Source organism: Leguminivora glycinivorella, chromosome 13, assembly GCF_023078275.1.
Source record: "Leguminivora glycinivorella isolate SPB_JAAS2020 chromosome 13, LegGlyc_1.1, whole genome shotgun sequence".
Taxonomy (NCBI): Eukaryota; Metazoa; Arthropoda; class Insecta; order Lepidoptera; family Tortricidae; genus Leguminivora; species Leguminivora glycinivorella.
The window spans coordinates 22,614,817-22,866,348 of NC_062983.1; the positions used below are offsets into that span (position 1 = coordinate 22,614,817).

Consider the following 251,532-nt stretch of genomic DNA (forward strand, 5'->3'; position numbering starts at 1 on the left):
AATCTGGCGACGAGGATGGGATCGAACAACGTGTTATAAATAATAATTAAAAGGAATGTGTTATTTTGTGTGAATTAATTGTCAAATGTCAATGTGGATTTTTGAATGTGTAGTTTCGGGAATTTGATTTGAAAGAACTAACAAACGACAAACGGGAATGGACGCTCTCCTGAAGTCTGTGTAACGTTAGCGTTTTAACGCTTCTTGAATAATCAGTCCTGTCACGGAAGGCGTAAAGGAAGTTCCTTTTTAACCTAATAAATTTCAATAGAAATAACGCCTGACCGAATACTGAAGTTTACTTGATGACAAACGTAAGTCCACACGCACGGCGATATAGGCGTTTAAAGATCGTACAACCAGTATGTAACGTCACCGCGGGGCGCGGAGGGGACTAACGGATAGACCTCGTCCATTTGGATCGGCGCGGCGACGCGAGTTGCCCGCTCCACTTATTTTATTTTTTTAAAAAAGGCACTCTCGGACGATGGCGTTCGAAGGGTTTTACATTCATTTAAACATGAGAACCTAATTTAATTCATGTGTGAGTGTTTTCCCCGCTCGGGTGAGTGTTGCAAAAAATATTTTATATTTTATAGCTTGTAAGTAATTATTTCATCTTTACTGTGTTAATCCTTCCTAAAATAGCAAGTGCTTTATTCCTTTTATATAATTAGTAGCCTTTCATTATGCCTAAGCGCTGTAATTGTGAGCTACAGGTATCTTTGTTCTTTAGCGTAATTAATTTCTACCCACTTTACTAAAAAGTTAAATCATGATTTGCAATTTTCATGCAAATGTTAATTAGTTTAAGTGTATTCATTGCGACACTTAGTTGCTATTGCTTAACAGAATGAGCTTTAAATGTACATTCCATGTCATGTAGATTTAGAGAAAAATAATAAAACTGCATAAGTGCATACCCATATAACAAAGCTGATTTTGTATGCTACCACCACATCTCTGATCACTATTTAATGCTTTGAGCGTGCCTTCCTGCTTTCTGCACTTCCCACTTGGCGCTTTTACTTCATAAGGCAGAATGTCGCAGGCAGTAACGCAAAATCGGACATTTCACTAAACGTCCAATAATAACGAATTCCAGGGGACCTACCACCTACCACCCAACACTGGCTCCGGAGACCACCTACTGCTCTGCCGCACCCTGAACACCGGGAAGAAGTGACGTCACACCTTGCCATGCGCGCCGTCCGCTGCTTCACCGAGCGATAGTCAGGGAAGTGCCACTCGTTCTAAAGCGTCTTCAAGTGAATGCGAGCTCGATCTAAATTGTTCGGACTTACTCCTGAGATCTATTTTTTAATCTTTTCGGCTGCCTACCCTACATTTGTATTTTAAAAAAAAAAAGTAATTTTTTTGTATTATAATTGTTATTTTTGAAAAGATTGTTTTATTTATATAACTAGTAAAGAACTTAACGTTTCATTGGCGCCCAATCATAGGTATTTAGTTACTGAGCCGTATTCGCTTGAACTTGCTTTGGTATTATCTAGTAATCATTGGTGTTGGCTGTTTTTTTGTATTAGGTTTTAAGTGTGTCCAGGTGTTCATCAAACTGTGCTAGTAAGCGTTTTTTCTATAAAATTACATTATATTTTCCGGTCGACTACCCACACTTTGATGAGCATTGTCGAACTACCTACCTATTTTTGAGATCTGATTGATTCTTCTTTCTATAATATTTTTAATTTAACTATAATTGTTTTGTGGAATTGCGACACACACCTACGGGCTAAACATGTCTTACCAAATTAAATACCTTTCGCTTCAAAAGTCGGAGTTGGAGTACGAGGTTGCTGTTAGGGGGGGTAATATAGGAGAATCGGTTCAGGAGCTTAGGAAACAGATTGTGAAGCTTAGTCCGCTATTGCCTGCCGAGGATATTTTGGAGTCTCATTCGGATCCTAGTGCGGATTTGGCACATCAAGGATTTAAAGCTCACTAATTATAAATCCTAAAACCGTAACACGTATTCTTCTAGGATGTTTAACTCTATCAAACAGCCGCAGTGATTCCATTCAAATGTAATTCGTTCCTTTCTATTTTATTTTACCTTTTCATATAAACAATTGATTAGATGTGTAATAATTGCAACCTCTACCAGGTCAGCAGTTTGTCTCTTGGTTCTTGATGGAAACAGTATCTGCCTACTGATTTGCTACAGCTACTAAGAGTTTATTTTATTCTTTTAATGCGAGTATTTATACTAATAGGAACCTATATGATAAAGAAGAATGGGGTTTACTGAATTAGGTACATCTATTATTATCTATCTGCGAGTAAAAGTAAACTTATACAATTACTCTGTTCGACAGGGCTTAACGCACACGTTAATGTGCTATGGCATTGTGAAAGATAAAGAATGAAAGATCATATGATAGTGCGATGAATGCGAGGAGTCTGTGTTTGGGGCAGGTAGTTAATGAGTCGGTATAAATATAGAGGATTTTACCTAGATAAAACCCTTCCTAATCAGGGGGTATGTAACGTTAGCGTTTTAACGCTTCTTGAATAATCAGTCCTGTCACGGAAGGCGTAAAGGAAGTTCCTTTTTAACCTAATAAATTTCAATAGAAATAACGCCTGACCGAATACTGAAGTTTACTTGATGACAAACGTAAGTCCACACGCACGGCGATATAGGCGTTTAAAGATCGTACAACCAGTATGTAACGTCACCGCGGGGCGCGGAGGGGACTAACGGATAGACCTCGTCCATTTGGATCGGCGCGGCGACGCGAGTTGCCCGCTCCACTTATTTTATTTTTTTAAAAAAGGCACTCTCGGACGATGGCGTTCGAAGGGTTTTACATTCATTTAAACATGAGAACCTAATTTAATTCATGTGTGAGTGTTTTCCCCCGCTCGGGTGAGTGTTGCAAAAAATATTTTATATTTTATAGCTTGTAAGTAATTATTTCATCTTTACTGTGTTAATCCTTCCTAAAATAGCAAGTGCTTTATTCCTTTTATATAATTAGTAGCCTTTCATTATGCCTAAGCGCTGTAATTGTGAGCTACAGGTATCTTTGTTCTTTAGCGTAATTAATTTCTACCCACTTTACTAAAAAGTTAAATCATGATTTGCAATTTTCATGCAAATGTTAATTAGTTTAAGTGTATTCATTGCGACACTTAGTTGCTATTGCTTAACAGAATGAGCTTTAAATGTACATTCCATGTCATGTAGATTTAGAGAAAAATAATAAAACTGCATAAGTGCATACCCATATAACAAAGCTGATTTTGTATGCTACCACCACATCTCTGATCACTATTTAATGCTTTGAGCGTGCCTTCCTGCTTTCTGCACTTCCCACTTGGCGCTTTTACTTCATAAGGCAGAATGTCGCAGGCAGTAACGCAAAATCGGACATTTCACTAAACGTCCAATAATAACGAATTCCAGGGGACCTACCACCTACCACCCAACACTGGCTCCGGAGACCACCTACTGCTCTGCCGCACCCTGAACACCGGGAAGAAGTGACGTCACACCTTGCCATGCGCGCCGTCCGCTGCTTCACCGAGCGATAGTCAGGGAAGTGCCACTCGTTCTAAAGCGTCTTCAAGTGAATGCGAGCTCGATCTAAATTGTTCGGACTTACTCCTGAGATCTATTTTTTAATCTTTTCGGCTGCCTACCCTACATTTGTATTTAAAAAAAAAAAAGTAATTTTTTTGTATTATAATTGTTATTTTTGAAAAGATTGTTTTATTTATATAACTAGTAAAGAACTTAACGTTTCATCTGGGAAAAAAGCTTGGATTCAAACTAAAAAGAAAGATGAACTTATTATTTTAGCAAATTCAGTTGTGAAGGACGAAGATATTAAATTTTCCAACGAAAATTCGGTTGAAGAGATTCGACGATTCCTTCGGGATTATATTGAAGAACAGGAGGAATATAGAGAATGCACGGCGGAAAAGCTCGCATATAAGATGAACTCTATTTCAAATTTGGAAGTTTTTACCGGAGGAAACTGGAGGGCTTACAAACAGCAGCTGGAATGTTTTTTCTTGCTAAATGACATAGATGTCAATAAAAAGGTGCCACTACTTATTACAAAACTTGGAGCGAGTGTCTACGAGCTCCTTACGACCATATGCACTCCAGACTCACCAGTAAATTTAACATACGACCAAATTTGTGACAAATTAGAAAAGCATTATCATCCCGTTAGAAATTACGCACTAGAACAGGCTGAATTCCGAAAGAGAAACCAACAAAAAGATGAAAATTTGGACAAATATATACTCGAACTAAAGAAATTATCAAAAAACTGTAATTTCAATAACATTAACGATGAGATCAAAGAGCGACTATTTAATGGCACTTTCTATGAAGCAGTGAAGTTTGAAGTGCTTAAACAGGCAGACCTGCCAATGGAAAAACTAGTAGAAATAGGAAAGACTGTCGAGGCCGCATATAACTTAACATACAAGAATGAGGAAAAAGAGACTAAACCGCAAATGTTCAAGTTAGAAAGGAACAGAGGCTATGGTTCTAGACATGAGACTACAAAATCTAAACCAGAGGCAGGAGGAAGTACTGGAATTTGTTTTTGCTGTGGAAAAGAGGGCCACATGAGAGCTGAATGTACCTTGCGCATGAAGTTCTGTAGTGAATGTGGTACAAAGGGTCACATTTACAAAATGTGTACCCAAAATAAAGATAATTGGAGGGTGAAGACCTTAAATGTGGTCGATAAAGAGACATACAAATTCATTGGAAATGAGGAAAAAAGTAAAAGATATGATACACCAGGACCGGTATCTTATGATATGTTTCATTGTAGTGAAAAAGACAGGATTCCATCGCAAAAGTTAAGTGTTCATGTAAATGGCAAATTGCTGGAGTTTGAAGTAGACACCGGAGCAGATGTAAGTACGATTACGTGTTCTGATAAGAAGCAATATTTTCCAAATTTAGAAACGAAGCAACGAAATGTAGTTTTTACAAATTATGACAAGTCAACTTCAACACCACTCGCTATTTTGGAAGACTTAAGTTTGTCGTATGGAACTGTAAACGTAGAAAACCAAATATTATTTGTCGTAAAAGATGGATTACCTAGAGTAATTGGAAAAACATGGCTGTCTGTACTTGAACTCTGGCCTCCTACTTTTGAACAAAGTAAGGTTAGTGAAACAGGGCCTAAGGAGAAAATGACTTTTGCAAAGAAAACTCAATTTGTTTTTGAACATGATATGAAGAATTATACAGACGAGCAAGTTGAATTGGAGATTAAACCTAAACCAGTTGTTCTTGCAAAATCAGTGTTGGAGACCTATGAGAGATTTAAATCAGTATTAAGAGCATTGAACAATTTAGGACTGAAAATTAAATTAGAGAAATGTAAATTTGTTGACGAAAAGTATGGAATTGACAAAAATGTTACGAAAAATAAGAAAAGCAATATTGAGGCCGTATTACCATTGCAAATCATAAACAGTAACATTACTAAACCGATTATATTTGGAAGCAGGATTCTAAACAATAGTAGTCACTCAAAATACCCGATTTTGAAAAAAATGGTTATGCGATTACATTAGGTTTAACTAAATTTTGTGAATATCTACGTGGACGAAAATGTATCTTACAACTCTTACAAGTACTCAATAAGGCTTTTACTATGATACTAGAGAAATATTCATGTCTGTCACAACGTTTATGGCAAGGGACTACCGTAAAAATAAAAAAAGAGGAGGAAGGAAAGAAGAAGACATAGTAATCGACAAAATGTTTTGTGTTTTAGAACAGTTTTTCTTTGATATTTATTTACTAAGCGGGGAAGAGTGTGGTAACAATAAATACTCCATGTTATTATGATATTCATGTATTTATGAAAATAGTTTATGGTGTTGTGACATACTGTCAATGTGTCAGTTTTATGTTTTAGCTTGCGAAATAAAGCGTTTGTGTTTTTCGGTCTGAGATGGCGTATTAATTAATTACTCATCGAATACAACATTTATGATTTTTATCAGTTTTTATTTTATACCAAAATAGTGGAAAATTGGTCGAAAAAAACGCATTTTGCACAAATATATTTTACTATATTTTAAGTATGTCAAAAAAGACACACACAAAGAACTAAAAAAACCAAACTACGGTTCTGTGGTAATTATTATGACCCCTCCCATACAAAATGCTCGTAGTACCAACTCCTCTACTACTCTGTCAATACATCATTTTAGAACCTAGCTCGTCACAGCAGGGTCAGCAGGTTAGCTATTTTATTTATAGGTTGAATTTTTTATTTATTTTTCTTACCTATGTTTACCATGATAGTATCCTTCAAGTCCTCCAAATACCGCAACTTGCTGCTAACACTTTTTCGCGTGTTTCTTGTAATTGTGTCCGCCACAACTCTTGCGAACTTCAACACATTCTTCATTGTGTTTGGTTTCGTATCATTGCTAGTGCCGGGTTCCCCATCCTGATCTTCTTTGAAAAGTGTTTCGTTCGCAGGAGTTCCGTTTTCTTCTGCGTCTACTCTTCTTGCAGGACCATTAAAAGCATTCTTGGATTGGATTTCGTTTCCTTTTGCCCAACTATTTTTAGGTGGTTTTCTAACAAAATGTATCTCGTCCTCGCCGTCATCTTCAAACGTTTCTTCCTTTGTCACGAACTCGGGTTTTTGATCTTCAAAAGCTTTAAACGGGTTTCTTATTGTGTATCCTTTCAGCTCATGTGTAAGATCCGTTTCCTCATACTTTACTTTAGCTGGTTCTTCGGTCGTTAGATAGACTCTCTTAACGGTACCGATAGTTGGGTTGGGGACTCTGTGAACTACGCCTTTAGTCCAGTGTTTTTCTGGAAGCTGGTCTATATTAAAGTGCGGTGCTTGTTCTATGGAGTGATTGATATAAATCCTGTTGCGTTTATAATCTGCCAAAAAGCCTGGTTCTGTTGAGAACTGTGGTAATCTTTTATTGTCATTAAAATCGGGAGGCTCAGTAGAAAAATGTGGCATCCTTTTTTCTTTGTACAAGTCAGGTTCTGTTAAGAACGGTGGCTTCCTTTCATCGTATATACTTTGTTCAGTTGATGATATATGTTTCCTCTTTCCGTCGCCAATGTTCGGTTCCTTTGAAACAGATGGCCTACGGCGCTCCTCGTGGAAGTCGAGCACATCTTGCACCTCGCGATGGTGCGTCGGTTTGTGTAGCTGCGTGATCTCGACCCACTCGGCGCGTGCGCGCGCGAGCAGCAGGAGGACGAGCAGCATGTCGACTGACTGTGTCGGGTGGATTTGGCTTCAGTCATTTCATCTTCTAGTGAGGAATTTGAGCTTTACGAAGTACTAAATAAGGAGCTGGTCCTGTATCTGGGCTGGCAGTAGAGATGCGTGACAACTGTGCTGTGACACGTCACGCCTCGCTCGCCGCCGCCGCCGCCGGCCCGTTACGCTGATGTAGGGGATCTTCATAAACATCTTAAACTTCACTTTGATGAGATGTAATGTATTTACCGAACAAGTGAAATCAAGTGTTTTAAACTTTGCAACATATTTAGGTTCTTAGATGAATATGACGTTAATCTAAATTCTTCTTATTATTAATTAATACCTACGAGTATTTAACCAACAAGTAACCTTTGTTAGCTGAGAAAACTCGCTATTAGGTATTTAATAGTTGCTTGTCACAAGATGATTTGTTATGAGTGTTATGACTCTACATTTAAGTAACTTGAACAACCTCGCCTGCCTGTTTTAAGAATCGTACGTAAAAAAGATAATATATACTAGTGTTATCTTACGTTAGAGAGCTATTAGTCGCTCTACACTCTCGAAAGTAATTTCCCTCATCACCGGAGCGTGTAATTCATATTGTTATAACTGTTTGACAACCGCTCTTTAAGAAAATAAGGGACGATAGTCTGTGCTAATATTTAGTATGAAAAGTTAATTATATTTGATTATATTAAATGAAACACGACGTATCCAAAACGGCATTTATTATTTCATATGTAATGTAACACATTTGTAAATCGCTCTCACAAATAACCGCTTAGCCTACAACATCAAGGGGCGCTCTGTGCGCCGCGCAAAACCTTACGACTGCAACCAATGTCAGCAGTGATCCCCAATCTCTTCAGAATAACGAGCTTGTATAATGTATGCTTGTATTTTGTTATTATGACCAATATGTTACTTTTATGGAGGTAACATAACATTTATTATTATTATATTTCTGATTTCTTGTTGAATTTTAACGAACTTTCCAGTAGTCTTACTTAGGTATATATGTATATGTATGTAGTATAAGTGAGGGACATAGTGTACCTATTCCATTTTTTACAAAGATAATTGGGGCAACACTGTCACTTAGCTCTAGTTATATAATATCGCAATTAGTGTCAATTCTACTTTAGAAATAATGATGAACCCGCATGGCGACGCACAAATCACCCTTGTTCAACAATCACCGATTTGCAATAATTTATCCGTACCATTAAAATATAAAATATTATGCGTGTTATTATGTTAAAGTCTAGTCACTATGTTTTCGCGAAGATTTGCTCAGAATTACCATGATTTATTCTAGTATAAATATTATATTTAATAATCTATAATAGCTAATCAAATGATAATCTTAAATTGACACGTTATTTGGCTAGTTGTCGGCACTGCGGTATAAGGTCCTCTGCGTGGCTAGCATTAGTTAATATTTACATGAGCGGGTGCGCAAACTCGAGCACATTTTCTCTCGATCAGTGCAATGGAGTGCGACCGATTTCACGCTGTGGCTGGTCAGCTCATGGTAGTCGTACTGTAGCCAAATTGCGAAGTTCCGTCCGACGACGTCAGTCAGTGCCGTCAGTGTTGACAGCTTTCCCAGTCCTTATAGAATAAATTCTAGCGAACAAAGTTCTATTAAGAACTATCTAAATACGCCTCTACTGTAACGGCACAGGAGTGCGTGTTCAGAGATGTTTGAGCATTTCGATAGTTCCAAAAACTGATCGCCGTCGGTCGGACTTTTTCGCATTTAGCAGTTGCGTTTAGAATTAGAAATATCTGTTTCCATTGATTTTATGTTTCATGCACCCATATTAGAAACGCGTACGAATCCTGACGGGAATCGCACCAACTCCGCGCGAAAGCATAGCGTTCACACCATTTTATCATTATAAATATAATTTATAACCTGGTACAATTAATTCCATACAATTCGACACAACTTATTACTAAATAATTGAAAATGAATTACACAACATTAAACATCGTACTATAACTAACTTACGTTACGATCCAGTAGGGTTGGTCCAAATGTGTTTGCAACTTTGCACTAAAATGTATCAACTGGAAGATGGACCGGACGCGTGTGATTAATGACATACTTAATCATAATATTTGGAGCCCTGGCGAGGTCCAGGGTTAGTGAAGTCAATCAGATACCGTTACCGTTTATTTACACAGTAGATATCTTCAGTTTAACCCTGTATAAGACAGCACGTTAGTTGTCGAACCCTGGAACCCACAAGTGGCCCCTAGTCTGTTAAAACAATAATACAATAGCAGGTAATCTAAAGCTCATAGTGAAATAGCTCGGATAAAGTAACATAATATAACGTAGTTTGCTACGGCAATGTCAACACTTAATTGTATCATATATTATATGTATATAATAAAAATAACAAAAAAATATAAGAGAGTTGTAAAGTTAAAAGTTTAAAATACTCTTACGCAACATTCTAAAATGTATAAATTAATTATCAAAACATGTCCTTACAAGAGATCACAGAAAATGGAAGCTTGCATTGCAAAGTTTGTATAAAAAAAGTAAAATGTATAAAAAAAATCACAGTATAAAAATGTTGTTGGAATGACTACGCAAGTACTCGTAATAGAATAGACAGCACAAGTTAGTTTGTGATAAAGCGACAGCGGGTAGAAGTACTTATTATAGAAAGTATAGGATATTATACTACGTTTCACCTAAAAACTTCAAAATGATTTGACACCTTCCAAAATAACACTTTGTACCTAACATTTTTAATGATATAGTTAAAAAACTGTTTCGTTTTGAATGTTAGATTTAAAAGTTTTTAGATTAAATGAGGACAAAACGAAAAAGGCATGTCCAATACAATAAGAATCCATCAGGCCGGCCGCGTAGGTATACTACATAAGGTCCCTCCGTACCCCGGGCCCCGCTACCGCAGCTTACTCGTACGCGGGAAACACTCCCAAAATATACTATATTATACAAATATATATCACTCGTGTTCGAGACCAATATAAATTCAAACCCGTTGGCACAGTTTGAGACTGTTTGAGACGTTCGAAAGGAAACGAGATTTTCCCATTTCTTTTATTTGGACCAAAGACTCTGAATGTAGAGTCTGTGCGGAAAGATCAAATATGTAGTATTCTCGACTTTATTCCTATGTCCAAAATGGGTGACAGCTATGATTAAAGTTGTTCTTGTAACTTACATTTCTATTTGCTCGGGGTTGCTGCTCTGTTTGAACTTTTGACGTCGAATGGTAGGTACGACTCAACTAGATTTCGCTTAGGCAAGAAACTGAATTTGATGTACATGATGACTTGTCACACTTAGTTTTAGCAAATCTCAAGTTGCTTAGGGCACTCTATAGAACCTGGATCATAGTTTGATATTAGATAGGTACAATTTTAAAATGTTATGTCCTTTTTATGACTGGGTACTGTTCAATTAAATATTTTCAAGAAAATGTAGTAGAGTTGTATTCGACGCTAAGTCCTCTCGAGCCCTATTGACTAAATCTTACCTAAGTTAAGTCGAGTTAGGCCGTTGCTTCGCGAGGCCGCGCCTCTTACACTAAAACTCGTAGTTCTTTCCAATATCAGATAACTGATAATAAACTCTACTAATCTCCTGGGCCCGCAGCCAAAGAATACAATCGTTCAAGCTCTGTAGCGTATCGTAGGTACTCAACTCTCTCTATCGTTCTTCCGTATTGGTGCAACAAAGACCGCTGCGTATCGTTCGTTTGTACTTATTCGTGAACGATCGTACTCATGGCGAAATTACACGTACATACAAGGCCGTGCCGCAAGAACGAGTCAATGTACGAAATATTAATTTACAAGTGTTTTTTGTACAATTCAATATACGACGGTTTTTGGAGATTGGTAGTGTTTATTACTTCCGTAGAAAACTATAGATTAGAGTCTTAGATATAGAATAGACCTTACAAATAGGGCTTAAGTTAAAAGAGTGAGAAGAAACATGAAGGTTAGAGTAGACCATAGACCATAAGACGACACGTACACAAAGAGAATTAATGAATACGCCGGTTCTAATCACTTGGAGCCTCTTTAGAGCTGCTACCATCGTTTTAAAAGACAGCACCTATCAAGAACGACAGACGCTGTCAAAATTGTAAATGTATGATCTATAAAATATAGATGGCGCTGATCGGTGCAATAGATACAGTGAACTGCAAAAGTGCACAGCCACTTTATGAAATTTTATGGGGTGTATGCAACAACAATACGCTCCGTTACATGGTGGTACTCGGTCTATATACGTCCAAATTAAAATATTTCAGGACATATTACAAGTTACTTCACCATCTCAGCGAGACTCACCATCTATTAATTAAGGTCCAAGTGACGAGAACCGACTGAGACAGCGAACTACGACACGCAAACACTCAACAAATTGACCATAACAGCGATTTACGAAAACAACATGCCATTGGAATTGTCCACTTTCACCTGACTCGTTAAAGAAAATAAATTGAGTAAAAATATTCATAAACTATTTGTTCACAACAAAACTTTGTTCTTACGTCAACACTGATACTTACGTCACTATTATTATTAGTCATATAAATAGATTACTCAGTAAAATAAAGATTAATCCTATGGTTAAAAATAAAACATCTAGTTATGTCGGAATGCAGTTAACAACCGACATTAAAATTTAAAACGAATTGTTATAGTTGAGGTATAAAACGTACGCTCTTTTATTAGTATACTTGCATTGCTCTCAAAATCTCCATAAAATATGTTATTATATTATAAATAGTGAATGAATTATGTTGAACAATGTTTTGTCCTGCTTTTACATAAGCGCTTATTACCTTTATGCAGTCGATGGGCAGTGCCCAGCAACCATGTCGTGTACATGTAATAAGACTAAGTATACGATATATTTGTACACAAAAGTGGAAGGTGCATTGAAAACAATGCAAGCCAACTAAATTAATATAAATAATCTTTTTTTAAACTAATTTAGTTAAAACATATAAATTACAGTTAGGTATATAATATTTCTCTATATAACCTTTGACATTCGTATTCTTGACACACAGTCAAAATAAGTACATTCCATGGGGTTTATTTCGAGTTACGAATGTCAAAAATGCTGCCATGAGTTTAGCTTTAAATACGTGTCTAGAGTATAAAATCTGTTTTCTAGCTAACTGATATGCTGAGAGCTCAGTTTGGGGGTCATACTTAATGTTAATTATGTATTAAATGTTAATCGAGGTTTTATTTAAGGGATCTGTTTCGCTTGTTTATCTTCGTAGCAGATATGCACCCTTAATCATACTCCCAGACAAAAATATTATAAGTTATCTTTATTTAAAAAAATCTTCGATTTCGAGGTTGGTGTCACATTGTAATTACTGTAATCATTATGACTGAGTTATGTGTTTAGCACGACGGGGAGTAATGTTAAGGGAAACAGGATACCCGTGTATCTATAAAATGATTTCTTTTCGTCTGTTTTGATCCTTATTGTGTGCGCTTCAAGTGGTATAGACGGAGGAGTAACTCCTTTGTGACTGTGTGTGCGTGTGTGTGTGGTTACCGCACGCGCACGCGCACGAGCAGCTTCCTCCAGCGCAGGCGCACGAAGCCGCCGCGCGACCGCGCCCGCTCGCGGGGCTTCGGGTTGTCTCTGTGAACAGTATAAGATAGTTTAGTTTATCTACAAAAACAGTACAGTCTTACAAGAACAATATGATCGCCTCGTGGTAAGATGCTATTGTGGGTCATGGACGAGTGCAATGCCAGAAGGGCTACGAATGTGTTGTTGGAGTTTTAGATAATATCTGTCGTACTGTAAGTAAATAAAATAAAAAAAACTATAGATATGTACATGATATACGATTCCAGAATTTTTGGGTTTGAACTACTCCATGCTTGCTGCGTCTGCCTGAAACTCACTGGTGTCACGGCTTCAGAGTGACGCTTGGGTGCGTGAGATACCACCTGCCCACTCTCCGCTCCAGAGCTCGAAGGTCTGCCCAGGCTTGCTGCGTCTGCAGCCACCACTACAAAAATACTATAATGAAAACTCACTGGAGTCACGGGTCCAGATTATTTCCGTCTTCCTCTCCCCAGCGCGCGTCATCACTCGGGTGCGTAAGATACCGCCTGCCCACTCTCCGCTCTAAAGCCCGGAGGTCCTCCCAGGCTTGCTGCGTCTGCAGCCACGCTTGCGCGAGCGATCTGTATACCACTGAAATAATGATACTCACTGGAGTCACGGGTCTAGACTTTCTCCGTCTCCCTCCCCCCAGCGCGCGTCATCACTCGGGTGAGTGAGATACCGCCTGCCCACTCTTCGCTCTAACGCCCTCAGGTCTTCCCATGCTTGTTGTGTTTGGAGCCACGCGTGCGCGAGCGACTTGTCCACGCTGAGCCGCTTGCGCTGCTTCACTTGCAGGAGGTTGTTGATCAGGTCGATCGCTGGGAACGAGGAGGTACATTAGAATCAAGAGTAAACTACACATGCATATTCAGATCATTTAAGAAGGCGGCCAAACAGTGACAGCTAAGGGCCCAACTGTCTAAGATTAAATCATAAGTAGTCACATCGCCATCTGACCATTCCTTAACTGATCATAAAGTGTCAATGTTACAGAAAGTCCATTTCCCCTTTATAATCCAACTTTCAAACAATCTTTAAATATTTCGTAGAGTCTACGACGTAGACAAGTGGACCTATCATGGCATTCATGGACACCTTACATAAATATTGGATGTCTCCTAAACGAGGTGGATAAAATTTAAATCCTGATAAGTTTATACTGTTTTTCTTCTCCAGCACTTAAATCTGTCAATTAGATTATTGTCAACGGTATCCAAATTAAGTTCCTTTGAGTAACGATAAGAAAGTCTATTTGTCTATAGGTTCATATGATTACTGCTAGCAATAATCATATGAATATACCTCTAGAAGTTCTATTAATTTTTTTTAAAGTACAACTTCCATTTATCAGGTATGTTTTCATTTGCAGTAATAAGTAACTCTTTATAAATAATATAATATTTAGGCTCATAATTTAAATCAAGATGAAAAAATAAACTGAAATGCGTTTTATATATTAGATATTGCAAAACAAAGGTAAAAATCATAATTCTATCAAATAATTTTACATTCGACATTTAAATATTCTTGAACGCAACCACATTTTTCGTAATTGAAAACCGGCTTATTTTCTATTTCTCTTGTCTATGGCATGTTTGACATTTATAAACTTTTGACGAAACTATTTCAGTGTTTTGTAGTTTATTTTAAGTCGACGTTATTGTGCAAAAACTTAAGTTATTATGAGTGATTCTGATCTGATGAACAATGTACTCCTGAAGAAATCAAGGCTATGGCGCGAAAGTGACTGACAATTTGTTACCTGAAAAGTCGGATAAAGCGTACCAAAAATGTTATGATTGTTTTATGATATGGAAATTGCAAAAAAAATTTTCAACTTTGAAACCGCGTTGTTAGCATATTTTGAAGAATTGTGCAACAAGTTCTCGCCATCAACATTGTGGACAGAATACTCAATGCTAAGATCCACACAAATATTCCCATTCATTATATGGAGTAGGTAAGTAACCCATTTTATTATTCTCGAATAGGTATGTATTTGGCTGTCGTAGAAAAAAGTATATTATACAATCGTAACATTATGAAGGCTATAAAAGTTGAGCACCGCGGTTAGGTCACGAGGCTTGCCGAGTGGCCTAAGTAAGTAAGGTACGATAAAGGTATCATATAATATGATAAAGATAAGATAAAAGACATTTATTCATGACGCTCACAAACATACTATACTATATAGTATATTGACTCACCCTCCGCGGAGATCTCGCGCCAGGGCTGCGGCGGGTACATGAAGGCGGCGTTCTGGATCTGCTCGCCGATGTCCTCGTCCTCGTTGAAGGGGAAGGTGCCGGACAGCGACACGTACACGATCACGCCCACCGACCACATGTCCAGCGACCGGTTGTAGCCCTTGTTCCGGAGCACTTCCGGCGCTGCAACCAACACACACTTTACAATTACTTCATGTTTGAATAGCTTTGATACATGTTGATATTTTAATTACGTTAGCCTTTTTGTGTGCAACCTACTTATGTTTCTAGACTCAGACAATAGACAATCCAAGCTCAGAAATCAGTAGTTTATGGTAAATAGAGTGAGAAGATCGTTTTACCGAGGTAAGCCGGGGTGCCGACGACGGAGCGCCGGAAGGATTTCTCGCCGATGATCCTGGCGAAGCCGAAGTCGCACAGCTTGACTTGCGGCAGTTCGCCGTCAGACGATAGTAGGACGTTCTCGGGCTTCAGATCACAGTGGACAATGTTCTTAGCGTGGAGATGCTTCAGGGCTACCAGGATCTATGAAAAAAAAAAAACATAAAATGATGGAGGGATGGATCTCACAACAGATGATGAAAGACACGAAGTTGAGGAGAAAAGTCGAAAAGCAGAGTCAGATTCATAAGCTCAGTTTTCGACAAGATAATTGTAAATAATTAGCAACCGGCCAATATTCCACTACCAACCGTAACCACTTGAACTCTCTTACGTTCTTACATCTTTACGTTCTCTTCGCCTTTCGGCATTTCTCTAACTCCAAGAGCTCGGAAGCAGTAGTTCAAACGCAACCAGGTTAATCACATAGGCGAGGGAGACATTTTTTCGTACAAAGAAAATAATCTAAAATATCCTAAGGACATTTACTCGAGTAGACGTCTCAGCAGCTGACATACAGACTATCTTTGTATTACAAAAGAGAGCCATTCGTTCTATTTACAACTTAGGAACACGTGAATCAGTAAGAGAACTCTTCAAAGAAATGAATATCTTAACTGTAGCTTCCCAATACATTTATGATAGTATAATTTATGTTGTTAAGAATTTAGACTGTTTCACTAAGAATTCTGATATCCATAATTATAACACTAGAAACAAAAATAAGCTTGCCATAAAGAAGTTTCGTGTCCGTAAAGTACAGAAGTCATTTGTTGGGCAATGCATTCATTTTTATAATAAGTTACCTGACACTGCTTTGAGATTACCCCTCCCAGCTCTTAAGAACTACTTAAAAAAATCATTGATGTTAAAGGCTTATTACAGAGTCGAGGACTATTTGACAGACAAACATGCATGGCCCGAACCAGAAACTACAAAAAACGAATAGCAATTAAAATAATTGTATTATGTATAGAGGACACAGTTCAGATAAAAAAGCACATCAAATATTTTATATTTTATGTTGTGTAGGTAAATTACATATTTAATGATATTGAGATTCATATTATCTTTTTCTTCTGTGACAATTTGATATGTTTTCTCTGAAGAAGAACGACGTATTATTAAGCAATAATATAATTTATTGAAATTAATTTCCATAGAGTACCTAGTCTGTTCATATTCTTTGATGAATACTTTTGCATGTTAAATTGTATCTTGTTATTTAATGCATGTTAGTTATAAGATGTAATGTTTTGAAAAGAAGTTGCCCGCCGAGTTTCTTGCCGGTCCCATAGTGGATACCCCCCTCCCAACTGAGGGGGGACTGAAATCTTCTCGAGGCTGAGGCGTAGGGTTAGAGCCGGCGTAGCTTTATTTGACGTTCATATGCGCATTGTAATATGCCTACTTGAAAAATAAATATTTCATTTTCATTTTCAACGCTGAGACCGTGTTTTCTGGATACAGGATGGCCAATAAGTGGTTTACGAAAAACAGTTCTTACCTGTGCTACCAAATACTTGGTAATCCTCTCCGTTAATCGTCCCTTCTCATGACTGAGGATCATCTCGAGCATGTCCCCCCTAAGTTTCTCCATGACGACGAATATCCGCTCGGGCGTCTCGAACATGCGCTCGAGGTTGACGACGCCCGGGTGGGACAGGTTCTGCAGGATGGCCACCTCGTTCTTGAGCTGCGCTTCTTGCTTGGTCGGGAAACGGAGCTTGTCTATCACCTGTTGGAGTGAACGATCAACAGGTTACGGATTACTTTTGGAAAAGTGTGTAAAGCCTGGCGTCCACTAAGGCGGAATCGTGCCGCGTCGAATCGAGTCCTCATACATTTTGAATACGACTCGACGCGTCTCGATTCCGCCCTAATGGACGCAGTATTAGGGCGGGCAGACTAAAATCCTAACCCTACCTTCCCTCTATATTCTGGAGGTAGCCAAACAGGTAAGATGTAACTTGGAACAGTTCCAGGCGGACGCTGTTGAACCCAAGTATCCCCTCAGACGCGGCCAGGAGCTCCGTGCGCCTCGAACCCGATTGGCTAAGGCTAAAAAGTGCCTCAACTTTATCGGTCCTAAAATATATAATAAAGTGCCCGAGGACATCAAGACCGCTAAAAGTAACAGCTTGTTTGTGTCAAAATTAAAATCCCTCTTAATCTCCGAAGCGTACTATGCTTTGCACGATTACTTGGGCAAGTAAAAAAGTAAATAATAGCTGAACCTACTAACCTATTACAACGAATAGACAGAACATTCATACTCGAAATTTAACTTAAAAGAAAAACATGCATGTAAAATACCTACAGACTTTGTGATATGAACAGCAAATTATAAAACTATGGTTAGTACTATTTAATACTAGATTAAGTACCTACTATTATTATTTTTACCAATATGAACTAGAATACAAAAGCAAATTGTAATATGATGATGTGACGTGTAAATTATTATTTATGAATAAATGATTGAATTGAATATTCTAAGAAACGCAGAGAGCGAATTAACGAGGCTCGACTCGGCGAGCCTAGTGGACGCCACGTTTAAAACAACTTTGAAATCTAGACATGGAGTCAAAATATCAGTATAGAACCCAAACAATAGATATTCAGTATAACAACTATTAAAGATCATGTCTCCCTAAAAGTTAAAGAAATATTTCAAACTGAAAACTTTTACATACCTACTCTACATACTTGGCGCCCAACGTGGGGCTTAAGTTACAAAGAGTGTCAGATACATGCACCCTTGTTTTTATTGTAGTGCTTGTTGGCCTTGTTGTAAGCCTATGTAACATTAAATTGCCGCCTATCCTGAGACTTAAAACTGGATTTAGGGCTAGATACCTTGATGGCGACAGGCTGCTGCGTGCGGCGGTGCAGGCCGCCGTACACGATGCCGAACTGGCCCGAGCCCAGCACCTCGTCGGGGTGGATCTGGTACACCTGCGCCATCTCCGCGCCGCGCTCCGCCGACGACGACGCTTCCGCTAACAAAACAACATGGGACAAACTTACACAAATCATTTTTGAAAATGAACTAGTTTAACTGTCTTTTGAGAACTTAACTTTAGGACAGCATAGAAACCCCTGTCTACTGTAGTTGAAAGCCAATGACAAGTTATTATTTTAACGAGAAGTCGGCAGGGCCACCAATAGTCCAACACGCTCGATCCTCGTACGTGCTAGCAAAAATGGCGCCCAACGTGGGACACGAGAAGCTTTGACAAAGGGTCATAAACTGAGTCATCTGTGACCAGACCATGTGGTGTGATAACGCCAGGTCAGACTTGATTTTGGGTCAGCGCGCGCGGCGGGCCCATCGAAGCCATCAGTCTAAGGCGGCAGCGGCGAACGGCGGCCATATATTGGAGCGAGAGACAGCGATGAGTCTTTTCGTTCGCACCTACGGTTACCGCTACAAATAAGCAGTGTGGTGTGACTCACGGTCGTGCTGGCGCACGGCGGTGACGGGCAGCAGCGCGTGGCGCACGGCGGTCTCCCAGGAGCGCGCGAGGTAGGCGCCCACGCCCGACTCGGGCGGCGGCAGCGCGAGCCCGGCGCCCGCGCCCGCGCCCACCGGGTCCACGCCCACCATGTAGTCCACGTTCGCTGTGCGGATCTCGAAGCAGTGCATCACGTCTGTCGAACGTGACCATACCTTACAAATCTCCTCAAATTAAACAACACTCTTTCCAAGCGAAAAAAAGAGACTAGGGGCCCCTAGTCTCTTTTTTCGCTTTACTACATTGGTTCCCCCCGAAAGCCTCGAAGGTAAAATAAGCTTTACTACCACATCATATTTTCTTTCAGAATCAAAATATTTAAACGAAGACAGATTTGTAAAGAAAAATTTTATGTACCTAATTAACTTAGTAAGGATTCTGAAAACTGAATAAGATTAATAGAAGTAAGACTAAGAACAACATTAGTACAGACCTGAATGCTGTATCCGCGCTGTGTCGACAGCTAAGATTTCGTTGAGAGGTATCTCCTTGTAGTACTTGGAGCCCTGGTCTGACTGGAACAGCGTTATGGACTTGCTGTCAAGTCGCCAGTAGTGCCGTTTGATCTGTCAACACACAATATAAATATTAGAAGCAGGTAAATGACCGTAAAATGATGTATGAAATCCTCCAAGACAGAAGGAAGTCGTCACGTTTACCTGGTACCTGTAGTTGGAATTATAGTCTAGTGTAGTTTCGTCTTCTTCGACATTCTATGAGTGGAACTGCAGACGGAGTTGAAAAAACTCTCAGATGTTGCAATCGCACTTGCTTGTGAAGTGCACTAGTCAGGTCCCTTGATGCTCTGTGCCATCTCCTTATCTGTGTGTTAGACGCTCTACTCCTCACGAGCGGGGTGGAGCTCGCAGCTCACCTGCTTGTCCTTGTTGGTGAAGTGCACCAGCCAGCCCTCCTTGATGCTCTGTCCCGTTCTCTTCTTGGCGTGCTTGACGCTCTGCACGATCCTCATGAGCGGGATGTTGGCGCTGGGCGACGACGACGAGCTGCAAGGTCAAAGCTCAGCGCTCACAGGTTTAGGGCACGGGAGGTATACAGTGGGATGTGGTGGCGTTGTGTCCGTGTGCTTGGAAGTGTCTGTGTGTGGAATAGCTGTTATTTGCTAATTTTTTTACCGCCATAAAGATTGCCTTATAGCAAATAAATAGAAATGTATAAAACAGGTTAAAATTTAACACATCACCAGTGTCAACACTATGCAGGGTTTAAGCAAAGCAGACATGTCTAGACAATTGACATTTAATAGTTGTACGACAGTGTATCTAAGGAACGAACATTAAAAGCTACAAACACGAGCTATTCCCACACATAACATTAACATCAAAACAAATACAACTACGCAAGCAATAAAACTAAACATGAGAAGAAATGAACAACAGCAAATCAATCAGATGACGAGGGTTGTCAAACATTTTCACACTTCCATGGTTATAGTAAGATTGGAAGAAAATGAAGGACGTAGTTTAGGGAGAAGTATCCATCTTCTAAAAAATGTATTCAAATGAATGCCTTCTTCTTTTGAAAGGAAATTCAAAGTCAATTGTTTTTGGATTGGATCCTTTTTCTTAAACTACGGCCAGTATATGAAGCAGGTTTGCTCGAGTCGAGTAGAGTTGTAGGTATTGGAATGATAGGTGTAGAGACGGACACAGACGCCACCAGTACCGGTAGGAGCTGGCGCACGCACCTGCTGGGCCGCGACGCGGAGCGCTCGGGCAGCGAGTCGCGCTGCGGCTCCGACCCGTCCGAGCCGCGCCGCCGCCGGAGCTGCACCTGCCGACAACAAACACCACTTTATTATACCACAAACTACTAAACACACAGATCATTAAGAACGGAATAGACTCTTATAAGCGCGGATCCAGAGGGGAGACGGGGGTCATGACCTTCCTGGCCTGGCTGGTCCGCCATGCAACCCCCGAGGCGAACAATTAATTGTGCTATAATTTGACCATGTAATCCCCCTGGCGACAAACGTAAGTAACGTAACCCGCCTTTGATGTCTCAGCGAGAAGCAATTTTGAATTGACATTTCCGTCGGGGAGAACGAATGGAAAACTACTATGGCCTCTATAACCGATGAAACAAAACGTACCTCATCATCAATATCATTCGACGCTCCATCATTGGAACCGCCTTCGTCCGATTCCTCGTCTGGAAGTCGTGCGCTTTCTGAAAGCTCGCTACCACCGCTGCTGTCCTGGTATTCACCTGTACAAAACAATAGGTTATAAACTTTATAGTAGAGCTAATAGAGTAAGACTATAGATACTGTACCTACTTCATTTCATTGTATTATTAGTGAAAGGCGCAGTACTCACCATGTGAATCTCGTATCTCACCGCCGCAGTCTTTGGGCACGTGTGGCAAGCACTTTCGATGTGCGTTGTAGTGGCAATCACGGCACTGGAGGCCCTGTAATCAATATTCTTGATGGAATAAATCCGAAAACGGCAAAATAAAGTGTCTAAATGCTCTGAATGGTCATTGCAGAGGTATTGACAGAGACTAGATATCAATTACATATTTCAACTTTTATTCGTATCAAAGCGCTGACGCTGCTTAGTTTGATCATGGTATGCCATATATTTACTCTCATAAGTGGATCAGTCAAGTGTGAAATGGTATAAATAGAAATCCGAACGTGACAGGACATAAATGTACTTGTACGCCAATAATGATGTCAACGTCCTTGGTCCTTGGTTCGTTCTGGACCCTGCTATATAGTGGTTCAGCAGCAGCTGAGGCTTCACTTCAGCATACGAGTATGTACCTGTTTGAAGAGGCCGCGCAGCAGGCGCTTACAGTGCCGGCAGACGGTGGGCCTGGTGTAGGAGTGCACGGCGAACGTGTGCGGGATGCCCAGTGACAAGCCCCACGTGGCCGAGCTCCGGGACGGGGAGCGGCTGCGCTTGCCGCTCGCGCTGCTCAGCTGGGTGCAATCATACAGTCAAGGGTGTACACATACAGGTTGTAAATAGCGGTACACCAAAGTTGTTAGTAGAAAAAAGGCGCGGGATTTGCTTACATTTCATGGAATTTATGCTGCCATATTAACTACAGACAAAATTAGTTGGTTGTAGTTTGTACATACCTATATTTGTTTGTATTTTATTGTCAGTTTAGGTACTTAATTATCTACTTTAACTTTATTTACATATCTATATATTTGGAAAAATTACGCGGAACTCGCTGTTGTGTAACATTTTGTTAATTGAGGCAACCTTTTTTCTTCTCCATGGAACTGCATTAACATTTTTTTAAATGTGACTTTTCATTTTTAGGAAGGGAGGGTTCTTGGGTACCTAGGTAGAATTCATAAACATCTTCACAGGTCAACATACCAAAAATATATTTTGCAAGTCTCTATGACATTCAATGACAATATAGATCGTATAGACGAGCCAAGTGAAGCTCATAAAGGCAAAGCCACACATTTTGGCTGAGGTGTACTTGTAGAGTTAGAAGCGTGGCTCTACATAAGATCTGATCACTTTTTGACAGTACGTGTGAACATTATAGTTTCGCCTTGACAACATTTTACATGAAAATGTTTTGGTTGGATATATTTGGAATGTTACAATGTTAGTTCGTAAAGATAGTTGTGAAATCGACTGTACCAGTTATTTTATTTTGTTCAGGTAATGAATCAACGTATAATTTTTTAATTGAGTAGGTACCTACCAATGCAATACTTCCTATAGACAATCAATAAAATCTTCCGTCTTGATACATACTTAACTGACCTGACCAACTAGACAAAATATCGATATTGCATAGCTTAGAATTAAAACAAGCAATCAAAGTAGACACAGCACCGGCTAATTTACGCCTAAACAAATAATGTCCACATTTTGTTACGGAACTGCAGGGCGGAATGTGAAAACAATGATGTGTCTTAGCTCTTGGTCTCAGCCTTGGAGAGGTGAATGAAACGAATCAATAGTCACATACAGGAAGAAAACGTATGAAGATAAGAATTCTTAATTTAAAATGCAGTATCGATGCGTCCAGTGTCATGTTATCGGTGATATAAAAGGTATTGAACCGAGGAAGATACTTACGACAATAGTGTCGTAGAAATGAACTGGTCACGGCCAGTCATTTGTATATTTAAACTTTATTTCAGATGCGGACGGCAAGCTACCATGAGTACCTACTTGTGTAGTAGTAAAAAGCAAAAACCGGCCAAGAGCGTGTCGGGCCACGCTCAGTGTAGGGTTCCGTAGTTTACCGTATTTTTTTCAAAAACTATTCAACCTATCAAGTTCAAAACAATTTTCCTAGAAAGTCTTTATAAAGTTCTTCTTTTGTGATTTTTTTCATATTTTTTTTAAGTTATGGTTCAAAAGTTTAAAGGGGGAGGGGGGGGGGCACATTTTTTTACTTTAGGAGCGATTATTTCCGAAAATATGAGCATTATCAAAAAATGATTTTAGTAAATCCCTATACATTTTTAGATACCTATACAACAATATATCACACGTTAGGGTTGAAATGAAAAAAAAAAATCACTCCTCACTTTACGTGTACCCTAATAAAAAAAACACTTTTTATTTTTGCACTTTTTCGGCGTGATTGATATACATATTGGCACCAAATTTCAGCTTTCCAATCCTAACGGTCACTGAGATTATCCGCGGACGGACGGACAGACAGACATGGCGAAACTATAAGGGTTCCTAGTTGACTACGGAACCCTAAAAAAGACAATAATGCTTGAAAAACTGGGGGTCGTAGAGGGTAGACGCGCGTCGCTTGTATGAGGGGCATGAGGGCTGGACTATATTTCGCTCAGCCCATCAGCAGGACAATGCGGTCGGTTGAACAGTCTAATAAGCAACCAGGACTCCTTATATTATCAATTTATCAACCACAAAACGTGGTTCTGTTTATCACATCTTAAATTCAGATTGTGCTTATCTTCATGTGTGTGACATCATTCATTTTAATTTCCCTTCTAGGCTTCTTGTTACTTAGCTTCTAGTAGTTATCACTACATAGTATAAAACAAAGTCGCTTTCTCTGTCCCTATGTCCCTATATATGCTTAAATCTTTAAAACTACGCAACGGATTTTGATGCGGTTTTTTTAAATAGATAGAGTGATTCTAGAGGAAGGTTTACATGTAGGTATAGTACCCGTGCGAAGCCGGGGCGGGTCGCTAGTAAGCTTATAATTCATATCTATTACATTTTTGTCAATGAAATAAATCAGAACTATATATGTATCATGAGACAAATAAGAAGTGGCGAAGCTCTCCTTCATTTCTGAGACCGGTTTTTAAGTGGTATCAAATATTTTTTGCTATTGGATGATGGGTAGCGTGGGTGATCAAAATAAAATTCAAAACAAATAAAATAAAATGTTATTTATTAAAATAAAATTAGTTATAAACATATTTGTGTCCCAAGTTACCCACCACCCAATGTGATGTTAGTTTCAAGTCCAACGAAAATAAACTATATTTAATTAAACTTATGATTAAACAAAAATCAAAAATACAACATAATACTTTTAGTATTAAGAATGGACGGAATTAATTAGGTACATATTTCAAACAGATCTACAGTACAAATTAGTATACCTAGTAAAGTAAAATAAACCTATCTGTTCAATGTTCATACATTTGTGTTTATGAAACTGTGCATGTAAAAATTCTAAAATAAATCTGAACTAACAAATAGCAAAACATTAAATAAATCTAAAATAATATTATTAAAAAATATCTAAATTACTACAACAGTTAACGAGTTAACGACACAATTCATTTTATTGTCTTGGTACTTAGAGATTCAGCTTGTAAATACTGTAAAATTGTAAATTTATCCAAAGATGTAATATTAATATAAAAATACACGTTAGGCATTGATGTAGTTTATATGTCCTTCCTAACTCTATGTAATCGACGTATGAAGAGTATTACCCCGGAATGTCGCGTTGGAATATTACATTTAATTTTTAAAATACTACACCTTACGACTTATAATATTTCGTTGTCAGATTTGTAAAACTGGCAGTGAACAATCAAAATGATCCCTATTTAGTATCTCATAGAAAAGTTAAGTAAGCGACATTCTAGCGGATTGCTAGTACTTCTTGTTCGTGTATAAACGTCATGGGATGGCACCTGATATAACCCTACAACTCTGAAGGACGGATTCCTGCTCGTACCCCCCCTTAAGGCTCAATTAGACGGCGCGAGAACTCCCATGCGATTTCAGATACATTGCGGACAGTTGTCAAAAGTCGCATTGTAATGAAATTCGCATGCAATTAGGCCCCATTTAGACGGTACGAGAACTCGCATACGAGTTTTATTACATTGCGTTATTTGATGGATGTGCAAAATTGAATGTAAGTAACCTCAACAGCCCGCAATGTAACTGAAATCGCATGCGAGTTCGCACGCCGTCTAAATCAGGCCAAACGGCCCAGCCACGACATTGGTCTAAGCGCGACAGCGGTGAGCGGCAGCCATAGGTACGTGCGAATGAAAAGTCCCATCGCCGTGTCTCGCTCCAATGTATGGCCGCCGCTCACCGCTGTTGCGCTTAGACCAATGTCGTGGCCGGGCCGTAAGTCTCCAATCCGGGCCACCGCTAGACGCTCAGCTGTCATCGGACTTGATAGTGAGCAGGTGGGCTAGACGCCTTACCAACGAGTCGTCGTGGTCGGCGGGCGCGGCGGCGGCGGCGGCGCTGGAGGCGTGCGAGGCGGTGGAGGCGCGCGAGGGCGAGCGCGGCGCCGCCGAGCCCCGCCGCGCCGCCGGGCAGTTGGACGGCACCTTCACGGCGCACCGCTTGTGGTAGTTCAGCCCGCAACCTGACAGAGCGTACCAAATATTATTACCGAGTAGCCTTGAGAAACATGACTCCGGCCAGGCAATCATGGTAGCCATCATACCATACTTGCCTGCCTGATCTGTAGTTGCAGAACTTTAGGTATCTTTTGTGATTTATCTAAGGCCTTCGACTGTGTTTGTCATGAAACATTGATCAGGAAACTACATTATTATGGAGTCAGAGGATCAGCACTAAATTTATTCAAGTCCTACTTAAATGGTAGAATACAAAGGGTAGATGTGAATAGACAGAGATCAACTGGATCATTGGTCCCTATGGGTGTACCACAGGGATCAATATTGGGGCCTTTCCTGTTCCTTATTTACATAAATGACTTGCCATTCCTTGTAAAGACCCACCATGATATAGTATTGTTTGCAGACGACACCTCACTTATTTTCAAACTCAAACGACAGCAACAAGCTCACAGTGATGTAAACAATGTTATCTCTAAAGTAGTGAACTGGTTCAATGTTAATAATTTATTATTAAATGAGAAAAAGACTAAATGTATTAAGTTTGTCACTAATAGTAACGTAAGGAATGAGCAAACAAGTGTCGTTGTGAAGGATGAGGAATTGGAACTGGTAGATAGTACAGTTTTTCTTGGTATAACTTTAGATTCTAAACTTCAGTGGGGTCCCCATATTGTTAACCTCTCGAATAGACTAAGTTCTGCAGCTTTTGAATTGAGCAAGATCCGTCAGTTAACAGACGTGAAAACAGCTCGATTAGTTTATTTTAGTTACTTTCATAGCATTATGTCATATGGTATTTTACTTTGGGGCAGTGCTTCAGAGATAAAATACCATATTTATTCTGCAGAAGAGGGCTATTCGAGCAATATATAAAATGAACCATAGAGACTCACTTAGAGATAAGTTTAAGGACATTAATATAATGACAGTGCATTGTCAATATATTTATGAGAATATTATGTATGTACATAAATCATTTGTAATTTTAAGAAAAACTGTGATGTACATAGTATAAACACTAGAAATAAGCATAAACTCGCGGTGCCCTTCACTCGGCTCTATAAATTAAAAAATCATTCATGGGTAATTGTGTTCGATTTTATAATAAACTTCCGAATTATATTACTGAATTATCAATTAATAAATTTAAGAATCATGTAAAGCGTGTACTCATTTCCAAAGCTTATTATACAGCGCAAGACTACATGAATGATAAAAAAAACGTGGGATTAATTGTTATTCGAAATCACTTCGAAATGGTTCATTATTTTTTATGTTTTTATTATTGTTGATGAAATTAATATTGTATTTTTTTTGGACATTGGATTTTTCCTAGAAATATTCTAGACATGTATTATTAATATTATTATATATACATATAATTATATATTTTTTGTTTAACGATTATTTTTATATGAAACTGTATATCCTAGACTCAATATTATTATGAACAATAATTACAACAATAAATTGCTCTGATAATTAGGTTAGATTAAGATCATAATATATATGTAATTAACTATTCATAAGAGCTTGTAATTAGGCCTACACGAATAAAGATATTTTTGAGTTTGAGTTTTTTGAGTTTGATAAATATGCTGTTGACAGAGTAAGCTAATATGGGGATAGGCTTATTGAAAAGCGCGTACCATAATATATTTATTTTCACCACACCGACTGCTAAAACTCATTTTGCTATTCGAAAACGGATAGCAAAATTACATTTTATCCACAAGAATGCAAAGTAATTTCATACACATTTTAACTTGATGCCTTGAGCTGGCTGGTAGAATTTACCTAAAAATAATTATTTTGAAACATAAATATTGAATAGATTGCTGGATTTGATTTAGTTTGATGTTTTATAGTCAGTATTTTGTTCGTGTTGGTGTGGTGAAAATTTTTGTGTTTCACTCGGTAGCAAAGTTTGTATAACCTACGTGCCTTGAAACCCTCGCAACGTTCAAGATTCCACTTTATGAATATTGGAATGTTTCGCTTGCTCGGGTATCAATCAATATTGGCACGTGCGGTTAAACCACAAATTTGCCCCCTTGACAAAATACAAAACAAATAACTATTAAATATTAATAACTCTTTACTTGCGGCTATACAAATGGACAGAAATAAAAATAGGTTTAAAAGGGCCCTTATCCAAAACTACCTGGATAACATTTAGATGTCTTATTTAAGTCTTTACTGCACTGCTACTTACCTTCGCATTTAAGGCCCTGGCGCACCAGCCCGAACAGCATCTCCCCGCAGAAGTCGCAGAAGGTGGGCGACTTGTACGAGTGCACGGACAGCATGTGCGGCAGCGGCGCCGGCGCCGGCGCGCCGTCCGACTCGCTGCCGCAGAACAGGGCTGCAAACACAATTTAATATTACATTGGGATATTACGTCAAACGATAATAGAAAATGTTTACAACAAATGTTGCCAAGGAGTAGAATTCCTTGCCGGGGGCTATATTTCCGAGTTCATATAACCCCGCAAGCTCCAAATCTAGGCTGAACAGGCATGTTCTGGGCTTCTGGGCGAGCTCACTCCATCGTAGGCCACGTGTCTTTGCCGCTGGCTGGTCTGTAGAGCACGCCGATTATAATAATAATAAAACATCATCATCATTGGCCTTTGAAATCAATTAGTTTTATTAAGCAGCGTCCACGATCGCGCGGTCGAGTCGATCCGACCATTTCCAAGATGAACGTGGAAGATGTCGGTATTTGTTATATTTCGAGCCATCGGCCGCAAACTGGCAACCTCAGTGAAACCGCGTAGCGTGTACATGAATGCAGGTGCCCATTTTGAGGAGTCGGTGTGTTTTGTAGAAACTCACGGTTGGCGGTGAGCACGATCTCGACGAGCGTCTCGTCCGACACGTCGGAGGCGGAGTTGATGAGCTGCAGCACGTTGGGCGAGCAGTAGTCGTGGCGGAACAGCAGGATGCGCTCGCTCAGCCGGTTCAAGCCATTGTCCGGTATCTGATGAAAATTAATCAAAATGTTGTTATCCGTTTTGCTAATATTTACAGGACTAATTGACTGGATCCACAAAAACAGATTTCTGCACTGTGTCTAGTCCATTCAAAGGAGATTACTCAAAAAAGCAATCGGGAGTTTTCATCAGGGTAGAAGAGAGCTTCAATAATCTTTTGTTGGGGGTCCGGCGGGTTAACGCGACCGGTCGACTGAGTCATCAAATCAGTCAGAAGTTGGCTAGGTACCTTCTCGTGCACGAACTTGACGGCGAGCTCCTTGAGGTGCGCGAGCGTGAGCGCGTGCGCCGGCGCGGCCACGGCGTCGCGCAGCACGCCCAGCTGGAACAGGAACGTCACCTCGTCCTCCATCCCGACCAGCGCCGACACTCTGTCGACAAACATTATACAATTATAACATACGTTTCACAAACATCACGACCGATTTCATTCACATTGTTTTTTCGTGGTCTTTGGATATACATACATACATACATTTAATAAGTAATCTTTTACATCGTATTTTTATTTAACAAAATAATAAGGTAACAAAATTCAGTAAGATGATGGTAAATGTAAGAAAAAATGTAATAGCCGCTAATCAGGCTTCGCCCCTGATGTCATTTGCCATGATCGAGAATGTTTTTTTCGTACACAATTTGATAAGTGACAACAATAGGCCTAAGGCAAAATCCATAATGATCGTTTGATAACGCAACGCTGAGTTTATTGTTACTTTTTTGATACTCGGCACAAACATAACAGACATGCGTTCGATGAAGCGATTGAAGCGCGTAATTTAAAACAAAAAAAATACAAATCAACGTAATTCTTATTTTACTACACATAGGTAAACACAATGTAAGGACATATCTATAATCTCTATTTGCCCGTAGAACTAAAGTGAGCACAATTTGAAAGTCTAGTACTTTTGGTAACATAATGTCGCAATCAAGCTTGTGTATAATGCACTAGTAAGAAGCAAGCTTGAGACATCATCAATTATTTGGCATCCTCACGAATCTACTTACAGTTTGCTTCTTGAAAAGGTGCAAAAAGCGTTTTTAAGTTTTTATATAAAAAAATGTTCGGTTGCTTCTGTACCCGACGAAATATATTTTTGCATGGGGTCTTAGGTTACAACACAACTCTTTGGAGGTGCGACGTAACCTTAGCCTGTTGACGTTGGCATGCCGGACCCTGCGCGGTGACTCGGACTGTCCAGAATTGGTGAGTCGACTCGTGCGACTGTATGTGCCAGACGTCCCCAGGATACCCCTCAGACCACGGCGACGCGATCTGTTGGCAGTGCCTGCGAGACGCACTGTGTCGCGCTTGAACTCTCCGCTGCCCCGGGCACTCACGCAATTGAATGCTCTCCTGGCATCAGCACCTGAATGCGATCCGTTTGCGTGGCGATGGACGGCTGTGAGAAATGAATCCTTGAGGTTCTGTGAGGTGATGGATGCGAAACCAACCACTGTGAGAATCTGATACTTGTTTAAAAAGTTATTCTTACCATATAATTATTTACATTTTGTAATAATTATTATGTTTTAGTTAAGTTTTATGGCGCATTGGATTGTTCTGTCAAGCCATGTAAACATGTTTTTTTCCAAATAATAATAACATAATTATTATGTCTCACGTATACCGTTGAGATAACTCTAAAGTAATAATATATTTTTCCCCTCACTAACTCAGAAACACGTGTTTTGTCCTTTAATACCAGCGGGTAAAAACGCATTTTATCCACTAAGTGGGTAAAGTAATTTGACCTTGAATAAAGTCAAATTAACTGCTTTAAAATTGATAAAAGTAGGTGAATCAAGTAATAAAGATGATTTACCACCTGTGGAACTACTGGAAGCAGTGATAAACGCATTTTTTGCGTTGTAGTTTCCGCGCTATAGTGAGGGGAAAAGTTTTGTGTTACACTCGGGTGCAAATGTATTTTAGGTACTTCTCGTGTGTTAAAAAACTCGCAAGTTCAGGATTCTATTCTCGAACCACTCGCTTCGCTCGTGATTCAACTATAGACTCCTTTCACTTGCTCGTTTTTCAATTCCACACTCGGCGTTAAAATACAACTTTGCCCCCTTGTATAACAAATAACTATTGCTCTTTACCTGTTTTGACTGCGACCTACGGATAGCGGGGATGACCTGCGATATCCTGCACTGTTAATTTGTAAGGCTTATTGCCAAGAAATATGGTTGAGGGGAATGATTTTCCTTAACCTCCCTATAGGAAAATCATTCCCCTACCCTAACCTATCTATCCCGCCTATATAAAGGAGTCCCGCAAGGTTCCATTTTGGGCCCAATATTTTTTATCATATTTACGAATGACTTGATATCCTTTGTACAAAATAAAGTGCAAAACACTAAATTAGTCCTTTTTGCTGACTACACCAATGCGGTCATTTGTGCTGATAATGTTTCACAGCTAAATGAAAGTGTAAATTACGCATTAGAAACTTTTGTTGAATGGTTTGAAGTAAATGGTCTTGAGTTAATTGAACAGTAACAAAACAAATGTTCTGCTTTTCAAATCGACAGTTAAAACAAAAGATAGTCTGCAGTTAAAACTGAGAGGTGTCACTGTTGACCAAGTCGAATCGACAAAATTTCTTGGCGTTTACATTGACAGTACATTGAATTGGAGGCCAGAAGTGACTGCAGTTGTGGGCTCTGTGAGTTCTGCGTGCTATGCTCTTGGGAGTCTTCGGGACGAGTTAGACCCGGTACAACTAAAAATGGTATATTACGCGTTAGTAGAATCCAAGATACGCTATAGTATAAAGTACTGGGGAAATAGTTATAAGTATAATGTCCAGGCTGCATTTCTGGCACAGAAAAGAGCAATCAGAATTATGGCAAAAATTCCACAGCAGACATCTTGCAAACCGTTTTTTCTCAAGTTTAAAATCTTAACCATCCCTAGTCTGTATATTTCAGTGGTGCTAACTGATTTGATCAAGCATATGGATGACATAGAAACGCAAGAACAAAGAGTGAAGCGCCTTGCGACAAGACGAAAAGACTTGCCACTACAAGCCTTCACCAAACTCAAAGTAGCAAGGCACTCTGCAGGTTATCAATCTGTTTTGTTATTTAATAAGTTGCCTGCTGAACTCAAAGCAATAAATAATACGCAAATATTTAAAATAAATTAAATGCTTTTTTGGAAGAGAAGTGCTTCTATAAGGTAGAAGATTTTTAGTTTAATAATTAAATTGTTTAAATTACACGATTCTTTATCACGACTTATAATTATTTTGACATTATGTATAATATTAATGGAATTGTAAATATGAATAATCTTAAGATATTTTATTGTTAAGTAATGTAAATATTGTATGTGATTTTTTTTGTATAAGTATTTGTTTCATACACAATCATTTTGTTAATGAATAAATAAATAACTAAATAAATAACTAACTATCTGTTGGCTATCTTTAATGAATGAAGTACATACAATAATGACGTGAAAACAAGGTAATCTGTAAATAGCTACTTGCTACAAAATAACAAGGTTTTACTAAGGTGAATGATATGCATAACAAACACAAATATTTATTAGTGGATTAACGACTTAGTTACGTACGCACCACAAACACGTGTAATAAGATTATGGTATGGTCGAAACTCAAAATTCGACGCTAATTACTAGTACATTAGTATCAAAGTCTGGCTAGTCGAACTTTAAGATGAATTTAAGGAAGTATAGGTATAAAATTATATTCTGAATACGACGTCATTGAAAAAAAAAAAGATGTTTCTTTAACAAGAGCGTCGCCTTGACACTGACATATCCAATCCATATCGTCACCATCATCGTCTAACATTCATAATTTATATCTAACTTAAGAGCTTTCCTCTTGCCGGTGCTGGTGTCTCAGAACGAGTATTTGTCAGTCCTTTCCTTTGGTTTCCTTGTCCAGATAAAGTCGATGTTTCCGGTTCACTTGAACCTAAACTCAAATTACCCTATTGCACAGTACAACATAATGTCAAAAACACATATACTCGTAAACACCTAAATTCAAAATAAACTAACACCAAAATACCTTAGTCCCAAAACACCCTAAAAACAAAACGAACTTATCTTGATTATGTACTACTCCCACATCACCTAAATGTCATAAGAGTTAAAACTCGGATCAAACTAATCCCATAATAGAATAATCCTAAAATACACCATAATCTAAAATAAAACAGTCTTAAAACACGCTAGTATCAAAACACCCTAAATTTTTAAAATTTTTAAAGCTCACTCCTAATTCTAGAACACTTAGTACAGTCAGTATATATCTGAAGTTGACACACCCTTATTATATTTACAATAAAGTCGCGTCTAGATTGTTTTCATCATTAGGATATTTTAGGGTATTTTGGGACTAACTTGTTTTGAAACTATTGTATTTTGAAAATCGTGTAGAACATGAATCGTGTCTTACGGGAATAGCTTGTTTGGGCCTTCTGCTTTTATGACAGTAGGCGATCGTGATAATAGTATATAATAGAGATAAGTTCGTTTTGAATTTAGACTTTTAGGGTGTTTTGGGACTTGGGTATTTCGGTGTTAGGCTATTTTGAATTTATGTTTATATGAGAATATGTGTTTTTGACTTTATGTTGTACTGTGCAATAGGGTAATTTGAGTTTAGGTTCAAATGAACCGGAAACTAAAATAATTTCAGGAAAATAATGCATCGTTCGAGCAAATAAAAATCTGCTCCAGGAAAAAATATATTTTCAATTGCTCTCGAGGATACACTATGAGCTATATAGTAATGTAGAGCTAAAATGTGACGTATCTTAACATTATCTTAAAATTCGAATAGTGACATAAGAGGGAACCGTAGCTATGGTGAGATTGGTGAGTTACGATTACGGAGATGCGGTTAAGGTACTATCGGCGATAAAAAGTTATTATTAATAATTAAAATTAATCCAATTAACAGTTTCATGTTAAAATTATCACCGATTATTTTTATTTATTTATATGGTAGGAACTTATCAGACGATCCAACTTGGTGGTCATGGTGATCGCAATCGTACCTTGTTGATTGAAAATATTCCTATAGTTTATCAGTTTTATCACGGTCACGGTATGAATATGTATAAAGACTGTATCGTTAAGTATAAACACAACTTTGAGTAGCCGTATTTATTTTCTATTATATTTTTTTCTTATAACAAGACATGGGCTTAATAAGTCACATAATAAGGTGCGCATTTTGTCCTAGAAACTCGACGTGAAGCATGTGGTTTAGACAGTATTGACTTAATCTTCCCGAGTACCAATTACGATTTCGGACAAATGCTACTAGAAAATTCACAAACTGCGTACAAGACGACGATTGCGAAAAAAATTGTACGGTGCGAACCTCAACTACACATGATCCACAAAACAGAATATCTGGACATAGTCTAGCCACTGTTATTAAAAAAAAAAAAAAAAAAAAAAGTTTCGGATCTGTGTATGGCGGCCATTTAGAGAATGTGGCATGGCGCTTACGCTAACTTCGACTTTGATGTCGAATTTATCTATCATACAGTGTTTATGTCGATCTGGTTTAGGGACTGTTCAAACACCATGAATGTCTAGTAGACTTTGGCCTATGGCTAATTTTTTTATCTGTTTCTCTTATCGTGCTTGCATCAAAAATTTACGGCAATCCGAAACGTTGCTCAAAAATGCGTTTTTTTTTTAATTATATAAATTAACCTTTGTTTGTTGAAATCGTACTAATGAGTCATTGGCATATTCTCAAAATTGTCCCAAATGTATTTGCTAGACCTTAATGAAAGTACCATAAACTCCCTAAAATAAAATCAATATCAGACCTTCTTATATCAAATAGTGCTTACCAATACCTTCTGATCATACTCTCGGAACATATAATACAAAATTATGCACATGTCAACATTTAGACCAGGTTTTTTTTGTCCTTATACTTAACGATACAGTCTTTACTTCCTTGTATATTTTCCTCGCCAGATGTTTTGTAAAATTTGCCCAAGATACCTCTAAATAATAGCCAGTAGGTACCTATAACCAAGTGTTACTTGGAAAAGTGAAACGTTTGTTGTTAGTTTTGACATTAGCTCGCACAAGTAGTCAGCTTCCCAAGTCAGCTAATCGTGTCGTGTATGAAGTAGGTCGCGTGGAATGAGCTTCCTCGGTGCCGATGCCGACGGGATGCCGAGCCGGACGTGTAATACGTGTGTGTGTCTTTATAAATGAATCCCTCCTCCCGGAGTGTACTGCGCTGCGAAGCCGGTCTGTGAGACCAGCCACTATTTAGATCCAAAGCTGCTATGAAAAAACGGTCTTAGAAGACCCTTCATCGCTTTCAATAATTAAATTAATGATAAGTGGCGTTTGTAGACTTTTGAAAAAAAATAATTTTAGCCTGTGAATTCAGGTATTAACGTAAGCCACAACTTTTTGAGGCTTTTTAAGGGCTTAAGCTAATAATTAAGTAGTTAATCTCGTCGCTAGTGTGTGGACCACCTTAAGAAGCAGTTGAATGGCTGGTTTATAATCCAATTGCGCCTGAAAATATGCAATATTTAAATTATGCATGTTAAAAATGTGGTACCGCCGTCAACAGTGTCGCGTCTGCCAAAAATGTAATAGCAGCGTTTTACCTTACAATAAAACGCATATTAAGCGAAGTACCTTATTTGAAGCCTATTTTATTATATTTGAGAGAGCAATCCTGTTAACAGATGACGTAGCGGTTCACATATTAGCTGACAGTAGTCGCCATTATCCCCACCACCAGTTTTACCCTTCCAGTTTTATCCCCTCACCACCGGGCGGTGGCGCCTACGGGCGCCGTTTGCCTCATTGGTTCTCAAATTATAACCAAAACAAAGTTGCAATAAGTGTACAATTTACTAAAAAGGTTGCAATAATTATTTTAATTATGTACATTTTAAATAAAAACAGGGACATATCAGTATACATTGGAGTGTATAGGTGTTGGATTTTGCAACCTGAATGGTGAAGGTGATAAAATACATTAGTGAGTTAAAACTACCCTCCATGGGTGTAATAAAAGTAAAGTGGTGTATTGCAACGGAGTACTTCAGCCACTGGCGGCCTAAAAACTATAGGCTTCAAATAAGGTACTTCGCTTAATATGCGTTTTATTGTAAGGTAAAACGCTGCTATTAAGCTTCCTACCGTTATTTGAAGCCTATTTTATTATATTTGAGACCTGTCTGTGACCGCCTGGTGGCCAGCATAACGCCAATGTGATTAATTCTTCATCATTAGTGAAACTGGTGGAAACAACTAGTGCACTTAATAATCTGCGTGTGTGGGTGAATCATTTCAATTCAACCAACTAAGTGGAATCTGCAGTGATACATGTTACTATTTTTGTGAATACTGTATTTTTAATAAATCAATGTGAATCAAGTTATAAGATTAAATCTTATTTCTAAAAGCGAGTTCATATTTTTATTTCATTTCACCCATCAAATCATAATTTTCGGTATTGTCTGTTTCTATTAATTTCAGGATCCTTTATCATTATGCATCGATCTACTTCGCAAAAAGAAAGTGAAATCTTGTTGAGGCATTACAAGCCACAATGCTATTTGTCTTTATCACAGCAAAGCATATATGTTAGATCTATAGATCTCAGTATAACTAAGGCATAATACTGTTTAGGTTACGTTACAGACACAAAATTATCTTCATGGCTTATTCCTTTGTATTAATATTTATTTGAAAGTTCTTATAGTTTTTATGAGGAATCAAGTGCACTTATACAACATTTTACAAAAACAACGGGATCTCCCTTGAAGATATATAAAATCGACTACAATATTTCCTTACTTTGTTGTTAGCATATAATGGCTAAACAATGTCAAGTGTGTATGTACAAATTTGAACAAAGGTGATCATTGCGTGATGTCACAGTATGTACATGCATTATATTTCCAGGCCGATTTAAGTTGGCATATACGAACAAAAGACGAATTTCATGTGCCCACCTAAAGTTGAATAATAGTAGTATACAGAGCGCAGCTATTTAGGCAATAAATTATTTTTTAATTTATAAGATTTTCGTTTCAGTCCATTTTTAATATGTACCACCCTATAAGTGGTTTCATTTTGTTGTACATATACGTATTTGCAATTAGTTGGGTTGATATGGTAAGCAGCACTACCTTTGCTAATAAGTTGTAGTATAGCTAGAAAAACACTGGTTTTCACTTATCATTGTAATATATAAGTACCAACTATATCTGCTGGATACCCATTATGGTAAGATATATAAATAACTTGGACTGTAGGCCTAACTGAAGTTTTAGTTATATTTGAAACAAGACTAGAAATAGTTCCAAAATAGATTTTAGCATTGATTTGGCCCCATAAATTAGTTATGTCACAGGCGCATAGCTCTAATATTAGTACACTAGTTTTTTAAAGGTGCGCGGGGCCCGAGGGCCCCGCGGTCTTTCTTGTTGCTTTTTTGTTTTTTTTTTTGCTTTGCTTGTTTGTTTTTTTGCTTTGCTTTTTTGCTTTTTTGTTTCTTTGCTTAGCTTGTTTGTTTTTTGCTTTACTTGTTTGCTTTTTTGCTTTAGCCTTTGTCTGCTTGGAAGCACTCTCTGCCCGCAGCTCGGCCTGCGGCCTTCGCGTGCTTGGGAGCCTGTCAGACACGCTCCGGGCCTTCGGCCCTCCGCGTAGTTACTGTGGGGGTTGTAGGGAAGTTGGAGCTTAAACACGACCCAATAGTACGACCCGTCGTTTCGCTTCTCTAAGACACTTTTACTATTGGGTCGTGTTTAAGCTCCAACTTCCCGGTCCGCCGGCGAGCCGATCAGGGACGCTCCGGGCCTTCGGCCCTACGCGGAGCTCGGCCATCGGCCTTCGCTGGGTTTCGAAGCTCCGCGTCGGGCCTTCGGCCCGCCGCTTCGCTTGTTAAGATACTTTTTGTTATTGTTTTGCTTGGGAGCACAGTCTGTACGCAGCTCGGCCTGCGGCCTTCGCGTGCTTGGGAGCACTCTGCCCGCAGCTCGGCCTGCGGCCTTCGCGTGCTTGGGAGCCTGTCAGACACGCTCCGGGCCTTCGGCCCTCCGCGTAGTTTCTGTGGGGGTTGTAGGGAAGTTGGAGCTTAAACACGACCCAATAGTAAAAGTGTCTTGAGAAGCTCACGACGGGCCTGCGGCCTGCGGCCTCCGGCCCGTCGTTTCGCTTCTCTAAGACACTTTTACTATTGGGTCGTGTTTAAACTCCAACTTCCTGGTCCGCCGGCGAGCCGATCAGGGACGCTCCGGGCCTTCGGCCCTACGCGGAGCTCGGCCTTCGGCCTTCGCTGGGTTTCGAAGCTCCGCGTCGGGCCTTTGGCCCGCCGCTTCGCTTATTTAGATACTTTTTGTTATTGTTTTCTTGGGAGCACAGTCTGCACGCAGCTCGGCCTGCGGCCTTCGCGTGCTTGGGAGCACTCTGCCCGCAGCTCGGCCTGCGGCCTTCGCATACTTGGGAGCCTGTCAGACACGCTCCGGCCTTCGGCCCTCCGCGTAGTTACTGTGGGGATTGTAGGATTGGTAGGGAAGTTGGACCTCCGGCCTGCGGCCTCCGGCCCGCCGCGTCGCTTTTTAGACACTTTTACTTATATTTTCTTGCTTGGGAGCACTGTCTGTACGCAGCTCGGAACTTGGACCGGAGCAATGACCGTCGGGCTGTAGAACGCTCCCTCAGGCTGGTAGGGAAATTTGACTTTGTCCCCTCTCGCCGCCGTTTTTGACTTTTCCAAAAATTTTTTTTTCTCATTTCTATTTTTGGCCCCCGCTCTTACCACGTGCCAAATTTGAACGCGCTCGGACCGAAAAAAAAAAAAAATTTTCAAAGTCGGCCATTTTGAAATTTTGTAAATGCCATTCGATGGACCTCAGATAACTGTACAACATTAGTTTAAGCACTATTAACCTTTTTCCTACCGTTACGGAGCTATGGGGATTTAAAAAAAAACCTCCATACAAACTGGTAGGGAAATTTGACTTTGTCCCCTCTCGCCGCCGTTTTTGACTTTTCCAAAAATTTTTTTTTCTCATTTCTATTTTTGGCCCCCGTTCTTACCACGTGCCAAATTTGAACGCGCTCGGACCGAAAATAAAAAAAAAAATTTTCAAAGTCGGCCATTTTGAAATTTTGTAAATGCCATTCGATGGACCTCAGATAACTGTACAACATTAGTTCAAGCACTATTAACCTTTTCCCTACCGTTACGGAGCTAAGGGGATTTAAAAAAAGGACCTCCATACAAATTTCAATTGGCCTTCAAACGGCGCCATTTTGAATTTTTCAAAATTTTCTTTTTGTATACTAATCTTGGGGTGGCTGTCTACCCGTGTGCAAAATTTCAGCGCGCTCGGACCATTTTGAAATTTTTCAAAAAAAAAAAGTCGGCCATTTTGATTTTTTTTTAATGCCATTCGATGGACCTCGGGTGACTGTATAACATTTGTTTGAGCACTTTTCACTTCTTTGTACCGTTACGGAGCTATGGTAATTAAAAGAAAAACCTCCATTCAAATTTCAATTGGCCCTCAAAGGCCGCCATTTTGAATTTTTCAAAATTTTCTTTTTGAATACTAATCGTAGCGCGACCGTCCACCCGTGTGCCTAATCTCAGCGCGCTAGGACCATTTTGAAAATTTTCAAAAAAAAAAGTCGGCCATTTTGATTTTTTTTTAATGCAACTTTTTTCTACTCGGATACCTGTATGACATTTGGTCGAGCACCCCCCGGCTATCTCTTACGGTTTAAAAGTTGCCATACAAAATAAAAGTGGCCAGTTTTCCCACATTTGTAGCACTTTTCAATTTTTTTTTATTTCATTCGAATCAAGGCCGCTTGGAGATTCTACGACCAAAATTTGAGCACTCCACGATAAATTTGAAAAATCGTGAAAAAAAAAAGTCGGCCATTTTGAAAAAAAATGGCGGCGTCAAAAACTGCCCAGGGTCCTCTATGACATTTGGTCGAACACTCCCCGGCTAACTCCAGCCGTTTGGCCAGGCCGTCCAACATTTTTTTACCCGGAACCGGTAGACCGACGGTCTGATCTATCCGGGGTCGCAGGACCAAACTCTATACGACCACACCAAACACTGCCACCTTCAAATCCCCCTTCTGCCCATTTTTTGAAAAATGTCAGTCGGGTTGTAGCTTTATATTATATAGATTTTATATATTTTAGACGAGTAGCCAAGCAAGACACTAAATAATTCATAACTTATTTTTGTCAAAAACAAGGGAAGAATGTAGGCAGACTCGGCGATCAGTTCTTGTTGAACATTGGTAATATTCTTGCAGCAATAACCTTCGCGGTTATTTGCCTGAATGAAGCTCCCAGAATAATTAGTGCTTGATACTAAAAATCTTAAAGAGCCGTCTTTTAGCGTTAGGAGTAGATTCAAGCTAATGAAGAGGTACATGTTGTATGTACATTCTTCTAACGTCACATTTAGGATTACGGTGCATCCCTTTTCTCGAAAAGAACTTTGGCCTCCTTCTTACCCAGAGAGCGGGTTTCTGTGGGATGTTAGACAAGTTGTCTAGGAAATCTAGAAGGTTCTTGATTTGGAATCGATATCAATCATTTGATTTAAAAGCCTTGTATAGCATGGCTTATTGTCGTTCGGACAGGTACCGTACAGATAAATTTTATTCATCTCTGATCATATCATACCCTATGTGGGTCATAGGTATTTACATACGGTAAACATCCAAATTGTTCTTATATATATTATACGTGGAAGGTTAAAGAATTCCAACGTTATATTCACATACAGCGGGGTACAACCTTTTATATTATTATGTCCACAGAAGGAAGTGAAGTGTCTAACTCATAGGAAATTAATAAAGGGTTAAAGATCTGAGTCTTTGATGACGTGAATTTGATAGTCAACACAAATTGTCAGGCTTTTGCAAGCCAATTACTCAGTTCCAGTATAGATTACCACAATCTTAGATATAGGAACAATTTGGTTATTTACCACTTTTACCAGGCAAGCTGGATTACGAAGATTACACCCACTAATCCAACCTTTATTTAATAAGGAACTAGGCTCATCCCGTTCCACGTGACTTGTATTCAAAGTCATTGATTTGGTGCTGGCACAGAATATATAAAAGTACAAGTACAGAAGGCTCACTGTCAACAACCTGTCAATGGACTGCATACGTGAGTTCTATTGCGCAGCGACAAGGTCGTCAAACTTTATGAGCCGCGAACTCGCGGCCGCCGGAATGTATGGAAGAAATGCGGAGTGAGCCGCCCCTGGTGCTGGTTTCAGCGCTAGTGCGAGCTTCACGCTGCTAGCGGAGCCGGCAATACATATGTGGTTGAAAAGAGCCATTGACCGGTAAGTTCGCTTAGCTAGTCGCTGGCGGCTGAATAGGTTAGGTTAGGTTAGATATTTCATGAATATGATGATTTGTATTTGAAGTGTATATTTACTTAATAGCATGCGTTTTCGTGGTAGTAGCCCGATACGCAATAATACACAGTATATGACTTGTGGTTGCTTTGCGGAAGCATATATTTATGTTATTGTAATATGGCCAGACGCTTAATTAACCACTTTGCGGGTCTTCCCTACGCAGGGGCTATGCTAATATTCTGTCATTCCAATTTAAGTATATGTACTGCCGAAGCAAATACTACTTGCATTATCAAAGCACTTGTTTAGCGATATGTAACAGGCTAATACATATGTTTTATCATATCTTGCTTACCTACTTAAACCCTGCAAAACCAGTTTAAGAATGCTGTTTACATTAATTTAAGAATATCCGGTTCCTGATAGTTCTAGCAGAGAGCTGAGTTGTAAGTTTAACACGCCCTGCGGAGGCTATAGCCGTGACGGCCAAAATCTCTTCAGAGATTATGTTTCGTTGGCTGAATATTCACAATATATTCATAACATTCACACGCCTTACGCAGGCAAATTATGAATATTATGGAATGGCAGATAAAATTTTATAAAAAGGCAAGTTCTATGATCACGCTACATAAGCTACATTGCGCAGGCCAGGACGGGCTTGCTATATTATTGGTAATTCATTACACTAGATAGATAGTCTCATAGGCTCCTTTCTTTTATTTCGTCTGCTAGTGTAGCAATCAAATAACAAAAAATAACAAACAAAGGCCTTGCGCAGGCTTGTTATTTGTTGGGTAAGTAGAAATACTTACACGTCTTGCGCAGACGGAAGACGTCAAATCTAGGATATGAGCTGATACGAATACTGCATAATCAACACATCTGCTTGCGCAGCAGAATAATAATAGATTAAGCTTCCTACCGTTATTTGAAGCCTATTTTATTATATTTGAGAGAGCAATCCTGTTAACAGATGACGTAGCGGTTCAAATATTAGCTGACAGTAGTCGCCATAATCCCCACCACCAGTTTTACCCTTCCAGTTTTATCCCCTCACCACCGGGCGGTGGCGCCTACGGCCGCCGTTTGCCTCATTGGCGTTCTGTTCTTCGGAGCGTACGGTTCACTACAAAAAATTCTTAGAATTTCTGAGATTCTTAGAATTTTTTGTAAGTAAAAAATATGTAATATTTTACAAAATATTTCATATTTTAACGGTTTAACCGTTCGATTATAAATAATAAAACGTGACGGACATTCCTTGTCCGTCGCAATATTTTTAGATAAGCTGACATTTCGAGCGCAGCGAAGGCGTCGCGGTAAGTAAGCGACGAGCATTTGTTTTACTTTATTTACAGTGAATCGGTTCGCCATAAGCACGGATCAGGTCATTGAGAATTGAGACAGTTTAAATTAGACCACGATTTCATAAATTGTTCGTTAATTATAAAAAGAAAGGCGCATCTTTGTCGTCATAATTTATAAGTTGTTAAGTGGTCGCGGTCTCATTCCTGAATGAGCATATTTTTGCAGAAATGTCTGTTTGATGCAAAGTTTACGTTCTTAACGGTTGCTAAGTAATTAAGCTTTTTGCACAAGCCTGCGCAAGGATAAAGTGCATCCTATTAGGATACTTGACTACTATTTTGTGAGGGACGCTTAAATTTTTAAGAATATATTTATGACCTGATATTTTCCGTGCATATCCCCAGTATTATTACTATGCAGGCTATGGCGTGTAACAGTGATTGCTTTCAAAATTTTGATGGTCTCGCAAGAAGCTAAGATGCAATTCATTAACGATTAAGTAGATAAAACCTAGGACACGTTTAAAACCTTGTTGTATCAACTTGTAAAGGTTCTAGTGTCATATTGGATTCCCTATTGGGGTCCGGTCTACTTTAGGGTTAATGAAGCCCCGCTTGAGCCGGGCTTCTGTTCCCGTCCTAAAGGACAAAAGCAAACTCCAGCATTTATTATTACTATTATGTTATTTTCTTCATTCTTAATTAAAGAGTGCCTACTATTGATGCACAGTATCGTTCTAAGTGTAAGCGTTGAATAAAATTCCGGTACTAATAATAATAATAGACTTACTGGAAGTTTGCTACTCTAGCTAAAGTAAAAGATTTTGAGTGAAACCCCTGTATGTGATATAAAATTGTAATGTGATATACAGATTTACCAGAATAACCATTATTATTTAAAGTAGGTACCTACTCTGTTGTAAATTACCACATACAGGAGAGTCACTATTGATCTTCTGCTTCTATCCAATTATGATTTATAAATAAATAGTAAGTGACTGTCTGCTGATTTAAGTACACAAGTTGTTGTGCAATAAATTTATTATTATTCTGCTGCGCAAGCAGATGTGTTGACTATGCAGTATTCGTATCGGCTCATATCCTAGATTTGGGGTTACAAAGAAAAGACCCGAAATTTGTTTTTTATTCGAATACCTACTCTAATAATTTCCGCTTGCGCAAGGCGTAAAGAGACATCATTATAATAACATTGTTGCTTGGGATATCCAATGAGACGATTTGCGAGGCGGGGCAAATGTTAGCGGGAAATCCGTGTAAATAGGAAAATTTCCGCCAAGCCTATGTATCTAATTCTAATTACTCGTACTTCCGTCTGCGCAAGACGTGTAAGTATTTCTATTTACCCAACAAATAATAAGCCTGCGCAAGACCTTTGTTTGTTACTTTTTTGTTATTTGACTGCTACACTAGCAGACGAAATAAAAGAAAGGAGCCTATGAGACTATCTATCTGGTGTAATGAATTACCAATAATATAGCAAGCCCGTCCTGGCCTGCACAATGTAGCGTGATCATAGAACTTGCCTTTTTATAAAATTTTATCTACCATCCCATAATATGAATATATTGTGAATATTCAGCCAACGAAACATAATCTCTGAAGAGATTTTGGCCGTCACGGCTATAGCCTCCGCAGGGCGTGTTAAACTTACAACTCAGCTCTCTGCTAGAACTATCAGGAACCGGATATTCTTAAATTAATGTAAACAGCATTCTTAAACTGTTCTTGCAGGGTTTAAATAGGTAAGCAAGATATGATAAAACATATGTATTAGCCGGTTACATATCGCTAAACAAGTGCTTTAATAATGCAAGTAGTATTTGCTTCGGCAGTACATATACTTAAATTGGAATGACAGAATATTAGCATAGCCCCCCCTGTGTAGGGAAGACCCGCAAAGTGGTTAATTAAGCGTCTGGCCATATTACAATAACATAAATATATGCTTCCGCAAAGCAACCACAAGTCATATACTATGTATTATTGCGTATCGGGCTACTACCACGAAAACGCATGCTATTAAGTAAATATACATTTCAAATACAAATCATCATATTCATGAAATATCTAACCTAACCTAACCTATTCAGCCGCCAGCGACTAGCTAAGCGAACTTACCGGTCAATGGCTCTTTTCAACCACATGCTGCCAGCTGTGGTTGCTGAAACCAGCACCAGGGGCGGCTCACTCCGCATTTCTTCCATACATTCCAGCGGCCGCGAGTTCGCGGCTCATTAAGTTTGACGACCTTGTCGCTGCGCAATTAAATAGAACTCAATGTCGTATGCAGTCCATTGACAGGTTGTTGACAGTGAGCCTTCTGTACTTGTACTTTTATATATTCAGTGCCAGCACCAAATCAATGACTTTGAATACAAGTCACGTGGAACGGGATGAGCCTAGTTCCTTATTAAAGCAAAGGTTGGATTAGTGGGTGTAATCTTCGTAATCCAGCTTGCCTGGTAAAAGTGGTAAATAACCAAATTGTTCCTATATATTCTAAGATTGTGGTAATCTATACTGGAACTGAGTAATTGGCTTGCAAAAACCTGACAATTTGTGTTTACTTTTCCTATGAGTTAGACACTTCACTTCCTTCTGTGGACATAATAATATATAAGGTTGTACCCCGCTGTATGTGAATATAACGTTGGAACTCTTTAACCTTCCACGTATAATATATATAAGAACAATTTGGATGTTTACCGTATGTAAATACCTATGACCCACATAGGGTATGATATGATCAGAGATGAATAAAATTTATCTGTACGGTACCTGTCCGAACGACAATAAGCCATGCTATACAAGGCTTTTAAATCAAATGATTGATATCGATTCCAAATCAAGAACCTTCTAGATTTCCTAGACAACTTGTCTAACATCCCACAGAATCCCGCTCTCTGGGTAAGAAGGAGGCCAAAGTTCTTTTCGAGAAAAGGGATGCACCGTAATCCTAAATGTGATGTTAGAAGAATGTACATACAACATGTACCTCTTCATTAGCTTGAATCTGCTCCTAACGCTAAAAGACGGCTCTTTAAGATTTTTAGTATCAAACACTAATTATTTTGGGAGCTTCATTCAGGCAAATAACCGCGAAGGTTATTGCTGCAAGAATATTACCAATGTTCAACAAGAACTGATCGCCGAGTCTGCCTACATTCTTCCCTTGTTTTTGACAAAAATAAGTTATGAATTATTTAGTGTCTTGCTTGGCTACTCGTCTAAAATACATAAAATGTACTAATATTAGAGCTATGCGCCTGTGACATAACTAATTTATGGGGCCAAATCAATGCTAAAATCTATTTTGGAACTATTTTTAGTCTTTTTTTTTTTTCCAAATATAACTAAAACTTCAGTTAGGCCTACAGTCCAAGTTATTTATATATCTTACCATAATGTGAGATATAGTTGGTACTTATATATTACAATGATAAGCGAAAACCAGTGTTTTTCTAGCTATACTACAACTTATTAGCAAAGGTAGTGCTGCTTACCATATCAACCCAACTAATTGCAAATACGTATATGTACAACAGAGTGAAACCACTTATAGGGTGGTACATATTAAAAATGGACTGAAACGAAAATCTTATAAATTAAAAGATAATTTATTGAATAATAGCTGCGCTCTGTATACTACTATTATTCACCTTTAAGGTGGGCACAAGAAATTCGTCTTTTGTTCGTATAAGCCAACTTAAATCGGCCTGGAAATACAATGCATGTACATACTGTGACATCACGCAATGATCACCTTTGTTCAAATTTGTACGTACACACTTGACATTGTTTAGCCATTATATGCTTACAACAAAGTAAGGAAATATTGTAGTCGATTTCCTATATCTTCAAGGGAGATCCCGTTGTTTTTGTAAAATGTTGTATAAGTGCACTTGATTCCTCATAAAAACTATAAGAACTTTCAAATAAATATTAATACAAAGGAATAAGCCATGAAGATAATCTTGTGTCTGTAACGTAACCTAAACAGTATTATGCCTTAGTATACTGAGATCTATAGATCTAACATTATATGCTTTGCTGTGATAAAGACAAATAGCATTGTGGCTTATAATGCCTCAACAAGATTTCACTTTCTTTTTGCGAAGTAGATCGATGCATAATGATAAAGGATCCTGAAATTAATAGAAACAGACAATACCGAAAATTATGATTTGATGGGTGAAATGAAATAAAAATATGAACTCGCTTTTAGAAATAAGATTTAATCTTATAACTTGATTCACATTGATTTATTAAAAATACAGTATTCACAAAAATAGTAACATGTATCACTGCAGATTCCACTTAGTTGGTTGAATTGAAATGATTCACCCACACACGCAGATTATTAAGTGCACTAGTTGTTTCCACCAGTTTCACTAATGATGAGGAATTAATCACATTGGCGTTATGCTGGCCACCAGGCGGTCACAGACAGGTCTCAAATATAATAAAATAGGCTTCAAATAACGGTAGGAAGCTTAATAGCAGCGTTTTACCTTACAATAAAACGCATATTAAGCGAAGTACCTTATTTGAAGCCTATAGTTTTTAGGCCGCCAGTGGCTAAAGTACTCCGTTGCAATAAACCACTTTACTTTTATTACACCCATGGAGGGTAGGTTTAACTCACTAATGTATTTTATCACCTTCACCATTCAGGTTGCAAAATCCAACACCTATACACTCCAATGTATACTGGTATGTCCCTGTTTTTATTTAAAATGTACATAATAAAAATAATTATTGCAACCTTTTAGTAAATTGTACACTTATTGCAACTTTGTCTTGGTTATAATTTGAGAACCAATGAGGCAAACGGCGGCCGTAGGCGCCACCGCCCGGTGGTGAGGGGATAAAACTGGAAGGGTAAAACTGGTGGTGGGGATTATGGCGACTACTGTCAGCTAATATTTGAACCGCTACGTCATCTGTTAACAGGATTGCTCTCTCAAATATAATAAAATAGGCTTCAAATAAGGTACTTCGCTTAATATGCGTTTTATTGTAAGGTAAAACGCTGCTATTTATTGCACAACAACTTGTTTAAATCAGCAGACAGCTACTTACTATTTATTTATAAATCCTATTTGGATAGAAGCAAAAGATCAATAGTGACTCTCCTGTATGTGGTAATTTACAACAGAGTAGGTCCCTACTTTAAATAATAATGGTTATTCTGGTAAATCTCAGACCTCACACTATATAGGGTGAAATAGCCATTTTTTAGACATAGAAAAGCATGTATATCACATTACAATTTTATATCACATACGGGGGTTTCACTCAAAATCTTCTACTTTAGCTAGAGTAGCAAACTTCCAGTAAGGTAATTAAGATTAGATACATAGGCTTGGCGGAAACTTTCCTATTTACACGGATTTCCCGCTAACATCTATTATTATTATTAGTACGGGAATTTTATTCAACGCTTACACTTAGAACGATACTGTGCATCAATAGTAGGCACTCTTTAATTAAGAATGAAGAAAATAACATAATAGACCGGACCCCAATAGGGAATCTAATATGCCACTAGAACCTTTAAAAGTTGATACAACAAGGTTTTAAACGTGTCCTAGGTTTTATCTGCTTAATCGTTAATGAATTGCATCTTAGCTTCTTGCGAGACTATCAAAATTTTGAAAGCAATCACTGTTACACGCCATAGCCTGCATAGTACTAATACTGGGGATATGCACGGAAAATATCAGGTCATAAAAATTTAAGCGTCCCTCACAAAATAGTAATTAAGTATCCTAATAGGATGCACTTTATCCTTGCGCAGGCTTGTGCAAAAAGTTTAATTACTTAGCAACCGTTAAGAACGTAAACTTTGCATCAAACAGACATTTCTGCAAAATATGCTCATTCAGGAATGAGACCGCGACCATTTAACAACTTATAAATTATGACGACAAGGATGCGCCTTTCTTTTTATAACTAACGAACAATTTATGAAATCGAAAAATGTGGAACGCTTCACGATTTTGCGTGTCATCCTTGCGCAGGGGCCATGCTAATCTTCTCTGTATCGTTCCAATTTTAGTATATGTACTGCCGAAGCAAGTACTGGTCTAATTTAAACTGTCTCAATTCTCAATGACCTGATCCGTGCTTATGGCGAACCGATTCACTGTAAATAAAGTAAAACAAATGCTCGTCGCTTACTTACCGCGACGCCTTCGCTTCGCTCGAAATGTCAGCTTATCTAAAAACATTGCGACAAGGAATGTCCGTCACATTTTATTATTTATAATCGAACGGTAAAATATTACATATTTTTTACTTACAAAAAATTCTAAGAATCTCAGAAATTCTAAGAATTTTTTGTAGTGAACCGTACGCTCCGAAGAACAGAACGCCAATGAGGCAAACGGCGCCCGTAGGCGCCACCGCCCGGTGGTGAGGGGATAAAACTGGAAGGGTAAAACTGGTGGTGGGGATAATGGCGACTACTGTCAGCTAATATGTGAACCGCTACGTCATCTGTTAACAGGATTGCTCTCTCAAATATAATAAAATAGGCTTCAAATAACGGTAGGAAGCTTAATATTAACAGTTTACAACTTATATTACAAGCAGAAGCAATTGAAAACAGAGTACTGATTAATACTATTATAATATTAGCAAAAAATTAGACTTTTTGTTCTTCGCGACATCATTGACAAGTAGCAGTACTGATAATTTAAGCTAGTTGACGCGTAGATGCCTCTAGCTGTCACTACAAATAACTTGCATTTACTGATGTATGGAGTTACAACTCTTCTCTTACTTATTACTCTATGGCTAGGCCGCGGCCGGCAGACATTGGTCTCGCTTTTTTGCCTTATTTAAGTATGTTTGTTTTTCATTTTGCTATATTTCACTAGTCTGCAATCCTTACTGATTAATTATTGTGGGGAAAGGAACTTTAAATTAAACCGAGAAAAATTAACTTTTCAGAATCGAAATTTGATCTCGATCGGAAATGGCTTTTTAACTTCAAAACTTTGGACCAAAAACGCACGACTTAAACAGATATTTGTAAAAATATCTAAAGCACACCAGTGTGTCTACGGGTTTCGCCTGGAAATCATTAGGTTTATCGCATAATGTCTGCGTAGTCAAAACAGAAAGAAATATACATATGTTTGAACAAACATTTGTCATGTTAATTACACTTAATGATGTGCAGATTTTATTACTTAGATACCACGTGTGAAATGTGCCGTCTATCTATTTAATAACCGCCGTGACGTAAGTCGGTCAACATAAACAAAGACTTGCACTTACAATAACAGAGACACTATATTTAAATCCGTTTGCACTAGGCGACAAACACTGTTATGCAAGACAATAAAATTGACAATAACCTCCAGAATCGTATTAATATACCTTGTCATTATAAATTAATGATCGTGGTACCAAATAATTGTAATAAGGACTGATTCGTAACAAATTTGACAAATTCAGAGTGCTTTTTCTTGGACCATTTCTAGTTAACTTTGTATTATACATTCCACCATTCAAATTGCCAGAATCACATAATTATTATACTTCAAATCATTTTTAAAAGCAAATCTTAAGTAACTAGATAAATAAAATTAAAGTGAACGCTGAAAATAATTCGGCGACAAACTGCTGTCAAAATCATGATTTCTGTTGACGAAACATGCATTTAAATAATTTTCAACACTACCTGGCAACCAACATTATACCATATCTGAAAGGCAATTTCTTTACGATTCCTGTGAAACAATGAAAATGTAGACGTGTCTCCAAATATCTACTTTACCAGGAATTAAGTTGATGCAGTGTTAGTTACCTGGCATTGGTTACTTTTCGATAGAGAAATCTACAGCAAAACTTGCTGAAAGAATCTGTTAGCAGATTTTATTTAATAATACGACCTTACAACTTTATTCTGACAATAGCTGGAGCAGCTTGCTAAAGCCAGTGCTCCCGAAATCGGGACGAAAGACTTGATTTAACGAAGTCCTACAGTATTGACCCATTAACCGGTATAGGATGTAGTGTCCAAGAAATACGTTCATTGAAATGACACCCACGATAAGCAACCAAAATTAAAAAAAAAAAAAATTGGTTGTCTGTAAAGTCGGTTTACGGACGGTAGTTTAACGTGATAACGTCAAACATTACAGTAGTATAGACAGGGGCGGTCAGAGTATAGCAAAAGGGGCCCGATTCTGGGACTTTTTTCACGTTTTTTTATTTATTTATTTATTAAAAATACACAAAAGTTAACAGTATTTCACCAAAGCACTTATGTGGTAATATAATTATGTACATGTTAAATTGACATAAATAAAAGCAAACACACTTAAGAGGGGGTCGTACGAAATCCTCGAAAAGTGCATTCGGCGTTTAACAAATGCTGCTCACATTTCTAAATTAAATGAAATAAAATAAATGTAGTTATTATCTTAAAGAGTGTGTCTACAACTTTTGACTATTCAGAATCTCTAATTATTAAAGGTATAATAAATAAACCCACGCAAAGTTGACCTAAAATGAGAAAAACGTATGTCGCCGTTTAGTAAACTTTGTTAAAAAAATTCAATACTTTAGTTATAACATTAAGTGATTCTAAAAGCCAGATAAATGAACTAGAAGTTTTGAGCTTTTTTATATTTTTCCTCTCAAAGGCAACAAAGAAATTTTACCTTAAATTTAAACTATCGTAAAATTTCCATACATTCGCCATTGCTGTCAGAATTCTCCTTTCGATTAGATGCCGTGAGCGGCTCATCGGAGGCAGACGTGTCGCCGGTCGCTCCGCGTTGACAATTAAATTTGACAAATATTTTGACAGAAAATAGTGTACGTACACGAAAAACCATACCAGTGTAAAACTGTGCTCAAAATAAATAGGGTAAATCAAATATGTCAGGTGGAGATCCAATCTCATTTAAAATTTAAAGGTGCATGGCTTGTGCATAAAAAATAAATAAAAATATATCACATTATTAAAGAAAATAACGAACACAACCGAATGAGTATAAATGATTTCATTCTAGTTCGGTTAAATTGAAAAAAGTTTCATGTTTTGTTTTACTCATTGGAATACATTTTCATTACGCTGGTATTAACAGTACGTCATTTTAAAAATATATATGACAGTACCTACGTCAAATTTTGTCAACCAAACTTCACAGGTTGTATGTAAACAATTACAATTTAATTTATTCATACATATTCAGATACGTATTAATCGATTCTTACTTAGAATAGAAAAAAGGGGAATGCGAGCGGGTATAGGTATAGTGCTTCTGGTTCAAATTTAATTGTGTATATAAAAAAATTACTCAATTTCATTAAAAATTTACTCTGTGCATACCGCGAACACGTAACCGTAAGTTGAAAACAATAATAATTATAAATCACCTAAATACATCGTTGTTTACAAAGCGCTTGTTTTGAATGGCACTTCTCCACTCAACTAGACCAAATATTCATGGAACACCAGCTGGTGACCAGCATAAATGACTATGAACAGCCGTGCAAAAATATCTGATTTTCTATAGGGGGCCATAAGTATATGACGACATGTTCCCGGCCAAAATTTGTGATGCTCCGTGACCGGCAAAAACATGGTCTCTCTTTCTAGCGTCTCGCGAGCGTATAGCGTCGGGCCAACTGTATGGAAAAAGACGCCGCGTCAGCGCGGCTTAGCCATACAGTTGGCCCGACGCTACGATCGCAAGACGGTAGATGTGGGAGGGTCCTTATCCGCATACATATCTGATCGGGTCGCTTAAAAATATTTGATTCTTTATAAAAACCTAAATTACACTTTCACCCGCATAAATATCTATCCATTGTTAAAGCAAATATATATCTTACGGGCTAGAAATCATTAATATGTAATTAAAGTGCAATAATAAACCCTACCTGGTTGCCATACAGCCGTAAATTGTATGAGGTGATTTGACAGTTCACGAAAACGGTATAGACTTGTGTCATTGGATATGTCTGTCTCATCTGTTCTTAAATTATGACAAGTAAACTTATTGCAAATCTAGTATCAGAAGCCTTTATAGGTACAAGCTTTTATTCAACTTGCCTTGTTAGTAGGTATGTTAGTTTGAGTCAAAACGTAGAAGCTAAATTTGACCCACTTTCCGGTTTCCAATTGAGCTGAAATTTTGCACACCTATGTAAATCAAGTGACAATGCAATATTATGGTATCATGGAGCTAATCTGATGATGGAGCAGAAAGGTGATCATAGGAACTCTGTTATGAAACGTCGTATCCCCATTGAGTCAGGGGTTTTTAGAAATGTCTCGGAGAGCAATAAATATTTTTTTTGCAAAAAAAAACTTATTATAAATTGGGAGGTGTAATTTTTTATTATCTCTTACATAGCATTAAGAAGAAAAATCGACCAAGAGCGCGTCAGTGTAGGGTTCCGTAGTTTCCGACATTTTACATAATGACAATTTAATAAATACCGTAATTTGGGGTGAAAAGGGTTCCGGGGGTATATAATGTTATTATATTTCTTGACATATAAATAAATAAATAAATAAATATTATAGGACATGTCTTACACAGATTGACTGAGGCCCACGGTAAGCTCAAGAAGGCTTGTGTTGTGGGTACTCAGACAACGATATATATAATATATAAATACTTATATACATAGAAAACATCCATGACTCAGGAACAAATATCTGTGCTCCTCACACAAATAAATGCCCTTACCGGGATTCGAACCCGGGACCGCGGCGCAGCAGGCAGGGTCACTATTATTACCACTAGGCCACCAGGCCAGGTTAAAAAAACCGGCCAAATGAGAATCTATTTTCGCACAATTGTAAAACTGAATTATTTTTACTAGTTACCTCCAAAATACCAAATAAAATTGGGCTCACATAGTACATCGTTTTCTGAAGATTTTGGGTTCATGGGGTCGGAACGAGTATAACTAACGTAATTTATGGTGAATAGGGCCAAAACCGACTTTTGAACGTCGATAGCATTTTTTTATATGTGCCATGCTAATTTTTTACACAAAAAATCTTCCGGCAGTGTGAACTTCGGTTTGTCTTTGAAAATACGTCGTTTTATTTAGTAATTTTCGCTCACCCTAACGTTGGAGTGAATAGGGTCGGGAAGGGGTGAATAGGGAAAAGGGTTGACTCTTTCGGATTGCGAACAAAATATGACCTGTCACGAGCGTATTATATTTATTTGACCAAAAAATAAGGATTTAATATGTTATGAGTGGTCGGTAATGAAATCTACACATATTATGATAACCCTTAACCAACCTTTATAGTTAGATGGTGCTCTGGCGCGGTGAATAAGTAAGTATGGTCGTGGGCAGTGCGGATAACGTGTCAAAATATAAGCATAGTTTGTTGCTATTTTTCATGTTTAAATAAACTTCTAAACTAACGTAGTGGGTATTAAAGTAAAAGGTTCACAGTGAATATTAGGTTGCCAGAAATGTGTTTAGCTATACCATTGTATTGAATTTTGTATCATAAAGTCAAACTAGGTATTTACTACTAATGATTTACTCTGTGGGGTTTCTTTGATCACTTGCATGGGGTAACATTGACCATAATGACACATAGTTAATTATTGTCTGATTTTGTCACGGTACTTGTTGAGGCTGATAATTTGATCGCTTCTTGTGATAAATATTGAAATAATTGCAAATAAAGTTGGTTTTTCGAAGATGTTAATTTTTATTCTTGATCAAAGTAACCCCAAAATAGCGTTAAAGAGTTGTAATATTTGACTGCGAACCATTTTTTTTTATCTTTTCTTGACATAAAATACTTTTGTAAGGGATTACATTCGATTATCATTAAAAAAAAATATATAGTGTATCAAAGTAACCCCAATGTCAGTTTATGTTTGATCACATCGTTTTTTTTTCTGCGTACATTATTTTATTTTTTTATTTATTTATTCCTTATTGCACATAAAAAAATAAGTACAAATGGTGGACATAATGCCTTAAGGCATTCTCTATCAGTCAACCACTGGGTTAAAAAGAAACATTTCATACGTGCAGGCATCGTGACAGAAAACAATAAATCCTGATATCACTTATTTTGTTACCTTTTTAGATTTTTAGCAGGAAAAGATTGAAAAAGTTGATGGTCCCATTTTTTTTTTTTCTTCCTTAGTTACGTTACGTTGACCAATTTTGGAATTTATACTTCTCTAACTCCTACATTTAATGGGTAAAAATACCCATTAAATGTAGAAGCTAGAGAAGTTTAAATTCCCAAATTGGTCAATGTAACCCCAGTTTACGGTAGACACCGTCAACCTATTCTAATAATTCTCTTTTTATTTGAAAGAAAATTCGTTACGATAATATGCATATAAAATATGCAATCTAAGATAAAAAATGCTTTTCATATAGTTACAAACTTAGTTCAGATTTTTTTTGTACAACTTTTAAAAATTGTTCTACCTATCAAGTTCAAAATAATTTTCCTAGAAAGTCTTTTTTCTACTCCCGAACTATTATTCGTCATTTACAGGGTCGTGCATAGATCTTTAAAACCCTACATAAAAGTCTATTCCCCAAAGCCAGTGTCCGCCGGCTTTCCGCGCGTGCACGCAGTATCGAAAAAACTGAAAACGCATTGTTTGGCTCTGTAACCATGGCAACGCCTTATAACGATACGGCGCGCGTGCGCGGGAAGGCTTTGGGCAGCTGAGCTGACAGTGCAAACCTTTGCGTCAAAATACAGGAAACAGTGTGAATTTCACGAAAGTTATTCAAGAAACCTATTAAAAACTAAGTGCATGGTCGTAGAAAAAGTATTGTATGCAACGGTGTTTAACTGAGTCAAAAAATACTCGTGGCGTCTTAATAACAATTTTCGGCTTCGCCTCAAATTACCCACGCCACTCGTCTTTTTTGATCTCCTTTAAACGCCTGTTGCATAAAATACTATTTAAAGTTCTGCTTTTGAGATTTTTTCATATTTGAGAAAACAGCCCTTATGGCCTGAAATACGGCATACGGCAGTGATATTGACATTGACATAATGCTTTTTCGTATTTTGATGGTATTTTGACTGCACTGTATTTTTTTCCATGCTAATTTGAACCTTATCTCTGAGCGATGTTTTTTTAATTTTCAGTTACATCACAGATGTGTATGACATGACATCTAGGTATTTAGCCATTTAAAAGAAACTACAAGGGGCTTTACAGACGTGGCGACTGCAACTGGTACAGGGCCTAAGCCATAATTTAAAATTATATTGTGATTTTTATATGTATTTGTGGTTTATTTAATACTAAGTATGAGTTTCAACATTTTCAACTCAAGGAACTGAAATTAAGAGAAGGGACTCGGAAATTGGGTAAGATCAAGAGTCTGATGCAGATGCCGATGGCAGTATTGGATAAGATAAGATATGCGTCGATATTCCCTGTCTTTCTTTGTGTCTCTGACATGACTGCTGCTAGCTGTACCTACTCTATTCATTAGGTTTTTATTTTATACACATACTTTATTTTTGTATCAAAATAAATGATAAATTGATAAAAAACCTAACGACCAAAAAGAATAAAGTACCTATCTGTTAGTCTTTAATACACCCCGCATATACGTAATGCACAGCACAGGCCTCCGAAGACCGGCAGGGCAATCATGGTCGCGCGATAAATGGTATAACATTGGGCCGTCCCTATCGCACTTACAAATAGTGTGATAGGGCTGATGTTTTATCATTTATCACGCGACCATAATTGTCTGCCTGGAGGTATCGGCCTTTAGCCCTTCACACACGTCTTTGAATAATGTTTGCGGGGATAGGCAGGCTGACGATTTTTAATCTAAGTATAGAAAAGTAACGCAAAATGAAGTGCAAAGTAATTTGAAATACACCTAGATAAACAATCAATTGAATAAGGAACGTTATTATTAAATTAAAACGGGACTTAATCGCGTAAAACTTACGTTTTATATTTAGCAAGTGTAAACGTGAGAAAACTTCCCGTCTCATACCATCGGATGTCGTGAGTGTTGTATGTAGGCAGAGTGGCAACCCTAGCGTAAAAGTGACTGATGACAATCAAGTGCGGGTAGTTCGAAAAACTCGTACAGCTAGAAGATGTTGATACAACTCCCAGCCAGTCTACCCGTGACCACGGACGTAATGTCATGTCCGAAACGTCGGGTTAAATATAAAACGTAAGTTTTACGCGATTAAGTCCCGTTTTAATTTAATAATATGAGTGAAGATCGTGTTAGTTTAAATCAATATAAGGAACGTTATCTACATATTTAGGTAAATTTAAGTCACATGAGACATGAACAGAGAAGGAAAGCTAGATGATGCGTATTTTTCTCTGTCTTCTTGTATGCTACCTTTTTTACAGTTTTAATTTCTCAAAGGAGGTCAGTAGTTGACTACAAACTCAAAATAACACTCTTGAAAAAAATTAAGGGTCACTGACCTTTCACAGTAAATTGAGGTAGTGTGAGTGAAGGGTGTTTGTGTGTGTAATGGGGTAATTTGACAGATTCTGAAAATTCTCCCTGCTCTACCCCCTCTTAAAAGTTAAACTATGGTTATTACATTAATCACCTAAGGAGTGTAGAGTCTATGAACCTTAAGAGTTTTCTGTAAAACACACCAACACTATCAGCAAATATGTCAATATCGTCTGTCTCCAACATGATGCGGTTAAGAGCAGCTCGGGCTCGAGCGGTGCGCCGGCCGCCGCGAACAGGCGCCGCCGCCGCCGCGCCGGCACCGCGCCCGGCATGCCAACCACCACATTCGCTCTTGGCACTTGCAGCCCCATTCTCTCAAGCACGGATGCGTCATCTACTCTATGGTGAAACAGTTGGCGGTAATGCATAATATGCAGCAGTTTCCGTCTGATTTCTAGAGTTTGAAGACCAACCATTCCTGTTACGAATAGAGATGGATGCATATATGGGTAATATCCGTACAGTCGTTTGTAAATGTGCCTACAGAACTTCCTCTGCACTCTTTCTAGCATAGTGTTTTGTTCTTATTTGAAAGAATGCATTAATATAAGCATCTTTTATAAATTAAAGTTTTTTGTTAAAACCTGCTAATTTAGGAGTTAGAGTGGTGCAAAGTTGCAAAATTTTCCCGTAGCATTACTAAGGCGCCAGAGACAGAAAGCGATATCGACGGAGCCCCGCTTATTACAGAAACTGCACAGAATAGGAGCCTTCGGCCGTTTGAAGATACCTAACGAACCTAACCTATACCTATATAAAAGTCGTCATTTTGTATCCTAGACCGTTTGAGAGACATGCGTTAATTTTATTAAAGTGCTAGTGCCATTTACTAATCTTAGAACCCTAATATCTCAGTAAATATTAATGGAAAAGAAAAAGTTTATATAACAAAACATCCTTATTTAAACGTGTTCTAAGATATGATTTATCAATATTAACATAGGTTATATTGGTAAAAAAAATCATCGTAAATTTATTAAGTCTCTGGCGCCTTAGTAAATACTATGGGGAAATTCGCAACTTCGTACTGCTCTAACTCCTAAATAAGTAGGTTTTTCAAACAACTTCATTCTATAAAAGATGCTTATCTTAATGCAAAAAAATTTTCTAAGTCCTAAAATGGTCCATACCACAAACCACTAAACTTGCTCTTGCTTGGTGGCCTTGAGGAACGGGACAATGACGTCATCTTTTTCGTGCATGCTGCCCGTAGTAACGAGTTATTAGACGTTATCACGTCAAAAAGGTAGTCCTCGATAGGACTAAAACTAAGAATGTGTCAAAAAACACTGTCGGATGTATGATGGAGGGCATACAACAAAACTTACAACATGAGCAAGGAGAAACGGAGAATGATGAATTTACTAATAAATAATATTTTTTGAATACATTTTTAACACACTATAGAAAAACAAACTTTGATTCGGCCGGCTTCGGTACCTTTAACACAGTTTCGAATTTATCACCCACATTTTTAGGGTTCCGTAGTCAACTAGGAACCCTTATAGTTTCGCCATGTCTGTCTGTCCGTCCGTCCGTCCGTCCGCAGATAATCTCAGTAACCGTTAGCACTAGAAAATGGAAAAAAATGTTTTATTAGGGTACCCCCCCTATATGTAAAGTGGGGCCTGATATTTTTTTTCATTCCAACCCCAATGTGTGATATATTATTGGATAGGTATTTAAAAATGAATAAGGGTTTACTAAGATCGTGTTTTGATAATATTAATATTTTCGGAAATAATCGCTCCTAAAGGAAAATAAAGTGCGCCCCCCCCCCCTCTAACTTTTGAACCATAAGTTTAAAAAATATGAAAAAAATCACAAAAGTAGAACTTTATAAAGACTTTCTAGGAAAATTGTTTTGAACTTGATAGGTTCAGTAGTTTTTGAGAAAAATACGGAAAACTACGGAACCCTACACTGAGCGTGGCCCGACACGCTCTTGGCCGATTTTTTTATTTTATTTATTTTTTTTGCCCACGTTGGGCGCCAATTATCAGGGGGTGTCCTTACGGGTAAATAAAACTTAAAGCTCCGGCTGTACAAAATTAAGGATACAACTGATAATTTTTTTTCTTTTTTCTAGCCTATAATTGTGTCCCACTGCTGGGCAAAGGCCTCCCCTTTCTTCCGCCACTCATCCCGATTTGCCGCCTGCTCCGGCCAGTCGCCGCAAAATGCGTCGAGGTCATCCCGCCATCTTTTCTTTGGCCTACCTCTGCCCCGGCTAATCTGTGGTGTCCAGTTGGTAGCCAATTTGGCCCACCGATCTGGATGCATTCGGCAGACATGTCCTGCCCAATCCCACTTGAGCCTTGCAGACTTAACACCCACATCTACAATACCAGTTTTGGAGCGCAGTTCGGTGTTCCTAACCCGATCGGTTCTGCGGACTCCGAGTATGCTGCGCTCCATTGCTCGCTGGCAAATCTTGAGTCGGTACTTTTGGGCTTCCGTCAATGACCAAGTTTGGGCGCCGTATGTTAGGATAGGCAGGATACACATGTCGACGAGTTTGCGCTTTAGTGTCAGTGGAAGGTTGCCCTTCATTAGCGTCTTCATGGACCAGAAGCTCTTCCAGGCGTTCTCGATGCGTCGATCGATTTCTTTGCACTGCCTGTTTTCGAAGGATGCTATCTGGCCCAAATAGATGTATTCGTCGACATATTGGATATCCTGTCCATCAACCGTGACCGTATCTTTCCCCCTGTTGGTCATCAACTTGGTTTTGGCCATGTTCATTGTGCGTCCGACTTCAAGACTTGCCGTGCTAAGGTCTTGTAGCATTTGTTGTAGATGGGGTGCAGTGTAGGAGAACAAAACGATGTCGTCTGCAAATCGCAAGTTAGTTAGTTTCTTGTTGCCGATATCAATGCCCATTGTTTCCCACTTAGTCGCAAACTTTTGGAAAATATGCTGTAGGCTTGAGGTGAATAATTTTAAAATGGTGTCGAAATAGGCTTGCTAAGGGAAGTAAACGTGGAGATAAATAATTTAAGATTGAATATATTTTATAACATTTATTTATACATATAAGAAATTCTTGCCTATGGGTGGGCTCAATGAACGAATTTCTTGGACACTACATCCTATACCGGTTAATGGGTCAATACTGTGCCCTATGTCAAGGGAGTGACAGACAAGGTTGGTACCATACTAAGGAAGTATTCGATACAGACTGTGTACATGCCGTTGTCGAAGGTGGCGGGGCAACTAAGGTCAGCAAAGGATGTTATTCCATATCAGACGCCAGGCGTTTATAAGATTGACTGTAGCTGTGGTAGTTCTTATATTGGAGAAACCAAACGCACCATAGCGGAAAGGGTCAAAGAACATATCGCGGCGGTCAAAAAAACGACAAATAAATAAGTCTGCGGTTGCCGAGCATTTGCTAGAGTCAGGACCGAACCACTGGATTGAACTGCATAATCCCAAAGTCCTTTCAACTGAACGTCTTTACTATAGCAGGAAAGTACGTGAAGCGATTGAAATCAGGAAACATCGTAATTTCAATCAAAATGAAGGGCAAGGGATTTCATCTTCGTGGAATCCAGTGATTAGCAAGTGTAAACGTGAGAAAACTTCCCGTCTCATACCATCGGATGTCGTGAGTGTTGTATGTAGGCAGAGTGGCAACCCTAGCGTAAAAGTGACTGATGACAATCAAGTGCGGGTAGTTCGAAAAACTCGTACAGCTAGAAGATGTTGATACAACTCCCAGCCAGTCTACCCGTGACCACGGACGTAATGTCATGTCCGAAACGTCGGGTTAAATATAAAACGTAAGTTTTACGCGATTAAGTCCCGTTTTAATTTAATAATATAATACTGTGGGACTTCGTTAAATCAAGTCTTTCGTCCCGATTTCGAAAGCACTGGCTTTAGCAAGCTGCTGGCTTCATAAATATCGTGGATGTATCCAGCTATTGTCAGAATAAAGTGGAATTGTCGTATTATTAAATAAAATCTGCTAACAGATTCTTTCTTAGATTTCCCTATCGAAAAGTAACCAATGCCAGGTCAGGTCACTAATACCGCATCAATTAACTTAATTCCTGGTAAAGTAGATATTTGGAGACACGTCTTCATTTTCATTGTTTCACAGGAATCGTAAAGAAATTGCCTTTCAGATATGGTATAATCTTGGTTGCCAGGTAGTGTTGAAAATTATTTAAATGCAAGTTTCGTCAACAGAAATCAAGAATTTGACAGCAGTTTGTCGCCGAATTATTTTCAGCGTTCACTTTAATTTTATTTATCTAGTTACTTAAGATTTGCTTTTAAAAATGATTTTAAATATAATAATTTTGTGATTCTGTCAATTCGTTTCGTGAGCGTTTGTGCAAGCTGGGTGGGGGCAGTCAGTGTAAGATGAACGTAAGTAGTTATCAACACGATACAAAATAAACTTAACGTTTAGAAAATACGATAAAAAGACATCAGGGACACTTTAATCTATACCATATAGTAAACAATACAAATTTAGTGTGTATCGGTGGCCTTTCGGTGATGACGTTTAACTGATATGATACGAGTATGTCAGTGACACAGTTACCTACATGTGATCGTACGCGTGGAGCGTGAACCTGACCTAGAGGCTCGGTCTGAAGACACGGCCAAGGCGAGGGGCGGTGGACGTGCGTATGTCATCACGTCAGATAACTTACACGTTACTTTGTTACAGCCTCTAACCCTTCCATAACCTACCCTGTGTCAGCGACACAGTTACATACATTACATATGTGGAGGTAGCGCGTGGAGCGTGAACTTGACCCAGACCTTAGTTTCGAAGACACGGTCAAGGCGAGAGGTAGTGGACTTACGTGTGTCATCACACGTGAGATAACGGACGTACCGTAACTGTCGTTATTATTCAAGACTAGGTAACACTCGCAGTGAATCTTCATACTGTCGTTCTTGCGAATGCGACTGTTAGTCTCACCCTTTAATTACCTCGCGAGCCTGACCTTACATGTTTAAGCAATTTAAGGGAAGTAAGTAGGTAAGTACCTACAGCAGCGGCTGGTCCATACAAGCCGATTCCCGCTGGCTTGCCTAAAATTGATTACTTACTAGTAAAGTACCTAATGTTAAGGTTGGTGTCTTTTTGTTCAGTGTTGTCTATCAGAAATTTTCACCACAGCCGCCACTGGTACCTAACCCGGATATAAGTACCTATTTAAATTTATAATACGAAGGTAGAAAGGTGTTGATCATTTTGACGGGGTGACACGTTTGTGATAAAAAAATAGGTTCATTATATTTAATAATAACTTTTCAACACACTTGCTCGTATTTAACCTAGTTTTATTAAAAGAAAATTACGTACAATTTTTTTTTCAAATCGATGTAAAGGCTAGATTCAACTTGTGGTTTAAAAAGCTCTCAAAGGACAATTAAATAAGTATGTATTAACGATATCAAAGTTTAAGACAATACTTCTTTTGAAGTACTTAACAACTTAACAAGAAATCATCAATTAATCCGTGATTGCGTCGATACTCGACCCACAGCTCCCTGTGGTTTTTCATAGACAAGAAGAAAACTGTGATAGCCAAAACGTTAAGTAAATAAGTCATAATAATGTCTTGTTGCGTGAGAGAGAAGGAGCTGAAACCCTCGCGCTCTAGAACCGTCAGCAGCGGCACCAGCAGCGTGGTCCCGCTCGTGAGGAAGGCGAACGTCGACACCAGGACGTGGCGGAACAACTCAACACCACTTGCACTTGTTACTAAATTATATACAACGATTAAATAAAGCACAGTACTCACTACTGCTATCAATAGCGCTATTATTTCTAGAAAATGCATATCGAGCTTCTGTAATCGTAAATCGAGAATAACTTCGAAAACTGGCAGGAGCCACGCGAAGATGTTGGCAAATATGTACAGGTAACCACGGGATATGTTAATCGTGATCACTTTGACGATTTCCAAATAAAACACCACTGTGGTGACCAGCTCCCAATGCAGCATTACGTTGAAACATGCTCCGAGAAGGATCTCCGCTACGGCAGAGTAATGGTTGCTGTAGAGGATCCGTACACAGAAGTAGCTGGTGACGAATGTTATGCTGGCTGTAATCACTTGAAGGAACACGTAGTTGTGGAACTGCCGCCATTTTTTAATGCGAGTCCAGGAGAGCAGGCCGAAGAGCAAGCTCACTGCGGCTAAACACAAGACCAGGGATAGGAGCAACACAGTTGCGTATTGAGCATTATGACTTGGCCTCCACAGCTGCTCTTCCATTGTACCACTGAGCACCTCTGAAATATGTTTCGTCCACCGGCAGCTTTCACTCAATGGTTTCAAATTGGCAAAAGCTTCTTTGTGTGAATTATCTTAACTTTTGCTTGAACAATACCCGTCTCTAGCAATAATTGCTAGGATTATGTTAGGATCTTCGTTTTAGCTCCATTGTAATTAACTTAAGCTTCACGAGATACTCAAAAGCTGCGCACGACAATTTAGATTCGCGGCACACTTGAGAAGTTTATAACTCGGTTCGGTTGGTAATATTTTGCCTCGACTGTGGCCCGCCGTGTGTGTCTGCTGCACTGAATGAGCGTCAAGGAAAATAAGCCTGAAATTGATTATTCCAAATGTTCTGTAGTGTACATGGGTACTGCTGATATGACTAATAAGGATATTTCGTGCCTACTCGTATTAACCTACAGAAAAGAGGAAAATTTAGAGACGTTTACGAAATATAATTTATATAGCGTGCATGGTTCCATTTTATTCCAGATTCAGTGTTCATTTGAAAATTATCCTCACGCACCTAGTGGTTGATCTAAAGAATCGTATCTTATTTAGGTAGATAGATAAACGTTTTATTTGAATGCTACAATAAAATAACACAAAATTATACAAAAACATTATTTATTTGTTCATTGTTCATAAACAATACATATATTGGATATATCAGCAAAAATGTTTTTGGAAAAGCCAAAGAAAAGTAAAAAAGGAGCACTTAAAGTACCTACCATATACATCTGTCACCTACCTCAACATACTTGTATGTACATACTTAAATACATATGACAAATTACACGGAGCTGGAGACACTCGTAGAAAATTAGTTTGGGAATGCTATGTCATTACCTACTGAATAATCCATAATTTTATTATTCAGTAGTGACATAGGTTACTTTTTCTAACGCGAGCGAAGCCGCGGGCAAAAGTAGTAAGTACTTAAATATGAAATGAATAAACGCGTAGAGCGTCGTTGTATTACATAAGTAGGTAAATAGTTAGTTCATTATGTTTTTATAGCTTAAGTGTAATTTTATTACTCATTGAATACTTAATGCTTATTCTCGGGTAGACTAGCTATATTGGAACATTTTAAAAGGCTAATTCTGCTATTTTGTAATTAAATTTTAAAAATATTAGGTACTTTAGTTAGTTTTCGTAATACCACATGACTAATATCTAACCTAAAATTAAATGTGGTGTTCCATACGTACACACAATAAGTGTCCTATTGTACCTAATACATGTCGATATATATTTAAATATAAAATCGTCATTTTAAATTGTCAATTTAATCCCCTTCACGGATTCTAAAAGACATTTCCGTTACAGTTTGTTGTATTTTTTTTTTATAACATTTAAAATAGTATTTTATACAATCGTGATATAATACAAAGCTTTTCAGTCGAGTACCATGTTTAGGCCACGAAGCTTGCTGAGTGGCCTAATAGTACGGTACCAGAATGAAAAGCTTTATTATATCACTATTGTATACAATACTTTTTCTATGAGTCATCATCTTAATCATCAATGAACGAAAAATATCATCAGTCAAGTTATAAACATACTGCCACGTGTCACAAAAATCGCAGTGATTGTTCGTGCCGTTTTGGTTTCCCAAGAGCTCCCTGCGAAACTACCGTATGTCTAGATCCTGATGAAGCATTAGGGAACAACGGCAGGTTTTGCTGTTTAAAAATTAATGTTAATAGCGTCGTTCACCGTTGTATCCACCACGGTATCAACATCGAATTACCTGGCAACCAATTGTTTCTAATAACCGTCTCTGATTGGTCGATAACGCAATAGATAAAAAAATGTGTTTCAGATGCAGAATAATTTGCCAGGTATCGCAAATTAGTATGGCATATAATTAACCGGGCAACTAAAATATTAAACGGGAAGTTAAGTCGGGCATACAATAATATAATTTGGCTGTGTTTTAATATTGTGGCGACAAAGCATCATTATTATTGAAAAAACGGCAGCAAATTTCAAGCGACAAAAATATTGCCGAGGAACATTAAACAATACTTTGGCGACTAAAATAGTAATTGGCACCTAGTATTGTAAAGCGTAAGATTTTTAATATTTGTAGTCATCTAGATGTTAGCACCTAAATAATTATACTTGGCTCATCGTTTAAAGTAGTATTTAAATTGCGGAGGCAACTAAAAAAAATAATGGGAAGTAGGTTTTTTTTTAAAACACATATAAAATCGTTTCTTTATGAAAACAGGTTGAAGGTTGCTACGTACCGATGGTCTCATCGGAAGATCAGCGCTAGAAGTCACCAGCAACACGCTGAGATGAGGCCATTTCGTAGCACTTCATTCCTTTCTGTCTTGTTGTTATTATGTGTATTTTGTCTTGCCTGTGTTCACGAATAAATGTTTATTCTATTCTATTCAAACATCGTATTTGCGACCCGTAAACCACGAGTAGTATGTATTTAAATATATCTATAAGGTAACGCGTACCAAATCATATTATAATAAGTATACACAGCAAATAGGAGTGTATACTGTATTTATAGCTTCTAATGGGTGGGTAACGCACATATGATACCCCTTGAGTTGCAGGTTGCAGGCGTCCATAGGTTACGGTGACCACTTTCCATCAGGCCGATCGTATGCTTGTTTGCCACCGACGTGGTATTTAAAAAAATTACCATGATAAATTGATAATCGTATACTATAATATTACAAGAGCAGAATTATTTTCTGCTAGCAGAAAAGTGGGTTAGGGTTAGGTTATTTTTTTAGTAGAATATAAGTCCTACCAAATTTGCTATGGCATAATTCTTAGGTACTTTGTGTGAACAAAACAACGTTAGCAAAGAGGAAATGAAATACAGTCCCAGATGCACCGTTAGGTACGACGACGAGCGAAGCGAGGAGGAGTGTTAGATATCTTGCATCCCCAACACACATGACTCGCTATCATAACAGAAATAGGAAGAATATGGACAACTTTTTACCGCCTAAATGTTATGCAAACAAAAATCTACGGAAGTACTCTTAATTTAGAAGATTAGTTTGCTCATTAACATTATGCCAGCATAAGATTCGATAAAATCTGCGGAACGATTTATGCCAAAGCATATTCTGAGTAAGGTTTTCCTGCCAAAAAAATGAATCTTTCAGAGTGATGTTAAGACTGCGTAAGGCCGGCCTTAGATTCGATAGAGTAAACGTCATGAAAAGTTAAATTCATTGTATAGAGACGAAGTTGCCAGCACACCCAAACATCTAATTTCTTACCCATAAGTATAATATTTTGTCGACCATTATATTTTATAAGAATCCTTTTTTTTAATTAAAATGATAGCTCAGGTGATGAGTGCCGATGTATAAATTTTAAATGTACTTTTTATATTAATTTGCTATATAAATATTTTAAACGAACTGTATATTTTATATTAATAGACAGCCGTTTTCCTATTAAACTGTATCTCTTAAATTGTTTCCAATATATTAATTCAGTTGCCAAATAAATAGTTGGTACTCGCGTCTGAATAAACCGTAGCCGTGATGACATTAAAATGCTACCTCATATTGAAATAATTTGAGGCCCCATTTTAGTCGCCAAACTATTATTTTTGATACCCATTTCTATGGTTATTTAGTCGCCCGGTTAAATACGTGCCAATTAGTATAGAACTTGTATGAAGTTCTATTTTTAAAATTATTAAAGTTAACTAAAAGTGAACTGTAATGAAATATTATAGTTGACTAAGTGTCAAAGACTATCTAACACTGAAAAGTCAGCACTTATAGTTTAGTCTATGGTGTCCTAATTGACAGATTAAAGTCGACGAGTAGAAAAAAAGTATTGCAGTTGGAAAATTTAACAGCGAACATTGCGGATTGGGCGAGATATTTAACTAACTGAAAAAAGTAAATATCCAGTACTGCTTTGATACTGCATACCAAAAATCGTTTTTAGGAGTCTTTCACTTCTGAAATCAAGTAACTATTTTATAGGAATTGGATGGTTCGTGTCAGTAAAGTAATTACAAATAATCATGGGCGATTCATACAAAATTGTGCCTACAATCATAAAATATTCAATAACATAATAAAAATGAAGAGGGGACAACGTTTTGCATACTGCAAAATAACCATGAACTAAAGGACCTAAATAGAAAGTATAATTTATTTATGTACGCTGTTTCTTTAGAAAATATAAGGGCCAGTATCAGTATCTAGATACAAAATGCTATTTACACGGCACGATGGCCATTTTCCTAATAAAATGCATTTCAATCTTAGGCGTTCAACAAATGTCAGACTGATGTTGATTATGGTGTTATATTAAGAAATAGAAACGAAGATATTTTAGCCACAAACGTATTCAAAAGAGAAACTCGGTCAGAGCATATCTTCATGAGGAAATGTGCCATTTTCGTCGAAATTGTTAGGCTGATATTTAACCTTGAAGACGCATCTTCACGCAACCGATAACTATTAATATATTCATATACAAATAAATGCAGAGTTTTATTTAGATGACAAAAGGCTAAAAATGTGGTATATTCTGGGGTCGGGTAGTCATTAATGGCATGACATAGCAGATGAGGTCGAGCGTGCCGGGTCAAACTCCTTCTACAACAAAATGCCTAAAATTATTCAAGTTAAAGAAAAGCAAATATAATATATCACATAGGACATTAAAACATAGAATGTTATGAATATAAATCATAGCACTACTTGTCACATTATCGTGTGTTTAAAATTTTATACCACTTTTAAACTAGGACAGTTAACCTGTCCAACCCTTATGCTCATTGGCATTAGGATCTTTTGACAATTTGCAAACCTTTATTGAAAAAATATAAGATTGACCTTTACGAAGCGTGGGGGCACAGCCTAATTCAAATAATTCCTTTCGCTCTTGAGGCGTGATTGTGGGTTGGGACCATAGATTTATATATTATTAAGCTAGATTGAGTTGTTAGGCCAAAAAGTGTGTCCACATGAGAGGGTAAAGTTGGGGCTGGTGTCCCTCTCGCACTTATTGCCACTGTCAAAATTATTTGAATGACGTCATCACTGTCATTATTTGGGGATACCAGTCAATATTCAAATTTACTACCAAATCTACTAATACCGAATTAAAGGTTTTTTTTAATTGCGCAAATCTTTGGTTTTATGGCTTCATAATAATGACTTACCAATTCGTTACAAGGTATTAATATCCTTGCCTCGATATAATACAAAAATAATTTAAGAAGTTTATAAACTTAGTTATCATACAGGTAAAAATACTACTACTATAGTAATCTCTTTAACACTGGTCACACGTGCGAGAGGGACACCAGCCCCAACTTTGACTCTCTCATGTGGACACACTTTTACTAGTCTGATAAGAACGCCTTTCTGCACCGGTGATAAAGTTCAATTTAGTATGGCAATAAAAGTGTGAGCTCAGTCCCTATTGAAAGTCCATGGTTGGGACCTATTACTTCACTAGTGCCATAAGGAAATTTTCACCTGAAGCTAAAGTAGGTTTTAAAGTAGATTTTGAGTTATTTTTCGTACAGTCACCTGCAACAACATGTTACCTATTTACTCATCGAAAGGCCACAAAAATAGGTGACACGCCCTTATGCTATTATGAATCTACATATAAAACCGTGTCAGATATTTATGCAGCCTTCGTTGTGTAACATATTATTGCAGCTAACTATACTACATTGTTCATCGGTAGCCCGTCTTTTGAAATAAGGTTAATGCAGTCAGTTAGCAGTGAAGTGGTTGCTGGTTGCCGCCACGTGCGCCGGCGCCGGGCGAGCGCGTGGCGGTTATCGCTCCGCCCCGCGCGCCGCACGCGCAGCCTTTATTTACCATCGGAACAACTCGCGCCATCCTTGATCCCTCATCTTCAACCCTATCTATTGCGACTTCCATGTGTCCGGTTGGGTTCACTAATGTTTGACCAAAACAATTTTGGCAAATGTTCATTTTACAAAAAACGTTTCATCAATATAGTAATTGGCAAATATGTTATTCCGCATATGTATCATTTTACAAAAACTTACTTGACAAATAATCATTTAGTAACTAATACATTAGTACAATGTGTTACTTAATAAACTATCAATTGTATATTTTTCATGTTACCTAATAGTATGTTTGACAAATTGGTACATTTACCAAATGTTTAATGGATTCGTGAAGGTCACAGTTCTAACCTAACCTAACCCAGTGTTCTAGTATTACTTCGGTTTTGTAAGGTTTACAGTTCTAACCTAACCTACTCTGTAGTAGCATTCCAAAAATACAGGGACTAAGTAGAAAAAAATATTGGAAACATTTTTAATGAAACATTAATATTATATGATTTGTAATTTTAGAACAAAACGGGACTTAATCGCGTAAACACTTACATTTATATTAGGCCCGACGTTTCGAACATCACATTATGTTCGTGGTCACGGGTAGACTGGCGAGGAATTGCATCAACATCTTCTAGCCGCGCGAGTTTCTCGAACTACCCGCACTTGTTCTTGATTATTCACTTTTGCGCTAGGGTTGTCACTTTGCCTACACACAACACTCACGACATCAGCCGGTGTGTCCCTCGGTGTTTTTTCACGCGTACATTTGCTAATCACTAGATTCCACGAAGAAGAAATTCCCTGTCCCTCATTTTGGTTGAAATTTCGATGCTTCCTAATTTCAATCGCTTCACGTACTTTTCTGCTGTAGAACAGACGTTCCGTTGATAGAATTTTGGGACTATGGAGCTCGATCCAGTGGTTTGGTCCCGACTGTAGCAGATGTTCAGCTACCGCAGACTTATTAATTTGGCGGTTTTTGACAGCCGCGATATGCTCCTTGACCCTTACCGCTATTGTGCGTTTGGTTTCTCCAATATAGGAACTACCACAGCTGCAATCTATCTTGTACACACCTGGTGTCTGATACGGGATAACATCCTTTGCTGACCTAAGTTGCCCTGACACTTTGGACATCGGTAAGTACACGGTACGTATAGAATACTTCCCTAGTACCGTCCCGACCTTGTCCGTCACACCTCTGACGTAGGGCATAAAAGCTGGTCGCCTTGGAACATCTGGATGCTTCCCCCTCGGCTTTCGTCTAGGCTGTCTACTGTGTAATCTTCCCTTAAATCCCTTAACAGGGCGCGTGACTTGTGTGACCCGGAATTTCTTGAGAGTGAGTTGTCACACGTTCAGGGGGTTCTTAGAAAGAATGGGTACAGATTACACAGTAGACAGCCTAGACGAAAGCCGAGGGGGAAGCATCCAGATGTTCCAAGGCGACCAGCTTTTATGCCCTACGTCAGAGGTGTGACGGACAAGGTCGGGACGGTACTAGGGAAGTATATATTACCGATGTCCAAAGTGTCAGGGCAACTTAGGTCAGCAAAGGATGTTATCCCGTATCAGACACCAGGTGTGTACAAGATAGATTGCAGCTGTGGTAGTTCCTATATTGGAGAAACCAAACGCACAATAGCGGTAAGGGTCAAGGAGCATATCGCGGCTGTCAAAAACCGCCAAATTAATAAGTCTGCGGTAGCTGAACATCTGCTACAGTCGGGACCAAACCACTGGATCGAGCTCCATAGTCCCAAAATTCTATCAACGGAACGTCTGTTCTACAGCAGAAAAGTACGTGAAGCGATTGAAATTAGGAAGCATCGAAATTTCAACCAAAATGAGGGACAGGGAATTTCTTCTTCGTGGAATCCAGTGATTAGCAAATGTACGCGTGAAAAAACACCGAGGGACACACCGGCTGATGTCGTGAGTGTTGTGTGTAGGCAAAGTGAAAACCCTAGCGCAAAAGTGAATAATCAAGAACAAGTGCGGGTAGTTCGAGAAACTCGCGCGGCTAGATGTTGATGCAATTCCTCGCCAGTCTACCCGTGACCACGAACATAATGTGATGTTCGAAACGTCGGGCCTAATATAAATGTAAGTGTTTACGCGATTAAGTCCCGTTTTGTTCTAAAATTATGAGTGCAAATTGTGTTAGTCTAAATCAATTATATGATTTGATTCGCAATTATGTGTTTCATTTCCCATATTATAAATTACTATTACAGATCCACTTGTCAAATAATACATTACAGCAAACATTTTTAGGCTAATGGTAGGTTTATTAGTTAACTTATTTGTTAAATATTAACTTGTCAAAAGTATCCCTTATAAAATGTAATTTTATAGGTTAAATATTTGGTTATGACAATAATTTGTCAAAAATGTTTTTGTAAAGTGAAGACTTGCCAAAATATAATTTTGCCAGTAGTTGGTTGTCAAGTGTCAATTTGCTAAACAAGTTTTGGTCAAACGATATAGATCAGTCAATGAATGCTCAAAAGGGGGGTCTAGGTGGAATGGCCGAAAGCAGAAAGTTTCACTACGGGATGTTGTTAGGGGTAGTCAGGAGACATACATACTAAAAGTCCTCGGACTTTGGACGTGAGCTCGAAGAGGGGGGGATGAAAAAAGGTCCCATTTTTTGGTTTTTTGCTCATATTTCAAAAACTATGCGTCATACGAAATTTTGGTTTACTACACTTTCAAAGCTTATAAAATTCTCTATAACTTTGATCTAGAAACTTTTTTTCTATTCTCAACCATTATCTAGGTATGAGCTCCTAAAAACTGTTAATTTTTTAAAAATCGTTTTCCCCCCCACTTTTTGCTTCATACATTGCTCCATATCTTGAAAAATATTTATCTTAGACAAAAGTTTTCTAAAAAATCTTGTAGATCATTCAAATACCTTTCATAATATGTGTACATATCCTTCTGGGTCATGTACCGTTGAATAATTATACGACTTTAAAACGAAATGAAACAACAAATGTATGTGATAAACGTGTAAAATATGTATTTCATGAACATGATTGTATTACGATGCTGTATAAATGCATTCACACAACAGGTAACAATACAATTAGTTGTACATAAAGGCCTTCTCACACCCACATCTACCACTACTACAATCTGTGGTGCACCGGCAAAATATTGATTTCAGTATTTCTTCCGGAGCAGCTGGTACTTTGGTTTGCACAGGAATCAGTAAGTTGCTTTCGTTCCGTGCCCACCCCCATTCATCATCCTCCTTGCGTTATCCCGGCATTTGCCACGGCTCATGGGAGCCTGGGTCCACTTTGACAACTAATCCCAAGATTTGGCGTCGGCACTAGTTTTACGAAAGCGACTGCCTTCTTACTTTCCAACCCGAAGGGTAACTAGGACTTATTGGAAGTAGTCCGGTTTCCTCACGATGTTTTCCTTCACCGAAAAGCGACTGACAAATATCAAATGACATTTCGCACATAAGTTCAGAAAAAAGTCATTGGTATATTAGCGAGGGAGGTAAAAAAAGTGTGTAATACTAATACAACTAACTAACTTAGTTTCGGAGGTAAAAACTGCAAATAACAGCTTAAGTTACAATTATGTCCTAACTCTTAAAAGTTTTCTACTACTACATATTCTACTTTAAATCAAATTTTAACGTAAAAAAAAGGTTTTTACTTGACGAATACTGGATTAAGTGCGCAAAAATACTCGTATACTGGATCAAGTACTCTTAGATCATAAACTGTTCTAAATTTGAAATTCTCATGAATGCAGAAATAACCTCATTGATTTCGTTAAAACAAATCCGAATTTATATGTTATTACGTGAACAAATATGTTAGTTATGTTACTTTGTACCTTTGAACGGCTCTCCTCTGTAAAATCATGATTTCGCACTTGCCTCAGTATCCTTAGGAGGTATCGATATAACTTACACGTGTTTTAATTTACTCTCTGCCTCTTTGGGCGGGATGATACTAATCGGTCTTCTTTGTTTGTTTTTTGAAATGCTGTCGGTCTCACACCTTACTACTGTCAACACTGCAATTCTCTATTATAACCTTGTGTGTTACTGTGTTTGTTGTCCCAAATAAATCAAACAAATTGAAACTGTTTCTTCCATGTCATCTGGATCAGATGTGACAACTGTATCTTAGACAATATCCTCCCCGCCGTTATCATCAGTGTCTTCCTCTATCCTGGGGGTGTCGTTGACTTTCGATCCGGAGGCCGCGGGTTCGAACCCGGCTCGTACCAATGACTTTTTTCTTAACTTATGTGCGAAATGTCATTTGATATTTGCCAGTCGCTTTTCGGTGAAGGATAACATCGTGAGGAAACCGGACTAATTCCAATGAGTCCTAGTTACCCTTCGGGTTGGAAAGTCAGATGGCAGTCGCTTTCGTAAAACTAGTGCCTACGCCAAATCTTGGGATTAGTTGTCAAAGTGGACCCCAGGCTCCCATGAGCCGTGATAAATGCCGGGATAACGCAAGGAGGATGATGAATGGGGATGGGCACGGAACGAAAGCAACTTACTGATTCCTGTGCAAACCAAAGTACCAGCTGCTCCGGAAGAAATACTGAAATCAATATTTTGCCGGTGCACCACAGATTGTAGTAGTGGTAGATGTGGGTGTGAGAAGGCCTTTATGTACAACTAATTGTATTGTTACCTGTTGTGTGAATGCATTTATACAGCATCGTAATACAATCATGTTCATGAAATACATATTTTACACGTTTATCACATACATTTGTTGTTTCATTTCGTTTTAAAGTCGTATAATTATTCAACGGTACATGACCCAGAAGTATATGTACACATATTATGAAAGGTATTTGAATGATCTACAAGATTTTTAGGAAAACTTTTGTCTAAGATAAATATTTTTCAAGATATGGAGCAATGTATGAAGCAAAAAGTGGGGGGGAAAACGATTTTTAAAAAATTAACAGTTTTTAGGAGCTCATACCTAGATAATGGTTGAGAATAGAAAAAAAGTTTCTAGATCAAAGTTATAAAGAATTTTATAAGCTTTCAAAATGTAGTAAACCAAAATTTCGTATGACGCATAGTTTTTGAAATATGAGCAAAAAACCAAAAAATGGGACCTTTTTTCATCCCCCCCTCTTCGAGCTCACGTCCAAAGTCCGAGGACTTTTAGTATGTATGTCTCCTGACTACCCCTAACAACATCCCGTAGTGAAACTTTCTGCTTTCGGCCATTCCATCTAGAATCGCTCGTTGACCAAGCTAATAGGACACCTTCCGGTTGTCGAAATAGTTACAACATAAATCGATGTTGTGACACTTGTGACTATTTCGACATCGCTCCCTAACTGATATCAAATGCCTTGCCCAATATACAGGGATTTGAAAACAATATGAGCGTATCAGAACTTCTTATCTCGGTGTTTTTTAAATAATGAAATAAAGCAAAGTTTATAAAAAAAGTGACTGCCACCTGAACTTCAAATTGAAAGGGAAAAATACCGGTTGTCCGTCGTTTGACAGTCGCGATAATAATAAGTACTTAGTGTACTTACTTACATGAAACTAAACACTGTGTCAGTAACGGTCCGTCTTAAATATAATACCTGAAAACTACTTATCATCTCAGATTAAATAAAATAAGAACTAAGAAGTACCATCCCATAGGTACACTAAAATGCGACCGCCTAAAAACGCGCAAAAAGTAGATGGCGCCACTAAAAAAATGTCTCGTTGCCATCGATTATACGTATACATAGCGTTAAGTGTCACTTTCGACATAGATTTATAGTTCTAATCTAAAGGCGCCTTTAGCCATCCACTTTTTGCACGTCTTTAGGCGGTCACATTTTTTTTTAATTTAGAAAAAAATAAAACCGCCTTCAAAAATTAGCGCGTTACAAAACACGGAGAAACTAAAAAGCAAAAAATAATAAACCTTTGAATTCAGAATTCTTATCGGATTGCAATAATCTAAACATCCAAATTATAAACAAATCAATTATTTTTGTAGTCGGTACCAGACCTGTTCGTCGCCTTGCTATTTCCTGTTTGCCCCACCCGACCATACGCAGGCTGGCCCTGGCCATTTTTGAAGGCGGCTTTATTTTTTGTTAAAAAGTTTATTTATTTGTTGATTTTTAGTGGTTTCTATTGATATTATATGTACCAGTCCGAATATATGTAGAGTAGTGAAAAAATTATCCTTTAACTCCTAACCATTGAGGAGTTGACCTTCCATCATCAGCTCAGCCACATAAAATTATTACTACCAAGCGTAAATACTGGTGCACCTTTGAAAAATACACTAAAAACATTACATGTGCCTATAACATTTGAAGAGTTCCCTCGATTTCTCCAAGATCCTATCATCAGACCCCGACTTGGTGCCAATGGGACCATCTCGGGGTTATACCTGATCGATTGAAAATCGGTCCATGATTCTCGAAGATATCGAATAACATACATACAAAAAAAAAAACATTCAGTCGAATTGAGAACCTCTTCCTTTTTTTGAAGTCGGTAAAAAAAAACCTTAAAATTTAAAGTTACAAGTTATCCCCAAACTGTATAACAGTTTGTTGGCGGTGCGCTCTTGTACATGTATCTATTATATTTTAATATATAATGCTACTATAATATAAGTAAGAGTAGACACAACACAGTACAATAGGCTAACGGATATCAATAAAACAGGTTGTATAACTTGGTAATTACTGAGGCTAACGAAGACTACTATGGTAATTATTTAACATTATTTCTTTAAGTTTTGTCTTGAGACTGCCTATTTAAAATTGACTACCTATTATATGGAATTTTTAATGTATGGGATGGTATACTTAATCTTCTTATATTTAATCTATGTATGTTATCATGTAAACACCAGTACCGTTACCATGGGCTGCCCAAGTGAGAGCCGTATTACTTTACTCAGAAAGTAAGTGAATTTACGTTTGTTTACAATATATTGTGCCTAACTTCACGCCAAAGAAGCTGCTTCTATCCCTTTCTAAGTTTATCAATAAACGGAGAAAGAACTATAAGCGAATGCTACGCCTCTGGTGTTTACGCGATGAAACTAAAATCATAAGTAAATATAATTTACCTATCGAAATCTGTCAATATAGGGTCTACTGCAAATTTCGAAACATACGCACTGAGGGATTCTTTCACTTTATACTGATAAGAGTAAAAGAGACGCATGTCCACATTTCGATAACTTCGGTATTCGGTAGTAGGCCTCAAACCATAGGCCAAGTCATTCTGACGTGACATTTCTGTCAAGTTATACAAAAATCACACGGAATTTTCACGATTATATTTGCAGTTTTAAATAAAATTATGACTAACATATTGCATTAATTTATAATATTACGTGAAATTCATCATAAACCAGTGAACAAATCAAATAAGGTAATGAGTTATTTTTGGCCATCATATTGCACTATTTACAATTGAGATGATTATAATGCTCAAAGCAGTTTTTGGTTTCAGAAAGATGACAGAAGCTATGATTGAAATCAATATTTCCGAACAAACCCGTATGGTATTCAGTCAACATGGAAGATGGTTCAATTGATATTAATACTGTGGCACTCTGGCAGTTACGCTACTCAAAACCTTAGGGCAGCAGAGGGGAGCAGTACCAATTTATAGGTGTTTTTGTTCCGCGATGCACTTAATGGTATTATTGGCCATGATCATCACAGGTATATGTATAGAAGTGCTCCAATAAAGGAAAAAACCTCAACTCCAAAAAAGAATCCTGTTACTAAAATAAAGTATTTCATTAATTGACTTTGTTTATTTGTGATGTTCTCGAGTAGTAAAGAAATAGTAATATTTTTTACAGAAAAAGGGTACATAGCATCTTATATAGAATTAGCTATTGCCCGCGGTTTCGCTCGCGTACTAAAAGAATTCTTATTCAAACATATACAAATAATAAAATTTTCATTTGGATCCGTAGGTTTCTATGCAGACGTTTGTCTGCGTTTTTTTCGATTACTTACTCATATTACTATTGTTTTAAAAAAAGAAATGCTTGCAGTGGTTGTACAAATGTTACACAGCGACCACAGCGTAGGTAGTAGGTACGAGTAGGTATGTATTCTATATACACTGAGGAAACTACATATTGTATACAACAGAACTCAGATAGCTCCGTATCAGTATACAACATAGCTCCGTATCTCGGCACTATTGTCGGTAGGTAAAAAGTACTTTCTCGCATTATCGCTTACAATTACCGATTGCCGACCGATTGCCCCTATCCCTATCCCTAACCCTACCCCTATCCCTATCCCTATTAGCGTTTGCTCCCGGGAAATACCGGTACCGAAAGTACCGGGAATTCCCGGGATTTTCAGCCAAGCAAAGAACCGGGAAATGAACTTGAAGGCTGTTATAAACCCTATAATTTATGAATTTATTATGCACACTATTGGCGCTTTGTAAATAATTTGTAATTGTTCAAAAATACTTCTTTTCATTCATAAAACATTGTATTGTGTAGTTACTAAATAGTCATAAGTTTAGCATTTCAGTATGTGCAATATTACTTTTATGATTTACAAAGTAATTGTTATTCCTGTAATTGTTTCTTCTGCTGTATGTTGTATTAAATATTGTATGTTTGCGCTGATGGCCAAGTTGCCAATGCTCCCAATAAATTAAAAAAAAATTAGCTTTGTCAATTTTGATCAAACTTCAAACTTCAAACTTCAAACTTTTTATTTTGCAAGAATACACGTAAATACATAATAGGTCTTAAAACTAGGGAAGCGTCAGTGTATTCGACCAACAGGCATGCAAAAGATACTTAAACAGATTAAAAATTGAAGTTATAAAATGTCAACATGTAACTAACCTACCTTCGGAAATTGCAAAACAATAAATTTTAAATCATGTCAAAAAATAGGGTAGGTTCACATTAAAGGTATTAATGGTTACAAAGCTAGGCAGAACGGAACGGTTATACATTCAATGTCAAAATAAAACTAACACAAAAACAATATAGGTAAATCAAAAATTGAATTGGAAAAAATACAGAAACATGAAATAAAAAAAATTAAATAGGGGAGTCAAATTTAAAAATCCGATTGTCTATGGTCACAACAGTAAGCAAACATGTGTTAACCGTTTTTATTTATTAATATTAGATCATGAGATCAGTCATTGCAGTTATTAAAGTTAAGAAAATCTGTTACTGAGTAGAAACAGTGCTCATTTAAAAACTCAATCAGGTTTTTCTTAAAGACAACTTCGTTATCCGTCAACCTCAGCGATTTCGGCAAACAATTATATATTTTCGGCGCCATTGAAAAGAAACTTTTTTGAAAAAGAGCCGATTTACCAGGTACTGGATGTATTTTGTCACAATTTCGTGCCCCCGTAAGGTGCCTGAACAGATGCATATTTCTTTTAACAAACATAGCTGTTTCTAGAATATATAAATCAAACACAGTTAACACTTTAAGTTGCTTAAAATATGGTCTACAGCTGTTAGTGCGTTTCAACTTACAAATGGATCTAATACACCGTTTTTGAGCTTTATGGACATCAGTGGCATGGCTGGAGTTCCCCCAGAAGATAATTCCATACCTTAAAGCTGAAGAAATATGGCCATGATAGGCGGACATAATAGCAGTACGGTTAACGACTTTATTTAACATAAATAAATTGTATGAGTATTTAACTAGTTTATTACAAAGAATGTCAGTGTGTGTATTCCAATTCATTTTATCGTCAATATGTAAACCTAGAAATTTTGTAGAATGAGTAATAGCTATATTATGATCTCTAAATGTCACACTAGTCAAGTCTTCGGTTTTTCTTTGTCTAAAGCTCATAATTGTTGTTTTTTGCAAATTAATTTTCAAATTATTCTCTTCCAACCAGTGTACTAATCTATCTAAACAACCAGATATTTCATCCCTATCATTAAGCACAATAGTGCAGTCATCAGCATACAACACTGTTGGATGTGGGATAGCTCCTGGGAGGTCGTTAATATATGCTAAAAAGAGCAAAGGCCCTAAAATGCTGCCTTGGGGCACTCCATACGTAACCAAACTGTCATCAGAAAAATGCTCGGATTCAATCTTGGTAAGATGTGATATTCTGGTTATGTTTGTGCGTTGAGTTCGACCGGTTAGGTATGATTCTATCAAACTATGCACATTACCTCTTACACCATATAGGTATAATTTGTCCAGCAGTATTTTGTGGTCAACATAGTCAAAGGCCTTAGTCATATCTATATAGACTGCATAAACTGGACGGCTCTCATCCATCCTCGTGTATATTTTTTGCAAAAAGTCATGTATGGCAGTAGTAATGGACAGATTTTTCCTGAAACCTTTTTGTTCATCACACAAAATTTTATTACATGCGAAAAAAGTATACAGCCGATTGTAAATCGCCTTTTCGAAGATTTTAGAAAATATTGTCAACAGAGCTATAGGTCTATACGAATTCATGTCCATCTTGTCACCCTTTTTGAATAACGGCTTAATAATTGTAATTTTAAGGCTGTCAGGGAAAGATCCTTCTTCTATACACCTATTCAGTATAAAACTTAGTACCGGGGAAATTGTGTTTGCTACTGCTTTAACTACTTTTGTTGTAACAGTATCATAGCCCGTGCTAGTAGTGTTTTTAAGATTTCTAATTATTTCAAAAATTTCGTAAGGATCGGTAGGTTTCATGAATAACGAATTGTGTTTATTGTGGGTACGTGATAAGGTTGTGTGTATGGGTTTGTTGCAATTGCTTTTAACCTGATGAACAAAAAAGTCGTTGAATTTTTCAGCAATCTCACTTGCATTAAAAACCTTTTGCCCATCTGCAATAATAGCTGAGATATTTTCTTTTGGAAAATTTGTCTCATTGTTATTTATAATTTTCCAAGTGGCTTTAACTTTGTTTTCAGCTGTCAAAATTTCATAATTATTTTGGCATTTCTTTGTTTGTTCAATCACTTGCCTCAATTTTTTAGAGTATACTTTATATTTATTTTTATGTGTTTCCTCTTTGGTTGACCTATATGTCCACAACATTTTCCTTTTGTTCTTACAACATAGTTTTATACCACGAGTAATCCATTTCGGCTTTTTAGTCGTGTAGATTTTAATTTTAACAGTGGGAAAACAAAGATCATAAAAAAGTTTAAAAGATTCAAAAAACCTATTATATGAATCATTAGCATTAGATGCAGAATATACTTCGCCAAATTGGAGTTCGCTTAGACAACCAATGAATTTATCTATGTTATCTTGAGAGTAGTCTCGTTTAAAAGTATACCAGTATTTTAGTTTGCAATATTTCTTCACGGGACATTTTAATATTTGGGCATTATGATCAGATAAAGCGAATTCGTAAAGACCTACGGTGCAACCACGAACATTATGAATTATATTATCAATGCAAGTACCGCTGCATTGACGTGTAGGTGTATTTACTGATAACTTCATATTATAACTAAGTACCATGTTTCTAAATTCCTTACTATACTTAGTATCTTCAAGAATGTTTATATTAAAATCACCACACAAAATTAATTTCTTCTGCTTATCGTAGCTATATAGATTAAAAATGTCATCAAGATTGTTGAAAAATATGTCAAAATGTTTGCTTATCCTACTAGGCGGCCTATAAATACAGAAAACAGTTATGTTGAAGTCGGTGAGTTCGATAGCACAACACTCAAATATACATGAAATGCAAAATTTTGAGGCTGTATCTATTACTTTGTAATTAATTCCATTTTTTACTAAAATGCAGGCACCTCCATGTCGAACAGCCCTAGTAAAGTTGGACGAGAGTTTATAATTTGAAATTTGTAACATGTTAAGATCATTATTTATCATATTGTGCTCAGAAATGCAGATAACATCAATTGATTTATTAGTCTTTGAAAGGTCATCTAGTGCTAGGCTTAAGAGGTCAGATTTATTCAGTAGTCCATCAATGTTTTGATGCATTATGTTGATATGATTAGTTACGAAAAAACGTGTCATCATTTATTTTATCATTTGGATTGTTTGCGTTGCAGGAAACATCATGTGTGTTGTCAATTAAATTATTCGTATTGAAATTAAGTTCTTTCGTCTCCTCAATTTCCTCAATCTTGCTATGTACATTATATACTAAATAATTAATATCGATGTCCTGTAAGAAATTTCTTAGATCGTTCATTATAGTCCTCATACCATTATTATTTATAAGACCCAAACGACTTGTAAACATAGTTTGGTCGTAATCTAGATTTCTGTTAGAGTCTAAGATCCAAGCATATTTATGTGTAATCACATCTAAATGTAACATGTTGTTGAAAACTTCAATTCTGGTATTGAAAATGTTTGAAAAGTCTCCAGACCTATAGGTTGGAGCACATAGAATAAAGTTTGTATGAGTAAGACCCTGAAGTTTTTCGCGAATGTATGCAATTAAATTGTGGTAGTTGCATGTAGATGTGAAATCATTATCTCCTATAAAAATTGTACAATAGTCCGTATCGGATAGATTTTTGGTTCTTTCTTTAATGTTTCTTAATAATTCTTTAACACCTCCACCCGGAGTGATAAAGTGGCACAAATCGAAACTATTATTAAACATATTAAGAGCTATGTTTGTTATTTTATTTTTGTTGTTTGCGCTTAAAATGTACATTTTTCTTTTATTTGTTATGTCTAAGGCTAAGGTGCTTGACGATTGGCTTGTGTGTGTAATTTCTTCTTGTGATCTTGCTAATGGAACATACTGTGCTTGTTGAATTGTTTGTTCCAAGTCCTTAATCTTTAAATTCAAAACTATAATTTCGTCGTTCGCTTCACTCAGTTTTGTTTGGAGAAGTTGTATTCTTTCCTCAAGATCATTTACCTTGGGACTAGCTGAATTACTAGATGGACTATCTAAACGTCGTTTCCTATTTGGTGTTCTTCGATTCTGTAGAGGTGGGGATGTACAAATTGTTTTTAATGCCTGTATCTCTTGTGTTAACTTATTTATTTGTCTCTTCATGTCGTTGTTTTCTATTATAACGTTTTCTAATTCGTTTTCCGTGCTACTTAACTTTAAAGTTAAATCAGTCATTTGAGCTTTCAAATCATGTGCTGCTGGTGGTTCGCACACCGTATCCGCACTTCTTGACAAAATATCTTCCATAAGAGAATCGATTGATTCGTCATCACTGTCAAACTCCCGTAAGGATTCCTTAGATTGAGCTTTTGTTAGTAAGTTTATATTAAGGATGTCAGTATCATTTCCATCGTTGGCATTATTGGTATCGTCAGGAATAGTAGTGATGTCATTTTTATTGTATGTGTCGATGGTAGTAATGTCGGATCCATTTCCATCGTTGGCATTATTTGTAACGTCAGAAATAGTGGTGATGTCAATTTTATTGTATGTATCGATGGTAGAAATGTCAGACCCATTTGTGGGTTCGATCGGTTTTGAAGATTCAGTGGTGTAAGACGCTTCGGCAGTATTAATAATTTCGGTAGCTTCACTAGAATTAGGGGATCCGCTTGTACTGGGCGTATCAATGGTCTTTAAGGATTTCGATATACAAGTTCTTTTCTTCTTAGGGGTGTCATTTATAGGGATATTTGTCCTTTTGTTGACAGTCTGCTTTTTGCATGGTGGTTGGGGTTTCCTTCTCGTGGTGACATTGGATGTTTTCGTTTTTTCTGACATTTTTTGTTATTTTCAGTTATTAATATATGTTATATTCAATAATTATCGTCTCGTATAGGCTCATATGATATCAATATAATATAAAATTTCTTAAAATAGTTCTGCGTCAATTAGTATTCTATGTCAGGTGATAGTAGTGTCAGTTTAATATATTTATTATATATAAATCGTGTCGTATCAAACTATGCGTAGAATGGAAAAATACCCGTTGATAACGGTTACATTAACGTTATTTTTACTGAACGCAGCTATGTAACGGTGGCAACACTGGCGAAATGACAGATAGTCGAACCGCCTCCTGTTACAGATATCCAATCAGCTGATGTGTTTTTGCAAATTGTGCTGTGATTTGGTGGTTTCAACACAAAATTAATTCAAAATTCTATTTATAACCGAAATAGTCTCGTACCTTGATTATAATCTTTTGTTGTTTCTTGATAATTCTGCTGTATCTGACGTGAAACTACATTTTGGCTGCGCAGTCCAATGTTTATCTTGAATGTGGTCACCAATTCAAGTAAGTTATTTCAGGATTTCACTTAAAAATATTTATTTAGCCGGTAGCAGATCCTTACTTGGTGGAATTACGTTCCGTTTCAACCTAACTCATTACCTTTGTAAAAGTATCAAGCACTGGTTTCATCACTGGTTTATCTTTTTATCGAACTACTGACTAACTGCTACATTTAAGCTGTTCTTTAATTTCACGTAATATTATACATTAATACATATTAGTCATAATTGCATTTAAAATTGCAAATATAATCGTGAAAATGTTATGGGATTGTTATATAATTTGACAGTAATGACACATCAGAGTGAATTGGTGGTTTACTTTTACGTTAGTGACTGTCATGATTACTCACGTAAAGTATTGAGTTTTCACTAGAGACTGTCAAATAGTTCTGGTTCTATTGACTTCATACAATCAGAAAGAGAGCGCCTTAGCTGTAAAGTTAGGAACGTATTAAAAACTCGGAGTAAACACGTTAATAACTTATGGTACCGATGAAAATTTTAGTACGTGAGCGTTTCCGCTTGGAGCGCTGTTCAGTTTTTCCATACATTTTCCGTAACTCTCACTGAAAACGTAACGTATTTTTTCACTTAAAAAAGTCATGGTAAGGCTACTGAACACGACTAAATACGAAGTGAGGTGTATTTAAAACTAAAGGTAAGCGCGCTTTACAAAAGGTAAATTCATATTTTCATGTTTTTCGACATCTTTCAACAGTAAAGTGATTAGTGATACTATAGAGATCTGAGCTCTGTAGCTCCAACTTGGAGCCTCCACTTCACATACAATGCAGGAAGCAACTGCCAAAGGTGTGCATATGCATATTTTTTTTTATTTTATTTAAACTTTATTGCACAGTAAAAATATACAGTTACAAAAGGCGGACTTAATGCTACACGGCATTCTCTACCAGTCAACCTTTAGGCCAAACAGAGAAGACCAAAAAAAAGGTGCGGGATATGTAAAGAACATATTTATACGTCATTATTTATTTATTAATTATTATTTTCATCTTAGCCCTGTCTCAAGTATTTTTTCTATCAAATTTTGGCTTCATAGGGCTCGAAATCAGAACAGTAAAATCCGAAAAAATAAACAACAATTTCACTCCATTCTAAGTATTGACGAGGCAAGCTATGATCTCATAATAGTTAATTAGGTCCTTAGTACCATTTTATGCACTTTGATCTTAGCTACTGTTGCCGAGCGTCTTCATTGTTTATACAAACACAACCTTCAGAGAGATGGTCTTAAACTCTGAGCCTTAAGTCTATGCAGTGAAGTTCACAATTTGCCAGTAATGTGTGAACGGTGGTATGATTATGCCATTACGGTTTTACGACAACTTTAATTGCCACACGTGCCACTATTATTATCTTAATTTGTATTTTTAGAGAGGTCCATGTTTATTTCATGAGATAGGGAAACCGGTTTAATACGGAAATAAATTATTTATTTGTAGGGTTACTATTTACTATACAATAATAACTGTAACCGTCGAGTTAAGACCTTACCTCAGAGCAGCCACGAGGGTAGCGAGAGAAAATGGGAAGGGGTAGCCTCCTTCTGCAAAAAAGTCTCGATCCCAGAACACCTTCAAGGAGGAGGAAACGCCGGCGCAGGAGTGGGTAGGTTCTAGTCCGAGATTCCCCTCTTTCTCTCTGACTATCTTAGTAGAGTGGAAAGGTACAGAGCGTCCCATACATTGTGCCTAAATGGTCCCTCTCTATAAAAAAAGAGGATTTAGGTCACTAGTTTATATTTTGCGATTAGAACGGTAACACTAGCTACCCACCCTATTGCAGGGTCCGTAATTAAATCAGGACCACTACGGGTAGTGTTTTGTAGAAACACTAACCAGTTGTCAACTTTATTGTAAACATATAAGGTCCATCGATGACCAGTTGCGTTGTTTGTATCGGACACATCGCTCATGTGCACACCGACGTATGGAATTCAATTACACGTAAGTTTGGGATATAATTTAATATAACACATGGCACTCAACAACTCTTAATTGATCCTTCGTAGATTGGGCGCTCGGTTCGTATTGCGGATTGGAAAAGCAAGGTATTATTGACCGAGCGAAAACGTATTAGGTTTCTGTATTAACTAGTCAAAATATTATTTCGAATGTTTACATGTTGTCGATTACCACTATTACCAGTCCCATAATACAAGAGATTTTCGAGGACATTTATTAAGCACTTTGATGATTTAATTGACATAGGTTGTGAAAATTTTCCATAATGACGGCGCCGTAGGATTTCTATAGTTCCAATTATCATTTATTATAATTCTCGACTTCTTCTTTGATTCTATTTAGGTCGAGCCTAAGATTGAACTCATTTTGAGTTAAAAAAAATCTCGAGTCTCGTAAAACTGACCTTACTTGTTATAACATTGTTGCATGGATAACGTTTCATGTATTATCTGGAAATAAGATATTACTCTGTGACGACTGTGCCGCTTATGCGTAATTATGTCACGCTCGTGCACGCCCCGGCAAGTAACGGCTTCCTAGTAACTGTAGTAAGTTGTTTCCGAGCAGGTCTTCCGGCAGCCGTGGCCGAGGCGGTCCCGCCTTATATACACGTGTGTCCTCTGAGATGACTCGATGACGACAGACGCTTCGTTTTTTACGCTCGCCCTCGACCGGCACATTTGTATGCAAGAGTAATATTTGAGGCTGGGGCGAGGATAGGTCTGACGTCACGGGCGTAAGTAGTGCAAGCATTACATTGATCACATTCATAATGACTATAGCGCAACATGCACATAATCAGTAAAGTGATTATTTTTGAAGTTGCATAGCGACAACCAGTGCAGTCGATCCCGGAGCTACTGATAATATGTAAATACCAGACGGATATTTATGCAAACGCGCTGATAACAATTAATTTATTTCGGAAACTTCCTTAAAAAACAAAAATTTTATTTGTTGTTGTTAAAACATGTAAGAAGATCTAAGATATTTTTAAACAAAAACCTTATATTTACACTTAACTCAAATTACACCCCACCAGTTATGTTGGTAAATTTTCAAAGTTACTAATGTTGGAATTAACAAAACTAAATCTATCTTACTCTAACAAGTATATTGTTATACTTTCTCTCTCATACATGTAAACTATTGAATAAAAAACAACAGCCCATAGTTCCTAATCTTAAGGACTTCGTTTGTACTTTAGTCCCTTGGTAGCTATTAATAGGAGCACACCTTGCCTTACTATATTGCGATAATATATTTCAACTCTTATAAATCGCCATGTGTCTTTTAATTAATTGCCCTAAATCTAATAGGTTATGGGCCCAGACACATTTAATTAGATTTTTGTAAATAGTGTTGTGAGATTCGTTTGTGGACAATAGACGTGAAATTTATGTGATTGTGAACATTTACATATTAAATGGAACACTAACCCTTCAGTGACGAATTGGTGATAAGAAAAGTATGCGGAACTTACAAGTTCAATAGTTAATAAACTATCTACGTTTTTTTTAATGGTGTTTGATGGAAAAGGAGTCGTAAACCTAAAATAATGGTGCATTTGAAAAGGAAGAAAACTGAGGCAGCCATGCATTGTCCAGTACTTGATGTACTATTTGAAAACACATATGAAAAGAAAATTAGAAGAAGAAAAATGATTTTTGTTGCTGCTGGTTTTAAATAAAAGTATTCATTTAAAATCTGAAGAGGTGAGAATAAGAATAACTGTACACCTTCAAGGTTTCAACGAACGTGTGCAAACTAATAAAAACGGATTGAATATTATACCTAGTGTTAAATGAAACATAATACATACTGACTCAACTGACGTTTGCCGTATTTAAGGACCAAAGCTTCGAACCTGCAATAATAACAGCGTATTTCTCTTTTCGCTGCCAGCAACGCACTTACAACTTTTGTAATATTACAGATATATCTGTCTGTGACATTAATTGCTTAACATCAGCGACTGCTTACTGATCCGTCCGCTCGTTTGCCTCTTATCCCTTAAAAAGGGGCATATTATCAGAGTACGAGTAATTTTATATACTTAGTAACTACAGTGACATGAAAGTTGTTCCATTATCTGAGAAGGAATAAGGAATATGTTGTGACCAAGAAAGAGAGTTAACTATGCAACGCAGCGCTCAACGTTAATGCGCTAATGGTAATGACGAGAGACAACTGTAATATAATTGATCGACGTGAGTGCTACGTGGGCTACGTCTACCACATGTTTCCTGACATTGAAGTAATCAGCAAACCTGAATTTACAGCACCTTCCTATGCTGACATACTTGTCAGCGTATATCCAATGATGGAATCATGGTATTGACTTACACATTAGTAAGTGTAAGGTATGGTACGTATGGTATAATTATATTTATTATTCTTTTACATTCCCTGAGTCATGTTTTGGAATACTTGTCGTCACTTTAATTAACAATACAATTAATATTATAGAATTGTGACTTTTGAACAGGAAGTACGTATTAATTAGTATTTGTACTTTATTTTTGGGTCACTACACAAATACGAAACATCTAATGCTATAAAATTTAAATACACAAGCATTAAGTACAACAGTGGAGTTAAAATACGCACGTTGTGAATAGTGACGCTTCATTTGACTTGTAAGGGCAAAACACATGTTTTGTTGAATTGGCCCACTGGTGCGCTCGATGGATACTTGAAATCTCATAAATTAGTATTTTTTTTGTTTTATTATTAAAGGAGCTCAGTTTTTTATATTTGTCAGATTGTCTAAAGAAAGTATCTGAGAATGATGAGATACGTATTTAAAGTGGCACATATTAATACATTTACAGTTTCATGTGCTCTGCCTACCCCTTTATGGGATACGGGCGTGACTGTATGTAAGTATGTATGCATATTTATGTTGTCTTAAATGGCATTATGTTTAAATATAAGTACCTTTAAGATGTTATAATGATGTAAGAACGAAATAACATTTTATTGTTGTGTTACTTCATGACTGAAAACTCGTTCTTTTGAATTAAATTAGCACTGATATAATAATTGTAATACATCTTTGTGGTCATATAAAATCCTCGAGGTATATGGTTCTGTGTTTGTAAACATAATTTAGTTATGTCTTGAGCCATATGAAAAAGGTGTAAAAAAAAAAAAAAAATATAGCGCAGTATGTCATTGATAGAATTCCATAGAGACGTTCAGAGTTTTTCTGAAAAGTCTGATTATCAACCATGTGAGTCTGTATGAATTCCATAATGACATTCAGAGTGTTTCTGAAAAGTCTGTTTATCGACCATGTAAAAGTCTGATTATCAACCATGTGAGTCTGTATGAATTCCATTTGGACATTCAGAGTGTTTCTGAAAAGTCTGTTTATCGACCATGTGAGTCTGTATGAATTCCATATGGACATTCAGTTTTTCTGAAAAGTCTGACTATCGGCCATCTGGTCTTGAGGGAAATGGAAATTCGTTAGACATTCGGGAGTTTTCCGAAAAGTCTGTTTTTGGGCCACATGAGTTTGAGGGAAATGGAATTTCGTTAGACATTCGGGGTTTTCCGAAAAGTCTGTTTTTGGGCCACATGAGTTTGAGGGAAATGGAATTTCGTTAGACATTCGGGGTTTTCCGAAAAGTCTGTTTTTGGGCCACATGAGTTTGAGGGAAATGGAAATTCGAAAAATGTCTTCAGGATTTTTTGTGTTATGATTAAAACTATTGTGTGTGTGTGTTTGTATAATTGACATGTCCATCGTGGTTCAGCGTGGAAACGCGGCCACTGTGTGATGGTCCATCGTGGTTCAGCGTGGAAACGCGGCCAATGTGTGATGGGTATCTTTGCGTCGCGTCGGAAACGACGCGGGATGGTTTGTTTTACCGACAGCTTTTATACAAGTTTTGAGATAAAATATCCAAGCACAAATTTTAAATTTAAATATGTATAATTATAATTTTAGATGGTTGAGAGTAGATAGATCAATCGAAACTCAACAGTTAAAACAAAAACTAAACAAATAAAAACTAAATAGTTTAGATCAAAAATAATATATAAATTAGTCTAAACATATAAAGTCCATTTTTTTGTTGCACTTGTAGTTAAATATAACAAAATTAAACAAATTATATTTCTTTGTAAAATACATGTGCAGTTACACTACTAGGTATATAAAGTTTTTTTTTCAAAGCAAAAAGATTTTCAGAACATATAATATAAGTAGATACCTTCCTAAATTGCATAAATAGGTACAATTGTTGATAAAAATCATAACTCTACTTTTCTTTTAATATCTAGTCATTCACACAAAGATAGTAAGAAAATAATAGCACGATGTTGCATCATAGACGTAGGTATATAATTCTTGTAGCCGTCTCTCTTATTTTTTATTAGACCAACTAGAAATGCAACAATGCATAATATTATTTATCTTTAAAATTTACAACTCTGTCTAATACTCTCTAATACTCATTAAAAAAAATGGGTTCCATATTATAATCATTAGATACTTACCTACAAATTTTATACTCGAAAATTGCAAGTGAAAGAGTCTTAATATAAGTCTTTCAATTATATTTTATTTGGTTAGCTAAATATGACCTCCTCTCAGAACACAGCAAAACTAATACCTAACACTTGGTTATAAATAAATATAAAAACCTTATTCTATTTTAACCATTATCTAGTAGGCACATGTTACAACTCGACCATTTAGTGGACAATGTCTAAATCGTTTTATTATAAATGTAACTGATGATGATGATGATGATGATGATGATGACGAAACAACGGAGCCTGGGAATGAATAATATTTTATAATAAAGACTACTTAACTAGTAGGCACAGACAGTGATATATTAAATAAATTTCATTTTAAATGATATACATACATTAAGAACTTATTAATCATAAATAAAGGGTCCAATTAAAATAATTATATTTAAAATATAGTAACACACAATAATAAGTAAAATAAAGCAATACTCGTATTGTTGTAGCATTTTAAATAACTATACTTAGCTAAACAAATCTTTGCATTTGGAATGTGAAGTAAAATAATGCAAAGAGTTCCAATTGAAAAACAAAGGACTTTGTAGAAATGAAGTGGTGTTCTTAGCCAACTTGAGCTAACGTAAACAAGGCGATACGTTTCGTTATGCTAAAGAGTGTCAAGTTGATTCTCACGGATAAGGAAATCATAAGTGAGCCGAACAGTGGACACTCTATAGGGGTGACAAACTTCTATGAAGTGGTTTTCGGTAATTGTCAAACAGCAAAGTGGCATTGATAAAGCTGAACTTTTAAGTTCATTGATAAAGGATCAATTAGATTGTTTCTAATTCTATTATACATATATCATTGGTGGTAGTTAATACAATGTGCATGTACAAGCACAGACAGGTTAGTTCTAAAATATATCTACATATGAACCTGTCAGAGAAAATGGTACATGAGAAATGTATAGAAATGTGAACCTTATGTATTCCAGTACAATTTTACGGAATGATTATGAAAATAATATACAGCTTGTGGTTTATATACCTATAATTAATTGAAAATAGTGTAAGCTGAAACTACGTATTATAATTGATACGTATTTAACTAATAAGTTTTATGTCATGATTTATGAATGGTTGTTTTATTGTGAAAGTAATATGTTTCATTATGTATAGTTGTAAGAAACTGTGGTAATGTAGTAGTAGTAGTAAACACTTTATTGCACAGAATAAATTATGTGAAGTACAGACAGTACAGTAAATAATTTTAATGGTTATGTACAGAGGCGAGCTTATTCCCTTTAAGGGATCTCTTCCAACTAACCTTAGAACAACTAAGTATGTATTTTTAATTTGTTCATGATGTACAGTTTGTATGAATGTTATACCTATGAAACATTACAATATGAATACATGTCATATACCTGTTGACATAAATGTAAGCGTATAAAATGTCAGCGTTAATATTAAGACTTAAACGTTATAAGTGTCTGTGAAATTTATATTTATGTGTGGTTTTATGTGGTTATAAATGTGTTGTATTTAAACGACTATGTTTTGACTTATAATTGAATCGATCTGATCAATCGATTCTGGTGTGTTAAATCACATATGCATATGTGTTCTATGTTCTTAGATATGGTACCATATAGGTAGGAAATGTCAAACAAGTTGGATTGTATTTTAGAAATAAGTTGATGACATGGCTGGTAAGGTTTTACTGGGTTTCCCTTACCTTTGAACAAATGTTGGCCATAATGTTTCCCAGAAAAAGGCGGGTGATGCTGCTATTGTTTTGTATAATGATTTTAATCATAGATTTATTTTTGAGGGGGCGTGTTGGAATTAACAAAACTAAATCTATCTTACTCTAACAAGTATATTGTTATACTTTCTCTCTCATACATGTAAACTATTGAATAAAAAACAACAGCCCATAGTTCCTAATCTTAAGGACTTCGTTTGTACTTTAGTCCCTTGGTAGCTATTAATAGGAGCACACCTTGCCTTACTATATTGCGATAATATATTTCAACTCTTATAAATCGCCATGTGTCTTTTAATTAATTGCCCTAAATCTAATAACTAACTCATCTAGATCTATATCTGTCATCACCATCAGTTCATCACTTGTCCTAACTAAAATTTGTTAATTTACATTTATTGCTAATTCTAAACAGGAAAAAATAAGCAAGCTTTTCCCTATCATTTACATTCCTGCGGGCGTAGCACACTAGTTCCCTATCGCACTTACAAATAGTGCGAAAGGACGGCCTGACGTTATATCGCTCATCACGCGACCATGCTTGCCTGCCTGGATCAGAAACTTTGACGCGTCCTTTTTGTTCTTCCTGTAAAAGTGAATCACAGGCTGCACCGGAAATGCAGGAATCCTTTACCTGACTCCATAGTCCCGAAAACAATGGTCAGGTTAGGTACTCAAGGAAGAATTAAGCGGGATATTGTGATTGTAGTAGGTAGCAGGTAATGAATACACCTGGTTTACTTTTGGGCATGACCTGCCAGTTTTTGGAACTGACAGTTCTTGTAAAATCTAGATGTCATACTCAACAATTCAATATGCTTACCCTTCTGGGTAATTTAACGTGGAGTAGTTGAAGCCAAGAGGCCGCCTCGTGCTCGAGCACAAGCAAAAGGAATACGACTCACACTCACACGGCCTGCAAGGAAGGGCTCGGACGTCAATAAGACGAGTCGCGTCGTCGCGACCGCGACCCGCCGACCTTCGGGTCCACCTCGACTTGTTTGCAAATACGCTTTTACTGCAAGGTTAATGGCTTCCACGTGTTATCTTCCGGATCACTAGTCGGTATGTACCCGTGCATGATAAGGGGCATAAAGAAATTTGAGGTGGATAGTTTCGAGAGTCGGAATGACTGGTTTCAACGACACGTGTAAACAGGAGGTATAAACATATACAATCACACATTCAATCTTGCACCATCCATTCCGGTCGCTGGCTTTTAAATTTCTCTTATCTATTTAAAAACCTTTCGATGTTTTTTTTGCGGGACAACAACTATCTATAAGATAAGAGTGATACTGGATCTACTCTTTGACATATTTCATTATTCGCCTTCAGTGGGGACATGATAGTTTCGTTACACGTGGTCCAAAAGTGGAGGCTACGTCACGCAATATGCGACGACGCGATGAGTAATAAGACTGTCTAGACGGCGTCTAGACGCCACGGACTATGAAGCCTCTAGGAAAGTAGTTGGGTACTCGCTTATTTGTTAGTTACCAAGCGAGTAGGCGCAAATTAGCACCTATCTTTGTAGCACATCGGAGACACCGAGCACTAGGCCCGTCTGATGGTAAACACTAAACAGTCGCCCTTCAAAAACCTATCTATAGTACTATGCACAGTGTAACACGAGGAAACCGAATAATTTCAATAACGTATTCCTGATCACACTTCAAGGGCAAAACGTTAAGTAAACTTTTTTGGATTTCGCCTACTCGTGACGTGTAAAAGTAGATACCCCTGTGGCCTATTTGCTGAATAAATTATTTTGATTTTTGATTTTGATTTCGTAGTTTCAGAATGAACACCAGTAAAAATATTATTTGGCCCGACGACGTTTTGTGGTGGCCACAGGCAGACTACGGAACTTACACCATGATGAGGAGATAAACATAACTTTGACATGTAACGTTATAGTGTAATTTTTATCATGAAATAAAGAAATCCAATCTAATCTAATGGCAAGTCCGAAACGTTGGGCCTAATATAAACGAAAGTCTTACGACATACTTATGAAGTTATGACTCTTTACGCGATTGTACTATCACTATTGACAGATGTCAAAAGTGTCAAGGACACATAACAAAAAGTAAGTTTCATTAAAAAAAAAAGAGTCGAAATTAACTTTAGGCGACAGGTTTAAGGATAGCATTTACTTTAAAGGTTTTCTATTTTTCTAAGAGAACTTCTTATGGTGTTGAAAAAGAATAGTAGGTAAAATTTGGGAGGAAGAGCATTCGTATTATAAGGTAATTAGGACAATAAACTAAATATCTTTTAACAACAGCTTTACTCCAAATTAATCAAAAACACGAGCAAAAACCATTCGGATACTATTTTCTACAGATAGAACAGCTTATTATTTTGCAATATTTATATAAGCAATTAATTAATAAAAGTGCACCAGATAAAAATGCACTTAATGCAGGTGTCTAAGCAACCAGATAAATTGATAGTTATTTAATTGCTCAGCCATATAAATAAAATAATAAAGTAGAACATCTACTGCGACTTCGTTGCGAATTGAATGTTGATTATGACAATGGTTTTGTTGTGAAGAAGTAACATAAGTATTTATTATTTAACCTCTCGTATGCTTAGGAGCAGATCTGCTCCATATTGTTTCAACTTTAACATGTAGTTATTATGACTAATATATTAATGACAATTTTTTGACAGACGCATACGAAAGGTTAAGGATTACGACCGAGGGACTAAATTTGAAGGTTCTATGTGCATAGCAACATAATGAATGAAACAGCCAAGGTTGCAAGGTGTGCAAATGTTCAGTTCTGGAAAGTATACAACCTGTGTAAACACGTGAAGACGTATTAGGTTTGCGCGCCGGCATCAAAAAATTGCTGGCGGCGGCTCGCCGGCATTTTCAGTCAGATCGGTGCAGTGATCTTGGGATTTCAATAAATAATATATGTATTCAAATGAAAAATAATCTTTTCCCAAATATATTTATTACTAAATTCTGGTAGCTTTCTGTTCACGACTCCTATTTCCTAGTATGGATGGCATAAAATATAGCAACGTGGCAATAACTAAACCATCAGGAATCAGGGTGTCCACTACTAAACCCAAAAAAAATTCCCTGACTTTTCCCTGACTTTCCATGACCATTTAAGAAAATTTCCCTGACCAAATGTTCATTTTATGATGACATTTTTACCACTTTTGCTCAGGGTTGTGAAACGGTTTTTTTCTGTCTTGAAAAAAAGAACCTGAAAAAAGCAGTTTTTTTAGAAAAACGGAACCCTTATAGGATCACTCGTGCGCCTGTCTGTCCGTCTGTCACAGCTAATTTTTTTCTGGAATATGTTTGTACACGTACGTAAAGTACGAAATTTTAACATTTTCAAGGCAATTCATACTTATATAGCTACGGTTTTTTTTACCTTTATGTTAACTATTAAACTTTAATTTTTCATACCAGCGAGTTTGAGTTTTGGTACCCTTGGATATAGTGTGGCAGAAAAAAATATCGCGAGCGCAGCGAGCGCGAAAAATGTTCCACTTTTATACGTCCCTGGGGCTGATAGTAGTTATCACATACAGTGAGCTGCAAAATTGCATGGAGAAAGTATAAATGAACTCATTGACAAATTCGCCATGCACTTTTGCAGCTGATAGCACATAACATAGCAAACAAAATGGAGTACCAGAGCGAGCAGGAGAGCAAGAAAGCAGGCTTTTGAAATGAAAACGAGATATCGAGCGTAATAGTGAGCGCGAAGTATTGACCAAGAACAAAAATATGAACTATGTAAAAGTAGTAATCGCGAGCGAAGCGAGCGCGAAATTTTTTGTCTGTTGTCAGAGTCGGGATGCTCATTTAGGTGTTTTGCCACGACATGCCTTTAGGTTTCAAAGTGATTCTTATCGTCAGGCTCATTATCCTCCTATGCTCCTTTGACTCATACAAGATTGCGCCTTTATGTGACGTTTTGCACCATTGGCTTTATGAGGAACTCCGCTTTGGAACGTCGGATAGATACTTAGAATTCTGACAGCGACGTAACTTTGTCGTTTTCACGTCGCCCATTATGAATGTTGCACAAATATATATAGATAAATTAAGCTAGAGCATGAAGATATCCCTTATTATTAGTAATCACTGGCATGGAGGCCAGGCACTATACTTGTCATAAAAGTCTAAAGAGACAATTCTAAGTTGCCTTAAAATCACTACCGGGATCCATCTTTGCTGTCATGGATGTGGCCAAACCCAAGAAATCGTATACATTTTTCAATACTTTTTGTTTTTTTTTTCTTGGTGCCAAATTTTTCCCTGACCTCCAAATCATTTCCCTGACTTTCCCTGACTTTCCATGACCACTATGAGCTTCCCTGACTTTTCCCTGACTTTCCCTGACTTTCCAGAAAGTGGACACCCTGGGAATGCTTACGTTGTTTAGTATGATTAGCATGAACATAATTATGGAGAACAGTCATAGAGGGATACCCGAGAATTTCGAGTGGTATAAAAGTTCTCTTTTATACCCGGAAGAGAAACCAAAGTTGCTGCTCTAAAAAAGAAGACGCCATTATCACAGTTCGCCAATATGCAACAGAAGGAGGTATGCTGTTGAATGTTTCTCGTTGATGCCATTGTGGACGAGGACGGCGGCGTCGAGGTACAGATACAGAGAAAACTTGAAACAAAGCGGCAAATATTGAACATGGCCTAAACTTCAGCCAATCTAATACAGCCGCCTACCAATTTCGCTGCTGCTCCAACAATTTAGGTGAAACATGCAGCTGGCATCTTGATGCAGCAGGCTCGGAAAATAAGTCTCAGGGTCAACTAAACAAAAACAGAATACTCACATTCATAACGAGTACGATTTGCTACAAAAAAACGACAACTTGAAGCAACAAAAATAAAACATTTCTACTTTTGGTAGGCCCTTATAGGCTAATGGTACTAACAGCTGCATATAAGTGCATGGCGAATTTATCAATGAATTCATTCCTAATTTCTCCATGCACTTTTGCTGCTGATAGTACCTACTATTACAAGATGCACCGGCAGAGGTGCAGGGGATACCCTATTTCATTATTTTCTTGAACCTCGAGTAGAGTTCACATTATAAATTGCACTTGTAGACCTTGGGCCAGGCGAAAAGGTTGATCATCGCGACCTGCGCGATACTTCGTAGGGTTGTTAACGGCCATGAATAGTTAATTCGCATGAAGGTCAGCTAGCCTTTTCTTATTTGGGGTCTTTGGAGAAATTATGTAGCGTGATCAAGTAATACATATGTGATACCAAAATACATTTATTACTGTAGCAACACCCACAAAAAAAAAAGATTGCACATGTTAACATATTGTTTTTACGAATCTGTCCGAGCTACGACCACATGCATACATAAGGTAATTCATGAGATGCTGCAGGTGAATGGTCATGTCCATAAGTCCATGCGGTTGCGGTAGTAACGAGAAACACGTGTAAGTTGTAAGCGTGCATGATTGTCATTGTCATTCGCGGTTTTTGAACTTTACATTTGATCTCATTATGACATCGCGCATCTCAATGAGTAGCACCAGTTCAATGCAGCTGAAGGCGGAACATTTGGATGCTTCAAGCGTTATTGACATGCATCTTGAAATTACATTAAACGAACAGTGGCATCGAATTGGAGTATATAAAATTAAATAGAACATATTCGTTCAACGATTACGTACGCGTGACGACGTCATACATCCTTGTAGTGGATGTATTTCTAGACACGTAAGAATGGATCTAAGGTGAGTCGTCCCCGCGGAAACGTCGCGCGGACGGCACGAGGATACTATTTCTGTTTAGGCTTCTCACAACTTGTGCATGTGCAACTTAAATCCATTACGCGACTACGTAAGCCAATATAATAGAGTTATAGTTAACTTAATGCAGTGCAGTAAATTTAATAGTTCTGTGATTGTATCTTCGCGAAGGTGTGTGAACTTTTCAAAAAGGATCGTAAACTAGCAACCGGCTTTACGATCTAATTATTCCGGCGCTATCATCATAACATTCATAACTCGTAAAGTGGCCTGCCATCAGATAGGATGCTGTAAATGGTGGAAAATTTCTCGATGGTAAACCATAATTGGTTAAGGTAATGAAACTACTTGGACGTCAGCTGGTGCTCATTTGTCGAGGACAATGTTGCTATCATGTTTTTGTGTGTCGTTGTCGTATGTGTCGTGTTGTCTTTATCTTTACATATATTAAGTCAGGACTCAGGTCCCCACATAAACTAGCCCGATTGGCGCGGCATATGCTGAGAGTGGGGATCCTATTTTATTTTCAAAATGTTTTATGTCAGTGTGTCCTCCTTTGCATGTACTTATTAAATATGTTAAACAATAAATAAATACATAACGGAAGTGTTATTGCTTGATAATTATTTAAGGTTGATAGATTATTATCAAATTCGTATGTTATCTAAACCTACAAAACGTTATCAGTATCAGTACAGTACATAGGTAATTACTATATTATCATAATGGAGTCTAATGTCCTAATAAATCGCTAATCTAATTAGTCTTCTGTTCGGCAAATAAGAAATATCATACTCAGATATAACACGTAACGCGGAGGTGAGATAAAAAGCGTGTTTGATGAGACCATTCTGTCATTATTCTCAACGCACGTCATAATCAGAATGTAGTCATTACAGGAGTTGTCCTCTCATGCGGACACGGACACGTGCTACATTGTTACCGCTATTATTTATGTTATGTATGCATTTGCATAACTTTCAGAGTTTGTTTTTTTATCATAATAAGTAAGGCTTTTGGCCGTAATCTTACATGGTGATACGTGATGAATGCTGATGCAGTCTATAGGTTCGAGCATGCATACCTCAAAAATCAGATCCAAGTTATGGTACTGGGAACATGATTTGTGAGTGTGTTTAGTAAAACGTCCCACTTTGTCGGATACCATTAAGGCGAGATTTACTTGTATCTTTATATGAATAAACTGACAAAGCGGCTTTATAGAAATCGACAAAGTGGGACGTTTTCCCGTGCACACTCACATTTAAATAGGTGAATGAAGTAAATGAAGGCGACGGTTAAATAAGTAATATACCTACAATCTACATACAAGCTATTACTATTCGTAAACTAGTTTTGGAGTCAAAATTATTCATATTTCTTGCTGTGCTGTTTTCAGAAAAATATTATGAAATGAAATGAAATGAAATATTTATTTTTCCAAGTAGGCATATTACAATGCGCTTATGAACGTCAAATAAAACTACGCCGGCTCTAACCCTACGCCTCAGCCTCGAGAAGATTTCAGTCCCCCTCAGTTGGAGGAGGGTATCCACTATGGGACCGGCAAAAAACTCGGCGGGCCACTTCTTTTCAAAACATTACATCTTATAATTAACATGCATTAAAAAAAACAAGATACAATTTAATAAGCAAAAGTATTCATAAAAAAAAAATATTAACACAAGAAATTATACAATTAAGAAATTATGAGAATTATGAGAAATTATGTTGCGGCGACATTATTTTCGATATTTTATATTTTAGTTGTCAGCCGAATTGAAACCTACTCGTATTTTAAAGCATGTTAAAATAACTAACCATGATCTCTGCCTACCCCTCTGGGAAACAGGCGTGATTGTATGTATGTGTGTTAAAAACTTTTCAAAAACAAGAAGATGACCGAAGACGAAGTCTTCAATATAAAGAGCAAAGTCGAAGCCTTCTGAGATTCGATAAATTTCAGTCAACGGACAACTCTGCGGGCTTGACAAGGTTTTCCGTCGTGCTGCCACTGCCTGCACATGTAGGGTAAGTTAATGTTCAGGGTTAGTGAGCACTGGAGGAGCAGCATGCGTGTGAAAGATGAGGTGTGTCGGGCAGCTGGTGGCATGTCCTGTGGCGGTGGAGTGCGAGTATATATAGAGTGTGCGGCGGCCGCGGCGCTCAGTGTCTCAGTGCCCGCAGGCAAGCGACATGGAGCTACACGTGCGGAGCGCGCTCGCGCTCGCGCTGGCGGCGGCCTGCTGCGGTGAGTTACTGCCTCCAGGCTCCACGGTCCACACGCTTTTTCGCGGTTCAGGTCGCATCGCTGCCAGAAACTTCGCGCCGCAACACAGCGACGATTTTTGACGATATGACATTTTAAATTAATAAACTGAAATGTGATTTTGATTCGTGGGGCCTATATTTTTATTTAAAAAATACGACGACATTTTTTCTAATTGACAACATTTCATATTTTTGAGTACTACTTTTTATTGTTTGGTTTGAAAGAACTCAATACTAAAAGATACACGTATTTTTTTATTTTTCCAAAAACTGCTATTTTAATGAGAAAATCCCTTCTTATTACTACGTCGAGCAGAAAGAGCGTAAGTTACAAACGTCAAGACACAGCTTCGTGACGTCACATGTGTTATTTCATACACCTAAGAAAACGACAAAATCATTTCTAAAAAAAATACTAATAATTTTAACTGTCAGCTCAAACAGTCCGGTATGTCTGACTGTCATGTGTCACTGTCAGCCTATAGTGAATGACTACGAACCATAGACTAAGCCATGAAATTTTTAATATCTTTGCTACGAACTGTGATAAGTGTCACTGTCAAACTTAAGTGACATCCCAACTGGAATATTTTTTGTTATAGTGGCAGCTCTAAATCAGCTATTTGACGTCACTTCCGCTTTAAACTATTTTTAAGATTTTTTATACTAAAATTACGGAAAAAAAATCAAAAAAATTATTTATGTGATCTACAAGCGTATATCTCGAAATGGTTTTCGATTTAGGGACATTGAAAATTTTGAAACGTTGTCAATTTTAAAGAAATATATCTGAAAGTGCAAAACACAGTAACTTAAATAAATAGTTGTTTTACTTCAATTTAATTCGTTTTTATTTCTTCATAGATTAAGTATGCATAAATAATAACTACTCGCTGTTAAGGTAACTTATAACATAAAAAATTGTTTCTTTTTAATTGATTATTGCCTCCGATACATATTTGTGTAAAATTATAAAATCATGATTGCCGGTTTTGAATAATTAAAGGCCGAAATGTCAACCGATTGAATAAAAAGAGTAAAGTTCAAAAGTCAGTAATATCAATAAAGTGCAACGATAATTGATATCAGTTGAATGTAAGTGCAAGTGCAGATGTAAACAAAGATAATCACCGGGTGCAAGCATGCGCGCGCGCGAGCCGTAGCGCCGTAGCCGCGTAGCGCCGCTACGAGCGTGCCCACAATGAAAGCTGACAGGCGCTACGCGTATTAACACTTTCGAAACCGGGCTCTACGCGGCGCTACGACATTTTCGCTACATACGGGGAAACCCATGTAATCGGCTACGCTTCTACGAGCGGTGTGCCCGACAGTCGGGTTCTTGGTAGCGAAAGTGTTAAACACATTCGCTTTTCTTTCCTGAAAATATGAACATATCAAATGAAACAAGAACAAAAGAGGCTCATGGATTTGGATTAGATCATTCTTTGGTTACTTTATTTGCGTATTCGTTTGTCTATATTTCTGCTAGGACGCATGTTTACGAGTTTGTTTTGTGGTCAGACGCGTTGTTGTGATTAGGCGATCTATAAATACCGGCAAGGACGAGTAGAGACCGGTGCCGCTGCCGGCGCTACATTGTAGCCTGCGCGGGCGCTTATCGGAGAAAGTTCAGCTCCAATGGACTCGCGGAAAATTTACTAGGGCAAGAGGTGAAATGCAGATTATAAAGATGGGGTGCGCTTGCTTACTAACAAACAGATCTACATCCAAGTGCTCATGTGGAATCGGACTCCGCTCCGGTAGCTTGAAATACGAGACATAAAATACCCGAAAAGATAAATCATAATAATCATATACCTACACGTCTACACGCGTCTTAATTTTGTGTGAGGGATGATAATAATTATTTTTTATCGACACTGGGATACCTAGTAAGCTAATATGCCATACTAATATACAGATAACGATTATTAGTTATTTATGTGACTGGGTCCCCTATCTTCCGGTGGGTGTCGTAGAAGTTGACTGTGGGATATGGGTTAAATTGTGGCGTAGGCGAGAGGCTGGCAACCTGTCACTTTGGATTTCTTTCAACCCCTTTTTGCCAAGAGTGGCACTGCAGCTTGGTAGTTCATGTGCTCTGCCTACCCCTTTATGGGAATACAGGCGTGATTATATGTATGTATGTATGTGACTGGTGCATAATGAGAGGCATTAAAGCACGAGTGTTGTTTTATGAAACGAACCAAAGGCGAGCATGTTATAGAGTAAATGTAGATAAAAAAAAGATATGTTTCTATTATCAGGATTAAGTTAGAAAATCACATTTCATATTACCTAAGCTATGTTAAGAGCTATGTATGTTTACACTGTAAAAATAGTATAGTAAGTGTACGCTTTTTGTGTGTTAGGTTAGATACACGAAAATTCACCCATCAATACGTAAATTAATTTCTAATTCAGTGCATTACATATTCCTGAACAATTGACTAATTCGTAATCTTCAGTTGAAATTTGAAATTTATAGAAATGTAAATACCTACGTACAGTCAAGTGTAAAAATATGGGTGTACACATCTTACTCAAATATATGTCCCACATAGTAGAGGAGATATAGCGTTTGGGGTAAAATAATTCCCACAGAACCGAAGTTTGTTTTTTTTAGTTCTTTGTGTGTGTCTTTTTGACATACTAAAAATATATTTAAGCAAAATGCGTTTTTTCGACCGCCAAGTTGTATGAAAATTTACTATGAAAAAAAAATCCTAAAATTTAAAAATCGTTTCTGGTATCAACTTAAGGTAGTAAGGCGGCGGAATTGAAAAAAGTCGTCTAGTTTTGAAGTTGATGTGACTGGAGAGTATACTGCCGACAAGTGGTATCGTTGTGATCGGTAGACTTTACTGAGTACGAAATAATGACTTGTCGCATTCTCAGACTGTGGGGGGGTTAACTATGACGTCACAAAGATCGCGGTCCCGGGTTTCAATTTTTTGCCAATTTGTCTAGAACCCCTTATCCAATTTTGAAAAATGAGGTGTCGATTGAAAGCGTATAACATGCTGATTAAGATTTCTTATATGTGAAAAGTATAGTTTTGTTAGTTATTTTTTAATTAACAATAATGCAAAAATATTTTTTTTTACTCTCTTTTTTGATTTTTGTGACTCAAAAGGCAATGAAAACGGCCACTTAGCTAAAAAATATGTTATATAAATCATTTAACTACATTATTAAGCTATCTGTTGCTTTTTAAATTTCTACGATCGGATAATAAATAAGCAAACTACAAGCACATACCTGTAGGCGGGGAGTACCGCTTGACACGCGTTCCCATACATTCGGCGTCTATCAAATTACACCTCGCGCAAAATTCGTTTCAAGCAGATATACCTCTAATCTTATTCATCGTAACCTATCAATATTGGTATCATTTGAAAGTACAATTAAAGTACTTTAAGAAACAATCTCAATCATTTTCTTAAAATCAATAATCGCCAGTCTGCGGTGGTTACAAAGGAAAAAGTGGGTATGCAATTTGACTGGTTTCCTAGGTTTGATACCCTAGACGAGTTTAAAGGGGAGGTAAAGGTGACATATGGGTTGTTCTCTGGCCTAAAAGCTATACAGAGGGTCAGGGGAGAAAAAAAACTAGGGTTTAAGTTTAGTTTTAAGCTATTTTTTCTTTTATTTGTTGATTTTATTGTGTTAAATTTTTTTGTAATTTTATCAAGGATACACGTTGGTTTCTTTTGCTGAAAATTCCCTTTGAGAAATGTTATAAATTTCATGGCATTTTCCGATAGAGACTAAAATTAACTTTCAAATAAGGCCACATAGTCATACTGATACATAGTCATACCCTTAATATTATATAAGTAAAAGTATGACTATGTGGCCTACTGATACATAGCCATACCCTTAATATTATATAAGTAAAAGTATGACTATTTGGCCTTATTTGAAAGTTAATTTTAGTCTCTATCGGAAAATGCCATAAAATTCATAACATTTCTCATAAAAAAGGGAACTTTTAGCAAAAGAAACCAACGTGTATCCTTGATAAAATTACAAAAAAATTAAACACAATAAAATCAACAAATAAAGGAAAAATAACTTAAAACTAAACTTAAACCCTAGTTTTTTCTCCCCTGACCCTCTGTGTAGCTTTTAGGCCAGAGAAAAACCCATATGTCACCTTTACCTCCCCTTTTAAACTCGTCTAGGGTATCAAACCTAGGAAACCAGTCAAATTGCATACCCACTTTTTCCTTTGTAACCACCGCAGACTGGCGATTATTGATTTTAAGAAAATGATTGACATTGTTTCTTAAAGTACTTTAATTGTCCTTTCAAATGATACCAATATTGATAGGTTACGATGAATAAGATTAGAGGTATATCTGCTTGAAACGAATTTTGCGCGAGGTGTAATTTGATAGACGCCGAATGTATGGGAACGCGTGTCAAGCGGTACTCCCCGCCTACAGGTATGTGGTTGTAGTTTGCTTATTTATTATCCGATCGTAGAAATTTAAAAAGCAACAGATAGCTTAATAATGTAGTTAAATGATTTATATAACATATTTTTTAGCTAAGTGGCCGTTTTCATTGCCTTTTTGAGTCACAAAAATCAAAAAAGAGAGTAAAAAAAAAGTATTTTTTGCATTATTGTTAATTAAAAAATAACTAACAAAACTATACTTTTCACATATAAGAAATCTTAATCAGCATGTTATACGCTTTCAATTGACACCTCATTTTTCAAAATTGGATAAGGGGTTCTAGACAAATTGGCAAAAAAATGAAACCCGGGACCGCGATCTTTGTGACGTCATAGTTAACCCCCCCACAGTCTGAGAATGCGACAAGTCATTATTTCGTACTCAGTAAAGTCTACCGATCACAACGATACCACTTGTCAGCAGTATACTCTCCAGTCACATCAACTTTTTCCGAGACCCTCTCGCCGCTCTACTAAGGGGAATTAGGCGGCAAAAGAATGTATAGCGTTGATGTTTAGCAAAAATATAAAAGTTTTCCACTATTTTGATAAAATAAAAACTGACAAAAATCATAAATTTGATGAAGGGAAGTGATGGAAACATAAATTTCAGCAATGTAATTTTTTCTATAGGTACCACACCAAACACACCATGGTAAATACGGTTACGATCCGCCTGGTGATAAGCAGTCACGGTAGCCTATGACGCCTGACACTTTAGAGCCTATAGCTCTAGTGGGAACGGGTTCGACTAAGCTGATTGTGGATATCAGACGCATCCATAACACATCCCTGGTGGAAAGGCACCCTTAACAGTCCTCAGCTAGCTCGCAGGATAAGGAGCGTCCGCGGGAGAAAAATCCTCCTAAGCCTACATTGGAAACAGATGCCTTATATCACTGTCTAAGGCCCTAATAATAAATAGTATATGTATAGATATATACATAAAAGTAAATAGTATATGTATAGTAATTTGGCACTAAGGAAATTAACATAGTGGTAGTATTAGGTTTAAGTATTAACCTTGTATGGATTTTGTGGTCCGAAATAAATGATTTTTATTTTATTTTTATTTTTATTTTAAGTCACGCGGCCCCGGTAGGCCAAAGAAGCGCTGGCTGGACGTCGTGGGAGCGGACATGCAAGAGAACAATCTCACGCCTAAGGATGTCGAAGACTAGGCAAAGTGGAGAAGACTGAGCAGGAAAGCGGACCCTGGCGCTAGGCCGGGAAAACGCTAGGTTGAAGAAGAAGAAGCCGCAGTGTGCGACCATACACGGGTCCAGGGTGTGAGGATGCGCAGATTTATGACTAGAAAAACCGATGATTATTAGGTTTTGGTTTTCTCTCGTGTTCAATATAATGCTTTATCAAGAGTTTTTGTTTAGGATGCGACAATTTATGTACTTACATTGAACTTCACCAAAATACAAGTTTATGGTAAATACGGTTACCGCAAAAGGAGGATTTTTTTCCAGCGGACGCTCCTTATCCTGCGAGCTAGCTGTGGACTGTTAAGGGTGCCTTTCCACCAGAGATGTGTTATGGATGCGTCTGATATCCACAATCAGCTTAGTTGAACCTGTTTCCACTAGCGCTATGCTTTGTAGAACAATGAATATGACCGGTGGATATCAAACATCCACGTAGCGCCTCTCAGGTGGAAAGGTACCCTAAAGGGCCAGCAACGCGCATGTGGAGGCTCTAGAGTGGCAGGCGTCATATGCTACCGTGACTGCTTATCACCAGGCGGATCGTACCCGTATTTACCATGGTGTGGTACCTATGAAAAAAATTACATTCCTGAAATTTATGTTTCCATATCTTCCCTTCATCAAATTTATGATTTTTATCGGTTTTTATTTTATCAAAATATTGAAAAACTTTTCTATTTTTGCTAAACATCAACGTTATACATTCTTTTGCCGCCTAATTCCCCATATTTAACTTGATACCACAGGCGATTTTTAAATTTTAGGATTTTTTTTCATAGTTATTATTCATACAACTTTTGGCGGTAGAAAAAACGCATTTTGCACAAATATATTTTACTATATTTTTAGTATGTCAAAAAGACACACGCAAAGAACTAAAAAAACTAAACTTCGGTTCTGTGGGAATTATTATGACCCCTCCCATACAAATGCTCGTACAACTCCTCTACTACACAGCATCTTAGTCCGGTGAAACAAGAACGTAGTAAGTACCGTATTTATGAGACGATTTTTTCGACACATATTTCTGCACTTGACTGTACATAACCACATACATCAAGTTCAGATATCATCAATCATTTTTTTTTTCATTTTTACTTAACTTATGACGTGTATAATTTACCTATGCATGTGTGTATTGTATAATGTTTATCATTATGTATGTAGTATTTATATTTTTGCGACTTCAAATGTAACAACAGTGTAAATTAAAGATGACCGGTTTAGATTACATTAACATCTTTATGAGTTCATTGCCTGTGTCCAAGCTATCGAATACACATATCCATTATGGAGCTTATTTCAATGCAATAGAGTTTACAATACTTGACACCATTTGCGAAAGATACAGTATCGCTTAAATTGATAAGCAAAATATCGTCACTACTTTGAAAAAATCTCGTATCTCACGCTGCTCCTCAAAGTTAAAACGCAGTAAGTCTATATGCATTCCATACATACTTACTACAATTTTCTTTTCATTGACAGATGAAGATACAAGTTTTTTTTAAAGTAGTGACGATATCGCAAAAAAAATCCTGGCTTTGGAATAGGCAAATCGAATCGAAGACATGGAACGATAATAGGGGCACGCTGATTAGGTACGAAATTTTAAACTTTTTATTATTAAAGTTCCGTTAGATATATGAATACAAAACACATTTAACATTTAACAATTGCAACACAGGTATCAGTAAAATAATACGTTTTAATTTTTTTTTTATTTGTTGAAAGAGTGCTGTATTACGACCAAGTATAAAATTTACTTGACAATAAATATTATAGAGGTTGATTCATTATTTTTGGTACGTGTAATATCAGCCTGAAGTTAATAGTTACAACTTTACGTTACGGTCAAATATGGAACGACAGCGAGGTAAACAATCAGGTCCGAGGTTCAGTGACTCGCCCTACAAAATAAACATAATAACGACATCTGATAACAATCCGCGTCACAGATAACGCGTCTCGTAAGAACAACATCCCGCGCACGCGCACCCGCCCTTACCAGCCACGTGAATGCCGCCAATGCCGCCATACTTACACCATTCAAAATATTATACTAACATGAATAACATTAAGTACCAACTTAAGGCTTCCCTCTCATACGAATCAGGTCAATGAAATAATCCCGAGCGGAGTTGGCAAAAGGAATCGTGGAACGTTCTTCCATTAGGTTTAAATAAATATTTATTTAATCGACTTGTGATCTATAAAAACTAAAGTGCAAAAAGTTATTTTGCTTTTAAAATCAAAGTTTATCTATTCTGTATGTATAAGTAATAGGTAAGGGTAACTCACCATCGTGGCATCCTTTCTAAAATATTTAGTATTATAATAGTGAGGTAATAATTGTAATTGGTTTCGTGTTAGGATGAAGATATGAGCGCAGAATCTGTTGTTCGAGGGCAAGCGTCAGACGCAGGGCCGCACGCCGCAGGGAGCCGGCCGATTGAGTGGCTTGACGACCGACCTACATAAATCTGCACGGCCAGCCCGACGCCCGTGCGGGCGCGTGCGTTTATTCCGTCCTGACCTAAATCGCAGGCCAATTGCACACTTAGTGCAGTGCAACGAGTTCATTAAACATCAGTGCAACTCGTGCAAAGAATACCTACAAAAAGTTTTGATACTAACTAACTATATCCTTCGTTCATCTACGACACTAATCAATTTCAGAAAGTGATACGTGTAATCGTGTATCTCAAAAGTATTGTTTTGATTAACAACAGGTGCAAGAATTGAGTAGATAAAAATGGAATCTAAGCAATGCCAAAAATGGAAATACAAATTCGATCCATAGGAGCATTAATAAAGAACAAATAACTATTCTAGTGTTAAAATTCTTATGAAGATATTAAACGAATTGTCTTGATTTCCATTCCAGCATGGAGCGCTTCCGCGGCGGAGACGGAGACGTATGAGGCGGAGACGGAGGCGGGGCGCGTGTGCGGCGGCTACGACCCCGCCGGCAACTACACCTACTTCCTGGCCGTGCCCTACGCCAAGCAGCCTCTCGGACAACTACGCTTTCAGGTAAGCGGCGCCTTATCCTAGGAAGCTACGCTCTCTGAAGACAATACATTTTGATTGGATCGACCTGAAAATTTACCAAGAAAATTGAATTCCTTTTCACGATGTTTTCATACATTTTCAGGAACTGCAAAGTCCTGATCCATGGACTGGATGCCGGCCCGCGACCGAAATGGGACCCATTTGTCCCCAGGAAGACCTTTTCTATGGGCCCATCATGGATCCCCACGGTCAGAGCGAGGAGTGCATCCACGCCAACATCTACGTGCCCCTGGAGTCGTTGCCGTGCAGGCGGGGCCGCGGGCGCCGCGCGCTGCTGCCGGTGCTGGTGTACGTGCACGGCGGGGGCTTCGGCTTCGGCTCGGGGGACCCGGACGCTCACGGCCCGCAATATCTCGTCAAGGAGAATGTTGTCGTCATTACCTTCAACTACAGGTGAGCTTTCTAAATATTACTTATCGGCACAATGTACAACAGGCAACTGGTATGATAAATAAATAATGACACACATACATACATTGCTTTGAAGCGTTAAACGCACTTTAGGAGCATAAGTGCATGTTCATTGCTCAAGTCATATCATTTAGCAGTATAAATTTAGAGTTGAGTCATAGTATACTAAACCTTTGGGAATCTTTTGAACTATACGAACATGCTCTGGGCATTAGAAAGTCTTATTAAATATCGTCTTTTGAAATGGTGTAAAGCGTCGTAAATGTATCTCAGCATCCGAAACTAAAGTACCTAAATGACTTCATTTGCAGGATTGGAGCTTTCGGTTTCCTGTCCCTTAACTCGTCTCGTGTGCCCGGCAACGCCGGCCTCCGGGATATGGTGACGCTGCTGCGCTGGGTGCAGCGTAACGCCAAGGCCTTCGGCGGCGACCCGAGCGACGTCACGCTGGCCGGCCAGAGCGCCGGCAGTGTTGCCGTCCATCTGCTCTCACTATCTAAGGCAGCAAATGGACTTTTCAAGAGGTATAGCTCAAAATATTTATTAATAAAATAATGGTCGACTTTATGTCCAATCTTCAAGAATGATGATACATATGACACTAATGATCCCCTTTCTTGTAGGGCCATATCGATGAGTGGTGCAGGATCAAGAACATTTTTCACGACATCGCCAGCGTACGCGCAAACGGCATTGCAATTATTCCTCGGTTTTTTGGGCATCAATAGCACTGATCCTGAAGAGGTGCATCAAAAACTCACTGTTCTTCCGCTAGAGCAGATCATGGTAGCCCAAAAACAAATTCATGACTACACGGGTGTTGTTTCGTTCACTCCCGTGGTGGAGTCCGAACACCCAGGAGTAACTATAATCTTGGACGATGATCCGGAGGTTCTACAAGCGCAAGGTCGAGGCAAACACATCCCCTTCATCATTGGTTTTACAAGCGCAGAATGCCAGACATTTCGACCCCGATTTCAACAGATAGACATTGTCGAAAGAATTAAAAACATGCCTGCGGTACTGCTGCCTCTAGAGGTAACATATAAAACCTTGCCGGCGGAGCTTCCTAGTAAAATTGAGAGTGTTCAAAAAGAATACTTTAATCGATCGTCAGTAGTCGATTTGGATGCATTTTTGAACTACTGTACAGATTCTTACTTCATATACCCTGCGCTGAAAATGGCGAAGTCGAGAGCAGCGAATAAGGGAGCTCCTGTATTCTTGTATCGGTTCGGGCACAATGCGGACAACAGCGTGTACAAGAACGCGCTCAATCTAACGTACTTCGGCGCCGGGCACTCGGAGGACCTCACCTTCGTGTTCCGAGCCAACTACGCGCTGCGAGACGTCACGGTCGACTCGCCCGCCGACAGCGCCATCGTCACGAAAATGACTTCATTCTTCACTAACTTCATGCGACATGGGTGAGTATTATTGCCCGTTTTCTAAGGGCTCATAGGAGAGCAAGCGTAAACATTCATTATAAATATTAAGCGTATAAATAAAATAAAATAATATTGCCCGTGTGGTGACGGGTTAAGAATTTCACCACCCCCTTTCTTCCCGTGGGTGTCGTAGAAGGCGACTGTGGGATATGGGTTAAATTGTGGCGTAGGCGAGAGGCTGGCAACCTGTCACTGCAATGTCACAGTTTCGTTTTCTTTCAACCCCTTATTTGCCAAGAGTGCACAGATCAATACAACAAGATGGCCCTTACAGGGCGACTCGCGGTCACCAAGCATACGACAAATCAGGTTTATAAAAGTTTGAACGCGTGCGACACCGATCAGTAGCGCCCAAGTATACGACCCGCTAACAGTGTCCGTGTCCGCTCGGGAAAAAATCTTAAATAATCAATTTTGGTTGCAAACAATGGTCTCTTACAGCATAAAGTGGTGTGGCAAGTCTTCTAACACTTCTACATGTAAAAAAGATGGAACAACATTCCACAGTTAAGTCAAATTAATTATTTTGTTGAATATTGTTTATTGTCCGCGGAGTTCATTTATACTGGTCAATATGGTTGTGCTGAGCGGCGCCGAGGCGCGTCCATCCCTCTTTACCGAGTTAACAATGTGATATGCTATCCCTTTCACGTAAACGACTAGGCATGGGGCCATGTTAGTTTATGTCTGTTGCGGGAACTTCGTACTGCCGTTCGTACCATGTGCTACCATTTTATGAAATATAAAAGAAAGCAGATTTGTAATAGTGAATATCTAGAATCTGTAGAGTCTGTAGTATTAGTTCATTGATTAGTTTAGAATATTTAGTTGGTTATTTAACTTAGTAAACGTAAGTAAAAATGCACAGTTTAGTTATTAGTTACTAGAATGATTTTTATTGAGATGCTATCACAATTATCATCCTCCTTGCGTTATCCCGGCATCGGCATTCGCCACGGCTCATGGGAGCCTGGGGTCCGCTTTGGAAACTACTACCAAGATTTGGCGTAGGCACTAGTTTTATGAAAGCGACTGCCATCTGACCTTCCAACCCGAAGGGTAACTAGGCCTTATTATAATTTAATTATAAATATCTGGGCGACCGAGCTTCGCTCGGTTCTATTTTAATATATCACGTCTTTAGATAAAAAAAAAAACTCTTATAAATACAAAAACAAAAAAAAGACAAAAAACAAAAACTTAATTTCTGGCCGGGATTCGAAACCCTGACACCTACGATCTATCTGCGTACATTAGACCGACCTCGTGCGACTGAGCTACGCGGAATCGATGCGCGCGCGGCGAAATTAAGGACCATATTTTACGTTTACAAATGCGAAAGAAAAACTCATGAAAACTCGAAAATTCGCGTTTTCCGGGATCTAAGGCTACGCTAGATCGATTTTTCACCCCCGAAAACCCCCACAAAACAAATTTCAGCGAAATCGTTAGAGCGGTTTCCGAGATCGTCGGTATATATAAATAAATAAATAAATAAATAAATAAATAAATAAATAAATAAATATACAAGAATTGCTCGTTTAATAGTATAAGATATTATAATTTGTTGCAAAACAAATTCACCACAGTACTGGTACCGGTACCATTGTCTATAATAGACATGTCCCATTCCCATCCCTACTGCTAATCATAAAGGCGCGCCATTATTTGAAACGACCAATGGCAGCACCGTGCGCGCCCGCCTCACCCCGCAAGGATTGGTGATTTGCGTCTCGAACAATATCGCTTGCATTTGGCTTCTAGTGGGGTGTTCTGTGCAAGAGTGGCACTGAAACCTGAGTAGTTTCATGTGCTCTGCCTACCCCTTTATGGGACACAGGCGTGATTGTATGTATGTATAAATAAAATAAAAAAAATGACTCTAATAAACGTATGTACCTACATGATGGTTTATTAATTATTGAACTGTTTTAACTGTAGGTACTAATGTAACGCTTTATTTTCCAGTAAACCAACGACGAACGTTGAGCTCAAAGCAGACATCAGCATGTTTACAAAACTGTCGAAGGATTTCTTCGCCAGCTTCATACCATATTATAGGTGAGTAACTGGCCAATGCGTTCAGAAAAACTTTGAAAACACAAATCGTGACTAAGTAAGTAGTATACACCGTGTTTTTTTTTGTTTTCCGTTAAGTTCGACACGTATATTTTTAATTAGCCGGAATTATTGTAAACAAAGGTGTGGCCGGTGCTATAAAAAAATTGCACCATTCTAGGTATTTAAATTGCCGATATTTTACAAGTTTATTAAAAATCTTTACATATTTCATTACACAAATAATGACTCTGTTTAAACGAAAATAAATTTCAGCACAAAACGTTTTGGTATATTTATTGAAATTAAAAAGCCGTTTTTGTCGGATAGTTTGTTTATTGCACTGGTATCACTGTCTGTGGCAATGTACCTGGGCGACCAAGTAGCGGGCCGCTAAACATTTTTTTTCAGCAACTTTCGAGACTATGTGGTAGTGAATTTTAATGGCTAATTAAAACCGTCTTCAAATACGATGGTGCATAATAAGGTTGTTATAATAGTATTTTATACAATCGTGATATAATACAAAGCTTTTCAGTGGAGTACAATGTTTAGGCCACGAAGCTTGCTGAGTGGCCTAATAATAGTAAGGTACGAGAGTGAAAAGCTTAATTATATCACTATTGTATACAATACTTTTTCTATGAGTCATCATCTTCATCATCAATGGACAGAAATATCATCATTCGTGCAAGTTAAAATTAATGTTAATAGCGTCGTTCACCGTTGTATCAACATCGAATTACCTAGCAACCAATTGTTTGTAATAACCGTCTCTGATTGGCCGATAACGCGACAGATAAAAAAAAATGTGTTTCAGATGCAGAAAAATTTGCCAGGCATCGCAAATTAGTATAGAAATTGTATGAAATTCTATTTTTGAAATTATTATAGTTAACTAAAGTCAACTATAATGAGATATTATAGTTGAGTCGGAACTGCCACAGAGTATCCAACACTGAAAAGTTAGCACTTATAGTTTAATCTGTAGTGTCCTATTTGACAGATTACAGTCGACGAGTAGAAAAATTTAATTATTGGTTTTGTAAGTATCTGATATGACAGAACTTCGTCAATTTTGGACGGATTTTTATTTTGACTTGCATGTCATGGGATCATTACATAATATAACAGTCATCGTGTTCGATCGATAAACGATTTTAAGTGTGTAATAGAGTGATCGTTAATAACTGGTTAAAAGTTATTTGTTTTTCTGTCGGCCCTTACCTACTTTAAGAACCCCTGACTTGAGCTGCACGTGTTACTTTGACAGTGACAGCAGTTTGTTTACGTTTATTCCGTTCAATTCGTAATGGGAATATAGCTATGTTCATTATCAGGAACCACACTGTATATCAGTTTTAGTAAAATTCGCAAAACAAAATTTTTCAGCATTTTCATGCATAATAAATTAATTTATTAGTGTGAGATACCCTTAAGAATAACATTCAAGTTAGTGTCAAGTGATTGACGGCACATGTCAAAAAAAGGCACACATGTTCAGTAATTATCTTTTTGAATAACTCGATAACCGTAAGAGTTAAGACGCAAGTTTTTTAGAGAAATTAATTGTATTTGATCTAAAGAATCTTCCCTTAAAGTTAACGGAATTCAATAAAAACAGGTTGTATTATATTCCAGAAAACCAACGACAACCGACAAGGAATGGCGGCCGGTGTCGGAGGGTGCCGAGGGCGCTCCGTACCACAACATAGTCAACTACGAGGAGGCGGACCCGTGGCCCGCCTATCAGGGGGTGGTCAAGTTCTTCGACAGCCTGTACGAGACCAGCTGAGCCGCACCCAAGCCAGTGTCGGCTCTGTCAACTTTATATACCTACCGTGTCATTGTTCTCACAATTATGTACAGCAAATGACAAGTTCTCAATAAGTATTGAGGTGTGTGGTGAATTAAGACTCTGCGAATGACTGTTAAATTATTATTTATTACCAAGTAAACTTACAAACATGCTAGATAGGTTTTATAATGATTTTATTTATATAAGAAATGGCATATAAGAAGTTTTCACAAAATATAGGGAATTAAAGTGCCAAGTGTCGTCTAAGATGTGATGTGATTACCAGTTCGCTCAAACCTACTCGTATGTTCAGGCGACAGAGGTAAATTAACAAAACTATAATTTTCAATGTTCGTGGTTATAATCAAATAGTGGGAGGTTTAGGACGCGTATCTACGTCTGCCTTTGCCCGACCCTTTGAGTATGAAAAATGTGTGATTTATGTTAAGTGATTCCAGAAGGTATGAATGAAAACCATATTTATCATACTACGCAATATATCATACCTATTTTTGTTGTGTTGTTATACTTATGGTACCAGTACGTCACATGACAGAGCAGCCGTGTGGCCCTCATGACTGTGGATGATTCTAATGCCTATGTTAAGTTCTTTAAAACGAAATAAAGAGGCGGGAATAGTTATGTACATTTCGTTTACCCATAGTAAATGCAGAAAGTTATTTTTTTATAAATGGGCTTACTCTTGGCCACAGACTAGCCAAAGGCAAAGACGTGACCTACGATGGAGTGAGGTCGCCCAGAAGATGCCTATTCACTCTGGATTTGAAGGTTGCAGGGTTATATGAGCCCAATTGCCGATTGTAAATGATCTGCTTTATTTTAGTGCCATGAATGGTTGGATTGGCTAGAATGGTTGGTTGTTTCAATTGTCTGTGACTCGGAGGGGAAGACAAAAGAAGGATTTCATCGACTGAACAAACCCTTTATTGTTATAAGATACTCGGTGAGAGGAATAAATGATTTTGTCTAAAACTGTAGTTTTAATAATGCACTGAATATTGTACTTATGAAGCTGCTTGCCCCTTCCTCCTATATGACGAAGCCTGGTATTTGCGGACACCAATCGTGACTAAATACTACATAATATAATAACAATTTCATTCAAATTCAAACTTACAGTGCTTAAATTAAAATTGAATTGAAATCTATATTCATCCAGACTTTAGCACAAATACCTACAAGTCCAGTACACTACTATTGTGTTGTGTAATGTGTAGAGGTGGGACATGGTGTTTATCTTTCCATGATAATAGGGTTTGAGATCCGGATATCCGGATATCCGAATTATCCGGATATCCGTTGAATTTGAGATCCGGATCCGAGGTCTCCAAGGATCCGGATAAAACGGATAATACGGATCCGTTCAATATGGGTATCTATTCACGTCAGAAAGAATTTTCGAATGAAATTTATGAATTATTTCCTGTATTTTGTCGCCTAAAATGTTTATTCACATTTATTTAATTCAAATACTCCAGAATATCAAGCTAGGTTAGGTTTGGTACATTATACCATGCGATGAATCCATAAAACTATATGTTAACAAACTAAATAAAATGAACAGTAAACCATTGTTTTTAAAACTGCTTTCGTTTCTAACTGGATGCATCCCGCAGGAATAACGATAAATTATTAATTTTCTATAAAGAAGAAACGATTGCCATGGATGTTTCTTATCTTAATGATGAATTAGAGATCATGGAAGTAATTAATATAATTATATACGTAATTATTTTATAAGCTATATAAGATGGGAGGCAAACTAGCAGACAGGTCGCCTGATGGTAAGCGATCACTCCCGCCTATGGACACCCAAAACAACAGGAGGATTGGAGGTGCGCTGCCAGCCTTAGAGCTTCACTGAAAAGCGACTGGCAAATATCAAATGACATTTTGCACATAAGTTCAGAAAAACAATTGAAAATGGTACATGATAACTAAATATGTGTAACATATTTTTCACGTCTAATATGTGTAACGCAATAAAATTATATTATTTTATCTTATTTTCCTACATCTGCAATTTCGCATGGATGTATTTATTGGCTGTGGTTTACGGATAGACGCCCCAGTAAAACGGAGGTATTAGTGAACAACACTAAATTACCCTGCATTAGCTTATGTATGTTAAACAAAAATATTGGCCTACTGTTTAATGTTATACTCGTATGCTGTACGGCCTGTACAATGGGAGTGACATTAATTGTGTCGCTTAACTTCAAACTCTGGTAAATCCATTCTGCTTTTTTTGTATAATCGTCCTTAAAACCGAATCGATTTACGCGAGTTTGAAGTTAAACGACACAATTGTATGTTAAAAGTTCGTCTAAAAAGTTAATGAAGCAATAATAGACTATATTTATGTCGTTTTGTGAGTTTAAATTATTTTATTTCGGTAACAGCAGCTTTGATTTGACGAAACCCCTATAAAAAGTGACCTTTTCAACACGGATCCGTTTTATCCGAAATATCCGGATATCCGGATCCGGCAAATCTAAAGATCCGAAATATCCGGATCCGAAAAATCGGCGGATCTTGCAAACCCTACATGATAACTATAATGACCCTCGGCTCTTTCCGTCAAAATGTTTATAAAACGAAAATGCTAAGTTTGTCAGTATAATGTAAATGTAATATTATAATTTAGTACCCAACACAAAATTTACAAAGTTTAATTTTGTAGTCAGTGTACATATTGCGTTGCGAACGACATATGCAGCCGGGATAGAATGAAATGATTCGCAGGACACGCGCCGGTGGCTCACTGTGGACGCACGGAGCGTGGCAGCGATAATCGCCCGCTGATTGAATACTGACAGTTCCACAATGCAAGCTAATTGCTCCACCGGGAATGGTGGAAATTTGCAACATATTATTCGCAACTAGGCGAGCCCAGTAACATTCTAGTGCCCGGAAAGGTATCTCAACTTCGAAATATGTTTCCCCGATGGTTCATTTGCCAAATTACCATTTGACCGTAATAATTTTTTTGAGAACCGAAGTTTGAAAAATTTAACACTTGGCGTTCGGTCAATACAAGTGGAAATTCGGCAAACCTAAACAAACATAATATTACGAAGCTGAGATATAGTCAATTAGTATAGGGAAGAGTGTGGAATGCTTCGTGTATTAGTTTTGATGTGTCTGGTGGTGAGAGGCGAGCCGCACGCGGTGCAGACGGCGCAGGGCGCGCTGCGCGGCGAGGCGGGCGACGGGCTCGTGTCCTACCGCGGCGTGCCGTACGGCTCGCTCCGGGGAGAGGCCAGGTTCAAGGTTCAGGCCAAAATTCAAAATAATCTATTTGAAATCATTTAAGTATGTTAATATCACAGATTGGAGAGTATCGCATATTTAGTTGTAATTCCACAGAACAGTAGGTATACTGGCAAAAAAACTTGAGACAAATCGAATTATAACGGATCCCTCTCCACTGAAAGCAATATTTTCCAGCTAGCCGGTCTGGCTCCGACGTGGACCGGGTTGCGCGAGGCGGAGCGGCCGACGTGCCCGGCGTCGTTCGCGGAGCAGTGCCTGTGGCTGGACGTGCACGTGCCGGCGGCGGGCGGGCCCTGGCCCGTGCTGGCGTGGCTGGCGGCCGGCGGCGGGCCCTACCACCCCGCCCTGCTGGTGCGCCAGGGCATCGTGCTCGTCGTCATACACCACAGGTTAAGTTTTTATACGTTTTTACTCACGTTGACACGTGAGATATTTTGTACAATATACTTTTTAATCTTTATCATTAAATGATTTCAATTTTTTTATGGTATTTCAGATTAGGTCCAGTGGGATTTCTCTGCACGAAAGAAGAACAGATACCGGGCAACGCCGGTGCCAAGGACGTGGTATCAGCGCTGAGATGGGTGCGGGATAACATAGTGGCCTTCAGGGGAAACCCCGCGAGTGTGGTGGTGGGCGGGCAGGGCTTCGGGGCCGCCATCGTCGAGGGACTGACGGTCACTCCCATGGCTGACGGTTTGTTCCACGGCGCTATCATGCAGAGCGGGTCAATATTAAGCCCTTGGGCTTTTAATTATGACGCGACTGAACGTGCTCTTAAACTTGGAAAGTTGTATACCGGGAGTGACGCTATTGCGTCATCTTTACTCAAAGCTGATGATGTCGATTTAGCTGACAAAGCCGACAAACTCGACTTGCCTTATTACCCTTACGGAATGTGCGCAGAAAAAGCTTTCAAGAGAGAAGAAAGATTTCTAATGGAGCCACCGTTTAATTCGCTGTCGAGTCACAAAGCACGAAGCGTACCGATGATTGTAGGGTTCAATAGTGAGGAAGGGTACGTCTTTGCGGCAATGTTGAAAGCTTTGCGGATATTGAAGAGAATAGTCAAAGATTTTAAGATTTTGCTCCCAGAAGAATTGCGGAGTTTGAACGACAGGGAATTGAAGCGAATTAAAGATATTTATTTTGATGGCAAAGTTAACATGTCTGACGTTCTGGCATATCATAGGTAAGATATACCAACAACGCAACAGTAAAACTTACAGATAATCCACGTACGTCTTTCCGGAGATTCCGGGGTAAAATTTTCGAGTTTTTTCTGTCAAATAAATGGTAAACACATGTACTAGGTCTTGAGTACAATGAAAATATTTCCAGAGACGCGTACTTCGTGAGCCACATCCACCGCAGTGCGCGGCTACACGCCGCCGCCGCGCCGGTCTACTACTACCAGTTCGCGCACGCCGGCGCGTGGGGCGCGGAGCCCGAGCGAGGAATACCCAAAACCGGAGCTGCCCATGGAGATGAACTGGCTTTTCTGTTCCCTGATAAAGGGCAGGAATTTGAAGGGGACGATGGAGAGGTGCAACACACGATGGTCCGTCTTTGGACTAACTTTGTCAAGTATTTGTAAGTAACTTAATTGTACTAAGACTAGGGGGTTGTAAAATAGTACCTCTAAATTCTGACGGTGTGGAGCTTGAGAACTCGCTCTTATGTCTTTGTTTTGTTAAAATCGAAAAATCTTGTATCGTTTAAATGATGTCTCATAACTCATAAGTAAATAAAACCTAATAGTCATACTAGTTATGAAAAAAAAAGCTGCACTTTTAGATGGAAGCAAGCAGCTTTGCATGGTGATAGTAGACGTCTTAGTAAACGATTTTTTCCGAGGATATCGAAATTTCATCCCTTAGGAAACCTAGCGTAGCGAGGTGTTTTATGAAAATGAAAAAATTCTATATTTTTTATTGTATCGTCCGATTTTGACAAAACGTATCTCAAATGAAAGGTATTGCTTTATGTAATTTAAAAAAAAATTGAAAAAAAAAAATTATAAAAAAAGTAAGAAAAAAAAATAAAAAAAGTAAATTTACGTCTCGCACCGAATAACTTCAAAGAATGACAGACGAAATGTACAATGTCGATATATGAGTTTTTTTAAATCAAAGACAGATAAATTCATAGTTGAAAACTAAAGACCGCATCGAAAACGGATTAGCATTTTTTAAGATACAAGTTGCCAAAGTTGGGAAAATTTGCTTTATATGGCCACTTTGAAATTCCTTTGCCAGAAAGTCAGAAATAATATATTTTTCTTACACAGAAAAGTACATAGTGACAGTAGAACTCAAAATAAAATAAAAAAATCCGAGGATATCATAATTTCATCCCTTAGGACGACGAGCGTAGCGAGGTCTGTTACGAAAACCGAAAAAAAAATCTAATTTTTTTGTACGTCGTCCGATTTTGACAAAACATATTTAAATTGAAAGGTATTGTTTTATGTAACTTAAAAAAAAATATTGAAAAAATTGGAAAAAAAATGTAAGATGAAAAAAAAAACTTAAGTTTTCGTATCACACTGAATAATTGCAAAAAACGGTAGACACGATGTATAATATCGATATATGAATTTTTGAAATTAAAGACAAATAGATTCATGATTATAAACTAAAAACCGAATCGAAATCGGATCAGTAGTTTTAAGATACGAGTTGTCAAAGTTGGCTTAGTTTGTTTCTATGGTCGCTTATAAATTCCTTAGCTAGAAAGTCAGAAACATTATATTTTTCTTACAGTTATAAGTATGCATTGGTAATAGACATCATATTAAATGATTATTTCCAAGGATATAAAAATTTCATCCCTTAGAAACCCTTAGAAAGACGATCCAATAAAAAAAACTGTTTTTTTTTTTGTTTTTCGCTACGCTCGGCTTTCTAAGAGACGAAATTTTTATATCCTCATAAAAAATTGTTTATTATGATGTGTCTATTACCAATGCATACTTCTAACTGTAAGAAAAATATAATGTTTCTGACTTTCTAGCTAAGGAATTTATAAGTGACCATATAAACAAACTAAGCCAACTTTGACAACTCGTATCTTAAAAACTACTGATCCGATTTCGATTCGGTTTTTAGTTTATAATCATGAATCTATTTGTCTTTAATTTTAAAAATTCATATATCGATATTATACATCGTGTCTACCGTTTTTTGCAATTATTCAGTGTGATACGAAACATTGTTTTTTAGGGTTCCGTAGCCAAAATGGCAAAAACGGAACCCTTATAGTTTCGTCATGTCCGTCTGTCCGTCTGTCCGTCTGTCACAGCCGATTTACTCGGAAACTATAAGTACTACAGTGATGAAATTTGATGGGAATATGTGTTGTATGAACCGCTACAAAATTATGACACTAAATAGTAAAAAAAAGAATTGGGGGTGGGGCCCCCATACATGTAACTGAGGGATGAAAATTTTTTTTTTCGATGTACATACCCGTGTGGGGTATCAATGGAAAGGTCTTTTAAAATGATATAAAGTTTTCTAAAAAACATTTTTCTTAAAGTGAACGGTTTTTGAGATATCAGCTCTCAAAGTCGTAAAAAGTATGTCCCCCCCCCTCTATTTTTATAACTACGGGGTATAAAATTCTAAAAAAAATAGAGGTGATGCATGCTAATTAACTCTTTCAACGATTTTTGGTTTGATCAAAGTATCTCTTATAGTTTTTGAGATAGGTTGATTTAACTGTAATTTTGGCAGGTGTATAAATTGACATAATAAGTTTATTATATTTGCTGCTACGGAACCCTTTGTGCGCGAGCCCGACTCGCACTTGGCCGGTTTTTTTATAAAATCTTACATTTTTTCCCCAATTTTTTTCAATATTTTTTTAAGTTACATAAATCAATACCTTTCAATTGAAATATGTTTTGTCAAAATCGGACGACGTACAAAAAAATTAGATTTTTTTTTCGGTTTTCGTAACAGACCTCGCTACGCTCGTCGTCCTAAGGGATGAAATTATGATATTATCGGAATTTTTTATTTTATTTTGAGTTGTACTGTCACTGTGTACTTTTCTGTGTAAGAAAAATATATTATTTCTGACTTTCTGGCAAAGGAATTTCAAAGTGGCCATATAAAGCAAATTTTTCCAACTTTGGCAACTTTTATCTTAAAAAATGCTAATCCGATTTCGATGCGGTCTTTAGTTTTCAACTATGAATTTATCTGTCTTTTATTTTAAAAAACTCATATATCGACATTGTACATTTTGTCTGTCATTCTTTGAAGTTATTCAGTGAGAGACGTAAATTTACTTTTTTTAATTTTTTTCTTACTTTTTTTATAATAATTTTTGTTTTAATTTTTTTTTAATTACATAAAGCAATACCTTTCATTTGAGATACGTTTTGTCAAAATCGGACGATACAATAAAAAGATAGAATTTTTTTTATTTTCATAGAACACCTCGCTACGCTCGGTTTCCTAAGGGATGAATTTTCGATATCCTCGGAAAAAAATGGTTTACTATGATGTCTACTATCACCATGCAAAGTGGCTTGCTTCCATCCAAAAGTGCAGCTTTTGGCCAAAAATTCTCCATAACAAGTATGACTATAACATTGGTACTGGTTTGACGAAGGCAACCAACACGCGACGAGACTCCTCGCTGGGAGGCCGGCACCGACAGCCTGCTGGAGATTGCAGCCGGCGGCGCGGCCATGAGGCCCTTCCCGCACGCCCGCGCCTGCCGCCTCTGGGACGACCTCTACGAGCGCCACTACTACAACCGGCCCAGGAACAGTGGCTAGGACTATTTCTACACCGAGGGCTACGGGACGTACTCTCGACGCCGACGCCAAGCGTTCGTTCCGCTGACTTGTTGAGGGTGCGGTTCGTGAGGTTCGAATTGCGAGTAACTGACTCTCATGTACCATGCAGTCCATGCACCGGTATCAATGCGTGAATTTAAGAACATTTTCGGATCTTGGACATGTTCCGTACCGTAATTCCCTTTTGGGTATTACATTCGCTATTTGCTGTTTGTTATTAGGATTAACGTAGTACGAGTCTTTTTGTAGGTAGATTTGTGTGTACTCACCCGTTTGGCAAGGTTTAATTACGGTGAAGATGTTATATTTCTTACCTGTAACAATAAAAAAATGGTTTATTATTTTTGTATGGTCCACTATTCCCACTGAATGAGAACTGGGTACGTACACGAAACGCTCACGAAACGAAACGCTCGTAGATATCTATCTCTATCGCTCGTACGTATTGGCGCGACAGAGCCAGACTACCTTTCGCGGCGTTTTTTTTTTCGTTTCGCGTCACAGAAATGCCATTCGGCTGCGGCACTAGACCCATTTTATTTTATTAGATCCAGAACAGTCAATTAAAGGTAATTTGCAAAATTCAGCCGATACAACTAACAATTGATAATTACGGCTCAGCCACGACATTGGTCTAAGCGCGACAGCGGGGAGCGGCGGCTATACATTGGAGCGAGACACAGCTATGGGACTTTTCATTCGCACGTATGGCTGCCGCTCACCGCTGTCGCGCTTAGACCAATGTCGTGGCTGGGCCGTTAAAGCTTTACTAGCGAGAATAATTACTTAAGGTACAGTCAACCAATTGGAACCTTAGGCCACTCTACAACCATGTCAAAATGACAAGCAGTAAGAGATTTCTTACAATCTGGTTTATAACGTCACTATGACATAGTTCTACAGTGGCCTAGGGTTCCAATTGGTTGACTGTACAATAGTTCGCTAACATATTGATAACTAGCTTTTGCCCGCGGCTTCGCTCGCGTTAAATTCGAAAGTTGCAAAATGCTCCATACAAATATTCCACCCCCCCCCCCCCCATTTTAGGGAAGAGGGGGGTCAGAAAGAGACAAAAAGTAGCCTATGTCACTTTCCATCCCTTCAACTCCACGTAAAAAATCACGTCAATTCCCTGCTCCGTTTTGCCGTGAAAGACGGAAAAACAAACAGACACTCACACCTTCCCATTTATAATATGTATTAGTATGGATGAGAATTGATAATGAGAAGTGATGAATATTTCGACTTTACTGTTTAAGGCACTGGTCCCATCGCGAGCTAGTAAGCTATGAGCTATTGGCTATAAAAACGAACAAAAGATAAGCACTCCCGTGCGAATAAAAGAGACACGGCGATTTTGATAGCTCACCGCTGGGCGAGTAACTAATAAACATCGCCGTGTCTCTTTTATTTGCACGGGAGCGACTATCTTTTGTTCGTTTTTATAGCTGATAGCTCATAGCTTACTAGCTCGCGGTGGGACCAGTGCCTAAAGTACCTATTATTTATCTATGTGTAAACACTCTTATTAAGAACAATGGGTTTGAATCGTCGTATCATAAACAACTGAAAAAAGCCACAAGTGACATCATTGTGGCGCGGTTTCTGTTTCTTGGCCATTCTTTTATTATTTCGTGTTTCAAAACTTTGAGTGAAAATTCTAGTTCTCTCACACTATTTAAGTAATTACAAACACCACCAGAAAAATGGTGTTAGAATGAAAGTAACAAACATGCCAAACACGATACGTTAGCACTTTCTCTACCAGCGTTCGTAGTAGATGCTTTTTTTAACACACATGTATCGTGTTTCTAAATGTGTTTTTTCGGAATTCTGAATTTCCGAAAAAAAAAACATAAAAAACGTAACTCAACCACCCGGTCTGACGTTTGACGCGATAATTATTAGGAAAGCGAAAAAAAATCTTAACTGTCTTCATTATTTAAAACGTCACATTTTCTCATTTCCTCCTAATTTCATCTCATTTCCTCCATTTCCTTATAATAGGAATCCAGTGTATTTACTCGTACTAAATTTACGTAAAAATTATGATCCCAAACATATTGATAAAATCGTTTCGTTTTTTTGGTAAAAATATACCAGCTTACTAGCATATCAGCAACAACACATTTAAAGATCGCTTTCTGATAGTACTGATGCAATGCAAAACACCATGATCGGAAAAGTTTGCTGGAATAAACGGCAAGGCGCTATACTTATTAGAAAGACATTGATAAGAGCGCGTTCACATTCCCATCAAAAACCAATCAATATGTTCGTGGACCCTAAGTAAGCGCTGTGGTAACGCTGCTCAGTAAAAGGACTAACCTGTAAATCATGCTAATACGAGGGTCATGCCAAAAGAAATTAGATACTCAAAATTTACATACTTTATTCTTTATTACAGCTATCTATTTTTTCGAAGTATTCACCGTGAACACGTATACACGTTTTCATCCGTCTAAACCACTTAGAAAATACCGATGACCACTCTTCTTTAGACACCTCAGAAATTTCGTAATTATACGCAGCCAACGCATCTTCTTTGTTCTCAAATCGCCTTCCTTTTAATTTTTCTTTAATTTAAGGGAAAAGATAAAAATCACAGGGGGCTAGGGTCAGGGAATATGGGGGTGGGGCAGAATAGTCACGTTTTTTGAGCTGAAATAGTCAAGTGTTCTAGCGGAAGTGTGCGGGGCAGCGTTGTCGTGGTGCCAGAGCAGGTGCCGGGTTCCTGACTTCGGCCGCTTGTCACACCAAGCTGACAGTACTCTTGGGGCACAAACTGTCACATACCATTCTGAATTAACTGTCTTTTGATCTTCTAGCACTATTGTAGCAATATGTCCCGTCTTGCAGAAAAATGAGGCAACCATTTGTTTTTGTGTGCTTCGGGTTCGGCGACATTTTGTTGGCGTCGGCTCATCTTCAAAACACCATACTGTGGACTGTCGCTTTGTTTCGGGATCGTAGTTATATAGCCATGTTTCGTCACCTGTAAGTATATCATATACGTTTTTGTTCTCGCCTGCGTCGAATTTATCTATCATAAATTTGCACCAATCCACGCGACGGTCTTTCTGTAAATCGGTGAGCTTGTGCGGCACCCATCTTGAACAATGCTTATGAAGAGACAGTTTACTATGAATTATAGTTTGCAATGCTGCTGATCCAATGCCCAGTTCACGCTCGAGCTCTACATATGTAATTCGTCGGTTCGCACGAATATTTTTTTCCACAGTCTTTACATTTTCTTCAGTGACTGCGGTTGGCGGCCGTCCGGTCTTCGCCTCATCTTCAAAGCTCTCCCGTCCTCTTTTAAATTCAGCAAACCAATTGAAAACAGTTGCACGTGACCACGCAGACTCTCCAAAAGTCGAGACTAAAAGTTCAAAACACTCTTGAGGTGTTAAACCTTTTTTAAAGTCATAATATATCATAACACGAAAATCACGTCGAGTAAGCTCCATTGTTGCGGAAAATTCCCGCCAAAATTATTTAGAAAAAAAATAATTAAAAAAGGAATCCTAAGAATTTCCAAGTGTTCCATTTTTAAATTTATAAGCAGATAACCTACCTTTACATTGGTGTATAACTGGCCAGTATCAATCAAATGACCATGGAGTATCTAACTTCTTTTGGCATGACCCTCGTATTCTGTGCATTTATGAACCTACGCCTACGGGGGTCGAATCAAAGTCCAAGCGAATAAAGGACGCTTTATTCACTCTTTCCAAACATACAGGGTGTTTGGTAACCGGATGCAAAGCCAAAAGTAAGTAATAGTCTAGGCCATATAGAACATTTTATCTATAGACAAATTTTATTACATGCTGCCTAAGAGCTGTTATCGAAAACGCTGCCATACCGATTGAGATAAGTATAACAAAACAATCAACTTTGGTGGAATTGTATATACTTCTTATATACCTAGGTCTACAAAAAATCCGGATTGGCATATAAATTGTCTATCTCTTATGGATTACTTACTATTACTCCCCGTCCGGTGCGCGGTAGGTATAGCATAAATATGTTTTGATACTATTCCGGGAAATGCAATAATTTTCTCTTAATTGACAACATTTCATATTTTCGACTATAAATTTTTATTGTTTGCTTTGAAAGAACTTTTTTATTTTTCCCAAAAACTGCTATTTTATTGCGAAAATCCCTTTTTATTAGTACTTCGAACAGAAAGAGCGTAAGTTACAAACGTCAAGACACAGCTTTATGACGTCACATGTGTTGTTTCATACACCTAAGAAAACGACAAAATCATTCCTAAAAAAAGTTTCAGTTTCAACAGTCAGCTTAAACAGTCCGAGATGTCTGACTGTCAAGTGTCACTGTCAACAAATATTGAATAACTACGAGCTATGGAATGTAGAAGTATAAGGAGAGAAATCTGTCAAAGTTGAACAGTCGAAAATGACGTGTCAAACCCTTATGTACCTGCAATTGCAGCGCCACCTGGTTATATATATGGACTTCTGAAACCTAAAGCTTTCGCTCCTTACCTCTAATCTCCATACTACTAGCGATGATAAGTGTTACAGACGTTACAGTCAAACTCAAGTGACATCCCAACTGGATTTTTTTTATATATTAATTTATATATTTTTTTATATTAATAGTGGCAGCTCTGAATAGTCTGACTCAACTATGTAACGTCACTTCCCCTTTAAACTATTTTTAAGATTTTTTTACTAAAAATAAGAAAAAAAAATATTAAAATAGTACATTACGATACAAGTGCGTAAAAAAGGAAGTCGAATTTCCTTTTCGCACGTGTATCGTACGACATTTTTCAGTACAGATGAGCCTCCAAAGTTTCGACCTAGCATATAATGAACCACTTATCGCACTAGTGCGTAAAAAAAACACCATCTGTACTGAAAAATATATTTTTGTGATCTACAGGCGTATATCTCGAAATGGTTCGAAAATTTTGAAACGTTGTCAATTGGCTTTTATATTCTATAGTTTTTGCTTAATTTAAACTTGTATAATATTTGGTTGCTATTCTTTAAACACTAAGTCGGTGGCAAACAGGCATTAAGCCCGTCTGATGTCTTGATGAGAATGTACGAATATCATATAGTAAACATAATAATAAACAACTGTCTACGAATACACAGGTGGTCCCACAAAGGGGAACAATCAATCCGCGTGGCAAAACGTTCAAGTACATGGCCAGTGCGTCGCTTGCGCAGAACAACGAGCGACGTCTCTCCATTATCACACTTTAAATATTACCGACAAATTTCCACTTAGTGTCTACACAAACGGGTCCCTTGCTTCGGTTACTCCGAGTGACGTACAAATGGGATGTTTGAACATCTTAATCATGTCCTTGTTATTAGGACTCGATTTGTGTGTGATCGGGATCAATGCCCGTAGTAGAGCACATGTTGGTGAGTTTGTTGTAATAATACAAGTGCAATAAAAGAGATCGCATCAAAAACATAAATGTGAAATGAGAGCCAAGTTCAATAATATGCCTTGGTTGTTCACTTCAACGAAAAAAGAAGTGATGTCTAAATGGGTGCCAAGTTCAATGATCAGTCCTGAAACTTATTTATAACATCATAATAGTACATTTCGTTATAAGTGCGAGAATGACATTCTCGCACGTGTGACGAACGACGTTTTTTAATACAGTTGCGAAAAAACACTACTACAACGAAATAATCCGAACTCCCAATTTTTGCATTGACATTGACGTACCTATCTTTGAAGCTTTTAAACTTGCGTTCATATTTTCGATTTTGCTATCCATCCAACACAATTTATTTATTTCATTTAGGGTTTGAGATCCGGATATCCGGATATCCGAATTATCCGGATATCCGTTAAATTTGAGATCCGGATCCGAGGTCTCATAGGATCCGGATAAAACGGATAATACGGATCCGTTAAATATGGGTATCTATCCACGCCAGAAAGAATTTTCGAATGAAATTGATGAATTATTTCCTGTATTTTGTTGCCTAAAATGTTTATTCACATTTATTTAATTCAAATACTCCAGAATATCAAGATAGGTTAGGTTTGGTACATTACGCCATGCGATGAATCCATAAAACTATATGTTAACAAACTAAATAAAATGAAAATTAAATCATTGTTTTTAAAACTGTGTTCGTTTCTAACTGGATGCATCCCGCAGGAATAACGATAAATTATTAATTTTCTATAAAGCAGAAATGATTGCCATGGATGTTTTTAAGCTTAATGATGAATTAGAGATCATGGAAGTAATTAATATAATTATATACGTAATCACTATCACTACATAGTATAAAACAAAGTCGCTTTCTCTGTCCCTATGTATGCTTAAATCTTTAAAACTACGCAACGGATTTTGATGCGGTTTTTTTTAATAGATAGTGATTCTAGAGGAAGGTTTACATGTAGGTATAGTACCCGTGCGAAGCCGGGGCGGGTCGCTAGTTATTTTATAAGCTGAATCCAGATCTATTTTTTTTGTATTTAATAAGATGGGAGGCAAACTAGCAGACTGGTCGCCTGATGGTAAGCGATCACTCCCGCCTATGGACACCCAAAACACCAGAAGGATTGGAGGTGCGCTGCCAGCCTTAGAGCTTCACTAAAAAGCGACTGGCAAATATCAAAACACACATTGACTGACATTTTGCACATAAGTTCAGAAAAACAATTGAAAATAGTACATGATAACTAAATATGTGTAACATATTTTACACGTCTAATACGCAATAAAATTATATTATTTTATCTTTTTTTCTACATCTGCAATTTCGCATGGATGTATTTATTGGCTGTGGTTACGGATAGACGCCCCAGTAAAACGGAGGTAAATTACCCTGCATTAGCTTATGTATGTTAAACAAAAATATTGGCCTACTGTTTAATGTTATATGCTGTACTGTACAATGGGAGTGACATTAATTGTGCCGCTTAACTTCAAACTCGGGTAAATCCGTTCTGCTTTTTTTGTATAATCATCCTTAAAACCGAATCGATTTACACGAGTTTGAAGTTAAACGACACAATTGTATGTTAAAAGTTCGTCTAAAAAGTTAATGGAGCAATAATAGACTATATTTATGTCGTTTTGTGAGTTTAAATTATTTTATTTCGGTAACATCAGCTTTGATTTGACGAAACCCCTATAAAAAGTGACCTTTTCAACACGGATCCGTTTTATCCGAAATATCCGGATCCGGCAAATCTTAAGATCCGAAATATCCGGATCCGAAAAATCGGCGGATCTTGCAAACCCTAATTTCATTGTGTGCCATAAAAACATAAACATTTACGATTTGGGACGATTGTTTAATATATAAGTACCTACATTTTAATTCAATCGACCATTTATGCCTCGAAGTATTCCAAATAACATAAAATAATTATGACAAATCGCGTAACATATTAAGGTTTTTTAGTCATAGGGCTTACGGCGAAATTGTGGTCAAAAGCTGCACTTTATGCAGAAAGCAAGCCACTTTGCACAGTGATACTAGGGACCAATACAAATGATTTCATCCGAGGAAACACGATTTTCATCCACTAGAATTCAAGATGGCGGACATTTTCCAAAATGGCGGCCGCATATTTTAAAAAAATTATAGAATCATAACGGCTGCCCCGATTTTGATGGTTGGGGTGTCTATCAGTTCGTATTGAAGCTTTTATTAATATAAAAAATGAAAACCATAAAAAAATTAAGATGGCGGCCGAATAATAAGAAAAATATGAAATTTTCAAACTTTTTTTTCATTCTCGTGAAATTTACCAATAAATTTTCTATGATATGGCCACATTTGTATGTATTTAAATTAAACCTGATAATATTATCTACATAATAAAATAAAAATTATGAAAATCCGTTGAGTAGTTTTTGAACTATACCCATTTCAAATGGAGCGCGCGGATTTGAAAGACGTTTTTGCACGTGATGTAAAAAAATTTGGAATCATAACGGCTGCACCAATTTTAATGGTTGGGATGGCTATCAGTTTGTATTAAAACATTTATTCATATAAAAATTAAAATCATTTAAAAAATTAAAGATGGCGGCCGAATAATAAGAAAAATATGAAATTTTCAATTTTTTTTTATTCTCACGAAATTTATAAATACTTTTTCTACGATATGGTCACATTTTTATTTATTGAAATAAAATCTTATAATATAATCTGCAAAATAAAATAAAAAAAACATTAAAATCCGTTCAGTAGTTTTTGAACTATACGCATTGCAAATGAAGCGCGGGGGTTTGAAAGACGTCTTTGCACTTGATGTGATGCATCGGCATCGTATCGTTTCGTACCGCTATACACGCAAGACTGATTATTTATTTTGGTCGCAACTTACTATATTACTATTTAGAATCAATGTTTTTAGTATTTATATACTTTATTAGTTTTTTATTCCGAGTTTAGGTATATTTAGATAACCGCCGTAAACTTTGATGGTCATAAATCATAATTTTTATTTTAATACGTAAAAGAACTTAAATAGGTACACATAACATTTGTATCACTTCTCCTTTTCAAGGCTAGAGATAATCTCCGACAACTTCTGTAGGGAGCTACTGAAACATATATTAATACAAAACTTATTTTTTGCTTCTCGTCTAGGTCATACTGAAAGATAAAAGAGTCACACATACATAATATCAAAATACAAGAAAATAATGAATAAATAATAATTTATAATATCATTTTTACAAAATATTTACTTTTTATTTTGGCAGCTGCCTTTCCAAATATTACATTGCATTATTTGCATTGCGCAGGGTAGATCCACAACACGTACAGTGCATTGTTTCGCAGCCTTTTTCAAAACCGCAATTGTCCAAGTATACCCATTCATACCATATCTCCCTGTTTTCAGATCACTGCAGTACCCAACTATCATTGTATGTCTTCCAACCCCAGGATGATGGCATAGGCACAGAAGTAATATCCAGAATATGGGGCGTTGTTATACGACACGGAGCGCAAGTGCTGCCGATGTTGGTTACTAATTTATTTTTGGTGGTAAACAGATTCTTGCTCACCAAGTTCTGGTGAACTTTTAAGTATGGCGATTATTCCTCCAAGAAGACTTTGTAGTTACTGCGATGTTTCTATCAAACCTGGTATAACTTCAGGGGGTGCAAACAATAAAGATAAAAGATAAAGATAAATATGTTTTAGAACAAGATTTTTTCCTTTTGTATTGAAAAAAGAAGTGGTGTCAGACGTAAAGGCGTGAAAACCACGAACAGCAGTCGGTCTTCAAGGTTCCAAAGTGTTGGCTATTAATATAACTTATACTCTGGCAGGTTATTCTCATTTTAAATATTAAGAAAATATACTAGATAAGACTTGGAAATTTCCCAATATAATTAGCTCCATAGATCCCATGCTTAAATGCCAAATTGGGACCGTTCTTAACATATATTTTAGTGAGCAAGCATGGACTCAGGCCTGTTTACCGGTATGGTTTGGTGGCTTAGGCATTCGTAAAGTGTCGTTTTGTCGACATCCCTGCTTCCATTAACATCACGTCCGATCTCGCAGGTAACATCCTGAAACCCTCCACGGCTACAAACTGCGAAATAAACTCAAACAACAAAGGGCATGGTACACTCTAGTATCCGTTACCACCCTGAACTCACTCGAGGCCTCTTCATGAGGCAAAGACCTTTCGAGGCTCTAAGCTAGGTCCAAACCCGAATCTGGCCACTGACTTTACGTCTATCCTTCGCCCGTACTTCAGACTCCAGTAGTTTTTATTTAAATACCAAGACATCTGTATCGGAAGATCTGATGATACGCGTGAGTCCCTGTTCCGCCATATCTTTTGCGCGAGGTACAATGAGGCTATTAGCTTCTTCCGGTTACGTTCCTATGGTTTGCCCTGAGCAAATGTTCTCTGAGGAAGTAAATTGTTTAGAAAAAAAAATTACCACACTAATAACATCAACAGGCTACAGTTTCTGGAACAAGCCTTGTTATATATGATCAGCAGACTCCACATTTATCGGTAAACTTGGTGCGCAAGGAACTGTTTCCAACCAAAATTAATAACCAATGCCGGCGGGATCAACATCGTCAGCACTACAAAAACATACGCTCTTTGTCGTATAACAAGCAGACCATCTTGAAACGTAGACTAAATAGACGAGAAGCAGAAAATAAGTTATTTTATACATAGATATTTCTGTAACCCCCTACAGAAGTTGCCGAAAATTATCTCTGGAGTCCTCGTAAAGGACAATTGCTATTAATACAAATGTTATGTTATGTGCATTTAAGTTCTTTTACGTATTAAAATAAAAATTATGACCATCAAAGTTTACGGGGTTATTTAAATATACCTAAACTCAGAATAAAAAACTAATAATGTATATAAATACTAAAAACATTGATTCCAAATAGTAATATGGTAAGTTGCGACCAAAATAAATAATCAGTCTTGCGTGTATAGCGGTACGAAACGATGCGATGCCGATGCATCACATCAAGTGCAAAGACGTCTTTCAAACCCGCGCGCTTCATTTGCAATGCGTATAGTTCAAAAACTACTGAATGGATTTTAATGTTTTTTTTTATTTTAGTTTGCAGATTATATTATCAGATTTTATTTCAATAAATAAAAATGTGACCATATCGTAGAAAAAGTATTTGTAAATTTCGTGAGAATAAAAAAAATCATATTTTGCTTATTATTCGGCCGCCATCTTTAATTTTTAAATGATTTTAATTTTTATATGAATAAATGTTTTAATACAAACTGATAGCCACTCCAACCATTAAAATCGGTGCAGCCGTTATGATTCCAATTTTTTTACATCACGTGCAGAAACGTCTTTGAAATCCGCGCGCTCTATTTGAAATGGGTATAGTTCAAAAACTACTCAACGGATTTTCATAATTTTTATTTTATTTTGTAGATAATATTATCAGGTTTAATTTAAATACATACAAATGTGGCCATATCATAGAAATTTTATTGGTAAATTTCACGAGAATGAAAAAAAAAGTTTGAAAATTTCATATTTTTCTTATTATTCGGTCGCCATCTTAATTTTTTTATGATTTTAATTTTTTATATTAATAAACGCTTCAATACGAACTGATAGACACTCCAACCATCAAAATCGGGGCAGCCGTTATGATTCTATAAATTTTTAAAAATATGCGGCCGCCATTTTGGAAAATGTCCGCCATCTTGAATTCTAGTGGATGAAAATCGTGTTTCCTCGGATGAAATCATTTGTATTGGTCCCTAGTATCACTGTGCAAAGTGGCTTGCTTTCTGCATAAAATGCAGTTTTTTTCCGTAAGCCCTATGACTATTTGAACGTATTTGCATTAAGTTGGTAATATTGGTAAGACGCCACTACTTTAAATGACAGACGACGCGTTTCGTTCCATTTCACGTTCTGTTTACACGACTCATTATGAGCCACTTTTTCAAAGTATAAAACATTTTATAAATTATGTTTAGTATGACTAAAAATAAACAATTACATATGAAATATTAATGTCTTAAACATTAATCACTTAATAGTATGTTTATAGTTTTATTACGTCTTAGTAAAATATACTAATATTAAAACAGCTCGGTAAGTAGTCGTAAAATGGAACGCATACATTTTACGCACTAGTGCGTAAAAACCAACTTCTCGCACGCTAAACAGCCAAAAAACGAGCACTTTTTGAGCAACTGTATTAAAAAATACTTTTCCATTGTGTTTCATAGAAATGAGCGCTATCATGACAGTCGAAATGTATGAAACAGCCAAATCTTTTTCTGCGATTTCAGCATTGGTAAGCATTGGCAAAAGTATTTTATGACGTTATAAGTAAGTTTCAGGACTGACCATTGAACTTGGCACCCATTTTGACATCACTTCTTTTTTTGTTGAAGTGAACAACCAAGGCATATTATCTATATACATATATAAAATGCTAACGCTAATGTACGTATGTCCGGGGTTTTCTCTATCACTATCAATTCCAATCAACCCCCTGTTGGGGTGGTAAATACCCCTTGGTCTCTAGATGAAAGTAAGGGAGTTTGGTCGCGGTGGGTGGAAGTGGGTGGCTGTGGGTGGCGAAAATGTTAAAAAAATATATATCTGTCCTTCTTCTGTATTGTACATCTCTACTTCTGTATCACGCAATATAATTTTAAATGTGTCACGCAATATAAAAAATGTGGGTAAGTGCATCTGTACTTATATATCTGTACTTCTGGAAAGTTCTAAAAATTTCTGAAATGATCTAGAAAAGTACAGAATGTGTGTAAATGTTTCAATCGATATGGAATGTTCTAGAAAGTTCTAGATACTTCTGGAAAGTTCTAATATTTTCTAGAATAATCTAGAACGTTCCAAAATTTGCAAAACTGAATGTAGTTGATATAGAATGTTCTGGAAAGTTCTGATATTTTCTAGAATGATCTAAAACGTTCCAAAATGTGTAAAACTGAATGTATTTGATATAGAATGCTCTGGAAAATTCTAATATTTTCTAGAATATTCTAGAACGTTCCAAAATGTGTTAAACTGAATGTAGTTGATATATAATGTTCTGGAAAGTTCTAATATTTTCTAGAATGTTCTAAAACGTTCCAAAATGTGTAAAACTGAATGTAGTTGATATAGAATGTTCTGGAAAGTTCTAATATTTTCTAAAATGATCTAGAACGTTCCAAAACGTGCAAAACTGAATGTAATTGATATAGAATATTCTGGAAAGTTCTGATATTTTCTAGAATGATCTAGAACGTTCCAAAATGTGCAAAACTGAATACAGTTGATATAGAATGCTCTGGAAAATTCTAATATTTTCTAGAATGTTCTAGAACGTTCCAAAATGTGTTAAACTGAATTAAGTTTTACATATTTATGAAATTTCTACATTATTCCATAAGTTTTCAGAACTTTCTAGAACATTCCATATCGATTGAAACATTTACACACATTCTGGACTTTTCTAGATCATTTCAGAAATTTTTAGAACATTCCAGAACATTCTTATGAACAACATTAAGTTTTACACGTTTTGGAACGTTCTAGAACATTTTAGAAAATATAAGAACTTTCCCGAACATTCTAAATCTAAATATATAAAAGAAGAAACTGACTGACTGACTGACTGGCTGACTAACATATCAACGCACAGCCGAAACCGCTGGTCCTAGAGATTCCAAATTTGGCACGTAGGTTCCTTATATAATGTAGTCGCTACGGGACGAGACGGGACGGGCCGGGACAGGAATAAGGTTAGGGATAAGGATAGGGATAGGGACAGGGACAGGAACAGGGATAGGGATAGGGATAATATGGGTATCGTTAGAGAGATATGCAGGCAGTGTAAAACGCAGTGCAAAAAGCAGGCGGCTCAGTGGGAAGGGATCGTTGTTGTAAGGGATAATTCAAGAAAGTACTTTTTACCCACCGACCATTAGTGTCGAAATACGGGCTATGTGGGTTGTTTATAAAAGTTTCCCCAGCGTATATAGAATACATACCTACTCATACCTGCTACCTACGCTGAGGTCGATGTGGTAACATTTCTACAATCATTGCAAGCATTTCTTTAAAAACAATAGTATTATGTGTAATCGAAATAATCGCAGACAAATGTACCTACAGAGAAACCTACGGATCCAAATGAAAATCTTAATTTTTGTATACGTTTGAATAAAAATACTTTTAGTACGCGGGCGAAGCAGCGGGTAAAAGCTAGTTATATCATATTATTGAACTTGGCTCTCATTTCGCATTTATCTTTTTAATGGGATATCATTACTTTTTTTAAGTATTTTAAGGCTACGGGAACGATTATTAATATTTACTAAGTTTACTGGAAAATCGAGGATTACTAGCGCCATATAGTAAACCCCGGTTGAATTAACATGTTTTTACTGAACATATCACTTTTCGAAAATGATAAAAATGGTAATGTGAACTTAGTGTTTATAGTAAACAAATATGATGTCCTTAATGTCTACATATCTATTGAACGCAGATCTAAGAAATTTTTATTTTCAAGTAGTCTTCAATACGCATTCAGCACGTCAATCGACAACTATATTCCAAGAAAGGCAAATTGTCAACGGATGTATTTAATATAATCCCGCTGTATCTATTGTTTTAGACGCTTTTCGCATACCGTATCTCTCGGCTAGATCCACACAAAAGCTACTGCTTCTTACATACTTATGCTGTGAATTCTCAAAACAATAGCCATAACGTTTATAAAACGCATTCTTTTTTTCAAGTACATACTTACATCTACAAAAAATATGAACTTGTAAATCGTGCGTCCAATGTATGTAGTAAAGATTAGCCGGTTAACTGTCAGGTTATGTGCAAGAGCGGTTGACGGGGGACATGCGGTGCAACGTGCCGGCGCAGACCATGGCGGGGGCGGTGTGCGGCGCGCTGCGCGGCAGCTACTACGGCCACACCTACGCCAGCTTCCGCGGCGTGCCCTACGCGCGCCAGCCGCTCGGCCACCTGCGGTTTGTCGTAAGTTACACTCTAGTTAACTCTTCAACTTGATAAACATCTCGCGAACAACATTCAGAGAGAATGTTCAAGTTCATCATTTGCAATGATTGTCTCAATTGGTGAAACTTGTGCAGGCGCCCCAGCCGGTGGACCCGTGGGATGGATTTTTCAACGCGTCAGTGGAAGGTCCCGTGTGCCCGCAGAGCGACGTGCTGTACGGGCCGATGATGCAGCCGCTCGCCACGGACGAGGACTGCCTGCACGTCAACGTGCACGCGCCGGTGCACCACCTGCCGGCCTGGGGCCGCCAGTGCTGCGGATCCACCTGCCTGCCCGTGCTCGTCTTCATACACGGCGGGGCTTTCCACTCCGGGTCCGGAGATGGTGACTTAAATGGGCCCGAGTATATGATAGATGAAAACGTGGTCGTCGTTACTTTCAATCACAGGTATTTAGAACCGACAACTAGTAACAACGATTGACGAGAAAACATTTTTGAATGTGCATCTTCTTTCAGACTGGGCCCGTTCGGCTTCCTGTCTCTGAACTCGTCCAGCGTGCCGGGCAACACGGGGCTGCGCGACATGCTGGCGGCGCTGCGCTGGGTGCAGGATAACATTCGCGCCTTCGGCGGGGATCCGCACAGGGTGACACTCATGGGGCAGAGCGCGGGAGCTTCCGAAGCACACATGCTATCCCTTTCTGAATGTTCTGAAGGATTGTTCCAGAGGTAACTAGTACAGAAATCTATTATTTGGTGTGTCATTTTTGGCTGTCTCATTTGACCAAGTGTTAGAAAACGCCTCATCTGCAAAATAGGCCATCAAGCAATAAAAAGGTGTATAGACCGAAATGCGAGGAACACAACTTTTGACGGCAACAAAATATGTTTGGTGTAGTTAGCAGTGTTAAGCTGAGTTAGACTTGCAAGTTATCGCTGCAAGTTTTGAGACAAAAACAAACAACATATAAAATTTAAACAAATACCTTTATCACCTAACTCATCTTTTCGCATAAACCGCTAAACCGATTAAGACGAAATATAGTACAGAGAGAGTATGATCCCCAACTTCCCAAGACAGGACATAGGGTCGTTTTTATTTCAAAAATCAACCATTAAGGTATACTGTAAAGTCTTCGAAACGTCGGGATGAATTGTAAATTCATTATACGCGATTTAATCTGTTTCCATAGTTTTATTTCATGAGTAACTATCGCGGTAATCGACGACAATATTATAACCATTACAGGTTTAAGCGTGTGAACTGAGGAGTCGCAGTAATTCAGCTTCGGCGAAATCTGAGCTTCATACCGTTTAAATGAGCTTTAATGTCTTGTTTGGTATCAATTACAACCATATCAAAGTCGGTGACCCTTCCAATTTTAATTCAAATCGGTTCAGTTTTTTTTTTATTTTCATTTAAATTTCCACTCCACCCCACTTATTATTAGACTCTTAAAGGATGAGTTAAGTTAAGAAATAAAAACTAGTAAATTGGCTCGGTTGAAGCGTGAGGAGAAGTTCTAAAAAAATGTTATTACTTCGAAATTATGTTCATGTGTAAATGAATTCGCCATCGCCGTTTTATATGACCTAGCAGCATTAATCAGGTACCTAGATTATCATTTAACAATATCAAATAGGGGTTGGGAGCACCTGAAAAACATTCAAGAGCGGATTTATAAAAATACTATACAAGACATCGTAAACATGACTAAATGAAACTTGTAGCAAATTAAACCAGCTTTATTCGTTCATAATCACCATGTCGCTAGGATGCACTGTTTCCATGATTTAAGCGAAAAACAGAAATATGAGACCGACTCCGCGCCGGCTCAAAGTGCAGGGTAACTTTTGACATGTTTAGCTCCTAACGTCTAAACAAAGTTATACAGCCAAAAATCATGTACAGTTCTTAACGACCTTTCATTTGCTGACATAAAATGTCTGTATTGTTTGTTGTAGATTGATTTTGATGAGCGGAACCGCAGGATCTGGATTTTTCACAACTCGACCGAGTTATGCGCAGAATGTAAAGGAATCCTTTCTGAAGGTGCTGGGCATTAACAGCACCGACGCGGACGAGATCCACCGGCAGCTGGTGGCCCTGCCGGCCCAAGCTCTCGTCGACGCCAACAGTGTGCTGCTCGCGTCTTCTGGCTTTGTCGTGTTCAGTCCGGTCGTAGAATCCCAATTCAACGGAGTGAAGAGAATCCTCGATAACGATCCGGATGTGTTAGTTGGGCTTGGAAGAGGAAGTCAGTACACGACTTTATTGGGGTTCACGAACAACGAATGCGCGTCGTTCAGACACAGGCTCGATGAAGTAGACATAATAGGAACGATCAAGAAGAACCCGATCACAATTTTACCGGCTAAACTAATGTATTCTGTCTCACCGGCCCGACAAGCAGTGGACGCGCAAAAGATGATGGATAGGTACTTCGACGGGAACCCGTCTATGGAGGATTATATACCTGCATGTTCAGATTCTTTTTTCATATATCCTACATTAAAACTAGCCAAAGCCAGATCTATGATAGGTGCCCCGCTATACTTGTACAAGTTCTCGTTTAGCAGCTCCTTTGTGCCGGTGAAGCGAGCCTTCGGGATAGATTACGGAGGCGCCGGGCATATGGACGACCTGTCATACGTGCTGCGAGTCAACTCTATGCTTAAGGACACTATGTTGAATCCAAGAGACGAAGAGATGAAAGATTGGATGACTCGTATCGTTGCCAAGTTCGTTGTCTGTGGGTAAGTTAAAGTATAAATAGTTAGTATTTGGTGCGCAAAGCAAAGGTTTGCTGTGATATTCAGTGTTATATATTTAGTTAGGATGAATGTTTTTGCAGCAACGTGACATGCACGGCGAACGCGAGGTGGAGGTGGCCGGACGTGTCGTGCTTCTCGGGCAAGCTGTGCGGCGTGAGGTGGCGGCTCTGGTACCAGGACCTCAGCCTCCCGCGGTGGCTCATGTGGCCTCTCTCGAAAGAAGAGCGATCCATGATCAACTTCTTTGATCAGTTGTATAGCTCTATAGATCTATAGAGCTTAGTCGTCTCCCTATTTGTAAAGAGTCAATAATATCTGGAGGTTAGGGGACCGGGTAGGCCTAGTGGCGACGCTGCCTGTTAAGCCGGCGGTCCTGGGTTCGAATCCCGGTAAGAGCATTTATTTGTGATGAGCATACGGAAGACCAGTGTCGGGGTCCTCCAGGGTCCCTTGGCATGAAGCTGAGAGGAGACTTTTTCAGTTACGCTTTAATACAATAATATTTATGTCAGTGTTGTCAGTGTTATTAGTTAAGGCGTGGCTAAATTGCCTAAATGTTGACCTATAGCTTTTAGATTTGTATTCTTTTTGACTGGTTTTATTATAGGTATAAAACTTGTTATTTGTCTATTTTTCGTGCCATATGATTAAATAAATTCTATTCTATTTGTTCCTGAGTCGTAGATGTTCTCTATATATGTACGTACAGTCGCCATCAGATATATAAGAGCGCCCGAGGTACTCAAAAATATCTGAACACGCCTCTATTGCCTAGGCGTTAGAGGCGTGTTCAGATATTTTTGAGTACCTCGGGCGCTCTTATATATCTGATGGCGACTGTACTACCAATCGTGTGTTATGAAAGTAGGTAAATGATAAATAAATACATGCATTATCATTTGAGAAACGTACCTAAACTTAATACATATTTTTTTTCATTATAAAACGGCTCACTTTTTAATGTAACAACATGTTAAATAGTTATTACTACACCTTTTAGCTGATGCGATTATTATTATTTATTTGCCACAATTTGGCGTTTATAATGTAAAATAGCCTATAATGGACGGTGATGCCATAATGGACAAATCAAACCCAAATCCTTAAAAATAAGTATTTAAAATTAGTTTCTAAAAACTTACGGCATTGTACCATAAACAAGAGTCATAGAGCTGCTTAATTTTGAAGTTTCATTTAATTCGGTTATTTCTGAAGGATTTGGCGTCAAGATAAAAACATCAGTTTACTGAAAAAAATATTAGGATGAATTCTTAATAAGGTTGCTAAGAGAGTTGAATTCATGTATAAAATAATAAAAAAAATATCTTAAACTGTCCATGATTGGGTCCGTTACCTTATAGGCTTATATGATATATGTAAGGTATGATAGCTAATATTATTACTTATTTATATGCAACACTTTAACGATTTGTTTTGATTAGCTATAACTGACGTCGTCTTTTATTTATTAAACGTAACTAATTTGATTAATAAATAAGTTTTATTTAATATAATGGTTACAACATTATCATCAAGAAGCTATCACTAAAGAAATATTAAAGAAAACCGGCCAAGAGCGTGTCGGGCCACGCTCAGTGTAGGGTTCCGTAGTTTTCCGTATTTTTCTCAAAAACTACTGAACCTATCAAATTCAAAACAATTTTCCTAGAAAGTCTGTATAAAGTTCTACTTTTGTGATTTTTTTCATATTTTTTAAACATATGGTTCAAAAGTTAGAGGGGGGGGACGCACTTTTTTTTCCTTTAGGAGCGATTATTTCCGAAAATATAAATATTATCAAAAAACAATATTAGTAAACCCTTATTCATTTTTAAATACCTATCCAACAATATATCACACGTTGGGGTTGGAATAAAAAAAAAATTCAGTCCCCACTTTACATGTAGGGGGGGTACCCTAATAAAACATTTTTTCCATTTTTTATTTTTGCACTTTGTTGGCGTGATTGATATACATATTGGTACCAAATTTCAGCTTTCTAGTGCTAACGGTTACTGAGATTATCCGCGGACGAACGGACGGACGGACGGACGGACGGACGGACGGACGGACGGACAGACAGACATGGCGAAACTATAAGGGTTCCTAGTTGACTACGGAACCCTAAAAACATGTTATTAAGAAAAAAACACGGTCATTAATGTCATCATCCTCCATATGTATGCATGTAGTGTGGGTTACCTACGCATAAAACAAATGATATATATTTAGCTGAACAAAAAAACAGCTGTTAGGTTTAAGTTCGAATACAAGTGGCAACACGCCACAAACATTTTATAGTTATTTATTTGTTAACAACTCACTGATTCGGTAGACGTACAGCCGGAACAGATTTATATCAAGAAAATACACCAACACATTATATCATTAATTGTAACCATTTAACAAAAATACCTATCTACTTATATGAAAAACGTAAAAACAGAAGGTTCCTATCTATGTCGATCATTAATAATATTTTATTGTAAACCTTACAATATACATAGAGACTTGACGAATCGCATTTTATTAACTTTATAATAAGTTAGCAACTTACTGAACTCTCCGTTTACACCAATACTCTGAATGTAAGTTTGCAGCGTCTTTACCTGGAAAGAAAACACGCCTCAAGTTAGCTCAGACTGGTGCGTAAAAGCTAGTTTAAAAGACAACTTTTAATCTAAAAGTTACAAAATAGTACATTACGATACAAGTGCGTAAAAAAGGAAGTTCGAAACGAGTGGCGATAAATTAAAACACGACCGAAGGGAGTGTTTTAAATCGACACGAGTATCGTACGACGTTTTTCAGTACAGATGGCCCTCCGAAGTTTCGACCTGGCATATAATGGACCACTTCTCGCACTAGTGCGTAAAAAAAGCACCATCTGTACTGAAAAGGTACTTAATTCATAATTCATAATTCATAATTCATTTATTGCTTTTATGGGTTTTACAAGATTTTATAACACATATTTAAGTTCCAGCATAAACCCCGTTAGGGCACAGCAATGTAAGCACTTACAGACTAGGTCTTAAAAACTAGCACACAGTAAAATATTAAAACGTATTAGTAAGATACTCCTTTATATTATAAAAAGAGTTTTCAATCAGAAACTTTTTGAGTTTCGAATAGAATATTGACTCTTTCTCTATCTGTTTGAGTTCTAAAGGAATGTTGTTGTACACTGTTACTGCCATATGATACGGTCCAGAATTTACTATTTTTAAGTTTGTAAAAGTACTTGCTAGTTTATTTCTTTTCCTTAGGTTTTGATTTCTGGGAAAATTGTCTCGTGTACGCTCAAATAATTGATTTTGTAGGTACATACATATAGTTAAGTACTTGTGGAAACAAAATCTACACTAGAGCGAAGAAAAGCGTTATGTTTATTAAATCCAGTTTAATCTCATTGTCCCTATCGCCCTATCGGTATATAAGAGCAGTATATTGAATAGCCTGCAGTGCCAGTGGAAAAGTGCCCACTCAAAGCATTTCGGTGATTGCAGAATAACCCACTGTGAGCTGCGTGTCAATATTTTGGGTTATTACACAATTACACAATACGGTAAACTATTTTCCTAAAAGCGTGCGTTCTATGCGAATGTTTACGCTACACCCCAATGTTTAGATTAGTCGAGTGTTATGAAGTTATGATAATGGCGCGGCTGGCCGCCGTCGTCAATTTAATACAATCCTTACTTTAATCAGGACGGTCGCCACACGTATATTTAAGATAAATAGAAGCATTATTAATTGTTTAGCAGTGTCAAAAATATAAACAGGTTTAGGGAGTAAAGGTGGTAGTGAAGTTTTATCCACTGGCCTTAAAACATTTCCAGGCCTTATTTTTATTTATAAGCCGTAAAAAATCAACATCTTCTAAATTTAATCTGCGAGTTGTTCCGTACAGATTCAAAACGGTCAGTAATATAGATTTAAAAGAAGATTAATGACCAAGAATGTCCCCAGATTGTGTAGTCGCTCTCAAGCTAGAATGCCGCAAAAGATTTTAATACGAGTATGAACGATTTCGTTTGAATTGAGTAATTTTTTTACAATGAGTAAGATTGAGGTACAGTACAACCGAGAGCCGACGGCCTGATGCGCTGGTTGGCGCTGTGCTGCGCGCTGTGCAGTGCGGTGGGCCGGCGCTTTCCGCTGCCGCCGCCGCCGCACCGCGACGTGGAGACCAGCTCGGGCGTGGCGCGCGGCTACCTGCTGCCGCGCCCGCCGCACTACGCCTTCCTGGGCCTGCCCTACGCGCGCGCGCCCCAACCTCACACCAGGTTCCGGGTAAGAGCCACGAACACTGTGTCCTGCGACTCCTGCGCAACGTGGCGCCGCGCCGAGCTCGGGCGCAGAGCGCAACCCGAGACTAGCCAAGGTATTAAGTTTAGCGCAACACTATGTGTTCTACGCGACAGTCACATCTCGTTCCGATCCACTACATGCAGTAAATCTTGCATCCATGAAGCAAACATTTCAGAGGGTCACTTCACTTGTCATTATTTATTACTGGAATTAATTCCTGTTTAGTATTTTTCAACCCGTGAATGCCACTTCTTCCCTTCTGAATTTGGAGGTAAAGCGCTCATTGTTGCAACATATTCCGTTATTTCCGTTGAAGGCATGTCCTAACAAGAATTGCTTTGCAACACGGACTTTTACAGGATATGTCAATTGTATGTACCTCTGTCAGGAGACTCAGGAGGACTATTAAGTTTTCCAATAAAGTTGTTTTTATAAACTTAACGCCATTCCTATATTTACTTAATCTCATGCGGCTCATTGCTTAGCGAGAAACAAAAATGCAGATTTGTATAATTATTCAGGGCCTCAACTTGAATAACAGTAGGTAAATAACTAAGGGCCGTCCTCGTCCCCGCGGAGCCGGCCCGTGGCTGTCCGCATTAAGAGGGCTTTCGTGTTAATAACCACAAAATTAAAATTTTGAAAAAACCCCCGACTGCGACATAGTGGACCGATTTTCATTAAACATGGCTATGAACACTCCCGACTAACTCAGCTTTCAGACAAAAAAAACTAAATCTAAATCGGTTCATCCGTTCGGGAGCTACGATGCCACAGACAGACACACACACAGACAGACAAACAGACAGACAGACAGACAGACAGACAGACGGACAGACGGACAGACAGACAGACAGACAGACACGTCAAACTTATAACACCCCTTCGTTTTTGCGTCGGGGGTTAAAAATAGTGAAATCGCAACCGAGCGCTCGATCATACCGTGTGTGGTATCAAATTAAAGGGCTTTGCGAGTAGTTTATAAATATATATCACATTATAGGACTTTTTCTACTTGGTCTAACAAAATATGAGAAAATGTCCAAAAGTAGTAATAATTGTACCGGTGAAGGCTCGTTTTCAAAAAATTGGCAAAAATCAATAATAGCAATTTATAATCACTAAGGCATAACAGCAATTTAAGTAAACGTTGCAGATTAATTTAGTACAAAACTTACTTCGATTTGATGTAGATTTTCAAAGAAATTGTCACTTAATTTTAGGTAATTTCTGAAAAAATTGAATTCGCCTTAGGCTAGTTTATTCTTTTTCAAAAACTTAAAATAAAAATCTAGTCTGAAATGATTGTGGTACAGGATATACGAATTATAAATTTACCCGTTTTAATATTCAAAATTGTCCAAATTTTACAAATAAGATCGACTGATTCAGCTCTATACGTGCGTTTTTCTAAACGTGCATTAGAGAAAAATTCATAATTAATTTAGTGAGTTAGTTTTCAAAAATCCAGTCTTATAAAAATCAAGATAATAAGATGCTCTAACTGGAACTTGAATTAAATAAATCTATTGGATAACGGAAAGTGTAGTATTTCACCGACTAAAACTATCAATTTTACATTCTTTTGACGTTTTTTTTGAAAGCAGCCTTAATTCGGTGATAACCGCCAATACTATCGGCGTATATAGGTACACGCGCCGCCGCCGATCGCTATCGGCGCGATTATCGTGGCGCCACGCCTCTGCTTTAAAATAACTAATTTATCCAAGAGAGCATATACGGTTTCAACAAAATATAAACATAGCAACACACAAACTTTATAACAAAGCTGTCGGTAGCGGTACGTGATCGCGAATGATTGCTAACACAAATGTTTAGGCGTTAACACTTGTACCTATGTGGTTGTTTCGCTTTTCGCTGTATCAATGATATACACACGTGGAAGCGCTTCCATGTGATATTAATAAGCTGATAAACTTGATGGCCCTCTGCTGAGGAAACAACATCAATTTAGTACGTAGATTAATTTTGCTGATCAAAATATAAAATAAAGACCGCATAATACACCAATGCTATGAAAAGATGGAATTAATTAGCTAATTGGTTAGACTCTGATATCAGGCCCTGTAGTAATAATGAATACTGGTGTTCCCAGGCTGCGGAGTCGCCTGTGCGGTGGGACGGCGTGTTCGAGGCGGCGTACCGCGTGCGCTGCGCGCAGCCCGGGCAGCGCGGCGACCCCGCCTGCCTCGTGCTCAACGTGTTCGCGCCCGAGCGCGCCGCCGCCGCCGCCGCCGCCGGCCCCGTGCTCGTGCACCTGCACGCCGGACACTTCGCCACCGGGTACACTACTCTAGCCGAGAGCCGGCCGCTGCCGCTGCTCCAGCTTCCATTGCATGCCTATCGAAAACAGCTCCGCACATAATAAAGGACAGTGGGCGAAACGGCCTACGTGAGCAAGTCCTTACAATATCTTGGAAATACACACGAATATAATCGTTCGCTTGCATAAAGTTATTAGTTTACTAGCGCGCAGGGACTAATAAGCCTACAGTTGAACCTGTTCGTTTGTTGCATTTCAGATGGGGATCTCACAGCGCACCTCCTCGCCTCCTGCAGGAGTTCGTGGTGGTGACGCTGAACCACCGCCTCGGCGCCGACGGGTTCCTGTGCCTGGGCACGCGGGCGGCGCCCGGCAACGCGGGGCTCAAGGACCTGGTGGCCGCCTTGGAGTGGATCCATGATAATATTGAGAAATTCGGCGGGGACGCCTCGCAGGTTTGCTGTTCGGATACGTACGCACGTTGCGTTCCTATTCAACGTATTTGGCTAAAAATTTAAACCTAGAGGAGGCTTTAATTATTTTTATGCGATAGAAGGCAAACGAGCAAACAGGTCGCCTGATGGTAAGAGCTCACTGCCACCAATGGACACCCGAAACACCAGAAGGATTGGTCGCCTTTAAGATGGGTGTGCGCTCTTCTTGAAGGTCGTATCGGTTCGGAAACACCGCAGGCGACAGTTCATTCCATAATTTAAGCTGTGCACGTTTAATTGTTTTAGATGAGCATTAGGAGTGATGTATAAGGACAGCATGTTGTATGGCGCAGGTGACGCTGTACGGGACGGGCGCGGGCGCGGCCGCCGCGGAGCTGCTGCTGCTGTCGGGCGCCATCGACGGGTACGTGCAGCGCGCCATCCTGGAGGGCGGGTCGGCGCTGGCGCCCGCCGCGCTGGCCGCCGACCCCGCCGGCGCGGCGCTGCAGGTGGCCGAGGCGCTCGGCTACGAGGACGACGGTACCAAAACTAATGAACACCTCACTGATTTCTACCAGAACATCCCCGTTGAGAAAACGCTCAATTATTCTAACAGGTTTGCGCCCTGCGTTGAAAGCGTGGCAGAGTACTCTTCGGCTTTATTAATTAAGGACCCTAGAGAAATTTTACAAACTGGCATATTCAAGTCTATCCCTCTTTTAATTGCGTACTCGAAAGAACGATCGTTGGACGACGACGAAATGTTCCAAACTTTGCCGCATAAGTTTGAAGATCTTCTGCCGAACAATTTATTATTCGACAGTGAGGAATTAAAGAAAAGAGTCGGTGAGCAGGTGCAGGAAACTTACTTTGGCGGGCAGGAGGCGGGCGCGGACATAATAGAGCACTTCGAGAGCTACATGAACGACGTGTTCGCGGCGTACCCGGCCGTGAAGAGCGCCGCGCTGCACGCGGCCGCCAGCGACGCGCCCGTCTACCTCATGGAGTTCAAGCCCCGGGACCAAACTAATACCATTTATCAATATGTTTTTGGTAAAGAATCCCTTAATGAAGTAGAGGAAGAAATTGCTGTGAAATTGGTGACCATGTGGAGTAACTTTTTGAAGTTTAGGTGAGACTCGACAGTGAATATTCAGTCACTTCACTTGAAACTTATAAATCCACTCTACCACCTTAGGATATATCAACCTTTTCTTGTTTTTACTCATTTAGGGGCAGTTGCATCGACCACATTTGACAGAAACACCATCGTCACGCAGCACGCGTCTCCTATGGAATTTCCCATACAATAAAATTTAACGAACGCTTTAACGGTGACAGACGGTTTGATGCAACCGGCCCTTAATGGTGGTATTTTAATGATTGCTAGAGCCCGTTTTAAACTTTTTCGAACATGCATTATGAATAATATGATATCTAGTTTTTAGAATTCAATAAAATAAAAATAAAATAGCAATATCGCCAATAGGAGACAATAAGGACTATATTTTTATGAAAATCTAGTTCAATTTTATACGTCTAAATGTTTAAATATGAGTTCGACTTTGACTTTGAAGCCTTCAATATTATAACATGTACTTTTCATAATACCTACACAATTGCAACGAAACAAAGCTACATTTACTCAAAACCAAATATAATTGGCTTTCTTTTACTAATCTTATACCTATATCAACTAATGCATGCATACACTGATTAGGTCTAATTAATCGAACAACATATTTGCTATAACTTTTGCATAAATATTGTAGTGTATTTAACTAGTATATAATTTGAATGAGACTTGAATGAATGAATCAATGAATGAATGAGACTTTATTCGAATTTGCTGCTACTACTACTATGCGATGAATAAAAAGTGACTGTATTGATTATAATATTATTAATAATATAAAATGAATAATAATATTTTTCTAGTGACCCTACACCCTTGGAAACTTCGATATTGCCAGAAATATGGCGGCCAGTCACTGTCCGCATAAGGAACGAGAGGCCGGACATCAGCACCGCCGCGTGCCTCGTGCTGGACCTGAGCCAGGTCACGCTGGAGATGGGCGTGCCCAGCTCGGGGCACACCTTGCCCATTTGGGACCACATTTACGAAATCTTCTATAAATCGCACACACCAAAGCTTCATCTGTCGGAGAGTGATGTGCTGCTGTACAATGAAGAGCTCGCTTTTATTTCCATTAAAAGCCAACATGAGAGTACCAAGAAAGGAAGTAATTCTGGAGGGAATAAAGAAAATAGACCTGATGGGGAGGGAATTGTTGAGGAAGAAAATGACAGGAACGGGCAAGATGAGGAGGGAAGTGTTGCGGGAGACAATGACAGAAACAGAGTAGATGAGGAGGGCAGTGTTACGGAAGAACAAGACCCAAACAGACAAGAGGAGGAGGGCAATGACACAAACGGACAAGAGGAGGAGCAAAGTGTTGTGGGAGACAATGACACACCTCCACCGCAGGAGGAGGGAAGTGAAGCGGAAGACAATGACACCAAGAGACAGGATGGGGCGGGGAGTGCTGACAATGACAGTCATGAAAATGATGATAAACCGAAAAATGTGAACTATGACATTTATGATAATGTTCCTGTCACAGATGATAATGCTGAAGATGAAGAGTCTGTTGGTAGTGTTGATGATTATTGAATTAAACTGATGACAGAAATATGAGAAATTATCTTTACTATTGTTAATGGTGCTAGTGACAGGGTTCGAGTCATTATGTTGTATATTTAGTTTGATATTAAAATTTCCTCTATTTACGAATTCATTGACATTCATTTTTATTGGAGCCTACAAATGTATGAGACAAATGTCATGTAAATCACATAACAGAATAAATGATTGGTAATGTAGCAACGTATTTTGAAACCGATGGTAGTATGACTTGTGTAAATATGTAAGGAAGATAAGTATTGAGGAATAATAAAAAAGCCAAAATTGGAATCTATTACTGAGATAAATGTACATCTCTGCTGCCAACATGTACAATTTTGTATCTGAAGATATACTTATAATTGGTGCTGAGTGATGATTGTGTTGCTCTTCAATAAATAGGTGCACTAATTTCCCTACGTTATTCAAGACCATTGTTCTCAATGTACATAAAACTCCATCAACTAGTTAGAATTTATTTTGAAATTAAATCCAAAATTTTAATATCATAAATTATAAATCCATACTAATATTATAAATGGGAAAGTGTGTGTGTCTGTTTGTTTGTCTGTCTTTCGCGGCAAAACGGAGCGACGAATTGACGTGATTTTTTAAGTGGAGATAGTTGAAGGGATGGACATGGAATAAGGCCTTCGGGTTGGAAGGTCAGATGGCAGTCGCTTTCGTAAAACTAGTGCCTACGCCAAATCTTGGGATTAGTTGTCAAAGCGGACCCCAGGCTCCCATGAGCCGTGGCAAATGCCGGGATAATGCAAGGAGGATGATGAGTTGAAGGGATGGACATAGGCTACTTTTTGTCTCTTTCTAACGCGAGCAAAGCCACGGGCAAATACTAGTAATATTATAAATAGTGTGTGGCAAAACGGAGCTACAAACTGACATGTTTTTTAAAGTGGAGATGGTTGAAGGGATGGAGAGTGACATAAGCTACTTTTTGTCTTTTTCTAACCCCCACTTCCCTATAATGGGGGGTGAAAGTTTGTAAGGAGCATTCCGCAGTTTTCAAATTTAATGTGAGCAAAGCCGCAGTCAAAGGCTAGTTCAGTATAAATAAATGTACAAACTATTGTTGGCTATATAATTGTACAAGTACAGACATTTACACAAAAAAGTATAATTTTAATGTAACTTTCCACCTACAAAATTATGGAAATGAAATTTTCATCCATAGTCATATTTTAAATTCCATATTTTAGTTAATATGAAAGTAGAAATTCCATTGATAAATGAATAAATACCTCAATGTACATTGGGTGGCATGAGGTTTGACATATTTTGTTTGAATTGTCTAGTTTCATACAATACACTGGCTATTCATTATAATCATAGGTAAGCGTGATCCACCGTAGACCGCATCATCACTTACCATCAGGTGTGAAAAAAAATAAAAAAAATCAAGATATTTACAGTCACATGTTTTGTTATTGCAATTGTTCAATGAACTGCAATCAAGCTTAAAGATCATTATCAAATGACACTACACTACATACAAAAACAACCATTCATTATTTTGTTATGAAATAACAAGTTTATCAACACTTCCAAGAAACCCCACTAATTGTTGTAAATGTAATAAAACTCCTGCTTTCAAATACTTATTCAGAGTAATGGTTAAAGAAAGTTTCACAAAAGGATTTTTATTTTCCACAGATATTTATTTTAAATTGAAAGCAAGGTGATGAAACTGATGAATATCAATATAAAATATAACGTTTGACGAACGTAATGAGCAGTCAAAGGGTAGGAGCTGTTGTTTACGCGCCGCACATTGCCCTAGATACGACACGGAGGCCCGATACAGCGTGCGGCGGGCCTACGCAGCCTGGCAGATACTCGCCTGTCTACCCTCCCTTATCACCACCCCTCAGGGCGATACCGTGTAGGCACTGCTAGTAAATATTATTAATTAAATCGGTACAATATTGTAAAGAGACCGAGAAAAAATATCGACGTCGTCAGAAACTACCGTTACCTGAACTTTCGGCGCTCCGGACACGCCAGCCGCGACTCGTCCACCTGCTGCCACTTGCCACACTATAACATAGCTCTCCTGGAACCTGTCGCGTACCACTCCGCGTTATACTTAACAAATGTAATTAGAAAAATCAACAAGTAAAAATATACAAGACAAACACGGTCCGACCACCCGTCACACACTTGACATGACACGAGTTACGTTTAGAAATCAACCATGACATCATGACAAGCGTTGAGATCCGGTTCATATTGATGTATTTAATTGGTATCCAAAAGTTATTTAAATTACTTAGTGATTAAGAACAGTTTTTATTTCATTGCCTTTTGACCAATAATTATCTCAGTAAAATAACAATCTATACCACTAAAGTTACCAATAAGAATTACTGTGTTATTTCTGAACGCATAAGGCGTTTTTCTAAGGGGATCGTGTACCAGTGCTTTAGTTATACTTCCGTGTGTACCAGGCACACCGACATTAATTTTATCCTGTCATTCTTATGTGAAAGAGAGAAAAAAATATTATCTTCTCGCTCGCACATATGAAATTCTTTATCTGTGCAACGGATAGGGTGGCGCCATCTGTGGTCTGCCATTGGAGCGAGAAAATTAACACATGGAAGAGGGTGCGCCCACGGGCGACTTTTTTGTCGCGACCATGGTCTAGTATGAAAGTGCCAAAGACTTTTACAGGGGACAGCTCAATCACATTTTTTGCCATACGAAATTGAACCTTATTACTGAAACAGAAAGTCGATCGTATCAGACTAGCGAAAACGGTCCACATGAGAGGGCATTGTTTGGGCTGGTGTCTCTCTCGCACGTGTTGCCAGTGTTAATGAGGTTCCCATAGTAGTAGTATTTTTATCTGTATATTACCTGATTTTATAACTTCTTATATTATTTTAGTGTTATATTCAAACTAGGTTTTCGATATATTTCAAAAAATTGGAAAACAATTATAATGTAATTATTTTGATGCCAATAAATCAAAGATTTATATAATTAAAAAATACCTTCAATTGGGTATTAGTAGATTTGATAGTAACTTTGAAAATTGACTGATATCCCCAATTTATGACAGTGATGACGTCACTGAATAATGTTGACATTGTCAGCAAGTGCGAGAGGGACACCAGCCCACCTCTCATGTGGACACACTTTTTGACCTAACTAAACATCTAGTCTAGTCTAGTCATCTAGTTTAATAATTCTAAATCTATGGAAAGTGCGCTCACGAAGCGACGCAACTTTTCATACAAATACGGAAGTCACCGAGCAACTTTGTCGCCCGTGGGCGCGCACCCTAAATGAACGACCGAGGCATGTACGGTCACGAACTTTAATTGTTGATCCACTTCTAGCTCATTTTATACTGGAAACATCATAGTTAAGCACAGTTAAGCTAAGAAGGGTCCAGTATAAAATGAGCTAGAAGTGGATCAACAATTAAAGTCCGTGACTGTACCAAAACCAAACCAAAATGCTTACTGTAAATTATATCGCTTTTTTTTAAGTAACTTATTAATTATCGGGCCTTTGCTAACGTTATCCATAAGTCATCATCCTCCTTGCGTTATCCCGGCATTTGTCACAGCTCATGGGAGCCTGAGGTCCGCTCTGACAACTAACCCCGAGGGTTTCGCGAAGGCACTAGTTTTTACGAAAGCGCCTGATGCCATCTAACCTTCCAACTCGAAGGGTAAACTAGACCTTATTGGAATTGGTTCGGTTTCCTCATGATGTTTTCTTGCACCGAAAAGCGACTGGGTAATTCCATGTAACAGAGTAATTTAAGTGACCAATTATTTGCATGTTTTTTTATTCATGGTGCTAATTTAAATATCAATATATCTAAGGATTAAAAGTAGGCTTATCTAGAGATAAATTAAGACTTCAATTTGCATCATAAATAAAAAAACATACAATGAAGTGGTCACTTACATTACAGTTACGTGGAATTGCCCGACTGGCAAATATCAAATGACTGAAATGACATTTCGCACATAAATTCCGAAAAACTCATTGGTGCGAGCCGGGGTTCGAACTCGCGACCTCCGGAACGAAAGTCGCACGCTCTTACCGCTAGGCCACCAGCGCTTGTGATTAAAAAAAGATTTAAAAGTTAAATACTGTACTCCCGCTTCGCCAGCGTCCAATATCACGTTAGTATGCGAGTGTGATGAAAAAAAAAATGAAAAACGGAATCAATTCTTCATCAAACAGTGTATTAAAAATTTAGGAATGTATTAGATAGGTACCGCGTTTAAAAATATTTACAAAAAATGTGTCTTGAGTTTTTCTTTCTTAAATCTAACTACAATTAATCACTTATTATATTATCTACTTATAATATCACAAATGTAAAAATATATTTTAAGTGGATTCCACCTGTAGAACAGGTTAACTACATATATAATTATTTGAGCGGCTTATGACGTTTTTATTTTAAATTCTGTATACATTTTGATTTCATATTTTGGCTGATGACAATATATGCTCTTATAATAGATAATATCTGAGTTTATTTAGCTTAAGCAGCTTAGGCACTCACTACACCTGACACAAAATTACAAACTTAATTATCTAATATAGGCGATATTTGTGGAAGACATAACAGACCTTAATAATATTAGATTATATTTTATTTTACTTCCAAGCCTTATACCTACCAGGAGGTATTCTTAGAGTGCATTTTGGACGATTATACACAAGAGTGAAAAATTCTTGAATTGCTTCGACAATGAGAATAATTGACGCCTTCACAACATTGGTCTTCAATAAAACATACAGTCTGTTCGGAAAAATAAAAGCAGTTAGAATGTATGGGGGGCTCTGAGTATATTCCGCACAGCCTATATGTTATAGTTATAGATTGTAAAATCTATCTATAGACAGATGATCTACAAATTGATGCTTAAATAGCCGATTCCCACCGGCTTGCCTAAAATTGATTACTAGTAAAGTACTACCTAATGTTAAAGTAGGTTTCTTTTTGCTCAGTGTTGCCTAGCAGAAATGTTCACCAGCCGCCACTGGTACCTAGTATCCTCTGTAGTTTGTGGTACCTAGGCATAAATGGCAAAATAGAGAAAGGCAAGACAACAAACATCAAACAGTACCACTAGAAGCACATTTAGTTACCTTGAGTTGAGCACGATTTGTTTTTACCTTGAGCACGGTTTGTCGAACTCAGTAAAAATCTAAAAATGCACAATAATGTGCTTCGTACAGTCGAGTTAGAACAAAGAGTTTATAAAGTTTGTCAGAATACATAATTTATCAAAATATCACAGCTTATTTTATCAATAAGTGTAAGTATATGACGATGTTGCTTGTGATACTTTCACAGGTAGGCACACCAATCCACAATTTTTAATATCTTTTAAAATAAGTATGTAAGTATTGCAATTGTCCAGTACATCGCTCTCTTCATAAGGCTTTTCTTATTTTACAATATAAATATGCAATTCACCGCTGCACTTATATCTTGACGAGTTTTCTCACTGTTATATGAGAAATCCAACTTATTCTAAATATTCTAGCATCGAGAGTTAAAGACGGACCGAGCTCACTCAGCGCTCTCTTTGCAATGGGGAGTGTCACGAAACGTCACAATTACCGCATTAGCGGCATTAACTATACTCTGTCAACCAAGTCTGTCAGTAAATAACAACAAAGAAAACTATATGCATCCTTTTCTTTAGGGTGTTAGAGAAAAGGATGCCTATAGTTTTCTTAGTTCTTATTTACTGACAGACTTGTTTGACAGTATATAGTGATAAGTGAGATCGGTCCAACTGTAGCTTCGCGTCCGCGTCCGGCTATTGACAGTGCTCCGTGACGTCGACGACGGTGTTCTTGCGCCAGCCGAAGCAGAAGTAGCCGACGGCGAGGCCGGCCACCAGCGCGATGCAGAGCCACACGTTGTAGGTCATGAACACCAGCATCAGCACGTACGACGCCGTCGACTGCACGATGTGGAGGAGGGTCTGGATGAAGTGACCCATTGAGAGCATCGAGTATCTGTAAATTAAATACAAAGGATGTAAATATTTAAATATGCAATAGGTATTCTAAAAAAACATAAACTATAACTAGCTATATAAAATTATTCATTGTTTCTGATTACGAAAAATAAATGAAGTAGATGGAGTAAATTAAATGAAGTAAATTAAATACAAAGGATGTAAATATTTAAATATGCAATAGGTATTCTAAAAAAACATAAACTATAACTAGCTATATAAAATTATTCATTGTTTCTGATTACGAAAAATAAATGAAGTAGATGGATGATTTTGATGCCTGAAAGCAATAATGATCGCAAAATTAAACCATGAATTTAGTCGGTCAAGAAAGATCGTTGCGAAGGTTTTAAAGGACGAGGTTCAGGTAAAGAAACTTTGTAAACCGAGAACAGTGGCATAATAAACATAGCTGGGCACCGTTATAATCAAATAGTTAACTTCGATAATCGTTAATCCGTTACTAAAAAAGTTAACTTCGTTAATCGTTAAAGCGATACATTTCGACAAATTTAACGGAAGTTAAAGTTAATCGATAATCCGTTGACACGTGATAAAACTTGAATTCTACTTGCATCAATAATCCATTATATTTATTGTATTATGTTACTGTTCAGTACAGCAAAGCCTCTAAAAACATCCCTGATAGGTCAAAACCAGAAATGTTAACAAATGTGAGTGTGTTTATTAAAACGTCCCTTTTTGTTGGTTACCATTAAGGTGAGATTTACTTGTATATTTATATGAATATACTGACAAAGCGGCTTTATAGCATTCGACAAAGTGGGACGTTTTCCAGTGCACATTCACAAATTATCGTTTTGAAGTGAATGTGGTCATAAATTATGCTCCAATACGCGGCCCTGACACAATCGCCATGGTAAAAACCTAGGATTCACTGAGTCAACGTTGGTAAAAAGCGAAGCAAAGAGAACAATACTAGCTTATATATAATTTCGTATTTTTAACGATCGACATAGGGTTTTTTCAATAGTGTTCACGTGTTTTTCGCTGCGCCGCTGGCGCCTGCTATGCTAGATTAACGATTAACGGACTAGGATAAATTTAACTTAAAAGTTAATCCGTTAATCTAAATGTTAACTTCGTTAATTAACGATTAACGGATTAATGAAGAAATATAAGATGATATAGGTACTTACTTAACGACAGCAGTGCCCCCGCAGTTCCCATTGGCGCCGCACTCGTTCTTGGTGATGTTGACCTGCGAGTCTCCGCGCACGGAGGTGGCGCGCGCGTGCAGCGCTTCCCTGTAGTACTTGAGCCCTCGTACAGCACGCCTGCCAGGAAGATGGCAACCGCTGAACCGAACAGCTCCAGCGCAGTCGTGGTCATCCACCCGCTGAACAGGATCTCTTGGCAGACTCCCGTGTGGAACTGAAAATAAGATTCAATGATTTAAGAAATGGAAAGAGTAGGTATTTAAGGTATATATTAGCTGACTAGCAGTTTGTAACCTTCCTCCTGGGTTCGAATCTCGGTAAAGGCATGAATCTGTGTGACGAATGGTTACGAAATCACCTTATCAGCAATTTTGCAAAACTAGATGTAACAGCGACATCTACCAGTGTGAAGCAGAACTAGTTTGCAGCTAGGTAGAGAGGTGGAAGTCTGAATAGTTTATAAGAAATCTGACAGATAGCGCTGTAAACAATTTTTGTGCTGCCACCTATTAGTGAATAGATGGACTTAATTAGTAAACTAGTTCACTAAGAGATGGCGCTGGAAACAATTGTTGTGCTGCCACCTATTAGTGAATAGATAGACTTAATTAGTTAACTAGTTTACTAAGAGATGGCGCTGAAAACATTTTTTGTGCTGCCACCTATTGGTAAATATATAGACTTAATTAGTTCACTAGGTTAGTGAAAGATGGCGTTGTAAAAAGTTTTATACTGCCATCTATTAGTAAATAGATGTATTTAATTAATTAATCGGTTTACCACAAGATGGCGCTGTTAATTATTTTGGTTTATGATTTTATTATTGGTTCGTCTATCGGCCGATAGATGGATGCTAATAACAGTGAAGACTAGTTCGCAGAATATCAGTATAGGTTTGTATATGGGTGTAAAACGTAAAAGTCGGAAAAAGTTAATAATTAATATTCTGAGCACGTATTCCCTAAATTCTTGGCGTTCTCACGCTCTCACTGTATTATTGACCGCATCCTGCAGCGGTGCCAAAACAATGCTTCACGCAGGAAACGCGGGCGCCAAGGCATGTGTACCACTAACACACTGGCAATTAGATGTGCATATTCGGAGCGTTTCTTTCTTTGTCATTCTTGCACAATGTAGTTTGTCATTCTTGCACATAACAAACTCCGAAGACTATTTGGCCTGAAATTCAGAATTTGTTATTTTGTTTGGGCGAATCTTGCAAACCGTTGACAATCGTTTGTCTTTGAGAATCCCGTTATTCTTACATTCTTCTCTCTTAAAAGGAAAGGAGACCAAAAACAGAGATTTGTGCGAGTGCTGCAAAGTTTTAATGAATATCAAAGTGAACGACAATTGAGGAAAAGCGCTGCAAAACTACTTATCTACATACTTACAGATGACTCAAAAATTCTAGGAAACTGTGCAAAGCAATTGAACGTGATTTTTTTACAGGGATAACGTTTTTGATTCTGGGATTCTACCAGAGTGTCTTTCAGATTAATAAGCTATCTGAATAACGCTACGTATCATCAAATTATTCAAATATAATCTACCTCCATACACGCACTTTATGTGGGCTATGATAGAAGTGTTTTTCAGATTAGGTATTAACTGAAATTTGTATGAATATTGAATGTGTAATGTAAATGTAGGTAACTATCAAGGCGAGTCGCGGACCACAGAGAGGAAGTGGTCAGATCGATACGTTCGTTGCTATCTCCGCGCGACCGCAGACGCTGACATTATCATGACATTCCGAAAGTATTCAAATAAAATATGCCCTATAGTTATTTGTTTTACGAGGGGGCAAAGTTGTTGTTTAACCGCATGTGCCAATATTGATACCCGAGCAAGCGAAAGATTCCAAAGTGGAATCTAGAGCGTTGCGAGGGTTTCAAGGCACGAAGGTTAAACAAACTTTGCTGCCGAGTGCAACACACATTTTTTCATCACACCAACACTAACAGCAATCTATTCAATATTTATGATTCAAAATAATTATTTGTAGGTAAATTCTATCAGCCAGCTCAAGGCATCAAGTAAAAAATTGTATGAAATCACTTTGCACTCTCATTTTCGAATAGCAAAATTGATCTTTAACAGTTGGTGTGGTGAAAAAGTAATTATTTGCAAACTCTTGTTCCAAACTAACCACAATATTATTTCTGAAAACAATTAATAATCAACAGTAGGTATTTATCATTAGAACACAGAAATGTCATAAACCTGCGCAACCAGCAACCTTGACCAGATTTTCAGTCTATGTTTTTGTGGGTTAGTTTTCACTCTTTTTAGGCAGTATTTTTTTTTTATTTGTGGTATAAAGTATAAATAATAGTTCTTTGCATTGTCAGTGACCTTAAATTACTTCCCTATGATCTTTGACCTTAGTTTGACATCGCGGGATATTATGAACGCGAATGACGAAGCCGAGCACGGCTTTGCTCGTGCTTTGTTCGTGTTCGGTTCGTCTAGCGTAGACCCACCTTAATATCTTGGTGGTGTTTCTTTTCTCGCCCTAGTTCACAAAGTAGGACATTTCTTGTCAAGTCGAAACTTCAAAGGGCGTACGTATGGCCCTTGGCCCTGAAAAACATTTGATCCATATATTGCTGATGCCAAGTACCTGTTACTACAGTAATCCCGTACCTGACAGCAGCGTAGACGTCTGTCTACGCACAGGATATTCCAAAGTTCTCCCCGGGCTAATAAGTACCCAAGTGTAAGTACCTAATGTGAAGGAGTACTCACCACCATGGCGTGCATGTGTCCGGAGCAGCCGTCCTCCATGTCGTGGTGGCCGTGCGCGGCGCGGCCACGCTGGCCATGTGTGCGTGCGCGTGCGCGCTGTGCTCGTGCTCCATCTTACTCAGCTACAGCTGGAAGCAGAGACAAACGCTGGTTAGTCCAGGGCTTGGAGACAAAAGGTCACTCCAACTCACGCGCCGTGACGACCCAGACGCAACTGAAGAGTGATAAAGTGAGGCCAAGACAAGTTAGCAACGATTTTGTCAGCCCCGCTTGTAGGGTTAAGTAAAGTCATAAAATATTCAGTTGATTAAAGTTTGATGTTTACTCTAGGGAGGATTTAGACGGACTCTAGAGACTTAAAGTGTTTTGTTGTCGATAGTGATAGCGGTTGTGACACTTGTGACTACTGATGTGCCGACGGAAAGTTTCCAAAATTCTGAAATTTTCACATAGGAAAACTTCGGAAACTTTCCATACTTTGTATGGACAATTGTATGGATGGAAACTTTCCATTTCATAAATTTAAATTCCCTTTATTTTTCGTGAAAGTTTCGTGAATTTTTCAAGAAATTAAAGATTTTTTTGGAAAGTTTCCGCAACTTGCACATCACTACTTGTGAGAGACAGTCACAACAATGACCTAAGGGTCATTGTTGTGACTGTCTCTCTCATCGAGTTGAGACAGTCACAACAATGACCTAAGGGTCATTGTTGTGACTGTCTCTCTCTGATCGTCAGAACTATTATATGTCTAAAACGAGTAGAAATATCATTCGATTTCTCTAGCATCGCTTGCTGCATGTTTCAAATTCGCCGAAAAGTGAGTATCTAAGTGTGTAAAGTCTCTCTTCTCTCTCTCTTTCTCTGTCCCTGGTCCCAGCTCACTAGTTGGGGTCGGGCCTCCTTATGGCTCGGCGCCAGGACGCTCTGTCCCGGGTTGTCGTGGTTGGTGACAGTTGCTTGAGGTCTCTTTGGACATTGGACCACCACGAGGCGGGCGGTCTTCCTCTTCCTCTGGATGGGTTGGGGATATCGAGCACCTTGCGGACGGCGTGGGTGTCTTCTCGTCGCATGACGTGGCCAAACCATCGCAATCTGCCCTCCTTCAGCTTGTCGGTAATAGAAGCGGTCTTAAATGTGCCCCGTATGTAGTCGTTCCGGACCTTATCCAGCCGCGTGACACCACCGGCCCACCTCAGCATTTTCATTTCATTTACATGCAATCGGTTTTCGTGTACCTTATTGGTGGTCCAGCATTCGGTGCCATACAGCATGGCTGGTCTGACTACGGACTTGTATATTTTACCCTTCGTCTTGATGGGCATTTTGGGGTCACATAGTACGCCAGTAAGCGACCTCCACTTCAGCCAAGCCGTATTAATGCGGTGTGTGACGTCTTCATCGACAGTTGCATCATTGGCGATTACAGTGCCCAGGTATTTGAATTTCGGTACTTTTGGTAGAGGGGCATTATCGATAAATATATCATTCCCTATTGCGGCCGCTCCTCCGAAATTACACTCCATGAACTCTGTCTTGGTTCTACTGATGCGTAGCCCGTGTCTCTCCAGCTGCTTCACCCATCGATCAAACCGTGTCTGCAGTGACCACGCCTCTGTAGCAGTTAAAGCGATGTCATCAGCATACAGAAGGCACCACGGAGTTGGTTCTTGGATGTCGCGTGTGATGTAGTCCATGGTTAGGTTGAAGAGCAGAGCAGATCAAGCTAACTCTTCGGCGACTTAGATAAACAGAGTTGCATGTTTGGTGTAAACTTAGCAAATTTCGTTTTCTATAAAGTATTGATTGTTAAAGAGCCGCACATCGCACCCGCACCCGTAGTCCCTCGCGCACCGTGCGTGTGTGCGAATACCGCGGACCGCGGCGCGGCGCGGCGCGGCCATTTACCGAAGTGGGTCAGGTTCATTACTCCGAGTCGCTACGCGCGCGCATTTCGGTAACCTATGACTTAACAGCTGCGTAACGCGTAACGGTGGCAGTGGACATCATAGCTTATTACAACGAATTATGTTTTATTTGTGTTTCTGTAAGATTATAAGCATGAATACAAGATATAACAAACATTATTTGGTATCCGTATGAAGGTCTAAATCGGTTTCGTCTTTAGGAAAATGTACAGGATTTTTTTATGACGAAATTTTTTTTATGGCCACCAGCCCAACTCTGCAAGGCCAAAATGTTTTCTTGCTTTACGTAGACCGTATCTCCACTATTTTTTGTTACTTATACTTATACATTATGTAGGTAGTTGTCATATGGGTTATCATCGCTGAAACTGTTTAGCCGTAAATTGACTCGGTACCTATAGGAACAGTATTGCCTCGCACAGCTGCAGTGAAAGCCATCATTGCACAAGTCGCAGGCGCAGTGATAACGAGCGATAACAAGTATAATAATATAGGTAACAATAACACTTGTCTAGAGCAGCTAACTAGTACCTCGTTGGACTAGGTTAGGCTAAACTTGGCAAAACCTTTGATCACTTACAGATCCAAAAGATCGTCTATCGTCCCGCCATTCAGATGATCATTGACGAGGAACCTAGCTGTTTAGCACATATATATATATATATATATATATATATATATATATATATATATATACGTTTATAATTTTCATTGAAAAAAAAAATGTCCATGGACTTTATTTAGAGTGCTATAGGTAATTGGGGAATCTGATGCAAATCATTAATATTTTTATGTAGCACCGTACCATCAATTTCATAACCTTGCCTATAGTTCAGTAAACCTCTCTTATTTGACGCATTAATTAATCTCGGAGCCCGCGAGCGCGCGCGCCGGTGAGCGGTGGCGGTGCGCGTGCGCCGAATCGCGACCTCGCGCTTGCGCAATGCTCGCGAGAGTCGCAAGTCTACACTCAAACAAAAACGGTTACCACCAGACCGATAGAACTGCACCTAGAGTGGATCAGGTAGAGACATACTAGTTCAGCTTCTCTTCTCTCTCTCTCAAAATGCATTTGTTGTCACATTATTATAAATTTGCAACCTTTATGAATGTTCGATGAAAAACGATCACATCATTTGGCAAATTTAATCATTGGAAAATGGGAAAAACTGTTTTCCGAGGTTGTGATACATACCTAAATGTTGTGTCAAATATTTGTAGTTAGATTCGTAGCTATTAAAGTGGTCGATGCAACGTTCTGCACTTTATTTCGAATTGTCCGCTGCACTGCAATCTCCCGGCTTTCCTCGTTGCAGTCCGAGTCTGCACATAATCTAGCACAACTGATACAGCTTCAATTAGGAAGTGAGAGCAGGAAGCTCGGTCTGCTATCATTTTGTACCAGATTATCTTGACGTAATTCCGCGACATTATTCATGTTTTTCTTACGAAATGATTGCTTTGTATTATCGGTTCAGCTATTGAATACTAATGATTTCCTTAATGTTGATATTACATATACCTATGTATTACATATTTAGACATTCTATAAGTATTTAAAAAGTCATATATTGATCAGTCAGTTAGTCATGTAACATTATCTAACATGCGTGAATGTAATGTTCAGATTACATTTGATTGGTTTTAAATTGACGCGGTATTTCCCATATATTTCCTTGATTTTTCATAGTTCTCCTGTTGATTATTTGAACGCTTCAGGCCCTGACATGACGTACATAAGCGTACGTGAGCCGTGTGCCGGAGGCCCACGCCGTGCTCCCGAGACAGGTAACGGCGCAACCACCGCCCATCATTACGGATGCGGTTTCCGCATCACGGCCAGCGGGTTCCACTCCACACGGTAACCGCTGAGCAAACACGATTTGCTTCATTAACGTGCTGATAGTTCGGAGAAACAGCGCATAAAAGATCGTTGAAATTAATAATCAATTCATGGTACATACAAGTGCTAATGGATCTTTAGAGTAGGAGGTTTAAGGTACATTTGATGTTCGGATTCCTTGTAGAGGTATAATAAATGAATAAGTATACTTATAAGTTATATAGAGGTATTCTCAATTGGAATAAAAAATGTGAAATATTGCAACATTAAGAAAATAATACCCTTATTTTTCTTTAGACCGCTATTGTCGGACTCTTTACCTAAATCTTAAAAATGTTAGTATAGCGATTTGAGGTGATTATCTATAGGAGCAGTAGTTGGAGCCGCTCACCTTGAGCCGCGAGATGCGCACGAGTGTACCTACCTGCTTGCGGTACTCCCACACTCCTCACCTGACCCATTAATGTACCTTACCCCACAGTCATAAGAACTAGGTGCGGTCAGTTAACTGTGACGAAGGTTTCGTGATACTGGTTCTTGGATGCAATCGGAAATCCCCGAATGAGGATATGATGTTATGTTAAAAAAGGCGATGGGTTAAGAGAATTTTTAACCGACGAGATGCGGTAAGCAGAGACAAGTAATCGATGATGAAATCAATCTCAATTCCGTAAAAAAGCCATGCTGAAAAAAATCTATGTCTATTTTCCTTTGTAAACCATTAGTTAGTCATTAAGCACCTTAATATTTAAAGAAAAAGTGGTAAGACAGAAGAGCACAATGTAAACTTTTTCAAAACATTTCACATAAAAAATACCTTACACACAGATTGTCGGCGATAAAGTATGAAAAAGGCTTAGGTACCGGCGTAAGAATTTCCCAGTACCTGCTTTATTTCGGCACTTGCCAAGAGCCCAAGAGTATAGATTAGTGTCTGCTATGTAAGTAAAGCCAAAAGTGATCCGGCTCGGGCGGGACAGGTGGACAACTAAACAATGGTGTGACATGTTGTGTTGTGTTACTTGTGTAGAGTAACGAGTAAATCGTAGCATATTTATATATATAATAATATAAGCGCGCGCAATTGCCCGCGTCCGGAGCGACGTCAGTGCGGGGCGTCACTGGCAGCGGGTTCTGCGGGTTACTAATATATTAAAGATTTACAATAAAGGAAATGTAATGTTTCGAAGCTATAAATAAGCTAAACGACAACAACGTACAGAAATTATCACTTATTTATACCGGTGACTGTACTTTGGCGATTTAATGGAAAGCTGAGCTCAAAAGCTTAACTCGTTTTTGTTTCAAAATACAACTTCACTTCACAGTGCTTTTGTTTCAAAATCGTGATAGATGAAGCGTCCGCTGACATTAGAGCCCCATCTTAAGGACGATTTCGATAGTTTACGATCACTAATGTAATGTAGCTTCTCAGACTCACGCCTTGAGTTGGACTGGACCCTGATGTTAGGCTTTAGAGTTCAGATTGTTCAGATGTCAATAGAGTAATAGGTCAATAAAGATTGTTCTATAGCACACTTTTTAGTACCTGGCAGTGGCGGGGCGTGAAAATTTTCGTTGGTAAAGCCGGAGGGGTTTTTGGAATCTGTTCTGTATGGACTTCTACAGACACTAGAGAATTTTAGGGAACCCGTTGGGAATTAATCGAGTTGCATCGACGCTCCGCTACTGGTACCTGGGGCTCAAATTCGTTTCGTATGTCTAAAATGTCTTATGAATGTTATGATGGGTTCGACAAATGAACAATTGAACACTCATGGATAGGTAGCCGCTAGGTATTGACTGTTGGTTGTAGATTAGAATAAATATACACAAGTGTCCAATTCACACAGTCGAGCTACAATGTGTGACATTGAGGTAACTTTGCGGTCATTGCCATATGGCTCACAATTCACACTTGTCTATTGACTATTGTGTAGATGTATGTAGATAGTTCATAATCGCTAGTGACAATATAATGTAAGAAAATACTAGGAACTAAACTCTGGACATAAACATCAGGTTAGACTAAAAACTAGTACTTATAGGTTACTAAACACACACATACAAATAAACTAGTACTTATAGGTTACTAACTAATTGTACGTACAAATGTACCTAGCTATAGATACAATCAGTAGTGCTAATATCCGATTACTCCAACGACTGAACTTGTTTATAAACGCAGGAAGTGTGGAAGATCCACGAAGACGGATTTGTAAAACATACAACAGACACCAACAGCCGACGGATGTCCTAAACACTCCTATAAGGCGCTGTTTTGTAAACTAGGACCCACTAGAGCTGCCGGAGATCCCAAACGACGCATAATTGTAAACAAACTGGGTACCATCCGGCTGCGGCAGGCAACAGTTTTGTCCCCTACAAGCTAGGCTAGAATAGATACACCGCTTTCTCAAAACAAGGATATCCTCGTGTGTTTGAATGAAATTTCGTGAAATCGAACTTGTTAAGGGTATCCATATCCATTAATAACAAGTATAGCCACAATTTATGTTTATAAATGCATTGTTTATTGTGGTTTTATGGCCGACATAAGCAGCATGAAACGAAATTTATATTGCTAAACAAGCTAACATTTAAACTTTGAATTTAACATGAATCTTATTGAAAATGTGTCGGTATCCATAAAAACCGCATAGAAAATACAAAATGAACTACACATCAGCGTGATTTGAGTTATTGTTGTTGGTGACTGGTGACATGACAATGTGTCATCATCATTAAGAGGAGTAAACGCCGTGACACGACTGTTGTTTGCATTACAGAACCGAACCTTGCTGTGCACGAGTTATCACTTATTGCAGTGAGTAATTTTATACTATGGATTGAAAGTTTACCAAATTATTGTTTATCAACTTACAAGGAACCAAATTACAAGGAACCAAGGTCAATAGTTGTGTTTTTAATTTATAAACAGCATAATTTAGTCAATTTAGAAAATGCTGAGTGATTACAGTAGCTGCACAAATTGCACAATATTCGGCTGAATCGGTTCAGCGCTGAACTCTGCAGAATAGAAAAGCGGTTGACTTTGAACTACTGGCGGCTACTTTCTGGGAAACCGGAGGCGTGTCGCAACGCACTTTTTATCTTTAATTAACTACAATTATTTATATTCGGCTGACATTGAGCAATATTTAATGTTGAGACATTTTACATATGGAACTACACATGTCAATTCTAACTAATTCGTTTTAAATATTATTTTCACAGAATTATAATGATAACACCCATTGACTATTGCTGTGCTAACTTACATTTAGTTATAAATAAAAGTGAGTATAACCATGATCATTACCCATCCCATAGTTTCCCGATACATTTACCACTGAGGACAATGTGAGTCCATTATTGTAGTACTCGTATCTCCCTAGTTTCTTTATACGTAAATAAACCGGGGACGAAGTGGGCGTGGGAACATAATGCCTGCAGTCATATTTTCTCCAAGCTTAGCGTTGGCGATGGCATCTCTTGTATTTGCGATTGGGACACAAGTGGACTTATTGGCCAACTTTAGTGAGGGCTAAGGGCTAACAAACACACATGGACAGGTTAATAAAACCATAGCCCTGCAACAGCTGCTGCATGTCCAGTTGCTGCTTGCGCATGCGCGGCGTCGCGCTAATTGCCGCGCGCTCTACTGACTCCGTAACGAGAGGTCCTCACGGAGAAAACATTCATTTCATTGTCTTATATACATATGTATGTTTACAAGTTAAATATTTAGTTGGGCCGCTTTTGAAATTTTTGCTGAAAGTGACTTGAAAGCCGCTTAATCTGACCATGGGCAGAATGAATACTCGTACTCTTGGCCGTTTTTTTCAATATTTCAGAAGTTTCAGGATTATTAAATAACTATAAAAGTAATGTGAGAAGAGATAATGATACCCGAAGGCCGGTGCGATGTCGCAAGGCACAGGTAGGCAGAGTTGCGAGAGCGGAGGGCCACTTGTTGCGACATTTCATTTCGATCTACTCTTAATTGTTTTTATCTTGAGTGATGGTTGACCAAGAACCGAGAACCGCGACCAGTGATCAACGAGACAACATTCGCTTGGATGAATGCAAGTGTTAAACTATTGGATCTACTTTTTAGGTAGTAAACTTTCTGACCATCTGGCCCACTTGCACCAACCACTTAACTCAGGGTTAGTGGGCTGTCAACTGTCAAATTCCATATAAAATGGTGGGTTAACCCTCGGGTTAACCCACCATTTTCGTTAGTGCAAGTGGCCCTAATTAAGGTGTTATCTGTGGGTTACATGACATGGTTCCATGTATACTTTAGCTTGTCTTTGCTTTAGGTACTTCCTGCAGTTCCAGTAAGAAGATTTCAAAGCTAGAATGACAATGTCAAGCGTTAATAAAAATAATAAATTGCATATTATAAGTTACTCCGTGTGTCCAAGGTAGACAGCACTGAACAAACAAACAGTGGTCGCTATCAGCTGTTGACCGCGATACGACGCGATAGGAGACCACAACCAGCCACTGTCCTACAGACAGACATACAGACACACATACACGTTATCACTGCACCTCCTGAGTGGTTGGAGTAGCTGATGTTAGGGTACGATACGGTTTAATCGATTGCTGATAACGCGAGTAGTTTCAATGTTTTGATCCAGATTTTATCGATTAGTTTCAATATTGAACCTTGCTTTTCTCTGTGATTTTTTATTTAGTTTAGAATTAAATGTTAAAACTTACGTAGTAGGTATAATGTTGTACATTACCCCGGAGTATATCTTTGATAAATAAATGGGACTTGTTGAGAAATGTATACTTAATGTAAACCCAGGAGTTTACATTAATTATACATTATTATTGTTCCTTATTTAATTGTAGGTACCTATCTGCAAAAGTTCATGGTGAATTTATCAATGAATTCATTCATAATTTCTCCATGCAATTTTGCAGCTCACTGTACCTAAATAATATGATTCAATTTTTTAAGGCGCCGAAACTGAACTCTGTGTTTCCGCGGGTTCTTTAGATGCCGGATGCTTTGTTGCCACAACAACACCCACGCTTTTGTTGTCTCGAGGCAGATTAGCCGCGCCGCTCAAACTTGACAATTGACTCTGATTACTATGCGAAAGTGTTTCTTTAGAGAATACATTATGCAGATTATGCTTTATTTACTTACTACTTCTAGTTAGGTACGTGTTTAATAAGAGAACAGAGAGAGAGAGAGAGAGAGACAGAATCTGATATGCAGCTCATCGTTTTTAACTACACAAAAATGCATAGAGAGAGAGGCAGAGATTATACCCCCTGCAATGTCACCTCCTTCTGCATCTGACTGGGGGGTACAGAAAGCGTGGGTAATATTTAAAAAAAAGCGCCGGGCTACGCTTCCTACCTTTCATCATTTTAAAAGTTTTTTTTGGTCTTAATAAGTGTCTAAGTATGTCCGTTCTTATCGTGAGTGCATCTGTTTGTGCAGGTGTTTGTGTGTACAACGTGTCGGTACATATTTTCAGTCGGTTATGCGGAGACTAAGTACTGCGCGCCGCCGCTGCATACATATAATCAAAACACCGAAAGGTCAAGGCGGGCGAACGTACACAATAGTTTCCCCGCCGCGCCGATAATACAGGAAAACTAATACATTTATATGTACTCCCTATTCATTATGATACACCAGGCCCCGTAGCCGAATGGCATTTCTCCGACGCCAAACGAAAGCGATACGCCGCTGGCTCTGTCGCGCCAATACGCAAGCGCGATAGAGATAGATATCTACTAGCGCTTCGTTTCGTGAGCGTTTCGTGAGCGATTGTGCCATTCGGCTAGCCACCCTGTTGTCTTTCATTGTATCGTTTTTCAATGAAACGACGTATTTACTTTAGTAATAAACAATGTAAGCGTACAACGTAGAAGACTGAAACAGTCGAACGCCTACGGTAATGTACTCATACTTAGACTGGTTGCACAGTATAATAAAGAGTACTATCGTACAGTATGGCCACTCCCGCTCCCCGCTGAAAGTGCCACCCACCCCCTCTCGGTTACCTCACAGTTACCGCCTGTCAAAAACGCGAACAGTCGACCTGTCATTTGTCACTCATACAAGCATGGTACGCGTTCACCTACACGAGCTTAGACTGTGTGCTAGGAACGCGCCTCTTTCATATTTTAGATCGCCAGTGTCCGAGGTGTGCTGGTAGTGTCACGTAGCGACACCTAGTGAGTATCAGTGTTACTAACGTGGTATGTAATTTTATACTTTTATGATTTTATTTTTCTAATAAATAAATAATATGTTCTAGTTAAATTAATAAAATTACACTCCTATGCTTTCAGTCTATTTTATAGTTTCAGCATAAAGGTTTTGTTCATCTAGTTTATTCAGGACTTTTTGGCTAGTTACCTCTATGGTGGGGAATTTGAATTTGGATAGAGAAAGAACAAATGAATGGAGATGGAAAATTAATTTTATAAGATAATAATGATGTTTATGCATCTCGAGGAAGTTTATAGATGCATAATAAGGAAAAGTTTTAATTTGGTGTTTTGGAAATGCATAGTTCCAACATCGAGGACAGGAGCAATAGGTCCTCAGACTACCGGCACTACAGCTGTTGCTGATATGCGTTGGCGTTTCGGTGGTTGTGCCGAGACCTAATAATTTTAATGCTGGTCTGCTGAAGTATTTTCCGGTAAGTCTTATCGTAGTTCAATCTTAGAAGAAGTAGGGAAATTCTTTAGCTTATAAACGTGGTTCTTATTATTCTATTTCTATTGTAGGGGAGGAGAATGTTCATACTTCACTAATGAATCCGGAGCCGGGAACGGAGTGTTTCTTCGGGGACTTCAGCGATAGCAGGTTTTAGTTTTAGTTTCAGTTCTAGGTATAGCATTAAGAGTCACACATTTACTGAGTAATAATTTTTGTTTACAACAATTTTTTTAGTGGTGGTTTAATCTATATATTAGGTTTATCTTAAAATTAGTTTGATCTATGGATGGTGTTACACATAGGATCTGTGTTTTTCCTAGGTTTTATGATCGAACTGAACTTGATGTAAATAACAGTTTAACGAACCAAATCTTTCTCTACCAAGTTACTGAGTTAGATTTTATTTAGGGTGTACATAATAAAGAATTTTGTATAAAATACTGGTGTTTCTTTATTCTTTCCCGAACCCTAGGTATTATCACACCTCGGACACTGGCGATTAAATATATGAAAGAGGCGCGTTCCTAGCACACAGTCTAAGCTCGTGTACGTGAACGCGTAGTATGCTTGTATGAGTGCAATATGACAGGTCGACTGTTCGCGTTTTTGACAGACGGTAACTTTGAGGTAACCGAGAGGGGGTGGGCGGCACTTTCAGCGGGGAGCGGGAGTGGCCATACTGTATGATAATACTCTTTATTATACTGTGGTATTATGTCAACAGCCGGGCATATCTCTTATATAGGTGGGTGACAGTAGTGACTGGAAACACAACACAAACATTGAAAATAGTTTCTTACATTAACAATAGAGTCAATTGCATAAATTAGGTGCAATAATAATGTTTTTTGATTGGTTAGGATTTAAAATGAGCACATAATTATTTTATGCCAATTCTGCTATAGTATTTTCTTCAAAATAAAAGTAGTTTCGCGAGGATGCGAGGTCTACAGCTCAGCAAACTGCTAATTATTTATGTCAGTTTTGTTTTGGAATGTGGTGAATGGGTGGCTCAGGTCTCGAGTGCCGTAGATGGTGTGACGGCGAGGCCCGAGCCTCCGAGGCTCCGCGGCGGGGCGGGAATGTCGGGAATAAGTCGGGATCATTTCCGGGGTCGCGGACCGCGCCCGCCGCCCGCTGTCCCTGTCGAGCCCACACTCGCGCCCAGTTTAGTCTATCGTATCGTTTATCTATCATATTGTTTTTACAATAGTACCTTTAAAGCAATGCATCAATTCGTCAGATTGTTTTAGTTGACCCAAGAACAAACTGTCATGAAACTATCATCTACGCCGCGAGCCTCCGTCGATTCAGGAAACAAGTCAATAATTTTAAAATTTTACGATACCTATTCATATTGATTGATCGCTAACAGAAGTAAAACGTAGGTATTCCTTAAATTTGCTATAGTAACTAATACCACGAAGGGAAAGGCAACGCAATTTCTCAATACTTAGTCGGTATACAGTTTTTGTTGTTTGAAAAAGCTGATGCAAAACAGTTTCATCAAACAGCATCTTCTGTGAATTACGCAAAAATTGCCAAAGACTGAGCCACAACATCAGACGTCGTGACCCAAGCCACATGCAACCGATACTGCAGCTGCATACCTAGTCAACCCATTCGCTGCTTAAACTTCTTTGTGGTTAGGTTTAAACTCGGTTAAACCATGGTATGATCTAGCCTAGCCATTTACACGAATTCCAGTGTTCTTTTTACGAGCACTTGAGTAAATTGATAGTGAATCTCGGCTGTGGACCGGCTCGGAGGAGTGCTGCGCGAGCGCGCCTCTTTATTCCATATAAGTACCTGCGGGTACTTTTGCATTGAACATCAGGTTAAGGCGGCGTTATCGATACTATCGATAGGCGAAGAACCTTACTTGGATAAAATTCATGCCAGTTTATTTGAACGTTATTGCTCATTCATGTGGGTTTTTAACCCCCGACGCAAAAATGACGGGGTGTTATACGTTTGACGTGTCTGTCTGTCTGTTAGTCTGTCTGTCTCTGTGTGACTGTCTGTGGCATCGTAGGTCCCGACCGTATGAACCGATTTAGATTTAGTTTTTTTGTTTGAAAGCTGAGTTAGTCGGGAGTGTTCTTAGCCATTTTTCATTAAAATCGGTCCATCGGTTTCCATGGTCCACCTTATGTTCATTGCATATGGATCCGAGTTTATGGACCTTTTAGGTATGAATCTGCTTGTATTACGATGATTTTATCTTAATCTCGACTTGATCGTAGTTTTGTGTTTCAAGCAGGGAATCCCACGATGTATTGATCTTTTCGAGTAAATAACCGGTAACCATAGCTGGGCATTAACTCGTTAATCCGTTAATCGTTAATTAACGAAGTTAACATTTCGATTAACGGATTAACTTTTAAGTTAACTTTAAAAAATGTTAACGGATTCGTTAACTTCCGTTAAATTTCATCGAGTCCGTTAATCGTTAATCCAGCATTCCAGGCGGCTCGCTGCGCCGCGAAGACCACGTTCTTACTGCTACTGTAAAAGCCCGTAGTACGGCAAAACCTAGGATTTATCGGTAAAAGCAGATCCGTCGGTTATAAACAGTCTAAAGACCAATTGGCGACTTTGGATCACTTATTCGAGATCTTCTAAATCTTATTAGGCGTGCTAGATCGATCACTAACCTGGGAATAGAGTGCAATCATTGCATGACAGACAAATCGCGCAACCGACGCATCGAGTTAGAGTCCGGCGCGGGCCTTAGATTACTCTACCAAGTTATCGTGGCCCACAGCATCGAGTTGTCATCTCAAATCTCAATCTGAAGAACCGACGCACCACGATCGCGACCTCATGAATGACCCAATAATTACCAATCCGAAGTAAAACCTAGGATTTAGCCAACCTGTTGTTTTTTAATATCCAGCAGCGCCATCTACAGTGTATGTTTGAATAAGGAATGCAATGTTCTAAATATAATTTTAAATATGACATGATGTTCATGACATTGTATTCTAGTTGTCACTCAATAAATCATCTTCGGAGCATTTACACGTATTTGATTAACAATAGGTTATGGGTATATTTTATTGATCAATACGGGGGGTTTAGTCAAGTATTAGATTGCAGTTTACAGTGTATTGTGTTATTTATTTATATTGTGAAGTGATCTGTGACTAATCTCCGGAGATGTCGTCACCAAACTATGTGGCGAATGTGCCCAAGTTACGTGGCCGAGAAAATTATTGTGAGTGGGTTTTCGCAGCAGAGAATTTTCTTATCCTAGAAGGCACGCAGAAGTTTGTTACGCGTAAGCCAGAAGCTACGGGTACAGAAGTTGCAGATGACGAAAAAGCCCGTGCGAAATTGATTTTGACTATCGACCCTTCCTTGTATGTCCATGTAAAAGGTGTCAAAACTACGTTTGAATTGTGGACAAAACTCAAAAGCTTATTTGACGACTCTGGTTTCGCCAGAAGAATTACGTTGTTACGAAATTTAATTTCCATAAGGCTCGAAAATTCAAATTCGATGACAGAATACGTAACAAAAATGGTAGAAAATGGTCAGAAATTAAGTGGCACAGGTTTTGCCATTAGTGATGAGTGGATCGGCTCGCTATTATTAGCAGGTTTGCCTGAGAAATATTCCCCGATGATTATGGCAATAGAGCATTCCGGCATTTCCATCACGACAGACGCCATCAAAACAAAGCTTTTAGACATGGAAGAGAAAAATTCAAATTTGACAGGGAATGGGAACGAGACTGAGAATGCATTCGCGAGTACGTCAAGTTACCAACATAACAAGAAAAACAAAACGAAATTTGTCTGTGGTAAACAGGATGGCGGCGAAATGACAACAAAAGTCAGAAATGTCAAAGTCAATTGTTTCAGATGCAAAGAATCGGGTCATTATAGAAATCAATGCCCGAATTACGAAAAGAATTCAGTTAAAAATAAAACTGGTATACGGAAACAGTCTCATGCATTCAGTGCTGTGTTTTTAAGTGCCGATTTTAAGAAAGACGAGTACTATATTGATAGTGGCGCTAGTACCCATTTAACACCAAACGAATGTTGGGTTATGAATGCATCGTACGAGCCGGCAACTAGTGAAATTATAGTTGCAAATAAGGCATGTTTGCCTGTGTTGTGTACCGGAAACGTACAGATTGCGACTGTGACTCCAGATAGTGAATTCGACATAACAGTTGAAGATGTTCTATGTGTACCGAGTTTAACTACAAACCTTTTATCGGTCAGCCAACTGATAAAGAAAGGGAACAGAGTGGACTTCACTAAAAAGGATTGTAAGATTTACAATAGAAGTGGACAGCATGTTGCTACGGCCGCTCTGACAAATGGCGTTTACAAATTGAATATGCCAGAAGATACGACCAACGTTGCTATGGCAGTGTCTGCCGAGACTTGGCACCGACGTCTCGCACATGTTAATGGCTCCTACATGGCGAAAATGAAGGATGCAGTGCAAGGCTACAGTATTGGCGGCAAGATAGACATCAGTAATTGCAAGGTATGTTGTGAAGGCAAACAGTGCAGACTGCCATTTCCTAATAATTGCAACAGAAGTCAGGATTTATTAAATATTATTCACATGGATATAGCTGGTCCAATGGAAGTAAAATCTCTTGGAGGATCAAGATATTATTTGCTATTTGTGGATGACTATAGTCGTATGGCATTTATTTATTTTTTGAAGGAGAAAAGTCAAGCTCTTGATTGTTTTAAAGAGTTTAAAGCTAGAGTTGAAAATGAACTTGACAAAAAGATTAAGATTATAAGAAGTGATAATGGTCTTGAATTTTGCAGTAAGAAGTTCAACGAGTTCCTGAAGCTAAATGGGATACTGCATCAAAGGACAAATCCTTATACTCCTGAACAAGATGGATTATGTGAACGGCAGAATCGTGCGGTCTGTGAGAAAGCTAGATGCTTATTATTTGATGCTGAGCTACCCACAGAGTTCTGGGCAGAAGCGTGTAATTGTGCAGTTTACTTAAGGAACCGGACAATAGCTTCAGGTTTGAACAACAAAACTCCTTTTGAAATGTGGACAGGGACACAGCCAGACCTGAGCCATCTAAGGATTTTCGGCAGTACTGTCATGGTCCACATTCCCAAAGAGAAAAGGTTGAAGTGGCAGAAGAAGTCTAAAGAAGCTATCCTAATGGGTTACCCAGAAGGGGTCAAAGGATATAGACTATTTGATCCAGAAAAGAGAACCTTTTTTACAGCAAGGGATGTTAAAATTATTGAAAATAAAGTGACATATTGTCAAATTGAAGTTCAACCACAGATACAGAAAGCTGAGGTAGGATGTCAAAGTTCAGTGGGGGATGAGAGTCCAGATAATTCCAGAACTTTAACTGATACATCATATGATTCGATCAATCCTAGTGAGTATGAGGATCCAGATACCACAGCGGAAAGTGTTTCAGTTCCGGATAATGTTCCTGCTCCTGAGAGAACCGGGCCAGTCCTGAGAACAGCAGAACAAAGAAAAGCTCCTGAAAGGTATGGAATTTCAAATCTTTGTTCAGACGCTAGCCCGAGGGACGATGCCAGTGGTCTGTCACTATCTGAGGCTTTACGCGGACCAGAGAAAGAGCAATGGAGACAAGCTATGGCAGAAGAGTTGAATAGTTTTGAAGAAAACCAGGCCTGGGAGCTTGTCAGTATTCCAAAAGACTCTAGTGTGGTAAAGTGCAAGTGGGTGCTTAAAAAGAAGTATGATAGTGAGGGCAATGTGCGGTTCAGAGCCAGGTTAGTAGCCAAGGGCTATACTCAGAAGTATGGAGTGGACTATGAGGAAACATTCGCGCCAGTGGTAAGGCATACAACTTTAAGACTTTTATTTGCTCTCTCTGTGCAGTTGAACTTAGATATTTGTCATTTAGATGTGACCACTGCTTTCCTGAACGGCTACCTTGAGGAGGATATTTATATGGAGAAACCAGAAGGTTTTCCTTCGCCTGTAGGTAAAGGGCAGGTACTTAAGTTGAAGCGAGCCATATATGGGCTCAAACAATCCTCAAGAGCGTGGTACAGGAGGGTAGATGATTGTTTAACCGAGCATGGTTATACAAGGTCTAAATTAGAACCTTGTTTATATGTGAAAAACGATAACGGTTTGACTGTAGTAGCTCTATATGTCGATGATTTCTTTGTTTTTTCAAACAACGCTGAAGAAACAAAATGCTTGAAACAGGTACTGTCTTCACAATTTAAATTAAAAGATCTTGGTCAAGTGAAACAGTGTTTAGGCATGAATGTTTGTGTTGATAAAGAAAACAATGTTATAACTTTAGATCAAGAAGATTATGTCGACAAATTGTTGCATAAGTTCAATATGACAGACTGTAAGACTGTTCAGACTCCTATGGAGGAAAGGTTGAACTTAGATAAGGGTGAGTGCTGTGATACTGAATTACCTTATCAACAACTCATTGGTAGTCTCATGTACTTAGCAGTTTTGACGCGACCCGACATTTCTTTCAGTGTAGGTTATCTGAGCCAGTTTAATAAATGCCATGGTAAAGAACATTGGGCTCATGCTAAACGTGTTTTGCGTTATCTTAAGAAAACAAAACACTATTGCCTCAGGTATAGTAGTGATTCTGATTCAAAACTTACCGGGTTTGTTGATGCAGACTGGGGCAGTAATGTTCTTGATAGGAGGTCCTATTCAGGATATTGTTTCACTTTGTCGGGAAGTGTAATCTCATGGTGTAGTAAGAAACAGACTAGCGTGTCCTTGAGCAGTTGTGAATCGGAATTCATTAGTATTTCTGAATGTATTAAAGAAGCTATGTACTTACGGTCATTATACCATGAAATTACAAATAAAATTTCATTGATTAGAATATACAATGATAATCAAGGTGCTCTGAAGTTATTGGCCAACCCAGTGTTTCACAATAGGTCGAAACACATTGACATTCGTTATCACTTTAGTAGAGATATAGTTGCTAAAGGTTTAGTAGAAACAAAATACTTATCGACAGCTGAGATGCCAGCCGATTTGCTGACTAAGGGTCTAGGGTTTGTCAAGCACTTTAGATTCCTTGAGAAGTTAGGACTTGTGCCTAAGTAGTAGTAGTAGGTATGTTTAGTTGGTTTTAAACCTGTTTCGCTTAATGCTGATGATGCTGATGGCTATGCTTAGATATAGTGGGGGTGTTGTTTTTTAATATCCAGCAGCGCCATCTACAGTGTATGTTTGAATAAGGAATGCAATGTTCTAAATATAATTTTAAATATGACATGATGTTCATGACATTGTATTCTAGTTGTCACTCAATAAATCATCTTCGGAGCATTTACACGTATTTGATTAACAATACAACCAACGGCGGTAAAAGCCCGAAGAGACTGTAATTATTACATTTCGGTTTTTTACCGATTGGCGTCACAGGTTTTAATGGTTTTTGGTGGATACTTAGAAAATAGATATACATAATACCTACAGTGAAGTCCTATTTTTATGACGTGTTAACGGATTATCGATTAACTTTAACTTCCGTTAAATCTACCGAAATGTATCGCTTTAACGATTAACGAAGTTAACTTTTTAAGTAACGGATTAACGAATATCGAAGTTAACTATTTGATTAACGGTGCCCAGCTATGCCGGTAACGGAACGGAACAATATAATCTTTACAATCTTTACGACCGACACAGACCAGAGCTGTCACTTTCCTTGGATGCAATCAAATCACTTCCATGTATTCGATTTCTAGAATCATCAATTAGGAAAGTAATGTTACAATAAATGAAATACCATTTATTGGTATAATTGCATATTGCGTAGCTTTAGTGAGCAACTCAATGACTCAACTAGAAAAAGATTTGCACAGGTGCAACTAGTTCAAGAGACTTTAGGTATAAAATACGCATACCTATGTAAAAATACTAATTTACAACCACGAGGTACACGAGTAGGTATTTCAAAAGTAGCATTATGTGTTATCTCGTGACATCGGAAACCGGACGGCACGACCCGGCGTGCGACATTTGCATACTTAAGACATGCGCATACGAACCTCTGAGTCGAACCATCGTCCGTTTTGTCTCTCAATCACTCGAATAGAGAGCGATAAAGACGCAAACAAACGAACTAACGAGATAGTTCGCATACGCGCAGGACAAGACCGGCGTACCGGCAGGTCACGTATGTAGTAGTACTAGTAGTAAAACACTTTATTGTACCAGAAAATAACACAACACACAGGAAAAAGAGCTTATTACAAGTACAAAGGCGAACTTATCCCTTTAAGGGATCTCTTCCAGACTATATATGATGTATGTTGACTCGACTTTGGTGCGATTAAAATGCCTAACAACAATTTTGATCGTAATTGCCGCTCCAGACGACCAGGGCCAATGGCTCATAAAATTAATAGTTATTTGTTATATCAGGGGGCAAAGTTGTATTTTAACGCCGAGTGTGGAATTGAAAAACGGGCAAGTGAAAGTATCCTATAGTTGAACCACGAGCGAAGCGAGTGGTTCGAGAATAGAATCCTGAACTTGCGAGTTTTTTAATACACGAGAAGTAAAATACATTTGCACCCGAGTGTACCTAACACAAAACTTTTCCCCTCACTATAGCGAGGAAACTACAACGCAAAAATGCGTTTATCACTGCTTCCAGTAGTTCCACAGGTGGTAAATCATCTTTATTACTAGATTCACCTACTTTTATCAATTTTAAAGCAGTTAATTTGACTTTATTCAAGGTCAAATTACTTTATCCCACTAGTGGATAAAATGCGTTTTTACCCGCTGGTATTAAAGGGGCAAAATACATGTTTCCGAGCTAGTGAGGGGAAAAATAAATTGTCGTCTCTCTAGAGTGTGCAGATTCCGCGCTTAGAGTACTTGTACTAATATCTATTCTGTGCTTAGAGCTAATGGCAGAGTCACGACGATACTCGCCATCTCTTGGGACATTTATGGCACTGAGTAAATTGGATGAAAGTATTGAACACTTATTGTTGTAATAATTGTTTTTAAGGATTCCATTGGGCTCAATTTACAGATAACAAATATATAATCGATGAAATCAATCAAAATCACTTTCTGAGGACGGTTTCGCTAGGTTCCTTCGGATGCCCGCGCGAAGGGTACAGTAGGGTACGTAACCAAATGCACAAACGCTTACGATAATACTTTATCTTTATCGTAAGCTTTTGAGCCAAACTGTGTTTCGATCGGCATCTAGAGTCAACGGTTGTCATTTCGCCTATTAGGCCGGCTGAGTGGCGAACATGCATATGTAGATCTGGATCCCTCAGTCGCCTGCGAGCGATTTGCTCAATTGAAACAATAACCGTTGGGGACCTCCTCCGCGGTCACGCGCACAGCTCGCGGATGTCACACATTTACTACTTAGTGTCCTGCCCTGCCGGGTTACAACACGCACTACCTTTTCGGCTCCTCAGATAACCCCGCAATAACAAATACCTATGTACATTATACATACATATAATAAAGAAACTCTGTTGTCCTTTAAATTGAGGAAAACATATTTATAGTAGTTTAAAATACCGCTTAGGGCGCTTATTTACAGAAATTTACTAACCTACTCTTTTATTGTACACGTGAAACACACGTGTAGACCCGAAAATCTTTTCAATTATGCAAGTGAATGACTGATTATTCAAATGATTTATCGATCGGCGTCACCACACATACATACAACGTGTTTCCGGTATCACTCAAAACCTCAGACACCCCAACTGATTTTTATTTTTTTAAACTCATCTAGAGTATTCATCTTTTAATCTGATGGTTACTTTTTTTTTAAATTGAATTTTTAATTTTCTGTACAGCTCTACTTGACTTTTAGCTCTACATTCAATAAAATAATTGCTAACTAGCATCATAAACCCATAAAACTATTTATGTGTGTACGTTACTGCAACGACATAAGGTTTACCAATAGACAGCTAAGATGTCACTGTAAAACACTTTAAAGCTTTGTCACAGTAAATTTCAAATTGGACAGGTAATCGCAGTAAGCAAATTTAAACCCAATTTTCAAAATGACAAGGTTGTACTCGTACCTAATTACGAGTTCAATTTGTTATGACTTATGATAAACATTAAGATTAAACTGACAAACAACGTCAAACTCGTAGCGGAAAAAATAATCGTCCATATAACCAGCCAGTATTAATACCCCCAAATACTGAAAAAGGTAAACAACCTCTAGCAATGCGATATACACAATGTTGTATTACGAATACAATAGAATAGGCACATAAAAAATAACTAATAATACTAATTTAAATAAAAATATTACCCCCATCAAGATATAGCTCAATCGATTCTGCTCTCGATTCTGAACAAACTGTTTTCAGGTTTTTAGTGTTAAGTGAAACACGGTGTATATTAAATAAATTCCAAGCTATAATGTAGTTAGCTATACATATAGCTTTAGATTACTTATAATTTGGTCAGTGGGCAAAATATTCAGCTACTTGTAATCAAAAGATAGTACATGCGATTGTTGTATCTAATCTCAATGTAATTCATTGAGAGTAGGGAACCTCTTTCAACCACTCTGTATTGTTTTGTTATCAGCAGAGTTATCGCACTCCGACTTTTATCCAAGGTCGTAGTGAATGAGTGAAAATTGGTATTTAAGGGTAAGGTACCTAGTAATCACGTGCATATAGTATATCTCTTCTTTATCATATTCCGTATTACTTTCCACTCTTTCCAGCCTGACTGATTTGTCAGACTCAATTTGATTCATGAACGAGTCACGAGTTTAGCGGCTAACATAATAATTTAGCCTCAAGTTTTAATTAATTTCAATCTACTTATATAGCAGAACAGAGTTCAGAATGCATTAGGTACAAGCTTATTAACATTCTGACAGTTACTGCAACGACTGAGTGGTTTTCATGACGTCCACCAAATGTGTAGAACACAATGCGTCTAATTGCACATTACTTAATGGGTAACAATGCGCAGCAGAACAATCGTTCGGCCTTGCTATTACAGAGTTACATACTATCACACTAAAGTGGCTACACCTCTTATCGAGTATTACCAAAGGCGAGTTAGACGAGTCGAGTTTTATCGTCAGAACCTAAAGATGCAAAGATAAATAAAAAATTAACTTTGGATACTATATGCAACCAAAAGTTTACTTTCATCGCGTGTTATAATCTCTAGCGTCAGACTCACAGTCCTTAGCGATCTTCAAGGGATAGTTTGGTTTGACCGAACCGACTTTGCTAACGTGAACATTTGCTAGCTACGCTGCACGATTTTGGCTGTTTAATGGTAGTATTGCCGATGGTTTGGCTTATATAGGTTTGACTCAACAGGAGAGAGCAATGTTGCTCTTATCGTTAACACTTGCTGGCTACGCTACACGGTGCACGGCGTTGGCTCGAGATAAAGCGTGTTTGACACCACTTTAGCTACGGCTCACGAGTTTTCATTACATTAGACACGCCGTGGAAAAATTAGTCAACCCTTGCGATAGGTGCTCATGTTTCTGTAGTCGATCTAAGTATAAGTATTACAGTATTTAATGAGTGATTGGAAATCGGTTGAGAAATCCAAAGAAAACGCAGGATACTTTTTAAACTAAAGTTACTTTTGTTTCTGGAGTTTAAAGTTCATGTGAAACTTACACGGAGAACGCGTTGTAGGTATACCTATGTGACTTATCATTATAGGATTATAAACCGGTAGTTAAATTTAGTGTGTTTGAATGACATATATGTTCGACTGATCGTTCCAGGTAGTCAGTGTGTTATCAAAGGATGCGGTAAACGTACATAAACTTGCACTTTTATGACCTTAGCATTCTTAAATTTGCGACTAAATGCTAACATTGTTCCGTTGTAAAGATAACGACTTATTATGTACTTGTGTTATATTCAGAGATCGGACAGTTGGGCGTCATTTGTATGACGTTTTCGGTTAATGCACCTTATATTGTTAGAATGACGCCCAGTTGTCCCATCTCTGGTCATATTTTATGCAAAAAAAAACGAACGTCACTAAAACAAACAAAAACATATTCGTTGAGGTACTAAACGGATCTTGTTCCGCTACAGCGACTGCAAACAGTCTTGGCTAAGTTGGCTATGTAACAGACCTACTAACATGAACGCGGAAAGGTTGTAGTACCCGTATTTAATAGTACGCAGTACTGGTTGGGCAGTAGTTTGTAACCGAACTAGGCCCATTAGTGCAGTTATTGATAGTTACAGTTAGTGCCGGCTGCCGGGGCCGGTCTGCGGCTGCGCATGCAAATACAACTGGTTCACAATACCTGAGTACATTGTCTCTACATGGAGCTCGTTTCCAGCCAAACTTGCACTAGAGATTGTATTGCAACTCTTACAAATACATACAATGTGTTCTCGGTGCACCCAATTATCACAACGGTCGACCATTAGACTCTGGTGAGTCCAGCTGGTCCGCCGGCCGAAGTCCTGAACTTTGACTTTTGATCGCTTTGTCTAATGAAAACGTGTACCTACTCGTAGCTTGAGGCAATATTGTTGCAAATAGCAGCTCCTATGCATAAACACTTGCACAATGTGGACAGCGGCCAAACACGCCGGCAACGTCGGCGTAAAAGACTCTGCCGGTTGCGTCGACGGCGCGCGGCGCGGCGCATGGCACGCGCACGCGCAGAGGCCGTTTGTTTTGTTTTGGTGCCGCGGTCAACGGTCACTTACGAAAATAAATGTGTAGGTGTAAGTTAGCAACTAAGTATAATGATAAAACGCAAAAAAACTTATCTTTTTATTACCAAGGCGTGTACGTCGTACGCCTCTGTTGTTATCTACTGTAGTTAACTAATCAATTTGGCTGGTTTGGTGGATAGGGATATAATTACCCCCAGTGTACAATGTGTGCATTGTTTAATTTTGTGTTTTTTATTATTTACTCAAAAACAAAAAAAAATACTAGCAGCCTACCTAACCCACTCATCGAAACATAATTTTACCTTTCTTAAGGTGAGACGATATTGTCAAAAAGTATTTAAATATAGAATAACAGATAAGAGGACACTAAAAAGTCAGAAAAATACCCAAAATAATTGGGCCATCGTCAAAATGATAAAAAAAATAGTCGCACCAATTAAATGTTACAACTGCAGCAAGTATGGTCAACATTTTCTTGGACGCACGGTACGAGCAGTTTTCTACAAAAAGTAACAGCGAATGCCCAAGATAAGAAGTGATCTCGGAGCATTCTTCCAGCTACCTGTTTACCAACAACATTCCCGGACTGCTTTAGTTCAGAAAGCTGTAGTTGCCAACTTGCCACTAATTGACATTTTTTCATCTAGTTTCACTAATTACTCGTACTACTACTTATAGAGGTAGTTCTATTATCAAGCATCCATATGTAAACAATAAGGCAATTAGAAGTTAATCGGCCGAACAAAGGTAATCACTTTATGCATAAATCCGGCAAATTAAGTTATGACCTAAAACTCGTAAACACACATTACCTAATTAAACAACACAAGGCTACGCGCACAACTGCTCAATCAAGTTTTTTTTTACTGACCTCAAACTTTAACGCTATATTTAATTTTTAACCATGTCCATTTATGTAAACAAGGAACGGACTATATAATGAAGACTATATAATAATATTTTTTTATTAATAATTCGGTTTTACTAATTAAGTTTGAAACTTCAGGTTAGACCTAAAGTTTCAAACTTCCAAAAACACCTTAAAAATTATACCTACGAGTAACTAATTAGTTAAAAAACTCACCGAAAAATCAGCCAGTTAAGGACAATTAAAGTTTTGAAAGAAGTTCGTTGCTCCAACAAATTTGAAGGCTTCGTAAATAAACACACGCGATTTTATATCGACAGTCGACTTGCGAGAACCGTCGGCAGACGTGGTGTATCGGCGGTGCGCGGTCGCGGTCTGGCGGCAGTGGCGGCGGCGGCGGCGGCAAGCATGCTTGCGACACACTGCAACTCAACTCACCTACTTACTTCGTTTCGTATCAGCGTATACCTACTGCACAATGTGCTGAGCACTAGCTTCATCCAAGCTGAGCTAGGAAATCTAGAGTGTACAATGTAACATGTCAGGTAAGGGTCTTTGACCCTACGAGTGAGCGGTCACCTTTCATAGATCGACGATATTTCTTTGGGGAATTATCAAAAGTTGTGCAGTTCCAGTATCCTTCTATATTTGTATGGGGCACGTTTCAGGGATACCTAATTACTTTTAGTTTAGAAATAATTTCAATAACAAACAAACAAACAAACAAAACAAACAAAATTGTTTATTTGGCAATATAAATTTAGTCAGTGGTACATTATACTGACCTCCACACTAGGCGTAGCCTGTATCGTGGAGGAGAATGTAAGATTAACAGAAATATTTGCGGCATTTAGTAACAACATTAATCTAGGAAACTATTTAAAAAAAAAATTACATTTAGTTACTTGGGATTTTAAATAAAGAGAATAGGCTTAAGTTATGGCTTACGATCCAAGTACATAGGTAGGTAAGTAACATGCAAAAGGAATCCTAAATAGTATTTATACAATGACATAACAACATGCACAAGCGCGCGCGTGTGTGCGTGTGCGTGTGTGTGTGTGTGTGTGTGTGTAGGTATGTAGATGTATTTCAGTGTCTGAAAGTTGGGTCTGATTATGACGTAATCTTCGTTAGATTTTCCGTATCTACATAAGAGAGATTTATCATGCTTTTCGATAGCAACTTTTTTGTCTTGTAGATGGAGAGATTTTTAAACTCATACAAACTAACTAAGCGGTTGTAAATACGGGGAAACAAAAATGTTGAAAAATGGTATGCAAATTTGGTATTAACACCTGTGGTGGGAATTCTAAATAAACGATGTTTGAGTAGATTGTCGTAGTTGGGTGAGTTAAGAACTGTTTTATGCACGTGCAGTGCTACCCTCATCAAATACAGTTTTCGAACACTAAGTACCTGTGCTTCGTAGTACAATGCCTGTGTTGGGTACATAATTTGTTTCTTCAGCGCAACCTTCAACACCGCCCTTTGTGCTCTTTCCAATTTCAGTAGAGTGGCAGAGGATTGACCTCCCCATGCTAAAATGCAGTAATTAATTATAGACTGCCCTAGTGATAAATATATAGTTTTTAATAAAGAAAATTCAGCTGACTCTCGTAACATTTTCATTATGTGAATCAGCTTTCGAACTCTGGCCGAGACTGCTGCCACATGCTCCTTGAAGTTTAGTTTTTCGTCTATGACGATGCCAATAAATAAAGATTCTAAGGAAAATTCTTGAGGAAAACATCTCATTGATGACAACGGTTAATATCAATAAGGGGGTACGTATCACAATGTCTAAAATTAAAAAACCTAACCTTAAATGACCTACGTTCAAAATACCTAAAATCAAAATACCTAATGATTTTAAATACCTAAGCAAGTTACACCTACCTACGAATTACCGAAATTTAAAATACCTATTAGACTAAATACCTAATATTTGAAATAAGTACCAAAAACTATGTCACCAAAATTTTTTACACCAACATTTGAAATACCGTATGGTCAAAATACCTAAAATGATTCATTTGCTAGCTAGCTATTTGTATTAAGTACCGAAGTAGTAGATTTTTATCATAGCTACTTAAATACTACTATATTGATGTTGCAGTTCTAACCTAACCTAACCGACATTCGTGCATTCTTAACAAAATATTGTATTTCTTGAGGTCGCAGTTCTAACCTAACCTAACCGACTCTCCTGACTGCATTTAGTATGGGTGGTTATTCTGATTTTAAGAAATATGCCAAATACAAATATGCAAATCAATTTTATTCATAAAAAACAATCGGCTTAAAAAGTATTATGCGAACTTATTTTCGGACAAAGTAATATTAGTACCTATTATTTTAGATTATGCCAAATATTTTTTCTGCCAAATTAACATTCGTCGAAAATCGATTATGCGAAGTCAGTTATGCGAAAATCGTTTCGGACAATTATAGGTATGCCAAAAAGAGGGAACCCGATTGGTTTAAATCCTATATTAGAGTAGGTTTAGGTTGGGTTAGATTTCCGACCTTACATAACAACGAACGGCTTTTAAAGTAGGTTTAGGTTAGGTTAGAACTGTGACCACACACAAAAACAAACAGTTTACAGAGTAGGTTTAGGTTAGGTTAGAACTGTGAGCACACACAAAAACAAACAGTTTACAGAGTAGGTTTAGGTTAGATTAGAACTGCTATCACACAGAAAAGAACGGCTTACAGAGTAGGTTTAGTTTAGGTTAGAACTGCGACCCTACACATCAACGAACGACATTTAAAATAGGTTTAGGTTAGGTTAGAAGAAGGTTAGGTTAGTTGTGACCAAACACAAAAACAAATAATTTACAAATTGTAGGTACAATTTTAGAAAAATTAAAAAATGAAATATACAAAATTGAAATGAAAAAACACGAATCAAAATACCACGATATACTAGAATATACTCGGAATAAGTTATCTACGAAGTAAAAGTCCACGGTTTAATCTGACTTGTATCGATCATTCTACGATATGAACTGTTGATGAAATTAAATTATTTGAAGCATTGTCTTTGAAATAATATTCGATTAAATGTCTGTCGGCGATTCAAGGGTAAACCGGTTATTTAAGCCCCATTTATTAGACATTCTTGCTTTTCGGATTTAATCATTAGGTATATCGATTTTAGGTATTTTGAATGTAGGTCATTTACTGTTAGTTTTTTTTTAATTTTAGACATTATAATATGCACCTTTTTAAACTTTAGATATTTTGAATTTCGGTCGAAACACCATTATGTATTTAGATTTTAGGTATTTTGAACGGAGGTCATTTAACGTTAGGTTTTTTAATTTTAGACATTGTGATACGTACCTACCCCAATAAGGACATAAAATCTAACATACTTAAACACGTAGTTGAAACAAGAGAAAAGATCAGAATATAATTAATTGTCTGGCACTTTATTTATAAGTATAAATCAAATTGTAAAGTGAGTCATCCAAGATATAATTATGTTAATTCCGTATACGTATACGTATATTATGTTTGCAGTTAGCAACGTAGTATACGTAGTGATAAGAACACCAAAAATAATAAGCTATTTTTATCACTAAAGTCATGTGTTTGAAAATCCAATTCTTTTAATTCGATCAACATATGTTTATATGTGTTTTTTGCGTATTTAATTACATTATAGTTAACTACTACTAGATATACCTACACTCGTAAATCATATAATACCTACTGGTAAAGTAGTTGTAGATTATTGTTTTTCTTCACTAATTTATCTGATGATTAGGTAGTTTTAATATTCTATTGTCTTAAGGAACATAAATAACCCTTAACGTGGATATTTATTTATTTATTTATTTAAAAACATATTTCAATGATATAACCTTTATATAATTTCTTCTATATAAATAGTTAATACCTCTAGATTGTATAGCTGCAAAAGTAAACTAGCCTACACTACACGTCTTATCCGAGTATAGCTAGGTGCGTATTAAATACTCGTACACTTTCGTATCGCAGACTCGTGTGAAGGGAATTGATTGCTCGTAAAACAATATGTATCTAATTTTATGTGACTTACTGTGTCGAAAAATAGAAAGTTGCTAATACGTAACCAGGCCTTTATAGGGCTAGTCTTTAAAAGGTTTCAATATTAAAAATAACAGTAAAAACACAATAAGGAAGTTCTTTATCACGAATAATTTTTATGGCGTTCAGTTTATTCGATGAAAGATACCTAATAAAAAATAAATAAAAATAAAAATTTAATATTTTGAAACTTATAGATTTGTATGAGTCGCACTAGTAAAAAAGTGAAGTTTTTTTCGAACGTAACAATTTGTTTGTAGCAGAACAAACAAATAAAATAAATTAAATTTTTAACCTAAATCGTTGTCGACCTAAATTTTGTATACCTACCACACTAAAAACTACGCTGATTGTTCGCATTAATATGCAACGGTACCAACCATAACTTCGCGTGTCGTATCACGAAAAACCCACTACGAATCTATTGTAAATAAGTAGTAGGTGACATCACTATACATCGATAAAAAACATGACATAGAGCACGGCGCTGAATACAAATATACCACCATCAAATGCGTTGCTGCACCTCTATCAAATCAAAGCAAATGTGAATATTATTCGTGGTTTATTAGTATCAATTTTTTAACCCCCGACGCAAAAGCGACGGGGTGTCTGTCTGTTTGTCTGTCTGTCTGTGTGTGTGTCTGTCTGTGGCATCGTAGCTCCCAAACGGATGAACCGATTTAGATTTAGTTTTTTTTGTCTGAAAGTTGAGTTAGTCGGGAGTGTTCTTAGCCATGTTTCATGAAAATCGGTCTACTATGCCGCGGTCGGGGGTTTTTTAAAAATTTTAATTTTGTTGTTAGGTTATTAAGTATAGACATTGCAAATATGCTTTTCAAACTAAATACCTGTTATTGTAAGAAAATATATATGTTATCAATTCTGTTTTAAAATAGTATACGTTACGGCAGTGCCTATATGCCATATTTATTAAAACAATGTAACATTTATCAGGGGAGGAAGACTAGGTACTAATTACTAAAAAATCCGATTTTACAAGTTCCTCAGAGCAGATCGGTCAGTACTCAGTAGAGAAGGAAGCGCGAGATACAACCTGCCGGTTGGGCACTTCACATGCGCGGGCGACGGCTCCCCGTGACATTTGGATGGAGCACCACACACCGACATAGTTACCTAAGACCTGACTGACTTCTACCTTGTTGCGCTGAGATGAGGTTCAAAACTAATCTAGACCGTGTGTTAATAGCAAGAGTATTTACTATATGTAAGTACTTACAAATACTGTGCATGCTGTTATCTAATCTATCAATGACCATTATATATACGAGTACAATAAGCGCTTCTTGAGTAACAAGTGCTGCCATCAGTTAGGCTTAGGTAATATCCTAACGTGATTTTAATGACTTATCATTATTATTTATCTAATCACAAACATTTTAAATGGAATAACTTGTGTTTTTTGTTCATCATTTTATCATAGTTTTGCTGGCCGATTAATTAAAATGTTAGTCCACTCTCGAATGTAGTGCAAATAATAATAGCTTAGCTTTAGACTTATTTTAACTACTACTTACTCACGCATTACTGTTACTTATGTATTGGAGCAATAGTGGTAGATAAAGAGATCTTAATTTTTTTAACTAAAACTTTTTTAAACTATCCTCTTTAATAAGGAGTAGGTATCAGAAGTTGTATAATATTAATTAGGTACCTTTAATTGGGTATCTTTAAAAGGCTTTGTAAATAACAGCATGAAAGGATATAATATAAATAATTATACAGTCACATGCGATTACCTATTTGAAGTACCTATTTGAAGGACAAACTTGTTTGGGTGAATTGCAAAATTGTAACTTTAGAATAAATAGGCATTAGTGTACTAGTAATAAGTGTAGTAGGTATTAGTAAGTAATAACAGTTGTTTTAGTTGTATGGAAAAACCTGACGGACATAAGTGTATCTTGCATACCTATATGGGAAATACAATAAATAAATAAATAATAGTTATTTGTTATACAAGGGGGCAAAGTTGTATTTTAACGCCGAGTGTGGAATTGAAAAACGAGCAAGTGGAAGGATTCTATAGTTGAACCACGAGCGAAGCGAGTGGTTCGAGAATAGAATCCTGAACTTGCGAGTTTTTTAACACACGAGAAGTAAAATACATTTGCACCCGAGTGTAACACAAAACTTTTCCCCTCACTATAGCGAGGAAACTACAATGCAAAAAAATGCGTTTATCACTGCTTCCAGTAGTTCCACAGGTGGTAAGTCATCTTTATCACTAGATTCACCAACTTTTATCAATTTTAAAGCAGTTATTTTGACTTTATTCAAGGTCAAATTACTTTACCCACTAGTGGATAAAATGCGTTTTTACCCGCTGGTATTAAAGGACAAAACACGTGTTTCCGAGCTAGTGAGGGGAAAAATAAATTCGGAGCATCTCTATATATACCAACTTGACACCTGAAGCGTTCGGTTGGTTGCGGAATCTGTCAACTTTTTTTTTTTTTTTGTTAGCCTATTTGAGTGTCCCACTGCTGGGCAAAGGCCTCTCCCCTGGCTCTCCATGACTGCCTGTTCTCTGTTTCCTCCGGCCAGTTCTTCAGAAAGGCGTCAAGATCGTTTCGCCATCTTTGCCTGGGCCTGCCCGGCCCACGCTTCTTCGTCAACTTATATTATAATATTATAACCGGTGGACACTCTATTTAATAATACAAATATTGTAAAACATGGAAGAAATGGACCAGTTACTTTTTCTCCCCAGTCGAGATTTGACCAACTGTAGGTACCTTAAGGTACCTATTTTTAAAGTTGTGTGCTATTCAATTCAGTACTTATTCAGCATTTACGTGGAAAATTACGAAAATATTGAGACGAACTAACTATATTGAGTAGCTTTGATCCCTCTATTAGGTATATTTGTTGGCATGGCTGGCATCAGGTGGCTGGCAAGCATAGGTAGGTACCGTTCGTAAGAGGCAGTGATTCGTGTGTAAATCAGGCAGTCCCTCGTGCCACGCGGAGGTAATGTATGTGAAGTCATTTGGCAGTCCTCGAAGCGGATATTGGGTGTATTTGTTTGCTAAGAACTTATTTTGTGCAACAGCGTTTTGTACAACCACTATTTATAGAGTGTACGAGCATTATATGTGGATCATGTCGATGCGCAGATTTTTCTATGGTTCCTATACCTACTGGCAAAAAGTGCCCATAATCAGGCAGCAGCCGTAAGCCGTAGGGGGAAAAATTATTCACATGTTTACCGTAATCTTGAGCATAAATTCCAAATTCGTGTTTGTTTTCCAAAAGCTTTTCCGACTGTTATGAGTTGCGCACCAGAACATCATCTGTTGTTTTTAAACAAATTTTCTTGTGATTCGTATCTAACCAGGCATCTTAGAAGGCAGAATGATTTAAGTACCTAGTTACTTAGATACCTATAGGACATAAACTGTAACAAACATTTTGGTTCTATCACAAGGCTTTAAAAAAGTCGTGTATGTTTCAATACCTATTGCTTGTATGTTTCCCCCTCCCCGGCCACGCGTGTTGGCTGTTAGACGGATTGGATCCTATCTCTCTATTGTATGAAGTCAATACATTCAGTAGGGGGTATCTAGGAGAGGTACCTATACTACACTGGTGTAAATGACATCTGTTCAGTAGGGCATTATTATTGATGTGTTGTTTTTCAATTCGTTTTCAAAATAATGTCCGATAAAACACTGATTGAGAAATCGCTATGCTTTGATGACACTTACCTATTATCTGATAGATTCCTGTCGTATAGCACCGTGCGGCTACTTGTGACGTGAGTGGGCACAGAGCACCCTTATATATAGCCGAGCGTGCACTGAACGAACTGATAACCGCCCAGAAGCGTCCGCCCCGAGTGTGCGCGGCGACGGGGGCTGCTACAACTACAACCTTGTAGCAGCCCCCGTCGCCGCGCATTCCCGGCTCAGACTTCATTGTGCTGTAGACATGGTAATCCCTGGACCATGTAACTGTTACCATGTCTACCGGACAATGAAGTCTCTTCCGTGTCAGACGCAGTTGTCTTAAAATCGTAGCTATTACACTCTTACTCTCCTTTAGCGTACCTGTGAGTTGATTGATTGAAGTTTTTCCGAAAAATGCTTTCATTTTTCTAGGTTGTGCTCCTCATAGATAGAGGGCATGATTCTCGAGAAATTTTGTAAGCTGATTCGATTGAAAGGTTTTATTTAACTGAAAATTTAGGATTTTTTGGAACAAGTTTCCTCTGAGACTTGCGATGCGAGGTCTACAGTTCAAAGGTCTCGTAGGTAAGTATTTTTTTAACGAAAGGATTTTGCAGGGTACGTGATATGTCTTAATTAGCTCGGTCTAATCTGATTCTACTTATATTTAATTATATGCGTTCTTGATTCATCAGAGTGTAATACCATTTATTGTTATTCGAAGCATGCAATATTTTAAAATGTACAGAATAATTTGGAGCCAAAATTATCTAACTTAAATTCATTGTTTGGACTCGCTCTGGTTTTTCAACTAAGCAATTTAAATATTTAAAACGCACGAGCTCAATACTGCCAAGGTCTAAGGTAAAGTAAGGTCAGACGCCTAAATTGCATTAAGGAGGAGCTGGCGAAGCGCCTCGTAGATGCTACGGGTGACCAGAGGGCTGGCTCGTTTCTTGCGCAGCGGATAGGCATCGCGATCCAGCGCGGAAATGCTACCAGCCTTCTGGGCACCCTACCATCCGGCGCCGAGCTTGCTCCTGTCTTTTAATTGTAAATATTTTTATGTACATATATTTATCCTGTTTAAGTTTAGTAGTTTAAGTTCTTTTTATGTTTTTATACAACTTTATACTTAATTGCATTAAGTAAATAAGTACGGCTGACCGTACCGTACTTATATATCATACGCACACAAAGTGACCTTGCACGGTGTCCAGCCAGTGCCTACCTATATTACTTACCTAGCCGTATGCGACTAGCAGGTTATTGCTAACATTAACGCACAGTAATCTTTGTATGCGACCAATCAATCAGACGGTAAGTAATCCAACGACTATTGATCATTGATTGCATGAACGGCGTCGTTTTGAGTCAACGACAGCGATTAGACGAGTTATGCATGCGGGGTAGGTAAGTAAATAACGTAATTATAATCTAATGAGTTTATCAAGCGAAAATTCAAGCTACTCCGACGATGTTGGTAATAGTTATGTGTTTTACAGGGGCAAAGCTGTTGTTTAACAGATTTCATGCCCGAGCTAGTGAACATTTCCGAAGTTGAACCCCAGAGTAACATACAACATTTTATAACCGTAAACTGCAAATATTATAAAGATGTTGCCTGAACGTATAAACTAGCCAAATTGATTCCTGAACTTTAATTGACCGAAACGACAACCGGAGGTCTAACTTGTTTTAACTCGTTTATATTCAATTCAAGGCAACTAGAACTTGGCGCCCAATCCTTTATGGATATTTATGATTCTTTCGCCGCCGAAGCCAACATATTGTAAATATTAAACTTGGTGCTCATTTTACATTTAAGCTTTTGATGGAACACCTACGAGTACTAATACTTCGAGTCACTTGCACAGGGTATAGAACACAGAATACAAACAATAATCAGGAAAAGGCTCCTCTCGGTTTTACCTACCAAGAACTCATGTCGGTTTTCCAGCTAGAGCACATCAAACAGATGATTTTTATGACGACAAGGTTTCTGTAAGTGATGACACTTAAAATCTACATATTCACTATTCACATTGAGCATTTTATACCTAGGTAGAAGTCCTTTTGCATTGATATAACTATGGTAATCCAATTCAGTAGTTGAAGGGTCTTACCTGCATAGGACCGGGTGGTATTCGATGTCGAGGGTGATTTAGTCTAAAAGCAGAAGCCTCGCGAAGATCTGCCGACTCCTGAAGCCTCGTGGAAAAACCCTTTTCCAGACACAGTGCATACAGGGACCACATACGAGTAGATGTGTGGTAAAGTAACAATAGAAATTCAACTTAAGTATTGTTCAGATTTAAGATTTACAATAAGTAATTAGATTGCTTTTTCCTGGGATGTAATTTGTATTCTAAATTGATCTAAATACTTAGCTGGATTAACTGCAATATACTTTGATAACTGCAATATATTTTTTAAACCTTGTAGACGGCCTTATAAAGGTTTAAGGCCTGTTCGAGGTGTACGCGCACGTGAACTGTGGCGATCGTTCGCGCTGCTGAGAAATATTGATATCGAGGAAAAGCGTGTGCAAAATGTATGGCTACTTTTGCTGTTTGGTTTACAGTTGTTTGCGTCTCAATTAAACACTCTTTGGTATACATAATTATATGTATTCTGACCTCCTTAATGTCGGGTGGTTTCGACAATGTTTTAAAAATTAAAAATAAAGTGACACATATTAAGTACAAGTCAATATAAGAAAGAAAAACTGATCATGTACATATTGAAAAGATAATAACTAAAATAAAGAAAATAACTAAAGGGATCCCAATCAAAATAAAATGAACTCAAACCAGTGAAGACACTCGGTCAAAGAGGGAATCTGCACCTTTCGGTAAGTTATTCCGCATCGCGTTTTTAACTTCATATTCACTGTGTTTTATTCAACTAATACTTAAAGCATGGAGTACCAAGACAAGTATATTGTGATTTAGACTTTTAACCTCATAGTATTGTTTGAATTGTGTGTAGGATATATGTATTTCGGCTTAGTCTTACTGTTGCGACAGGTACAAAGTCCACTGATTGTTGTTTACCTAATATGTATTTGATTACTGTGTAATAAATTGGAATTTAAATAAACACAAATAAGTGCTTAACGTTACTTAATTAGCTATAAATAGATAGGATTCCTTTACATCCTATGAAATCTTGCAATTAACATAACATACTTAGTTAACATATGTAAATGACTATTGACAATATAAACAAGAAAAAATTTGTTACTATATCTACTCGAGTTAAGCATAGTTTGTACCTGTTTATTATGTAATTTATGTATAGTTGTTTCGAATGCTGCGGCATATTCTACTCGATAGTATGTACTTATATTTAAAAAATAACCTACAAATAAGAAATCGCCTTTAAAATGCAAGTGGCTAAAACAAGCAAGCATCAATATATTACGATAACCGCTTACAAGAATGGCAGTATGCTTAGCTTGCTTGATACCTTTTTAAAACACCTATGCACTCGACACACTATCTTTGACTGCGTGTATACGAGATAGGCATATATTGACGATTCACTTGACTACCGAACTTGCACGTATCAGTGGCATTAATTGATACTGAAGCTTACGATAGGAAAATTAGAGTCGTGTGCAGACATCACCTTAAGTGGAAGACACCGTCACAACCATAACATACTAAACACCTCCATTTTTCCTGTTAGTAACTAGGTAATCGTGTTCAAACGAGTATAAGATACCTACGTACATTGGAGACGCGGCGAGCGCTTGGTTACCAAACTTGCGGCTATCAGTGGTATTAATTGATATTAGAGCTTACGATTGCGCGATTGGAGCCGTGTGCAAACATCTCTTTAAGTGGCAGTTGTTTGTTACAATACTTTTCCTTTTGGAGAGTAGTGTCCTTAACAGTAAATAGCATAGGTACCTTATAGTCATACGGTAAAAACCTTATGATGTCCCTAGTACGCTACAGAGCCGCAAACTCAGGCGTCATACAGTTTACCGCTGAGGGTATTTCTATAGCTATTGTGAAAGAGTGTTCAGGTGTAGGCGCGGTATTAGACGAACATGATGATGCACGTTGATGAGCAATTGAACAATATGCATCATCAAATCATCATCGTACTACGAGTGTAATACCCAAGTATTTAGTAAGGGTCTCCCACATCTAGCGTCTCGCGAGCGTGGCGTCGGGCCAACTGTATACGCGGCGTCTTTTTCCATACAGTTGGCCCGACGCTCCGCTCGCGAGACGCTAGGACCCTAAGATGTATATCGTCACTACTTTGAAAAAATCTCGTATCTCACGCTGCTCCTCAAAGTTAAAACGCAGTAAGTCTATATGCATTCCATACATACTTACCACAATTTTCTTTTCATTGACAGACGAAGATACAAGTTTTTTTTAAAGTAGTGACGATATGTATCAGTGGCGGCTGGTGAAAATTTCTGCTAGGCAACACTGAGCAAAAAGAAACCTACCTAAACATTAGGTACTTTACTAGTAATCAATTTTAGGCAAGCCGGTGGGAATTGGCTTGTATGGACCAGCCGCTGCTGATATGTATACTAGCTTTTGGCCGCGGCTTCGCTCGCGTTAAATTCGAAAATTGCGGAATGCTCCATACAAACTTTCTCCACCCGTTCTATGGAAGTGGGGGGTTAGAAAGAGACAAACAGTAGCCTATGTCACTCTCCATCCCTTCAACTATCTATAGTATGGATTTGTACTTACAAGTCAAGAATTTTCTGGAGGTTACCTTCTTGAAGACTAACCTTATGTAATGTTATTGGCTTATCATTTTAGCCGTTAATTGGTAATATGGTTTTTAATTTTTGTTATCACTGATGTAACTAGACATAATGTACTTATTTTCAAAACTGCTGAAAACATTAAAAGATTTTGAATTCAATTATTTATTACGACTCCTCCTTAACTATAAATATCACACGGCACTAGTGCCGTGTGCAAGAAGGCTTTGTATCAATTTATCAGCCGCTTAATTGTGATATTCGTGATATAGTACCTATCACTCAATCAGCCGGTGTCGCCTAGCCCGGTCCGGTCACTACTATACACCTTGCCCATAGCTTACTCTTTAGGTATATTTCAGTCATCAAAATAACAATTGATTAGAACTGAAGGATAAAAGGTTATTGACAAACAATGACATGGATAACATTTTGTTTTTTTTTTCAATTATTTGGGTATTTATTTTAATTTTTTCCTTTATGAAAACTGAAGACAAAAATAATACCAAGTATAACGACATCTCGCGTGCAATAGATGAAACGCTCGAACAACGTGCAAACGTTCGTTCATGACCTTCCTCTCGCTTTCGTAGTGTATCTACTCGCCGCGAGATGGCTCTATCTGTTGGAATATTTTCTAGTGTATTGTTTTCAAAATGTGGAAATCAACTGAAAATTTAATACAAAAATGAACTAGTTGTCTGAATATTTCAACAAAGCAAATAACATTGCTCTCAATGCTTCCTTTTCAACTCGTCCGAAGTTTTTTATACTAGTTTCATGAGTGGTCGTATCAAAATATTTTCAAAGCTGTATCAAGTTGCTAAATCGGAATCGGAAAGTGTATCATTTATTGATTGTGTCTTTCTAATCACAGAAACCATTGCGTATTCCGGACATTTGGGGGGCGTGCGCGGAGCTGAAGTCAACACGTAGAGGCTCTTTTGACACTTTAATGAAATGAAAGCGATATATTATGATTTGTTACAAACATTAATCTTTAAAGTCCTAATTTCAATTATTCAAATATTTTTTTCAGAGTTTGCCCTTTTTTTTAGATAGGACTCTAGACAATATAGACATTGGCATAGTAATACGAGGTTTCCAAGTGTAATCCTGTTCATGGTTTCATCCTTTAGTTTCTTCAATTAATTAGATACGTCATAGGTATTTAACTTCCTTGGGGCTCGACCGACTCGTCAAACTCTATGCGCCGGTGACAGAAAAAATTGTCTCATCCCTTTTTTGTTTCAAATCCTGGTTTGCTTAAAATGGCTAATTACGGTATTAGTATGATTGTAGGTTAATTTGAGACTTATGTGACCTGATTTTTTATATCGACTGATAGTCTTAGCTTAGGGTCACCTGCACCACCGAAAATGAAGGGTTAACCGAGGTTAACCCACCATTATATATGAAATTTGACAGTTGACAGCCCACTAACCTTGAGTTAAGCGGGTGGTTCAAGTGGCTCTAAGTCTCAGTCTCAGAAATACTCGCGATCGGAATCGACAGGCCTCTAGAATGCTATTAATTCAATTTATTAAGATTCCACCACATGCATGGACCCCTAGATGATGTTTTTGAATATTTGTATTATTTATTTTTATTTATTCATTTAAGTAATAGGTACTACGTATGTACCTTTTTATTATGTGGAGAAGGAGGCTGGCGCAAGTGGACTAGGCTGGAAGGATTTGGAAGCAGTCGCCCAGGATCGTGAAAAGTGGAAGATTCTTCTAAGAGCCCTATGTCCCTAGTGAGGGATAACAGGAACACATCATCATCATCATGTACCTTTAGATTCACCCAAATCCCACAGTCAAACTGTGTAAACAGTTTTGGGGGACATTGTATTTATATTTGACGACCGGTCTGGCTCAGTCGGTAGTGACCCTACCTGCTAAGCCGCGGTCCTGGGTTCGAATCCCGGTAAGGGCATTTATTTGTGTGATGAGCACAGATATTTGTTCCTGAGTCATGGATGTTTTATATGTATATAAGTATGTATTTATCTATTTAAGTATGTATATCGTCGCCTAGCACCCATAGTACAAGCTTTGCTTAGTTTGGGGCTAAGTTGATCTGTGTAAGGTGTCCCCAATATTTATTTATTTATTTATATTTAAGTTTTTTATTTAAGATGTTTTATTAAATAAATAAATGAATAAAAATACGTATAATAATGCTTACAATGATGAACCATTTAGAAAAAAACTATACTGTTTAATCGGACTAAGTACCTATTTCTATTTCGTAATAGGGAACTTCCCGGAACTGATATTATTTGGCCACATTAGCTATGACCTCAGAAATGTGTTTTTTATTATTATTACGTACTTCACGTACGTTAATTAGCTTGGGATTTTTTATTGGGTACGACATAAGTCTGTCGTAATTAATTGATTAATATTATGAAATATTTATTATTTGCTAATTTAGGCACCTCTTCACCTATGTAGGTACCTATATTAAATAATAATAAATAATAGGTCTAAATTCCTGCGTTTTGCAGTAATTATTACCTGTATGTATGTATATGTTACCTACTGCCTATAAGTATTTATTTATTTATTAGAAAAAACATGTTTACATGACATTACAGTAAAACCATGCGTCACGAAACTTAGATAACAAAAAAGAGAGAAAATAAAGAGAACAATAATAATAGGGAGAACAATAAAAATAAAATAAACAATTGATTTGGGCGATGACGTCACAGCGTGGCTCCGTTGCGTCGTTTGCCCCGGTGTGGGATTTGGCAGGTTGCCGTTGAAAAACCACACCTTTCGGCCAGAAGTCTGCGCTTGCGACGGTGTCCTGCAGCGGCCGCGGCACGCGCACCACGAACGAACTGAAGTGCACGTAGTGACGCGACCTATATTAGTTAATCACGCTCGACACTTAGGTAAGTAGCTTAAAACAGCAAAATACATACCTACTTGAATAATAATAGCTTAACACCTAGGGAACTCTCTCTCTCTCCTCAGCATTATTATTCCCATCTGATTTTGGGGTCTGCTTTTCCTGTCCTTTCCTTCCACTTCGCACGATCGGACGTGTCGTCGACTGAAACGTCGCAGGCTCTCATGTCTTTTGCTATGGTATCTGCCCATCTCATCTTCGGTCTTCCTCTTCCTCGGGACCCAGCAATGCTCAGATCCATAGCAACGTTTCCTATGTACTCAGGAGGACCTAGGGAACAAATCAAATTATTTTATTAAATATTTTTTGATCTGTTGTTTGGCGGGTGGTCTAAGTAGTGGTAAGGACGTTAGCCGCGTAAGCTGATGACCCGGGTTCGATTCCTGACTCGGCCACCAGTGGGCCTTGTCGTTTTTTCTTTCGTGTATGATATCTATTTCAGTTTATATAATAATGGCTTAAGCCTACTCGGTTTCTTCTGATATAGGTTTTAACTAAAGTTGTACTTGCATTGTTTTCTCTAGGGAGCCTATAGGCGTAGTCTATCTTAGGATGTCATTAAACCAAGATCACCACCGTGTGCTCGAGGATTTTTTGATACGTACACCTACTGTAATAGACACCTAATACCTACTCGTTTTTGGGTATTAGTTATCGTTATAGTCCAGGGAGCTTTATTTGGACTTTATCACACGTTTTTGTTTCTATGAACCCAGGGGGCCGATTTTTGAATCTCACGGCGTTCGAATTCAGAAAATTGTCACCGAAATTGCCTACTATTTTCAGTGACAATTTTTTGAATTCGAACGCCGTGAGATTCAAAAATCGGCCCCCGAACTTGAATTCAATTTGTACTTGCACCCGTATGCAAGGTTTAAATAAATGAAATGTACCGATAAAGTAAAAAAAAACCGGCCAAGTGCGAGTCGGACTCGCACACCGAGGGTTTCGTATCCTTTCCGTAAACTTTCAAAAGTTTAAGTGATTTCATATAAGTCTAAAGACTCGACTAGAAGTATATAGGTACTAATGAGCATTATTGTGTACCTATAGCGCCGTCTCTCGGTGTATTCGCTAACTAATTTGCGCGACCTGTATAGTATGTTGTTTTTCAGGGATAATTCTTTATAATGTTAACCGATTTCCAGAGTTTTTACTTTATTTGAAAGATGAATGAATTACGAAAAAATCTCGTATTCATTTAAAGTACGATATACATCTGAACGCATGGTTGAATTGATTTTTTTTACATTTTCCTTCAAAAATTTTTTTTCCACAACAAAAATTTTATTAAAAATACTTTATTTATGTTCAATTTGAGCTCTTTCTGACGATACCCCACTTGACACAGTGACTTGAAATTTACAATTTGCCCCCCTTTCATTTTGGCCATTTTCTACGATTAAAATTACTAAATTTATAAAAATTATGCTTTTTGTTTGTAGAGGTTAACAATGTTCATAACTATGCCAAATTTCAAATCGATAGCATAAATAGTTCTCGAGATATTTAGTAATGTGACAGACGGACAGACAGACGGGCAGAGTCGCACCATAAGGGTTCCTACCTTTTTGGTACGGAACCCTAAAAACGTCACACCGCGCCGGTTGCGACACCCTGCGTTATAATATCATTATCATAATTGGTAAAAATTACCCATTATTATACACCGTGTTTTTTTGTTTTCCGTTAAATTCGACACGTAGTTAGGTTCATTATCAGGAAACATCCTGTATATCACTTTTAGTTAAATTCGCAAAAATAAAATTTTCATCGTTTTCATACATAATAAATGAATTAATTAGTGTGAGAGGCCCTTAAGCATAACATTCAAGTTAGTGTCAAGTGATTGACGGCACATGTCAAAACAAATAACACTACGAAGTGGTAAAGGCTCGTGTTGAGTAATTATTTTTATTTTTTTAATAACTCGATAACCGTAAGAGTTAAAACACTAGTTTCTTAGAGACATTAATTGTATTTGATCTAAAGAACCTTTCCTTAAAGTCAACGGAATTCAATAAAAACACGGTGTATGTAGGTGGTATATAGGTTATAATATGTATTCGTAGTCTCGTTAAATGTTTACTGTTGGTAGGTCACTATATTGACCTCAGATAAGACAAAAATACGAGCAGTTTTACGAGTATAGGTACCGCTTTTTCAAAGTTCTTGAAAGCGATACCACTCTTTTTACGCTGAATTCATAAAATAGCATTTAAGTATGTAACTCATTCATAGAACTACTAAAACATATATGTACCAATATAATATTTAACGACGCATTTAATTAGAATATAAATTAGACACATTTCCAGTATTCGAAGAGCTTACAACGTTTTTTAATGGAAACTTTCTCGAAATTCTTCATACAAGCCTCAAGAAATACGAGCTTATGTCTTTTACAATTTTGCAGATTTAACATCGCTGGCCCCGTAGCCGAATGGCATTTCTCCGACGCGAAACGAAAACGAAACGCCGCGAAAGGTAGTCGGGCTCTGTCGCGTCAATACGCAAGAGCGATAGAGATAGATATGTACTAGCGTTTCGTTTCGTGAGCGTTTCGTAAGCGTTTTTGCCATTCGGCTACGCACCCTGATGAGTTTTCTGAACGGTCGATTCTACATAAATATTCGAGGTACATACCTCTAAGACACGTCATTCAGTTAGATACTATCGTGCATTTCACTAATACTAAGTGCGTTTTCACATTATCCGATCCGATATCGGATGTCGGAAGGATTTCAATGACAAAAATCAAAGATGGCGGCTTGAATGTATTGGATTTCGGTCGTACATCCGATATCGGATCGGATAATGTGAAAACTCACTAATCCGTACATAAATTAACGCAGGTGGTATGTACGATAACTAAATACCTAAAATCATTCTGTTCTGATGTTAGTGTAGGATCGAAAAAAGCGCCGGTAAAGTAGCGGTCCAAGCGCGTGATTTTAATTCGGACGTGGGTTTCAAGTTTCAACCTAATGAGTTGTTTCTAAACCTATGCACAAAATGTAATTCATATTTTCCAGATGCTTCTTGGTGAAGGAAAACTTCGAAAGGAAATCAGGCGAATCCCAAAAAGGCCTAGTTTGCTACTAGGCTCTCTTAAGTCGCGGTCAAATGCCAGGATAAGTAACGTAAAGAAGAAGGGGAGCTAGTGTAGGTATTTGTTACTGGCTTGGCAGTGTGTGTTGTGCGATTTTTTGTCGCTGCTCTGCGCATGTCGCGCACTGCGCAGGCGTGACGAATGCGCCGGCGCGCTTTGTAACGCGACGCGCCCCGCCCCGGGTCACTCGGCCGCGTCACGTGGCGCCCCATCACGGGTCAACTCTAGGCTAATATTGTCTACAATCCGCAGTCAACTCGCGATCTATGTCAAATTCAGACCAACAAAATCAAATCCCAAATCATTATCAAATACTATTCCAAATTTCGCTCCAATAATCGCTGTAAATATTAGTAACGGAAATGGTTTGACACTGACAGACATTATACATTACGTATGTATTAAGTATGTAGGTATTGTGTCCGTAAAAGTAGGTACCTAATGGTTTTTTGATAGGTAACCATGATTTTGCACTGCCTACAACTTTTCTATTTTACCTTATGGTTGACTGGTGGTAGAGACGCTATACGGCATCAAGTTCGCGTACCTATTGTATTTTATTATGAAGTGTATTTTTGCAGACAGTTTAAGTGTCATAGAGCGTGGCGAGGCTGCGCGGGCGCTTTGTAACCCGAGCCGCCCCGCCCAGGCGCAATGGGCCGCGGGTGGCGATGGCGCCTTGAGGAGCGGACCTCAGGTGTCGGCAGGGCTGCAATATGTCTAGCCAGTTGTCCTACTTGCTTGTGCCATATTTGTTATTCACAATTATTAAACAACATAAAAATAACATGCTTAATATGAATATCGGTCCATTACATTATGCCATTATGTTTAAATTTAATTAGTATCAATTTATTCTGTTTGACCGAGGCATCGTCCCTAGGACGCTTGCCGCCTTTCCTCGCTGTATGGCTAGCCGTTGTGCAAGAAAAAAATAATACTTACATAGATTAAAAACTTTTACATAGATTAAAAATAGAAAAAAACCTAAATATCTTCGTCGTTAGGTGCAGGAGGCTGGCCACATTGCATTGGGTAGCAATGCTGATCCGTTGAGCGAAATGTTGCCATGCCTTCTGGTCACCAGAAGCATTATTATTATCACTTGAACTGTTGACGTAAAGTGGTTTGGTAGAATGACAAACATGCATCTCCTTATCAATATAGTTAACAAAGTAACAGACGAAGTTTGTGTGGTCTGCGCCCACGGTCCATTACTTTACCAAGACTCCAAGTATGTCGAAAGTGATCGTTGAAAATGGGAATATCACGGGAAGGGATTCGCTAAAATTAAATAACTCATTTCTAAATTCCTGCAACTGAAGAACAATAAATAAATAAAAATAAAATAAATAAAAGCGTACCTATACCTACTTCGCGGCATTCACAGATTAATTTTGATGTTGGAAATGTTCAAGACGATTTTCGTAGAAAGTATTTGAGCTTTATATAAAGCTTTCGAAAACGAAATATCGGCTCACAGGTCAAATTGAAATCAAAAAGTTTATTAGTTTTCTGGTAAAAGGGCAAAGGTACAGACAGAAGGATGATTAAGTAAGTTAAAATTATTTCCCATTTTGGCTACGCAACTTTACGCGAGTTATTCTCATATTATTCGGATTATTAGTTACAAGAAGCGAGCGTGTCCATGTAAAATCAGTAAATATTACCTAAGTACAAGTAATTAATCACTCAATAACATTACCTAATCGTGTAATTGGGTGTAAGACAATAAACGGAGATTGAAGATAAAGCAGAATGATGTAAGTACCAAGCAATCGATAAGACGTCGTCGTAATATACGCTATCTCCTTAGTAATGAGACCTAGGTAGGCATTTGATAAAATATTCGTATTTTTAACTAAATTATTAAAAAAAAAATCTCTGTAATAGCTTCCATGTAAAAAAAATACTACGAATAGCTGCTGAATTGATATACTTAGGTAGCTAATGGCAACCTATAATGTTGTAATTGATTTTTCCCCTCACTAGCTCGGAAACACGTTTTGTCCTTTAATACCAGCGGGTAAAAACGCATTTTATCCACTAGTGGGTAAAGTAATTTATCCTTGAATAAAATCAAATTAACTGCTTTAAAATTGATAAAAGTAGGTGAATCTAGTAATAAAGATGATTTACCACCTGTGGAACTACTGGAAGCAGTGATGAACGCATGTTTTGCGTTGTAGTTTCCTCGCTATAGTGAGGGGAAAAGTTTTGTGTTACACTCTGGTGCAGATGTATTTTACTTCTCGTGTGTTAAAAAACTCGCAAGTTCAGGATTCTATTCTCGAACCACTCGCTTCGCTCGTGATTCAACTATAGAATCCTTTCACTTGCTCGTTTTTCAATTCCACACTCGGCGTTAAAATACAACTTTGCCCCCTTGTATAACAAATAACTATTGTTTATCTTGCGCGGTTTTATACTTGATAATCTAGATATTTGACATGATTTCAAATATATATATGTAATCAAGGCACGTTATATATATAGTAGTAGTAGTAATCACTTTATTGTGTACAACAGTTTATATATATGAAGGTTTATGTAACGACTCGACTTAGTTACATTCGAAGTAGTCAACGTAAGTAGGTAATCATAATGTCTGGGTAGGGTAAGCTTGCGTAATAAATATGAACACGAACAGACGATAAGAGTTAGTGCGTTTTCACATTATCCGATCCGATATCGAATTTAGGATGGATTTCAATAGCAAAAATCAAAGAAGCGGCTTAAATGTATGGGATATCGGTCCTACATTTGATTTTGGATCGGATAGTGTGAAAAGGCACTTAACCCAAGCTTAACTCAGCATCGAGTTTTAACGTCAACAATTTCTATGATTTTAGATCGCTACTACATTGGGCTACCAAATTCACTGCATCTCCGCAGTTAGGCCGATTCTAATCATTTGTTATCGTCAAAACTATTTCTTTTAAAAATCAATATTTCTTACTTCATTCGATCGGCCCAAGGTTTACCTGCCTGCTCGAATAAATACAGGTCGAATGCTTACAAATTCTTTCTTGATTTTATTCGCGAGGGTTTATGGCGGTCCGCGCCTGCGCAAAGCCGCCGGCGGTTTAATTACGTCAGAGCGTCGGATGTCACTTTACAGCCGCCATGTTTTTTGCTCCCGCGCTTTCTGCCGTCGTAAAATTTGTTATTAATTCAGTAAAATTTCGGATTAGGTGGTTTAAATTCGAAACAAAGCAAGGATTTAATTGGTAATTCGTGTGGGTTATTGTTTTCGCCTGTAAAGTCGATTCAGCGGGTCGAGTGTCGACGTCGTGCCGTGCGGAGCGCGCCGCTGCGCCCGCGCCGCCGCCGCCGCCGCCGCCGTCGCCGCCCGCCGCCGCCGCGAATCAATTAAAAACGCTCGAGATTATTTTCATTCGCTGGAATTAGAGTTTCAACGATAAAACCTTTGTATAGTGCATTTTGCGGGTTATGTGTATGCAGTATTTTATTCTTGAAGCTTAGTTTTTTTGATATAGCGTTACCAAGCAAAATGCTTTTTTTATTTGAATATTAGTATCTTGAATGGGATATCCACTTCTATCTCACCAACTAAGCAAATCACTATATAAAAAATAATGAAATATAAACAATACTTCCAATACAAATTGGCTCGAACCATTGTGTTTCTTGGAACTTTCACACGTTCGAAAAATATAGTTTTTTCCAGTTGTTTTGGCGAAGGAAGCCATATATGTAAACTTGTAGTATGTTTGTACGTTTGTTTATGAAGTGAAGATGAGTTTCATCTCCTAAATTTAAAATAGAGTAGCGTGAGGGTTACTGATACAGTGAGGTAATGTTGCCACAACAAATATAAGAGATTAAGATTGTATCCAGTAGGTGGGGTGTGACTTGTGAGAATATTAAGTACCTACTTAGGTACCTACAGTGTACTGTTCATGACGAGAACTTACCTGGCCTGTTTCTACGTGGAGTGTATTTAATGTAGGAATAAAATGAAAAAAGAAAACAAATAAATCACGTGCAAACCGATTTAATTTGTAAATGGTCGTATCCATAAATGGATCTAAATTATCATAAATACCTAAATGTATATATTTACACCGTTAGCTCTAATAAAGGCACTTGTTTACTTACATTCGTGGTATCATGTGACATTCGTTAAAATAATCTTTAACCTGGAAATGACCCTTGGAGATGACTCCTGACTCCTGGCTGCCTGCGCGTGCGCGTGCGCGTGCGCGGGTCAGGGCTGCGGCCCGCGTGTAATTAAGTACTTTAGTCGTGCAGTGAGAGAAAAGGTTTTAAGTAACGTTATACAAATTACTTGCTTGAAGGAACGCTTAACCAATCAAAGTACCGTATAACCTCCAAACTGGTCTAAAAAACCTACATTTTACCTACTTTGTTATATGTAGGCATTGTTAAGATTTAGTTTAGACGGACATTAACTTATGTTCAATTCGTTTCTTTCAGAAATTCAATTCAGAAATTGATAAATTAGCAAGTACATGTATTGAATTAAGTATATCAACAATCATAATGTAAATTTGAATAAAAGTGGCTCGTAGTAAGCGTATATTAATTTACATTTTGTCGGGACATTAGTCGAAATATCGGAAATAAGATAAAATAATGTTATTTGTGACGATAAATAAAAAATATTTGTATGAAAAGAAAATTTTAAGTATTACATAACAGTTTGTAGTAAAAGTGGGCTCGGTATTCAAAATTAAGAGTAGGTACTGTAAGAGAGTCGGCCTATCAGTGGAGAGCATCCAAACATTTAAACAACGCTTTGAATCAATATTTTTTTATATTTTAGGAGCTAAGTACAACCGTTCACTCTCAATCGCTGCTTCTATATGAATGCCCCATTGAAGTGTCTGTTTTCCTTGACGTTCCTATACTGTTCCAATTTTAAATCAGGGACTGCCAGTCAGCGACCATGACTGCTGTAAAAGGTTTCATTCTGAAAGCGAAACCTCTTACATATCCCTCCCCCTTATGTTAGAAGCAGCCATTGTTCACAATACTACACCCTATCCTATCCTATTCTACCCTAACTACCGGTTGGCCCTACCTAAGCCAGGCCCCCCTACACACAAAAAAAAAATCTCCTAACACCCAATAGTGACAGCCTCATTCAAGGTAGCCAACATCTAACGCTCTTTGCGTGGTTGCCTAGTCCACGGTTGAGACCGCCATAATTTGGATAGTTGGACTATAGCCAAGGTCCTCGCAAATTAGTCAGATATGGACTATGGTTAGGAAAACCAATGGCAAAAACCTAACCCCTGCCCATCGACTAAACCCTTTTATTTTGAACTTTCTGACAGCTAATTGTCTGTGGCCATGACTAGATGACATTGACATGACAGCTGTTAGCAAATTCACCTAACTTCAAGTAAAAAAACAAGGCAAAACGTTTATTTCACATGAAAAAACATAATAAATTTTGAAGATGCCGATTCTTGTTGGCGGTGGCGTTGAAGTGGGGGCTTCTCATGGCCGCCAATCTTCCCGCCGCGCCGGTTGCGAAGTGAAGTGGAGCCCGAACGGCTCATGAAGATTGCTGCAGCTGCAGTGCGCTGCACGTTGGTGATGACGACGAAGTGGGGTTGCATATGACCGCCAGCCATCTCGCCACACCGTGAACAGCTGGATCAACTGGTCATCTAGTCGGCCTTGTCTTGATACATGTAAAAGAAATGTGTATGAACATTGTTCTTTGTAGTCAGGAAATTATAAGGGTGTTGTGACGTATTACTCTATAATTTTAAACAATTATATCTATTTATTAAATATTTACAGTTTGGGGTGTGTTTTATTCCACAGTTTACATGTTTTTATATAACTTAACCTTATTGGTAGCTATAGGAAAACATTATGGAATAAATTTGAGCAATCAGTTATCAATAATTGTATAATAAATTAATAAATAAATTTCCCAAACCATGTACTGCACTCCACTATTCAAAATGCACTCTGAGCATTGGCTACTATGTACAAAATTAACCTTTTCAACACCATATGCAATTGCAAATTTTCTGTCAATTGTTATTTTACTTTATTATTTTAGCTTATTATTTTTTTATTTCTAATTCAATGTATGCGGTTGAAAAGACTAAAATTAACTTCCGATGGATTACTAATGACCTATAACCTAAACCTAACCTATGGACCTAGGATAGAATTTCTTAAGTTTATCTATATGTACAATTTCTTTTCTAGCCTTTCCTTTTGACGATAGACGCTGAATGATATAGTTAACTTCAGTTAGCTTTTGGATTATTCTATAAGGGCCTTTGTACAGTCTACAAAGTTTAAGACTTCGTCCTGTTATACGTCTAGGTTTTAATACCATAACCAGGTCATTTTGGGCAAATTGCGTAAATTTAGTTTTTTTATCGTAGTATATCTTTTGCTTCGCTTGAACTTTAGCGATTCTTGCCGCTGCCAACTTCTGTAAGTCATTTATATGGTTCGCTTTGTCTTCTAAGGTATGAGTTTCTCCCTCCTTAATATTGAGCTCCATATCCATGCTTAAGCATGGTTCTCTGCCATAAACTATGTTATACGGTGACAGTCCTGTCGATGATTGTACCGAAGCATTGTAAGAAAATATGATTTTTGGCAGATACACTGACCAATCCTTTTGATTGTCTTGGACATATTTTGACAAAGATATATTCAGAGTCTTAAAAAGCCTCTCAATTAACCCATTCGCTTTTGGATTAAATGCAGTCGTATGGCGAAGCTTAGCACCATAATCTTCTACTGTTCTTTGCACTATCTTTGATGTAAACACCGAGCCTTGATCTGTAAGAATAGATTTAACTCCGCCTAGATTGCAGAAAATGTATTCAATAAGGAACTGGGATATAACATCAGCTGTTACTCTAGGAACGGCTTTGCATATTGCATATTTACTGAGGTATTCTATTGCTCCAATTACATAACGATGGCCTTCATTGGATTTGCAGAATGGGCCTAATATATCTAATGCCCCTGTTGGCCAAAATTATTCACCTTCACATTCACGAGTGGAGCTTTTGTATGTTTCATATTTTTCTCTTGGCATTTTATGCATGATTTAATATAGTTGTCTATTTTCTACCCCGCGCCTCCACCATGTAAGAGAGTCGGCCTATCAGTGGAGAGCATCCAAACATTTAAACAACGCTTTGAATCAATATTTTTTTATATTTTAGGAGCTAAGTACAACCGTTCACTCTCAATCGCTGCTTCTATATGAATGCCCCATTGAAGTGTCTGTTTTCCTTGACGTTCCTATACTGTTCCAATTTTAAATCAGGGACTGCCAGTCAGCGACCATGACTGCTGTAAAAGGTTTCATTCTGAAAGCGAAACCTCTTACAGTACCTACTCCCACTTTATTTTTAAGCGACTAAGAGCTTGTTTTGGATCGTTTCGAACCACTCATCTGCTTAAGCTACATCTGAGGATTACCTAAGAGTCACACAACTCTTAATGGTCAACTATACATATATGTATGTACCTAATTTAAGTACCCATCTTTGACTTACAAACGAAGAGATATTCGTAGCTTATCACTATTAATTAAATATTTACAACAAAAAATTGCACCCGCTTTAGTGTCTCTACAGATATTTAGGTTCAGAATGCTCACCGCCTTAAAATGATTTGTAACTACGAAAATTACATGTTCTGTGGGAAGAAATACAATAAAAAATACAAGATCGAAATGTAAGTACAATATTTTTAATTTTATTTTGAGCCTTTACACTCTTCCCGGTTTCGAACGACAATAGAAACCTTGGATAGAGGGTGATTATTCTGGACTCTGGACCTAAATATGACCCACACAGTACTTAACTGGCCAGTACTACTCTACCGGTAATACTTATCGTAAAGATAGACATTGTACATTAACTTATTATATCATGAAGTTAACAAGTAGATATTACACTAGATAATACTTTAGATCTGCACTTGTACTCACATATAGGTATTAAGAATGAAACAACTGAAAGAGCATTTTGAAAAATTAATTGAATAAAAGCACGTTGCTCGTCGTTTGTGAAAAGACGCAGAATATAAAGTCATGTTTGACGTCGCGTCGACAGCGTGCATCATTCATGGATTTACTTATGGATTAAAAGCCCAGAGCCGCCAGATCTTCCTCATTTTCTCAAGGATGAAACTTTGGGATAATGTAGGTAGAGTTCGTATCGACTTTTAATGTCTGCATATTACCTATTAGATCGGCCCGTCGGCAATTTTTTTGATATAAGGTTTTATTTTTAAATGCTATCTTTCCTTAAATTCTCAAGGCTAAATTTATATATATATATATTTTAGAAAATACTGTTTGGGATTGATAACCATCCGGATTGTTCCAGTCGTATAGCTTGAAAAATCAATCAAACAATCAATCAATTATTTATTCGTGATAACTACAAAATACACAAGTAAGAAAACAGAAACAGCAAATAAAAGAAATTAAACATATAAGTTACCACGAAATTAGGGTAAGTTTGAGAGACTTTCAAGCGTCTGGCAAAAGTTACAGCCGGCGGAAATGGTCGGGAAATGATGATTATCAAATCCTTACAGTCTTTTCTATTACATATATAAAAGTCAGCCTTGAGAATTTAAGGAAAGTTATTTTTTTTTTAAAACCTTATAGCAAAAAAATTCCTGGCGAGCCGAACTAGGTAATATGCAGACATTAAACGTCGATACGAACTCTACATATCCCAAAATTTCATCCTTGAGAAAATGAGGAAGGTCTGGCGGCTCTGGCTCTTAGTCCATGAAATGATAATTAGAAATTGGTTTACTTAAAGTACGAGGTCTCCCAGAAATTAAATTGTCTAATTTATCTATCTAAAATAATCGCTGTAAGCCCTCGCTGTAAAAAATAAGTTTTAATATGAGTTAAAAACTTGTAAGTCCTTGGTATTTAGAAGCCTGTCTGCTTTGCAATGAATCTCAGAAATTGGATATTATCTGTGTTTTCAATTAATTATATACCAATGTGTATATGAATAATATATGCAACAACATCTTCTGTGACTAATCGAAAAAACCTAATAATGTGAAACGAATTCCACCAAGGCGTATCGTTAGCACCTATAGTACATACATACAAATTCTTTAAATATCATTCGGCGTTGTAACACTTTTTATTTGAATGTAACATTTTAAAACTAAGCATAACACGTATACCCTTCTTAACATAACTATTATAGCACAATAGATAATATGATCACATATTTAATTCGCCTAAAGTATTTAATCCGAGCACCGAGTACAATATTCGTCAGTACCACAAAACACTTCACTTCACTTTGCCGTAAAATGACAACAATCTTGACTGGTTTTGTTTCATCGCGCAAAATGTTCAAAGACAATATTATAGGAGCACCGAACTTGTATTGTAGACGCCATCTGTTCTAGCTCATACCAGTCACCAACAGTACCAACGGTAATCTATCGAACTGCTACAGGATTTCAAGTCGAGCTGCCGACTTTATTTTGTCAGGCTAACTCTTCGAATCCGTTCTGCTGATCGCTGCAGCCAACAGCAACACGCCACTTGTAGCGGCCGGCAGTGTCTTCGTACTGGCCACGTCGTGTTACCGGTTGCAGGTAGCTGGTCAACCATTGTTCTCAGTCAGTCACCGAGCTTATCGGTAACTTTCACCCACTGATTCAGTCGGTCACGGGTCATGGCCGTTGGTGCGGTAGGGATGCCCAGTCAGTCTGGGCGTTCTGTCGGTCACTGGTTGTTTCCAGTGGCGAGGTAAGGGTGTCCAACCAGTCACCATTAGTTCTGTAGGTCACCGGTCGTGGTCGGTGGCGCGGTGCGGGTGCGGGTGCGCGGGCGCGGGCGCGGCGGCGGGTCAGAGCGCGTGCGCGTGGTGCGGCGGCGCGGGCTGCTGGTGCGGGTGCAGCCCGTGCGGCGCGCCGCCGGCGTGCTGCCGGCCCTGCACACCAAATTCAAGTTTATCAACTGTTACACTAACTGAACAGGCTATTTACAGAAAGTTGTCGACTATGCAAACAATCTGAAAAGAGTCCGGGTACGTTAATTGATCCAAGTTAGATGAACGAAGCAGGAAAACGCAAATATACCAACCTGGAGGTAGACATAGTAGTCGTAGGGCTGGTGCAGCGGCCAGCAGCGCTGCGGGGGCACGGGGTAGAGCGGCGGCACGGGGTACAGCGCGCCGCCCAGCTTGTTGCGCAGGATGCGGCTGATGGAGGACACGGAGGGCACGTTGTACTTGTCGCACACGCCGTCCGCCAGCAGCCGGTCGCGGATCTCCCACGCGAAGATGCCCGGGTCCTTCGCTTTCAGCTGCTTTATGTAGGACACCACCTGCAGCGGCAAATATGGGTTTTAGAAACGTTCACATGTGGCGTCTCATCACAGTTCAATTTTATAATTTTTACAAATCCGTCTTCCAAAAGTTTAAATCATGTTATAAAGCATTTAATTTTCACGAAAATCATAATTGATACCTTAGGCGTCGTGACGCGGGGTTTTGAGCCCCCGATGGCACCGGGTAGAATAGATCCCGTCTCGTGGTACCGCGCCAGGATCTTCGATACACAGCCGTGTGATACTCTCAGCTGTCGGCTGATGTCGCAGGGCCTGCAGATAACAAGCTTATAAGAACACCAAATTGTATTAAGTAATTCGTTTTATGAATAGGCCTCAAGCCTGTGCCTCATCTACCAGGGACATTGTGCCTGATGATGGTCTTTCAGACAGTCCTGTTACTATATACCGATGTTTAGTGCAGTGTAACTGGTAGCTGTGCTCACCTGATGCCCAGCTGCGCCAGCTCCACTATTCGTAGCCGCACGGCATTGGGTAGTGGCCGGCCATTCACGAACACTCCTCCCAGCTGGTTCACTTCTCCATACTGCTGCGAGCCCCCGACGCCGCCGCCTAGGGCGCCGCCACTCGGATCTGTGGACAAATGAGAATAATTATCACTTGATTTTTATTTTTATTTTTATTTTATTTTTTTATTAGGGTTCACCAACAGTGGCAACAATAACTTAATATAAAGAAACAAAAATTTTACAGCTTAATTGTGATTGCGCCACCAATTACAGGTGAACACAGCATGCATTAAAAAATCTACTCTATAAACATTTTAATATGAGCTTAGAAATCTATACTAAAACTATAATAAAACTATAATGATTGTGGTATGTAATGGATAGGTATAAAGTAGGTGCAATCTTTTAAAAAGGTCTGAAATCTGCCTAACAAATTCAGATAGAAAAGAATGGCGTTATGCATAAACACTTCATGAACCCCGAATAAAGATAAGGAGGTGGCATCTTCAACTAATAATTTTGACTGATAACATTTTGTTTTACGTTTCTAAACAAAATGCCAGCCTGCGTGCCAATAAAAAAAAAAGCTTTAGTACCTTCAAAGTTGCTTCAAAGATTTAGGATACTTCAATTAAATAAATTTATTTCTGGCCGTGTCCAATGTCCATATCTATATTATAGTTGGTGCATGCATTGGATATTTTGAAATTCCGAATATAGATAAGTACTAACAAAATTATCATTATAAAAAGACTCACACTACGAGTACGACCCAGACAAAAACACTGCTACTTTGTAATTTTGAAGTTTTTGATATGACAACAAAACAAAAACCCAGTTTCGCCGAATGTCTCCAACTGAAAGACACGTGTGTTGCCGTCAGCGGGCGTCGGGTGTCGCGCGACCTTTGATGTGGCGACGGCAGTCCGCGACGCGAATCCGACTCCGGCTGTAAAATGTTAGCTCGTTACGACTCCCAGCCTTTATTCCGAAGGAACTGTAATTGGAACGCAGCCAGCTCCCATGAGCAAAGAGTTGACCCTTACAAGAATGTCATATTAATTCATCGGAATACGAACTGGAGACTTCAAAGCTGGAGCGTTTTTAAAGCGGCCCTGCCGTATCGCGTTGCATCCTCCTAATAAATGTCACATCAGTGTCACGAGAGCCACCCGAGCCGCGCCGCCGCACAACAAACGCGAACGAACGGAACGGGAGCCAGCTGTCAATCTTCGTGAACGGTTGAATGATTGACTTTAAAATGTCAGATGACAGTAAAAGTGCACGGCCGCTGTCAAATTAGAGGAAAACACGTGTAAAGTATTCCGTTTTGATATTTTTAGTGCAATCGGAATCGTTTTGTATCATGTCTTGTATCCTCTATTTAACTGTCAGCGTTTCTCTTACTTGAAAAGCTGTTTTGTGTGATTATTTGCTGTGTGGATTATTTATTGCTCTTAGAAAATATTGAGCTGTTTGCTTGTAGATGATCTTAAGTAGGCCTTACTTTAAAGTTTTGCTGTAAAGCTATTACCTATTCGTATAAGTAACTAGGTACCGGAGTTCTGATTTATGAAGTTTAGCATTCATGAAATCAATATTTTTTTTTTGTTTTCCATTTTATGAAGTTATGTTTAGTCTATAGCATCGGTTTTCATTTTTTTTATCACGCATCTACTGATCAGTTTAAATTCAGTCCCTTTTTATTTATTTATTATGATATCTATTTCAGTTTACAGTTTAAATTTGTATGAGTACTAAGAGTCTAGAGATCATTTGCAGCACGGATCTAATATTTGTTGCAAAATTTTAATAAACAGTCATCGCCCCATAAATTTCTCATCCACAAATCAACCCTTCGGCGGCTGACAGGCCAAAACGACGCCTGCGCAGCCCCGCTCGTCGGGCCCGACGCCCGACAAATAGGCCGACAACTCCGACAACTCCTCTTGTTGCACAACAAGACTTACGGATTTAGATCGAGGTGTCGGCAAATTTAAAGCGGTTTAAGGATTAATGACTGCTGCCTGGGAGCTCATTACATCCTGTAGTTTTATTTCGGTTGCGGGTTTGCAAAAAGAGTGAGTTGTCTTTAGTATCTTGTCAGTTAATGGACTCAAGAAATTTAAGTTTGTAGTTGTATTATTGTATGTAAATATTTTTCATATAATTATCTTATGCCTCGCGGTCGTCAATGAAAGAGAATAGTATGTGGGTTAGATGCTTCTTGACTACTAAAATTATCAACATACGTTGCATACCTAACCAAATATGCTCTGAGGTAATTATAATGAACCGTGCAAATTTTTTCACCTCACGCTTATGCTTTGACCAAGATGTAAAACTTGTGAATTTATTTAAGCATGTTAAACTAGGCTCCACATGATAGGTATCTGATAACTTGTTGAAAGTGCACGACGTGAGTTCTCGTCTTGGCAACATCTTACATTGCATGAAAATTTGTTTATTTAGCTACTGTTGTACTCGTACAGTCAATCAATTCTTTCAGGAAGTTGTTTTGTAAAATACAATTGAAATTTACTACTTAAGTACCTATTTTGGACGGTTCTCATACTGACTATTCTTGTGAAAGCTAGCTATAGGTAGATTAGGTAGAGCTTAAACTCTCATGAAGTGATATAGAAGCGGCCTGCGCCCGCGCACGGTGGCGTGCACGTGGCGCGGATTCAGGGAACATGTCGCCGATTGTTTCAAAGGATTGCCGCTCCTCACTTTTTGGAAACATCCTTCTGATTTATGTGAGAAGCGATATTTGTTTGATCACAAATAATTATTTGTCATTAAATAATTACTTTAAGCAAGACTATGGCCAATTTAATCTTTGGAAATCGGACTGTGTGCGTTTGCGCTTGATGTTCATTCTTCTATTTTTTGCCCTGTGTCGTCAGTAGCATCACAAGTTCTTCATATGATAGGTAACCCACACTTGACTTATGTATTTGAAATCGATATTAAGTAGGTAAGTACAAGTTCTCAGAGATTGGATTATAGAAGTCGGAGAGATCGGAACCATTAAAACGCTTTCGTTTGTATTAAAATTTTCGCAATAAACAAATTTGTTAAATAATTAGTAGGTATATTAAAACGTTGACGAATGCGTGCGTTTTCCGCCGGCGGAGGCTGACAGGTTTGTGGATGGCTCCACAATAAAGCCAACAAGGTGTGAAGCGCGATGTTTACGAGGCGATAGTGTCGCGCCGATCAACATATTAGCGACGGGCTAGGGGCGAGCTGCTACTCAACTGGCGTTATCGATTAAATAATCTGTTCTTTTTTTCAAAATGGCTCCCTGTGAATAGGTATATAAATATTAAAAGACATTCTTAAACAGACTGACTGAGTTCCTCGGTAGATACGCTCAAGAAAGGCTAGAAGGCTACGTTAGCTCAAGACGAATTTGACATAAAACTAATGGGACGATCCAAGACTGTATGTAACAAGTAAAAGGTACCAAAAAATCCTGGTTCCGTTTTACCTGTTACATCAAAGTATCCTTGGTAGAAATGTATCCACCTAGGATAGGAACACCAATTACCTAAGTTAATTACATTCGTGAACACAAATCACTTACACTCACTTATTATAGTCTCCATTATCAAAAAGAATTATTAAGATTACACTCCAAGAGAGTAAGTTATAATTTTATCTCTTGTCGATAACGTCGATACTACCTCTAAACTGTCCCTCACTGGTGATACCAAATCGACTTCTCAATTTAAATGGTTTTCTTTGAGCATCAACTAATTGGTTCCCAAGCGAGACAGCCATATACGAATCCCAGCGAGCGCGACGAGAAAAGCACAATAAGGCGGGGAACATCTTTTTCAGAAATAATTTACTGTTTTCTTTGACGTTGGTTCGCTGACAGTTACTAGTGTTTTCGGCGAATGCATTCATTAATTCAAGCGGCGCTTCAGAAGCGAGATATATTGCTTTTCCCGTATTCGCGGCCGATGTTTTAGGAAGAACAAAGGATGCAATGGATCGTTAAGCGGGCAGTGGTCGGGTTTGTGGCCCGTAAATATGATAATTATTAGTTTCTTTGATTCTAATGATAATGTCGGAACTGTGTTCCGAGCGAGTATTTTGGTGGCGATGGGGGCTTGGGGAACAAAAGCGGTGTATTTCAGGCGTCCTGTGAAGTGTGTCGATGAGATGTATTTATAAGTGTTTATACTATAAATAGATGAATAAGGTGCCGAAACGAAGAGCTTTGGAAATGGCGCATATTTATTCCAAATAAAATGTGCTCCAGTAGTTAAAGTGCAATAAACTGAGGATAAATTCTTCAAATACGAGTGAATAGGTACACGGAAGTTTTGAGAATATTCTTTATGTCCTGCCTGCAATTTTCCCATTGCTATTCGAGGCATAAAACTAAGCTCCGACCGAGATTCTCGGCCGCGTATTAATTGTATGAAGTCTCGGTCCATAAAACTATAAGGCCCACTTGCACCAACCACTTAACTCAGCGTTAGTGAGCTGTCAACTGTTAAATTCCATATAAAATGGAGGGTTAACCCTCGGGTTAACCCTCCATTTTCGTAGGTGCAAGTGGCCCTAATAGGAACATTATTTTTGCTCCAAACTGAGCGTTCGGCTTTGATATTTACCTGTCCACTTTTGAAAAGCCACTACCGGGCGGTAGTCGCAAGAGGTCAATATTAACATTATCAACCAACACATTCACATATCTCTCTTGATTAACCATTATATGTAAGAGCATGTATGACCTTTCCAAACTAGGTTTGACTTTACCAACATAAAAAAAATATTACAAATCGCATCGTAATATAAACATAAGTATTTATTTATCAATAAATAGTGTCAAAGACGGTACTTTGGGCTATTTATTTATAGCGCCCTGCAGCGTTATGAAGAGCATGGTCGTGCAAAATTTAAACATACATAAGTATACGATGAAAATGGTACTACCACCGGACAACGGTATCCGTAGGCTGGCCATCCCAACCAGTCCACTACAAATGTTTTTACGAACAGCTCTCTTGCACTTGCTCCCGTATGTTTGCGGTCCGGTGGCTGTTTGTCGGCGCGGCGGCGGCGGCGGCGGCGCCCTGTCGCCGCGGGCGGGCCCGCAAACACGTATTAGACTCGAGTGGCTTCGAGTGCGCCGCTACTGCCTGTTGTCGTGACCAAGTCTCTGCTGCGATGCCAACGTGACCGATGGACGGTACGTAAAAAATAATTAAATAAACTTACTATCTTGGTAACATGCCTCATTGTAAGCGAACAATGTACAAGTTATATGCTTGTTTGTAGTAAAAAAACAATAATGTCACTGAATAATACGTCATTTAGGAATTGGCATTATTAAAAAGAAAGAGTTTATTGTAGATAGGGATTAATGTAGGTAAACGTATGAAACTATGAAATCAAGAAAGCACGTTTTCAAAAATTGTGAGAGCCAATTGGCCACTAAGGAAGAACTATAATTATAATGGAATAATGTCTTCGTCAACCAAGCCAATAGGAATATAATAAATACGTCGCTGCGGCATTTACTCACGCCACACCCACATAAGTGTGTTAATTAAACTGTCAAATGGATTAAACATGGGAGCCGAGGTTTGTTTACCTCTGGGCGTGAGAGCCCTAGCCGGGATTTGATTGGCGGAGCGCGCCTGTGAGCGACCAAACCAGGCTTGTTCAACATTTTGCTGCGGTAATAAGTACGTGATTTTTTTTTGCTAATATTCTCAGTATTTACTTTCCTTCTTAGGCTAGGTATTTTACAATATGTATATAAAAATAAAATATAAAAACATTTACAAAACAATTTAAAAACATATAAACATATTATAAAAAACCTAACCTAGAGTGCCGCCAGCAGCGGGGCAGGGCCCATTATATAATATTATTATTACCAGAACGCATAAGCATCATTTGAATTTTATTTATGAATTACTATATGTATCGTTTTTTGTACGTCACATTTTCTTACATTATACATACACATACATACAATCACGCCTGTATCCCATAAAGGGGTAGGCAGAACACATGAAACTACTAAAGCTTCAGTGCCACTTTTGGCAAATAAGGGGTTGAAAGAAAACGAAACTGTGACATTGCAGTGACAGGTTGCCAGCCTCTCGCCTACGCCACAATTTAACCCATATTCCATAGTCGCCTCGTTCTTACATTATAAATACATTAAAAAGGTAACTATATTTTTGAATTGGACACTTTAAATGGATACTTGACATTATTAACTGTAATGTCTGTTTTAAAAATCTTATCATTCTTTATATTTAATATTCTGGTTAGGCTGTGGGCGGGTGATGTGCCTGAAGGTTAGGACCACAGTCCTCTGACAGTTGGTGAAAATTACTGTAGGTGTAGGTACATAGGTAATTAAAATTACTGACATGAACCACGGCATGAGTGAGAGTCTGAGAATTTCACAGTCACACCTGAGGATGTCGAAAGACGGGTAAAGAGGACAAGATTTGTCGGAAAGCGCCGACGAAGGTGAATCTAGTTGGCTAGCTCTAGGGAACGCGTTGGATTGAAGAAAATGATAATACTGATATTCAGAATGAACGCGTGGCAGAGAGCCGAAGAGAAGTTACAAATGCGAATATTCCATTCAAAGCTATTACGAATTGGGTAGCCTCCGCCTAAATGGAGGTTTCTCGTAGAAAGTTGTCGGTATTGCTCGTCGTTTTGCCAAGTTTTACGAGCAATTTCTATGACATTTGATGAGTTGATAATGAACGACAGTGTGCAACTCAAACACCAAAAGAAGCGATCGTCAACTGTTGAAAACATTTTTCGTAATATTTTCAAATCTAAAAGAAAATGTGAAAATGGCAATTTGCACGAGAGATTCCTCATGAATATTTCTAGTAAATTACGGAAATTTCGCAACATGTCTATGCCACGATTGCCACGTAGGTAGCTTTTAGCATGCCATTTGCGTGTTGGCGTTGTCATTGACAAAGAGATCTCATGATCCGTTTCTTGTAATTTTATATTTTTAATGAGTATAAATACCGTTTGTCCGAAAATAATATCACAAAATATTATTAAAATAGCAGTAAATCAAATGTACACGCATTTGGTTCCGCGTTATCAGCGGTGTTTGATAGCTAAACATTGGAGCATTTTAATCAGGAGTTTAATAGTAAATGTAATTATTCCATATCGTGCACGTTACATCTGTAATGGCGGCGCGCTGTGATTGGTCGCCGGCCGCTCGTAAACTCGAAATTCTGTGCATTCGGTTGCGAATATTACAGAATATTTGGAAAAGAAACAGAAATCTTATAAGCACAGATTAACTGAATATTGCATCTTTGTACTTTTCGGTTTTAATCGTTGAAAAAGAAAGATACAGAATATCTAGTTCCTAATAAGCGAAGTTAGACGCTATGGCCATTCCGATAAAAAGACAAGTGAACAATGAAAACCCTGTAAGACTGAACGAAAACAAAATCTATATACGAGTACATATGTACGTATTAGCCATATGGCTAACAATTTTGAAAAACTTGATCTTTGACCTAACTACAATAGTTTCCATTGGTTTATTTCAACGGTTTCTTGCTCCAAAGACTTGCCACAATTTTGTCACCAAGTGAGTATTATTTTTGTTTTGAAAGGTCGCGTTAAGTATTAGGGGTTACAATGTACTCGTATCATGATCTATTGGACGAAGTAGGTCGATCGTCGGGCACCGGCGCGGGCGCGACAATTCGTGTCACCTTAAATCACCTTTAATGAGTGTCGGAGGTGGGCTGCCGATGCCGCTCGGCTGCACGGCGCGGCGGCGGCGGCGGCGGCACGCTGCAGGGCACAGCTGACGATCCCACACGTGCCTCGCTAATTGTCCGCTGGCGCGTGCCCCAGGACCCACCTCATTTATTAAGGCAGGGAGCAAAAACATGCAAGGTCTGTAAGTTCACGGTGATAGCCAAAAAGAAAGACAGAATCTACAATTGAATACATACGTTTTTTCATTACATCTAAGTAAAATAAGGGGCCAGCAAGGTATTAAGTATGTACCACTACAACAGTGAGCATGTAGGTACTTGATTACTAAATAAATTGGCAAATACAAAGATGGCTGCACGCATAGCTGGGCACCGTTAATCAAATAGTTAACTTCGTTAATCGCTAATCCGTTACTAAAAAAGTTAACTTCGTTAATCGTTAAAGCGATACATTTCGACAAATTTAACGTAAGTTAAAGTTAATCGTTAATCCGTTAACACGTGAAGAAAAATGAACTTTTCTTTAAATATTTAGTTGCATCAGTATCCACTATAACGTATTATATTTCTGTAAAAGGCCGAAGTACAGTTAGACAATTGAACTCTAGGCTGCACGTGGAAGGCAGTGATCGCCTGAGCTAGTGCCAAGAGCTGTGTCAGGAGAGATGCTGGCGGTGACGGGACTGTTCTGGCACTTTGGGCGGTAGAGGCTAGGGAAGCGAATGTGGTCGTAAATAGGGCTCGAATTTGCTGCCCTATCACTACAACAGTCGCCATGGTAAAGCTTAAGATTCACCAAATCAAAGTTAGTAAAAGCAAATCCACGTGAAGAATACTTTTTTAGGTAATATTTCGGACTTTTAGCAATCGACATCGGTAAAACCTAGGATTTACCGGCAAATCATAGGATTTGCCGTACTTCGGGCTTTTATAGTAGCGTTCAGAACGTGTTTTTCGCAGCGCAGATGGCGCCTGTGCCCTACTAGATTAACGATTAACGGACTCGGAGAAATTTAACGGAAGTTAACGAGTCCGTTAACATTTTTTCAAGTTAACTTAAAAGTTAATCCGTTAATCGAAATGTTAACTTCGTTAATTAACGATTAACGGATTAACGAGTTAATGCCCAGCTATGGCTGCACGGAATCGAAACAACTCACAGAGACAGAAGCAAATGCAACCAGAAGTTTGAAATCAAGAAAATTTTACGGTTATGACAACAAGTTACTTAGTTAATCAGCAAAAACATTTATAATGAAGTTTTTTTAAAACATTACAGTTTTGCAGTATTATCCAATGTCAGCTCTAGGGAAACCGAAAACTGTAAAATAGTATGCTGCAAACTTTACACCTTTATAGAAGTTTATAGTACCTATTAAACTATAAACTATAACCCATTATCGTTTAAATATAGTATCTGCCTACAGCCACAGAAATACATCGATCTGGCAAAGTTCTTTGAAGCAGGCCACAGACAATCGATGGCCAACCATCCATCACGCGGCTCGAAACTTCGCTCGAGCACAATTTGTTAGGCTGTGGCACTTTTACGACCAAACTAAGGGGATTCAATTTGTTCGGTGTATTTTTAGATTTAGATTTCCGCGCAACGGGAATGTCATTCAGAATGCTCACAGCTGCTTAGGCTAGAAGACCAGTTTAAAAGTTCTCGAAGGCTGCTTATACTTGATATAGGTCTTGTTATATTGGTGTAGACTTGCCTTAAACAAACACAGTACACGGTATGTCGAGTAAAGACCTTTTAGAAGCAATGGCTTGAAAGTCAAGCGCCCAATTAAAGGTTACAGCTGGACTTTGGAAAAAGTTTGAGTAATGGTTTGGACTGCAGAATTCTTGTACTTGTACACCCCTTATGACGCAGTGGTGTAAATATTTCAAGATGTTTTGAGAGAGTTGGACGCTTATTTGAGTCAGGAGGGTGAGTTATGCTTTAGTTACATATGATGCCTTGGTTCCTTGCTTACTGAATTTTTCAAATTTTGCACATACCAATTCTTACATAAATTGAAATTACTTATTATAGACATCATGCTACCGAAAACATACTAAAGAACTAATGAACAGTCAACATGAGGCCCTATAAAATGTAATTAGATTGTATTAAAAAAATCTGCTAACATTTCAGCTATTTTCAGACGACATGTACCTATACATACACTGCAACGATAAGATAATAATAAGTTTCGAGAGTCAGGGAGAGGAAAGACGTCCTTGTTTACAAAACTCAAAATGTCAACGATCCGTACTTCAGATTCAGACTCTTCAGAGTCCAACACGCCGAAAATCATCAATTCGAGAACAGAAGTATCTTCCAAAAACACTTTGCACCCGAATTAAAATTGACTACATTTTCCGTTTAAAGCGTGAACACTAGAACCGGTGACAGAGCTTGACAAATTATAAGCGCATTTATTTAACTATAGTATTAAAATACTCGTTTGGAAAAGTCTAGGACTCACTTTTCTCTACTAGATGCTATAAGGCTTTTGAAGATCTTGCCCAACAATCCATTTAAAATAGAAGAGCGGGCACTTGATGCGCGGGAGTTGATTCAGTAGTCGCAGCGAGGGGGAGGGGGTCGTGTTACCGCAGGGGGGGGGGGGCGTGTTTGCCGCCATTACGCTGTTGACTCGGCTAATGCGTGCGTCAACAACGCGACGACAGTAGGACTCCAGGGACACTTTTTTATTTGGGTGTACGTGTTTTTTTTTGGTTCATAATGTTCATATCAATGCCTTCGGCCGCACTACACTAACTGTAAAAAGTTCATCATGCAATCTAGGCTTCTCTGGTGGGTTTGTTGTTTGGCAGTCGTAGGCTGGTAGGGTGTACCTATTACGAGTATACTATAGATTGTAATACACAGTACACAGTACACACCTGATACGGTCGAATACCTACTACAAATTTGAGAGAATGTCGAATATGATCTACTTTGTAGCTTATGAAAGGTTAATCTTATTTCGGAGTTCATTGTCATTATCGTTCAGATAACATGTGACACCAAGAAAACTCACTAACTCTTCAAGCTACTACTAAGAAAATGAGATGTCGATAATAAAGCTGTAGGTAGGTACCTATTCCTTAATTAGTCACAATGTCATTACACGAAGTGATAGTGTTAATCGATCGCTGTGATTTTTTAATTAGGTCCAAACATGCCAAATTGATTACCCACAAACCGTGTTACACCACGAGTACATATGCCATTGCTAAACGTTATTAAAGCGAATCTGAATTACAAACTGTTTGCATTCATTCAGTAATTAGTACCTATCCTGAAATTGTATAGGAAGACAATAGCGTGTCACTTAGCGGTACGATAATCACACAAACTGAGCAAAGAGAGAGGTAGCGGAGCATCTCAGACACAGCCTCAGATTATATAAGAAGACAGACGGACAGACAAACTCCGTGGACAGTTAAGACGTTCTTGTGTGAGGAGAGCGGCCAAACAGCCGTGTTCCGCGTCGGCGCTGCAAACAAGCTACCGAAGAGAAACTGGGCGCAGTACACAGTTTACAATAAGACGAGGCAGTGAGTCATGCGCCTATGAGATGAACGATTGTTCTGTTTACTCTTCAAATTGTGTAAATAAAATCCTCATTTGGTAGGAAGGTAGAGGTTAAAATTTCATAGCTTTAAAACACTTTAAAAAAATCTACTTAATCTAATTTTACTTCTATAGCTACTACCGCTACTAGTAGGTACTATGTACATAGATTACTGCTCACAAAATACATATTTCATTCAAATCCTTGAAGATTAAATTTCTTAGTTTAATCACTTTCTACGGTAAAGAAATCTAATTTAAATAACAATACTTCGTTTACAAGATTCTGGTAAAAGTCGATAATTTGAAGGTTTTAGGTGTAGAAAGCATCTCCGCTCAGCCTACCGATGTGATGCGAGCACTGCGAGAGCCGTGAAGGCGCCGCCGCGTGTTGAATTATGGAATGTTTGTCCACTCGCGAGTAAAAGCATTGCTTCACCAGCCAGGTCGAGTGGCGCAGGCCTAATGGCAGGTGACCGCTCATAGTCAATTAAAGGCCCCGTGGGCTCAGGCTCTTCTCTCTAATTCAGAGATCAAGCATATTTTAAAAATTCGGCGTTGTAGAGTCAGGTAGAGCTATTTTCACCGTTGCATTGGTCTATTATGTGATTAGCTCAACTCACGCTGCATTGATCCACTGGGCTTGAAAATGATCAGGAGGGCGTTTTTTTAATCTCGCATACGGGATTTTGTCACTAAAATACCGGTTGAAAACGGTGACTTGCCTATTGTTTTCAGAGACAATTTTCTGAATTCGTACGCGTGAGACTCAAAAATCGGCCCGCAGTTTTGATTCGAGCATATGTCACAATATCATTTTCACTGATTTTTAGGGTTCCGTACCAAAAAGGTACAACCCTTATGGTGCGACTCTGTCCGACTGTCACATTGTTAAATATCTCGAGAACTACTTATGCTATCGATATGAAATTTGGAATAGTTATAAACATTGTGAACCTCTACAAGTTGAAAGTATTTATTTTTTTAATTAATTAATATAAATGATAGAAAATGGCTTAAATGAAAGGGGGGCAAACTGAAAATTTCAAGTAACTAGGTCAAGTGGGGTATCGTTAGAAAGAGCTCAAATTGTATATATCAAAACTATTTTTTTGGAAAAAAAATATTTTTCGAAGGAAAATGTAAAAAAAATACCGTCCCCCTCCTTATCTCCGAAGTTTACCAACATAAATTTATGAAATTTTCACCAAACATAGCTATTATAATGAATATTACAGGAAAAATAAAATCGTACACGTATCTTGAAACCTTTTTTTTTATTTATAAAAAACCTTTCAGATTTACATTTTCAATTTCAACACCCTTGCGGGTGTTTATTGTACCTGTATTTTTTAACAAAATAACAATGAAATTACCTTCTTTCAAATAGAGGCAAAATGGTTAAAATCGGTTCACGCAATAAACAATTATTCCATAAAAATCATCTTCCATACTAGCTCGCGCTATTGAAGTCGAATAGTCTTGATTTTATTGGGACGTTGTCTAACAATAAAATTGTATATTAAAATATTACTTTGTTATGTGGGAAATTGAGTCTTGAGGGATTTAGTCAAATCTGTAGAGTTCTATGATTTTGATGATTCAACTATTGAAAGTTTGTACAGAACCCTCGATGAGCGAGTCCGACTCGCACTTGACCGGTTTTTTTTAAATGGTAAATCATATCCAAAATTTCACAACCCCATTCTTCCTCTGGGTGTTGTAGTGTTGTAGAAGTCAACTTTGGGATATGAGTTCAGTAGGCTACTTGACCATTTTTCAAAGTATGTCTTATATTATTAATGACTGTCTAATTAAACGAAACAAAAATAGTACCATATTTTTTTACAACTTAAAAACCCGCAAAAAAATAATTTAAAGTTTACTTTTACGTGATCAGGCAAAAACAACATCAGCCATATTAATCTATAGAATATCTATGACATGACGTAAGTCGATTTAGAAAAAATATTTGAAATTGTCACAGCCGAGCAACGACTATGAATCACGACTCCTAGTGAGTATTATATTCTTTGCTATGAATTTTAATACAATAGAGGTTGCTTCTATGGAGATTAGATTAGTACCTCTAATTTCCATAGTTGATTTGAATTATGTGACGTCACTCCATTGGCCAACACCGTTTTCGGGGTCCATAATTTAAAAAAAATATACACACATCTTTAATTAAAAATACGCAGTCATCACGCACTTTTAATGCCCGCAAGCTATAAATATTGATTTCTTAAGTCAAATACTACAGAAAACAATAACTTGATGTGCTTAATTCGATACGAGTCTAGTAGCCTGTTGCGGTGTGGGCCATAGGCTAGCAACCAGCCACTGCAATATCATGATTTCGTTTTATTTTAACTCGTTAATTGCCAAGAGTGAATCTAGAGTAGTTTCATGTCCTTTGCCAACCTCCTTTGGCAATACGGGCAGGCGTGAGTTTTTTTTTAAGTTTTATCCAATTGTTGCAGAAGATTACCTATCTAGCAAAGTGTGCAACTTGTTTAGAAAGCTACTGAATTTTAGTTAAAGTAGGTATGTAAGTAGTTATGCGGTGTCTACTATATCGTGGAACTATTTGTAGTTAAACATTATTTCTTTGAAGGGGTTGGCCCCAAAACAAAGGTAAATCCGATGAACAAACAGAGACAGCTACTTAGTCCCGCCAAACCAACACAAATGTGCATAAAAACACCTCAAACTCAATGCGATTACTACAAATGGCTACAGCCGTGTTTGTCTTCTACTTACGCAGCTACTGGACCTTATGGCGTTAGTAATAAGGGTGTTAGAGCAGGGCGGCGGGTAAATAAAGCTAATTGACAGGAAATTGTAACATTATGCGCTGTTTGAGTAGAGCTTTAGCGATGGCGCCAGCGTGCAGCGGTGCTATGTTGTAGAGTCCGTAAGACCTATCCTGCTCTACAATTGTCATTGTTTTTTATGACTATTAGGATTTAGTATATTTCCAAATATTACATTAAAGTATTTATTTTAAATATAATTTATTCAAGTTTAAGTACTTAATCTAAAGGAATATTTGTTATAATTATGAAGTGTTTCACTCTATTGCTTGTTTGCCAACACAATGTTCACAGGTTGTTACTAGCTTTTGCCCGCGGCTTCGCTCGCGATAGAAAGAGACAAAAAATAGCCTATGTCACTCTCCATCCCTTCAACTATCTCCACTTAAAAAATCACGTCAATTCGTCGCTCCGTTTTGCCGTGAAAGACGGACAAACAAACAGACACACACACTTTCCCATTTATAATATTAGTATATTTATAATATTAGTATGGATAATTCTCCTATTGACAGCTATTCAAACTTTTACTTTAATAAATCACTTTTTTAAAATGGAATGAAGAAAAAGGTACAACAGAATGGTGTTGCGATATAGGTACATGAGACATAATGATTATTATGCAAGTTAAATAATGAAAGAAAACATTCACCGATGATTCAGTAAACATACAAAATAAACGAAGTAGGTATTTTATTGGCCAAGTATGTGCCGCTGAATTCATTCATATCATTTCCTTGATTGCTTATTATATTGAAAGAAACAAAATGTCTGTTTTCCTGTTGGCTACACGGCACAATTTGACCTTTTTACCTACTCAAGTATTTATATTCGATATTGTACTGCACAAAAGAACAACTTAATGTCCAAAAGGCGAACTCAATGCCATGAGGCATTCTGTACCAACTCAACTTTATTTTGGTGGTTTAAATTATTGAAGACCTTTATACCAATAAAGTAGACCAGGTACCTTTACTATGTATGTAATATTGATAATAAACTCTTTATTGTACAAAACTCAAAACACAAATATGACATAGATTCATTACAATTCAATAGTTTATCTATCTATTCACGAAATGCACAAAGTAGCGGTGGTTTTTGAGCGATTTGTTAGGAAGTATCTAATAGTAGGGTTTAATCTAATACACCTATGATATTGGGCTGAACTGGCCCAATGACGCAGCAAACATAACATTTAAATAAAAAATTTGATAACAAAAAATATAATTTAGAATCTAACCACAAATTTTACCGCAACTACAAAAATTACTTAAGGTAACGGGCCCAATCATGGACAGTTTAAGATAAAATTTTGCCTATTATTGATATTTCACTGATACATGTAAAAATTCTACCGCTATTAAACGTGTCAAAACTTGAATGTCTTATCCTTCGTTTACATTTCAAGCGTATTGCAGAATAGATACTCCTATTGGTTTCTTCATAGTTAACAAATTAAAACTAGGTGTTTTTTCTCCAATCATGGACGGCAGTTCTCCAGTAATGGATCCCCCATTATGGACAGTGAAATAAGTTTAAAATTTTACTTTTAAAGCCAACTAATACTCAATGAGTCAATTTTATATACCCCAAATTAAATTTGTTTTAACATAAGGATTGTTTCTTGTGAATTTAGGTTTCGTAAATTGTTCCTTGTCCATCATAGGAGGTACGCAGTTTTCCGGTTCCAGTAATGGACACTCGCAATTCTCGCAAACTAACACTATTTCTTTATATCTTTGGAGCAACAAACTAGTATGTTTTATACCTTATCTCATGGTTAATGCAGTAAGTAAAACTCGTTCAAGTTTACACCGAGTATAATTTTTTTATCATTTTATACATGAACTCAACTCTCTTAGGAACATACTAAGAATTCGTCTTGATATTTTTTTCAGTACACTGATGACTTTTATCTTGGCGCCAAATCCTTTAGAAATAACCAAATTAAATGAAATTTCAAAATTAAACAGCTCTATGACTCTAGTATATATGGTACATTATCGTCAGTTTTTAGAAACTAATTTTAGATACTTATTTTTAAGGATTTGTGTTTTTTTGTCCATAATGGCATCACCGTCCATTATAGGGTATTTTACATTAGCTCATTTTTTTTACCAGGATATTATGCCACTTGTCATCTCTATTTAGGGTTTTCTTTACATTAAACATTCCACATACCTAAAGGCCTCGAAAAATAACTACTTTTTGCTTACATAATATTACTAATAATTTGCGTAGGTAACAAAAACGATAACAAAAATTCCAAACACAATAAATAAAATATCAAAAAAAGTTGTGAATCGACCGTCGTTCGCGCATAATTCTCATTCATTAATAAAGTTCTTGATATTTTTGCTAGCTTATTATTCCCCGTCTACGGCTGATATCGCGGCTGCGTATGTTTATGTTTTCTTAAATTTGTTGTCGATGATGATAATGGAATATTGTTATTATGAACATTCACTCCAGAAACTAAGCCTGTAGCCTTTACAAGAAGTTTAATATATTTAGACAGGTTAAAATCAAGAAAACGAATAGGTTGGTGTTGTTGATTGTTTTTGTTGTTGTTGTAGTCCTAAGGCACCCCTGCCCCTCTAGCATAACTTGCCTTGTCGCGCGCGAGTCCATACTTGAAGTCGCGCTTGATGTATGGACTCGCGCGCGACAAGGCAAGTTGTGCTAAAGGGCCTGCACAGGTGCAAATGGTCTTCACAAGTTCGCGCCACGCCTTCTGTCTAGGTATGTATTTAATAGGTAAATAAAACGTAATTAGGCCTTGTTCCTACGTATTGATGGCGCTTTATATGTATCGTGGCGCGGTATTTTCATTTTCAACGTGCTAAATAAAAGTAAATCGTCCGATCCAATAAAAGTTTCAATTTTTCCAAGCCGTGCTTTGTCCCAAGCACTTCTCAGTTTTCGAGCAAAGCCTCTCAAAAAAAGTAGATAGGTAGATAGATAGATAGATAAAAACTATTGCATAAAAATATCATGACAAAAAAAAATAAGAACTAGAATTTTACTTACATAACTTAATTACAAGCTACTATTTGACAATTTAGATTTTTTTTATCACGTCAAAATTTTCAGTCTGTTCCAGAATTGGGTGTAAATAAAGTAAATATAAATAGAGATGTGAGCATTAATAGTAGAAGTTGGCTCGTGCTGACGCGACCCGCGATAACCGCGGCGATTATCGCCGACCCGCGATACTGTATCGCTGCGCGGGCGCCGCGCGCCGGCGGCGGTGCCCGCTGCCGTGCCGGTGCCGTGCCGACCGACTCATTCCAAATAAGGTATTAACTATTAATGAACGTTTAATATAATAAGTAGGTAGATATGTTAAGAAAAAGTCTTACATACATACAAATGCAAGTCACATGAAACTGCTCAATTAAGTTTCACTGCCACTCTTGGCAATTACGGGAAAAAAAATCGTTAAATCTTTTCATTTTGTTTTACGAAATTTAACAGACGTTTGTAAGAGCTATTAATGAATGTGTTCATTCTTTCTGTAGATACATATCTATGAACTTTAAGAGTTTTCATAAATAAAGGCGGAATGTTTCGTTGTTTATTAAATTGTTGATCTTAAGACGATACAGGACAGGAGGGGTCAATTTTCCATACAAACGCTCTCGACTATTTCCTCCCTGGTTTTTGAAGATAGGGCAATGATTTTTTCAACACAGATTATTATTATTTTATGTGTCTTCTTCTAAATCGTAACTTCGTATTTTATGTATATTCTTATTTTCAAGGACGCTAGAGCTCATCAAAAATTTCCAAAAACGGCGTTATTGATTATGGCGTAAAAAAAGGTGTCGTATTCAAAATTGGTGACAATTAGCCAAAAAAATTAAACGGTCCGACACAGATCATTTCATTGTTATTCAGATTCTCAAATTTTGTTACAACTGATTAAGTTTTAAAGGAGAAAACAGTTGAGAGCGGAACCTCGATTTTAAAGATTTTTTCGCAATATATTTTAACTGAGTTGTTCTTAATGGACAATTTTTTCTCGATAAATCTAGTTAATAATACTAGTATATTATACTATACTACTACTATTACTAGAATTCCCAAATTGAAAGGGGGGCAGGAGCCCATCAATCATCAATCAGGAATGGGAAGGATCCCATTTTAGCATTTTCGGTCCTGTAGCGTCTTAAATTAATTTGCCTACATGCCTAAGTACATAAACAAATCATATAGTCTAAATGATTTTAAACTGGCAAGTAGTCAATGAAGATAATTAAATATAGGTTGATAACTCATTCCAAAATTAAGTTTTAAATAGTATCTATGTAAATATCGTTGGTAAATTATAAGTTAATATTTAACATGTGGCCATACACATGAAATAAAAAATGAAAATACGTGAAAGTGAATCATGTTAATTATGATAAAAGTCTAATTACACCAGCTACAATAAAATACTATCGTATGAACTAGTTTGGTGGCGCCCGTTTTATAGGTTTTGAGTAACATTAACCCGATACAGTTATACGAGTATATTAGGAACTGCGCGCACTAAGGAAAAGCAAACGCCTAATTTATCACGTAACTGTAGGTACTCGTAATCGTTTTATTTTTTGAATTGTTATAATATCAACAAAAGAATGTTGGCCCAGTGACATTCTTGTGCGAAAAACTTCCAAGTATATAGAAAATATTTGGTCTTTTTTATCCTAATTACTTAGTAGTTAGTACCTATATTGCAGTACACCAACTCATTTGTTTATATGACTGTTTGTGTTCTAAATAAATAAAAATTAATAAAATATTTTAATTTTAATTATATAACCTACGAAATATGTTATATTTACCACAGAATACATTAATAAACTTTACTCTCCGGATGCAATGATTATTAGGTACCTGTATAAAAATATAATAACAATTTTAATATGTAGGAACACTTGCCATGAAAATATCTTAAAACAGCTAACAATAACCTTACGAGGTTTTTTTGATAAGAAAACACTACGAAAATAGATTCAAAGTGCAAATAAATAAAATCAGAAGATATGATATCTGTGGAAGATGACGATGAAGAATATCTACGGCAGGCTATTAAGTGGGGTAAAGGAGATAATGGGGTTATCTGTCTTTGTCATTGCTTACATGTGATGCTACTTAATCCTTACGTAATTTGCATGCGTACCATTCAGCACATGCAAATATTTATGTGCCTAATAATACTGCAATGTTCCTTAGAGTAATAGCTCCTACGAAGTCTTATGGATACAAATTGTGGTTTAAAATAATATGATGGTCATACAAATTGTCAAGCCAAAAGTACAAAACAGAGAACTGGCGAAACCTCGGCCGCTTTTCAGCAGCACCCATTTGAAGCCATCCATCTTTGACTCCTACTTAACTCAAAATATAACGTTTAAACGTACTCACCTATATTATTTCATTCATTTAGATATTTTATGGCCTTTGAGTATAACTAATAGAACCCCTTCATGAATATATCTCAATCGAATATTGAGATACAGGCATCTATTATAGGTTCATACTAAGTGCCTAACTAATGTTGTTTTCAGGTACACCTATTATGTAAAGTGAGGTCAAAACGGTGCGTGCGAGCTGCAGCGATATCGCGGGGTATCGCGGGTTATCGCGCGTGCGTCACTACTACGCTTGTTTGCGTACAGCTGAGCCAGCACCACGGACCAAGAGATTCCGTGTTGTGCGAGAAATACTGCCCGCTTGCTCCATTTGCATGACACACTTGAGAAAACAATACGGTCCAATGAGGGCTTTTCTAGAACTTCCCCTGATACATCATTTACCGAGGGCCGAGGAGAACTCCGAGTAGGTAAGTATATCGATCGCGATTCAGTAAAGTTCAGAGGTTTTCTGAAATGTTTGGTAATGGTCACTTTGTCATTTAAATTTCTATTAACCTGATTTGAAATTTCCGTCAAAATATTATTGATCTAGTCTAGACACGCGGCAGCGTGTCAAGCCAAGTTCATAGGTATGACAGGAACGGCATCGGCAAACTCAAAGAAACTCCTTAAGTCTTAAACGCATAGATTATAGTCGTTAAACTTTCATAAATCCTGATGATTCATGAGACATAATTATGTGCTTATTGAAAAACACGGTCACAAAATCGTATTGTTATAGCGATTTTACTTACTAGCTACTAGGCTTGTGCCGTTTCGTTCGTTGATCGGAGCGCTCCGATCTCGTTCAATCGCTCCCATGAACTAGTTCGCTCTTTTAGGTCTTTTGCTCATTTAGTTCAGCCAGACCAGCGATCACTGCGGTCGGAAAGATCAGAACGAATGGGACCGAATAGTGTCAAAACAAAATTATACGAATAGTCCACAGATAGTAACATTCCGGGCCGAAAGGTTGTAAGTAACCGAAGTTTACTGTTGCTCTGCTAAGTAGCTCTCGCTCTCGGTCGGCGCAGTCACACATTCGTTCTCGATCCAAACCGCTCGCGCTCGCCGATCCTATACTGAACTAAATGAGCAAAGACCGATTCTCAGACCACGGAAAGATTCAGTTCATTTCGGTCATTGATGGGATTTTATTCTTAACAGTTCATAGTTCGTGAACGACACAAGCCTACTAGCTACTTATTATAAACTGAAATAGCCTACCTACTTATTGTAGATGGTGCATGCCAACCGCCTCCATTACCTATTTTAGTTTTTCCAAAAAACTTTTAGATGGAAGGTATTAGCTGAGTTATAAAGGAAGCCTAATAGTGTCCGATAATACCAACGTAACTTACTACGTTAAGTAGTAACTTATTATTAATCTGTGCCAAGCCAATACCCACTATACCCAGTGTGATAACGGTCTAAGAATTACCACCCCCTTTTCTCCCGTGGACAGATGTCATAGAAGTCGACTGTAGGATTTCCGTTGGCTCGTTGGGTCGATGACATCCGGAAAATAGCGGGTCACAACTGGATAAGACCAGCCCAGGACAGGGAAAAGTGGCTTACTAGAAGAGAGGCCTATGCTCAGCAGTGGGCGATAAAGGGCTGATATGATGATGATCCTACAGGATTTGGGTCCAATTACGGTGTGCTAGCTGGTGGGCTAGCAACCTGTCACTGCAAAATCACAATGTCGGTCTCTTTCAATCCGCCAAGAGCCTGCTAAGAAGAGTAAGAAGGGCAATGAAGCTTAAGCTGTCTGTTTGTTTGTTTGTGTACGTATGTCTGTGGCATCGTAGCTCCCGAACGGATGAACCGATTTAGATTTAGTTTTTTTTTGTTTGAAAGCTGAATTAGGAGTGTTCTTAGCTAATGTTCCATGAAAATCGGTCCACTATATCGGGGGTTTTCTCAAAATTTATTGACTTTACAAAGAGGTTATTGACTTTGATTTCATACTTACTCGTATACTTAAGTTTTAGTGTAGGTTTAGTAGGTATGTTTGAAGATATTTTCTTCATTATTTTTGTACTTACATAAGTAGAAAAAACGCAATATTGTTTTGACTTCAACTTGTTTAATTAAATAGTTAGCATTAACACAAACCTAATATACTAATCTATCATTAAGCATTAAAGTCTATAGGTACTTTTGACATTAGAAAACTTCAGTAAAAATAAAATCGTGACTTCTATTATATTACGCCGGTTAAAATAAGCTCCACGCCAGTTGACATGTGCAATTTATAGTTAGAACTCGCAATGTAAAAGTTGCAGAACAAGACGTAAATTACTGTAATTTTTCATTACATTCAGACCATCAACAGTTGAAGATAGCTTCATCTAATGTTTGAGTTACACCCTGGCGTTGATTATCAACTCATCAAATGCCACAGATATTGATCCTAAAGCTTGACAATGAAAACACAATGATGAGAACTTTCCACGAGAATTACCATGAACATTCGAGATTTTGAAAACTTATTTTTGGGGCATTTCAAGTCAGAATCAGATAGGTACGTGACCGCAACTCTAATGAAACGAGTGAACTAATTAACATGGAAGGAAACTCATTGTGATTATTACCTATGTAGTTAATAATTGGTTTATATTACTGGGAACAAATAACGTCGCTTGGCATCCAGAGAAATAACAGTTTAAAAAGTCTCATCTAAACACTTAAGAGGCCGGTTCTGCTGCGGTAAAGTAGTTTAGTTAATCTTAGAACTGGCAATAGGATTGGAAAGGTACATTTTAGATACTTTCGTATACTAATGTAGACATCTAGAGCCGATGTTAAATGACATTTTAGCCATATTATGTTGGTGTTAGGCAGTAAGATGTTGGCGGGAATTACCTAGTGTGTGGTCGAGGTTGTCTCGGGCGAAAGAGGTCCCCGAGTCCATGGCGTAGGAGGCGGCGGCGGCTGCGGCGTGCAGCGCGCCGTACTCCTTGCCGTCCATGCCGCCGAGCATGATCACTCACTGCACTCAGCACACGCGGGCGTCCGCCGGGCGGCGCGCGAGCGGGACGTGTGCGCGCGCGCCGCCGCCCGCCGCCGCCGCCGCCGCCGCGCATGCGCGCCGGCCCCGCCCGTCGCCGCCATTGGCGCGCGTCGCCCAATCGCCGCGCTTCATTTCGAACGCTTTCCTTTTTCCGTGTCGCGTTCTATTTGAAGCGTGTTGATGCATCTCCATCTCGAGCCGCGGCAGCTTCGACCCTGCGTGCAGGGTTTAGAGGCGTCGGCGTGGCGCGGTGGCGTTGTAGAATGTCTGTTTCCCCGTTCGGTCGGCTGCGCTCGGGCGGCGAGCGAGACGACTGCAGGGACGTGTATGGACGGGGTATGAATGGTATGATGTAGGAGCATGTTATGTGCCGGATCCGTGTACTCTTGTAATTGATAATGTATGTTCGTTAGCCGTTTACTGACTCGCAACAGAGGGTAGTTAGTTCCACTTCCGTGGGTATGCGCACGAGATTTGTTGCTAAATATGTATATTTGTTTCAGTTTAACGGCAGCCTCAATCCGATTATTAATAGGTGATGCTGTAGTAAATAAGCCTCATTAAGTATTTCCATAATGCATAACTTATCTAAATAAATATGTGGGTAATAATATGTAGGTACACCATTACGTGCTCCTACCTACGTAACTATGTAACCTACTTGTACATTACCTACCAAATTTTGCTGAACACATGCCATCAGAAAACAATAGTAGGTACATTGTGCAACAAGGGAGGTAAGGGGGACATTAAAGACGCTTGTTATTAGGTATTCTCGACTGCCGCAGGCAGGAGTGAATAATAGACACAAGTCTTTAATGTCCTTACCTCCTGAGTTACACACAATGTTTTTCATCACATCTGAGAGAAAAATACAGAGGAAACAGTCATAAGGCAAAACCTTCAACCGGCGGCATTGCGACCAGTAGTGTATCTTGATCTACATCAGATTATTCATATTAAATCCATTGTTTTTGATAACAAACACTTTTTGAACGAAAACAAACACGAAAATACCGCATATACATTAAATACAACGTTCAAAAAAGCATATAAATCGGTTCACCCTGTTGTGGCATAATTTTTTTATGAATAATTCTATTGTGCATAATCGATTTAGTCATAATTGGCTTTGTGCATAAACTGCTATGGCATAGTCAAGTTTAGCATAATCTGTTTAGGCAGATTGTGATTTGTCCGAATATTCTTTGTACATAAATTTGGTGCTCCGAATCATTTTTACGCATAAATTTTATGAGCATAAACTTAGTAGTGTTCCGATTTATTGTTTTGCCGAATTTATTTTGGTGGGTGGGTTTCACTTTTACCTAGCAGTGCGTTTTTGTTGTGGTCGCAGTTGTAACCTAACCTAACCCACTTTTTCCTAGCGGTAATTTTCTGTTGTGGTCGCAGTTCTAACCTAACCTAACCCACTTTTCCCTAGTGGTGCTTTTCTGTTGTGGTCGCAGTTCTAACTTAACCTAACCCATGTATCCCTAGCGGTGCTTTTCTGTTGAGGTCGCAGTTCTAACCTAACCTAACCCATTTTCGTGTTTGTTGTGGTCGCAGTTCTAACCTAACCTAACCCACTTTTCCCTAGCGGAGCTTTTCTGTAATAGTCGCAGCTTTAACCTAACCTAACCCACTTTTCTGGAGCAGTGAGTATCTGTAGAGTTCGCAATTCTAACCTAGTGTAACCATTTTTCCCTAAAAGAGCGTTTCTGCTTAACGAAAAATGTATGCGAAATAAGTTTCGGATAATGGGATGTATGCCAAAAATATTTATGCTCATCCAATTTCTTCCTAATAACACTCGGCCTCAATAATAGTAGGTCAATATATTTTCGGACAAAATAATATTCGAAATATCGTGAATTATACCAAACAATGTTTATGCTACATTAACATTCGCCAAAAATCGATTATGCCAAATCTGTTATGAAAAAAGCGTTTCGGACAAATAAAGTTATGCCACAAAGAGGGAATCCATATAAATCATATAATTAAACTAAAATTTTACTTAATTTTTCATTCATTTAAATATTTTGATCTGTTGTAGGTACTCTCCGTTGCTAGGCAACGGTGGGTGCCTCGCTTACGCACGCGGTCAAGCGCGAGTAGAGAGCATATTGATTGTAAATTATAACAATTTGTCTGAGTTAAATTTACGAAATAAATGCAAAACACAATGAAATAGTTGTGAAACATAAATAAAATGCATTTTTCATACCGTATAATATATTTTATAGCTTAATAGTCAAATTTTGGTTGTGCAATAAAAATCCTTGGCAGATCCTTTGCCTGAAGTATGTACGGATTGTATTATTTTTTAAAACTAAATCCATTATTCCCTTGGGAATAAAATAGTACATTATGCTTCAGTACACTTAGACGTAATGTTACCTTTAAACAGCAAATGTGATGAAAATAATATATCTTCTTCCACCTTTAAACAACATTACGTAGGTGCCTAACAAGGCGACGAAAACAGCGGCTGGTCTTATCAAAACCAAACATTACATAAAACAAATTAACTTGTTGTAGTATGATAGTTAGTTGTACATAGGTACATTTTATTTTAAATTAGATATAGAATTTGGAAAATTAATTTGGTTAGGAACATCAATACGATCTTAAAAATGTCTATCTTGCGATGATACTTCCAATTTCCAATATAATGCACGTTCTTCAATCGACATCGACAATCGTTCTCTGTGTTTTCTACCATAAACTACTGTCAAAAAAACTGTCAATTAGTAGGTACCCAAAGTTGTCTGGGTAGATACCATATATATGTAAGTCCTACCTATGAGTGCGTTTTCACATTATCCGATCCGATATCGGATGTAGGAAGGATTTCAAAGGAAAAAATCAAAGATGGCGGCGTATTAAATACATGGGATATCGGTCCGACATCCGATATCGGATCGGATTTTTAAAAACCACGGTAGCTCCGATATATCTCACGGCGACTGCACCTTCTGGCTGCACACAAAGCACAGTAGCACCGCGTTCGATTCGTCGGCGCGTTTGTCTACGCGCATCATTTGCGCGCAGCAATTTGTTGTGCGCCCGCGCACACGGAGCCGCCATCTTTGTACACATAGATGACATATTTGGGGTAATTAACAGGATTTCGGGAGCCGTTTGAGGAGTTTTTGTCGGTAATTATTACGGTTTATGCGAGTCATGTGTGCCGCGGGAGGAAAACGTGTGGTATCGAGGTTAACTGCGCATTAACATAACGGAGTTAGATATGAGCTCGGAGCGAGGGCGAGCGTTTGGTTCCGAACGTAATGAACATTAGTAGCAGGTCTTTGGTAAAACATAAGTAGCGTAACGGTTGAAACTCTTTACATAATGTCTATTGTTTGTCATTCGTAGAAAAATACACATTTTAAGGTACTGCTGGGCTAGGTAGGTTTGTGAAGATCCTCCAATAAAGTTGTACGTACTCACTTACTGCGTTATTTGATGAATATTTATAAAACACATAGATAATTAGGTACCGACGTTTCAAACACTGTGGTTCCCACGTTTAGTACGCATGATTCGGATGCATTAATTTTTTTTTGTTCGGTCGTATATTACCTTTTTTTTTCGTACTACAATGTTTTTTTACGCTTTGAGTCTAAGTTTTGAGATTATTTCATTATGGAAAACCTTTACCTACTGAGGATGAAATCTATGTAATTGTGTCGGAGTACCCACTTCTAACACAAATCAATAAAAGTGCCTACCCACATTTTGTCGCGAAGGAGTAACGTTTTGTGATTTTTTGTTACTATCTAAAACTAACTTTTAAATGTATATGGAAATAAATAGACAGCGATGATTTTCTCCATAGGATAGGAGCAAATTGTAGTACCTATTAACTATGTAGGTAGGTAGAGCGAATTACATAATCGATATATCGAATTTTTTGTAGCTGTGAGGAAACAAAGAACATAACTGGCAAATAATGAGGCTGAAACGTTCCCAGAGCGGGGCCCCCGAAATCCCACCGGAACGCAAATAAAATATCAATAACAGGCTCGTTCCTCAATCTCGCCGGCGCGGCGCCGCGCGCGCGCAACCACCCCCATTGTTCGCGCGCAGGCCGTGGATTATGCGCGATTGTCCCCCCTCCGCCCCCATTGTTCCACCACTTTATCTTTTCTATACGCATTTATAGCTTTAATGTGATATTTTTCGAAAATGCACGTTTTATTGCGAATGTATTGTTTTAGCTCGATTATCGGTCCGTATCTGGAAATCGATCATTAACTTTCTGTTGTGCGTTTATTGTTTTTAAATCAGATTCTGTTTGTTCTTGTGTTTAAGTAAATCGAGTAACTAAAGATTATAGCACTACATACCTAATAAATTTACTTACTTACTTAACGAAGACGCTTTTTTTGACGAAGACAGTCTGAAATATGCGCAATAAAATTCTTCCCTCTAAGTTATACGAAACACGTTACATCAAACGCTGTGGCAATTCGAATTTAGAAAGTATTTTACGAGTAAATAAATGAACAACACAACGATTTGAATACCCAAGTATTAAGTACATAATTCTTTGGCAAATGTATAATATTCGTAGGTACACGAGGAATTAAAGTGTAAGAGCATATCTGTGCGGCGTGGTTGACATGAAAACCCGTCTCTTATCTGAAAAGTTTAGGTAGGATAATAACTCTATGAGGGATATTGTACTTCTATAATATCCTGTATTTCAATCAATTAAAGCTAAAAATTGAACAACTGAGCTGTCTAAAGTCCATGTACCTACTTGTTATTACTTATTACAATACTTAACAGCTGGAAATAATTATTCTTTGTCAACTGTCGCCTTTTATCTAGTGTCGGTTTACATTAGGGGGCGACTGCCATTGACTAATAAGTGAAAAGTTGCTCTGTTATTTACATAATATACGATATGGAAAAGATTATTTAAAGTATATAAGACTAAAATGAAAACAACCTTGCATGAAAATCAGCGCTGCACTGCTGTTTTCACAGAGCTCCCTTTTTTGGCGTTGATTGCATAAATATGTGGTGTTACTCAATAAAATAGGCAATAGTGTAGTTGCGACCTTACTTATGTAACTTTGTTACATACAAACACCTAAATTATCTATTAAATTACCTACATTAATGTATCAAGACTCATCAACATCATACTTACTTAGGAGTATTTCCTTCCTTCATAAACGGACTTTTTCCTTCAAAACTAAAATACCCTCCTCACATATCACATCCGTCCCCGCGTGTCGCAAGTGCGTGTCAAGTGTCGCCTGTCGCGCGTGAAAGGGACAGCTGCGTGATACGTCGTTTCCGAGTGTCAAGTGTCGTCGCGTGAGAAAGAGAGAGCTGCGTGATACGTCGCCGCGACAGGATTGTTCGTCGCGTCGCGCGCCGCGGAGCGCGACTATTAATGTGAAGTGTCCTAGCTCCGATAGATGCCGACTATGGTGTTTATTTGGTTTCAGTCGATTTGTTATTATTAAGTAGCTACATATTTTATTTATATGGTTGGCTTTTGTATGACAAGATTTGCAAGTGGTTCCAAATTTCCGGAAAACTTTGTAATTCTTACATATATTCCAGCTATAGGCCGGGTCCCAAGCGACGTCACAATCGCTTGGACTTCGATAATACACCGTGTTTCACTTAACACTAAAAACCTGAAAACCGTTTGTTCAGAATCGAGAGTAGAATCGATTGAGCTATATCTTGATGGGGGTAATATTTTTTGTTTTAATTTGTATTATTAGTTATTGTTTACGTGCCCATTCTACAAATTCGTAATACAACATTGTGCATATCATATTGCTAGAGGTTGTAAGGACCTTTTTCAGTATTTAGGGGTATTAATACTGGCTGGTTACTTGGACGATTATTTTTTCCGCTACGAGTTTGACGTTGTGCGTCACTTTAATTTTAAAGTTTATCATAAGTCATAACAAATTGAACTCTTACCTAATTACAACCTTGTCATTTTGAACGTTAGGTTTAAATTTGCTTACTGCGTCACCTGTCCAATTTGAAGTTTACTGTGACACAGTTTAACGTGCTTTACAGTGACATAGCTGTCTATTGGTAAACCTTATGTCGTTGCAGTAACGTACACAATTAATCAGTTTTAAGGTTTACGATGGTAGCTAGCAATTATTTTATTGAGTGTAGAGTTAAAAGTCGAGTAGAGCTGCACAGAAAATTAAATATTCAATTTAAAAAAAAAAATAATCATCAAATTAAAAAATGAATATTCTAGATACGTTTAAAAAAATAAAAATCAGTTGGGGTGTCTGAGGTTTTGAGTGATACCGGAAACACAGTGTATAACGGAACACATTATGAAAGGGTGTTTATTTTGCTTAGGAGTTTAATCGATCGGATAGAATACCTTTTTAGGGTTCCGTAGTCAACTAGGAACCCTTATAGTTTCGCCATGTCTGTCTGTCCGTCCGTCCGTCCGTCCGCGGATAATCTCAGTAACCGTAAGCACTAGAAAGCTGAAATTTGGTACCAATATGTATATCAATCACGCCAACAAAGTGCAAAAATAAAAAATGGAAAAAAATGTATTATTAGGGTACCCCCCCTACATGTAAAGTGGGGGCTGATATTTTTTTTCATTCCAACCCCAACGTGTGATATATTGTTGGATAGGTATTTAAAAATGAATAAGAGTTTACTAAGATCGTTTTTTGATAATATTAATATTTTCGGAAATAATCGCTCCTAAAGGAAAAAAAAGTGCGCCCCCCCCCCTCTAACTTTTGAACCATATGTTTAAAAAATATGAAAAAAATCACAAAAGTAGAACTTTATAAAGACTTTCTAGGAAAATTGTTTTGAACTTTATAGGTTCAGTAGTTTTTGAGAAAAATACGGAAAACTACGGAACCCTACACTGAGCGTGGCCCGACACGCTCTTGGCCGGTTTTTTATATTTTAAGGTTTAATTTTTACCCTTAAATGCATGAATTTTTCTTTTAACGAGATATTAATATATGTGATAGACAATGGTTTTCTGACTCTGGGAAAAATAATAAAAAAAATTAAGATCGATTTTTATACTGAATCGTTAGAAGTTAAATAGGCCAAATCTTATTTATATAAATATATCGTAATTGGTAAGTTTTATTAAAAAAAAATTACTACTATTAAAAAGGTACACTATTTGTGAAACCTTTATGATAAAATGTTTAAACATAAACTAATTACTAACTCCGAAAAAATCAGCCTAAATCACATACTAAAAATCGCCATCGTCCTGTTTTTTCACACTTTTCCGCCATTTCATCTTAATCCTTAAATAATAAATAGTAAATCATTATATTGTATTATTTAATTTATTTAATTGTATATTAAATAATATTAAATAATGAATAATACTTAGAACAAATTAAATTATCCTTATAGAAAATAATTTAATTTGTATTTTTAGTAGACACACTACTATTTTAACTATAAACTGAAATAAATGTCATATACAAAGAAAAAATGACCAAGGCCTCCAAGTGTCCAAAGCTGGATTCGAACCAGCGTCCTCCGTTATCGCGACGGATGCCTCAACCACTCGGCCATTCGGTCAGGGTGGCAAGGGTCGAAATTTTCAAGTATATGACACAATTACCGAAGGCTAAGGCGCCCCCGGCCATCTCTGAGATAGAACCGAAACTAGTTCGATCCAGCTTTGGACACTTGGAGGCCTTGGTCATTTTTTCTTTGTATATGACATTTATTTCAGTTTAATGAATAATAATTAAGCAATAAATGTGATTTTGGATAGCTACATATCGAGCCATGGGCCATCAAATATATGATGCATATATACATCACCGTGCATTTAAGGGTTAAGATTCTTATTAGGCGTTAAGATTTTAATAGACATCTAAGAAAGAGTCTTTCATTTCGGTTTTATCACTCGATTTTTACAAAACGAGATAATATTTTATGTTTCATATTTACTTATTACCTACACAATTTTACTTATCCTTTAGAATTTCAGGAACGCAAAACAACATACTCTTAGGCCACCATCGAAGCCATCTCGTGAACTAACTTTGAAGATAATCGAATGTCAACAGCGACTGAACATCGTAAACTATCAATGCTCACCATCAATGTTTATCGGCGCTGTAAACTTACGGCGCAACCCACCATTCCATAACCAAGCAACCACCTGGAGGTTTTTACAAACATCCTTTACAAATCCATGTCAGCGTCTGACGAAAGGGCTGAGTTAGAGTTGCGTGTGGAAGCAGCGATGGATAGCGTGTGGCAGTGGATAGTCGAGTGCAGGGGTGATGCAGCGCTGGTTGACTATAAATACAGTGGGTGCTTCCCGCCGACCATGCGCCTGTGATCTCAGCGGCGGCCGTCGCGCGCCGCCGCGCGCGGTAATCGCACCGCCTACCCTACGCCTCAACACATCACACACAATCCAAAACCATCTGTAAAACCAGCCTGCTACAGTTGAAACCTGTGTGAAGCTAAGTGAGTGTCTTCTGAAAAAGTGCGTCTTTTCATGCGTGATTGGATTTTGAAGCGTACTTCAATCGGGTTGGATATAATTTAGATTGTAACACGAACAAAGGGCGTAGAGACAACGATCTTATCGAATCTTTAATTAGCCGGCTTAATGAAGAACCGCGAGTTATCCGAGCGATAATTGGATCATTAGTTGTTTGTTGGGCCGTCTGTCTGTCTGCTGAGCGTTTAAACTGTTCAGCTTAAACATGTCAGTCATTACTGCCTGAGCGAACTTCCTTATTGTCTAGACACTGTCTTATGGCTCCCGAAATTGTCATTAGTATGTAACGTCCCAATACTCGATGTCAACCCCCAATCTCAATAACAAATTCCTTGTTGTAGGTACTTCTATTGGCTTCGTGCGAAGTGCATGGAGGGGGTAAGCAAAGCGATCGCAGTGCTTGCGGTGGTCAAAATCGACACTGATTGTGGTTTGTCATCTATCAAAACTCATAAAATATAATACAATGTGTAATGTTTGATATGGAGCACCAATGTTGTTTCGTTGTTAATTGTAAAAATAATGGCATAAATAGTCGTTGCACGTTCTATGCGTTTCTTAGAGCACACTGGAAATTGGATCAAAGAACTAAATGGATAGCTACCGTGAAAAGAAAACGTAAGTGACATGTCAAAACAAAACATTATAATAAATTATATTTGAGCTTTGTTTACCTAATATTGTTCAGTACGCTGTTAGTATTTTTCCTACCGTAAAAGATTATGCTTAAAGATTCAGGTCAGGCCTAGCCTGGGAATAGGCCCGTGTCGGATATTTCTGCGGCCGCGGACATGACTAGGTACTTACGTTTAGACTTGTTTTATATGGTATTAACGGGACGGAGGTTTAGCGAATACCATATCACTAGCTCGTAGAACTTCTACCATTACTCCTATGTTCTTCAAGATTCCTTATATGCCCTGCCAGCACCAATTTATTGCCTCTTTCTGTGGTCTGGAGTTGGAAGTTTATACCGTGAGTAATGCTTTGGAAACTGATTTTTATTATTATATCCATGTCTTTATAATCTATCTACCTAAATTACACTTGAAATAGTGGCTCTTGTTATTCAATTTATTTAAAATTAACGAAAAATCGTTAAAATATATATGTTTGTTTACATGTCATTTTTTGACATTTTCCACTTCAAGTTCACATGGTAGTGGGCGTAATTGTCGTGCACGTAGCCAATAGCTTAATAAAATTTAAATGTGACTTGTGATGAGTGCATGCTAGGACGTTTACCTAATTTGAATGTGGAGAAAACCTAATTGCAGATACTATCTAGTACTATTACAAATATGCATTTGCGTGTCATGATGAATTTCGATATTAAAAAGTGTTCTATTACTTCTACACACATACACATACATATAATCACGCCTGTATCCCATAAAGGGGTAGGCAGAGCACAGGAACTACTAAGTTTCAGTGCCACTCTTGGCACTATCTCTATTACTTATATTCTGCTCAAACTAAGTGGTTTGAATCTAAAAACGTAACAAAGACTTTCAAAGTGATACTATTCAAGGAATGAACGGGGACAAAGTTATAAGAATGAGTCTAAAATTGTCAAGAGTTCAGTATTAATATAATACACGTACGGAGAAGGGAGCGAGCGCTTCTCGAAACCGCTTTCATGTTCGCCGCCCGGCGGCGCGCTGTTATGAGTCTAATACCAAGCACTAACTAAATATATAATACATAGGCTGCTCATACTATTTGCAGCTTATTGAAAGACTGCACTGTATGAAAGACCATCGAATTAAAGTTATGAGACTGTACTATCAGCTGAAAAAGTGGATGGCGAATTTATCAATGAATTCATTCATAATTTCTCCATGCACTTTTGCAGCTCATAGTACCATTTTTGAGATGTAAATCTCGTTTCTTGAACGTAGGTACTATGTACATATAACTATGTTGTAATTATAAAGCTTTATGCTAAAGGCACGTTTTTGTACAAAACTGACAGGCACCAAAAAGTTTAAATTATTTTTGCAATAAACAACAGAGGCTCATTTCTACTGATTAAACACTTTTAAAATTAATCCAAATTCGCGAAGTTATGTTTTAATCGAATTATTCACCTAACTACCTGTAACTAACTGCCGTTGTAGGTACATCTCGCGAAGTACGTTAAGAATGAGTACTCAATAGCTACGTATTCAACCCAGCTTGAAACCAAACGCTAGTTTTCCGAAAGGCGGTGAAGCGGCGGTCTACGGCTACGAGCTACGGCGCGCTACGCCGGCGCCGCTACGCGCCGCTGACTACCGCCCACGCGCAGCTAGCTGCCAAAAAGCTTGGAAAATACCAGACCATTTTCAGTGCCTACTTACAAATTTCAATGTAGATGCCTTCATGTACCTGCTTACGTGACGCTGCAAAAAATAGTACAGCTTGATTCGAACTTAAAGGCAGTTCGACATTAGCTCTAGAAAGGGCTTATATAAAAAAAAAAAAATTAAACTGTTTATTTTTTATAGAATTTTACAAACAAAACTCTTAATCTATTATTATTTAGATTCTAATTGAGTTAGGTCTAATTGAGATCATGCATTACATTACAGTTTCAAAGTTAGTATTATAATAATATACTTACATTTTAACTACATTTATGTCAATTCAGAAATTAGGTAAATTGTTCAGCAACATACTTTTATATGACTTTACTATTTGCTTATCTGTTCTATTTTATTTTTTTGTTTTATGTTATATAAAATTATTTGTTATAAAATTATTTTTTATATCGATTTGTGCTCCGAATGATCATTCCTCATAATTTTACTTATCATAATTTTGTTTCATTATTATCAATAGTACTACTATCACTGTTCATAATAATCAATTAGCCGAAAATTTTTAATCATAAATTCTATACAAATATTTAATAACATTCATAATTTTGTGTTTAATTTTTAATCATAAATTCTATAAAAACCATTCATCATAAAATTATTTAAAAAGTTTTGGGGAAGTTCTATGAAAAACTTGTGCCATTTATAGAAGCGTGCATGGAGCTTTTACAGTGACATACACAATTTACATTAAAAAGTCGTTTCTGGTTTGCTCACAGTCAACCTAACACGCTCCTCCTCGCTACGCTCGTCGTCGCACCTAACTATGATTTCTGATCTGTTAACAATAATATAACGATGGCGGGTGCTGCCTCTGCGTGTGTCCCATGATACGGGCAAGGGCAACATCCGCTCGGTGTACCCCTTACATTTCATTAAAGTGTCGAAAGGGCCTCTACGCGTTGGCTTCGGCCCCGCGCACGCCTCCCAAAGGTCCGGAACAGCATTGTTCCGTGATGGGAAAGACATACATATAACGATAAATTATATTACTCGCAAACATTATGATCAATAAGTATATAAACATTAACATTAGTATAAAATGTATTTATGATGAATGACATTATGAACATAAGTCATTCGAGAGGGCTTTCGTGTTAAAAATAGTGAAATCGCAACCGAGCGCTCGATCATACCGTGTGTGGTATCAAATTAAAGGCGCTTTGCGAGTAGTTTATAAATATATATCACATTATAGGACTTTTTCTACTTGGTCTAACAAAATATGAGAAAATGTCCAAAAGTGGTAATAATTGTACCGGTGAAGGCTCGTTTTCAAAAAATTGGCAAAAATCAATAATAGCAATTTATAATCACTAAGACATAACAGCAATTTAAGTAAACGTTGCTGATTAATCAAGTACAAAACTTACTTCGATGTGATGTAGATTTTCAAAGAAATTGTCACTTAATTTTAGGTAATTTCTGAAAAAAATTGAATTCGCCTTAGGCTAGTTTACTCTTTTTCAAAAACTTAAAATAAAAATCTAGTCTGAAATGATTGTGGTACAGGATATACGAATTATAAATTTACCCGATATTATATTCAAAATTGTCCAAATTTTACAAATAAGATCGACTGATTCAGCTCTATACGTGCGTTTTTCTAAACGTGCATTAGAGAAAAATTCATAATTAATTTAGTAAATTAGTTTTCAAAAATCCAGTCTTATAAAAATCAAGATAATAAAATGCTCTAACTGGAACTTGAATTAAATAAATCTATTGGATAACGGAAAGTGTAGTATTTCACCGACTAAAACTATCAATTTTACATTCTTTTGACGTTTTTTTTGAAAGCAGCCTTAACATAAAATTGTTATAAATAATGATCATTATAATGTAAAATTGTATGAGAAACATTTTCGGACTACCGATAATCTATATACCAATTTTATATGAACTTTGGCGCACCCCTAGAAAGGATATGAATCGGATATGCCAGTGTCAAAAATGAGGTTTCTTCAAGCAAAATTGTCAATTTAGGCCCTTTGCACACTGGGACGATATAATTGAAATTGCGATTGCTACATTAATTAATGGCAGTCTCAAAAGCTCGTTTATTATCATTCAAAAAGGGCATTTACCTCTAGAAATTGATATAAAATTAGTAGTTAACATTTGTAAGAGCCTGATTTATCGTAAATAAATGAAAGCTGGCGCTAGTTTTCTTTTATCGGTCGGGCCACGCTCAGTGTAGGGTTCCGTATTTTTCTCAAAAACTACTGAACCTATCAAGTTCAAAATAAATTTTCTAGAAAGTCTTTATAAAGTTCTACTTTTGTGATTTTTTTCATATTTTTTAAACATGTGGTTCAAAAGTTAGAGGGGGGGGGACGCACTTTTTTTTCCTTTAGGAGCGATTATTTCCGAATATATTAATATTATCAAAAAACGATCTTAGTAAACCCTTATTCATTTTTAAATACCTATCTAACAATATATCACACGTTGGGGTTCGAATAAAAAAAAAATCAGCCCCCACTTTACATGTATGGGGGGTTCCCTAATAAAACATTTTTTTCCATTTTTTATTTTTGCACTTTGTCAGCGTAATTGATATACATATTGGTACCAAATTTCAGCTTTCTAGTGCTAACGGTTGCTGAGATTATCCGCGGACGGACGGACGGACGGACGGACAGACAGACAGACATGGCGAAACTATAAGGGTTCCTAGTTGACTACGGAACCCTAAAAACAGATACAGCTAGTGTTGATAAGTGTGTCATAACTGTTGACATAACGAACCGGCGCCGGCGCACGCGGCTGCCAGCGAAATGGTGCGCTGTAGCGTTCTTGCGTTCAAGTGCGCTCCATGTAGTCGTAACAAGCCACGACGGACCTATTCTACGAGGATCTGTCACATCTACATAAATAAGAAAAACGTGAGAAAAACACTAAAGAACAGTAATTGTATTGAGTATTAGCAGTAGATGAATCAAATTTCGTTGGTTTTTTTTACACCGCACGGCGTTGATTAACATTCGCACAGATCTAGTCGAGTGGACTTACGTTTTTTCAGTTTTATTTTTACAATAAGCTCGTAATAAGATTGCTAACAAATATGAATAATAATCAAATACGAATAATATTGTATTGTATTGTATTCGTTTATTTCAGACGAATAGTCCATATTGGTTCTTTTTAGGGTTCCGTAGTCAACTAGGAACCCTTATAGTTTCGCCATGTCTGTCTGTCCGTCCGTCCGTCCGTCCGTCCGTCCGTCCGTCCGTCCGTCCGCGGATAATCTCAGTAACCGTAAGCACTAGAAAGCTGAAATTTGGTACCAATATGTATATCAATCACGCCAACAAAGTGCAAAAATAAAAAATGGAAAAAAAAATTTTATTAGGGTACCCCCCTTACATGTAAAGTGGGGGCTGATATTTTTTTTAATTCCAAGCCCAACGTGTGATATATTGTTGGATAGGTATTTAAAAATGAATAAGGGTTTACTGAGATCGTTTTTTGATAATATTAATATTTTCGGAAATAATCGCTCCTAAAGGAAAAAAAAGTGCGTCCCCCCCCCCCCCCTCTAACTCTTGAACCATATGTTTCAAAAATATGAAAAAAATCACAAAAGTAGAACTTTATAAAGACTTTCTAGGAAAATTGTTTTGAACTTGATAGGTTCAGTAGTTTTTGAGAAAAATACGAAAAACTACGGAACCCTACACTGAGCGTGGCCCGACACGCTCTTGGCCGGTTTTTTTTAGTATGAATAGGTAGACGTTTGACCACGATCACACCTGATAGTAAGTTATTACGTTAGATTATTTAAAATTCATGTAATAACTATATTAAGTCCATGACTCACGATAACACTAAGACGATTGTCAAAGTCGTATCAAAACTGATGCAAACTTTTAACAAGTTTTCAATTCTGAACTGGTCTCGCAATTCCACCGTCAAGCATCAAGTATCTAGGCAAATCCCTCCGTACACTTTATTCTTTTTAGAGTTCTGCTTTAGAAAGGTACAGTGAGATGCAAAAGTGCATGGCGAATTTATCAATAAATTCAGTCACTGTACAAAGAGAACCCCAAGAACCAATAGAAAAAACCCTTATGTTGCGACTTTTTTTCCGTCTGTCTGTTTGCACGTAATGAACTAAGAATAGGATCGATTTGCTCCCTCTGTCTGTATCGATATCTTGGATCAATAATTCAATAGAATAGAATAGAATAGAATAGAATAGAATATAATAGGAATAGAATAGAATAGAATAGAATAGAATAGAATAGAATAGAATAGAATAGAATAGAATAGAATAGAATAGAATAGAATAGAATAGAATAGAATAGAATAGAATAGAATAGAATAGAATAGAATAGAATAGAATAGAATAGAATAGAATAGAATAGAATAGAATAGAATAGAATAGAATAGAATAGAATAGAATAGAATAGAATAGAATAGAATAGAATAGAATAGAATAGAATAGAATAGAATAGAATAGAATAGAATAGAATAGAATAGAATAGAATAGAATAGAATAGAATAGAATAGAATAGAATAGAATAGAATAGAATAGAATAGAATAGAATAGAATAGAATAGAATAGAATAGAATAGAATAGAATAGAATAGAATAGAATAGAATAGAATAGAATAGAATAGAATAGAATAGAAACACTTTATTGACAAACTGTGTACAAAAGATAGCAGGTATGTATAATGTATATAGTATAGTCCCAACAGGTACAAATCTGAGCTTAATCTTGAGCTTTCGATTTGGAGTGATTTAATTCACCGATCAATTAATCAGAAATGTATTTTAGACCTCCCTAATAAGCTACTTTGTCAGCTTCATAGGCCATAGCATTTAGAAATAATTCAAATAATACTCCTAGCGCACAGATCGTCGCCAAGCAAAACAACGCGATCGAATGTCGGCCGAGATGCCAAGACGCCCAATGTCAGTTGGTAGCCGCAGCGTCTCATCGCCTGCCAGTGCCAGCGCGCGGCGACATCAAAGTCAATTCAATTCAATTCAATTCAATTTATTGTTCGAATGTGAGTGGTTATAAATGATGATAGGGTTAGTATTTTGTAACATCACAATCTGCCAGAATTTGGCGTACAATACTCTTGACTCTCGATATGCATGTCATTAAACCAATTAAAAATGAAAGTAGATATCGCAATGTCAGATTTGAAATACATAATAAGAAAATAAAAATTGTAAAGAACATAATAATGATAGGTAAATGTCATGCATACAGAAAAGTGGCTCATATAGAATTTTCATAATGTCAAAAAAAGTAATTACAATAGGATACAATAATAATAATAAAAAAAATATTACATATTAGTGGATACAAAGTGTTCACCAACTGAGTAGAACATTTTTTGTAAACACCACTTAAATAATTTGGTTTTGAAACCTTGACAATCTATGGATTTTAAATCATTTGGCAAGTGGTTA

General features: G+C 37.9%; 6 protein-coding genes, 1 non-coding gene and 1 pseudogene across 10 annotated transcripts; 3 read left to right on the forward strand and 5 right to left on the reverse strand.

The window, feature by feature from the left end:
• Nucleotides 1-7,967: 7,967 nt before the first annotated feature.
• Nucleotides 7,968-151,488, reverse strand: LOC125232560 (serine/threonine-protein kinase D1). Of its 2 annotated transcripts, none has more exons than XM_048138278.1 (18): nt 151,266-151,488; nt 29,097-29,238; nt 28,710-28,854; nt 28,087-28,236; nt 25,707-25,873; nt 21,822-21,980; nt 21,370-21,463; nt 21,144-21,259; nt 20,736-20,821; nt 19,905-20,016; nt 19,464-19,596; nt 18,972-19,166; nt 18,372-18,514; nt 17,020-17,250; nt 15,473-15,656; nt 15,111-15,293; nt 13,511-13,721; nt 7,968-12,927 (listed from the first exon to the last, which is right to left on the reverse strand). In XM_048138278.1, exons 2-17 carry the CDS (start codon nt 29,217-29,219, stop codon nt 13,516-13,518), a joined length of 2,427 nt encoding a protein of 808 aa, XP_047994235.1. In that variant the 5' UTR covers nt 29,220-29,238; nt 151,266-151,488; the 3' UTR covers nt 7,968-12,927; nt 13,511-13,515. The 2 variants fall into 2 exon arrangements, with proteins under 2 accessions (XP_047994235.1, XP_047994234.1); XM_048138277.1 differs by having other exon boundaries at nt 19,905-20,034; nt 151,266-151,486.
• LOC125233017 lies at nt 41,450-41,547 on the reverse strand (annotated as a pseudogene).
• LOC125233015 lies at nt 48,576-48,682 on the reverse strand. The gene has a single exon (XR_007177814.1). It is a non-coding gene; the product is annotated as a U6 spliceosomal RNA (small nuclear RNA).
• LOC125232334 lies at nt 99,588-122,275 on the forward strand. The gene is made up of 12 exons (XM_048137962.1): nt 99,588-99,682; nt 108,269-108,417; nt 108,539-108,849; nt 109,179-109,391; nt 109,491-110,294; nt 112,284-112,376; nt 114,015-114,163; nt 117,350-117,465; nt 117,643-117,857; nt 117,965-118,660; nt 118,810-119,061; nt 122,092-122,275. The coding sequence occupies exons 1-12, from the start codon at nt 99,628-99,630 to the stop codon at nt 122,258-122,260; spliced, it is 3,222 nt and encodes a 1,073-aa protein (XP_047993919.1). The 5' UTR covers nt 99,588-99,627; the 3' UTR covers nt 122,261-122,275.
• Nucleotides 127,495-140,258, forward strand: LOC125232562 (juvenile hormone esterase-like). 2 transcript variants are annotated; one of them, XM_048138281.1, is made up of 6 exons: nt 127,495-127,695; nt 136,633-136,799; nt 136,916-137,229; nt 137,299-137,511; nt 138,748-139,539; nt 139,638-140,258. In XM_048138281.1, exons 1-6 carry the CDS (start codon nt 127,605-127,607, stop codon nt 139,831-139,833), a joined length of 1,773 nt encoding a protein of 590 aa, XP_047994238.1. In that variant the 5' UTR covers nt 127,495-127,604; the 3' UTR covers nt 139,834-140,258. The 2 variants fall into 2 exon arrangements, with proteins under 2 accessions (XP_047994238.1, XP_047994239.1); XM_048138282.1 differs by having other exon boundaries at nt 139,621-139,780.
• LOC125232561 (juvenile hormone esterase-like) lies at nt 143,237-149,825 on the forward strand. Its single transcript, XM_048138280.1, has 5 exons — nt 143,237-143,853; nt 145,988-146,175; nt 146,415-146,610; nt 146,943-147,721; nt 148,528-149,825. Exons 1-5 carry the CDS (start codon nt 143,662-143,664, stop codon nt 149,261-149,263), a joined length of 2,091 nt encoding a protein of 696 aa, XP_047994237.1. The 5' UTR covers nt 143,237-143,661; the 3' UTR covers nt 149,264-149,825.
• Nucleotides 151,489-153,477: 1,989 nt separating the features above from the next.
• LOC125232442 (high affinity copper uptake protein 1) lies at nt 153,478-183,673 on the reverse strand. Its single transcript, XM_048138100.1, is given in 5 exon segments — nt 153,478-155,296; nt 156,459-156,579; nt 156,582-156,693; nt 159,231-159,358; nt 183,475-183,673. Coding segments are annotated over 4 exon segments (474 nt in total). The 5' UTR covers nt 159,270-159,358; nt 183,475-183,673; the 3' UTR covers nt 153,478-155,094.
• Nucleotides 183,674-209,184: 25,511 nt separating this feature from the next.
• Nucleotides 209,185-235,228, reverse strand: LOC125232855 (paired box protein Pax-1). 2 transcript variants are annotated; one of them, XM_048138654.1, is made up of 5 exons: nt 235,065-235,228; nt 212,618-212,765; nt 212,312-212,444; nt 211,926-212,168; nt 209,185-211,773 (listed from the first exon to the last, which is right to left on the reverse strand). In XM_048138654.1, the coding sequence occupies exons 1-5, from the start codon at nt 235,180-235,182 to the stop codon at nt 211,690-211,692; spliced, it is 726 nt and encodes a 241-aa protein (XP_047994611.1). In that variant the 5' UTR covers nt 235,183-235,228; the 3' UTR covers nt 209,185-211,689. The 2 variants fall into 2 exon arrangements, with proteins under 2 accessions (XP_047994611.1, XP_047994610.1); XM_048138653.1 differs by lacking the exon at nt 235,065-235,228 and adding an exon at nt 213,007-213,121 and having other exon boundaries at nt 212,618-212,797.
• Between the last annotated feature and the right edge of the window lie 16,304 nt (nt 235,229-251,532).

What these genes read in the sequence shown, in the direction of transcription:
- LOC125232560 (XM_048138277.1), bottom strand. Translation starts at nt 29,219, where the DNA reads ATGGAGGACGAGGTGACGTTCCTGTTCCAGCTGGGCGTGCTGCGCGAC. An exon ending in CCAGGGCCTTAAATGCGAAG is followed by an intron (nt 25,874 to 28,086) that starts GTAAGTAGCAGT and finishes ACGCTCTGTCAG; the next exon opens with GTTGCGGGCTGAACTACCAC. An exon ending in CGGCACCCCGGCTTACCTCG is followed by an intron (nt 15,294 to 15,472) that starts GTAAAACGATCT and finishes TGTTGGTTGCAG; the next exon opens with CGCCGGAAGTGCTCCGGAAC.
- LOC125232855 (XM_048138653.1), bottom strand. Translation starts at nt 213,104, where the DNA reads ATGCATAACGCCATTCTTTTCTATCTGAATTTGTTAGGCAGATTTCAG. An exon ending in CTGGCGCAGCTGGGCATCAG is followed by an intron (nt 212,445 to 212,617) that starts GTGAGCACAGCT and finishes TGTTATCTGCAG; the next exon opens with GCCCTGCGACATCAGCCGAC. An exon ending in ACTACTATGTCTACCTCCAG is followed by an intron (nt 211,774 to 211,925) that starts GTTGGTATATTT and finishes TTTGGTGTGCAG; the next exon opens with GGCCGGCAGCACGCCGGCGG.
- LOC125232561 (XM_048138280.1), top strand. Translation starts at nt 143,662, where the DNA reads ATGCGCTGGTTGGCGCTGTGCTGCGCGCTGTGCAGTGCGGTGGGCCGG. An exon ending in AACCTCACACCAGGTTCCGG is followed by an intron (nt 143,854 to 145,987) that starts GTAAGAGCCACG and finishes TGGTGTTCCCAG; the next exon opens with GCTGCGGAGTCGCCTGTGCG. An exon ending in GCCGGACACTTCGCCACCGG is followed by an intron (nt 146,176 to 146,414) that starts GTACACTACTCT and finishes GTTGCATTTCAG; the next exon opens with ATGGGGATCTCACAGCGCAC.
- LOC125232562 (XM_048138281.1), top strand. Translation starts at nt 127,605, where the DNA reads ATGGGATGTTTGAACATCTTAATCATGTCCTTGTTATTAGGACTCGAT. An exon ending in TCGGCCACCTGCGGTTTGTC is followed by an intron (nt 136,800 to 136,915) that starts GTAAGTTACACT and finishes AAACTTGTGCAG; the next exon opens with GCGCCCCAGCCGGTGGACCC. An exon ending in GTCGTTACTTTCAATCACAG is followed by an intron (nt 137,230 to 137,298) that starts GTATTTAGAACC and finishes ATCTTCTTTCAG; the next exon opens with ACTGGGCCCGTTCGGCTTCC.
- LOC125232334 (XM_048137962.1), top strand. Translation starts at nt 99,628, where the DNA reads ATGGAGCTACACGTGCGGAGCGCGCTCGCGCTCGCGCTGGCGGCGGCC. An exon ending in GCTGGCGGCGGCCTGCTGCG is followed by an intron (nt 99,683 to 108,268) that starts GTGAGTTACTGC and finishes TTTCCATTCCAG; the next exon opens with CATGGAGCGCTTCCGCGGCG. An exon ending in GCAAATGGACTTTTCAAGAG is followed by an intron (nt 109,392 to 109,490) that starts GTATAGCTCAAA and finishes CCTTTCTTGTAG; the next exon opens with GGCCATATCGATGAGTGGTG.